General features: G+C 46.7%; 1 protein-coding gene, 1 long non-coding RNA gene and 1 pseudogene across 14 annotated transcripts; 2 read left to right on the forward strand and 1 right to left on the reverse strand.

The window, feature by feature from the left end:
* Positions 1-68,202: 68,202 nt before the first annotated feature.
* On the reverse strand, positions 68,203-70,184 carry LOC146833410 (uncharacterized). Of its 3 annotated transcripts, XR_014960233.1 has the most exons (5): positions 70,051-70,184; positions 69,371-69,455; positions 69,019-69,129; positions 68,854-68,929; positions 68,203-68,616 (listed from the first exon to the last, which is right to left on the reverse strand). It is a non-coding gene; the product is annotated as an uncharacterized LOC146833410 (long non-coding RNA). The 3 variants fall into 3 exon arrangements; XR_014960234.1 differs by lacking the exon at positions 69,019-69,129; XR_014960235.1 differs by lacking the exons at positions 68,854-68,929; positions 69,019-69,129.
* A 28,824-nt stretch (positions 70,185-99,008) lies between these two features.
* Positions 99,009-243,223, forward strand: XRCC6 (X-ray repair cross complementing 6). Of its 11 annotated transcripts, none has more exons than XM_085601222.1 (13): positions 99,009-99,192; positions 121,678-121,771; positions 132,489-132,601; positions 133,595-133,733; positions 153,814-154,068; positions 167,321-167,510; positions 233,248-233,434; positions 236,235-236,403; positions 236,714-236,875; positions 237,218-237,347; positions 238,641-238,741; positions 238,970-239,083; positions 242,445-243,223. In XM_085601222.1, the coding sequence occupies exons 2-13, from the start codon at positions 121,693-121,695 to the stop codon at positions 242,645-242,647; spliced, it is 1,842 nt and encodes a 613-aa protein (XP_085457348.1). In that variant the 5' UTR covers positions 99,009-99,192; positions 121,678-121,692; the 3' UTR covers positions 242,648-243,223. The 11 variants fall into 11 exon arrangements, with proteins under 11 accessions (XP_085457348.1, XP_085457349.1, XP_085457350.1 ...); XM_085601223.1 differs by having other exon boundaries at positions 99,014-99,192; positions 121,682-121,771; XM_085601224.1 differs by having other exon boundaries at positions 99,025-99,187.
* On the forward strand, positions 198,324-221,506 carry LOC146833412 (high mobility group protein B2 pseudogene; annotated as a pseudogene).
* Positions 243,224-288,358: the final 45,135 nt, after the last annotated feature.

A 288,358-nucleotide genomic window follows, 5' to 3' on the forward strand; every position in this document is an offset into this window, starting at 1 on the left:
CCGGCCTGGGCCCAGAGGGTGTGAAGGGTGTGGGGCGCTGGGAGTCCGACTGTTTTAAGAGATATGTTCGACCTTGATGCTGCATGTACATTTCTGAGTTTTCCCACTTGAGTTTTCCTTTTCGGATGAACATATCTGAGCGTCTTTAAACTGTGTTCTACAACGGGTATCCCCCGCATAATTTGGTGTGCAAATAAAGATACAACTACCTAAAAGCTGCTTCATCGTTTCATTGACAGGTCACCAGGTTTGGTTGATGGGACACTCCTACATCACGAGGTTGGAACGCTGGGCAGCACACAGGAACTGGTCGCAGAGTTTTGTTAACACACAGTTCGTCTGGTTGGGCTCCCCGGGGATGAAATGGAGTGAAGCACGGGGCTCAATTGAACAGCATTTGGCGGCTGGGGGGGTACAGCCGTCGGTCATCATCTTGCACCTTGGGGGAAATGACCTTGTTTCCAGGGGAAGGAGGGCCCTGCTTATGTCCATGCAAACTGACCTGCCTGCCATTAGCCAGGTTGGGGGGTCATGCGAAGTGTGGTGGTCGGAGATTGTCCCCCGCAGGATTTGGAGGGGGGCCAGGTCTCCGGCAGCAGTAGATCGGTCACGCAGGAGGGTCAATAGGTCCATGCAAAAATTCATGGAGCTCAGGGGCATGGGCTTCATCAGACATGCATTGATCCAAGAGAAGGTGGAGGGATTCTACGAGCCGGATGGGGTCCACCTGTCCAGGGTAGGGATGGACATGTTCCTGCTGGACGTGCAAGAGGCGCTAGCAAGGGCAGGGCATCAGTAGCAGCTATGGAGGGAGGGGGGCTCTGGCAGCGACGGAAGCCTCCCCAGAGCTGTGGCGGAGTTACAGGGCGATCTGGAGGCAGAAGGGTACAGTAAGGGTACCTCTGCGACAGGCGGTACAGTAAGGGTACCCCTGTCCGGCAGAGTAAGGGTACCCGAGCCAAGGTCCGGGAGCCGAAGGGGGTTCTGGGAAGACCGCGACGGCGCCCCGTTAGTCCTTCGGGCGGTTGGGGGGCCTGACCAACCGGGGGTGTGCCACAACACGCTCCGCCCCTGTCAAAAGGGGCGGGAGTAGGAGACAGATCACGTGACCCAGTGAATGATCTGAAAATAAATATGTGCCGCACTGCCGGGCATCGACCCACCGTGCGTGCTGGCTCACCAGGCGGGCGGAGCAGCGAGGGGCTGCTTGCCCTGGATCGCCCGTAAGATAACCCATTTATCATCATACTTATGTTGTATGAAATAAACCTGCAGCAGTTCTTCACCCACAATGAAAGTGTCAGTGTAATCCTTGGGTGACGTCTGTGCATGCGTGTTGAGTGGAGCGGATGACGGTGTGGTCACTATGAGTGTAGGCGCACCAGTAGTCAGCTTCTGGCGAGGGTGCCTCCGGTGCTCTGTCGAGGCGGCTCGGTCGGAACTGAGTGCACCTTGTAGGACACCTGGAGGCTTCACTCGCCAGAACCCCCCACTCCTCTGTACACGTTGTACAAGGGCACGTATTTGAACTTTGGATTTGGACTTTCTGCCACAGGCAGATCCAGGCCCAGGCCTAGACCCAGCTGCACCGGTACTCGAGGGTGGGGGGGGTATGTTTTGGGGAGATAGCAATTGCCAGCCTGTGAAGGAGAGAGTTGCAGAGCGGGGGGCGAAGGGCAAGAGTAACAGTAGATCACTAAGAGGTGCGTCATCTTTTGGCCGATTAATAAGATGCCCTACAGGAGCTTATGCTCTGGCAGTTTAATCGTGCCCGCAGACCTGCAAGAATCTCTCCAGTTTATCAGGCGTTACCTCGAACCACTCCAGTTCTCCAACACTGATAAAGACCGTCAGGCGGAAAAAGCCCAGAGCTTGCCTGTCCCACTTGAAAACTCACACCTCTGGGTTTTCTATGTTCACGAGGGGTTTGAGGAATTCAAAACTAAGGAATAAGGAATCAGAAATGGCTCCAGGTGTTGCAGATGTGGACATAGTAAGCATATGTACTGCTCTTCCCGAGTAGACAGTCTCGCATCACCTCAAGTTCTCCAAGTTGAACACATCTGTACCAATCCCTGTAATCCAGGCCACTTATGATAGTATTTTATTGACAGAAGCTGGAATAACAACAACTGGGACTGGCAGTGAAATGGGAATGGAATTGGATGAATGTGTTGTATCTACAGAAGTTGTAAAGATGGAAATGGATACGGACTTGGACGATGACAAGGTTAAGTGTGAGGCAAATGCTGCTTTGGAAGTGAAACCTTCAATTGAACCTGAGGCCACAAAAGAACACACAACTTTAGCTCCCACAACTAGTTTTCCGAAAATCACTGCCAGGTCCCTTATCAGCTAAAGTGAGCCCATTAGTGACTCAGATTGAAAAAGGCAGTTTTGATTATGAGGATTTGGATGATCTTACTCTCCCGGACATTGCCATACTTATAGAAAAAAATCAACAAATAATGTCAAAATTAAAAATTCTGTGTGTACCAGGTGCCCCATAATTAGCACTAAGACTGTTGCCGGACTATCTTGTTAGCTGTCCTTGCATGCCAGCCGTGCACAGTAGCACTCCTTCGAGCACTTCACTCGTGCGATCCTTGGGATTATCAAATTTGGAAGCAACCTCTAACTAAAGGGTGCAAGATGTTTGGCACACACTGAATGAGGGTGTTAATGAAAATAGGGAAGGGAGGGCAAATTTGGATGTACTTTATGCATTAGAAAGGATTCTTTCGTCAATTTTAACTCTGCTTGAGAAATCGACTGCCCATTCCGACCATGTGCTGGGTGTACTATCTCCGATTTTAAAGAGGGTGCAGCAACTTAATTCTGCGAGTTCTTGTCTAGGAAAGGCTGGAAAATGTAATGTTAAATCTCAGGTGAGTCAGACTAGTATAAAGGGGATTGAAATGGGGACCCAGGTGTGAACTGGGAAGGTTTGGGGGCTGCCCTCCCAGGACAGGCTAGAGATAGCCCTACACTTGTGAATGAGTCTTGTAGCTACCTAGAAGATCACGATTCGGGGGATCAACAGCACGTTACAGAGGAAAATATAAATACATCTGCACCTAAGAATATCTTGCCGGTCTATTCCATTTTTTAAAAAGGGAACACCAGGATGTCCTGTGATATAGTTTTGACAACTGATGCTTCTGTTGTTAAACGACCCTTGGTCGAGTTAGAGGTTGTTCTCCCTGAGGAGAGTGTCCCTCGGGTAGAAGCTAATGGCCCAAAAACACAGAGGTAGAAGAAAAAGAGGACCCGGCATATAATAAAACGCAGACTAAAAAAACTTCGGTTTCCAACTCTATTTGAGGAGCCCATTGATTCCTCCTTACCCCAGAAAGGCAGTGAGTCAAAGCCCGCCAGGTTTCTGGTAGGACAGAATCCTGGGTTCCCAGAGGTAAATACTCTCCCTCTACCTATTATGAAAGATTAACTTATAGGGAGAGGCTTAGGACCAGAAAAAGGGATCGAGGTTATGGGGGCAATGGGACATAATGGAGGGGATTGTGACCTAAATGAGTTAATCACAGAATGGAAAATCAGGTTTCCATGCTTCAAAAAAGAAAGCTCAATCCAGACTCGGATAATAAAATCGTGAAAACAAATGATGCTCTGTCAGAGGTAGGGCAGGTCGGGGATTGCTTTCACTCAAACCCTACTGGTGGGGATACTCTCCCTGTACGGTTATATCCCAACCATGGTAGGTCTTTTGTGGGAGGGCCTATCCTTACTTCCCCTACAGGACATATGCCAGTGTCTGAATCAAGGTTGTATGCTAGGGTACGTGATTTACATGAGCCAGGACAACTAGTGAATACCTTGGTTTTCATGTCATTATTTGATAGGGAACTGGGCCCTCTTAATAGAAGTTTCATTTTGCAGCTACTATGTGAAATTGAAGATCTTATATTGGTAACAAGTAAAGCTATTGAGCGGGTATTTTTAGAATCAGGAAGTGAACTCCCACGATCCAGAGTAACTTTTAGCTCTGGAAAAATTGCAATGTTAGTATTGGCTAATGTAGATCTTTTTAGGGAAAATAGGATTGATGTTTTCACGTTTAAGGAGTTCGTTTTTGTCCCATGTGAGTCTCATCGGAAGGATCACTAGGACATTGGTGGAGTGTTATAATACTAAGGAGGCTATTAATCTGAAAGATATTAAAATCTTGGTGGGTAGTACTTCGGGGAAAAGAGTGATTAACATGGTGGGACCTGTGGCTCAAAGTACCATGGAACATAGCGGCGGGGAGAAGGCTGACCAGTGGAGCTGGGTAGCTGGCTCGTTGAATGCCTTTAAAGAAGGTAAAAAAACTCTATGATGCGGATGTAACCCTCCCAAAACAGTTTTGTCCTGGAGCATGGCTGCGTTAGGAAATTCCAGCATTAAGCTAGACACCCTAATGCAGCATGATCCAATGATAATTTGCCTACAGGAAACATGGTGCTGCACAGATTTTAATTTTGAGATTGTTTTTGTATACTGTTGTACAGTAAAACCTTCAGCAAAAGGTCATGCAAGTGGTGGTTTAGCTAGATTACTTAGTTGTAGGATAAATTGGAACCCCCTGGCTTTCACCCATCCGTCTAACCTTTGCATGGCCATGAAACTTAAGTTGGGTAATGGGAGGCTCAGTAAGCAATTGTCCCTTTTACCGGTAAATGTATATATTCCACCGCGAAGGGTATCTGATTCTCTGGTTGAATCCATTTTTTCTTTTATCCATAAAATTAGTATTACAGAAGAATGCACAATGATATTGGTGGCAGGAGATTTTAATGCAAAAATCTCAAACTGTTCCTCCCTGGTTTACCATAAACAGGAGATGGAGGAGGCATGGACCATCCCATAGCCAATGTTGCCCGAAACATATTAGGTCAGATAAGTGAAGATTGTTTTTTTTTGCATTGTTTAAGAACCAATGACTTTGTTATTCTAAATGGGAGAATCCCAGAAGAATCACCTGCCTCACTTACTTTCCACGTCTCTCGGGGGCAGTCACTTATTGACTATATGGTAGTATCTTGCCCGCTTTTTGGTGCCTGTACCCAATTTAAGGTATTGGGGACAAATTTGAGTGACCAATGGGAGTTAGTTTGGAGCTTAAGTCCTTGGAGCCTTGGAATTCCAGAGATAATAGTATTATTTATAATAAAACAAATGGGCGCACATTTTGGTCTAATGAAAGCATTATTTGCCTAGGGAGGCTGGTTAACAAGCATTGGCATAGCCAATAGGTCTCGCCTTTGGGACATTATAAGTGTTTAGCCATGCAACAGTTGATGTTGCACCAAGGATATTGTGCTGCATAATTAAATACTTATAAGGTCCCAAAGGCGAGACCTATTGGCTTTGCCAATGCTTTTTTTCACATGCAAGTGGTCTACCTCGCCAAACCCAAATGTAGTGAGTTTTTTACATCCCAGCTAAAGACCTGAACCCAAACAGGATTAGCACAGCTCAGAACCAGATCCCAGACCATTGACCTCTAAAGTCACTGTAAAGTTACATATCAGCGCTCTACAAAACACCCAAATAAATAAACCCACTGATCAAAGGAACAAGGGCAGATTTATAGTTTTGTAAATCTTTAGACCAACTTAATTTTAAATGTTCTTAAAAAATAATTAGTGTCCCATTCAGTGAGTATGGGCAAAGAATAACCTTGCATTGCCTGAATTTGCAAGTGACCACGGATAAAGGGAGGTGAGGGCGGGGGTAACAAGTGACCACCGATAATATGAGGGAGGGCGGGGGTAAACAAGAGACCACTGATAACGGTAGGGAGGGGGGTAAACAAGTGACCACGGATAACCAGAGGGGGGGGTAACCAAGTGACCACAGATAACGGGAGGGGGGTGGGGGTAAACAAGTGACCACGGGAGGGAGGGTAAGGGTAAACAAGTGACAATGGACAGTAGGAGGGAGGGGGAGATCGGGGGTAAACAAGTGATCACTGAGAACACTTACTTGAAATTTATTCAGTGGTAGCCAGCTGGAGAGCAGCTGCATTTCATGTGATGCCGGCAACCTGGCTTCCCTCTTTGTGGGGTGGCCGGCCGACCGCATCAGGCTTGCTCTGGCTGGCAGCGGGTTCAACTTTACAGTCAGGGGTCCCAGTGCTCTGGGGCCGCGAACGAACCACTCCGATAACTGCAGTGAGTCCGGATGTTGAAAGTGACGCCGCCGCCCGGGCCGTGGTGAGACCGACGGAGAGTTGGTCACTCGCAATGCAGCGAGCCGCGGAATTCATTACCGCGCCAGCAGCGGAGAGCGAAGCTTACGAACAGGGCTCCATTTCTAAATTCAGCTGCTGCCCGCTCGCGTCACAGGAGACAGCCCATGACTAGCGAAATTGAAAGTAAGGCAGCTTAGACCCCAGCCCCCATGCAGTCTGCTGCTTAAATAAACAAGTGACGGGCTGCTGGTGGCGAGCGTGAAATCCGCCATCCGTCCACTCCTGCAGCTTCAGTAATATACCGGTGCATGCGCACACACACAAACGCATCCACTAGTCAAGCGCCTTCCTCAAAGGAAAAAAAAGAAGATGGCGTCGGTCTGTCCAGATGGGCTGTCCTAAAAGTGGACAAGGCGGTAACCCAAAAGCCCAATTTTCCATCACGCGCCAGCGTGTAACATAAACGATGGGTCGTGCCAATTGAAAACAAGGGCGGGGCTTAAAGTCTCTTCAGAAACTGTATTGATTCCAAAAGGCCCTCGCATGGCAATAGCAGCGCATGCACGCTGCTAACGCCAGGCGAGACCTAAAAACGTGAATTGCGGCCCTATACAAGAAAATCCCATTTCATGGTTTGAAAAAAACATTCTCTTATTTGGATCTTGCGGAAGGAAAAAACAGGTCAGATGCACTAATCAACCTGCGGTTAGTTCGGTGACGGTGAAAAACTTAAATCAGGAGATAAATGCACTAGTAAGAGAACAATTTAAGCAATCTTGTTTGATTAGGCAAAGGGAAATTAGTAGATTAAAGCAGATAAGAAAGAGAATCAAGGCATCTGAATGCAGAAAAGTGGAGGACTCAGACTGTATTAAATTAAGAGAGGTTGCACAGTCCGGTCACTTGCTCAAATATTGGGCTCTAATAGCTAAATATTGTGACAATAGAGTTAATGCAAAAGCCATTCTATGCAGAACGGACCCAATACATCTCACAACTAAATGATCCCAATATACGGACCAGGTCTATGTTACAGATTTTTAAAGAGCCTTATGTGGGGAGTGACTATGGCCCGCCTTTGTGTACAGAAATTGAGAGCTTCATTAAAGGGGCAAGGAATTCAGGTGCGATGGGCCCTGATGATCTTCCAATAGCTGAAATTAAACAAGATAGCCCTGCATGGGCACAATTCCTTAGTGCAGCATTCTCTTATTGTTATACATACAGGATTATCCCATATTCTTGGAGAGAAAGTATTGTGGTTCCATTATATAGAAAGGGTCCCAGAACGTCTCCTTCCAGCTTTTGGCAAATCGCACTGTAAGATGCGACTGGAAAATTGGTCGCTAGAAGCATCCTTTTCCATCTTCAGGATTGTGCTTTCGGAAATAACGTAGTCACGGCAGAGCAAGCAGGGTTCCGTAAGCACAGCAGATCATTAGATAATTTTACCGCTTTGCAAACCCTACTTGAAAAATACCCAATGGGTAAGGGAATGGCCCTGTACACTGCCTTTATAGATTTCTCCACGGCTTTCGACCAGGTAGACCGGGGAACGTCGTGGAGGAAATTGGCGGCAATGGGGATCCCTATGCATTTGCTGAGACTGATTATAGCATTGCATTCCTCAACTTGGACTCAGGTTTTGATGGGGGTAATCAGGGCCTGTCGAATAAAGTAGAGACTCATAATGGGTTAAAGCAAGGGTGCCTGTTAGCCCCTCTACTTTTCTCTCTTTACATTAATGACCTGCCGAGTAGGGTGGGGCTGTGTAAAGGGGACTCCCTCAAATTAGGAACAATAAAATTGAGTTGTCTGCTTTATGCGGATGACGCCATTCTAATGGATCTAACCCCCATAGGACTTGAAAGGCGCCTTAATGAGTTAGCACACTACGCAGATCAACATTTAAAAAAAAAATATATAGCGAAAAGTAAAATTATGATTTTTAGATATCGGGGGTGCAGAGCTGGGAAAAATATGCATTGGTTCCTGGGGACAGGTAAAATGGATGTAATGAAGTTGTACCCGTACCTGGGAAGAATGTTTACAAGCAGAAGTTCTACAAATGATCATATTGACCAATGACGAAGTAAGGCAATATCTCAGGCATGCGCAATTGGTAAATTTTATAAATGTTGCGGGCAAAGACACTTTGCACACGTTATATCAGTATACAAAATTAAAATCCAGCCAGCACTGAGTTACGCTTGCGAACTAGTGGACGAACAGCAGTGAGCCTTTTTTGAGAAGGCAGAGGGGCGTATTTGGCGCCAGATCAGTAATCTGAATAGAGCAGCCCCCATAGCAGCAATCAGGCTTGAATCCGGGCTCCTCTCGACCTATGTGTTCACCGCGGCTGCATGCTTGCGATGGAGTAATGCCTTGTTGAACAGCGCTGAAGACCCTTTACGGGCAGCGCTAAGGCAGGAAATATTTGTAAGCCTGAAGAGAAAAAGCGTTGTTTTTAGGAATTATGTGAAAGCAGCAGATTTATTTGGCATTGGGCTTAGCAGCATATGCTCTTTACCAAATCAAGCTTTGAAAAAGCTCATTAAAAAGACCATTTGTGAAGTCTGTCGAAAAAGAGATACCACTGTTTGTCGAAAAAGAGATACCACTTTGGGCTTAGGTCAATCTGGCAATGATACAATAGCTTGGAGTAGTATTTATAAACAGCCTCAACCATATGTTGTATGGAATCTCCCTCACAGAGTGCGCAGAACTACCCTGTTGTTAAGGATGAATCTGCTGCCCCTACGAATTGTGACAGGTGCATGGGAGGGATTAGCCAGGCAGGACAGGACCTACGTGGACCTATGTGGAAGCTGGGTATAGGATTTAAATCATGTTTTATTTGTCTGCCCCCTATTACAACCATTACGACGTTATTCGTTGAGGCCATTGTATTTAAAATATAACATTGCCACAGCCGAGAAGACCCTACATTTTCTTTTGGCCACCCCTTCTGAACAAGTGCGTTGTAAAATATACATCTTTTTTAAACAATTTTTAAATATATTTTAGATAAGAACCGATGTGAAAAGTAGGCTGTGGTATATTGAAGAGGGTCATATGTGGACAATATTCATTACATATTATATTATATTTAGAATTGTAGGGTCCTCATATTGTATATTTGATTATGTTATAGAATCTAATGGCACAATTAGATTTACATCTTATTAAGTTAGTTGGACCCCTAAAGGATCAAAGGATTAATGGAATTAGTACAGTACTTATGCACTTGCATTTTGATAACATGTATGCTGCTACGTAGATTGCACTACATAATGAATGTATTTTGCACTTTTTTGCTACTGCTTGTAGTTTTTTCTTGGGGTCCGTCTGAGCAAGATCCACTCTTTTTGTTTATCTTTAAAACATTGTTACAGAATGTCTCGCATTTGCACTATCTACTGTCTTGTATGCACTCATGAATCTAGTATGTATGATGAACACTGTAACTGTTGGGACTCTGCATATACTTTGTACATATATTATATATAGAAATCCTAGATGCTGTAAAATGATGTTAAACTTTTTAGAGTATTTAACAATATAGCGTGACCCAAATTGTTTTATCAGTAATTTGTTACAATGGTGAAATTGGTTCAATATCTGCGTACTAGCACACTTAGTTTTAGCAAGTTGCTTGCAACATGTATTGCTCAACAAAATCGTTGAATTTATGGTTTTCCATGTATTGTAATTTTTATTTTAGCTCTGGATGATTTGTTAAATCAGAGCTTTTTTATCCGTTTATTCTTTATGTGGAACTCCTAGGAGCTCCAAATCATAATAAAATTTAATTGAATTGTAGTTAATAAAATGCACTTGAAAATATGCAATAAAAAGCATGCTCAAACTTGCCTCCTATTCAGGCCAAGATAATAATTGATCAGTGTACTATCTCATGCGGATTCAGTGCCATAATTAATACAAGCATCTATTCCCCTCGATTCCTCTTAGTCGATGTTAATTCTGAGTCAGCCCTAAGTATCACAAGCATTGTAAAGATAAGCGGCGTTTTAAAGATGCCCAGAGGAATGATGCAACAATATAACATACATGGACATCTTCCAGTTGCTGTATAAAAATTAGGGATGTCAGACACTGTCTAAAACCACAATTAAGTAGCAGAGGGACAATTTACTTATTGCTCTCTTGGCTATGTAAAGTGCAAAAGAATAGAAGGTGCAAATTGGATTGGGTAGACTTTTCATCACAGGGAAAGGGCAACAACACATTCAGTGAATTGATGTTTTTAGGGAAACTAATCATAAGTGGGATAAGGTTTAGGCGAAACAGTATCCAGATAAATCAGTGCTGTGAATTCTGAACAAAGCCCAGGTATGAAAGTGCATCGTACTTCAAAAGAGGTCGCATCTTGTATTAAATTAAAGTGTTTTTTATCATTGTTTCTAGCCGCTCTATCACTGATGACTTAGCCAGGAAAATTTCTTTTAACTTATACTTTGGGAAGGTGACACATTGTGCTGGCCTATCATACAATTCACACAAACCCAAAGAGGTCAGTGTAGTCATCCTGGCCGAGTATGGTGGTGTCCTTTTTCTGCTGGATGCTGCATCCCATGGGCCTCCACCACAAGACCCCTGAATAGGCCGGGCTCTCCCCTGCTCCGATCGGTGCCTGGTTGACCCCAGAACACATCGCAGGGCCTTGCACTGGGGCGCAGCAGGCAGCGGCCGCTCCCCCCCCCTTTTGTTTCTCCTACGGGAAGCAGTCAACACCAGCCAGAGGCCGCATTTGAAGCCCTTCATACAAACCACGGCTGGGCCTGCATTGTGCTGTGGGGGTGCTACATGCCGTGATTGGACTCGGGGATACAGCTAGGTGGTTGAACGGCGGGGCGGAGCATGTGGCAGGCTGGTGGTCTGGCGAGTTTAGTCCCGGTAGGGGGGCCTACTTGGCTGGTTGTTGCGGCTGCGGAAGTGGCTGGGCTACTGCTGGGTGTGGCTTGCTGCTCAGGGACAGCCAGTTTCTGTGTGGACCGACCCGCGGACAATAGACCCATGATGCGCCACGGTCCTTCGTAACCCTTTATGGAATATACAGTTTCCCAGCTGTAGCCTCCTTGGATCCCTGGGATAACCATCATACGGTCCAACTATGGGGAAAGACAAGCCTGGCGGAGCAGTTACAAAACAGGGAACCCTTGATCAATAGACCATGACGACAGGTGGGGGAACGACGAATGGCACCATTCCAGATAACGCAGCGCTCTTGGCAGCCATCACAGAAGCCAGGGACACACTAAATGCGAAAATTGGTGCCGTTGGATCATAGGTCTCCTTTCTCCGCCAGGACCTAAGGAAAGCAGTCGTCTGTCGAAGATACTGTGACCCTGTGACGGGACAGAACATGCAGATCAGGGAGTAGAAGGAAGTACGGACTGGTGGACACCGATATCGCGTTTACCTAATGTTGTCCCCTCTCAACAGGATGAATGGGCGTCCGAGACAGAAGGAATACTCCGGGATACAATATCTGGAGTGGTGCCCTTTAACTGGGAAGACATGGGGAAACAGACCCCGCCCCTACAGGACGTCACGGCGTGGGGAGCGTCAAAAGAGGTCGGAAACAGGAAGAGGACGGACGGCGAGCCCAGGAGAGGAGAAGGAGACGAGTGGTGTGACGGAGTAGACGAGGAAGAGAAAGAAGCACGGGAGAGAGCACACGGAGAGAAAGGAAGTCAGAGAGCGGAGAGGCCAGGAGGCTCCGGATCCGGCGAAGCGCCCTGCCACGCACCCCGGGGAGGAGCGTGGCTTGGACAGGTAAGGGACCGGGTAGCGGGTTGGGTAGGACGGCAGGAGTACCCGCGTTAAGAGAACCGTCCCACGTTTTGTTCGGTCACTTTGTTCTGTTGTTGCGTCCCCGACCCCTCACCATTTTTTTGAAGCACACGAATACACTGTTCTGCACGATTAAGGTGGTTTCCTCACTCCCGGGCCCTGGTAATCGGACATAGTCGTCTATTCTGTGAGGCTAATAGCATCCCTTGTCTTTTCTTTGCATTTGGGAGCCAACGGCAAGCTGACAACGTGACCGGAGGTGCGGCGGATCTACAAGAGCCGGGTGGACCTTAAGAGCAGGGGTCAGGAGCACCACGGATCCCGCCGCCTTTGCTAGAGAGAGACTGACAAGCCGGGCTAAAAGGAAACCCCTTTCAATAAAACCTAACATACAACGATCTCGTCTAGCGTCCGTCCTTGAAGGCCCATCACAACTGGTGTCAGAAGTGGGATTTCCATCTCACTCCGTCTGTAGTCAAAAGATGGAGGCCCTCATTCAACATCTGATCCAAGGCCAGGAAAAGCTCGGCTGGGCCGTAGAAAGGCAGATGACCTCCGCCCAAGCGGATAGGGAGCACTTCCAGGACACTATGAAAGCCCAATTTGAGTCCCTGCAAAAGGCCGCCCCGGAGCCGGGAGTTCCGGTGCCCCTAGAACAGCGGCTAGCATATTCCAGTACTGCGGGATTGGCCCTGCAGAAATATGTCAGTGGGGACGACCCAGACGCATTCTTGACCAACTTCGAGCGAGCGGCTCGAGCATGTGGATGGCCAGAAGAAAAATTGCCTTTTTTTCTGGCTCCGCTCCTCTCAGGAGAAGCCCAGTCCGCGTATCAAGTGGCAAACCCCAGCGGCACCACCGGTTATCCGATAATTAAGGAGATCATCCTGGAACACCTTGGGCTGGATGCCGAAGCATATCGAGTCAGATTTCGAAAGGAAAGGGGCTTGCCGGGGGAAAATCCCAAAACCCTGTATTTTCGTTTGTAAATGGCTGCCGACAAATGGATCAAGCCAGAGAACAGCACGAAAGAGGAGATAATGTGGAAAATCTTTATGGAGCAATTTCTGGACGCATTACCGTATGGGACCCAAAGGTAGTTGAAGCAACACCCCCACTTAACGCCCGAACAAGTGGTGGACATGGCCAAGAATTTCGCGAGGGCCCAACCCCGCTCGTTCCCCTCGGACACGGAGAAAACCAATAAAAATCCTATAGGGGGTAAGATCGAGAGAAAGATGGTCCTCCCACCAGTGGTACCACGACCCAAGAACCAACGCACCGAGCTCCCCCTTCCTAGGGGCCCACAGTGTTTTGAGTGCGGCGAGTGGGGGCACATCGCCAGACTTTGCCCCAGGAAACGGACCGAGGAGCCCATGGATGTGGGGTACCTTCCGAGAAGCGTCCTGTACTCAGCTGAGATGGGTGCCTCTTTTTACGTACGTGTGGGGATGAATGGCATCGTAGTAAAAGCTCTCTTAGATTCAGGGTGCCGACAGTCGGTGGTCAGGAAAACATTAGTGCTGCCACACCAGTATCTACCACAAAAACAAGTACACATAAGATGCATACACGGGGAGGTTAGACCCTATCCGTTGGCCCTCGTCCCCATGACTCCCTTAAATAGCACCGCCTGTACAGTGAGGGTGGGGGTGGTGGATACGTTGCCGGAGGAAGTCATCTTAGGGGTAGACAACCCAGAGTTTCTATCCCTGTTTAAAAAAACATTGGAGGTAGAAAACAGGGGACTAGACACACCCACCCCGGGTCTCGTCACTGCTGAACCTTGGATCATAGATCGGAGTTTCCGCTTTGCGCAGATCAATGACAGAACTTTGTTTAATGCATGGGAAAACGCTCACTTAAACCAGACAAACACTAAAGAAGTATTCACTCGCTTTGTGATAAGGAACGAATTATTGTACAGAGAAGGAAAGAAAGGAGAGGTCCCCCAACTTTTAGTACCAGAGCCTTTCAGGGAACAGGTGCTGTTCTTCTCACACGCACATCTCACAGCTGGACATTCAGGAAAAGAGAAGACTACGAGTAGTGTACTGCGTTTTTTTTATTGGCCAGGTGTATATAGAGATATAGACTCCTATTGCAAAACGTGCGAAACCTGCCAAAGGAAGTCCTCCTACAAACCAATAGCTGCCCCCTTACAACCAATGCCCATCATAGGAGTCCCATTCGAGAGGGTGGGTATGGATTTGATAGGTCCCCTTCCCCGAACTAGGAAAGGCCACCTCCATGCCCTCGTTATTGTGGACTACGCCACCCGATTTATAGAGGCTTTTCCTCTAACGTCCCCCACCACCAAGAATTTGGCAGAAAAATTAGTGGAGCTGTATTCCCGAGTAGGATTTCCGAAAGAGGTGGTGACGGACCAAGGCACCCCTTTTACGTCACGCTTGATGAAAGAGGTTTGCACAACACTAGACATCCGTCATTTACGTACATCCGTTTACCATTCCCAGACGGATGGACTAGTAGAAAGATATAACCGCACCTTAAAGACCACCCTGAAGAAAATGCTTACGGTGGAAGGACGAGAATGGGACAGGCTCCTTCCCCTGGCCTTATATGTATTATGGTCACAAGTGCAAAGCAGTACGGGGTGCTCAGCTTTTGAATTACTGTATGGAAGACAGCCCTGATCCCTATTGGAGATGACTAGGGACGCTTGGGAAAGCGAAGACAGGCAAGACCACTGTACCTTACTGGACTACACCTCCCAACTGAAGTCCAAGATCGGAAAACTAAGGGACCTTGCGTACACGAACATGGAAAGAAGCCAAGCCAAGCAAAAAAAGTATTATGACCACGGAAAAAAACTCCGGAAACTACAAGTCGGGGAGTGGGCGCTGGTACTACTGCCGTCCACTACCAGTAAGTTCAAGAGTGAATGGCAAGGGCCGTACCAGGTGAGGGAAGCCATAGGGCACACGGCGTATAAGTTACAAGTGACCCCCTCCAGAACTCAAAGTTACCACATAAACCTCCTCAAGAAGTGGCTGGGACCCCCGTCCGAGGTCGGCTCATTTACTGATTCCCACAAATACCCCTACGGCCTCCACAATAGGCTCCTTGGTGGTGAACGCCGAACTACCCGAAGCACAGAAAGACCACCTACGAGAGGCGCTCAGTCCCTTCGAAGACATCTTTTCAGACTCCCCAGGGAAATCGCACCTGGCTGAGCACGCCATCGAAACCTTACCGGGAAAAATAGTGAGACAGAAGTCTTACCGGATTCCCGCCGCGAAAAGAGAAGCGATTCGGAAGGAAGTGGAAGACATGCTCCGGTTGGGGGTCATCCGACCCTCCACGAGTCCGTGGGCGTCCCCTATCGTAATGATACCAAAGCCCGACGGGTCGTCCCGTTTCTGTATGGATTTTAGGGCTTTGAACAACATTTCCACCTTCGATGCCTACCCGATACCTCGAGTGGATGAACTGATAGAGAAGATCGGAGAAGCAGCTTATATAACGGCGTTCGACCTCACAAAGGGGTACTGGCAGGTGCCCCTCCGGGAAGAGGACCGGAAGAAAACCGCCTTTTCTACGGACCTAGGGCTGTTTGAGTTTACGGTCCTGCGGTTTGGGCTCCACGGAGCCCCTGCGACATTTCAGCGGCTAATGAACACTGTGTTGTTGCCCTACAACACCTTTAGCTCTGCCTATTTGGACGACATCGTGGTGTTCAGCCGGTCCTGGGAAGAACATCTCCGACACCTCCGGATAATCCTCAACGCCCTCCGCCAAGCCGGTTTACATATTAATGCAAGAAAATCAAGAGCAGCCTTCCATCGAGTACAATATCTGGGGTATGTCATAGGGGACGGGGTTATCTCACCACAAGAAAAAAAAGTCACCGCTATAGCCGACACCCCATTTCCGTCCACTAAAAAGGAGCTTAGGGGCTTTTTGGGCTTAATAGGATATTACAGGCGCTTCATCCCTTCCTTCGCCGAGATAGCCACCCCCTTAACTGATCTCTTAAGGAAGGACTGTTCCACATATACACTAAGACATCCCACTAATGAGATGTTGAGGGCCTTCAGGGAGCTAAAGAGAGCCATCACTTCGGCTCCGGTACTCATTTCCCCCAATTTCCAGAAACAATTTATACTGGCCACAGACGCCTCAGACACCGGGATAGGGGCAGTGCTATCCCAAATAGGTGGAGATGGGCACGAACATCCTGTCCTCTACATCAGTCGTAAGTTGTTTCCCAGAGAAGGTAAATACCCCACGATAGAACGGGAATGTTTAGCTGTCAAGTGGGCAGTCGAAAAGCTGCGATATTACCTAGAAGGGAAGCCATTCATCCTGTACACGGACCATGCCCCATTAAAGTGGATGTATCTGAACAAGAGCAATAATCCCAGGGTCTTGAGATGGTTTTTATCGTTGCAACCATTCACATTCTCTGTTCTCCATCGCCGGGGTAGGGACAACAGTAATGCTGACTTTCTCTCTAGGTCCATGCCTCTCCCCGAGCGGGAGCAGCCAGGGGGGGTGGTATGTGATGGGACAGAACATGCAGATCAGGGAGTAGAAGGAAGTACGGACTGGTGGACACCGATATCGCGTTTATCTAATGTTGTCCCCTCTCAACAGGATGAATGGGCGTCCGAGACAGAAGGAATACTCCGGGATACAATATCTGGAGTGGTGCCCTTTAACTGGGAAGACATGGGAAAACAGACCCCGCCCCTACAGGACGTCACGGCGTGGGGAGCGTCAAAAGAGGTCGGAAACAGGAAGAGGACAGATGGCGAGCCCAGGAGAGGAGAAGGAGACGAGTGGCGTGGCGGAGTAGACGAGGAAGAGAAAGAAGCACGGGAGAGAGCACACAGAGAGAAAGGAAGTCAGAGAGCAGAGAGGCCAGGAGGCTCCGGATCCGGCGAAGCGCCCTGCCACGCTCCCCGGGGAGGAGCGTGGCTTGGACAGGTACGGGACCGGGTAGCGGGTTGGGTAGGACGGCGGGAGTATCCGCGTTAAGAGAACCGTCCCACGTTTTGTTCGGTCAACTTTGTTCTGTTGTTGCGTCCCCGACCCCTCACCATTTTTTTGAAGCACACGAATACACTGTTCTGCACGATTAAGGTGGTTTCCTCACTCCCGGGCCCTGGTAATCGGACATAGTCGTCTATTCTGTGAGGCTAATAGCATCCCTTGTCTTTTCTTTGCATTTGGGAGCCACCGGCGAGCTGACAACGTGACCGGAGGTGCGGCGGATCTACAAGAGCCGGGTGGACCTTAAGAGCAGGGGTCAGGAGCACCACGGATCCCGCCGCCTTTGCTAGAGAGAGACTGACAAGCCGGGCTAAAAGGAAACCCCTTTCAATAAAACCTAACATACAACGATCTCGTCTAGCGTCCGTCCTTGAAGGCCCATCACAGACCCCTTTGCAGGAGAGTGTCAATAAACTAACAGTGATTTTGCAGGAGCTGGCATCCCGGGTCAAAGACACTAAGGGCCGCGCCAGATGCAACAACCTTTGATTTGTGGGTTTCCCGGAGGGTTGTGAGGGTACCTCCATGAACCGTTTCCTCACCCTGTAGCTCAGAGATCTCCTACCGGACGATATGTTATCTTCTTGCTTTGCGGTCGTGAGAGCCTACCGGGCACTGATGAAGAAACCCCCCTGGGGAAAACCCACGGCCAGTCATCGCCAAATTGCTTAACTGTGCTGACAGAGATGCTGTATTGCTATACGCCAGACTACACAAAGACAAACTCATCTTTGAGTCTAGATCAAGAATGATATTTCCAGACTATACTTGCCGACCGACGCTCCTTCAGCCCAGAGCGGGCATCCTGAGCTGAACTACTGCTGGACTCCTTGGGTTCCGGTCTGTTTGACATTTAAGCATGTTTATTTATTGCACTGAGTAAGCGTGGACAATACGCATCGCGACTGTCCAGGCCCAGGCATTTGTACCCCATGTTGAAGTTCTGGGGAAATGTTGGGAACCATTGGAAGAGGGACTCCTGGCTCCCCTGTTGGGGCCCGGGAGCACCCTCCGCTGCGACAGATGCTCCTTGTTCTTGGCAGTATCAGGGGGGTGGAAGGAGGGTTGGGGGGTTATGGGGGGTTTGTTTATGTTAACCTTGGTCCTTACACGCACACAATCCAATCCCCGTTATGCTAGACATTCGGTATACATACACACTCAATAGATGATTATTCTGGTTAGTGATCCCCTTTGGGAGACCTGACAGTGGTGTCATGGAACATCAGGGGATTATTTAATAAAATCAAGCGGGTGCCATTCTCACCAGGCCAAGCGATACGAGGCCTACATCCTTCTCCTACAGGAGACTCATCTGTTGGGTACCAAGGCTCCATGCTTGCCTAGGTTTGGATACCACTCAATTTATCACGCTGGGTTCAAGCGGGGCTCTTGAGGGACAGCTATCCTTATCCATCATGATGTCCCTTTCATTTATGAGAAACATTGGGCTGATCCATGCGGGAGATATATCCTGCTATCAGGCACAATATATGGGGAACACATTAGCATCTGCAGTATCTATGCCCCCCTCCCCCGGGCTCTACTTTAGTTGACACAATCACCCGTCTGTGGAGTGAACTTCCGGATGGTTTAATTCTGCTGGGTGGCGACTGGAATTATGTTATGTTAGCCTTCAATAGAAAGCGTGGGTCCAGTTCAGGACCCATAACAGATGCCTCTAACTTGTCCCAGCTCGCTAGCACACTAGGATGGTCAGACATATGGCGTGAATATCATCCACCAGAGGTAGGCTACACCTACATGTCCACCGTTCATGGCTCTGTCCCGGCTGCACTATCTGTTTGCCCCACGTAGGTACATTCACAGATTTTCCCAGTCCTCTCACCTCCCCAGGGGGCTGTCGGACCACTCCCCAGTCAGTGTTAAACTCCTTATGCATTTCCAAAAGCCCCCCTTTAGGTGGCGAATGTCCCCATGGCATCTCCGGGACTCTGACTATCAGGAGATACTTGCTGGGGCAATCCAAGAATACGTAGATATAAACGCTGCCTCTGCCCCATCCAAGATAACCCTCTGGGAAGCTTTAAAACCCACACTCCGGGGGGTCGACATCAGATACTGTACAAATAAGAAATGCAAGCATTCCACCCAACGAGCTGAGCTCGAGGCCCATCACATGTCCCTAGAGACACAATACATACGCGATCCCAGCCCCTCCCTCCGACGTAACTTACTTGAAGCTCAACAGCAGATACAGCAACATGTCATGATGAGGCGAAAGAAATCTGGTTGGCGTCACAACAACGGATTTACCAGTGGAGGGACAAATTAAGTAAAATGCTACATAGGCTGTGTCAGGGTACGCGGTTTCCGGCTGCTATTCTGATTATACATGTGTCAGATGGTGTTCTACACTTCTCTCCCGGGGTTGTAGACGCAGAATTTGCGCGCTACTTCTCCGCCTTATATGCGCGGCAAGATTAGCTCGCGGAGGTTCTCATTGCAGAGTTCCTTCGGGATATCCCCCCAGACTAAGTGATCAGATAAGAGACCAACTTGATGCCCCCATCACAGTAGATGATTAAATGCTGCACTGGTAACAGTGCACCTGGGACTGGCCCTGGGCCCTAAAGGATTCCCCATGGAATTGCTTTGATCACGTATTGCTGCAGGATTGGCGGCAAGTGGAAATTGTCCTCTCCTTAAAACCGGGCAGCCCACCAGAAGACCCCTCCTCATATTGCCCCATCTCTCTGATTAATTTTGAACCCAAGCTTCCGGGCAAGGTTTCAGACGATCGTCTATGAGCCTGTATACAAGATCTGGTCCACTTAGATCAATCTGGCTTTATGCCATACCGGGCTACCCGCCACAATATTCGGCGGGTCCACAATGCTATGGCTTTGGCCCAAGAGCTCAGACGCCCGGCAGCCATACTGCTTGCTAGTATAGACAAGGCTTTTGACTCCCTTAGTTGGGAATATCTCTTTCAACTTCTCGAGGCAGTCAATTTCGGCCCACGTTTTCTAGCATATACCCGCTTACTGTATACAGAACCAACTGCTTCAGTATGCATCGTGGGGCATCATTCGGCCCCCTTTTCCATCTGTCGCGGCACAAGACAGGGCTGGCCCCTGTCTCTTCTTTTATTTGCCCTAGCGATCGAACCCTTGGCGGTTTGGGTATGTATAGATCCAGTGCTCCAGGGATTCAAGTGGCCTCGGTCACAACCTGATCAGATCGCACTATATGCGGACAACGTCCTCTTCTTTCTGAAGACCCATGGATTTCAGGGCCACAGATCCTACATATCCTCCAAGTTTTCGGTCCAACCTCAGGGCTTCACACCAACCCCTCCAAATCTGTATTGTTTCTGGTATGCGGTAACCAGGGTAGAGGTTCATGGGCGGCCTAGTTGACTCATGCGACGGAGGGCTTTAAATACCTGGGTATTTTCATGTCTCCACGTCCAAAGACCTCATGGACGCATAACATAAACCCACTTTTAGCTGGCCTCTGTGACAAGACACCTATATGGTCATCCCTTCCCCTCTCATTATATGGGCGCTCAGCGATATTTAAGATGGTCTCCCTCCCTAGAATATTATATCGGTTACAGAATTTTCCATACCGTATATCGCGATCTTGGTTTGTGCAAAACAACGCTATTCATAATAAATTCCCGTGGAATGGAGGGTCAGTTCAGGTGGCGCTACAAACTTGTGCACAATCTACGTATTGTGGCGGCATGGCAGAGGCAGACATTTACGCTTATTATGCAACCTCTCACCTATTAATCATTAACGAATGGTGGTACAGTACACCATGGGATCCAGCGTTCACAATGGAACGTGCGGCGCTGGAGGGGGTCACCCTCCTTCAGTTATTATACAGTAATCAGAATCTGTACTTCCTTCCTCAAGCCAGCAGAACCGCGGTTCGGCTCTGGAGGTATACTGTCGGGCACATGGAGTGGCGAGGGCGCTTGACCCAGGAGACTCCCCTATGGGACGGCACCCATCTGCGCCAGGTAGTGGCTTTGACGGGATTTCGCAAATGGGACCTGATAGGTATATCCACCCTTGGTGATGTAATGAAGGGCAACACGTTGACGTCCTTCCAGCAGTTACAGGTGGAATTCCATTTACATAAAACACAATTCTATAAGTATCTTCAACTATGTCATGCTCTCACACCCAAAATAAATTCTTACCCTGGATACCCACCCAGAGTTCCACCCTCTGGAGAGCCGCATTCTCATGGGGGATCTAGAATCTCATAAAATCATACAGGTATACCAGACCTTAACGATACACGCCAGAAAGACTCTACATAAGACCAGAGGGGCGTGGTGGTCAGATATTCAGGACTTAACTGATGATGACTGGACCTGCACAAATAAAACCCTCCTGTGTTTAGGTTTAGTGTAAGCCAAGACCTTTTGAATTTACTTAGTATATGCATAATATACTTACTTAAATGGCTTTCAGCCAGCTCTCTACATCTATTGGCTTTTTGTTATGTCATTCACATTATGTTTCCGCCCCGTACAGCATACAGCATACAACATAGGGCAGTGTGTCAGCCTACCTTAGCCACTGGCTAATTCCCCTTTGAGTAGCTGCATTTCGCTCTTACATAAAGAGCATGTACGCGCACAAGGTAGTTTCCTTCAGTGGTAGTGATTTTATTTTTACTTTATTTTTTAGTGTTGCCTTTGTATCGAGCCTGATGTGATAGTAAGGTGCTTTCAACCAGATGTGAACACACGGCACATTATAGCATTATCATTTCCTGTCTCCCACTAATGCTGTTGTAAATTGCTTTTGGAGTGACCTTTGTTCATCTGACTGCTGCTGATTCACAATAAACCAGATGGTACCCATTTGAAAATGTTCTTTATATAGTTATCCTACTTTTAATATACATGCAATGAAGTGAATTTACAAGTGCACTCCTGTATGTCATGCTGGTATGTATTTTTTTTTAAATATATATATTCTTTTTATTGAACATCAAAAAAGGGTCATGTCATACAAATAATCAGTTTCACATTACAGGGTACCGTGTCGTTTACAAGCAGTGGTACTGTGAATCATGTTATCGTATTTTACAACAATGTAACATGTAATTGGTTTCAGATCATCAATTGTTCGTCAAGGGAAGGAACATTAGGGGGTTCGCACACCCCTCCCCGATACACATTCCACTTAGTCCAGATTGCTATCCATTTCCGGGGGCAACGTACACTGTTTTCTCCCTTGCCATGCACCAATCCATATCCTCTTTCCACCCTTTTACTGTCGGTGGTGCTGCAGCCCCCCAGAGTCGCGCTATATTTCGCTTACCGACCATCTACCCAAGTGTCACCCAGAGCCTACCTTTTACATTCAAGTCTGTGGGCTCCCAGATGTTCAAAAGACATCTTTTAACCTCCAGCTGAAGGTTAACCCCCCAGACCCTACTCATGCATTCGAGGATTTTTCTCCAGTATTTTTGAATCAGTGGACACTCCCAGATTATGTGTAGGAAGGTACCCTCCAGTCCGCACCTCCTCTTACACATCCCATCTTCACTTCTACCCATGAGCATTAGCTGCCGCCCGAGAGGTAAACCCTGTGTATAATTTTTAGTTGTATCAACCTCAATTTCGCCGAAATGGCAACTCTAGGGGAGGAGAGTGCTTCTTGCCACTCCTCATCGTCAATTTCCAAACTGTCCCTCCCCCATTTCTCCCTAAGTGTCACAAAGGGTCTGGAGTATGGTGAACGAGTTTTTTGTATGTGAGGGATATGCTTCTGTCTGGCAAGTGTCCGTCAAGCAATCTATCCTCGAGAGGAGAGGATTATGGTAGTGACGTTCCAGCAGGAATGTTAGCCTGAAGGGAGTGTCTGACTTGCGGATACCTAAAATATTCCGAGTCAGCCATCTCGTGCGTTTGTTGTAGCGAGGTGAAGGACACCACCCCATTGTGCCCCCAGAGGTCCCTGATATGAGAGATACCTATGAGGTCCCACTTGTCGAACCCTTTAGTACGCCCTAGTATTCCCAGCTGTTCAGAGTCCCAGAGGGGAGTCGCTAGCGTGAGTCTGTTGGCCCGTCCCAGGTTACGGTTGACCACATGCCATAATTGCACCGTGTGTCTGGTAGGTCCAGTAAGCGGAAACGTAGCCGGCCTAGAGTAGAGTGCTCTCGTAAAGTCTCCTCCCGGTAACAGTCATCTATCCATACAGTAGGCTGAGTCGTCCCCGCTTCCGCACATACATTGGTTTATGGCAGATAATTGCGCTGCCCAATAGTACTTTTTGATGTCAGGAAGGGCAATACCCCGTCATACCATCCAAGAGTTAACTTCCGGAGTCCTATGCGCGGTTTCCCGTCCCATAGTAAATCCCTTTGCAGGGCTTCGACTTCTTTAAAGAAAACGTGTGGGACTGGGTCAGGGTAGTTCTGAAGGCCGTATAGAAAGCGGGGCACTGCCATCATTTTGAAAAGCGCTGCCCGCCCAAGGAGAGACAGGGGTAGTGTTTTCCACGTGTTGGTGTCCCGTCTGAGCCGCTGCAGGAGCGGGAGAAGGTTCCGCTCATACCGTATCCTGGCATCTGTGGTGACGAATACGCCGAGGTATTTGAATCCCTCGGCCTCTATCTGGATTGGGCAGTTCCCGGGCAAGGATGGGGCCTTCCCATGGAGGACATATAGCAACGACTTGCTCCAGTTAATTTGAAAGCCCGAGTTTCTTCCAAAACTGGCAAAGATGTCTAACACCACCCTCAGTGATCGCGAAGGGGAAGCAAGATAGAGAAGGATGTCGTCGGCATATAATGAGATCCGGTCCTCCCATCCCTCTGTCCATCTAAGTCCCCAGATTGAAGCATCCCTTCGTATACAGGCTGCAAGTGGTTCAAGGGAGAGTGCGAATAAAAGTGGCCAGAGTGGACACCCCTGTCTTGTCCCCCTTCCCAGTGTGAACACGTCCGAGATTTTGTTGTTGACCGCCACTTGGGCCAATGATTCCGCATATAGAAGCTGCACCCACCCTATAAAATTAGGGCCGAAGCACATCTTTTTAAGGACCGCAATGAGGTATGCCCATTCCAAGGTATCAAATGCCATAGTTGCGTCCAATGAGACCACTATCGCGTCTTCCTGGATACTAGAGCAGCGCCCCAGCACTTCATGGAGACGCCGCAGATTAAGGGCCGTATTTCGGTGAGGCATAAAGCCCGATTGGTCTGGATGTACCAGCTTAGATATAACCAGCCGAAGTCTATTGGCCAGGAGCTTGGCGAGTATTTTGGGTTCTGCGTTTAACAGGGAAATCGGTCTGTACGAAGCGCATTCGTCTTTTGGCTTCCCTTCCTTGGGAATGGTAACCAGCGTAGCTATACACTGGTCTCTTGGCAGTTTCCCCATTTTTCTGCTGTCCTCGTATATACTTTTAAGGTAGGGCGCCACTTTATCTGGCTTAAGCTTGTATAATTCAATGGGGAGGCCATTGGGGCCCATCGCCCTGCCCGTGCGGAGATCTCTTATCGCTCTGGCTAACTCGTCATTTGTGAGAGCATTCTCTAAGGCTTCCCGATCATGCTCAGAGAGGACAGGGAGATGAATATCTGCTAAGAAGTCAGAAGAGTCTTCTTCCGGGAGTTCCGAGCCCCTCTGGTACACTTTCTCGAAGTGCGTCGCGAACTCTCTGGCTATGTCGTGAGGCTCAGTGAGAACCCCCCCGTACTACTTTTTAGTTCCGATACCACTCTTTGCGCCCTCTCTTTTTTATCCAGCCAGGCTATCATTTTACCCGCTTTATCACCCTGGTCATATAGCCGCCCGTCCCTGTCTCTTGCAAGGGTTTTCGCAGCATCAGTCGCAATTGCTTTGTACTCGGCCGCTTTTATTTGCATTTGGTGAGACATGGCTGGGTCCGCGTCGTGCCCCGCCTTCTCCTCAAGGCTGAGGAGATCATGTTCAATCTCAACCAGTTGCTTTTCTTTGTCTTTGCGCACTCCCGCCATGGCTGATAAGGCGTCCCCGTAGAACCGTCTTAAACGCTTCCCACAGAGTAGTGGGGGAGTTCACTGTACCTTCGTTGTCTAAGAAGTATTGGTCAATTGCATGCACCAGCGTGGATTTGGTATCTTGATCATTTAGGTACCAGGGATTTATCGGCGCGACACAGCCGACTTTCTTCTCTCCTATAGTGAGGTGGACCCATTTGGGGGAGTGGTCCGAGACGCCCCTCGCTTAATGCTTGATTTCACACGTGGTATGTCATCTTGAAGTGGCGCGAGTACGTAGTCAATCCTCGAGAGGGTATGGTGCGATCCCGAAAAAAATGTGTATTCCTGCAGAGTAGGGTGGCGCCGCCTCCAAAGGTCAATGAGGCCAAACGCCACAAGAAAGTTGGGGAGCCATTGTTGCCCTGCGCCGATATCTCGCGGTGGGTGTCTGTCCATCACCCCGGATGCAACCGAGTTAAAATCTCCCCCAATCACGAGGTGCCCCTCAAGCAGGGAGAGCAGAAGTGTACCAAAATCCTTATAGGATTGCACCTGGAGACCTGGGGGATGTAAACCGCCACTAGTGTGAGTGTGCGCCCCTCCCACCTCCCCGAGACCGCAGCAAAGCGTCCCAACGGGACGGCCCACGTGTGTTGTATACTGAAGGGAAAGGTGCACCTGAGAAGGATGCCCACCCCTCGGGACCCTGATGTCAGGACCCACGGAACAGCGCACCGCCGGCCAGGACTTTCTAATGGCCGAGTACGTTTCCCTGATAGACTACACCTCCCGTCGGGCGTTGCGAGAGACGCAGCACGTGACTCGCGTCACGCCCGTCGAGGACGTAAGAGGGGAAAGGTCGAAACTGTCGGAGCCGATAATTCTGATATCCGGAAGCGACCAGGAAGCGCGGAGGATCGGTGACGAGACACGGAGCCAGCCCGAGCGAGAGAGGAGGAAGCGGAACGCCGGATTCATAAACCCCGAGGTAGGCGTGTCTGTGACCGAAATATTCTCTCGGCTCTACCGCGAGCTAAACCGAGAGACGAAGTACTCTAATTCGTTGAGGTGAAGCTCCCGGAACATTTGCTTTTGATTCGCCCCTCTGTTGGAGAGACCGGCTGGTCTCATGCAGAGGAGCGGTGACAACCTTTTGACCAAAGTCCACGTACCGTGAATACTCGCAAACGAACAAGCCAGTTCGTGGAGTGTGGGAGAACCAAAGGAACTATATTCCTATGGGTACTAGATGCAGCCTGTGGGAACCTAGTATTGTGTGAATCAAAAATCGTACGCCCTCAAGAGTGCTGTAACGAATGAGGGGAGTACGGTGGTGCTTAGAGAATTGCTGGCATAGTGAGTCGGGCGATCAGACAAGCCCCCACCGCCAGTCCTCATCATTGTTTCTTTTCTATTTCTATGCAGACATACGAGAGAGCGTCCAGACAGGGTGGTGATACCTCCAGTGGCTTAGAACATAAAAAGGTTACGCAAGTGGGTACATGTAACATAAGGTTCTGCAGAAATGTCCTGTTCCCTGTGTTGGCGCTAAGGCGATGCTTTATACCTCTGTTCTCCTTTTTGTATTTGTACTAGTTGCCTGAGTCCACTGGTCACTGCCTCTTGCTCTCCCATATATGTCTTTGACGTACCTTCTTTTACTTTACAGGTGAGGGGGCAATTTAGGTTGGCAAACGCTGATGTTTAAGATAACGCAAGTGTTTCAGTTTACTCAGAACAGGGTCTCATAGGTGTCTTGTGTTCTTTGCTTTTCAGATCTCCCTCCCTGCCGTCCCCATCCTTTCCTTCCCCCGCTCGATCACCCCAAAAGTCCGTGTACTCACACACGCCGGACTTGGGGTCATCCAGAGGTGGGCCCCCCTAGAGCATCAACACAGCCCCGGGGACATCGGAACGGAGGAACCTGACAGAATTATCGGCCCAAGAATTCTCTTATCCTCCCGGTTGTGTTGACGGCTACAATGACTACCTTAGACGACGTCATGGCAGCCCTAGCCCTGATGCAGACGGAGCTAGCGGCTTCAAGGCAAGAAACCGCGTCTTTGCATTCCCGCGTAGATTACATGCAGCGCAACCCATTTAGTGTGGGTGGTCCCTCCACGCCTACATCCGTGGTGGTGGAAGTCCCGGTCTCGGTCCCCTTGGCCCCCCCAGAGAGGTTCCATGGGGATAGAAAAAAGGTCCAGGTTTTTATGACCCAGGTATTGCTTCATTTTACCTGCAAGCCCAAGATGTTCGCGACTAACCAAGCCCGAGTCGCGTTTCTAATATCGTATTTAGGGGGAGTAGCCGCCCAGTGGGCAGTCCCGATCGTGAGAAATGACGACCCTCTACTATATGATTGGGATACGTTCAGAACTGCATTCGAAAAAACCTTTGATCGAAGGGCCGAAACGTTCTCTGCGGATAAGGATCTCCTGGAGTTGCGACAAGGATCGTTGGACTTGGTAAGCTACCTCAACAACTTCCGACGATTGATAGCCGAAACCGATTGGCCAGAAGCCAAACAATCGGTCATATTCTACCACGGCCTTACAGACGAAATGAAGGACGTCTTGGCCCAAATAGAGCCTCAACCAAGTACGTGTGCTGCCCTCATCGATTTGACCATCAGGTTGGACCATCGGTTGAGAGAACGTAAAGGTGAGCACTCACGAAAAGAGAGGACAAACCCATGGAGCGAGCGAACAGGGCCCCCAGAGAAAACCCTCGCCAAACCGGAACCTATGGAAATAGGAACTGTAAGGGCGTCTTTAACCCTGAGCGAAAGAGAACATCGGCGCAAACAAGGTTTATGTTTGTATTGCGGCAAGAAAGGCCATTACATACGGGAATGCCCTGTGAAACCTGCGTATGGTCGGAATCGTGTCGGGCACATGGCAACGGTAGCAACTGACAAGGGGGAGGAAAACTGCCGCACCTGAGAACCAGAGAAGGGAAGTTCTCAGGTACAAATACCATCCCTTCGGTGGATTATTCTCTCTTCCGGGAAAAAGAACATTTTTTCATCACGCTACACATAGACATCAACCAGGTGCAACACCCTGTCCGAGCCATGGTGGATTCCGGTGCTACGGGATGTTTCATGGACAAAAGGGAGGCAGCACGACTAGGAGTACAACTTCTCCTCAAAACCTCCCCAGAAAAGGTTTACGCAGTGGATGGCAAGGAGCTGGAGTCAGGCCCCATACAACACCACACTCCGGAGTACGAAATCACGTATGAAGGGTACCATCGGGAATGGGCTTCGTTTAATATCATCCAAGCCCCTCAATACGGAATCATACTGGGACTCCCGTGGTTGCAAAAACATGAACCCATCATTCACTGGGCTACTAAAACATTACAGTTACGGTCGGCATATTGCCAGACGCATTGCAACTTGGATCACGTCCAACCAGCGACAGCGCTTGCCACCTGGCACGAGGTAGCTACTGCTGCGGAAAAAGAGGTGGCGTTACCAGACTGGTACCTCTCCTTCAAGGAGGTATTTAGCGATAAGAAGGCGGAAGAGCTCCCTCCACATCGAGAATTCGATTGTCGCATCGATTTGATCCCTGGAGCTGTGATACCCTGTGGGAGGATCTACGCTCTGGCCATACCGGAAAATCAGCACCTACGTACGTACTTAGACAAGTATCTGGGATTAGGATTTATCCGTCCTTCTCGGTCACCTGCCGCCTCACCACTGTTTTTTATTCCTAAAGCCAACGGGGAATTGAGGTGCTGCATTGACTTTCGCGCATTAAACGCTATCACGGTAAAAAATCGCTATCCCCTGCCGTTGATTCCCGTGCTCCTAGAGCAGGTGAGAGCTGCGAACATTTATACGAAACTGGACCTACGAGGAGCGTATCACCTCGTACGAATGCGCGAAGGGGATGAATGGAAGACGGCATTCAAGACGCGGTACGGGCTCTTTGAATATTTGGTGATGCCCTTTGGGCTCTGTAACGCGCCTGCCGCTTTTCAATTTTTTCTCAATGAGGTGTTGCGAGAATTCCTGGATGTGTTCGCAGTCGTTTATATCGACGACATTCTCGTGTACTCCATTACGGAAGAAGAACACATCTCCCATGTGCGACAGGTGTTACAGGCGTTACAACAAAACCTGTTGTACTGTAAACTCACAAAATGTGAGTTTCACGTTACCACTGTGGAGTTCCTCGGGGTGATGCTTACCCCCTCGGGTCAAATCATGGCTGAGAGGAAGGTGAAGGCAGTTGTTGAATGGCCCCGTCCCCACACGGTGAAAGACATTCAAAGTCTACTGGGGTTTGCGAACTTCTATCGGAGATTCATCCAGAACTTCTCCGATACCGTCGCACCCCTCACCAAATTGACCAGAGTGAAGGTTCCGTTCATCTGGACATCGGAAACCCAAGAGGCATTCGATCGCCTAAAGGAAGCATTCACGTCTGCTCCGGTTCTAGTCCATGCGAAACCTGAGTTGCCCTTTTTTGTCGAAGCAGACGCTTCAGAAATAGCCGTGGGAGCGGTGCTGTCGCAGCGACACGAAACAACTGGTTATCTCCACCCCATAGCCTTCATGTCCCGCAAACTGAACCCAGCGGAACAAAACTATACTATCGCTGAAAAGGAGCTTTTGGCGATCAAAGACGCCTTTATGGAGTGGAGGCATTGGCTCATGGGGGCGTCGCATCAGATCACAGTATATACCGATCACCGCAACCTCCAGTTTTTAAGAGCAGCTCGACACCTGACCCCGCGACAACTCCGATGGACGTTGTTTTTAGCAGAATTCAACTTTATCGTGACCTTTCGCCCAGGAGTGAATAACCGGAAAGCAGACGCCCTCACGAGACAGGAGACCCCTCCGCACAAAGAGATGAGTCCGGAAACCACTATCATAGAACCTAGCCGTGTGGTGGGGATCGTGGCCACAGACGACTTCTTAGACAGCGTTCGACGCGGAATCAGAACAGTGAAGTGGAGAACCTGGCTAAGATTTCACCCAGAGTGGAGGATACATCAAGGCCTCCCCATGAAAGGACGGCAGGTACTCGTCCCCTCCAAGACGTTAAGGACCACGGCATTTGGGTGGTGCCACGCCCTTCCATGTGCGGGTCATACCGGACAACAAAAGACCTTGGAAAGAATGTTAAGGCACTTTTGGTGGCCCTCCATTCGTCCAGACATCCAGAAATGGGTACAAGAATGTTCCACTTGTGCTCAGATGAAATCGGATCATAGAGCCCTCCAGGATTGTTACAACCAATGCCCACTCCAGAACGACCCTGGGAACGAATATCCGTGGATTTCATCGTGGGACTCCCCCGGGATCAAGGAATGACAGCCATCATGGTGGTGATAGACTACTACACGAAAATGGGCCACTTCATAGCCTGCAGACAGGCTCCCACCGCGGGACAGTTGGTGGTACTCCTGCTTACCCATGTGGTCCGCCTTCATGGACTTCCGCTAGTCATCGTGTCTGACAGGGGAGCCCAATTTACCTCTGGCTTCTGGAGAACATGGTGTTCCAAACTCCAAGTTACCTCTTCCCTGTCAACAAGCTTCCATCCCCAGACGGATGGCCAAACCGAGAGGCTGAACCAGTCTTTGAAGCAATACCTGAGGTGCTACGTAAACCAGGCCACGGAGGCGTGGGTGGAGTGGTTGTGGTCGGCTGAAATCGCCTACAATAGCGCCACACACTCGTCCACCAAACACACCCCGTTCTTCAGTACCTATGGGTTCCATCCCAGATTCACCCCATTACTCATGCCTAACACCGAAACACGACGCCCCGAATTGCGCGAAAGGCTAGTGTTAATGCGAAAGACCCTTACACAGGTGAGAGCGAATTTGCTGAAAGCAAAGGTCCAATACAAAGGACAAGCAGACAAACATCGGAGACCAGGTCCCGTATACAACAAGGGTGATTGGGTATGGCTGGCAACCAGAAACATCCGGTTTAAAAGGCATAGCGTGTTCAACCCTAGATTCATCGGACCTTATCAGGTCATGAAGCATGTAAACCCGGTGGCGGTGAAGGTGCGACTACCTGCACATATTCGCATCCATCCGGTTTTTCACGTTTCCCTTCTGAAACCTGCCAAAACGCCACCCAACAGGAGGCCAGCTCCGGTGCTAGTCCAACAGGATCAGGAATATGAGGTCAAGGCCATCTTAGATGCCAAACTGGTACGGGGTAGGGTGCAGTACTTGGTCTCCTGGAAAGGGTATGGGCCAGAGGACGATTCATGGGAACCCGCGGAGGCGGTCCACGCGCCCCGACTCGTAGCTCACTTCCATAGGTTGCACCCGAACAAACCTGCCGGCCGTCGGTGATCCTCGGAAGGGGGATGTGCTGTCAGGACCCACGGAACAGCGCACCGCCGGCCAGGACTTTCTAATGGCCGAGTACGTTTCCCTGATAGACTACACCTCCCGTCGGGCGTTGCGAGAGACGCAGCACGTGACTCGCGTCACGCCCGTCGAGGACGTAAGAGGGGAAAGGTCGAAACCGTCGGAGCCGATAATTCTGATATCCGGAAGCGACCAGGAAGCGCGGAGGATCGGTGACGAGACACGGAGCCAGCCCGAGCGAGAGAGGAGGAAGCGGAACGCCGGATTCATAAACCCCGAGGTAGGCGTGTCTGTGACCGAAATATTCTCTCGGCTCTACCGCGAGCTAAACCGAGAGACGAAGTACTCCAATTCGTTGAGGTGAAGCTCCCGGAACATTTGCTTTTGATTCGCCCCTCTGTTGGAGAGACCGGCTGGTCTCATGCAGAGGAGCGGTGACAACCTTTTGACCAAAGTCCACGTACCGTGAATACTCGCAAACGAACAAGCCAGTTCGTGGAGTGTGGGAGAACCAAAGGAACTATATTCCTATGGGTACTAGATGCAGCCTGTGGGAACCTAGTATTGTGTGAATCAAAAATCGTACGCCCTCAAGAGTGCTGTAACGAATGAGGGGAGTACGGTGGTGCTTAGAGAATTGCTGGCATAGTGAGTCGGGCGATCAGACAAGCCCCCACCGCCAGTCCTCATCATTGTTTCTTTTCTATTTCTATGCAGACATACGAGAGAGCGTCCAGACAGGGTGGTGATACCTCCAGTGGCTTAGAACATAAAAAGGTTACGCAAGTGGGTACATGTAACATAAGGTTCTGCAGAAATGTCCTGTTCCCTGTGTTGGCGCTAAGGCGATGCTTTACACCTCTGTTCTCCTTTTTGTATTTGTACTAGTTGCCTGAGTCCACTGGTCACTGCCTCTTGCTCTCCCATATATGTCTTTGACGTACCTTCTTTTACTTTACAGGTGAGGGGGCAATTTAGGTTGGCAAACGCTGATGTTTAAGATAACGCAAGTGTGTCAGTTTACTCAGAACAGGGTCTCATAGGTGTCTTGTGTTCTTTGCTTTTCAGATCTCCCTCCCTGCCGTCCCCATCCTTTCCTTCCCCCGCTCGATCACCCCAAAAGTCCGTGTACTCACACACGCCGGACTTGGGGTCATCCAGAGGTGGGCCCCCCTAGAGCATCAACACAGCCCCGGGGACATCGGAATGGAGGAACCTGACAGAATTATCGGCCCAAGAATTCTCTTATCCTCCCGGTTGTGTTGACGGCTACAATGACTACCTTAGACTACGTCATGGCAGCCCTAGCCCTGATGCAGACGGAGCTAGCGGCTTCAAGGCAAGAAACCGCGTCTTTGCATTCCCGCGTAGATTACATGCAGCGCAACCCATTTAGTGTGGGTGGTCCCTCCACGCCTACATCCGTGGTGGTGGAAGTCCCGGTCTCGGTCCCCTTGGCCCCCCCAGAGAGGTTCCACGGGGATAGAAAAAAGGTCCAGGTTTTTATGACCCAGGTATTGCTTCATTTTACCTGCAAGCCCAAGATGTTCGCGACTAACCAAGCCCGAGTCGCGTTTCTAATATCGTATTTAGGGGGAGAAGCCGCCCAGTGGGCAGTCCCGATCGTGAGAAATGACGACCCTCTACTATATGATTGGGATACGTTCAGAACTGCATTCGAAAAAACCTTTGATCGAAGGGCCGAAACGTTCTCTGCGGATAAGGATCTCCTGGAGTTGCGACAAGGATCGTTGGACTTGGTAAGCTACCTCAACAACTTCCGACGATTGATAGCCGAAACCGATTGGCCAGAAGCCAAACAATCGGTCATATTCTACCACGGCCTTACCGACGAAATGAAGGACGTCTTGGCCCAAATAGAGCCTCAACCAAGTACGTGTGCTGCCCTCATCGATTTGACCCTCAGGTTGGAACATCGGTTGAGAGAACGTAAAGGTGAGCACTCACGAAAAGAGAGGACAAACCCATGGAGCGAGCGAACAGGGCCCCCAGAGAAAACCCTCGCCAAACCGGAACCTATGGAAATAGGAACTGTAAGGGCGTCTTTAACCCTGAGCGAAAGAGAACATCGGCGCAAACAAGGTTTATGTTTGTATTGCGGCAAGAAAGGCCATTACATACGGGAATGCCCTGTGAAACCTGCGTATGGTCGGAATCGTGTCGGGCAGTTGGCAACGGTAGCAACTGACAAGGGGGAGGAAAACTGCCGCACCTGAGAACCAGAGAAGGGAAGTTCTCAGGTACAAATACCATCCCTTCGGTGGATTATTCTCTCTTCCGGGAAAAAGAACATTTTTTCATCACGCTACACATAGACATCAACCAGGTGCAACACCCTGTCCGAGCCATGGTGGATTCCGGTGCTACGGGATGTTTCATGGACAAAAGGGAGGCAGCACGACTAGGAGTACAACTTCTCCTCAAAACCTCCCCAGAAAAGGTTTACGCAGTGGATGGCAAGGAGCTGGAGTCAGGCCCCATACAACACCACACTCCGGAGTACGAAATCACGTATGAAGGGTACCATCGGGAATGGGCTTCGTTTAATATCATCCAAGCCCCTCAATACGGAATCATACTGGGACTCCCGTGGTTGCAAAAACATGAACCCATCATTCACTGGGCTACTAAAACATTACAGTTACGGTCGGCATATTGCCAGACGCATTGCAACTTGGATCACGTCCAACCAGCGACAGCGCTTGCCACCTGGCATGAGGTAGCTACTGCTGCGGAAAAAGAGGTGGCGTTACCAGACTGGTACCTCTCCTTCAAGGAGGTATTTAGCGATAAGAAGGCGGAAGAGCTCCCTCCACATCGAGAATTCGATTGTCGCATCGATTTGATCCCTGGAGCTGTGATACCCTGTGGGAGGATCTACGCTCTGACCATACCAGAAAATCAGCACCTACGTACGTACTTAGACAAGTATCTGGGAGTAGGATTTATCCGTCCTTCTCGGTCACCTGCAGCCTCACCACTGTTTTTTATTCCTAAAGCCAACGGGGAATTGAGGTGCTGCATTGACTTTCGCGCATTAAACGCTATCACGGTAAAAAATCGCTATCCCCTGCCGTTGATTCCCGTGCTCCTAGAGCAGGTGAGAGCTGCGAACATTTATACGAAACTGGACCTACGAGGAGCGTATCACCTCGTACGAATGCGCGAAGGGGATGAATGGAAGACGGCATTCAAGACGTGGTACGGGCTCTTTGAATATTTGGTGATGCCCTTTGGGCTCTGTAACGCGCCTGCCGCTTTTCAATTTTTTCTCAATGAGGTGTTGCGAGAATTCCTGGATGTGTTCGCAGTCGTTTATATCGACGACATTCTCGTGTACTCCATTACGGAAGAAGAACACATCTCCCATGTGCGACAGGTGTTACAGGCGTTACAACAAAACCTGTTGTACTGTAAACTCACAAAATGTGAGTTTCACGTTACCACTGTGGAGTTCCTCGGGGTGATGCTTACCCCCTCGGGTCAAATCATGGCTGAGAGGAAGGTGAAGGCAGTTGTTGAATGGCCCCGTCCCCACACGGTGAAAGACATTCAAAGTCTACTGGGGTTTGCGAACTTCTATCGGAGATTCATCCAGAACTCCTCCGATACCGTCGCACCCCTCACCAAATTGACCAGAGTGAAGGTTCCGTTCATCTGGACATCGGAAACCCAAGAGGCATTCGATCGCCTAAAGGAAGCATTCACGTCTGCTCCGGTTCTAGTCCATGCAAAACCTGAGTTGCCCTTTTTTGTCGAAGCAGACGCTTCAGAAATAGCCGTGGGAGCGGTGCTGTCGCAGCGACACGAAACAACTGGTTATCTCCACCCCATAGCCTTCATGTCCCGCAAACTGAACCCAGCGGAACAAAACTATACTATCGCTGAAAAGGAGCTTTTGGCGATCAAAGACGCCTTTATGGAGTGGAGGCATTGGCTCATGGGGGCGTCGCATCAGATCACAGTATATACCGATCACCGCAACCTCCAGTTTTTAAGAGCAGCTCGACACCTGACCCCGCGACAACTCCGATGGACATTGTTTTTCGCAGAATTCAACTTTATCGTGACCTTTCGCCCAGGAGTGAATAACCGGAAAGCAGACGCCCTCACGAGACAGGAGACCCCTCCGCACAAAGAGATGAGTCCGGAAACCACGATCATAGAACCTAGCCGTGTGGTGGGGATCGTGGCCACAGACGACTTCTTAGACAGCGTTCGACGCGGAATCAGAACAGTGAAGTAGAGAACCTGGCTAAGATTTCACCCAGAGTGGAGGATACATCAAGGCCTCCCCATGAAAGGACGGCAGGTACTCGTCCCCTCCAAGACGTTAAGGACCACGGCATTTGGGTGGTGCCACGCCCTTCCATGTGCGGGTCATACCGGACAACAAAAGACCTTGGAAAGAACGTTAAGGCACTTTTGGTGGCCCTCCATTCGTCCAGACATCCGGAAATGGGTACAAGAATGTTCCACTTGTGCTCAGATGAAATCGGATCATAGAGCCCCTCCAGGATTGTTACAACCAATGCCCACTCCAGAACGACCCTGGGAACGAATATCCGTGGATTTCATCGTGGGACTCCCCCGGGATCAAGGAATGACAGCCATCATGGTGGTGATAGACTACTACACGAAAATGGGCCACTTCATAGCCTGCAGACAGGCTCCCACCGCGGGACAGTTGGTGGTACTCCTGCTTACCCATGTGGTCCGCCTTCATGGACTTCCGCTAGTCATCGTGTCTGACAGGGGAGCCCAATTTACCTCTGGCTTCTGGAGAACATGGTGTTCCAAACTCCAAGTTACCTCTTCCCTGTCAACAAGCTTCCATCCCCAGACGGATGGCCAAACCGAGAGGCTGAACCAGTCTTTGAAGCAATACCTGAGGTGCTACGTAAACCAGGCCACGGAGGCGTGGGTGGAGTGGTTGTGGTCGGCTGAAATCGCCTACAATAGCGCCACACACTCGTCCACCAAACACACCCCGTTCTTCAGTACCTATGGGTTCCATCCCAGATTCACCCCATTACTCATGCCTAACACCGAAACACGACGCCCCGAATTGCGCGAAAGGCTAGTGTTAATGCGAAAGACCCTTGCACAGGTGAGAGCGAATTTGCTGAAAGCAAAGGTCCAATACAAAGGACAAGCAGACAAACATCGGAGACCAGGTCCCGTATACAACAAGGGTGATTGGGTATGGCTGGCAACCAGAAACATCCGGTTTAAAAGGCATAGCGTGTTCAACCCTAGATTCATCGGACCTTATCAGGTCATGAAGCATGTAAACCCGGTGGCGGTGAAGGTGCGACTACCTGCACATATTCGCATCCATCCGGTTTTTCACGTTTCCCTTCTGAAACCTGCCAAAACGCCACCCAACAGGAGGCCAGCTCCGGTGCTAGTCCAACAGGATCAGGAATATGAGGTCAAGGCCATCTTAAATGCCAAACTGGTACGGGGTAGGGTGCAGTACTTGGTCTCCTGGAAAGGGTATGGGCCAGAGGACGATTCATGGGAACCCGCGGAGGCGGTCCACGCGCCCCGACTCATAGCTCACTTCCATAGGTTGCACCCGAACAAACCTGCCGGCCGTCGGTGATCCTCGGAAGGGGGATGTGCTGTCAGGACCCACGGAACAGCGCACCGCCGGCCAGGACTTTCTAATGGCCGAGTACGTTTCCCTGATAGACTACACCTCCCGTCGGGCGTTGCGAGAGACGCAGCACGTGACTCGCGTCACGCCCGTCGAGGACGTAAGAGGGGAAAGGTCAAAACCGTCGGAGTCGATAATTCTGATATCCGGAAGCGACCAGGAAGCGCGGAGGATCGGTGACGAGACACGGAGCCAGCCCGAGCGAGAGAGGAGGAAGCGGAACGCCGGATTCATAAACCCCGAGGTAGGCGTGTCTGTGACCGAAATATTCTCTCGGCTCTACCGCGAGCTAAACCGAGAGACGAAGTACTCTAATTCGTTGAGGTGAAGCTCCCGGAACATTTGCTTTTGATTCGCCCCTCTGTTGGAGAGACCGGCTGGTCTCATGCAGAGGAGCGGTGACAACCTTTTGACCAAAGTCCACGTACCGTGAATACTCGCAAACGAACAAGCCAGTTCGTGGAGTGTGGGAGAACCAAAGGAACTATATTCCTATGGGTACTAGATGCAGCCTGTGGGAACCTAGTATTGTGTGAATCAAAAATCGTACGCCCTCAAGAGTGCTGTAACGAATGAGGGGAGTACGGTGGTGCTTAGAGAATTGCTGGCATAGTGAGTCGGGCGATCAGACAAGCCCCCACCGCCAGTCCTCATCGTTGTTTCTTTTCTATTTCTATGCAGACATACGAGAGAGCGTCCAGACAGGGTGGTGATACCTCCAGTGGCTTAGAACATAAAAAGGTTACGCAAGTGGGTACATGTAACATAAGGTTCTGCAGAAATGTCCTGTTCCCTGTGTTGGCGCTAAGGCGATGCTTTATACCTCTGTTCTCCTTTTTGTATTTGTACTAGTTGCCTGAGTCCACTGGTCACTGCCTCTTGCTCTCCCATATATGTCTTTGACGTACCTTCTTTTACTTTACAGGTGAGGGGGCAATTTAGGTTGGCAAACGCTGATGTTTAAGATAACACAAGTGTTTCAGTTTACTCAGAACAGGGTCTCATAGGTGTCTTGTGTTCTTTGCTTTTCAGATCTCCCTCCCTGCCATCCCCATCCTTTCCTTCCCCCGCTCGATCACCCCAAAAGTCCGTGTACTCACACACGCCGGACTTGGGGTCATCCAGAGGTGGGCCCCCCTAGAGCATCAACACAGCCCCGGGGACATCGGAACGGAGGAACCTGACACCTGATGTGAAGCCGGCGTGTGCCGCCATTACGTAACCCCATCTATTAAGTGCTTTACAGGAGTTACCAATTAGATGTGTCTCCTGGAGCAGTGCAGCATCTGGCAAGTGTCTCTTAAGTTGTTGTAGCACTATACTCCTTTTTATTTTGTCACCCAACCCATTGACGTTCCAACTCATGAGTTTGAGACTTTTATCCCAGTGCATACCAATTACGATAGTAGAATTCGCTGAACAACCCACAACGCTTGAGACACGACCCCTTTGCTAAAGACTGTAAATCTCCCCCCGTTCCCTCCCCCCCCACAACCAACAATAAAACAGTTTAAAACCCGCAACCTTCCAATCTCCCCTGTTCCACCCCCCCCTCCCTGCTACCCTGCCACGTAGATTTGAAACTAACCACATCCCCAACTAGCAGAGTGCCTATCGCCCTAGCAACTAGTCAACTGTGGCTGGTATGTATTTTAAGTGAGGACTACTATTATACTTGTAAACCAACATAGTCTATATTTCCTGCTTGTACGACTTTACAGTTTGCTCTCAGTGCTCTTGTATTTCGTGTTTATATAGACATTTAACTATTATTTTACTAATTAAAACAGCTTTTTTCAGGTTTCTATCTGTCTATCTATCTATCTATCTATCTATCTATCTATCTATCTATCTATCTATCTATCTATCTATCTATCTATCATTACAACCCTATCTGTTTGTGTACCTGTCTGTTAATCAGTCTTATCACTGAAGAATACAGGATACATGATCAAATTGTTAAGCCCCTCATAATCATACACACTGTTACCTTGTAAACAACCACCTAGTGTTTTCACTGAAATGTCTATAAATTCAACACAGGACTGACTCTAGGTTTTCTGAGTCTCCCTGACTTTAATTCTATATTCTTCAGTAGTCAGTCTAAAGCCCTCAATCAGGGTACCGTTCATGAAGTCATAAGACTCAGCATCTTCCTCATTCAGTGTCAGGAGTATGTCCCTGCATTTACCTGAGGAAAGTTCCCATAAGAGAGAGCCCTAGTGATTTTGGCTACTTTTCTACTAATGCGGGCTCTCTCAAAAACAGGAAACCATTTGTGGATGTCATCACCCTCTGCATATTCGGGGACAACTCCTTTGGTGAGCTTAGGGTCAAATTATTCCTCTCTCTCCCTAGGTATTATGATAATGCTGCCACCAGAGAGAGGTCCTAGGCCCATCTCTTTTCTTTGCTTCTCTATGTCCAGGAGTTGAGCTTCTAAGTTCAACTTCCTGGCCAATCTTTCTAGGGCAATCCCTTCCTCTGGTGGAGCTTCCACATCTGGGGTCTCCATCATCTCCCCAGCATCTTTTTCTGTTGTATGATTCTCCTGGTAATCACTTTCATTCACTGGATGATGTTTCTCATGTTCTGCCAAAAGGTTCATTTTTTTAAACAAACTTTATTGGGTTTTAAAATAGAAGCACATACAATTCTCCCAGTTTTGATAAAGAAGTAAGCACATATTATCCTGTCATGCAGAGCATAATAAATGCATATATATGGTGAGGCGGATTACGTTATGTGCTGCAATCTGCTCATTGTACGAACAGTTTACCTGAAAGTCTGTCCCCGCTGCCCCCCCCCCCCTTTTTCATGTGCAGGCAGGTTTAAACACATAATGCTGACATCTCAGAGGACATGTACATCCACAATCTCAATGGCGGACTTCTAGCTCTGCGTTGCGTGACACCTCTGTGTTCCAGATCCCGACAGATTACTACAAGTGGGGGTACGCCAGGCAATGAAGTCCAATACAATCAATACAATTAATGTAGTATCAAAAAAGCCTTTATTTCAAATTGTTTTTTCTAAAGTTCAGTTGCAAACAAAGTTCAGTCAACGCATTTCATTCCCACTAGGAGAACTTCATCAGGGTTGAAAATGACATACAAAAAGACCAAAATCAAAATAAGGACACAAATGTATTCAAACTCAAATATGTTACTGTTAGAAATGGGATTTCTGGTTGGCTAGGGCTTGCGCCTAAGCCAGGCGGAAACCACCACTCTAGTCAGGGCAAGGGAGTTACACGCTGAAGATAACCCCTGCTCACCCCCTTGGTAGCTTGGCACGAGCAGTCAGGCTTATCCCAAAGGCAATGTGTAAAGCGTTTGCGCAACACACGCTCAGCAGCAACACACTAGGCACAACACAAAAGGAACTCCACACAAGGTTATATATAAAAATAGACTTTGTATTATCATAAACACATTGGAATAGTAATCACATAATATACACTGTGCCGACTGGCACTAGGCAATATTTACAAGGGATTATATACACATGGTAGGGCCAATTGGGCCAATGTCAGAACCATCACAAGCACAAATAATAAATGTAGAACACAACCAGTAATGACTGGTGAAATACTGTAGTCAGCATTATATCCTGCAACATAGAGCACATTATGCAATCAGCATCACATTAGGCGTAAAATACATTCTGCGCCAACCTCATAAACCTAAACATATTAGACCATAATCTCCTAATCATAAATCACATTAAAGGCATAAATCGCAGTAGAGAATAACCTCACAAGCATAAACCACAGATTAGAGAATAACCTCCAAACATAAACACAGTATGCAAATAACCTCATAATCATAAATCACATTAGAGGCATAAATCAGGGTGCATAAATCACATTTCCTGGGCACCACATAAATCACATTAGGGCCTGGCGCCCTATCAACCTAACACTGTCCCCCTGGCCAACTGGCCTTCTCAGAGGGCTCAAATGCCCTATGTCCATAATGTCAGGGCGTGCTGCCAATGCAGCAGAATCCACAAGTGCGCAATTGCGCTGGCCTAAACGTTGCAGCTGCCACTAATTGCTGTGCAGCTGTGAAGATACTGGGGGCACTGGCACTCACTGTGCCCTCTGTGTCCCCACTGGGACTCTCTAAAAACAAAAGTGCCCCAACTTGGTAGTTGCCCGCTATGGCGGCGTAACTGAGGGAATAAATCAGACTGGCACCACTGTGCCACCTGAGCCCCTCTTCTGGGACTCAGATACCACTTGCCCAAGACATTGCAGTTGCCCGCTACGGCGGCGCAACTGAGGAAATAACTTGTGGGCACTGGCACCTGTGGTGCCTTTAGGGCCCCACTCTAGGGATCCTAACAATAATTGCCCCCCAACTTTGGAGCAGTCTGCTCTCTTGCGGGACCGCTCAGGCACTGGGCACTGTGGGAACATGAAGCCCTACTCACCGGGCTGTCGTGGGCCTCTCTGGTCTCCTCAGGCGCCAGCGGTGGAAGGGCAGATAAAGAACTGAGCAGCAGGGCAGGGAGCGAAGCCTCCTGACTCCCGCTGCCTCTGCTTTGCTTTCTGTGAGGCGGAGGCTGGATCCGGAGCGAAGTCTCTGGTGGCTTTGTTCACCAGAAGCAGACTTCACGGGAACAGCCGCAGATGCCACACAGGGCTCTCCTCCTCGTCGGGGAGCCCCACCCACAGTCAGACACTGCCGTCTGGCTTCCAGGTCGCATTCCCGGTGCGGCGCTCCTCTCCTCCGGCCACAATTCGGGGTGGGCTCCCGCTGTTAGAGAAACAATGATGCGGGGTGGGCACCCACTGTACTTAGCACAAAAAGCGGGGTGGGAACCCGCCTTAAAAATACTCGTATAAGCGGGGTGGGCACCCGCTGTTTTGAATATACATAAAGCGGGGTAGGCTCCCGCTCGGCTAGGCAAAGCGTGGGGGCACCTGCTACTTTAAATGTTCATAAAGCGGGGTAGGCTCCCGCTCAATCCCGGCAATTCAGGGGAATCCCTACGCTGAGGATTCCCTTAGAGGCGATGTGCAGCTCGGCGCTGCGAAGCTCCAGCGCTCCTCTCTCCTGAGAAATAAAAAGAAAAGCGCTCAGAGGGCGCAAGGGTCCCTCAGGGTCCATGGGGCATAGCTGGGCCCAGGGAGGCCAGCATACAGGGCCCTCCAGCAGGGAGGCAAGGCCCTGTGGTGGCTCCTCCTGGGCCCCCAGCAGCAGCAACCTCCCAACAAGTCCAGGAACAGCACCAAAACATGAGGTCACAGCCCCTATACTTATACTCATTTTCTTCTTTGTCTGCAGGGCTTGGGGGAACCATATGCAACTGGTTCAGGGGGAATTGGAGCACTTTGTTTACAAGGCTCCTCTTCCCCTTTGTCAGGTGGGGGCTCGGTGATCAGACACACCACAGGGGGCGGAGCCAGCATTGTACAGGCTAGGCACAGACCTATTCAGGGTCAGGGGATTACTCCTCCCACTACTCCCAATGCAGATGTCCCATTCAGCCTAGTGCTGACTCACCCTGCCCCTCCTGGAGCCACACACACCTCCCAGCCCCTGTCACTCAAAAGTCAGACATGCAATTTACATAAGGCAGGCAGACACCTAGCACACAGAAATGCCAACTTCTAAAAGTGGCATTTCAAAAATAGTTATAATAAATCTGCGCACACCATTGCGCAGCATTTATTATGACAATTCCAAATATACTAAACTTGACCACGCTGCTCCTCTCATATCAGGAATTACCACTGAAACACTTATCGGGGAATCCCCAATGCATTCCTATGGGAGGGCAGGCCCACAGCAGTGAAACAAAAATGGCTGTTTGTCACTACCAGGACAAATCACACACTTATGGTACATGTCCTATCTTTTGCCTACAATCCACCCTGCCCATAGGGCTAGCTAGGGCATACCTTAGGGGTGACTGACATGCAGTAAAAGGGGGATCACAGACATGGCAGACACTTAAGGTGCCACATCACAGCGGCAGTAACACTGCGCGCACAGGCTCTGCAATGGCAGAGACCTGAGATAGGTTTGCAAGGCTACTTTGGTGGGTGGCGCAATCAGCTCTGCAAGCCCACCAGTAGCATTTAATTTACCAGCCCTGGGTATATGAGATACCACTTTACAAGGGACTGACAGGTAAATTAAATGTGCCAAACAGGTGTAGACCAATCTTATCATATGTAACACAGAGAGCGCACGCACTTTAAACTGGACAGCAGTGCTAAAGTGCCCAGAGGCCTAAAACCACCAACACCATGTCAGAGAAAAGGCTAGGAGAAAGGCAAAAAGTTTAGGGATGACCCTGCAAAAAGGGCCAAGTCCAACAGTTACAAAACGGCACAGGACTCAAACCAAAAAAAACACAATTATCTCCTTGGAGAGGTTACACATTAGACAAATACACACACCTAAATATTACAGTTATTGACAGAACACATTAAGAGTAAAAACACATTAATAAGTACAGGTTAAAAACACACCAAAAGACATGCAACATGAACAATTGACACTGCCCAGTCAGCTGCACCATGTGCACAAAATTGAAGTGTGTCACCAACACACCCATACTATTGAGCTTTGGCAGAGATCCCAACCACCCATCCGCTAGTTGGGCGTATGCAACAATAACCCAAAAAATAAGTAAAGTAGTCTCAGAGACAGAAAAGACCATATTACAAACCTCCGTTAGGTCACCCAGTCAGGTAACACCTACGTAGAAGGAGTGCATGGCCTGGAGACCCCGCCTAAGCCTCCCAGAAGTTGAAGCGGTGGTATTGGCTCCCTGTCCGCCATATTGGAAAGGCTTGGACCTGCACCCACATCTCCTTGTTTTTTTGGACCCTTTTTTCTTTGTTTTCCACTGATCCTTAGTGTCGCAAATTCCCTCTGAAAGGATGTTGTTCCTTCCCCTAAAGGGTGCTCACTGGCAGTGTTACTAGAGCCGCACTGCTTACTGAGGATATCAAAATGCTGCTAGGTGACCTAAATTCGTCACTCTCCTCCCTCACTCTCTTTCTGTCCTCCGTACCTGTAATCTGATCAAATTTTTTTGTGAACGTATATATCTTCCCTTCTTTATAGTCCCTATCGTCGCATTTAATTTTACACATTTTCTTAGCCTTTAAGTAGTTCTGGTGACACTCAATGCCTTTCTTTAGGATGTCATAGTTCCTTTCAATCAGGTCCTTGGGATCTATAGCCTCGATCTCCTTTTCAACCACTTCAATTTCTGACAAGAGTTTTGCTCCCTTCTCAATAGCGTGTTTGATTAGGATCTGAATCATAACCAATGATGCCCCCTCAAGATTCCTCTTCCATTCCTTAAGGAGATCATCACTGAGATCCTCGAATGTCTGGAAAATCTGAATACGCAAACCCCTCGGGACTTTCTTATTGTCTATGTATTGTTGAAGGGTGACACTATCCCACCAACGGGCTAACTCCTGCTTTTTTAAGTGTTCCAATTTTAGGAATAATGCACGTAAGCTCAACTTATTCTGTGCGCTATGCCCTGGTGGCGGCATGGCCAATTTTTTGCCAAATATGTCCTGCGCCATCTCTTTCCTCCCATCATTAAATCTTGACATTTTTATTTATAGTGAATGGACAGCTGTGAGTGCAACCAACTCCAAGTTACAAGTACATCCACAATCTCAACGGCGGACTTCTAGCTTTGCACCTCACGCTAGTTCCGACAATTCTTGGTCCTGCGCAATGCTCCCCAGCACCAGTTATTGCGTGACGCCTCTGTGTTCCAGATCCAGACAGATTACTACAAGTGGGGGTGAGCCAAGCAATAAAGTCCAATACAATTAATGTAGCATCAAAAAAAGCCTTTATTTCAAATTGACATACAAATAGACCAAAATCAAAATAAGGACACAAATGTATTCAAACTTAAATACGTTACAGAACGGTACAGGTCTAAAACCAAAAAAAACCCATTATCTCCTTGGAGAGGTTACACGCCAGTTATAAGACGCCAGACAAAGAACCTAAGTGCCCGTATATTAAAGAAAAACTTAGAATGAAAACTATTTTGCAGCAATAGGTTAAAAATACTAATTTGGGTAATTCCAACCCTAGCATCGGTCCGTAATCATAAGACCTACAACCCAAACACATATCGATGTCAAAATACATGCTTTGGTTGGCACGCAAGAAAGTTAAGAAAAAGTCGCAACAACAGGTAACAAAGACTAATCAGGTTAATCTCAACCCCAGCATGGGTCCGAAATCATGAGAGTGAAGGCCAAAGTACATAAAATTGTCATTGTATAGATCATTGTCAACACGAAGGAAAGTAAAGAACAATATTTGTAAAAGGTTCAAAATTGTAAATTTAGTGTACCCCAAAACAGATATTAAAACGCGAGGAAAGCAAGGGGAATCCCGCAAGCTTATGACCAAGGTAACGATTACTCATATCAGTAAGCCTGCCAAGTTAAATCAAGATAGAAGTTCCCACTGCGCAGAGTTAATGGACCGGCAAATGCGTCATGAACCGGGTATACCTGAAACACACTTAAGGTGCCGTGATGTAGGGAACACCTGAGAAGCTCTCCAATGTTCTTGAATACGTAGTTTGAGGCTTCTCTTTGTGCTGCCCACATAAATCTTATTACACGGACAGCCTATCACATACATTACAAAAACTGTTTTGCAGTTAATAAACCTTGTGATTGCGTGCCTGGCCGAACCATTGTAATTTAATTCCTTGATCTTATTGACCCCAAACTTGCAGATACTACAAGTACTGCAAGTATGGAACCCTTTGAGTTTATCCGGTAACCCTTTCTTGACCGTGGTAATGTAGCTAGTACCGAGTTCATTTATGAGCGTGGTACACCTTCTGTATGTTATTGACGGGTTCTATCTAAGGGAGCCCCGTAGGCTTGGTATCTCTTCTAATAAATGCCAATTCCTTTTTAACAGCCTGAAGATCTTATCACTATATGTTGTGTATTGCGTAATAAACCGAACCTCAGTATTGCCTCCCTTGTTATTTTTATTTCTGTAACCATCTGCCAGTGTGGTTTCCCTCTTTAATGTCTGCACCCTTCTCTCTGCCGAGTCCAAGACCCTCCTGTCATATCCTCTTGCACTGAATCTTGCCTTGGCATTCCGGATATTACTCTCAAATGTTTCCTCCTCACTGCAATTACGTCTGATCCAGACCATCTCCCTAAATGGGATGTTCTTAATGACAGAACTAGTATGTGCACTGCTGGCGTGCAGCACCCCATTACAGGACGTTTCCTTGCGATAAAGCGTGCTCTGTACTATACCGTCCCTTACATAGAAGTTCAGGTCAAGGTAATTCATTTACTCTCTGTGGTACTCCATGGTGAGGCTAACATTGTAGGGGTTGGCATTGAGGTACTGGAAGTATTCCATAAGGGAGTCCCCTGTGCCCAACCACACAAATAATGTCGTCAATGTACCTCCCACAAAAGACTATGTGTTCAGTCCAGGGGGAGGCACATCTGTTACAGGCATTCTCCCTCTCATACCACCCCATAAAGAAGCATGCATAAGAGGGAGCAAACGGGGCACCCATAGCAGTTCCCCTCTTTTGGTGGTACCAAGTGCTGTCGTGGGGGGAATAGTTCCTAGTGAGAACCAAATCCATCATGTCCATGACCATATTGGTATGCTCATAACAATCTGCCCCCTCTTTGTCCAGGTATGACCTGGCTCCCAAGAGGCCAAACCTGTGCTGTATGCATGTGTAGAGGCTTACCACATCTAGTACCACAAAAAGTAAATTATCAGACCCGACCAAGTCTTTGAATTTTGACAGTATGTCCTTGCTGTCTCTGATGTAAGATGGGAGGTTTTGTACATGTTTCTGCAGTTTGAGATCTATGAATTCAGATAGTCTCTCTGTTGGGGAACCCACCCCTATATAATTGGTGTCCCAGGTGGGAAGTCCCCTTTTTTGTGGTGTACCTTTGGGAGTATATAAATACAGGGAAATATTGGATTTTCAACCTTAAGGTACCTGTACTCCTGGTCTCTCAGCAAGCATAAGTCCTTCCACTCAGATAGTTTGAGGTTGATGACCGACATCAGATCCCCAACGGGATGGGCACAGATCCTCTCATAGCATTGGTCATCACTCAACTGGCGGTTTATTTCTCCCACATAATCTGATGTGTTCATGATAACGGCATTACCGCCCTTGTCCGCCTCCATAATCACAATTTCTTGTCCTCCCGCAGCCTCGTCATAGCCATCCTTTGCCCAGGTGTCAGATTATGTTGTGGTTTATGTTCAAATTTATTAGATGTTTCCATTTTGTACAGACCCTCACTGATTCTTTCGGAGAAGAGGTCAATGTTGCGATGGTAAGAAGCAGGGGTACATTTTAATTTTAGACTTAGGCCACTATCAGCTGACAGATTTTCTGTTATGTTCATTTCCTCTAAGAGGGATTGCATGTCCACCCCCTCATCCTCCCCCAGTGAGAGGAGACATTGTATGTTTCTTACATCAGCTATAGTGTGCGTAGTGGGCATAGTTGTATTGCTGGATATAGTCACTGGCGGCACTTTGTCATTGAAGAAATCCTTTAATTTAAGAGATTAACAAATTTAAAGCGATCCACATGAACATTAACCAATTCAACATCCTGAGTCAGACAAAAGTTAAGACCCTTACAGAGTAAGCTCTTTTCATCAGAGTCAAGTAATCTTTTGGACAAATTTATAATGTTCAAATCATTGCTCCCTACCATTTCTGCCTGTAAGGTGTTCACTTCTAAGCCAGAAATTACCTGTTTCTTTTTGGAACTTGTTGACATCCTCAGGCTGTCCTCGGCACACTCTTCTGCACCTCCCTTTTGACCTGCACCCACATCTCCTTGTTTTTTTGGACCCTTTTTTATTTGTTTTCCAATAATTCTTAGTGTCGCTAATTCCCTCTGAAAGGATGTTGTTCCTTCCCCCAAAGGGTGCTCACTGGCAGTGTTACTAGAGCCGCAATGCTTACTGAGGATATGAAAATGCTGCTAGCTGACCTAGCCTCGTCACTCCCCTCCCTCACTCTCTTTCTGTCCTCCGTACCTGTAATCTGATCAAATTTTTTCATGAATGTATATATCCTCCCTTCTTTATAGTCCCTATCGTCGCGTTTAATTTTACACATTTTCTTATCCTTTAAGTAGTTCCGGTGTGTAGGAGAGTAGGGTCTGCTATCCTATGGTCACCCCAAATTTTTGCTTTTTGCTTCACTGGTTTTTGACATATTGAGGCTGTGGGCCTGCCAATCAGACCCCAGCCTGCTGTTCTCTCTACTAAATTTACACTATGCACCCTAGGTGCATAACCAATTGGAAGTGGATCACCCTGTCAGCCCCTGTACCAGTGTACACTAGGTACCCAGGGCATTGGTGTACCCAAGGCCTGCCAGGGGCTGAAGCATGTATTATGCCACCCCAGGCTTGGCCTAACAATTTGACACAACTGGCTGTTCACTCAGCTGGGGTAAGTTGGTGTAATCACCTCTTACTTAGGTGTAGTATACCTATACCTAACCTTAAATGGGACACATGTTAACCTATAAGTCACTCCTACGGCAGGCCTTAACAATCCTGAAGGCAGAGTGCTTGGTTCCATGTGAGATGGTGCTCTGGCATGAGCTGAGCCTGTCTGCAGTGGTCGGAACCCCTTCCTTCTACTGTTTCCAGATATCGTCATACCATATACTCTTAAGTGCATTATGAACCTCGCGGTTAAATGCTATCTTTGGTTTGGCTTTATCAAAACATGTCGAGTAAGGTGTCATACGAATTGGAATACTAACCCCTCGCCAATTCTGGCGACGGGGTTAGCATTCCACCCTTCTAGAGGGACACGACATGTACAGTACCTGAAACCCGGGTAAAATCAGACATAGCCTCAGCTCCACAAAATGGATGCTGCCACCACAGACACAAGTCTGCCCTCCTGCTGCTGGGAGTCCTTCCAGCTTGGGAGGTGTGGACAAAGGGTTTCCTGCCAGGGGAGGTGCATGCACCACCCCAGACAGGATTTTGTGTATTGGTCAGGTAGGGCTTGAAAGAAACCAGACATGCCTGTGGCTCACAAGGAGCCTCGGTGCATATGCCAGTTCAAACCGGTCCTGGGGCACACCAGTCCCGGGCCTGGGGCGAGCTGGACAAAGGATTGGGGGTTAACCACCCCCCTTCCTGGTCCCACCCATAGGGAGGGACCTAGCAGGTAGTCCGGCCCCTAGAATCCGCTTAAAGGTAGGAGCTGTGTCCTAAGACTTCAGACATCCTGGAATCAACTTGAAACTAAGAAGAAGACGGGAACTTCGACATTCTGCTGCACAGAAGACTGAAGGAAATCTCCCCTGTGGTCAGGGAGTGACCACCTTGCTAACGCAAGCACCATCCAGCGAATCAACGTCTGCTTTGCCGCCGCCTCCCGCTGGAGCCCGAGCCCAGAGACTGACAAGACCTGGACCTCCAGACCTCTCACCGCCCGATCCACAGTCCCTGAAAAGAGGAGACCCGTGGAGGCACCGAGACACGTGGAGCCAGCCATCTTGGAACGACGACGACAAGCTGCTAGCGCAACAACCGAGGCTCCCTCCAAGTTGTGCTTTGGGATCTGAGAAGCCCAACACCCGAGCAGCATCTGCACCAAAGGTGAGCCCTCCAGCATCTCCATGATCTGCGTGGGGCCCTTCTGCATTTTGCCACTCGACGCGCCTAACCGGTTGCTGGCCCGCTGGCTAGTGGCCATCTTGACGACGAACTTCAAGAAATACACCGCTGGTCTGGTTGCTCCAGACTGGCCCTTGCTCCCCTCCAAAGGAGCAGTCCCTCTGACCTTGCTGGTCAGAACAATCAGCTTATCTTGTTCTCCACAACAATTGCTTTTGCCAAGGCTTGTTTGCTTCGATCAAGTCGCCGACAGCGAAAGCCTGTGTGGGACAGCTCGTGAACCGACTCCTGGGCGTAGTCGACCTCCAGGGACCACGTGGCTGCAGAGACAAGCTACACCTTTCTTCCTGTTTGCACCCGACATTGCCTGGTACCCACCTGGTGCCCCGCTGGTCACTGGCTAGTGACTGTGAACACTGTCCCCTCTGCTTACAGGTCTTCAACATCTCCGATCCACTCTTGGATCCACCGCATCTCTCCCGTACCGACCGCCTGCAGCATCTTTGTCCACAGGCTCCACGGAACAGATAGAAGAAACCCGACGCACTTCGACACCTAGCACCCGCTTCCTGTGGGTGAGGTAAAGTTGGCACTCCGGTGCCCAAGTGTAGAGTATCATCTCTAGTGTCTGTGTTTCCAATCTTGAGTTCCTAGTCCATCCGGAAGATCCTTTTTGCAGTAACTTTGTACTTTTTACGCACCCATTGAAACCTATGGGAGCACGCGTGTGACTATTTGCTCTGCACACGCCACCCGTGGACCTCCTGGTCACTAACTGAAGTTAGCTCCTTGTAGGCCCAGCGATTCTAGAGGCCCTAGGCCTTTTCCCTTTTCTGTTCGTGGTACTTATACCACTATTTTAGTATATGGTTTGAGCGGCCACCAGGGCCTATCCATATAAAGTGCAACTTCTGTGTATTCTACTGTAATCTTGTTTGACGATTTGTGCTCCTGTGCTCATAAAGAGACTAGGGGTTACTTTGAGAAATAAATACATATATATTTTGAATATATATCTGTGTGGTGTCCTTTCATTGGTATAAAAGGGGGTTGCATTTGGTAAAACAGCTGGCTTAACACGCTTCCCGAGTTTAGCCTCAAAGACTGCTTAGCCTACGCTACCACTAGGGCAGCTAGTCCGAAAAGGTTGACTTACAACCACACCATAAGGGTTGCTTGGCATGGTACAAGGTGGTCACTTTAACTAGTGAACATCATATACCAGGCCAACTTCTCACATTGGTGAGCAGCGGTTGGATTTGAGCTTGCTGTGTTTTACCATTGTAATCTCTTGGTTACCAATTGAAAGATCACATAGGTACCTGTAGGTACATATAAAACAAGATTAGATATACATAAGTTCTACTGAATATAGTTGTTGTAGAGCAAAGGGAGTAGCACACCCTGACTACAACTACTAGATAGGTTTAGTAGGTAAACCCAAGTGTAGGTAGATTGCAACACATCCACCCACACTTAAGAGCAATGGCTGGGGCAGAGGGGTCCAATGTACCTATCTCTGTTGAGAGTGACCCCCAGAGGGCACCATCCATCTTTGCTACCCTTAACCAGAATGAGCTCAGGCATTTGGCAACTCTTAGAGGCCTTAAACAGCCCAAGAACCCTACCTCTGCTGAGCTCAGAGAACTCTTGCAAAATGATGAAAATCAGAGAGAGCTCAAGAAAGCTTCCCAGTTAGCCCCCTTAGGGACAGGAACAGGAGGCCCCCCTTCTGAAGATGCTACAGAAGTACCCCTTTCCAATAGCCATCCCTTAGATGAGAATCATACTACAGAGGAGGAAAGTGGTGAGGATACAGAAAGTAGTGAGGATGAAGGGAGAAATAGCCCAGCTAAACTAAGGCTATTGGGGACTGACAATTGGATCATCCCATTGGATCTCCCCAGTGGACTTAACCAGGGGCTTGGGAGGCAAAGGAATCGCTCAGGTGACTCTAATGCTTCTCATGCCTCTAGAGGCTCTCAAGGTCACTCCAGGAAAATGATGACCACCCCTCAGAGGAGGGAACATGAGGCCAGAATGCAGGAAGCCTAGCTGAGGATCAGGAAGCAGGAGCTAGAAGTAGCCCTGATGGAAGAAAAACTGAGTAAGGCTAGGCACCCTAGAGAGAGTGGGTCTATACCCACTGGTGGCAGCATTGTCCCTAAGGACAAAGATAGGCTCTTTGATAATAGGAACCTGTCTAAGGTTGTGCCCCCCTACAAAAGTGGGGATGACATCCACAAATGGATGACTGCTCTTGAGAGAGCCTGCAAAGTGTAGCAGGTTCCTGAAGACCAGTGGGCAGCAATCCTCTGGCTCTCCTTTGAAGGAAGAGGCAGAGACAGACTCCTCACTGTTAGAGAAGAGGATGTCAGAAATTACAGAGTCCTGAAGAGTGTTCTGGTTGATGGGTTAGGCTTAACCAATGAACAGTACAGGTTAATGTTCAGAGACACCCAAAAGACACAGACTCAGGACTGGTCTGAATATGTTGAATGTGCCACTAAGGCTTTGGAGGGTTGGTTGCTGGGAAGTAAGGTATCTGATTTTACAGGATTGTATAATTTGATGATGAGAGAACAGATTTTAAATAACTGTCAAAACCAGCAACTGCATCAACACTTGGTTGACTCTGATCTGACCTCTCCCCAAGAATTGGGAAAGAAGGCAGACAAATGGGTCAGAACCAGGGTTAAGCAAAAGAACCAGAACCAGGGCCAAGGGGGTGATCAGAAGAAAACAGACCAAAAGGGTGGAGATCAGAAATCTAAAGACCAGAAGTCTTCAACAGGGCCCCAAACTACTGCTAAGGAGGGTGGGTCCCAACAACAATCCAAGGGAAAGAAGAAAGAAGGTCAAAAGAAACCCTGGTGCAATCATTGCAAGAATACAACTCACTGGACTAGTGATTGTAAGAAGGGTGGAGCCCCCAACACTGTTGCCCCTAAGGCACCTGCTCCCAGTACTACTGTTAGCAGTGTTGGTCCCCAGACAAAGGGTGTAGTGGGAATCACTATGGGAACAGAAGGAGATTCTGACTTAGACAGAACCCTGACACAGGCAGTCTTGATCTGTGATGGGGACATTGATTTGTCCCTGACTGTGAGCCCCAGTAACCTGGGCAAGTACAGACAGACTCCTTTAATTAACGAAAAAGTGGCTCAAGCCTACAGGGACACATGTGCCAGTGTCACTATGGTGACACCAGGCTTTGTGGACCCTGGACAGTACATACCAGGTGAGAATTACCTGGTGACCAATGCCAGCAATGCCACTACTTCACATAGTGTGGCAGTTGTTAACTTCTCACGGGGAGGGGTAACTGGCCTCAAAAGGGTTGTGGTTAGTGCAGACCTCCCAGTAGAATGTTTGTTGGGCAATGACCTAGAGAGTTCTCTATGGTCTGAAGTGGAGTACAGGACACATGCAGAGATGTTAGGTATATCACCACATGTCCTTGCTGTGACCAGGTCACAGGCCAAAAAGTGCCTTACTGAACCTCAGGTCTTGGATACTGGAACAATGGACCAAGCACCTACCAAGAAGAAGAACAGGAGGGTCAAGGCTGTGCCTTCCCCCCTGCCTCAGAGTGATGATCAACCTTCCCAGGAAGCTGATCTAGAGAACCCTGAAGGAACTGTCCCTGAAGAGCTTGAACCTGATCAGGTTGAGTTTCTGGGGACAGGGGGACCTTCAAGGGCTGCCTTGAGGCAGGCTCAGTTATCCTGTCCCTCTCTTGAATCCCTCAGACAGCTGGCTGCTGCTGAGGCTGCTGGGAATGCTCAAGGTACCCATAAAGTGTATTGGGATGAAGGGCTCCTTTATTCAGAGGCTAGAGACCCCAAGCCTGGTGCTACTAGGAGGTTGGTTATACCTCTGCAATTTAGGGGCTTCCTTCTTACCTTGGCCCATGATATTCCTTTAGCAGGACACTTAGGCCAGAACAAGACTTGGGACAGGCTTGTCCCTCACTTTCACTGGCCTCACATGAATGAAGATACAAAGGAGTTTTGTCACTCCTGTGTGACCTGCCAAGCCAGTGGCAAATCAGGTGGCACAACAAAGGCCCCCCTAATACCACTACCTGTGGTGGGGGTCCCCTTTGAAAGAGTGGGAATAGATATAGTGGGTCCCATGGATCCTCCCACTGCATCTGGGCACAGATTTATACTGGTGGTAGTGGATCATGCCACCAGGTATCCAGAGGCAATTCCCCTTAGGACCACTACAGCCCCTGTTGTGGCCAGGGCCCTGCTGGGAGTATTCTCCAGAGTGGGGTTTCCTAAGGAGGTAGTTTCTGACAGAGGTACCAACTTCATGTCAGGATACTTGACAGCTATGTGGAAGGAATGTGGTGTCAACTACAAGTTCACCACCCCTTATCACCCACAATGCAATGGGCTTGTTGAGAGATTCAACAAGACCCTAAAGGGTATGATCAAAGGATTACCTGAAAAGCTCAGGCGAAGATGGGACATCCTTCTACCCTGCCTTCTGTTTGCTTACAGAGAGGTCCCACAAAAGGGGGTTGGCTACAGCCCCTTTGAATTTTTGTTTGGGCACCCTGTAAGAGGCCCACTGTGTTTAGTGAAGGAAGGATGGGAGTTACCTCTCAAAATGCCTAAGCAAGACATAGTGGACTATGTACTTGGTCTCCGCTCCAGGATGGCTGAGTATATGGAGAAGGCATCCAAAAACCTTGAGGCAAGCCAGGCCTTACAGAAAGCTTGGCATGACCAAAAGGCTGTCTTGGTTGAGTTTCAGCCAGGACAGAAGGTATGGGTGTTGGAGCCAGTGGCCCCAGCAGCACTCCAAGACAAATGGTCTGGACCCCATACAATCCTGGAAAAGAAGGGAGAGGTCACCTACTTGGTAGACCTAGGAACTCCCAGGAGTCCCCACAGGGTACTCCATGTTAACAGGTTAAAAGCATATGTTGACGGGGCAGACATGGGCTTGCTCATGGCTACAGATGAGGGACAGGAGGAAGAGAGTGACCCTCTCCCAGACCTGTTGTCTCAGAACCCTGAAGATGGCTCAGTTGAAGGAGTGACCCTTGGAGGCAACCTCACTGCCCATCAGCAGACTGAATGTAGACAGGCTCTACAATCATTTTCACATATGTTTTCCTTGATACCTAGTCAAACTGACTGGTGTACCCATGTGGTGGACACTGGTGACAGTCTGCCTGTAAAGAACAAGCTTTACAGACAACCTGACCACGTCAGGGACTGTATAAAGGCTGAGGTACATAAAATGCTGGAATTAGGTGTCATTGAACCCTCAGAGAGCCCCTGGGCTAGCCCAGTGGTTCTGGTCTCCAAACCTCACACCAAAGATGGCAAGAGAGAGATGAGGTTCTGTGTGGACTACAGGGGTCTCAATGCTGTCACCAGGACAGATGCACACCCTATTCCAAGGGCAGATGAGCTCATAGACAAACTAGCTTCTGCTAAGTTTTTGAGCACATTTGACTTGACAGCTGGCTATTGGCAAATCAGATTAGCTGAGGAGTCTAAGGCCAAAACAGCATTCTCAACCCCAGGTGGGCACTACCAGTTTGTGGTGATGCCCTTTGGTCTGAAGAATGCACCTGCCACCTTCCAAAGGCTGGTGAACCAAGTCCTTACTGGGTTGGATGACTTTTGCGCAGCATATCTTGATGACATTGCTGTCTTTAGCTCCACCTGGGAGGATCACCTGATCCACCTGAAGAAGGCTCTTGAGGCTCTGCAAAGGGCAGGCCTCACTATCAAGGCCACTAAGTGCCAGATAGGGCAGAGTAAGGTTGTGTATTTGGGCCACCTTGTAGGTGGAGGCCAAGTTCAACCACTGGAGAGTAAGATACAATCCATCAAGGACTGGTCTCCTCCAACCACCCAGACTCAAGTTCGAGCTTTCTTGGGCTTGACTGGGTACTACAGGAAGTTTGTTAAGAACTATGGGTCCATTGTGACCCCTCTTAATGATCTGACATCCAAGAAGATGCCCAAAAAGGTTCAGTGGACAGTAAGCTGTCAAAAGGCATTTGATGACCTGAAGGAGGCCATGTGCTCTGCACCTATCCTGAAAAGTCCTGACTACTCCAAAGAGTTTATTGTCCAAACAGATGCTTCTGAGTTGGGTGTGGGAGCTGTGCTGTCACAACTTAATGTAGATGGTCAAGACCAACCCATTGCTTTTATTAGCAGAAGGTTGACCCCCAGAGAGAAGAATTGGTCAGCTATTGAGAGGGAGGCCTTTGCTGTGGTGTGGGCCCTGAAGAAGCTGAGGCCATACTTGTTTGGCACTCACTTCAAGATTCAGACCGACCATAAGCCCCTCTTGTGGCTAAATCAGATGAAGGGTGAAAACCCCAAACTGCTTAGGTGGTCCATTTCCCTACAGGGGATGGACTTTACAGTGGAGCACCGGCCAGGTACTGACCATGGGAATGCAGATGGTCTCTCCAGGTACTTCCACTTAGGACATGAAGACGAGACTGGTCAAGGCTAGTTTAATGTCCCTGCGTTTGGGGGGGGGGTTTGTGTAGGAGAGTAGGGTCTGCTATCCTATGGTCACCCCAAATTTTTTCTTTTTGCTTCACTGGTTTTTGACATATTGAGGCTGTGGGCCTGCCAATCAGACCCCAGCCTGCTGTTCTCTCTACTAAATGTACACTATGCACCCTAGGTGCATAACCAATTGGAAGTGGATCACCCTGTCAGCCCCTGTACCAGTGTACACTAGGTACCCAGGGCATTGGTGTACCCAAGTCCTGCCAGGGGCTGAAGCATGTATTATGCCACCCCAGGCTTGGCCTAACAATTTGACACAACTGGCTGTTCACTCAGCTGGGGTAAGTTGGTGTAATCACCTCTTACTTAGGTGTAGTATACCTATACCTAACCTTAAATGGGACACATGTTAACCTATAAGTCACTCCTACGGCAGGCCTTAACAATCCTGAAGGCAGAGTGCTTGGTTCCATGTGAGATGGTGCTCTGGCATGAGCTGAGCCTGTCTGCAGTGGTCGGAACCCCTTCCTTCTACTGTTTCCAGATATCGTCATACCATATACTCTTAAGTGCATTATGAACCTCGCGGTTAAATGCTATCTTTGGTTTGGCTTTATCAAAACATGTCGAGTAAGGTGTCATACGAATTGGAATACTAACCCCTCGCCAATTCTGGCGACGGGGTTAGCATTCCACCCTTCTAGAGGGACACGACATGTACAGTACCTGAAACCCGGGTAAAATCAGCGTAGCCTCAGCTCCACAAAATGGATGCTGCCACCACAGACACAAGTCTGCCCTCCTGCTGCTGGGAGTCCTTCCAGCTTGGGAGGTGTGGACAAAGGGTTTCCTGCCAGGGGAGGTGCATGCACCACCCCAGACAAGATTTTGTGTATTGGTCAGGTAGGGCTTGAAAGAAACCAGACATGCCTGTGGCTCACAAGGAGCCTCGGTGCATATGCCAGTTCAAACCGGTCCTGGGGCACACCTGTCCCGGGCCTGGGGCGAGCTGGACAAAGGATTGGGGGTGTAACCACCCCCCTTCCTGGTCCTTCCCATAGGGAGGGACCTAGCAGGTAGTCCGGCCCCTAGAATCCGCTTAAAGGTAGGAGCTGTGTCCTAAGACTTCAGACATCCTGGAATCAACTTGAAACTAAGAAGAAGACGGGAACTTCGACATTCTGCTGCACAGAAGACTGAAGGAAATCTCCCCTGTGGTCAGGGAGTGACCACCTTGCTAACGCAAGCACCATCCAGCGAATCAACGTCTGCTTTGCCGCCGCCTCCCGCCGGAGCCCGAGCCCAGAGACTGACAAGACCTGGACCTCCAGACCTCTCACCGCCCGATCCACAGTCCCTGAAAAGAGGAGACCCGTGGAGGCACCGAGACACGTGGAGCCAGCCATCTTGGAACGACGACGACAAGCTGCTAGCGCAACAACCAAGGCTCCCTCCAAGTTGTGCTTTGGGATCTGAGAAGCCCAACACCCGAGCAGCATCTGCACCAAAGGTGAGCCCTCCAGCATCTCCACGATCTGCGTGGGGCCCTTCTGCATTTTGCCACTCGACGCGCCTAACCGGTTGCTGGCCTGCTGGCTAGTGGCCATCTTGGCGACGAACTTCAAGAAATACACCGCTGGTCTGGTTGCTCCAGACTGGCCCTTGCTCCCCTCCAAAGGAGCAGTCCCTCTGACCTTGCTGGTCAGAACAATCAGCTTATCTTGTTCTCCACAACAATTGCTTTTGCCAAGGCTTGTTTGCTTCGATCAAGTCGCCGACACCGCCGACAGCGAGAGCCTGCGTGGGACAGCTCGTGAACCGACTCCTGGGCGTCGTCGACCTCCAGGGACCACGTGGCTGCAGAGACAAGCTACACCTTTCTTCCTGTTTGCACCCGACATTGCCTGGTACCCACCTGGTGCCCCGCTGGTCACTGGCTAGTGACTGTGAACACTGTCCCCTCTGCTTACAGGTCTTCAACATCTCCGATCCACTCTTGGATCCACCGCATCTCTCCCGGACCGACCGCCTGCAGCATCTTTGTCCACAGGCTCCACGGAACAGATAGAAGAAACCCGACGCACTTCGACACCTAGCACCCGCTTCCTGTGGGTGAGGTAAAGTTGGCACTCCGGTGCCCAAGTGTAGAGTATCATCTCTAGTGTCTGTGTTTCCAATCTTGAGTTCCTAGTCCATCCGGAAGATCCTTTTTGCAGTAACTTTGTACTTTTTACGCACCCATTGAAACCTATGGGAGCACGCGTGTGACTATTTGCTCTGCACACGCCACCCGTGGACCTCCTGGTCACTAACTGAAGTTAGCTCCTTGTAGGCCCAGCGATTCTAGAGACCCTAGGCCTTTTCCCTTTTCTGTTCGTGGTACTTATACCACTATTTTAGTATATGGTTTGAGCGGCCACCAGGGCCTATCCATATAAAGTGCAACTTCTGTGTATTCTACTGTAATCTTGTTTGACGATTTGTGCTCCTGTGCTCATAAAGAGACTAGGGGTTACTTTGAGAAATAAATACATATATATTTTGAATATATATCTGTGTGGTGTCCTTTCATTGGTATAAAAGGGGGTTGCATTTGGTAAAACAGCTGGCTTAACACGCTTCCCGAGTTTAGCCTCAAAGACTGCTTAGCCTACGCTACCACTAGGGCAGCTAGTCCGAAAAGGTTGACTTACAACCACACCATAAGGGTTGCTTGGCATGGTACAAGGTGGTCACTTTAACTAGTGAACATCATATACCAGGCCAACTTCTCACATTGGTGAGCAGCGGTTGGATTTGAGCTTGCTGTGTTTTACCATTGTAATCTCTTGGTTACCAATTGAAAGATCACATAGGTACCTGTAGGTACATATAAAACAAGATTAGATATACATAAGTTCTACTGAATATAGTTGTTGTAGAGCAAAGGGAGTAGCACACCCTGACTACAACTACTAGATAGGTTTAGTAGGTAAACCCAAGTGTAGGTAGATTGCAACACATCCACCCACACTTAAGAGCAATGGCTGGGGTAGAGGGGTCCAATGTACCTATCTCTGTTGAGAGTGACCCCCAGAGGGCACCATCCATCTTTGCTACCCTTAACCAGAATGAGCTCAGGCATTTGGCAACTCTTAGAGGCCTTAAACAGCCCAAGAACCCTACCTCTGCTGAGCTCAGAGAACTCTTGCAAAATGATGAAAATCAGAGAGAGCTCAAGAAAGCTTCCCAGTTAGCCCCCTTAGGGACAGGAACAGGAGGCCCCCCTTCTGAAGATGCTACAGAAGTACCCCTTTCCAATAGCCATCCCTTAGATGAGAATCATACTACAGAGGAGGAAAGTGGTGAGGATACAGAAAGTAGTGAGGATGAAGGGAGAAATAGCCCAGCTAAACTAAGGCTATTGGGGACTGACAATGGGATCATCCCATTGGATCTCCCCAGTGGACTTAACCAGGGGCTTGGGAGGCAAAGGAATCGCTCAGGTGACTCTAATGCTTCTCATGCCTCTAGAGGCTCTCAAGGTCACTCCAGGAAAATGATGACCACCCCTCAGAGGAGGGAACATGAGGCCAGAATGCAGGAAGCCTAGCTGAGGATCAGGAAGCAGGAGCTAGAAGTAGCCCTGATGGAAGAAAAACTGAGTAAGGCTAGGCACCCTAGAGAGAGTGGGTCTATACCCACTGGTGGCAGCATTGTCCCTAAGGACAAAGATAGGCTCTTTGATAATAGGAACCTGTCTAAGGTTGTGCCCCCCTACAAAAGTGGGGATGACATCCACAAATGGATGACTGCTCTTGAGAGAGCCTGCAAAGTGTAGCAGGTTCCTGAAGACCAGTGGGCAGCAATCCTCTGGCTCTCCTTTGAAGGAAGAGGCAGAGACAGACTCCTCACTGTTAGAGAAGAGGATGTCAGAAATTACAGAGTCCTGAAGAGTGTTCTGGTTGATGGGTTAGGCTTAACCAATGAACAGTACAGGTTAATGTTCAGAGACACCCAAAAGACACAGACTCAGGACTGGTCTGAATATGTTGAATGTGCCACTAAGGATTTGGAGGGTTGGTTGCTGGGAAGTAAGGTATCTGATTTTACAGGATTGTATAATTTGATGATGAGAGAACAGATTTTAAATAACTGTCAAAACCAGCAACTGCATCAACACTTGGTTGACTCTGATCTGACCTCTCCCCAAGAATTGGGAAAGAAGGCAGACAAATGGGTCAGAACCAGGGTTAAGCAAAAGAACCAGAACCAGGGCCAAGGGGGTGATCAGAAGAAAACAGACCAAAAGGGTGGAGATCAGAAATCTAAAGACCAGAAGTCTTCAACAGGGCCCCAAACTACTGCTAAGGAGGGTGGGTCCCAACAACAATCCAAGGGAAAGAAGAAAGAAGGTCAAAAGAAACCCTGGTGCAATCATTGCAAGAATACAACTCACTGGACTAGTGATTGTAAGAAGGGTGGAGCCCCCAACACTGTTGCCCCTAAGGCACCTGCTCCCAGTACTACTGTTAGCAGTGTTGGTCCCCAGACAAAGGGTGTAGTGGGAATCACTATGGGAACAGAAGGAGATTCTGACTTAGACAGAACCCTGACACAGGCAGTCTTGATCTGTGATGGGGACATTGATTTGTCCCTGACTGTGAGCCCCAGTAACCTGGGCAAGTACAGACAGACTCCTTTAATTAACGAAAAAGTGGCTCAAGCCTACAGGGACACATGTGCCAGTGTCACTATGGTGACACCAGGCTTTGTGGACCCTGGACAGTACATACCAGGTGAGAATTACCTGGTGACCAATGCCAGCAATGCCACTACTTCACATAGTGTGGCAGTTGTTAACTTCTCATGGGGAGGGGTAACTGGCCTCAAAAGGGTTGTGGTTAGTGCAGACCTCCCAGTAGAATGTTTGTTGGGCAATGACCTAGAGAGTTCTCTATGGTCTGAAGTGGAGTACAGGACACATGCAGAGATGTTAGGTATATCACCACATGTCCTTGCTGTGACCAGGTCACAGGCCAAAAAGTGCCTTACTGAACCTCAGGTCTTGGATACTGGAACAATGGACCAAGCACCTACCAAGAAGAAGAACAGGAGGGTCAAGGCTGTGCCTTCCCCCCTGCCTCAGAGTGATGATCAACCTTCCCAGGAAGCTGATCTAGAGAACCCTGAAGGAACTGTCCCTGAAGAGCTTGAACCTGATCAGGTTGAGTTTCTGGGGACAGGGGGACCTTCAAGGGCTGCCTTGAGGCAGGCTCAGTTATCCTGTCCCTCTCTTGAATCCCTCAGACAGCTGGCTGCTGCTGAGGCTGCTGGGAATGCTCAAGGTACCCATAAAGTGTATTGGGATGAAGGGCTCCTTTATTCAGAGGCTAGAGACCCCAAGCCTGGTGCTACTAGGAGGTTGGTTATACCTCTGCAATTTAGGGGCTTCCTTCTTACCTTGGCCCATGATATTCCTTTAGCAGGACACTTAGGCCAGAACAAGACTTGGGACAGGCTTGTCCCTCACTTTCACTGGCCTCACATGAATGAAGATACAAAGGAGTTTTGTCACTCCTGTGTGACCTGCCAAGCCAGTGGCAAATCAGGTGGCACAACAAAGGCCCCCCTAATACCACTACCTGTGGTGGGGGTCCCCTTTGAAAGAGTGGGAATAGATATAGTGGGTCCCATGGATCCTCCCACTGCATCTGGGCACAGATTTATACTGGTGGTAGTGGATCATGCCACCAGGTATCCAGAGGCAATTCCCCTTAGGACCACTACAGCACCTGTTGTGGCCAGGGCCCTGCTGGGAGTATTCTCCAGAGTGGGGTTTCCTAAGGAGGTAGTTTCTGACAGAGGTACCAACTTCATGTCAGGATACTTGACAGCTATGTGGAAGGAATGTGGTGTCAACTACAAGTTCACCACCCCTTATCACCCACAATGCAATGGGCTTGTTGAGAGATTCAACAAGACCCTAAAGGGTATGATCAAAGGATTACCTGAAAAGCTCAGGCGAAGATGGGACATCCTTCTACCCAGCCTTCTGTTTGCTTACAGAGAGGTCCCACAAAAGGGGGTTGGCTACAGCCCCTTTGAATTTTTGTTTGGGCACCCTGTAAGAGGCCCACTGTGTTTAGTGAAGGAAGGATGGGAGTTACCTCTCAAAATGCCTAAGCAAGACATAGTGGACTATGTACTTGGTCTCCGCTCCAGGATGGCTGAGTATATGGAGAAGGCATCCAAAAACCTTGAGGCAAGCCAGGCCTTACAGAAAGCTTGGCATGACCAAAAGGCTGTCTTGGTTGAGTTTCAGCCAGGACAGAAGGTATGGGTGTTGGAGCCGGTGGCCCCAAGCAGCACTCCAAGACAAATGGTCTGGACCCCATACAATCCTGGAAAAGAAGGGAGAGGTCACCTACTTGGTAGACCTAGGAACTCACAGGAGTCCCCACAGGGTACTCCATGTTAACAGGTTAAAAGCATATGTTGACGGGGCAGACATGGGCTTGCTCATGGCTACAGATGAGGGACAGGAGGAAGAGAGTGACCCTCTCCCAGACCTGTTGTCTCAGAACCCTGAAGATGGCTCAGTTGAAGGAGTGACCCTTGGAGGCAACCTCACTGCCCATCAGCAGACTGAATGTAGACAGGCTCTACAATCATTTTCACATATGTTTTCCTTGATACCTAGTCAAACTGACTGGTGTACCCATGTGGTGGACACTGGTGACAGTCTGCCTGTAAAGAACAAGCTTTACAGACAACCTGACCACGTCAGGGACTGTATAAAGGCTGAGGTACATAAAATGCTGGAATTAGGTGTCATTGAACCCTCAGAGAGCCCCTGGGCTAGCCCAGTGGTTCTGGTCTCCAAACCTCACACCAAAGATGGCAAGAGAGAGATGAGGTTCTGTGTGGACTACAGGGGTCTCAATGCTGTCACCAGGACAGATGCACACCCTATTCCAAGGGCAGATGAGCTCATAGACAAACTAGCTTCTGCTAAGTTTTTGAGCACATTTGACTTGACAGCTGGCTATTGGCAAATCAGATTAGCTGAGGAGTCTAAGGCCAAAACAGCATTCTCAACCCCAGGTGGGCACTACCAGTTTGTGGTGATGCCCTTTGGTCTGAAGAATGCACCTGCCACCTTCCAAAGGCTGGTGAACCAAGTCCTTACTGGGTTGGATGACTTTTGCGCAGCATATCTTGATGACATTGCTGTCTTTAGCTCCACCTGGGAGGATCACCTGATCCACCTGAAGAAGGCTCTTGAGGCTCTGCAAAGGGCAGGCCTCACTATCAAGGCCACTAAGTGCCAGATAGGGCAGAGTAAGGTTGTGTATTTGGGCCACCTTGTAGGTGGAGGCCAAGTTCAACCACTGGAGAGTAAGATACAATCCATCAAGGACTGGTCTCCTCCAACCACCCAGACTCAAGTTCGAGCTTTCTTGGGCTTGACTGGGTACTACAGGAAGTTTGTTAAGAACTATGGGTCCATTGTGACCCCTCTTAATGATCTGACATCCAAGAAGATGCCCAAAAAGGTTCAGTGGACAGTAAGCTGTCAAAAGGCATTTGATGACCTGAAGGAGGCCATGTGCTCTGCACCTATCCTGAAAAGTCCTGACTACTCCAAAGAGTTTATTGTCCAAACAGATGCTTCTGAGTTGGGTGTGGGAGCTGTGCTGTCACAACTTAATGTAGATGGTCAAGACCAACCCATTGCTTTTATTAGCAGAAGGTTGACCCCCAGAGAGAAGAATTGGTCAGCTATTGAGAGGGAGGCCTTTGCTGTGGTGTGGGCCCTGAAGAAGCTGAGGCCATACTTGTTTGGCACTCACTTCAAGATTCAGACCGACCATAAGCCCCTCTTGTGGCTAAATCAGATGAAGGGTGAAAACCCCAAACTGCTTAGGTGGTCCATTTCCCTACAGGGGATGGACTTTACAGTGGAGCACCGGCCAGGTACTGACCATGGGAATGCAGATGGTCTCTCCAGGTACTTCCACTTAGGACATGAAGACGAGACTGGTCAAGGCTAGTTTAATGTCCCTGCGTTTGGGGGGGGGGGTTGTGTAGGAGAGTAGGGTCTGCTATCCTATGGTCACCCCAAATTTTTTCTTTTTGCTTCACTGGTTTTTGACATATTGAGGCTGTGGGCCTGCCAATCAGACCCCAGCCTGCTGTTCTCTCTACTAAATGTACACTATGCACCCTAGGTGCATAACCAATTGGAAGTGGATCACCCTGTCAGCCCCTGTACCAGTGTACACTAGGTACCCAGGGCATTGGTGTACCCAAGGCCTGCCAGGGGCTGAAGCATGTATTATGCCACCCCAGGCTTGGCCTAACAATTTGACACAACTGGCTGTTCACTCAGCTGGGGTAAGTTGGTGTAATCACCTCTTACTTAGGTGTAGTATACCTATACCTAACCTTAAATGGGACACATGTTAACCTATAAGTCACTCCTACGGCAGGCCTTAACAATCCTGAAGGCAGAGTGCTTGGTTCCATGTGAGATGGTGCTCTGGCATGAGCTGAGCCTGTCTGCAGTGGTCGGAACCCCTTCCTTCTACTGTTTCCAGATATCGTCATACCATATACTCTTAAGTGCATTATGAACCTCGCGGTTAAATGCTATCTTTGGTTTGGCTTTATCAAAACATGTCGAGTAAGGTGTCATACGAATTGGAATACTAACCCCTCGCCAATTCTGGCGACGGGGTTAGCATTCCACCCTTCTAGAGGGACACGACATGTACAGTACCTGAAACCCGGGTAAAATCAGACATAGCCTCAGCTCCACAAAATGGATGCTGCCACCACAGACACAAGTCTGCCCTCCTGCTGCTGGGAGTCCTTCCAGCTTGGGAGGTGTGGACAAAGGGTTTCCTGCCAGGGGAGGTGCATGCACCACCCCAGACAGGATTTTGTGTATTGGTCAGGTAGGGCTTGAAAGAAACCAGACATGCCTGTGGCTCACAAGGAGCCTCGGTGCATATGCCAGTTCAAACCGGTCCTGGGGCACACCAGTCCCAGGCCTGGGGCGAGCTGGACAAAGGATTGGGGGTGTAACCACCCCCCTTCCTGGTCCTTCCCATAGGGAGGGACCTAGCAGGTAGTCCGGCCCCTAGAATCCGCTTAAAGGTAGGAGCTGTGTCCTAAGACTTCAGACATCCTGGAATCAACTTGAAACTAAGAAGAAGACGGGAACTTCGACATTCTGCTGCACAGAAGACTGAAGGAAATCTCCCCTGTGGTCAGGGAGTGACCACCTTGCTAACGCAAGCACCATCCACAAAATCAACGTCTGCTTTGCCGCCGCCTCCCGCCGGAGCCCGAGCCCAGAGACTGACAAGACCTGGACCTCCAGGCCTCTCACCGCCCGATCCACAGTCCCTGAAAAGAGGAGACCCGTGGAGGCACCGAGACACGTGGAGCCAGCCATCTTGGAACGACGACGACAAGCTGCTAGCGCAACAACCAAGGCTCCCTCCAAGTTGTGCTTTGGGATCTGAGAAGCCCAACACCCGAGCAGCATCTGCACCAAAGGTGAGCCCTCCAGCATCTCCACGATCTGCGTGGGGCCCTTCTGCATTTTGCCACTCGACGCGCCTAACCGGTTGCTGGCCTGCTGGCTAGTGGCCATCTTGGCGACGAACTTCAAGAAATACACCGCTGGTCTGGTTGCTCCAGACTGGCCCTTGCTCCCCTCCAAAGGAGCAGTCCCTCTGACCTTGCTGGTCAGAACAATCAGCTTATCTTGTTCTCCACAACAATTGCTTTTGCCAAGGCTTGTTTGCTTTGATCAAGTCGCCGACACCGCCGACAGCGAGAGCCTGCGTGGGACAGCTCGTGAACCGACTCCTGGGCGTCGTCGACCTCCAGGGACCACGTGGCTGCAGAGACAAGCTACACCTTTCTTCCTGTTTGCACCCGACATTGCCTGGTACCCACCTGGTGCCCCGCTGGTCACTGGCTAGTGACTGTGAACACTGTCCCCTCTGCTTACAGGTCTTCAACATCTCCGATCCACTCTTGGATCCACCGCATCTCTCCCGGACCGACCGCCTGCAGCATCTTTGTCCACAGGCTCCACGGAACAGATAGAAGAAACCCGACGCACTTCGACACCTAGCACCCGCTTCCTGTGGGTGAGGTAAAGTTGGCACTCCGGTGCCCAAGTGTAGAGTATCATCTCTAGTGTCTGTGTTTCCAATCTTGAGTTCCTAGTCCATCCGGAAGATCCTTTTTGCAGTAACTTTGTACTTTTTACGCACCCATTGAAACCTATGGGAGCACGCGTGTGACTATTTGCTCTGCACACGCCACCCGTGGACCTCCTGGTCACTAACTGAAGTTAGCTCCTTGTAGGCCCAGCGATTCTAGAGGCCCTAGGCCTTTTCCCTTTTCTGTTCGTGGTACTTATACCACTATTTTAGTATATGGTTTGAGCGGCCACCAGGGCCTATCCATATAAAGTGCAACTTCTGTGTATTCTACTGTAATCTTGTTTGACGATTTGTGCTCCTGTGCTCATAAAGAGACTAGGGGTTACTTTGAGAAATAAATACATATATATTTTGAATATATATCTGTGTGGTGTCCTTTCATTGGTATAAAAGGGGGTTGCATTTGGTAAAACAGCTGGCTTAACACGCTTCACGAGTTTAGCCTCAAAGACTGCTTAGCCTACGCTACCACTAGGGCAGCTAGTCCGAAAAGGTTGACTTACAACCACACCATAAGGGTTGCTTGGCATGGTACAAGGTGGTCACTTTAACTAGTGAACATCATATACCAGGCCAACTTCTCACACGGTGACACTCAATTACTTTCTTTAGGATGTCATAGTTCTTTTCAATCAGGTCCTTGGTATCTATAGCCTCGATCTCCTTTTCAACCACTTCAATTTCTGACAAGAGTTTTTCTCCCTTCTCAATAGCGTGTTTGATTAGGATCTGCATCATAACCAATGATGCCCCCTCAAGATTCCTCTCCCATTCCTTAAGGAGACCATCACTGAGATCCTTGATTGTCGGGAAAATCTGAATACGCAAACCCCTCAGGACTTTCTTATTGTCTATGTATTGTTGAAGGGTGACACCATCCCACCAACGGGCTAACTCCTGCTTTTTTAAGCGTTCCAATTTTAGGAATAATGCACGTAAGCTCAAGTTATTCTGTGCGCTATGCCCTGGTGGCCGTATGGCTAATTTTTTTTCAAATACGTCCTGCGTCATCTCGTCCCTCCCATCATTAAATCTTGACATATTTATTTATAGTGAATGGACAGCTGCAAAATAGTTTTCGTTTTTCTTTAATATACGGGCACTTAGGTTCTTTGTCTGGCGCCTTATAACTGGCGTGTAACCTCTCCGAGGAGATAATTGTGTTTTTTTGGTTTGAGTCTTGTGCCGTTTTGTAACGTATTTAAGTTTGAATACATTTGTGTCCTTATTTTGATTTTGGTCTTTTTGTATGTCATTTTCAGCCCTGATGAGGTTCTCCTAGTGGGAAAGAAACGCGTTGGCTGAGTAATCTCAGAGGAGATGTATGACATAGATATTGAAGATTCCACGAGTGTCTACATACCAATTTATTACAACATATTATCGTACAACGGAGTGACCAGGGTGCAATACGATATGTGAAGGTGTGTGTTCAGTGTTAGGCTTGCAACAATTGTTCTAGGAAGCTCCTAGGCCGAATACAAACTAGGATTTATGCAAGTGACATTTGTGTCCCGAGTTTTAAAGGCTTTAGATGAGTATCCCATTCCATCACAATCAGCACTTTTCGTAAGCCCCTGAACTTTTCTCTGCGAGGTGCGCCTCCCTCCGCCCTGTCTCACTGCACCACGTCCATCTTCCGATGCTGTTATGTTCGGTGATTGTTATGAACAACAGGGGCAACCCTGACAAACCTGAACCAGGAGAACAACACTAGAATCCTAACAGAGGTTCAAGGCGACAAAGAACAAATATACATTAAACAACCAAAAATGTATCAGTTAAACATATCAATAAAAAGAATAGCAGTATGAGAGGGAAAAGAAAAAGATCAGGAAACCTATGTACAACAAAGGCAATTATAAATTCATACAAAATTTATTCACAAATATCTTACAAAACTCAAACACATAAAACAATGGCGCTCAACACGGTACACAGACAATAAAAATAATCAACAATACAATGTGTAATCAAAAAAGTGGCTGTGGGAAGGGTTTATACATAGATAGGGAATTAAAAAAAAAACTAAACAACACAAAAACATAACAATGCGTCCTTCCTTAGTTGCGGCCACATATATCAACGGCGACGTTTCGACCGCCGTAAACATTCATGGTCATCATCAGGACAGAAAATTAGCTATCTGAGCGTCCAGGACAATTAGATAAAACATCTAGAAATGAAGAATATATGTACGTAAGCATCAAATATATATAAACAACTTTACAAAACTCAAAACGAGTCTATGTTTAGAATAAATGGATGAAAAGAGAAGGAAAGAGAGGGAAAAAGAAAAAGGAAAGAAAGAGACAATTATACTAGATCACCGCATAGAACGTGTGAAGAAATAAAAACCTAATTGTGAGATGGCAACCTTTACCCCAGAGTAACATAAATATAAACAATTCACCTATTTCATATGAAAGATCCAGCCCGAGTTGCTGAAATAAATACGAAGCCCTCAAGAGCTTGGCTAAAGTAAAGTTCTGTTGGAACAATAAAAATAATTAGAGTTCCCAACCAACTCATAGTGCAAGTCAAAAATGACTTTGAGGATGTCAACTACTTTACTCACATTGAGCAAAATAACGAAGATGTCATTCCATTGTTACGAATGGGATACAGAGTGAATAAGCCCACACAGAAGGATTGAAGAAACCGACCATAAATTCAAGTGATTGAGAAGCTAGAAAAATTAATATTAGAATTTAAGAAAAAATCAAAAACCTAATCAAACATTAAAAATAATTGTATGCTCCAAGGATACTTACAGCCAATACAATTGGCAATAAGCAAATCCGGAAATCAATATCGTCTTGAGATTTTGTGACCATTAGATTATAACTAAACAGAATAATGATACGGTTAGAATCAATATAATAAAAGTGCAGAGACCAATCCTATATGTACACAATTAGTCTAGTTACCTGTCTAGTGCGTTCAATTCATTAGGCGCCGTCACAAAAGGTCATGTTGTACATGTGCATTTAATTAGTACATGTCCGCCAGGCTCTACGAAGAAACCGTATTTGAATATATAAGCCAGCAATTAAGTAAATGCTTACATATAATGGATGGAGCAGTTGCAAGAGACATAGAAGTGCAAGCCATAATTAACTGGCATTTGCGAACACACGATGTGCCGTATGCATAGATCAGATTATACCAACCAGTCACCAAATGTCAAAAGGACCGAAAAATTCAACAATTATGTATTAGTCATACCATGGAGAAGCTTTCAGCTAAGAATGAAAGGAGTGTATAAGCCCCAAAGATAACTAACTTAATTTAGAAATAACCGAATAAAATGGCAAAAGGTAACTAGTACCAGGATACGAAGACACCGACAGAATATATATACACACACCCTTCATTCCTACAGCATTCTACTAGACTCACTGATGGAAATAATGAAGGCATTAACTGAGACACGGTTATGGTGTTGCCTAGGATAGCTTAGCGTAATTACCAAACATTTCTTCAAATCAGGTAACTAAAGCTTCAAATACAATGATATACTGCGTGTCTGCTTGTCGAAAGGAGTGACTCAGGCATACTTCACTAGAACGTGCTAGCAATATAAGAGAAAGGAAAGGGGCGGACTTACGTCAAGGCCAAATCACCTATATGTAAAAGAACTAAAAACATCCATGCTGCATAACAGACATAGTTGCGCGCAATGCACTTTCCCAAAATTACGCTTCACATCCCGAGAATTGAAACGAGCACCCGACGTGCTGGATAGCCGGTTTAAATAAGAGACACGCGTGCCAGAACATTACGCATTAAGGTGTCCATGAAGATTAAGATAGGACTAATGCCTATCCTCAAACATCGGCCGCCATATTGAAAAAGAAAACATCATACAGACGTGAAATGAAGACAAGGATGATTCACATATTTCCAAGGAGGATATGAGCACTATATACAAATACCGAGCGATTAAATATATTAGTGCCATCACGACTTAAAGAGAAGTCAAATAAAAAGGGGAGGAAGGGAAAATTTCAACCGCACAAAATAACGAAAATAAATTGAATAATGAATTGAAGGAAAACAGTAATGTGCAAATCCGGAGAATACTGTATCCTTATACAATAAAGAGAATACCTCAAAAGATGTTAAACAAGCATTGGCATAGCCAATAGGTCTCGCTTTTGGGAACTAAAAGTATTTAGTTATGCAGCACAATATCCTTGGTGCAACAAAATCAACTGTTGCATGGCTAAACACTTATAAGGTCTCAAAGGCGAGACCTATTGGCTATGCCAATGCTTGTTTTTTTTGTTTACTCTCACTGCTCTGAGTTGCTGACAGTGCAGACATATCTCGCTGGTTCAGTGAACACTGCGCATCAGCCAATGCGGCTTCCACCTACAGAATTGGATGTGCAAATCCAATGATAGGTTTGCTAACTTTTCTGTGGCAAAGTACTATCTGAAAATGTAGCAAGTAACTGACAACTATTTTACAAGCTACTCCCAAACTTGAAACAGCAAGCCCAGACAAGTATACAACTGTGTACTTGTGACGCACCTCTCCACATAATCTCCCCAGCAAGAGTCCCAAAATGTGAGCCTTTTCGCTCAGATGGTGTGCATGCCCACCGCCCCGGCTGTTTCCAAGGAGCAGTCTCCAAGACCAATGTTCAAATTCACAAATGTGGAATGCACCACTGACACCATGAAAAGAATACAGCCAAACAGCTGACACGTTTTGTCCAATGGTGTGGACTTCATCAGGGCTTCGCAAATAAGTCTGGTGGTAATATGCTGCAAGTCATAGACTTTCGGAATTAGGTAAGGCACTGTAGTAGTCCTACATGCCAACTGTTCCCTCCTGGGTCCAGGGACAGTTGGGAGTATACTGATTCAGTATTGTAGCGGACGCTCACATGGACGGTCCCAACTTCTTCGCTGAGACGGCTCAGGAGCCTTGATACTTCCAACTGTCCCTGGATCCAGGAGGGAAGAGTTGGCATGTAGGACTACACTACAGTGCCTTACCTAATTCAGAAAGTCAAAGGGGTACAGCCAATGAAGAACTGGCTAACTTGACCAGCCAATCGCCTGTTAATATTTAATCCAGCCAATTGCAATGCGCACATTCTCAGACACTGAGAGAATTTTTCTGCATGCCAGACCAAGGAGCGTTTGGGTGTAAGACCCGTGTGCAGTGTCTCCACTTGTGTTTTTTGTGAATTATTGAATAAAATACATCAGAGAGCTACACCTTTTAAAATGAAGTAAAACAGCGCTTGGGGAAATTGTACCATGGTTGCAGTCATCTGTACTTGCCTGCATGTGCGTCGGCGTTGCACTAAGAGCATGTCACTTTCTGAAGAGTTTAAGAAATGGAAACAATGTTTAAATAAAGTGGAGATCAGTAAAAAGGGTAGCATGGATGCAGAGATCGCAGGCTTAGTGCAAAACTGGAATGCCCACGATCAATTCTTTAAAACCAGCTCTTGCTCAGGGCGGATAATACTCATCAATACGCAGATGAGCAGGGGAAGCCCTAACATGGAGTTGTGCCTTTTACATTCTGCCTTCTAGCGGTTAGCCGATTAGCTAGTCGGGTGTAAAACACTGCATCCTTCTTATGTCGTCCCCAGGCACCACTGCATTTTTCTCCTCTTGCAGTGAGATTGCTAGAATATATGGTTTTGTTAAGTTATGCTTTTATACCACTTCTGTTTGAAAATGAGATACAAGACAGAATGCTTTAATATGAATGTATTGTTAAGTAAATTGGGCAACCCAGTAAACTCTTGAAGGATTGGGTAACCAAAAGATTTATATCAGGTAACAGTGCCTACAAGGGATTTTCTTTAAAAATACTCAGTTTATCAAACTCAATTGTGAGTGCCCATATTTGTGGCCTCGGATCTATTAATTATAAATATCAATTTGAAAAATCAAAAGTGAATGTATCAAGGAGAACAACAAGCAACGGGTGTATACTTTTTTTTGTAGAATTTTATATAGTTACATAATTTAAATTCAATGGGTACACAAACATTCACAAACATCAAGCATTTGCAATGCATTTGGCCTCACATTACTGAAAGTTAGATCTATTGGTGTGGCAAATGACATTTTTTATTAGTTATGTTTTTGGGGAGTTTCAGCCTGCTTTCATGTTTTTATTGAAACGTACATTAGCATAGCATTATATGAATGCAGCATTGCGAGTGACTCATATCAACAAACCTTTATACAACGAAAAACCCTTAAACAAAACGACACAGAGGACTTCGGTAATGTAGAAGTAAAAAATAAAAAAAACATGTGCAAAATATAGTGCCAAAATGAAACTTTAAAACAGCAGGAACACGGAGGGGGCACCGATTTCATAGCACAAACAACCTAAAAACAGCAAGGAAGCCTTTTGTACACTGTACAACATACACCTTAAAGTACACCGCCTGGAATCTAAGTTTAGGTCCTCCGATGGTGCAAAAACAGCGACAACCCTCCCTCTCTCCATGCGGCCACTCGCTCAGAGGTGGATCAAATTGTAGCCCAGAGTTTCAGAAGGAGCAGCAAAAATAGGGGCAAAGCCTTGGCTGTCCCAAAGCAGCGACCTCTGCCGGTCGCCTAAGAGATAAATGTTGTTTGTTGTCGGAGCCCTAAAGCCTCAGACATTTTGCAACGAGGGGGAAGCTGAGAAAGCCCATATGTTTAACTGAGAGAAGACCCGGGGAATGTAGACAAAGGTCAGTGGTGACAAGTAACCTTGCCCGGCCATGTATTTACATTAGAAAACTACAAGTCCCAGAATGCAGAGTACAAGACAGGACTAGAAGTACTCTTTGTGCTGATTTGCCGCGCATATGTTCCATAATAAAATACATGAGCAATACCAAAACTGCCATTCAAACAAGTGTGGCGGCGTACACAATAAATGCTATGTTTGAACGTGAAATTCAGTTCCACTACTTACCGGGAAGCTGCAAATAGCTCAAGCTAAGAGAAAGAAACAAACACTAGCATATTTGCAAAACTTCTAACTATTCTTCGCAACAAGAGTTAGTTTTTTTGACATGAGATATTGGTTTATTCAATGTACATATTATTTATTGAATGATTCTTAAATATTAAATAAAAAAGGTAAATCAAGGATCAACATTATTTTTTTATTAGTTGCAAAATTTCACCGATCTGCTGTAAAAGGTTGAATCAGCTCCTCTCAAACGTACACTCGCAAAGCCTTGAAGCTCACTTATTTTCAGTGGGAAAACTATAAGCACTAGTTAACATAGTTTTCAGTCACATTCCCTAAAACATGTCTCTCACTGTCATCGTCGAAACCCAGAAAGAAGTGGCTTGAGCATGTTTGCTTACAAAGCAGTATAGATCTGTACAAACATTTGATAAAAACACCACAAATGTAAATTTGAGTCACATTTTTTTGGCGGATGCCCCCGCCCCCCAGGGCCTATCAGGAAGCTGCAGCTTAGTTTGAATGGATGGGTGATAGGGTCACAATGGAGACGAGGACAGCCCTGGGAAGCAGGCTTTGCTGCCGGCCTCTTGCATAAAGAAGGTCTCAGATAAATACACTGACACCTATGCCCAGCAAGAGAGAGGCTGTGACATAACCTGCAGAGCTGCCGACATTGGACCTGGGGAACCCGGTTCGAGTCTCGGCACTGGCAAAAATTAGCATTAAAAAAAACAAAATGTAAAAAAAATAGAAAGTAAGATCATTAAAACAATGCAAAGTAAATAAGGAATGGCGACAGTCAAACTGAAGCTGGTAACAACATGGACCAGGCGCAGTATTGCCACGAAGTCGCCTCTGTTCTGCTTGCTTAGGCATGGGAGAGGAGCAGGGAATTTACAACTTAAGACTGCATGGGGGAGGGGCTAAAGTCTACTTGGACAGCGCACAGCGAAAAAGTGAAAGCTCCAGATGGCGCCCCGGGTGCTGAAAGCTGCCAGCTGCTCGCGTGAACGCAAGCGCTAGGCCAGCCAGCAGCACTTTGAAAACTCACCTACTAAATGTGTCTCCGAGCAGCGCATGCTCGCTGACTCAGCGAGACCTAAAAAGGGGGTAAGGCTGCGGAAAGAGAAAATGGACCAATCATGGAAGCCATATTACGACTGGCAGTCAGGGATACAATATACACAAACAACTAAAGCAGAAAAGAGAAGAAAAAGAGCATTATGCAAGCATTTGATGTGCATGATATAAAACACATAATTTGCATTATTCAGTCTAGTTACATTAGGACATAGTATTATGAATTAACATTAGAGTGTAAATAGTATGCATGATTGGCAAAGAAACATTGACCTGCAACTTTTAACAAAGTTAAGCTGGATAGATGTATTTGATGCTAAGCACATATATTAAAATGTTCAGTGAACATCAATGTATGTATAGAGTTACCATACACACATTATTATACATTATATGCTGCGCTCTAAAACAGATCGTGAGGACACATACAAATGCATCTAATGATTTTGCAGTCAATAACAGTATGATATATTTACATTGGTTAACAGTATCTTCTATTCACTCTGTGTCCCATTCGTAACGATGGAATGACATCTTCGTTATTTTGCTCTCCAATGTGAGTAAAGTAGTTGACATCCTCAAAGTCATTTTTGACTTGCAATATGAGTTGGTTGGGAACTCTAAGTATTTTTATTGTTCCAACAGAACTTTACTTCAGCCAAGTTCTTGAGGGCTTCAAATTTATTTCAGCAACTCGGGCTGCATCTTTCATATGAAATAGGTGAGTTGTTTATATTTATGTTACTCTGGGGTAAAGGTTGCCATCCCACATTTTGGTTTTTATTTCTTTACACGTTCTAGGCGGTGATCTAGTATAATTGTCTCTTTCTTTCCTTTTTCTTTTTCCCTCTCTTTCCTTCTCTTTCATCCATTTATTCTAAACATAGACTTGTTTTGAGTTATGTAAAGTTGTTTATATATATTTGATGCTTATATACATATATTCTTCATTTCTAGATGTTTTATCTAATTGTCATGGACACTCAGATAGCTAATTTTCTGTCCTGATGATGACCGTGAATGTTTACGCAGGTCGAAACGTCGCCGACAATATATGTGGCCGCAACTAAGGAAGGACGCATTGTTATGTTTTTGTGTTGTTTCAGTTTTGTTCTGAATTCCCTATCTATATATAAACCTTTCCCACAGCCACTTTTTTGATTACACATTGTATTGTTGATTATTTATATTGTCTGTGTACCGTGCTGAGCACCATTGTTTTATGTGTTTGAGTTTTGTAAGATATTTGTGAATAAATGTTGCATGAATTTATAATTGCCTTTGTTGTACATAGGTTTCCTGATCTTGTTCTTTTTCTTTTCCCTCTCATACTGCTATTCTTTTTATTGATATGTTTAACTGATAAATTTTTGGTTGTTTAATGTATATTTGTTCTTTGTCGCCTTGAACCTCTGTTAGGATTCTAGTTATTTTCAGTGGGGCTGAAGATTTCCAGCGCTTAGTTAGTAGGGGTTTCGCTATAAGGAATGCTAAATCAATACATTTTGTCTGGGCCCTGTCCTGTTGGGGTCGGGGTATGGTCCCAGCAGACACTCCTCTGCTAGTTTCCAATTGTTCCCATGAATCACTTCTTGCAGCGCTGCTCCTACTTGCGACCAGTAAAAAGTGAGCGCAGGACATATCCATATCATATGAAGGAGACCTGTGTCTTGCTCCATGCATCTAGGACAGTTTGCAGGCACTGTCGGGAACATGGGGTGTAATCTGTGCGGTGTGAGATAAGCTCTATGCAGTATCATAAACTATATGAATTTGAACTTGGAATGACGGGAGGCTTTCCTTGTAAATTCAAGTATGGCCTTCCATTCTCCGTATTGTAGATCCCTCCTCAGGTCTTGCCCCCACCTTCCCGCATTTGTGTTAGTGGTGCTGCCACATGTGTGCGTAGACCACGGCACAGCCACGTGACAAGGTGCCTCCCAGCACCCATTAAGTATACTGAGTGGGCAAGTTCATGTGCGGTGGGCTCAGTGCCGTCCGGGGTCCAGTGTAACCCTATGTAACATATGATATTGGCGTGAAGAAACAGCGAGTCTGGCAGACCCTGTTTGTGTATTAAGTCAGCATGATTTACCAGCATACCGTCCCCAAACAGGGCTCAACCGTTATAACAGCTGCTGTTCCCAAGTCTGCGCTGTGTCAGCATTCCTGTTGGGGTAGGAAGTCGCAACAGAGGTATATTAGAAGCATGTGGAACGGTCTGCGCAGCATATTTCAAAACCTGTTTCCAGTATTCAATGGCAATCTTCAGTAGTAGGTGCACCGTAGCGGGAATCGTGTCTTGGGGCATAGTAGCTTGTGTAGAGCACCCTGAGCAATCATTTGAGGCATAAAAGCAATTTCTTGCAGGTTATAACCTGCCAACCAATATGCAAGCCACTGCAATTGGGCAGCCATGCAATATGAATTAAAATCTGGTGCTCCCATGCCGCCCTCCCCAGATGGTAGATGCAATTTGAGCAGTCCCACCCGACTTCTGCCCATCCCCAGTTCAGTTCCACCAGCAATGTGTTCAATGCTGCGAAGAAATGCATCAGGCTACTGGAATGTTGGAAAAGTAGTGTAGCACAGGAGGGAACATCACAATTTTTTATATCGCTAGGCGCCTTGCAATTGAGAGGGGGAGGGTAGTCCAGAAGGATACCTGGGAACGCAGTGATGTGATCGCTTTCTGCAGGATACCTTCCAACAGATCCTGGGATGTCCTGTATATTTGTATATCTAATTATTTGAAAGTGTATATTGCAACTGTAAATGTTTGGTCACTGAATGCAACAGCCAGGGGCTGAGGGTCACTGGTAAAGTAGAAGGTGTGCGACTTATTCGCACATACCGCCAGCCCGGAAAGACGTGCAAATAATGAAAAGGTGCTAGCCACTACCTGAAGGTTGTCCCCCAGGTTACTCATGTACAATATTATATAATCAGCGTATGCCGATACTGCGTGTATGGTAGGGCCCACTGGCATACCCCAGCCGGGGGCTCCCCGGCATAGGCACTGGAGGAGAGGCTCTAATGCCAGGACAAACAACATTGGGGAAATCGGGTAGCCCTGCCTTGTGCCTATGTATAGGATAAACGGTGGATATATGGACCCCAGTGCGTGCCTGCACCATAGGAGATGCATATAACAGTCTGATCCAGCAATAAGCCGGAGGGATATCGTATTTACGCAAGGCAGCCAACATATATTCCCAGCTCAGGGAATCAAATGCCTAATGTAGACCGCGTGAGATGCAGCCTGCCGCGTAGAGCTCATTGGGGGTTGCATCAAGAATGTGGAAGAGTCTCTGTATATTTAGAGAGGTACTACGGCCTGGTACAAATCTGCACTGTTCGGTATGTATAAGTTGTGGCAACAATGGAAGTAGCCACAGGACCGGTATTTTATATTCTGTATTTAATAAGGATAAGGGTCTATGCACTGTGATATCAGTGGGGTCCCTATCAGGTTTCGGTGGGATCCCTATCAGGTTTCGGTAATGAGGTCACCAGGGCTTGAGCCGTGGTGGGGGGAAAGGCTGTGAATGACTGGCCTGGTATATGATTTCCACTAATTAAAGTGGGCACCTTGCACCAGTCCAGACAACCCTTATGGTGATTTAAGAGGTCTCAGACAACCTTAGAAAGCTATCCAAGTGGTAGCTGTGGAGAGCAGCCTTCAGGCTTAGTCTTAAAGGAGTGTAAAGCAGCTTGTTTTAACAGAATGCAATCTTATTGTATAGATTAAATGAAAAGAGAACCCCACAGTAGTTATAAAAATATGTATTTATTATATAACACTATCTAGTACGCTACAGTATCTCCTATATGGAGCTAAACACTAAGCACACAATACTTAAGCAAAGTAATGACAGTAAATAGCACTAATACATAGTGGGCCCCGGGGGGGGGGGGGCCAAACCATATACTAAAAAAGTGGTATAAGAACCACGACTGGAGTCAGGACAATGTTGAGAGGACGTAGAATTGCTGGGACCCCAAGGAACCACCCGAGGTGAGTAGATAGGGACCCCACGGAGTGCCTGTGCAGTGTGGGAACACCATCGCGTGATCCGTACAAGTCGATGTGCAAGTCACATTGGAATTTTAAAGATTAGGGACCCTTCCCAGTGGACTTTGAGGAAACTCCGTGGAAGACAGAAGGTTGGAGAGCTACCCCACCCATGGATACTGAAGTACTCAAGTTACCTAACACAGGGAAGCCGGGTGCATAGGTGTGAAGTGGCGCCGGAAACTCCTGTCGAACCCAATAGAGGACTTTGAAGAAGAGCCGCTGCTGGAAGAGGAGAAAGTGTCCCTTGGAATACAAACATGGAGTCTTGTCAAAGAGTACCTGACAGCAGAGGGGACAGAGTCTGGGACACTTGTGAGTGACAAGGGGCTTGGTAGATGAATGCCCACTGATGTCGGGTGCTTCAGGATAATTGATGGAGACCTTGGCTCTGTAGCTACAGGGACCAGGCGACGTTGAGGATGACCGGGAGCTGGATGCGAGCTGTCCCACGAAGGATGTCGAGTGCTGAAGCATCGGTGTCCAACGGGAGCACCAACATGCCTTGGGAAAAGCAACCCACACAGGAAGTCAAGGAAGTGTACGGTTCGGACCAGCAAGGTCCAGGAGACTCAACACAAGCAGGGGTGTCAGGGCAGGTCCAAGCAATCAGGGGAGCCCAAGGAAATTAAAGATGACCCTCAATTGGACCCAGAGGTCAGAGGCACAGGAGTCATGAGAGGACTTCAGGGAGCTTCACAAAACAACAGGCCACGGAGCACATGGTGCAAGGTGGTTGAAGATCTTTGGAGGAAAATTTATCAGAGGTTGGGGCTACTTGGAGCCCAATGCACTTGTCGCAGGATTGCCAACAAGCACATAAACTTGCAAAAGAACGTGGTGCACAGTAGTTCGGGTATTGCAGCCCCCACCAGGGATTCTGACCTCAAACTCGGTGAGAGGGCAGCTCAGACCTTGAGGGACATTGAAACCTACCTCCTGTGTTGCTGAGCCTTTCGGAGTCCATAGGAGCTCGGGATCAGTAGACCAGTCAGCAGTGTTGCTGTGTCTGCGAATGCAGGGGAGTGACTCCTTCACTCCAAGGGAGATTGTCTTCAGGTGTCTTGGATGCTCAACAGGTTCTGCACGTATCCTGTACGGTACATAGGCACAGATGATGCAGCAGACTGAGAGGGAGATGAAGTCAGGCCCAACCGAAGTGCAGGGAAGTCCAGAGTGCTGTCTTCCTTCGCCTTTCAGATAATACAGAATCTCCCACACGGTGGCTCAACACACGGCGAGGCAGGAGACATAAATACAACAACACCTTTAGAAAAAGGTTTTATTTTACAAAATGCAAAGACTCTCTTTTTAGAAAAAGGCTTGGGGATTTATTTATGCAATGCTCTCTAACAGAAAGGCTTTCCCAGATGCCAAATGCACAACATTCAAATACACACACACACACACACACATATATATATATATATATATATATATATATATATATATATATTCACTGAAAAAAACCATAGGTTTCACACACGTTATAGTTAGGAATTAGCATTTAAAAAACCTTGCAAATTCAGTGAAAAAACCATAGGTTTCACACATGCTATAGTTAGCTGGAGATTTTACTCATAAAAAACCAATGAAATTCCCCCGTTATAGTTAGTGCAGGCAACTATAACTCACGCGACCGCAATCCTCTGCTGATGCTAATACTGTATTTAGACACTTATTTGCCCATGTCTTCTTCCATTAAATTTTAGCTATACATATATTACAAATATTTTTTTTTCATAAAGACACATATGTCATCAGCAGAGGATTGCGGTAAGCGCACGGTAAGCGCACCGTAAGCTGGCTCAGATATATATATTGATTTAAATGCTATTTTCTCAGGATCTACTGAACAGATTTACACCAGACCTACAAAAGGCACTTCCTTGACCTGTAGACTACCTCTCTGCTAAATTTCAAGTAACTCTGTTCGGCCGTTCGGGCTGTAGCTGTGTCTAAAGGTCCTATGGAAAAATGCATGGGAAAAACGCGTTTTGGGACCCCCCTTTTTTCTCAGCCCCCGCTTGACGAATCCCCCCGAGACTTTCAGGGTAGGAGCGGAGCGTAGCGCCCCACCTATTTTGAAAATTTCGCGAGGATTCGTCGACCGGCGCCAAAGATATTCCAAATAGAATGTTGCGGATTTCCTATGGAAACAGGGTCCTAACTATAACTATCTACTGGCGACCGCCAGTAGATAATATATATATATATATATATTTATATGCAAGCAATAATAACACACTTGGTAAATGCAACAGTTAAATGCATGAATAATACCATGAATAAACAAGCAGAAAATATTATGAGATAAGACTTAAGCAATATACCGGACGTCCTGCAAGAGATCGGAAAGATATATATATATACACTAGATACATCAAATTATTACATTTGATGTGCACCTCACTCATTCACACATCACAAAGAAAACACCTCAAATGATCAAAGCCACTGGCCACACATCACAATGGCAATAATCAAAACTCCACACTTCAACTGGTGCAAACACTGCAACCTAGCCCACTCCTGACCCGGGGGATTAAACAGCCGGAGATAAGAGCCTCAGCAACCAGGGTTCCGCTGTACCGAAGTAGAGGCGTCCATCCCCATTCGGATTCCAAAATCCCGGTTTCTAAGTCAACAACCCTCAGCTTTATAATCACAAAACAGACACTAGAAGGTTCGAGAATCTTCCCCCTGCGCCAAAGGAATCTTACTAGGACTGGCCAGCTTCCAAGCAAGCATTCCATGGCAGGAAGGAGTTCTCACGTCCCCTCTACGTTCTAGCATGTTCCAGCCTTTATCTTGACAAAGCTCACGAAAGCCTCCCAGGGTACATTAAACAATCTCTCACAAAAATAATCCTTGAACGTGATTAACCCAAACAACTTGCAAGCGTGGCTGAGCGCGCAGACAAGCTGAAGCCAGGCGGAATCAGAATTCAGAATGACATGAGACCATGTCAAAGCCAATAGTAAGAACCTAATAATACTACCAATGTACAACACAATGCACATTTGTGCACCACTGTTTAGAGCATCACACACTTCATCTCTCAATGTACAACACAGTGCACCACTACTCATAACACTGCACTTCGAGACCAAAAAGTACATTCCACACCCCTTTCTCTCTCATGCTTTCAAATACACATCCCACATGTTCTGTTCTTGGCAAGGCTCTTCTATCCGTGACAACTCCCACTGAAAGACTGCAAGATTACAGGAAAGAAACTTTTAAGAGAAACAAGGCATATGCAGGACGGTGTACATTCAGGCTAGGGTAAAATAACACACCAAAGTCAATTAAAATATTGGTAGTCAAAGGTCATCACAGGGTGTCAGACCACACAAGTGCCTCTAGCACTACAAGTGGCCAGACGGTCAAAGTGCAGTGGTTTCAGTTCTGAATCTTGTCAATGACAAATCTAAGGTCCTACAGCCAGGGAAACCCTTAAATACTAAGGGGAGAGGGTTGGAAAGGTTCAGGGGAACCTCTCAGGGGAGGGTCTGGACAGTGGGGAGGTTACTCCCATGTCTTTTGTCCAGTTGCGCACCAGAGTGGGAGCTAACGGCTCCCAGGACTGGTTTGAACTGGACTATGCACAAAGACACCAAATGTGTTCCTCCTGCAGGTTTTCAGCCCTGGCAAGCGCACCCACCCAGCCCTAATACACTAAATCCTGTCTGGGATGTGGTCACACCTCCCTGTGACAGGATGCCTAATGTTCTACCTCCCCCCGCTCGAGCTTGGCTCAGCAGCAGGAGGGTAGAAATGTGTCTCTGTTCGGCAGCAACCATTTTGTGCTGTCTGGAGCTAGAAAGCTGGTGCCGGTAACACCGAGGGCCCCACAAAGGGCCTTCCTGGTGGGTGGAATCATACCTCCCACACCGGTTACCGATGTGGGGGTATGATTCCAACATGTACGACACCAAACACGATATGGTTGGTTGCAGCCGTTTTCGAGATGGTCATCAGGCGGTCGCGAAATGCCCCTCTATATATAGTATATGGCTGCGTCACTGACAACCCGGGATAAAGGACTCCGTAGGGTGCAGGGGTGTCCTGCTCATGCAGGGGCACCCTCTCACTCAGAACCAAGCACCATGCCCTCAGGATTGTAAAGGCCTGCTATAGGTGTGATTTATAGGTTTTAAGTGCAGTGACCCTTAGATATAGTAAACCTATATCTTAAGTAAGTGGTACATGCACCGACTTAGACAGGCTGCAATGGCAGGCCTGTAGTTCCATTTTGAATGGTCTCTCATGGGTGGCATAATACATCTTGCAGCCCATGGGAGACCTCTAGGGTACCTATGCCCTGGGTGCAGGTGTACCATATACTAGGGACTGACAAGGGTACCCCAGTATCAAATCTGGGGTGTACCTAAGTACAAGCATAACAGTTTTAAGGAGAAAGCAGATAGACTGCGGTCCTGATTAGGAGGGTCCCAGTCAGACTAGTCACAAACAGCATTGTATCTAGCAAAAAGTGGGGGTAACCATAAGAAGCAGGTCCTACTTTCCTACAAGCGCCTACTGATAGATTCGGTTTAGGTGGGAGACCAGCTGGGCAGCGAATGTGGTGTAAAATTCTATAGGTAGGCCATCAAGGTCTGGGGTCTTATTGCGAGGTAGTTTCCTGATGACCACTTTTATTTCAGTGGAAGTGATTGGGGCAGCCAGGGCCTTCCTGTCAGCAGCTGTGACCCATGGGATCGTTACGTTGTCCAAGAAGTCCTCTGTTTCCTGAGGCGTCGCTGCAGGTGGAGCGCCATACAGCGCCTCGTAATAATCACAAAATGCAGTGCTGATCTCTAACTGTGTAATGACATGGGCATGTGCTGGAGTATTACTTTCTAGGATGGGGGTCGATGATGGGGGTCGGTCTTAGCATCTGTGCAAGTAAAGTGCCCAACTTAACAGCTTCTGTGTGTATTTTCTGAATGTACCCTTGGTGAGCAACCACACGCAGATGCTCCAGGAGCTCTGCATAATTGATGCGTGCATCCTGGAGTTTGCTGGCATGCTGTGCATCCAGCACTGCTGCCCGTTCTAGCTCACCCAATGTCGCTTCCACTGTCTTCAAGTCATTATGAACTGCTTGTCTTACCCCCACCACTGCATTTATCGATATGCCTCTGATGACAACCCTAAATGCTTCCCACTCAGTTATTGGGGGTGAGGTTGTGTTGGTGTTTTCACTAAAATGATTGTTAATGGTGGTGGACAATGTATCTCTTATCTCGGAATACCCCATCCTCCAACAAGTGAGTGTTAAGCCTCCAGGTAGGGATCGGGATAGGGATCCGACCACAGGACAACGTAAGTTCCTGGGGGGTTATGGTGCGATATTGTTTTCCCAAGATATGTGGTGTGGGTTATGTGGGATAAGAGGGTGGTGGTGCAGAGGATACGATCTAGTCATGTAGTTAGTCCGTGCGGTGGGGAATAGTAGGAGTATTCGGACGTACCAATATTTTTACTGCGCCAGGCATCTACTATAGTCCATCTTTGGGCCCACATGTGAAGCGCCTTAGCCTGTCTAACGGAAGCTGTGCCTGGTAAAGGAGGTTGTGATCAGTCCAAGTTTATGTCTAGCACCACATTGAAGTCCCCTCCGATCACCCATGGGTAGGTAGTCCAATCCGCAAGGGCCTTGGTAAGCCGCACGTCGAATTTATCTTGCTCCGTATTTGGGGCATATACGCTGCCCAGTACAATTGGCTAACCATCAAGTCTACCCCGTATGAGGGCAATATGGCCATTTTCGCCAATGCGTTGTTCAAGAGCTTCAAGCTGTACCCCTGTCTTGATCCAAATAAGCTGCCCTCTTGCAACGGGCAAGTAAGATGTGTTAAATATTTGGCCCCTCCATTTCTTTTGGAGTTTGAGTGCTTTGGAGTTAGTGATATGCGTCTCCTGCAAGAATACTATCTGTGCCTTATGCCTGCGTAATAGAACCTGTATCGTTTATGTATGGAACCCATGCCCTGGACATTTCATTTCACTAGGTTATATAAGCTTGTAGCAGCCATGTGGGTATATGATGAGGTGTGTCCTCATCCCACACATGAGGGGGAATAGAAATGAGTGTTCTAATATTAGCATGAAAGGGCCTACCAGCTACATTAACTGAACCCAAAAACTTGTAAAATACCATTACAAGGTCTGACACAAGCACTTTGTCTGACCAAACTGTCAGAGTTAACTAAGTGAACTCTAGTAAACCATATGCTTCCGCTAGTGGGGTAGTACTTGGTGGCGATATCACCGCCACAATCGTTGGCTGCACGCTGTCTCCCATGAGTATGGAGCCGCTCCCAAGCATAATAATTAGCCGTGTGTAGTATCTTCATATAAGGTTAACTGTTCTCCTGTATCTTGTAACTAGCTGCTCAGCCAGTGTGAGTGTTCCATGTGGAATGATGACGTGACTGGAATGTGGGTGTGGTGTGAGACAGTTGAGAGGATGGGCTGAGCAGCTATCAGGCTGTTCCTGGTGGGGCTATACAATGGACTTTACATCTTAATAAATAACCTAAAGATATATACTGGCTACGTCTGCTGTGTCACATCAACCTATGGAACCAGGTCACTTCAATTGGCGACGAGTTGGACTAAAGAAACCATGCGTGTAACCTGTATACACTGGTGTGTAACTAAACCAGTGTGACTTGAAGAAACTTGAGCTAAAGTAAAGAAACTCCTCATCTGGCGGAACCTCCTGGCACCGTGAGCCCCACCAGTGACCACTACACCGGTCGCCCAAACCTCTGTGTGCCAGTTAGAGTGAGGAGTGGAGCTACAAGTTGTTTCTTAGTGCAGCACAGAAGTTTGCCTCAGTTCTGTTTCAACTACAAGGTGTTGTCTCCCTGAGCTGTATTCATGACCAAGTTGGCTGTTTTATGATCGCTGCTGGCCCCAGTGAGAGTCATGTAGATGTACCTGCTGGTCTGTGGAGGGTCAGTACAACTACCAACTTCAAGCCTCCAGTACTAAAGGACAACGTGCCCCTGTAGTCAAGGTAATTGTGACTGTCTGTGCTGTTTTGCTGTTTTGGGAGAGTGTCTCCATCGAGAGGAGTTCCCCAGTCGACCCACAACTGAAATGGCTAATCACCGAGTGCGTGATGTTGTGTTGGGAAAATATGTTCGGGGGCAAAAATCGAGCCCCGGTGTTAAAGTATGGTGTTTTGCAGCACCACAATAACGTCTACTGTGCCTCAACCAAAGTAGAGTGTTCTAAAAGTAACAAGTGACAGCCTAAGGGATGCGGTAAAAGTCTTCCCTTCATTTGGTTTTGGATGTGAGTCATTTGTTTTCAGTGCTCCTCTGTGTTAGCGCTGCAAGCGAACCGTGTTATATCTAAAGCGATGCCTCATGAGAGCACTGTGTCATGTTGCCGTTCTGCATCTTGCCTCGTTTTTGAGTGACATTTTTAAAAGTAATTTGCCTCCGTGTGAGTGCAGGATTTGAAGACTTCAAAGAGTGCTTGTTCACCCCATTTTTGCCTGATTACAGAGAAAAACGGGGTATTTCCTACGTTGTGGCTACTAGAGCAACAGTTACTTTCTAATTTGAATTTGAAATACTGCTCACGCCTTACCTGGTTAGTGGAGTCACGCGGAGCAGCTAGTCCCTCCTATGTTATTAGTAATGGGTATTTGTCTTTTTTACTAAATTTTAAGGGGGTGTGAGTCCCACCTTTTTCATGTTTGTGTTGGGTTTTAGTCCCTTCATTTAAATATTAGCTGTTGTGTGTGTGGGTATCTGTCTTGTGATGCCTCACTGTGCTGCAATTCTGTTATGCTTGCTGCACTAGTCTGTGGGTTTTAGTCCCATTTCTGTATTCTGTACATTTGGGTGTTAGTCCCTCATACTCAGAGTTTAGGGGGTGTTAGTCCCACCTACGTTTTAGTGATGGGTGACATCCACCCATTGTGTATTTGTTTGGGAGTGATTCTTCCTGTATGTTTCTACAATTTCTAGAGTGTTTTTTGTCGTTCTCTATTGTGATTCTCTGTGTTTTCTTTCACATGTATCTTATGTGGTGTCTTTGCAATCTCCGTTTGGTAGTTTATTGTGTTTTGTGTCTCATTGAAGGAGGAGGTTGGTGATAGTGTGTGAGTTTAATGTTCTCTTTTGTGTCTTAATATAAGAGGAGGATGGTGATAGTTCATTCTTATTTTTCATCCTTTTCTTATCCTTTTCCTTCCGTTTTATAGTCTGGTTCCCTTTCGTGGTATATTTTATTCATCTTACCCTTGGGATTTGGACTATTTATCTCTTGTTTATATTTTGTGTCTAGTTGCTATGTACTTTTAGTATTCCTTGTTATATTGTCAATTGGAAAGAAGGGAGATATTGTAGTATCTTCATATAAGGTTAACTGTTCTCCTGTATCTTGTAACTAGCTGCTCAGCCAGTGTGAGTGTTCCATGTGGAATGATGACGTGACTGGAATGTGGGTGTGGTGTGAGACAGTTGAGAGGATGGGCTGAGCAGCTAGCAGGCTGCTCCTGGTGGGGCTATACTATGGACTTTACTATCTTAATAAATAACCTAAAGATATATACTGGCTACGTCTGCTGTGTCACATCATCCTATGGAACCAGGTCACTTCACCGTGTTTATAGGAGTATTTTGGGGGTGAACAGAAGCAGTGCCATAGATAAAGAGGGAAGTGTCTGTGTGGAAGGCGACACTTGCACCTTTATATATATAACCCCACTTACTATGCATATGTGTGATTGCTAAAAGTACAGTTCATGCAATTGCACTGGACATTGACGTCCCTACTACCTCACGTAAAGAGCGGCAAACAATCATCAACCCAATAGTTCATGTGATATCTGTGGGGTTTTAGTAGAAAAAAGTGTTAAACTGTTCTCTGAGTGCGAATGTACTGTGGTATTTGCTGATGACTCCTCCATAGACTGTAGCTTAGCTTCCCGCAGTGCGGTGGCCATCTGTATCGCTATACGTCTTCCCTCCTGTACCTGCTCCTGGGATGGGGTCTTGTCTGGTTTTGTTCGGGGGGCTTTTCCTCCTGCTCGGCGGCCACCTGGGTTGGGAGCTGACGCTGCTCTGCGTTCCATTGGGGGTCCATTCCGGGAAGGTATCCTCGCCCAGGTAACTTCGGGAGTCTCAAACAAATGACTGCGTTGGTCATAAAGGATCTTTAGCCGGGCTGGATTAAGGTAAGCACATTTAAGATTTAGGGACCTTAGATGCTTTTTCACTGTCTGATAGGAGTCCCCCTGACGCAGGGCCAATAATGTATAATCAGGAAACAGTGTAATGCGTGGTTTTCATACAGCAGAGGTGCCTTTTCCCGTGCACACCTTAGGACGGTATCTCGCGCCTTATAATTGAGGATGCGGGCCACTATGGGGTGTGGCAGCACCCCCGGGATCAGCCTCCTTGCTGGGACCCTATGTGCTCTCTCAATGCAGAATATCTATGTGAGTCCTTTTGGGGCCACCTGGTCCCGCAACAAATTTTCTATGAAGAGAGTGGGGTTGGATTCTTCGCAATTTTCAGGTAGGCCAACAATTTGCATGTTAATCTGGAGTCTCAAATTTCCTTCTGTATTAAATGTAGCTTGTCAACGTGTGGGGTTAGCGCTGTGGGGGGCACACACTCCTCTGTGTGTTCAGTGGAGGAGCCGTCAGCCTCTCCGGTTTGTTGGCATCCGAGTTCCATAGGGTCCATCGCTTTTCCTCTCGTTCAACCTAAAGTGCCTCACCGCATCCCCAGGGGGCGAGGTACTCCTCACCTTCTGCTAGGGTTCACACCCTCATAGGTGTTCTTGGTTATGCAATCTTCGCAGGTACTCAAGAGAAGCCACCGGAAGATGGGACCATAGATGAGCCGTCTCCTGCAGTTCTAAAGTCCCGGTTTTGACCACGTTATCACTGTGAGATGGACACAGTGTCCTGGGATCAGAGCCAATGCCCAGGATCCGCAACCGGCAGCCTAGTGCAGGGGGGGAGCCTCATGTACTGTGAAAGTGACCAGTGCAGATTGGGTCACTGCGCACCGGAAACAAATCTGCGCTGCTATTTCAGGCCTCCCGTGGAGAAGAAACGCAATAGCTGGCAATCTACAGTCCGTCAAGCCGGCACGGCCGTGAATAGGAAAGCCCCACAGCAAGACCCCTCACCCGCTGTTCTTCCGTTGTGCCAGGGCGGCGGAGGGTGAGTATGTTCCAAGAAGGAGGGGGAGGAAAGTTTAGCCTTGTTTCGTCAGATGGCGGGAGCCCCCCTGCCTGTGGTGCACAAAACTTAGGCTCGGTATCACACCTCGTCACAGCCGGGCCTGGCCAGGGACGTCTTGACCAGTGTTTGCTCCAGGCCTGGCAGACTACGAGGCAAGGCAAGCACAGCGCCTGATGCATAATCACCCAAAGTGCGGTCTTCTCTAATCGGAACAAGGTTCGCCCCAGCTCCAGGCGATCTGCTGAGTCCAGGCCTAACACCGACACCCATGTTATGTCATGTTATGTCAGGAACACTTATACAGCGCAACGGTTACCCTAAGGTGTCCTGGCGCTTGCTGCAGTCCTCCCAATTTTCACAGATTGCTGCCAGAGTGTTGTTCAGAACAACCATGTTTTCAACGCCTTCCTAAAGTCCAATAGATCATTAGAGTTTCTCAGATGGAAGGGGAGCTCATTCCAAGCCTTTGCTGCGCCAGCGGCGAAACTTCTGCCTCCCCATCTAACTTTTTTTATAGGTGGTACTATTACTAATTTTGCTCCTGATGAGTGTAGGGATCTTTTGGGCACATACCATTGGAATTGTTGTTTCAAGTGAGCCGGGCCTTTACCTTGAAGAGCTCGGAAAACTAAGCAGAGGGTTTTAAAGTGTACCCGTTTTCTAACGGGCAGCCTGTGAAGTTTTTTGATTGCACTAGAAATCAGTGCAAATTTCGGGGTTCCAGTAAGCAATCTGGCTGCCACATTTTGCAACATCTGTAGCTTTTGCATAAAGCGCTCCTGCATATTCAAGTATAGACTGTTGCAATAGTCTAGTCTTGACATAATCAGTGCTGTAACCACTGTGCGCTGGCTGTCTTCCGGCAGAAGAGGCAACATTTTCCTCGTTGTCCTGAGAATATATGTTGTGGCTGAGACTACCCCATTGACTTGACAACCCACGTCAAGGCGGTCATCTATTACCACTCCCAGGTTTTTAACTTTCCTGGAGGGTATCGGTAGAGACCCCATCGAATTTGGCCACCAACTGGGGGTCCAAAAATTTGCATTGTTCCCAAACAGGATGACCTCTGTTTTGCTAGAATTTAGCTTTAAACAGTTTTGGGTCATCCAGCTTCCTACTGCCTCCATACATTCCTGGAGCCTCTCTCCAGTTGCCTTCTGCCCTGGTCGAAGGGACACCACAATTTGAGTATCGTCGGCGTATGAGGTAAGATAGAAGCCGAATGACTCAATCAGGGGGGCCAGAGAGGACACATACATGTTAAAAAGCGTAGGGCCTATTGATGACCCTTGTGGAACTCCTCAAGGAAGTGAGAACGATTTTGAGAAAAACTCGCCTAAGGAGACTATCTGTAGTCTGTCTGAGAGGAAGGATTTGAGGAGAGTCCATGCTTTATCCTGCACTTCGCAAGCCAGCAAATGGTCCTTCAGTACTCCATGATTGACCGTATCGAAGACTGCGGAGAGGTCAAGCATGATCAGTATGGCCTTTCCTCCCTGATCCAGCGCTCTCCTGAGCTCTTCCATAGATTTAAGAAGGGCAGTTTCCGTACTGTGCCCTTCCCTGAACCCGAAACGAGTGGGGTCCAGAACCTTGGCCTCACGTAGATAAGTGCTCAGTTGAATAGTCATATGTTTCTCAATCATTTTAGAGGGAAGTGGGAGGCGTGAAATGGGGTAAAAGCTGTTTGGATCTTTCATATCCAAACTCGGCTTTTTCAAAAGTTGCATAACTAATGCAATTTTCCACACTTTAGGAAAGTGCCCTTCAGCAAACATAGCATTGAATAAGGGAGTGAGTGCCATGGCAATAGATTCTGAAGCCACTTTTGCCACCACCACTGGGCAGGGGTCATAGGGTGAGCCTGATTTGGCTGACAAAAGAAGCTTGAGTGTTTCTGAAGGGGATATTGGTGCGAATTTATCCATAGTGGGCCGTGAGTCTGGCCCCATTTTGTGGCCCTGTGTTCGGACTCCTGACCCAGTGCCAATTGGACCCTTAAAGGTGCTAAAGATAGTTTCCACCTTTGCCAGGAAGAACTTTGCGATGTCTTCACATAGTTCCTGGCTCGTTTGAATAATTGCTTGTTGTGGATGTGCCAACCTAGTTACTACTTTAAAAAGCTCCTTTGGTGAATTAAGGGCTACATTAATTTGTCCGACAAAGAACTCCCGCTTAGTCTTAAACAGTAACTGTTTATAAAGTAAGATGAGGGATCAAACAGTCTCCCCGCCACAGTCCGCAGCCTCCGTCTCAGGGGGCAGCTGCTGTTCACTGCAGCCACCTCACCTCTTTTCTTAAACTGTATCATGATTGGCACAACTTCAGCAACCCCTATGAGTCCCTAAAAAATGGTACCCCTGGTACCTAGGGCATTTGGTACTGAAGAGGGTCCACTAGGGATGCAGCACAAATTGTGCCACCCTAGGGACCCCTCACCGAAACCATGCAAACAGCCGTTGCAGGCTGCGTGTCTTGGTGCAGAGAAAACAGAAGAGTCTACATGGCACTCATCACTGTGTGCCGTGTCTACAGACATTGCATGAGGTATAGGTAAGTCACTCCTACTGTCCTAAGGCAGGGTGCACTATATCCCATGTATGGACATATCTGCATGAGCAGATATGACACTACAGCAGAGGTCTTCAAACTGTGGGGCGCGACCCCCAGGGGGGGTTGTGGAGTCCTAGGAAGGGGGTCGCAGATTCCCCAGCTTCACTTGTCCCTGTAAAAAGACAGCCGTCCTGGGACGGCTAATTGAGATCGTTATCAGGTACTTGCCTGAATGAAAGGCAAATGCGCTGGTAATCTGCAAGTGTAAAGGATGCTTGGGAGCAGTTCTGGCTGTTTGTGAAGACAAAGATGTGTGTTTTTTTTAGTTGAAGTGCAAAGAGTTAACTACTGGGATGGGCAGTTCTTGCTTTTAGTTTTAACTGCATTTACACAGCTCTTAGTGCCCCTAAAGAGGTGTTGAAGGGACAGTTATATAAAAAACTGAAAACTGCATTACATACGCTCTGGTATTATTAAAACCTACATTTTGAAAGCACCATTTTATTGTAAAACTATTCACACATTTTGCAGCATTGTATCTTACCCTGTGTGTAATGCAAGTATAAAAACTTTACTTACATATTCACAGTGCTTTCCGTCACAGGCTGTGACTTCATAGCACTAAAAATACACATCACTATGCTCCACTGCACCAATCAAGATTTAATTCTGTGGTTCTCTGGTTACACACAGACCGCTGCAGTGCATTAAGTAATAGATGTTTCCTAATGTACTCTAGTCCATTTCCCACTAAGCAATAACTTATTTTATTTATTTTTCATTTACACTGCCCATTATTTTATATGTAGATACCCGAAGGTGAAAGACCTAAAAAAAAGTACAGAATATTTTGGGCTTATTTATGAGAGGCTTGCATTGCCAGAGCATCACTTTTTTTGATGCTCTGGTGGCGCAACCATCTCAGCCATACCTATGAGGCAGTGCAAAGTCACTCTGCATGGCTTTGCATTGCCTCATATATATGGAGTAATCAGTAAGACATAGCAACGAAAGTCACTGTGCTGCCTTACTCTGCGTAAAGGAGGTGTTCCATGGGCTTTGCGTGGGGTTTCCATGCAAAGCCCTTGGATTTTGATACTGCCCCATATTTACAAAATCACGTAAACCTGGGGCAGCTCCAAACACTGACGCCTCTCCAGTGGAGGCGTAACGAGGAGACATTTTTAATTTCTCCTCGTTTTTTCCTCTTTCCATGTGTGCTGCATTCTACAGCTCACATAGAAATAGGAAAATGCCCCCAGGATTGTTTTGGTGAAGGAAGGTGCCTCTTCGCGTACAAAAACAATTCTGCCTACGTTAGTGCTAGGCAGCAATTTGTGAAGGGAAAAGGACTGGGATGCACCGTATTTCATAAATACAGTGCATTCCAGCCCTTTCACATTGGCATTGGACAGCGCCGCAAGAAGTCCTACGCCAATTCCTCATAAATAAGGCTCTTTGTTTTTAGCTACACCTTTGGCTACACCCCTACGCTCAATGACCTTTTGTTTGCTAAACACTGTTTAATACAATTTCCCTACCATAAAAATATTTGCTGTGGTAATTGGGGGCTGTTAGAATTGGGGTCTCTAGTTGGCAATGGTTTGCACCTTTGTCCAAGTAGGGAGCCTTCCTTCTAGTCAGGGTAAGAGGGATACACTACTGAAATAACCCCTGCTCACCCCCGTGGTAGCTTGGCACGAGCAGTCAGGCTTATTTCAGAGGCAGTGTGTAAAGGATTTGCACATAACCAACAGCAATACACTGAAAACATTAAAAGAGGACACCACACTAGTTTAGAAAAATATCCAATACTTTATATATTCCAAACAAGACTAAAACGATAAAAATCCAACATACAGTAATTAAAAATATGCACTTTGCGGGGAGCTGGCGTCAGTCGGTTGGTCCAGACTGTGGCGTGGGACAGGGTAGTGTGTTGCAAGACTTACGAGCAGTGCCCCCAAGCCACGGTACGGTCACGGTTGTCGAAGTCAGTGACGGCATCGGTGAGACCAGGGCGGCGAAGTGAAGCGAGGTTGTGCGGAGTGCAGTGGCCACAGGTCACGGTGCAAGCAACAGCTCGGCTATCGTCATCAATAAGACCAGGGTTGCGGTGCAAGATGCAGCGGTGCCCTCTGCGGTGCCTTCAGGGCATGGATCCAGTGGCAGAGTCAGTGACTGAGTCTGTTGCTTTCCCCCCTCTGTGACAACTGAAACAACGGTTCCAGAGGTGGTACCCAGAGGTCAGTGAAGACTTTGCGGTCCCTGAGACTTCAGAACAGGAGGCAACAAGTAAAGAAAGTTCAGACTAGTCCTTTCACTGCCCAAGGCAGAAGCCCCAAATGCAGGCCAAACCAACAAAGCAACAACACAGCAAAGTTGCAGTACTCCTCTTGGCAGTTCTTCCAGTTCTTCTTGGCAGGTTCCTTGATTCCAGCGAGTTCTAAAGTTCTAGGGTCTGGACCCCAATATTTATACTCAATTTCTCTTTGTGCTTTTGGGCAGAGAGTGCCTGTGCCCAGCCCAAACCAGTTCCATCCTCTCTGGCTCAGCTTCCTGGCAGGAGGTGGAAACAGCATTGTCCAAGGCAGACCAGGCCCAATCTGGTGCAAGATAATCTCCTCCCACTACTATAAATACAGCCCAGGTCTATTCAACTCAGCCCTAACTCATCCAGGAAAGGAAGAACACACCTTGACCACCCCAGTAGCTGTCTGATGAGAATGCACATCCCCAGCCCCTGTCACTCCAAAGCCAGACAGTCAATCCACAAACCCAGCAGAGGCACACAGGATGACTAAGCAAGAAAATGTCTACTTTCTAAAAGAGGTATTTTCAAACACAGAACATAAAAATCATCTTTACTAAAAGATGCATTTTTATATTCTGAGTTCATGCATGCTAAACCCCATTTCTCTATATTGTCCCAATGGGAAGATATGCTCATAAGATGTTATAGGTAAACTCCCATTATCCTATCAGACAGATAGCCTTTCTATAGTGAAAAATGAAACACACTGTAAATCACTACCAGGACATGTCACACACACCAGTACATGCCATACCCTTAATATACACAGCACCCTGCCCACAGGGGTACCTTGGGCCTACCATAGGGGTGACTTACATGTAAGAAAAGTGAAGATTAGGGCTTGGCAAGTGGGTGCACTTGCTAGGTCGACATGGCAGTTACAAACCGCGCAGACTCTGCAATGGCAGGTCTGATAACGCTTTTCAGGGCTGCATGGGTGAGTGGCACAATCAGTACTGCAGGCCCACCAGCAGCATTTGATTTACAGGCCCCGGCACCCTCAGTGCACTTTACTAGGGACTTACTAGTAAGTCAAACATGCCAATCATGGAAACACCAATCCATAATACAATTTACAATAGGAACACTTGCACTTTAACACTGAACAGCAGTGAGAAAGTGCGCAGAGACACTGAACCAGCAAAAACAGAGTCAAAACTAGGTCAGAAAGGAAAAAAATAGGGGAAACATGCCAAAAGATGGCAGGTATAACAGGGGCATTTATAGTTATCGATAGATGTTGATGATGAGGAGAACCAGTTTCTAGAAAATTTTGTCCGAAGGGGTCCTTACACCTAAGAAGGTTTGACCATGGGGTCTCGACATCAAAAAGTTTGAAGACCACTGCACTACAGTGTCTAAAGTTGCTGCCTTTGAAATGCAACTCAGGCATCACCAGACGGTGGAGGATGCCAACATCCTTATCCTGCTCCACATTTGGCAGGAGGACAGATGGGAAAATGAGTTAGATTAAGTGGTGTGCCCACGTTCAGCCAGCACCACCCCTCAGATGGGGCAGGTGATGTGGGCACTCATTTAGTATTTAGGTGACATCCCTTGACCCTGATCTTAGATTTGATGGATACAAAGAAGACATGGACAAAGAACAGATGCTGACTTTATAACTGAAGACCTTTTGCAGAATTTTGGGGCGAAACCCTGCCTGCTGCACTCGGGACTCCACAATTGTGGTGTGCTGTCTTGTCCTGCAACTGTGAGCATTCCAAGAACCCCAGAGCACCTCCAGCCCTTTGCTAATCGCCAGAGAACTCCCTCGGAATAGAGGAACTACTCCCCTGCAGTCCGCAGGCACTGAACCCGCAGAGTTTGGTTTACTGACTTACTGCTCCTCGGCGACTCCAATGCCGCATCCAAGCAAAAAGAGGGACATCATCTCAGGAGGGTCAGATCTGTCTTTCCACCGAGTGTAAAGACATCCGGACTTGCCGGAGCAACACTAATACCCAGGGTACTGGACCCCCTGTAACCTACAACAAGATGAAGATTCCAATCTGGACTAAAACTGCTCAGAAAGCAAGCACCTGTCAAGGGGCATTGAGACCCTTGAGACCTGCTTCGTGAGTGGCCCAGCTGTCCCGCAATTGACCCTGCAACCTGCCTGTCCCTGATCGTGAAGACATCTTGACGCATGCTGTGTGGCTGACCTATCTGCTCTGCACCCAGCCCACCCGGCCTGGGTACTGACGAAACAGCGGTGTTGCCGTGGTCCTGAGGCCCCTGCGACCTGCTTCGTTGAATGGAACCCCGCTGACTTACCTTTATGTCCCCTGGTGTAGTGTGTTTTCTGGTGGCTCCCTTCTCTGTAGCGCGCCTGCTATCAACAACCTAAGTACCCTGCTACCAACAACCCGAGCACCCTGCTCTTGTCCTAATCTGGGATGCTACCGACAATCCGCTTGTGGAACATTGGACCTGGCCTTGCTACTTACCTAAATCCAGAAGCTGAACCTCGAGATCCAACTGTATGATTTTATATGCATTTTCCCCTTTTTTTGTCCACAAGAGTGTGTTATTTAGCAAACGTTGAAAATTTTTATCTTAAAAAGTAGTCACCTTAGAATTAAGTTCTTTGTCTGAAAAATTATATAAAAGTCGATGTTATTATTTATAAATGGGTCTTGGATTTAATCTTGAGTGTGTGTATCATTTATTGCCTCAGTGAGTACAACAAATGCTTAGCACTATCCTCTGATAAGCCTATCTGCTCGTCCACACTACCACAAATAGAGCGTTGGTAATATTTACCTTTGCCTCTGTATACTAATCTAGGATCCACTGGACTCTCTGCACAGTGTACTTCGTTTTAGTGCACTATATAGGAAGCCATCTTCCTACAGGGAGATTTATTGATTTTCTCAGAACCACAGAGGTATTGTGCCGAGACCTAACAAGCAATGGCAAAATCAATAGATCTTCCCTTTGAGACTACTGGCTATCATTGCCTTTGGTGCATTCTGTACAGCATGGGCATTGCCGACTTTGGCAATCATTTATAAACATGTTATATAGCAGCGTGGCTGCTGTGTAGCAGAACAACAGGAGTATGACCCGTAGACCAGGTTGAGATCTGGGTAGGTATGCGAAAAGAAACAACAATATCTCAACTGGTATCATTAAGGAAGTCAATTAAACGAGTATGTGCAATACATTACAAGGAAAGAAGAAGGGAGACTCTTGATATGTTTTTGAAATGTGCACATGGCATCATATATTTAAAGTAACGAATGGACAAAGGTACAGTTGTAACAGCACTGTAGGCATAGAATGCAAAGGCAGCCCGAATTGGACTTGGTGCACAAATGTGATCATGACACAAATAAGTGGCAACGCAAGTGACAATGTGAAATCAGCGAAAAGGCGCAAGGTGACAAAAATTGTAAAATATATGCGGTTCGACGCTGACCGGAGTGTCACCCGACAAGCTGGATTAACTCCAAACTCACGGTTCCCCCCTCCGCACCCATCTCCTGGGACGCATCGAGGCTCCAGATTCATCCGCGCTGATGCTCCTCCTACTTGCTGGATTAACACCAGACTTATCGATTCCCCCTCCTGCACCCAATTCCTGGTGCAAGTTGAGGCTCTAAAATCGTCCACGCCGAGCCTTACTCACAACACCCCAGAGCCCAGAGGGTGGAAGACCCGACCCTGCGGCTATTATGTTTTCCCTCTCAAGGACTGCCTGTACTCCGCTGGTGCCTCCACGCATCACCTCGCCCCTCACTGACAGCCTTCCCACCTGGACCGAGGACAAGGGTCCGTGTCCCCCTCAGCACTGCCCATCCGGCTACCCGGTCCTGAAGATGATCCTGACACACTAGGATCGAAACGTTGTCGACTCCTCAGCGCAACTAATGGCGCCAATCCTCTTGTGAGTTCTACGCTGACCGGAGTGTCGCCCGACAAGTTGGATTAACTCCAAACTCATGGTTCCCCCTCCGCACCCATCTCCTTGGGCGCGTCAAGGCTCCAGATTCATCCGCGCTGATCCTCCTCCTACTTGCTGGATTAACACCAGACTTACCGATTCCCCCTCCAGCACCCAATTCCTGGTGCAAGTTGAGGCTCTAAAACTGTCCACGCCGAGCCTTACTCAAGACAGCCCAGAGGTTGGAAGACCCGACATTGCGGAAATAGTGTTTTCCCTCTGAAGGACTCCCTGTACTCCGCCGGAGCCTCCACCCATCACCTCGCCCCCCACTGACAGCCTTCCCACCTGGACCGAGGACACGGGTCCGTGTCCCCCTCAACACTGCCCATCCAGCTACCCGGTCCTGAAGATGATCCTGACTCACTAGGATTGAAACGTCGTTGACTCCTCAGTGCAACTAATGGCGCCAAACGTCTTGTGGTTCAATTAAATCGCTCAGTCATAACATACCCTAACATTGTAAATCGCTCCTTTGAACCACAAAGTTCACTGTATATATTTTACAATTTTTGTCACCTTGCGCCTTTTCGCTGATTTCACATTGTCACTTGCGTCGCCACTTATTTGTGTCACGATCACATTGGTGCACCAAGTCCAATTCGGGCTGCCTTTGCATTCTATGCCTACAGTGCTGTTACAACTGTACCTTTGTCCATTTGTTACTTTAAATATATGATGCCATGTGCACATTTCAAAAACGTATCAAGAGTCTCCCTTCTTCTTTCCTTGTAATGTATTGCACATACTCGTTTAATTGACTCCCTTAAGGATACCAGTTGAGATATTGTTGTTTCTTTTTGCTGTGTAGCAGGGCAGAAAATAATAATTATTTTAAAAAAAGACTATGATGCCTCCAGAGATAATGCACTTTAAACACAAAAAGAGTATTAGCCCTGGCTGTGTCACAGGTCTTTTTAAAATTAGTTTTAGCCACTCTGAAAAGCATCCACGTAGCTGTACAGCTTAGGTAGAAAACATTGTCAAAGCCAATAGCTCCAATAGGTGAGACCTATTTGGCTTTGCAATTGCCTGTTTAAAAAAAAAAAAAAATGTAAAGATTGCCGAGGGTCCAGCCGTTTGCTTCTCTAACAAAATTGTTTTAAAACAAAATAAGAATTGACAAAAGGCCGAGGGATAGCCCCTGACCTATTGGCTCTGTCAATGCTTGTTTTTTTGTTACTTTGAAAAGTTTACAGGTGTATTGTTATCATTCGTTTATCCCGGGATTTGTACTTAGCTTATGGGTATATGTAGTTCAGTAATACCTAGTCATCACCTCCACGGCATACGGAATTTAAACTTCAGACGGTAAACCTAGAACATTTAATATATACATTTTCCTGCAGTAAAAACGTCTTCCCAATTCAACATGGCCCCGACTGACAGATTAACCACATGATGTTTTCGTCAGTAAAACAGAGGAAGGACACTTTAATTGGTGAACGGGCTGCCATTTTAACAACTAGGCGGGCTCTAGCAAACCAGAAGGACTTACACACACATTAGTTTCGAATTAAACAGCAGGACTTTGATGTGCTGCTGACAATTTGGAGAAGTGAAAAGGGGTACTAGCTTCCACTGTGCGTTTTCTGTAAGGTACCGGCGTTTTATAATATCTAGTTGTGCGTCCTGTTGTTTATTTTATTCTTATTTTATTATATTCAAGGTGCACGCTTAATGCTTCCGCGTTAAGGTTTTCTTTTGCCATTACCACCTTGAGGGACTTTACACTCTCATTCTTTGTGCAGTTATTTTCCTTTTTCTTGCACAAGGGGCCTCAGGCGTTCATCGACTTGACAACTTTCTTAGGTGACCGACTAGTTAGCAGATGTGAGTGGAAGTGGTGTCATGCTACAGTCAATTCTATCATTGGAAGTATATAACAGCTGATACTCGGGACATTAAGTGGGATGAAAAAACTGGGGGTCTCTCAAAGGGGCGTGACCAACGTAATTAAGGGCGTGGCTTAAAAACCTCTAAGCTAAAAATCTGTGCTTACAATAGTGTGCCAAATGCAAAAACAACAGTTGATGGACAGAATGCAGAACCATATCATACATTCACCCCAGTGCAGAGATCTGGGCTTAAATCCATCGTTTTGTTGCTCACCATGGCTTTCCAGTTTGAACCCAGCCATATGCAAATCAGTCTTGACCCATAGTGTGCCGCCCGTCTGGTATTTTGCTGTTTCTGTCATTGCATCCAGATATATAATATAACAAGTAACATCATACCTACAACAAGTCAGGAGTAATGGCTTTGTCAATGGTTGTTAGTTGCATAAGATAAACAAGCAGCAACTATGGCTTGGATGTTGTTGATCCTGAGTTTCAAAAAGAGAAGGAAATTCAGTGAGAAAATGACTCTCTTTAAAGGATTTCCCTTCCCTCTACAATGCTCACCTGGCATGATGTCATGCCGTAACTTCTTCACTAGTGAAAAGTGAGCAGTGTGAGAACGCGCACATCGATGGGCTTGCTGTCACTGCAGTCCCGAAAAAAACTGGACCGCCTGTGCCAGGGCCCAAAACAGAGCCCGATAGAGACCAGTTTCGAAGCCCCCTTTAAACAAGCATTGGCATAGCCAATAGGTCTCACCTTTGAGACCTTATAAGTGTTTAGCCATGCAACAGTTGATTTTGTTGCACCAAGGATATTATGCTGCATAACTAAATTCTTATAAGGTCCCAAAAGCGAGACCTATTGGTTATGCCAATGCTTGTTCCTCTTTACTCTCAGTATAGCGCCGTGCACTCTTTTAGAGTAGACAAGTGCTCAACAAATCCCATCATTCATTCATGGACAGTGGGTATGAGTGCAGTACTGTGTTAAGGCTCAGATATTTATATGTAGCTATGCGCAACACAGCAGCTTCTGCTTGGAAGCAGCACACGCTAACAGAAAACATTAGGGTTTGTAATGGTAGTATTGGGCATCTCATGGTAACACATTCCATATAATAGTAGCAGGTCTGCTAGGACTTTGTTTTTGTGGTCCACATATTAACAGAATCTATAACCTTTTGTGGTCCTGTCACCACTCAACAGCCCTCTGGCAGATGGTCACTAATTATAATATTTGTGGCACCCTGACTTGTTTGATAAACAACTCGGACACAATTAGGAAGCACCAAAACATATGTTGCAGCGCCTTGTGTATGTTGCACCAATTATGATCCTGTTATATGTTAGTACACACATTTTTATATGTTATTAACAATGATGGACAATATATTTCCAGTCACATTATTTACAACTGGTGTTGCATCTTCCGGCATGTAATTTATCATTGACAGTTCTTCTGGTCAAGTGGTGACACACTTAACAGCCTGTGAGGTAGATATAACACAGATGTTTCTGATGTGTTTCCAGTGTTTTAATCCATTTCTCTTTTTGTTGACACGTACATAATTAGCTGGTGGAAATACTTTTTTATGCATTTTACTATAGTAAATGTTGATTTACAGAAATATTTCATATGTTCTCCTTCCGAGCAGCCTGTTAAACCCAGGGTGCTTAGGGTGATATAGTTGGGTAGTTCTAATTTAAAATGAATGCTATAACCTATCTTTCCAACATGGAAGAGAGCGTATTTGAACACTTTGTAGAAGCAAGACGCAACGCAAGTATTCACTTTCAACTGGTTTCACAGTTAACCAATCACCACTATTAATGCAAAAAAAATTGCAGAGCCTGGTGAGATGATAATTGTTACATACTCCTCGAAGTGAAAACATGAACATGCAGCTAGGAGTGTTGAGAGGAGGCAACATATGACTGTGTAATGCACTGTTGAGGGAAACTGGCAGTTTCGACAGGCAGAGTTTCCATTAGGCTGTAGTCTAGAAGTGTAACACGTAAGTACCTTTGCTTGATGTGCTTACATTTCTAAAAAGAAATAAAAAATTAGGAGCTGTAGTTTCAGAATTTTAGAAGAAAATAGTGTTCCTTACCAGCGTCTGCATTATCAAAGGCGATTTAGTTAGCTGGGATTAGTAGCATACATTAGCCTTTTGTAGATCCAGTCATTGATGTTATGTCCTGCACGATTGGAGGATTTTTATGCATTTATATTTTGTGTATCATTACCAATTAAAAGAAAGTGTTTTCACACGGGCAGCACACGGAGCTAAGCACAGATTTTTAGCTTAGGTGCTTCAATCCACGCCCTTAAATACATTGACCACGCCCCTTTGAGAGACCCCCCGTTTTTTCATCCCACTTAAAGCCCTGAACATAGTTAAACATTGGCTGTGTAATATCGCACAAACGACCCCAGTTATGCTCGAAATAATACATAGAATGAATCTGCCCCTGTATAAACCATGATAGTACTGCTGTTCAACAAAAAGTGAGGGTTCTGAAGGTATGTATGCGGCAATACGCCCATCCCAAGATGGCGGTCGATTTAACCTTTCTAAAGTTCAAGCGAAGTGACATGCAAGTAGACGGCAATAATGGGGCGAAGTTCGGGACAGTGACAGCCGCGGAAGATATCAATGGCGCAGCTCATCCGGAGAAGTGAGTGAACGGGAAAGGACTGTAGAGTGGTGTGTGTGCGAGAAATACCGCAGGCTGTTTTCGTTACAACCAGTCACTCAAATCCCCAGCACCGACATGCAAGTAGACCGCAACAGTGGGGCAAAGTTTGGGACAGTGACAGCCGCGGAAGATATCAATGGCGTAGCTCATCCGGAGAAGTGAGTGAACGGGAAAGGAGCGTAGAGTGGTGTGTGTGCGAGAAATACCGCAGGCTGTTTTCATTACAACCAGTCACCCACGCGCGAGAACAAGCATCGCGGCACCGGCGCTATACTTTGAGCATTAAAAGTAAAGCGCGGGTGCCGCGATTATAGCAGAAGTAAAGAAATAGATGTTTTTTTCTATTTCTTTACTTTTGTGAAAGTGAAAGTCATCACGGTTCTAATGACCCGTGAAAGAGTTGCTGGCGGCCGGCTGTGCGCGTGCACGCTCGCGTGAACGCAAGCGCTAGGCCAGCCAACAGCACTTTGAAAACTCATCTACTAAATGTTTCTCCGAGCAGCGCATGTGCGCTGATTCAGCGAGACCTAAAAACTGCCGGTGCTCAGCACCGGTGAAACCCAGCCCACTTAAAGCCCTCCAGGTACTCACCATTTATAGGACCTGTTTGTTCTTGAAAAATGCGGTACTCTCCAATTAAATGTGACAGAAGTGCAGGTACTCTCTATTTCAAATTAAAGAAGTGCAGGTACTCAGTACCTGCCCATTTAAAGCAATGGCTGCAGTGCCAGTGCTACTTAGAAGTAACAAGCGGTACCTAGTTCTTATGTGGCTTTCAGCAATCCTTGCAGTGTAAAGGTGAGGCAGGAGACAGACTAATACAAACTCTAGTTGGTGCTTCCCATCTGTTACTGTTTTTTGGCTTTGCTTATCAGTGGTGGCTCCTCCGCTAATGCTGAGGAGTGTCGCCCCACTGCTTTTAGCAATGTAACTACAGAAAAAATATATTGATAATAACTCAATGTTATCATTTTATTTGTTCATGCTGCTTTACGGGCGGGGCTGCTCTGCTCTCAGAGCAGGACAGGGAAGGAGTGGTTTGCCCACTCCCAAGTTTCCAAGATGCTTTGGCCGGCCAAACAGTCTTGCATACTTTGCATGTTTTCCACGCAAGCTGCTTTACAGCCTGGGTGGAGAACATGCCCAGGCCCCCAGTCCCCGTCTGAGCACTGAACCACAGTGCTCAGACTAATCGCAATGCTGTATTGCAGCATTGTGTTTGGTCAGGGGTACCTAGGTGCTTCCTGTTCCAGTCAGACGCTGCAATAAGGTACGTTTTTATTTTTTTTACATTCCCCACTTCGCCATCCCCGATCTGTGCCAGCCACCACTGTTTACTTTCTGCCACAAACCCCTGAAATTGTTTCAATTATATGTTGAGTACTGTTAACTATGCTGGAAATGGTAAAAAACGTACTTTGGGAACCCCTAAATTGGTGGCCAAGGTTGGAGGTGGAAAGGAGGAGGAGTTTTGATGGGAGAAGCTTGGAAAGCTTAGCCTGACCGTCAACGTGTTTTTTTTTAAATATCCTGCTGCAAAAGAAAGTGTAACATAGACACATGTGTCAGAAATTGTGCCTAGCTCACTTAATTGGTCACAAAGAGGCTGCATTTTAAATTTTCTGTCAGGACTGGAGGCTTCAGAGTATGCGTTGTCTTCCTTGCTCTATTTTACAACTGCAGCCATAAACAGTCATATATATACAGAAAGAAAACATAGAGATGTATGCAACTCAGCAAATCCCAGAGATCCAAGTTGACTAAACATGCCATAGAGAATGTCCAACATCCAATCAGCAAACCCGTCAAACCAAAGCAACAGCCTTAACTCTGCCTCATCTTTGCTGCTTGTCAGCCTTAAGTATTACTGCACTCTATTTAATATTGAATTTTTGCTTGTTGTTGGCGGTCTTGCTTTTAGTTGTCCCCAGCAGGTGAGCACCATACTGCCTATGGTGCAGCTATCTTATGAATCTTCCTCAAGCGGCAGACGTGGGCGCTAGTATGCATGATCCTCCTACTAGCCTAGTCCCTCACTAACACTGTGGCGGTCTCCTGCTTCCCTTTGCCCTCAATGGAGCCTGCTGTGGCAGCTCTCTGCCTGCTCTTACTGCTCCTCTCCTTACGAGCCCCATCAAGCATGCTCTTAAACACGACCTACGCGTAGTGGCCATGCCTGCAAGACCTTCCTCCGTGTCGTTCCTCTGGTGGAGGCAGCCATTTTTTTCAGGTGGTGAGATGCCCTCCAGTGGGGCTGTAAAAATGTTAAGCGTTTGCAACTTCAAAGGCTGCAATAATAATTGAAGACAGGCTATAGCCTGTAGGTGATAGTTTTTCCCCCTTGGCATACATTTCCTTATTCCTTGGTTCTCCAAACAGTCCTTTTGTTCTATTAATTCACACATACTTAACCTTGTATTTTGGATATTAGTGCTCGCATACCCATTTATTTGTCTGTATTGGTGTGTTTTCAGACCAAGGGTATGTTTGAGATCTCGCCAGGGTTCATCCTCCTGTCGTTACAAGGCTTGCATTGAGTAGTAACAAGTTGCCAAGGTCCTAACAAAGAGTCTGTGTCCCAAGCCATGCAAAATTATGTACACAGGGCCATACCAAAGTCGTTGGGACCTTTGGCGGAAAAGCTTCAAACCTTCCTTGAATGTATGCCTTGGTCAATGCCTCCAGAGCGGAGAGCTATTCTACTGAAGGTGTCGTCCAAGACGGATGCCCTGGAACAACTTAAATTGGCTTACTTGACTTCTATGGCCTCCTTTCAAGAGGGAGATTTTGACAAACATGTCGCAGATAGTCTGGTATTTATACAGGATTTAGTTCATCCGGAGGGTAATTCAGAAGTTTCGGATGAAGAAGTCTTTAGGTCTTGGTTACCTGCCCCTGAGAAAAGGTGTTTAGATTCTTCTGCCGACAAAGCTCCTTCTGGCTCCTCTCTGTCCCCCTTGTTACAGGATACGTTTGATCCCGAAGATTTAGTGCATCCACGCTCCACAGAGTGGATGCCTTCTCCCAAGATTGCTGCCTTCATTCAGAGTGTCTGAGGTCTTCCTTAGCAGGCAAGTTGGCTTTGACCCCTGCTATTGACCCTAAACTTTCAACCTTCCTAGGTAGATTTGTCAAAGACCCCAAGAAATGGATTGATCGTTCATGGAAAGCTTGCCAGGACAAGCTCTTGGATTGGCGAAAATCTTAGACATGGCCTTCCTGGCAAAAGACCAAGGTATGTATAGCGATGCTGACGTGTTAGCTGGTTGGGCCCAACAAGCAGTTTGTTTTTTGGGCAACGCTAATTGTGCTTTGTCCTTCAGAACGCTGTTTCTCTATCCCCCTTCACATCGACCTTAAACTCTCTGAATTGGCTACAAATTAGGCTGATCCCTCGGGCGAGGGTCTGTCTTTTTGCGATCCTTTCGTAAAGGAGGTGGCAACATTTGTATATGCATTCACTTCCCAGGATAAAGCACAAGCCGCATAAAAAAAGGTATTCCAATTTCACCTTGTTTACCAATGCTGGTCGAGGCCAAGGCCGCTCCACCAGTAGCTCTCAATATCCAGCGTCCTCATTTTGAGGGCCTCACAAACAAGGATTAATGGGATTGAATGACGTGCAGAGGGGAATCCCCTTCTACCCTACCCCAGAAAGGGGTTCTAGAGGCAGATATCACTGTGGGAACATCCGTGGAGTAGTGGCCAGTACCTCATTCCAAGGAGAGTCTTCTCTTTTCTTCCTAAATAGAGTTAGAGGGCAGGATTCTTTATTTTCTGCACAACGGTATGTCCATTGCTCACAATGCTGTTTGTTCTCCAGAATTTTCGAGGTTTTCACCTGGAGTTTTACCGGACCCTAGTACAACAGTTCATTCCTCATCGGCTCCATTTTCAATCTCACAGGAGTCAGTTCATAGACCAGAAATTGTCTTCCCTTTTACGTAAATGAGCCATAGCAGTCATCCCTCTGGGTTTCACAGCAGCATCTTCCTCGTGGACAAAAAAGGTGTAGGTTTACGTCTTATGCTCATGGAGTTTAACTCTAGAATCCTTTACCGCCGTTTCAAAATGGAAAGGATTCACTTATAAAGAGATTTGCTGAGACAAGGCGACTACATGGTCCATTTGGACCTGAAGAACGTCTACCTAACAGTTCCCATCTTTCAGCTACATCGTTTCTTACAGTTTCAGTAGTATTCTTGCGTAGGAATTCTTAGCAATGCCGTCTGGGCTCTCGTCAGCACCTTGGTACTTCACCAAGCCCCTCAAACCAGTGGTGGAGTACTTGAGAGGCAGAAAGGGATCCTGTTGATCCTCTTGATGTATCACAATCCCAATTTGCTCAAGCAGCAGTTGTCTCACAATTGCGCTCTTAGATTATCTAGGATTTTTCCTCAACTACAACAAGTCCGATCTTCTGTCAGTTCAACAAATGAGTTCCCTGATAGTTGGCATTGATTCTGTGTCGGCCACCCTGGCCTCCCAACACCAAAAAATAAGATCAGTCTAAAAGGAAAATCGCAAATCTCAGTCACAATCGCACTTGGATTGCATCATGACTGGTGCACCTTCTGGCATCGTCTATACTAGTAATTCTTTCAGATCCACTTCAATACCACACTCTGCAGCATCTGAAGATGACTCATTTACGCAAGGGCTTGTCTTATGCAGGTCAAGTGGCCCTCACTCCAGTGGTGGGGCACAGGCTGCAGTGGTGGCTTGACCATATGGACGCTAGAAATTGGAAGGCCATTTTTGGTCTAGTTCTGGACAGGGTGGTGGAGTCCGACGCCAGCTGTTGGGGCGTCCGCTGCAGCGACATTTCAACAGAGGGACGCTAGTCCAAAGAAGATCTCTCTTTACACATCAACTGTTTAGAGTTTCTAGCATGTTCCTTTGCAATTCGTTCATTTTTGCCCCAACATATCCTTTGCTGTATTCTGTTGAAAATGGACAGCATGTCTGCAGTCCAATACATCAAGCATATGGTAGGCATGCATTCCCAGCTTCTAGTGGAAATAGCATAAGGCTTTTGGCATTATTTACTACACAGTCAGAACTGTCATAGTGGTTTACCTTCTAGGCACTCAGAATTTAATAGCCGACTGGAACTCGCGGTACCTTGGAGATGTCAGCGAGTGGAAGTTGAATCCGGGCCAGTTCTCCAAATTGATGCAGAGATGGGGTACATGCCAGATTGACCTGATTGCATCCCACCAAACTTTCCAGTTACCATCCTTCTACAGTTGGAGATTGGACCCCTTGGCTCTAGCGTCAGATGTATTCTTGCACAATTGAAGTGGACGGAACTATGCTTTTCCTCCCCTTCTCAGTGTTATTGCTAGCGTTTCTTCAGATCAGGCTCAGACTGCAGAGGTGATTCTCATTTCACACCTTTGGAAAACCCAGAGTTGGTTTCCTACTCTTTTGTGAGTGCCCTATCCTACTTCCTTGGTTACCAGCTCTCTGCTGGGCCCTCTTGGGTGCCAACATCCCATAGTCATGACTCAACAATTGAGATTAGTGGCTTGGAGTCTTTATGGAGGCTCTCAACCTCATTTACAAAGCTGGGTTGGATTCCACTCATAAACTATATTAAGCAGCATGGAAACAACGGTCTGGCTGGTACTTGTAATGGGGTTTGGATCCTGTTTCAGCAGATGGGATTCATGTCACCAATTTTGGCCTCAGATGGCTTTTCTTACCGTTCCATCAATTCTTACAGAATGGTTATTTCTGCAGGTCAACTTCCTGTTGCCAACAAACCAGTGGGGGAACACCCGCTGGTGTCTAAGCTACTTAGAGGAGTATGTTTTACTGTACCTCCCAAAACAAATATTCCTCTCTTTGTGATGTCTCCACCGTCCTTACATTTCTTCCGTCTTGGCCCGACAACTCTCTTTTATCCAGGTTATAACTCTCCCCAAAAATAACACTTTTATTGTGTCTCGTCTCTTGCAAACGGGTCTCTGATATTAAAGAGCTTATCTCGCAGGCAAATCTTTCACCCTCCACAAGGCAAATGGTATTTCCAGCTCTTCCAACAGACAGAAAACTCTTTGTAGTTGATTGTTTATATGAATATGAGTCAGCTATAGCACCTTTACTAAAAAAACCCCTGATGATCCATACTGATCTTTTTGTTAGGGTCCCATGGGCGGGTGACTTTTCCTACTTTGGCACACTGGTTAAAATGGCTTCTTTCCACAGCGGGAATCAACACTTCTATTTTTGACACTCACTCGGTCTGGGGAGCCATGTCGTCCAAGTCTTATGAAGTGGGGGCTCGTTTGGAAGAGATTATCAGCATGGCGGATTGGGCATTGGATTCAACATTTAAAGAATTCTATCATAACCCAGTAAGTAATCCTTTTTCTATGGTGGTTGATAAGCTTTAAACTTGCACAATCTGATGTCTCCTGTCCTGACATAGAATTGAAAATTTTATAACATTCATGAACAAGAATTTTTAATTCTAATAAGGATACGAAGGCGAAGATAATCCCACCTGTTACTTGTAGTTTAGATTTCTTTTGATCTTGTTGATGATACTGATCTAGTTGCTCATTTTATTCTAAAGAGGATCTAATTTTACCCACCCGCTTGTATAGCAGATATTTAGGTTTTCTTGTTTTCAGTTTCAGATCAAAAGTAAGAATGATGTTAGGATTTTTGATACTCAATACAAGGATTTCTCGCAGCAGAAGAGTCGGAGTTATGGATGTTGCTCTGGTTTATACAGTGACAGGATTGCCGACTGGATTTTGGGCCTTCTCTATGGCATGTTTGGTTATCTTGGATCACTGGTATTTGTAGTTTTGCATACATCCCTATGTTATTTCGTGTTTATATGGCTATTCGTGGCTGCTGTTGTAAAATAAAGCAAGGAAGAGAATGCATAATCTTCGCTTTCGTGTCCTTAATACAATTGAAAATTCATGTTCACAAATGTTATAAAATGTTTGCATACCTTACAGAGTTTGTCAGTAGTAGCAATTGCGACGGGATGATAATAGTAGTAAGATAACTCTGTGTTTTCCCCCATCACAGTTTTGACTCAAAAAGTAGCATAGAGGGATAATGTGCCTGCTGCAAAGCACATTGTTTAGCAAGCAGAACACAGATTTGTATTTATGTAGACAGGTCAATCAATCAATCAGGGGTTTATATAGCACGCTACTCACCCGTGAGGGTCTCAAGGCGCTGTGGGGGGCGGGAGAGCAGCTCCGGGTCAGTCGAAAAGCCAGGTCTTGAGGTCCGTCCTGAACGTGTGCAGGGTCGGGGAGCATCTGATGTTGACTGGGAGCTCGTTCCAGGTCTTTGCTGCGATGTGGGAGAAGGCTCTCCTCCTGGTTTTGTTTCTGCGGATGCGGGGGACCTCTGCCAGGGTGAGGTCGGCGGAGCGGAGGTTCCTCTTGGGTACATGGAAGGATACTCTCGTTGAGGTATTTGGGTCCGATGTTGTTGAGGGCTTTGTAGGCGTGGGTGAGGAGTTTGAAGGTGACCCTCTTCTCGATGGGGAGCCAGTGGAGGTTGCAAAGGTGTTGGGTCATGTGCTCGTGACGTGGAGTCCCGAGGACGAGTCTGGCTGCTGCGTTCTGGATAGTTTGGAGTTTGTGTAGAAGAGTTCAGTTGATTCCGGTGTAGAGGCTGTTGCCGTGGTCGAATCTGCTGGTTATGAGCGCGTGGGTGACGGTCCTTCTGCAGTCGGAGGGGATCCATTTGAAGGTCTTACGGAGGATGCAAAGGCAGTTGGGCTACTGCTTTTGATACCTAGATCAATTTATTTTGCAGCCCTTCTAATATAGCACAGTGATCTATTACCACATCAAGGAGCTGCATGCAACTTGTAAGACACGGGCTTAGATCCTGATTTTGTTTTTTTTCTCAATGTGTTGTTATTCTAAGATTGCAAAGCTGGGAATTAAAGTCTTGTTAGTACAGACAACCCCAATCACTGTGTTACATTTTATATCCTGACTTTATGTTCACTCTTAACATATAATGCCTACATGTATGTGATTCCTATGCCTTACAACCCTCTTTATCTTAAGTAACGTTTCCTGGAGATTGATTTGCCCACTTGTATAATTTATGTCTCTGTGTGTGAGATATGAACCACTCTGACGCCCTACACTAGGATGAGTAGCACTATAAAAGAACTAAAAAAATGTGTAGGTTCCATTTAAATCATTATTAGTGTAATTACTCATACACACAGATACATTTTGCATTCTTAAAGTGCATGAACGTCTCTTACATTGGGGGGGTCGAACAAAGTCAAAAACCTGCCTCCAACATAGATTGCCTTAAAGTACTTGTGAAGTGATTAGCTATATGCATATTTCCTTCCTTTGAATTGTCATCTTGGTGTTAGGCTCCAATTGGCTCCCAACCAGGATAATACTTAAACAAAACAAGGGGCGCTGGCCATTTAAATCAGGCCTTTGTTTTTACCCAGGTGGAAGTGAAAGTAAGAAAGCCCGCTCCCTGCTTGCAGGTTGCTGCACTGAACGGAATACAGACAACATGTGGGCGCTTCGGAGTTGTCCCGGAAAATGACACCTAGACACATTATGCATATTTCTCTGGATTGGCTGGATCCCAGATCCAGCCCAGAGATAGCTGCTGGTACTGGGATCCTGCGCAATCCCCCTACTTTCCAACACTGAGTGTTAATCATGCCAGACAATTTGATATTTAATAAAGAGAGTTTAGGAGGGATTACTTTACAAACAAATAATATAGTTCAACATGTTTTATTCATCATTTGTCTTTCTTTTTGAATAGCTGTCATAATTTACAATATGTATGCTCTCTGCCTTTAATGGCTCATTGCAAGGGTCTTTTGTGCAAAGTGATGCCCATACCATACTAAGCACTGAGGTTTTTTTTCTCACGCATAAGACATGACTACTTTTTGATATTAAGCGACTGAAGTGTAATTTGTTCTATCAGTCCTAAACCTCTGTCAGAACTGTTGGATTAAACAACTGACAAATGTAACTTGCACACACACTTTAAAATGTGATGAAAGGATCTGATAAATATTAAGACTATGTGCAAGTGGTAGCATCTTTAGCACCTTGACAGAACTTCCCTTTTCTAACATCACAGTGAAAAACATAATCACCATGTGTATTATTTTAGTTCTTTACATTTGGCATACCAGAAATGTAAAAGACTGACATCAAATAACCAGGGAAAACCACCTGTGATAAAGCTATATCACAGGCTTCACGGGTAATGAAGACCCAATGATGTGAGCAACCTTGGAGCTGGAAGGCAAGCCCCCCTACACCTCTGGCCAACCTGTAACCCACATCAAGATCAGTTTATTTTTTTTTTTTTATTTATTTTTTTTTTTTTTTAAACCGTTTATTGCACGATGAAAAAGTTACAAGCATGGGCCTACAACCATCCGGCCGGCCGCTAGAGTAGCAAAAGGCATATAGCATACATACAGTGACAATCTCTTGGCGGAGCAGATTGGCAAATCAGGTGAGATCAATAGCGTAGGCCGCATAACTCCTAGCCCACACTACGGTTTCCTTTTGTCAAACAAAACAACACAAAAAACCACACCCGCAAGGCAACCCGCGATCCAAGTGACAGTACATGCTCCGTAAATGGGGGATCCTAACCAGCAGCATAACTCTGAAGAGGGGAATGGGAGTATAGCAGGGACTGGGGAGCCACGTGCCCACGGCTGAGGGAGGGGGTCGGCTAAGGAGATGGGGCTGGCGAGGCTACCGGTAGGAGCGGCGGCTCACAAATACCCCCACGGTAGGCGTTCCAGGGGCCCCAGATTTTCACCCACGCCCCAGGCTTACCCCTCGCCACATACACTACTTTTTCACGAAACATACACCAATCCATATGTTCTTTCCAGGCCAACACCGCCGGGGGCCTCTGGGATCCCCACAATTGGGCAATGTCACGCTTCGCTATCATGTATCCCAGGGTCAACCACCGCGTCTGCGGGACCGAATAATCATTTGGTTCCCACACATTCAGCAAGCATCTCCTGGCTTCAGGCAGCAGTGCAACACGCGTAACCACACGCAAAACCTCATGCACACCACGCCAGAATCGCTCCACTTTCGGGCACTCCCACAGTATATGCATGAAAGTTGCCAAAGCACCACAGCCGCGCTTACACAATCCGTCACCAGCAAAGCCCATACGTAGAAGCCTCGGCCCCGTGACGTAAACCCGGTGAAGGATCTTAAGCTGGACGAAACGAAGGCGAGCCGGGATGGCCACCTCCTTCGGAGAGGCCACCGCAGAGATCCAATCCTCGTCGTCCAGCTCCAGCCCATCGGCAACCCAGGCCTCGCGGAGGCCAGTCAGCAGGCACGATCTGTCATTGATCAGTTTTTTATATATAAGGGAGATCGTGCTGTCTGGCACATGGCCATCCAGCACCCTGTCCTCCAGGGGGGAAGACTCCGGAATGGACGCAACATCCGGGAAGACGGAGGCCAGCGCGTGGCGGACTTGTAAGTATCGAAAGTACTCACTGCCTTGCAGCTGAAACTCCGTCTGCAGCATCTCAAAAGTCTTGAAACCCCCCCTCGTCCAGAGATCTCCCACCGTGCTGATTCCGATCGTGTCCCACTTCTCGAAGCCCTTCGATGTCCACAGGGAGCCCAACCTCTCAGACGCATATAGCGGTGACGCCCGGGTCAAACGGTCCTTCCACCCCATAGCTGCATTAGCCGCGTGCCATACACGCACCATGACACGCGTCGGTCCCGTCAGACGGGAGTCGGGCGTGCCAGAATAGAGCGCTCGATTATAATCGCCACCGGGCAGGAGCATCCTATCCATTGCAAATGCCGGGTTCAAGGCGGGCCCGTAAAGGCCGTGATTGATTGCAGCTAGCTGGGAGGCCCAGTAATACCGTTTAATGTCCGGGAGGGCGACCCCCCCATCGTACCACGGGAGCGTCAATTTGGCCAGAGCAATACGCGGCCTCCCGTCCCAGAACAGGCGCCGCTGCAGGCCCTCCACCTCGCGGAAGTAGCGCGCTGGCACCAAGTCCATAGTGTTCTGGAGGGCGTACAGAAAGCGCGGCAAGGACATCATCTTAAACAAGGCCGCTCGGCCAAGTGGCGAGAGCGGAAGACGCCGCCAACGCGCGACATCCTCTCGCAAGCGCTGTAGGGGGGGCATCAAGTTCCGCTCATAGCGGGCCTCCGGGTCTAGAGTGATATATATACCCAGGTACCGGAACCCCTGGGAGGCAATCTGGATCGGGCAGTCACGCGGTAGGGCCGGAGCCTCCCCGGAAAGCACGTATACGCAGGATTTCGCCCAGTTGATGACAAGGCCTGAGTTACGCCCGAAGGAGCGCAAAACATCAACCAGGACTATCAGCGATTTGCGCGGGGAGGCGAGATACAAAAGGATATCGTCGGCGTAGAGGGACACACGGTCCTCATACTCAGGGGTCCAGCGGAGACCACGGATAGAAGGGTGCCACCGTAGCCACTCCGCCAAGGGCTCCAAGGCCAGTGCAAACAGGAGCGGCGACAAGGGGCAACCCTGGCGCGTGCCCCGCCCCAGCTCGAATGGGGCCGAGACTCGCCCATTCACCACCACCTGCGCCAGTGGGCCCGAATACAGCAATTTGACCCAGCTAATGAACCCCGGGCCAAATCCGAATTTCGCCAGCATCGCCCAGATGTATGGCCATTCAAGCGTGTCAAAGGCCATGGTGGCGTCTAAGGATGCCAAGATGGCCGGCTCCCGCACAAACGGGACACGCGCGAGCACCCCGTGCAAGCGTCGCAGATTAAGAGCCGTGTTGCGATGGGGTATAAATCCAGATTGGTCTTGGTGGACCAAGTCGCCCACCACACCTACCAACCGGTTGGCCAACACCTTGGCGAGGATTTTGGGTTCCGCGTTCAATAGCGAAATTGGCCTGTAGGATGTGACCCGCTCACGGGGTCTCCCCTCCTTGTGTATCACCACAATCGTGGCCAGACGCTGGTCCGGCGGGAGGGAACCCTGCGAGTGGGCCGCCAGGAACATCGCGCGCAGGTGGGGCGCTAGTACATCCGGGCGTAGCTTGTAAAGCTCGATGGGGAGACCATTAGGGCCCATGGCCTTGCCGGACGCGACCGAGCGAATAGCCAGGGCAATTTCGTCCGAGGTGGGAGGAGCGTCCAGCGAATCCCTGTCCTCCACCGAAAGGGAGGGCAGCGCTATGTCCCGAAGCAGGGAATGGGAATCTTCCTCCGAACAGGGGGAAACCGGGGAGTACACCTCGCGGAAGTAATCCGCGAAGCAGGAGACGATGGCTTCCGGCTCGGTGACACGCGTACCATCCATCCTCTCAATCAAAGGAACCACACGACTCGCTCTCTCCCTCTTATCCAACCACGCAATCAATTTACCCGCCTTATCGCCCACATCATACAATCGTCCCTGTTGCTCTCTACTGAGGCCCCTGGCCGCCTCCGTGACGAGGGCCCTATAGGCCGCCTGCTTGAGGTGCAGAACATGCAACTTGGCATCCGTTACCCCGCTCCCCAGGTCACCCTCCAGTTCCACAATCTCGGCCTCCACCCGGGTCACCTCCTCCCGCTCACGCCTCCGGGCATGGGAGATAAAGGAGAGGGCCTCCCCTCTGAGGACTACCTTAAAGGCCTCCCACAGGGAGATGGCCGAAGGGACTGACCCCACATTCTCGTCAAAATAGCGCTGTAAGGATTTAATCAAGTCGGCACGAATAGTGGGGTCTCGTAAGTACCATGCATTGATTGGGGCCACCCTGCCCTCCCCCCTCGGGAAGACATCAAAGTGTAACAGTAATGGGGAGTGATCCGAAATACCCCGCGCCAGATGGCACACCTCTCCTACCCTCCCAGCGTGGGCCGCCGGGACCAGAATGTAGTCAAGTCGCGAGAGGCTACCATGGGCGCCCGAGTGGAAAGTGTATTGCAGCTGCGTAGGGTGCTTTAGTCGCCAGCAATCCACCAGGCCCAGTGTGTCTAAAAGGCCGGACAGCCACGCCCGTGCCCGGGGGAGGTCCCTAGGGGGGTGACGATCCATAGACCCAGAAACTACCGCATTGAAGTCCCCCCCGACCACCAGCAGGCCACCCGGGAGGTCCAGGAGGAGGCGCCCCAAGTCCGCAAATGTAGTAGCCTGTAACCCAGGCGGGACGTACACTGACATGAAAACAATCACTCTACCCTCCATTCTACCCACCAGGACAGTGTAACGTCCCCTCTCGTCATGACGCACCTCATCAATCTCCAGCGGAAGCGAGTTCTTGATCATGATACCCACCCCCCGCGACCCGGAGGTGAAGCCCGAGTGGGCCACCAAACGATAGCCCCGCCGATTCATGGCATGGAAGGAGTTACCTATAAGGTGTGTCTCCTGCAAGAAGACAACATCTGGCGATATACGTTTCAGGAACTGCAGGACCACACCACGCTTAATCCGATCCCCCAGGCCGTTAACATTCCAGGACAACACAGCCAAGTCCCTAACCCCCATCATACGTAGAAGCGATCAGTCGTCCCCCACAGAGCATTTCGAGAACAGCAATACAGTAAAGGGTTTGCCTTGCGGTGCAAACAAACAACACACCCCCCCCCGCCCCCCATCCCAGCAGAACTCCCCCCTCCCTGCACCCCTGCATGAGCCCAGTCAGCCCCCCCAAAGTGCAGTGTGCCTGTCGCCCCATAGAGAAAGACTAACTAGTACCCCAGAGGAGGAGGGAAGCCCCCAACAGACCCCGTACGACCTCCATAGGAGGGGAACATACACGATCGAGGAATGGTAAAGAAGTATTGTCCCGAGCAGGGCCTATTATTCACCCCTTAATTCTGATCCGGCAGGCCCTCTCCACCGCCCGCACCCCCCCACCCCCCCGGCCCCGATCATCAGGCAGAGTGTCCAACCAGTCCCCAGCCGCCTCGGGGCGATCAAAGAAGTGCGTGCGACCTTCCACCTCCACCCTTAGCTTAGCTGGGAAGAGCATTGAGTACTTTAGGTTCAGGTCCCGCAGGCGACGTTTAACACCGAGAAAACTGAGTCTCTGCTTTTGGACCGCCGGAGTAAAGTCTGGGTAGAAACGCACGTCCATGTTGTCAAGCTTGGCTGGTCCCTGTTGCCTGGAGGTCTGCAGGATAGCGTCCCTGTCCCGAAAATTAAAAATCCGGGCAATGAGAGGCCGCGGCGGGGCACCGGCCTTCGGCCTGCCCCCAGGGACTCGGTGAGCACGCTCAACCGCAAAAAACTTACTCAGGCCCCGGGGCTGCAGATGGGTAAGGATTAGATCTTCCACAAAAAGGTCAGCGGCCTCCGCCTCTCGTCCCTCCGGCACCCCCACAATACGAACATTATTCCTCCTGGCCCGACCCTCTGAATCCTCCAGTCGCCGGTCCATCAGGGCGCTCGCCTGGCCAAGCCGGCGCACCTCCTTTTGGAGGGCCGCCACATCTGTCTCGAGGCCCGTTGTGGTGTGGGTCAGGGAATCGACCCGGTCATTAGTCTTAGAGAGGTCGGCCCTCACCAGGCTCACATCCACAAGGACCGAGTCTATTTTTTGCGCTAGGGTGTCGAAGCGCTGGTCCACCGAGGCCTTCATCTCCGCGATGGCGCCCATGACGTCCCGGAGGGTCAGGTCCACCGGCTGGGCAGGCGTCTCCGTCAGGCCCGCCGGGGACGTGCGCGATGTCTCCGGAGATCCCTTCTGGAGAGTGTAGCGGTCCATACTGTTGGATTGGTGCGCCGGGCCACGGCGGGTCGTCTTCACCTTCGCTCGGTCGCCATCTTGTTTGGTGGACATGCTTGCTTTCCCACCGTCGTGCCAATCTCCTCGAAAGGGCCGTTAGACCTGTTCACGGGGTCCGGGGGGGGGAGGGCGGCCACCGCACCGCAGGACGATCCACAGCAGGCGGGTCAGCCGGGCACCTGGACAAGACCACACCACCGCACCCCGCTTCGCGACCCTACCTCGCTGGAGGCGAGGAGGGAGCAAAAGTGAAAGTGAAAGCGCGGGGTGCGCGAGTCGCCCAGCCGTGCCCGCCGCTGTTGTTCACTTTGTTCCCGGATCGCCCCACTACTCCAATCCGGGGGGCCGGCACGGGGAAGGCCGCAACCTTCGATCGGCGCTCCCGCCGGTGTTCGGGGTCCGATTCGAACACGGAAAACGGGTGGCGCCTCAGCTCGGGTTCACCGACACAGTCCCCTCAAAAAGGACAGGATATAGCCAGGATTAATTCAGGAGGTCGCAGAGGTCCTCGGGAGCCTCGCACCTACGCGGCCATCTTGGTTGCGCGCTAGGCTCCTCTTATCATCAAGATCAGTTTAAATCAATTCTAATTTGACAAAAGGCACTATAAGCTTCCCCATGATCTTTGTTTTTACCTCATTTTTGGACATATGAAAAAATATTCTGTTAGGAAAGAATCCAAGGGATGGGTGGATGAGAAATTGCTGCTTTTGTAGACGTAGATCAGATGTGACAAAGAGGGCTCAATATGGGTCAACTGGGATTATAAATCTCCTGTCCCTTCCCACAAAAGATCTTCTCGCTGAGTGTGCTTATGTAGTCTAAACCTTCTCTTCTGGAGAGACATCAAGAGAAAGATGGGGCAATTGGGCCATGCAGGCAAAACCTTGCAATCAGTCTCCTCCTGGGTTTAAGGAAAGCCATCGGTGCAACTAAGACCCTCATCTTATTAATCGCAGGTACAGGCCACACGATTGCACATTTGGAGACAATTCTTACTTTATTTGCTTTTACAAACAGAATTCTGCTAAATAAAAACCTGGGAAAGGCTGAAGTTCTGTTCTGGTGTCTAGCCCTACAGCGGCAGGGCCACACTTGAGGGAAAGTAGCACATGATGGAGTAGTGCAACTACTGAGTCAAAAATGATCGAGGGTGACCACTCTTTCGAAGGAGCAAGACAGGGGACCTAATTAAAGGAAAGGACTCTAAAGATAGCTGAGGGACCATTGAATCAAAGAGAAAGGAGTCAACCACCGGGTGGAATGGTCAAGCGACCAATTAATAAAAGACCTTTACTGATTGCTAAGGCTAAGGGAAAAGGAACCAGCCTGTGAGTTGAAGAGCAAAATTACTATCTTCAGGCTCAAAACTGACTAAAGAATTGTTTTATATCGCAAGGGAAATAGCTATCAAATTATTACATTTCCCCAAGAAATGCTCAAAGCACAGTGGGGATCTGCTCTCACTTTTTGTTGAAACACACTTCATTTCTTTGACATAACTGCACGTCAACACAATGTGAAACCTGGCACTATCAACCAGACTTGACTTTTTAGCTAACAATGCTTTACGTTTGATTTGTGGACTTGACCTTTTGCTTTTAACATTTGCATTCAAATATACAAGCATGCAGTATATTAGTCATAGTGAAGGACCTGCTCCAACTTTACATCTCCCACCGAAATCCATTAGGGTGCATTAGGGCGCCTGTTTAAATTACCATTCACATGCTTCTGGGGAAGTGTAGAAAAGTAGGCTCCTTCTGCATGGTTACCCTCACTTTTTGCCTGGTGTTGCTATGGTTTTCTGACTAGTCTGACTGGGATCCTTCTGATCAGGACTCCAGTCTCTGTGCGTCTTCCTTAAATTGGACATGGTGAGTATTTAGGTACACTCTAGACTGGCTACTGGTGTACCATTGTAAGTCCCTAGTATATGTTACTAAGTTGCCCAGGGTATAGGTACATCAAGGGTCTCCCATGGGCTGAAGCGTGTATAATGCCACCCATGAGAGACCACTCAAATTGTGACTACAGGCCTTCCATTGCAGCCTGTGTAAGCTAGTGATAGCACCACTTACGACAGATGTAAGATTACTTATATCTGAGGTCACTGCACTTTAAACCTGTAAGTCACCCCTAAGGCAGGCATTTCAATCCTGAAGACAGGGTGCTCGGTTCTAAGTGTGAGGTTGCCCTTGATGAGCAGGACACCCCTACAACTTTCGGAGTCCATTTTCCCGGGTTATATGTGCATTAGCCATTAGGATACATATAGTGGTGGCCATCTCTAAACTGTCCGTAACGAACCCTGTTGTGTTTGGTATCAAACATGTTGGAATCATACCCCCACACTGTAAACGGTGTGGGAGGTATGACTCCATGCACTCTAAAGCTCCTCCGGGAGGCCCTCGGTGCTCCTAGTACCAGTCCTCTGGACCTGGACAGCAAACTATGGCAGCTGCCAACCAGAGTCATGATTCTGCCCTCCTGCTGCTGAGCCAAAGCTTGAGCAGGGGAAGGCAGGACAATAGGTTTCCTGTCACAGGGAGGAGTGACCACCTCCCAGACAGGACTTAGTGTATTGGGACCGGGTAGGGGCGCTTACCAGCGCTACTGAGTCCGCTTGAAGGGCAAATTGGTGCACTCCTTGCATACTCCAGGTGAAACCAGTTCAGGGATCCATTGGCTCCCCCTCTGGCGCGAAACTTGACAAAGGACATGGGAGTATCCTCCTCACTGTCCAGCCCCTCCTTTGGGAGGAACCCCTGAATCGTTCCAACCCTTTCCTTAGAGTACTTGCCTGTGGGTAGGTCTCTAGATTCGTCATCGGACAAGATTCATATCAAATACCACTTCAACTTCAACCATCTGGGCACTCTGAACCTCGCTGGACTTTGCGTTGGGAACCAAGACTGTAACTGGGAAGACTCCTGCTGCTCCTGGTCTCGTTGTTCTGTAAGTCTGCGCCTGCGCTCCATACAGATTCTTCACAAGGCCTGTTGACAACCAAGACACCCGAAGGAATCTCCCTTGGAGTGAAGGAGTCACTCCCCTGTATCTGCAGGCACCACAACAAAGCTGACTGGTCTGCTGGTCCTGGGATCCCACAGATTCCAAAAGGCTCAGCAACACCGGTGGTGGTTGTGCAACTCCCTCAAGGCCTGCACTGTCTTCTCACCGCGTTTGTGGCCAATATCCCTGGTTGAAACCGCTGGAACAGCATCCCTGTGCACCATGTCGACTTGCCATTGCCAATGCTTGTTGACTATCTCCTCCAGAGATCCTCGAGTTGCAAGTAGCGCCCACTTCAAGCATCTCCTGCCGCCATGCTCTTCACATACATCACATCCTTTGCACCGTGGGCCTTCAGCCTTTGGTGAGCTGCTCAAGGTCCTCTTGCGACTCCTGTGCCTTTGGCCCGTGGGTCCTCTCGAGGTCTTCTTTGACTCCAGTGGGTTCCCCTGCTTGTTCGGGCCTGCTCTGACTTACCTGCTCGTGGTGAGTCACTTGGACCTTGCTGGTCCGGACACTGCACCTTTTTCTTTAACTACATTGGTTGAAATTGCCACGGCTGGGTAGTACCCCTGCAGGACACTGACCCTTGGCTCTTGATATCCGACGTGAGACAGCTCGTGCACAGCTCCTAGACCTCCTCTGCGTTGCCTGGTCCGTACAGCTGCAACTTCAAGGGCACCGTCAACTCTCCTGCATCCCTGACATCGTTGGGCATTCGTCTTCCGTGCCTCCTGGTCACTCCTGAGTGACATAGACTCTGTCCCCTCTGCTTGCAGGTACCGCTCATCTTGAATCCACCTCTTGGTTCCACCAAACACTTTCACCTTCTTTGCCAGCAGCACCTTTCCTGGAGTCCTTCCATGTGGTCTACAGCAGTTTCTGGTGTTACTTTGCACCTATGCTCCCGGCTTCCCTGGTGTAGGTATACTGGTTCCTGGGGTATCCACGGGTGGGGGGACTCTCCAACCTTCGATCTTGCACTGGGTTTCCTCAGGGTCCGCTAGGAAGGGTCCTTCTTCTTTAAACTTGCTACCGCTACATACCCATCGACTTCTGTTGAGCATGCGGTCGTAATTCCACTTAGCACACAGCCTCCGTGGGGTTTGCAGATACTCACCTTGAGTGGTTCTTTGGGTCACCGACTCTTCTACGTCTTCTGGGTCGGTTCTTGACTTAAGTCTTGGTTCGCATTCCACTATTTTATTATATGGGTTGGTTCCCCCTGCTGGATACCACTGTGTATTCTGTGCTACTTCCGTACTCTGTTGACGAAGTATTGTGTTTATATCTCCGGGTAGGAGATAATACATTGTGTTAGTGAGTGTTATAATAAATACATTTTCTATAACTACACTGTGTGGTTCCTTTTCACTTAACCTATACCATAAGATTAAGTACTGGTAAAACAAGCTGGTTTACACTCCTTCTGGACTAAGCCTGAAGGCTGCTCTCCACAGCTACCCCTTAAAGAGCTTTCTAAGGTTGTCTAAGACCATTAAAATCACCATTAGGGTTGTCTGGATTAGTGCAGGGTGCTACACTTACATAAGTGCACACATTATATTAAGCCAGCCTCTCGCAGCAAGTCTGACCCGCACCAACTACCTCTTAAATCACATTGATGCGCTATAACGGACTTGCTCTAACATAGTGTTTTCGAGCCTAATGAATGACTGTCTCTAACTCCCCCTTACAGTAAAATCAAATGGTAGATTGTAAGGTAAATAACTGGACTCAAAATGCTGTCTTTATTTCCCAGGTAGCTTGGGACGCCATGTCTGACTGGGGAACGTACCACAAGATTGACGGAGATGACGATGATGAGGAGTTGGATGAAGGTGGCGAAGGTGGAGGTAAGCAGGATGGCCACAGTGTGTGCCTCGGCGATAAAACACTGGGGCATTTGAGGCCTTTGAATAGCGCACAGGGTGTGGTTGCTCTGCCCAGGGGTTGAAGGTTGCAAATATAGTAAAGCAAACACAAGGAGATGATGGATGGAGCGCTGAAACTTTTCAGACATTCACCCCCAGTCACAGATCTGGGTTGAATCCATCATCGTTCTTTAGCTCACTTTGCCACCCCAGTTCAGACCCAGCTATATACAAATCAGTCATAGTCATAGTCAATTTTATTGTTTCCAGTTATTAAAAACTATTACAAAATACATTAAGATACATTCATTAGAATACTCTTATTTTATACCAATATAAAATCAAATTGTCCATAAAATTATTTATACATTTATCTATGTAGTGTTGGTTTAAAATCAACTTGTCCATAAATTATTTGAACATTTATCTATATAATGTTAGTTTTGAGTTTTTCGGGCTCTTTTATCCCCCCCTGTTCCACTTGTTGTAGGAGGGATTGTACCTGTCTCATATATTTAACCCCCCTACAAGCCAACATGGGAGATGTTCCATCTAACCATTGAATAACAGCTTGCCTGCATGTGCGAATATTCAGTTTGTTAAAGATGTTTTTTAGAAATTGTCTCCTTATGTCCAATAGTGCTGGGCAAGTGCATAGCAAGTGGGGTAGTGTTTCATTTTTATAGCCTCATAAGCGACAACAGGAATCCATATAGCTGCCTTTATAAGTTAATAACAGATCTTTTGAAAAATGTAAGCCCAACCGATGTTCGATGTATCTCTGTTTTAATGTCACGTTAAAATGACTTCTTAGATAAGATTGCGGCTTTATCCCGGAATATGGGTTTATTACTGTCCACCCATGTCGTCGCTTCGTGATTAATGATTGATCTTCCAAAAACGATATCCGTTTGACAGCATTGTTTGTTATTTTATTGAAAGTCGGTCTATCTGGATTAGAGTCCCATAATGATTGAATTTCAAGGACCTTCAAAGATTGGGCCAAATAATTTCCCCAACTGCCTTGCGTGTCTTTACTCAGCTGGTTTCTTATTTCCTTCCAGCATAGACTATCCAATGTGCCTTCTTCGGATAGACGTATTTTGTAACAAAATTTTACAAAAGTGCCCCTGCTACTGAACTTCTGGTTCAGAAGACCAAATTCTAAGCGAACCTGGGCCGGTGAGGCTGATTTTGGGAGATTTAAAACTGCTTTATATGCCCTCATTTGAAGGTTATTTAACAGCCCCGCCTCTTTACCGCACCAGGTTACCAAAGCATAAGACAAGGTTGGCAAAATCTGTGATTTCATCACGTTTAACTGATGGGTATAGTTTGGACAACTCAATTTTTTTTGTAGTATCCGGTGTGCATAAATCAAAGAGTGGGTTTTTGCCTTTAGGTCTATTTTGAGTTCTTTGTTCGATGAACCTCTTTCTATTTTTAGGCCTAGATATTTATATGATGGTTCTTCCTTTATTTGTATTTTATTTGCGAACCATTTAAATATCTGTTTTTTTGTATCTACTAAACGGACCACTTTAGTCTTTTCTTTATTTAATTCCAGACTTTCGTGCTCCAGATAGATTACCAGATTATTAATCAATTTTTGGAGTCCTATTGGGGTTTGGCTCAGTACAACAATGTCGTCCGCGTATTGCAGAAAGGGGATTGGGATGTTTGCCAACTTCGGCGGGTGGCCTTCTGCTATCTTCATATGCTGTGAGATGTCCGCCATATAAAGATTGAATAAGCTTGGGGCGAGGACGCATCCTTGTTTTAGACCCTGTTGCGTATTAATTTCGCCCGTAGTACTGCTGCCATCTCCCAATTTGACTCTTGCCCAAGTGTCACTATACAGATTTTTTTATTGCATCCAACAGGCTCTTTGGTATTCCCCATAGATTTAATTTTTTCCATAGTCTGTTTCGATTCACTCTGTCGAATGCTGCTCGTAAATCAATGAAACATGCAAATAATCTGGTCTTCTTTTTTTCTGCTTTTCCTTTTAGGAGTGCCAAGGTTTTTAAATTTGTTAAGGTGCCCATTTTTTGCCTAAAACCTGTTTGAAACATAGGTATTATTTTTGTTTCCTCCATCCAATCTTGAAGGTGCTGCAGCAAGCATGATCCATATAGTTTTACAAATCAGTCTTGACCCTGTGCCTCATGGGAACAGTCCATCCCGAACTGCATAGCCAGGTCTTTCTGGGACCAGAAACAAGCATCCTGGGACGGGTTTCAGGGTAACACCCCTCATCAGCCAGGCTAGCTTGAATCCAGCAGCAAAGTGAGCAAGGGACCCGCGTCTAGGCATACCCAGCCAACTTTGGGATTCAAGCTAGCCTGGCTGATAAATTGTGTTTCCCAGAAACTGGTCCAAGGATGCTTGTTTCCGGTTCAGGGAAGACCTGGCGTGGCAGTTCGAGCTGGACTGTTCCCGTGAGACATAGGGTCAAGACTGATTTGCATATAGCTGGGTCTGAACTGAGGTGGCGAAGTGAGCGAGACCTATTGACTATGCCAATGCTTGTTATTTGTTTGAGCCAATACAATACATTGCAAAATATTTAGTGGCGTATCAAGTCTGGTCAGGGTAAGTTTAAGCAATAAGCTAAATAATCGATAGATTTTTTTTTACACTGTTTCCGGTGAAATACCTCACTTTCTTATTTCTCATTTCGCTTCTTGTGTTCAAAAATATCCCTCCCTGTTCTCTCTAAATGACATGTAGCACATGCTCAATCCACTTCGACCTTGCAAAATGTGTGTGCAGCAGAAGTCTGCCCCCCCCACCTCCACCCAGCTCCATGCACCTGCTTGCATTGATTTGTTGGCCACACATTCATCAGGATCTGCAATTAGTGGATTGTTTCTTGGTAATTGGACTGCTCGTTAAGATCCCAGACAATCAGTGTTGCACCACAGTGGCAGAGTGGTGCAGTGGACTGAACCCAGAACACCGGGAAAAGGGCAGCATATTCATGTTGGCATGGGTGGGGGAATTCCTTTCATACGAATGTCACGGTTTTTGTTTTTATTGGTTTGTTGTACAAATACAACAAAGCCGCCATCAACACATGGTCACGTTAGAGAATATCCTCCTTGTGTGATCTGAGCAGGCCCTTTGGTAGCAATGAGGTCAGCGGGATCCCACCGGTTTGGGCGCGCTCTGGGATCAGATATGGGACGTGGGCATGGGTAAGCACCCAGAATTTTGCATTCATTGTCATGATTACCTGCTTTTCTGGGGCAGTGGATTAGACAGTCTGGTCACCAGCCAACGCTTGGAAAATAAGCTGATCTTGAGGCTCTTTGTTTCTGGGTGGCATCAAGGGTGACCTCGCACATTTAATCAGGAAGGCATCTGAAATAGTGTCCATCACTCCTCAAAGGAGGGTTCCTGTTTTCCGCAGCGCTTTGGCAGAGTTAAAAGCACTGCCGGCAAGTGGTTCCAATCCTTTACTAATAGTTAACCGCAGGCTGGTTCTCTGCAGGACTTTAACTCACTTTGATTTTTTTGTGTTAAAACTTCTGGTTTTTGGAACTAACATTAGACTACTCAAGAGTGTTAGAAGCCTTTATGCCGGGCGCACGTCTTCGATCTTTGCACAGAGCGCTTACTGTCCACTGTACCCACCTGTCTAAAAAGATGCAGCATTGGAAGACCCGTTGATTCTTCTTGCAGTCCCAATTATTGTCAGAACCTTTATTACCCCCAGATTTGTTGATGCCATTCACTTGTTCTGTGTGTTTGTCTACGTTGAACCTCGTACTTTCATCAGTCTTCTTCTGTTTCAGGATTCAGGAATGCAATCTAGCTTCATCCACTAATTTGTCTTGAGGCCCACATTAGTCAGGTTACTCTATTCGACCTTGTTATCTTCTCCAAACACCAGGTCGTTTTTTTGTCGTTTTTTGGGGGGGAGTTTTATATAGTGCGTAATAGACCCGAGACATCGGGTTTCAGAGCACTTTACATGAGCACCAATTTTGTTACAGATGGACACATTCATTTTTAGGTCACGCATGCGCGCTGCATAGGAGGACCTTCAGCTGTCGCGCTGCTCTTTTTGGAAGCACATACTCGTGCTTGTAAAATAGCAGCATTAGTTATTCACTTGTGCACGGCTATCATTTACTTTGTGTTTTGCTTTTACTGTGACAGTTTTCTCATCACTTCTTCCCTCGTGCTCTATCTTGCTTTCTTTTTTTTATCATTCACTCTGTGTTTTGCTTTTACCTTTTCTCACTATTTGTCACCTTGTCCACCACCACCACGTCCACCACCACCACGTCCACCACCACCACGTCCACCACCACCACTTCCACCACCACCACTTCCACCACCCCCATGTCCTCCACCACCACCCCATGTCCTCCACCACATCCACTGCCACGCCAACCACCACCGCCACGTTCAGCACCGCCACGTCCACCACCACCACATCCACCACCACATCCACTGCAACGCCAACCACCACCGCCACGTTCAGCACCGCCACGTCCACCACCACCACCACGTCCTCCACCACCACGTCCTCCACTACCACCACCACCACGTCCACCTCCACCACCACGTCCACCACCACGTCCTCCTCCACCACCACCACGTCCTCCACCACGTCCTCCACCACCACCACCACGTCCTCCACCACCACCACGTCCTCCACCACCACCACGTCCTCCACCACCACCACGTCCTCCACCACCACCATGTCCTCCACCACCACCATGTCCTCCACCACCACCATGTCCTCCACCACCACCACGTCCTCCTCCACCACCACGTCCTCCTCCACCACCACGTCCTCCTCCACCACCACGTCCTCCTCCACCACCACGTCCTCCTCCACCACCACATCCACCTCCATGTCCACCACCACCATGTCCACCACCACCATGTCCACCACCACCATGTCCACCACCACCATGTCCACCACCACCATGTCCACCACCACCATGTCCACCACCACCACCACGTCCACCACCACCACGTCCACCATCACCACGTCCACCATCACCACGTCCACCATCACCACGTCCACCATCACCACGTCCACCATCACCACGTCCACCACCACCACGTCCACCACCACCACGTTCACCACCACCACGTTCACCACCACCTCGTCCACCACCACCACGTCCACCACCACCACGTCCACCACCACCACGTCCACCACCACCACGTCCACCACCACCACGTCCACCACCATGTCCACCACAACGTCCACCACGTACATGTCCACCACCACGTCCACCACATCTACCACCACTACGTCCACCACCACATCCACCATGCCCACCACCACCACGCCCACCACCACGTCCACCACCACCACGTCCACCACCACCACGTCCACCACCATCACCACGTCCACCACCATCACCACGTCCACCACCATCACCACGTCCACCACCACCACCAGCGACAGGTAAAGTGTCACTGGAGGGCAGGGGTAATAGGAGTGTCAACCCCGGCTGTACATGGGACATTTAAGGATGCATTGGGTGCGAGAAAACGGGAATAGGGGCTAGAAGTATTACACCAGACCCAAGATACATTTTGAAGAGGCGCAATGTCTCAGGGGCTCCTGTAAAAGCACTTGCAGCATCTCTACCTCACAGTGGCATACCTGCACGAACCACTCACTCAAAACAAGCATTGGCATAGCCAATAGGTCGGTCCTTTGGGACCTTATAAGTGTTTAGCCATGCAACACTTGATGTTGTTGCACCAAGGATATTGTGTTGGATAACTAAACACTTATAAGGTCCCAAAGGCGAGACCTATTGGTTATGCCAATGCTTATTTTGTTAGGCACGGGGATATTAAGTGATTTGCCCAGAATCACAGGATGTTGAGCATTGTTGCCGAGACTCGAACCCCGTTCCCCACTTCGAGGTCTACCGCTCTAGCTCTCAAGCTACATCCTGATGGTAGATCGGTGTCTGGTGGTCCTACGTCTGCAGTCAGCGGACTCGGGTTTGTGTGGCTCACGAATCTGTTGCTACAGTACTAGAATCTGCTGTAATCCCTACTTTCTTCATGTCTATGTCTCGATCGATAGTCAGTTCTGCTCCTGTTTGTAATGTAAGTGTCTCGTACATGGTCCAGTCCCCACTAGAGGTGTGCCCGTTACAGTGGTACAGTCTAGTCTCTGGCTGATGTTTCACTGTCAGGGCACAGAGCTCTTTGTGTTACATGCAATATTTGACATTTTTGCAAATTTAAAGAAACCAAACCCCATATGAGGGTTAAACAAGAATTTATTAATATGAATGATTTGATGGACTGAAGCACATTCAGTAACACATTGCACGAGGAATAAAATAGAGAGAAAAAAAGGACAAAGAAATATATACTAAGAAAATAACCAGTACTTCGCTCCACAATGCCGGTGCAGTGGGACTCAAAATGTCCAAAGATTTTCCTTGGCCACACTTGGGGAGAGCAGCATGGTAACCGTGCATTGCTTTTGTCCCATTCCTGCCTGGAAATTTTCACTGAACGCAAAAATGGCAGAGATTAAATATTTAAAAGCTGGAAGTCATTCCTTCAAGAACCTTGTAGTCACAGAGTGTACTTTATCAATTACCACTTGGCATTGAAGGTAAGGTGGCCACCTCTGTCCCTGTTATCAGGTATACTATTTCCTATCCTTGGCTTTTAATTGATCACCAAATGCATTCTGGGTGTTCTAGTCTTGTAGTGTTTGAGTTGAACCTAGTAGAGTAACACAGCAGATAGCACTGTTTTGTAGGTAACAGCCCAGGATTGGACAAAGTGTCTGTGATGACCTGGATTTAGGCGGTAACTCTACTTGCAGGTAATTTAAGCCATTGCCCAAACAGACTTTCTCTGTGTGAGAAGTTGGCCTGGTATATGCTGTTCACTAGTTAAAGTGGACACCTTGCACCAGTACAATTCGACTCTTATGGTAGTAGGTTTAAGACAACCTTTAAAGAAAGCTATCCTAGTGGTAGCTGTGGAGAGCATCCTTCAGGCTAAGTCTTGGAGGAATTTAAAGCAGCTTGTTTTACCACATAATCTCTTGAATCACCAAATGAAAGGACACCACACAGGTGTATATATACCAAATATATATGTATTTATTACTAAACAACTCTCTACTAATCTCTTTATGAGATTAGAAGTCAGGAACATATGTACAAATCAACGTTTCACAATAAATGGGGCCCTAGGGGCGTACCAGACCATATACTAAAAAAGAGACTTGGAGACAACGTCTTGCAAAAGGACAAGGCCTAGGGCCTTTAGAAGTGCTGGGGCCTCACGAAACCACCCAAGGAAGGTAAGTAAAGGACCCACGGGGGACGCGTGCAGTGTGCTAACTTCAATGGAGCAAGTCACGATTGGAAATTAAGAGTTTTAGGGCACTTCGAAGGAGAAAACAAGCAAGTCACTTACAGGGTAAGTAGTTCTAGAGCCAACACCCACAGGAGGACCGTAGTGCTGGAGTTATCTCACCCAGGGAAGCCGGGTGCATAGGTGTCTTTAGGTGTCGGTGCGTCGTTTTCAATGGGAGCCAGTGAAGACTTGCTGCTTGTGAAGAAAGAAGAAGTGTCCGGTGGAATCCAAGCCTGGATTCAGAAGAAGGAAGACCTGAAAGCAGAGGGGACAATGTTCAAAGTCACTTGGCAGTGACCCGGGGCAAGGAAGATGAATGCCCACAGTCGGGTGTTTTCAGGTAGTTCACGGGTGTCTTGACTCTTCAGCCACGAGGTCCAGGAGGCGTCGACGACGACGACCAGGAGCGGGATTCGGCGTGTCCCACGAAGTCTGCAGCTTACTGCTGTGTCGGCGACCAGATTGGAGCACAAGCCTTGGCAACAGCAAGTCTCGTGGAAAGGACAAAAAGTCAGCGGTGCAGACCAGCAAGGATTGAGGGACTCACCCAGCGAGGGTAAGTCAGGGCAGGCCTGGAGCAACCAGGGGAGCCCTTTGGAATTGTAGAAAGGTCTTCAGGGGACCCACAAGCCAGCCGGCAAGGGATCACGAAAACGCCTCGGGAGGATCCACTGAACAGGGGCCCACGGTCACTCCGGACGGGGTAGGCCTCTGATCTTTGGAGTGATCTCTGCTAGAGGCTTGGACCACACGTGGCCCAAAGCACAGGTTCGTAGAACGTCATGAAGGGGTTGCACTCGACAATAGTGCACGGTACCCAGGGATTGCGGTTCCTCGTCACTCGTGGGGTCCACTTGCGTCGCTGGGGACTCATGATGGCCTTAGAGAAGTCAGCAAATCCTCTTCCTGGGCTGCAGGGACTTTGGGCTCCGGCGGGTGCGGTGGAGTTTGCGAAACGTTGTTGCAGTTTTTGGTGCCTGCCAAGCAGGGGAGTCACTCCTTGACTCCAAGGGAGATTCTTCAGTCTTCCAGAGGTAGTGGAATGTCGAAGGTCCGGGATTCTTCTTCAGAGTGTCCTCCAGGGATATCTAGTTTGCAATGGCAAGGGTTCCCTAACTTATACTAGAAGGAAGGGAGGGACTAGTTCTGTGACCCCACCTATGGGAGGGTCAGCGGAGTGGGTGGCTACACCCACTTCCCTTTGTCCAGTTTCGCGCCAGAGCAGGGCCAGGTAGCCCCTGAGCCGGTTTGAACTGGTGTATGCACAGAGGAGCCTACTGGGCCCCCAAGTGCAGGACTTCAAAGCACTCTAGGAGTGCAACCCTCAGCCCCAATACACTAAACCCTGTCTGGGAGTTGGTCACACCTCCCTGTGACAGGATACCTATTGTTGGGCTTCCTCCACTGCGAGTTTCGGTCATCAGCAGGAGGTCTGTGACTGGTGGCATCCATTTTGTGATGCCAGGGCTCTTCAGGATTCTACCGCGTTTCCACAGTAGGTACATGTCTATCCCTCTAGAAGGGTGGAATCGTACTCCCACACCAGTTACTGGTGTGGGGGTATGATTCCAAAGCGTTTTACACCAAACACGACATGTTTCGATGCAGCCATTCCAAAGTTAGCATTTACCGTGAGGTTATAATGCACTTAAGAGTATATGGTTTGACCGCATTCACAAACAGCCCCAGATAATGGGCTCTGAGAGCTGCAGAGGGGCCCTGCTCAGGCAGAGGCACCCTCTCTCATGGAAACCAAGCACCCTTCCCTCAGGATTGATAGGGCCTGCCTTAGGGGTGACTGATAGATTTAAATGTGTGTGCTGGGGAGATATAGGGAACCTATATCTCAGTGAGGGGTGCTAGCACCACCTCACCCAGGCTGCAGTAGCAGGCCTGTGGTGTCAGATTTAGTCTGCTTCCCAGGGGTGGCATAATGCATGCTCCAGCCCCTGGTAGGCCTGTGAAGTACCTTTGCCCTTGGTACCTAAGGTAGCATATACTTGGGACTCATAAGGTACCACAGTATCCAATCACTAGGGCACCTAATATGCACTCCATGTCGTTTAGAGAGAACAGAGAGGCTGGGGCCTGATTAGCAGGGCCCCAGCCAGACTATGGCCAGAAACCAGTGTAAACATCAGAAAATAAGTGGGGGCAACATAAGAGGCAGATCCTACTCTCCTTCACTCTGCTTTTCTAAAGTTAACAGGGCCTAGACTGCACCTCTCCCACACAATGTCCAGTAGGCATGATCATATATTCTCTTTCATAATCTGTGATGACTTCAACATTAATCAAAACGCATAACTTTATGAAATATCAATCTTTTTTATTGGTTCCTCCTTTGAAACATCTTGTCTGAGAATTCTGAAATGTTCCAGCAGCAGACAAGGCTTTCTGTTATTTTAGCTCTGGTATACTCTGGGATCTTATTTACCACTTTTTACAAAATGCCCTAAACCCCAGATAGCATCTGTATGGTTTCAAGTAAACGAACTACATTATTTTGCGTCTAAGCTCGGCGAAATGAAGACATCCAAAGTTTTTTTTAAAAGGATTTATTTTCTTGTGGTACAGGGAACAAAGAGGTCGCTTCTGCCAGCAGACAACTGCCTTCAACTTCCTCTCCACCTTTTCGAGGCTGAGAATGCTGACTCAACATGACATAAAGAATGTCAAAACCATGTTCTCTCACCACCAAGATGTATAACTTATCCAGGTGCTTCTAGGCACTGCCGCTATGAATTTAGGCTGTGTGACTGATTTACAAAAGAATTAGCTGAAGATATTAATTGGTTCGTGCTGTCACCACAGGGCTGTACCAGTGTTATTTGTTTTGCTTACTTTGATCATTCTCTTTGTTTAGTTTACTATTGTCAGTTTCTAAATGGAGGCTGCAAGTTTCTGTAACATGAGGTGGCTCCTGTCCTTTTCCTTCTCATCCATCCTGGCACACTTGTGGGTTTGCCCCTTCCTTTCCTCTGGCCCACTATTTGGGAATTAGACTGAAGAGAAGGGATGTGGTAGTAGGGGAGTGCAGCCAGATCATTGGTCTGTCCTGCTTCTTTTATTTTTTAATTTAGCCTCTCTTTTTTTTGTTACTGGCCTGGAAATGAAGACGGTAGGAAAAGAACTGTAAATGGCCTGGAAAGAAGACAAAGATCCCCTTAGATACCTGAAAATTCACATTATAACCGTCTCTTTCTACCTGCCTTTCTGTCTATTATTTTAGGTGACCCTCACCTAATGTCTTTGTTGCCCCTGTCTGCCTCTTCCCTTCTCTCTCTTTCTATTTCATTCACTCTCCTTGTATTTTATTTTGTAGGAGACTTTCGTTTTTCCGGCCGAGACAGCTTGATCTTCCTGATTGATGCCTCGAAGTCTATGTTTGAAGGTTTTCAGGAGGGTGGGCAGTCACCATTTGATATGACACTGCAGGTAAGAGAGTCCTGTCTGTCCCCTCCGAGCACTTGCTTTGGAAAACGTTGTTTGCTCTGCGAGATCGCTATTTGACCTCCCATTACCGTTGCCCATTACCACTGTCCCTCTCAATCTTCTCGAGCAGTTGTCACTTTAAGATCAATACATGACTCAGTGTCCCTCTCATCGAGGCGTTGTGTTACTTCCGCAGCACTGTCAACCCCTGCAGCTTGTGTCACTGTAAGAGCAGGTCTTGGCACGAAAGTTTCCAGGGTTACTGTCATGTCAGCAGCTGGCCCAATCCCTTCATGTGTGTCTGTAAGAGAAACACTTTGATGTCTCTTTCCAAGGGCTGTGATAGTTCACCAGCTCCCTAAAACCAACCAGCAGGTGTCACTGTAAGAACAATGCTTATCTGTCTCTCACCAAGGGCTGTGTTACCTCAGCAGCACCCCGACCCGCTCCAACATGTTTCACTGAAAGACCAGTTTTTGACTTTCCCTCAGAGTCTGTGTTGCAGCACAGTTTTCCGGGGGCTGTAAAAGCTCACCAGCTCCCTAAAACCAACCAGCAGCTGTCACTGTAAGAACAATGCTTATCTGTCTCTCACCAAGGGCTGTGTTACCTCAGCAGCACCCCGACCCGCTCAAACATGTTTCACTGCAAGACCAGTTTTTGACTTTCCCTCAGAGTCTGTGTTGCAGCACAGTTTTCCAGGGGCTGTAAAAGCTCACCAGCTCCCTAAAACCAAGCAGCAGGTGTCACTGTAAGAACAATGCTTCTCTCTCCCTCAGCAGCACCCCGACCAGCTCCTAACATGTTTAAATGCAAGACCAGTTTTTGACTTTCCCTCACAGAGTCTGTGTTGCAGCACAGGACTGTTTCCACCAAAGGGTGTCGCTGTAAGAGCAGTACAGGACTACCTTGGAAAGGCAGTGTTATTTCAGTAGTATTCTCAGCCCTGTCCAGAAGGTGTCAGTGAAGAGTGCTCCTCTTCCTTCTTCTCCCCAGTGCATCCGCAGCGTGTACACCAGCAAGATCATCAGCAGCTACCAGGACCTGGTGGGGGTTGTGTTCTTTGCCACAGACAAGCACAAGAACAGTGTTGACTTCAAGCACGTCTACGTCTTGCATGACCTGGACACACCGGGTAAGCAAATGTGTGAGGCGTTTCTTTCTGAAGATGTTGCCGCTTAAGGTGTTTGAGCCTGTGTGGACTGTGGCAATTGAATTTATTTGTTATCTTGCACCATGAAAGCCCTGTCCCTGGGCTCGCCAGGCTGCTGGAGGTCTAAGGAGTGCGTCATTGTGTAGATGGGAGATGGTGTGAAAGAGGGGTTGGGTAATCTGGCAACAGCCCTACCTATGTGTCTCAGTACCAGGTGGATATCCTTGATCTCTGGCAGAGGGTTTGGCTTCAGGAAGCAACGTAGAGCAACTGAATGTTGCTCGTAATAAAAAGTTAACTACATGCAGCTGGAAATCTGTAGCTTTTCTTTCTACATTTGATTCATCAGCTTGCAGTTAACTGGTGTCGCAAAGGATTTTTCATTTTCCTCCCCTGACCAGTGTATATGACCAGGATCTGGTGCTGGAGAAAGTTCAGCTGCTTACCTGTAACCGTAGAGGTTATGCTAATTTGGCAACGCATTCTTTTAATTTTTCGCACAGTGGTGCATTCTTCAAAGAGATCTCTCTAAATCTTGCTGCATTCTGTAATTCATGCTGTGTTGAACAGTCCTAATTGGGAGGTGAGTCCTGCGGCCAGGTTGAAACTTGGTGCTTAACTGTGTTTTCCTAACTCCTGACGTATATCTGGAGACAGCTGTTGAGGAACTCATCAGAGCCCCAGCCAACCATTGCCCTGTGGTGAGCCTTTTCCTCTAATTGATGACTGGCATGAGAATAGTGACTCCTCAAATCCACTGAACACTTTGAATCCTCCATTATACTCACATTCGCAGCAATCTAGGTTTCCAAACTGCAATGGCTAGGGAAAGCACTGTGCTAACTGTATTGGCACCATCCTCACACCTGCTTCTAAGATTCCCTTGGAAAGAGTCTATAGCAGAGCTACTTTCCACTGTCCCTAACGAATATTAACATGTCCATGTTTGGGCTATACATGCCGCAGCACACTACCCAAGGTCCTCCATAATCGCCACGATCATTTCCTGTGGGCCTCCCCTATGCGTACCCTGTGCAACTCAACATGCTGTTAGGTTAAACACCACTGCTATTCCAAAATTCTTGAATTTTTCTGTAAGTTGAATGTTCGGGTCTCTTACTGCCAATCTGCTGCAGCAGGGAGCACTTAAACAGACTAAACAGTAGTTACTAGCTTTATCACAATAGTCTATCTATCTATCTATCTATCTATCTATCTATCTATCTATCTATCTATCTATCTATCTATCTATCTATCTATCTATCTATCTATCTATCTATCTATCTATCTATCTATCTATCTATCTATCTATCTATCTATCTATCTATCTATCTATCTATCTATCTATCTATCTATCTATCTATCTATCTATCTATCTATCTATCTATCTATCTATCTATCTATCTATCTATCTATCTATCTATCTATCTATCTATCTATCTATCTATCTATCTATCTATCTATCTATCTATCTATCTCTAAAAGACCTGGTGTTTCTGCTTCTTGATTTTCAATAGTACTCCTTTTGTGACCCATAGGTAGTGAAGCCAACGTTTTGTATTGTATAATTTATTCTATTTGCATTATGTTCATGGGTGCCCTTTTGGAATGCATGGTTGAAAAGAGTGAGGTTGTAGTTAGACCAATACAGGAGCCGCTGGTTCTGGCGCACGAGGTTGGGGGATGTGCTCTAAACATGGTAAATACTTAAAGATGAGGGGTTGCTGAGAGTGCGAAAATGGGCGTGGGTGAGACTTAGTCTCTATCACACGTTATAAACCACCATTGATATGGATCAGTAGGTCTGCCAGTAATCTATGATATGGGTGTACTAGGAGTGATAAAAACCTAAGCCCTGAAGGTTTTGTCAAGCAGTCTGGGAGTACTATATGGAGCCCACCAGTAACAGTAGAATATCAGCAATCTATTAATTGTAGGCATGAAATACATTGTATGAATGGGTAAATTATATTCACTGATGATAGATATACAGACTTTGTGTTCCATTCAGGAGTATTACCAAAGCCCAAATAGGGAAGTTGGGAGGACTTGGTTGTTCTGTGAAAGGAAAGTAATTAGATTCAAATTTGTATTTTTGTAAAACACAACTATCAGACGTAGATGTTTTGGCACTAAACTGCAGAATTTATAGGCTGACTCTCACCAAATCTGGGAAATTGTCAAGTTTTAAGAGCTTTCCTAAAGGCCATGTTGTTGGGTATAAGTTGCAGATGTTTCAGCATGGTTTTCCTGGATGTTCCGGCCAGGACCAGAAAAGCCCAAACAGGCTTTGTGATTGCGAGGAATATAGGGACATAGAGAAGATAAGGAGCAAAGTTGTCTTCGGTATATTTTGAAAGCATCGTGTAGTGGACAGTTCCTCTATAAAACATGAAGAACTATGCAGAGCGCTTTAAATAACATATGTTTACGGACTGGCAGTCAACGTAAAGCGCTTAGAATACGCTTGCTACACCGTGGGGCATCAATTACCATGCAAGTTGCCTGATTTTGAACAGTGTGAAGTCACTTAAGAAATACGGTTTTGATACCAAAGTAAAAGCGGTTGCAGTAGTCGAGCCTGGAACCTATGAAGGAGGCCACCCAAATTAATCTACTCTCACCTGGAAGCAAAGGAAGCACATGAGGAAGGTGTCGTATATGGAAAATGCACAATAAAATAAGTGGCAAAACTTGATTGCGTATCTATCTATAAGGAAGAATCCATTTTAGTATCCTGACTTGTGACACATTTGGCATGTTATGGACGAGGCCCAAGATCTGAGGGCCAAAGAAAGGAGTGACTGAGACCCTCCAGTGAAGAGAGACATCACTGGGTGTATTTGACAGCCTGAATATTAATTAGGCATCTTCTCTGTATGTGTAGATTTTAAGCCTGAAAGAACCTGGTTGTTCAACCAATAGCAACAGGCAGGGTGATCCCGCAGCATGATCTTACAGCGCCTCGACACCCTCACAGGGGAAGCAGTCACGCTTTACAAATTCTCATTGATTGATTGATACAATCAGGTGCACAAAGTTGTGAGACAAACAACTCTGACGCAACAAGCAGTTTTAAAGTATGATTAGGTATCCTGATATCGCGGGAGAGCACCTGGCTTCCTCTCATGGGATGGTCTCCAAACTTGAATCCAACTGTTGCAGAGGTTTCACTGGATGGTAGGGCAGCTCTTCATAATTTGGTGCAGCACAGCAAACGCATTTTCACCAATAATGACAAACACTCTAAAGTTCAAAGTATAGCTCAGGGTTTTATGTGAGCATAATGAGCCAAAAGCCAGTGTTAAAGCTCCTCCTGTGTGCACAGACACCAGCTTTACATTAATGTGAAGGACAACTTTAAGCGTAGCCTTGGGCCAGCCTGGCTGTAACCGGATTTAACAGAGTGCTACTGTAAAATACATGCCTCTGAAGATCTTTAAAAAAAAGTACACATAGGAGAGGTCCCTACATCAGCACTAATTTAAGCACATACAATAACTGGCTACCCCTTAGGATTGATTTGGCTTTTTTTCAAGGTACAGACGGTACAGGATGCACCTACACAGAGGTGCTATTGGCATCTTATTTCCACCACCACTGTTTTATCAAACAGGCTAGGAAGGAGTGGGTAAGAACCGGAACAAGTTTAAAATAGTTTGATTTTATGTCATGTTTTATAAAATGTAATGTAAAATGCCCTAATCTGCCCACTCCATCAGTAAAGATGGATGTGGAATACTATGTACCATGTTATGGTTTACACTTACTATGACAATTGAAAAACCAACAAAGAGCCCTGTGCGGACGTGCAGCTGTAATTAATTTGTGGTTCCATATCCCTACACATGCTCAGGCGGTCTCTGAAAACTAGATAGTTGCAAGCGTGTAGTCGCTTTTATCCTCTCTATCCTGTACCTGAGCGCTGCAGCTGGACACCCTTGGAAGAAAGGTAAAAAATGCTGAAGGAGGGGAGAGTGTCACGTCACCATCTATACCATCCAGACACTGCTAGGGATTCTGTCAATGGACTGGAAAAGGGTTGTGGTATACGGCGTGTACCAAAAGGACAAGGATTTTCATGAAAGGCATGGGTGTGGCAGGGCAGCAGCGTCTGAGTGGGCTTTCCCACCATCCGATATATATGCACATCACCATAGAACTACCTCTGGTCCCAAACCAGGAAACCAAGGGACAGATTCTGCAAGGTAAAGGCACATGAAGGGCGAGCAAAACCAGAATGAGAGGCACCATAAAGTAAAAATAATTTCCAGTACATTTCAGTTGTTCTGCTGGTGGTGCAGTGGAAAGAATCGGGATACAATATAGACCGTAACCTTGAGGGCACCTTTTAGCCTAGAGCGAAGGGCCCCGCAACCGCTAGCCCCACCCTTTTCATAAGACACATTGCCTAGGCTTGTTTCTCATTTGCCTAGAAGGGTTTATATCACTGTGTGGATCTAATCTTGGAAATGCCGTGTTTCCATTTTGCCAACAGTGGGTAATTTAAATTCTTTGTGTTTATTTAGGCAGCACTTGTCTGATTCTTATTGCTCAGAACCGAATATGTATTTTATCTTATGCATAACTGCCTCTCAAATCTGCCTGAGGAAGATTGACACGATTGGGGATCAGTCAGTTCTAGCTTAATTGCAATAGCACCGTACATTCTGAGGTGACAGAGCTCATGCTTATAAAAAAAATATAAAGATAATGACAAGTCCGAGGCCGCAGTGTTCTTCTGGCTAAAGAGCCCAGACTGGGTCATGGTATCACAAATAACATTAGGAGACTTGACAGCAATGCAGGAATCTGTTAAGATCATCTTTGAAAAGTGTATAGACTTGGAATATAATCTATCACATGTCAGCATTGCCATTGCAGAACGGAGGAATAATCGGTCAGATGCCTGGATCATCAGCAAATGCAAGTAAAGATGGGTAAAATTCAATCACATTGTCTGGTTCAGATTGATTCCCATGTCACTGAACGATTAATAGTCAGCAGAGTCAGTCATGTAGGGATCACTCACCTCTGGAAGCTGGCTGGGCAAAAATCAGTATCAGTCATTTATCAGTCTTGTACTGGAAAGGGTAATAGCGATGCAACAGATTGTCATGGCCCATGCGCCCTCAAGTATCTGACTCTAAATATGCGGGTGTGTAATTTGGGTATGACTGTAGGTTTTGGATGTTACATGGTATGTGAAGCACATGGTGCTGATGGCTTACCTGAGGGGCAGGTGCTCTGGCCGAAACACTAGGTGCTCTGGTCTTCGTCCACCCATTTTTGGGAACACCCTGGTGATGGGTGTCATAAAAGGCACTTTAATTTAGAGAGCAGAAAGCTTGGTCCTTGCACCCTGTTGGCTGCTAGAGGCCAGATGACGTCCTCGCTGTGTTGTGCGAAGCAGGATAGTGCACTGTGTAACAGGCAGCCATATTCAATGCTTCTATGATGTGTTTTTGTTTGGTAAGATTTGATCAAGTGATGCCCCTTTAGTGGATGTACCACTTTACCCTTTCATTATTCATTCTTTATGACACATGCACATCATAATGACCTACAAAAGAAAACTAACTTTCCAATCCTTTAAGATCTCTGCATGGACACCTTGCAGAAAGGACATAGCAACCTACAGACTCCTTCCAGCTACCTCAGATGTTAAAGCACTCCTGAGTGTCTACAAAGCAAGCCTGAAAAAACATGTGGAACTCAATGCTTTTCCTGAAAACACAATCTTCCGAACCCAGATTGTTAGCACCTATGTAACTCAACTGCTATGAGAGAAGTGTTCTGTATGCAGACAAGCGAGAACATAGAGACTAACCCCTAAACCAGATGACCTCATCCGATGACAAAGCCCTCCTTTCTTCCTGGAGAACTATACCCACAACTACTTAAACCACCTTCCATAATTTTACCATCCTCAAAGTGGCTCCCATACCTTTCAATCTCTTAATCAGTTGGCCAGTGCAATCCTATCCATGAGAAGATGAACAAATCAGATTCCACTTCGAAGTACACAAATGACATTCGCACTGTCTACTATGCCCCTTTGCTCCATTCACTGTTTGCAACGTTCGGCTTCTTCTAGACGCTGAATTTGCCAACATCCTGAAAGTGCTCGAATCAACCTTCCATTAAGACTGCATTCTGTCTTCATTTCTTCAAGGAAAGGCTTCCACCAATCATCAACATTGTTATCTCCTCCCTCTTTCAAGGAAGCTTCCCAAAAGTCCTTAAGTTGGGACAGATCGCATCAAACCCCGCCTCCCCCCCCTCCCCCCCCCCCCCCCAAGTTCGGAGAAATCTACACTGCATACAGATATCTTGCAATTTTTTAGCCCCATCAACCACCCACAGTTCATAGAAAGAACCACTGAGAAAGGAGTCTTCCTCAACTACAGGAGCAGATGAAGAAGAACAATCTCTTCTACGAGTCTGTCAGTCTGGCTTCAGACCACAATGGAGCAGGAACACTGTTACGCACCAAGTAATATTAGGTGCTCTTTTTTTCTCTCAATTAGATTAAAAACCCTGCTACTTTATTCCCTTTCAGCTCTCTGCAGCCTTTAATACAGTCCGACATCAATCACTCATCCACATCCTAGACACATGTATGGGATTCACTGACACAGACCTGCACGATTTTAACTCTTTTCTCACCAAAACACCACCAACTCCTGCAGATATTACTGCAAAATTCTCAGCCATTTCTCATTCCAGGGTTCCATCCTCTCTCAAATCATCTTCAACCTCTACGGTCGGCTTCTTTATTCTTAAGATATATCCATCTGGTGACTGTGAGAAAGTGCCATCTTTCTTGCATGGTATGCCCCCACTTTTTGCTTAATTGCTGAATGTACTTTGACTGAGTGTGCCCTGGACTCCTGCCAATCAGGTGCCCAGGGCCTATGTACCTTCCCTAAAACCTAAAACCTAAATTGGCAAACCCTGGCCACATGTCAGCCCCTGGTAAATGGTACCCTAGGTACCCAGGGCCTTGTGACCAGGGAAGGCCTCTAAGGGCTGCAGCACTTATTGTGACACCCTTAGAGGCCCTGTACCCTAACACAAACACACTGCCTTGCAGGCTGAGTGTCTGGGTACAAGACAAAACAGAGAGTCGACATGGCACACATCTCTGTGTGCCATGCCCACAACCTACACTACCCTGGCATACATCAGCCACCCCTCTAGCTGGGTGCCCTATGCCAGTGGTGTGGGCACAGTAGCATAAGCCCTGTGCCCCTACAGTGCCCAGGTCCATTCCTGGGCACTGTAAGTGCAGTGCTGCCATTTAAGAGTATATGGTGCTGGGAGCTCGTCAAACACGAACTCCACAGCACCATGATGGCAACACTGAAGAATGAGAAGTTTGGTATCAAACTTCTTAGCACATTAAACCCGCACTGATGCCAGTGTGGGATTTAATGTACAATGCACTACAGAGGGCATCTTAGAGATGCCCCCTGAAACCTAACCTACAATCCACGTCTTGTCTAAGAGGCTGCCTAGGCTGCCACACAGCAGACATGTTGCTGGACCCCTGGGTGGAGAGCCCCCGCTCTCCTGGGCCTGCAACAATGCACATCCTGGGCGAGGTGCTAGGTCTCCTCCCCCAGGATGGGCAGGGGGAATCTTCAAAGGCATGCCGCCTTTGTGAGCCTCTCCAGGCCACTTGCTGTACTCAGCAACTGGCCCCCTCCGGTTCTGACCCCCCACTCTGGCCGGAAACTCCAAGTAAGGACAGGGGATGTGCCAGCCCGGCCAACCTCACCCCTCAGGTGGGGGAGGCGAGGTGAAGCACATCTCCGGGCCCTTGCCATCTTGAAGATGGGGAGCCCTACCCAATCAGGACTAGGCCACTGCCCCCCTCCCACAGGAGAGTGGCAGGATATGGGGTGTACCCACCCCAGGACAGGGACCCAGTGGTCCCTGTCCTTTACCTACCTGTAACTCCCCTAAATTTAGTATTTAGGGGCACCCTGAACCTTCCTTCCTTAGATTCCAGATTCTAAAACAGCAAAGAAGTTCAAGAAGAAAGAAGACCTGCCGTGCAGCTGCTAAGAAGAGGAAGACACCAACTGCTTTGGCCCCAGCCCTACCGGCCTGTCGACCCTCGAACCTGCTCCTGCTAAATCCCAGCACCTCCTGTGGCCAGCAACCACACAAACACCGGAGGACCTGGCTACCTTGTGACTCTGAGCACCTGGGACTCCCACGAGCAGTGGCTGTGCTGAAAGCAAGTACCTAACCCCTGGCACCAGCCCGGAACCGCAAACCCTGCACACTCTGCACCCGCCAAGTCTGGCCTGTGCTGGAGTGGACAAAGACCCCGAGTACGTCCCCCCGGCAACTGTGACCCCGAATCCGGCACCCAAGGACCCACCTCGACGCTCCTGACGACGCCTGCAGCCTCAGAACCAGGGACCCCCCTACCGCGATCAACATAGGGTACGATTTCCCGACACCGAAAGGCACCCCTGCACCCGGCGCCCTGCGGCCCCCTGTGCCCGACTCCTGGGTACCTACCTATCCTCCAACTACCCAACTTACCTCTCGAAGTGGTGTTCACACCTGAAGAATCTTCGTCCCCGAGCTTGCAGCCTTTGTTCGTCCTTGAGCTTTCCCATTGAAATCCATTGAGCGCCCGAAGGCTCAAAAGCACCCTGCACCCAGCCGCCCGAGTGGGCCTGGCAGTGCAACTTCTACTCCTACCTACTTCCCCATTTGCCCTGAACAAGTGACCAGGAGCCCAGTTCCCACAGCCGCGTGGCCTGCTAGTCAGCAGCCACCAACCCAGGCCCCCTGCCTCCCATAGGATAACCTTGGGCCTAACTCACTCTGCACCCAGCTCCCCCTGTGCCGCTGAGGGTGTAACAACTGTACTTACCTGACCCTGGGAGACCCCTGAGTCTGTGCCCAGGACCTTAACTCTGCCAGTCTAGTACTTACCCAAAAGCCGATAACTCCCTTTTCTTCCATAGGGTAACATTGACTGGCTTCTTCTGAAATTTCTTCTATGTGTGGAGTTTCTAAACTTTAAAATATGCACCTAAAATCAACCGAGTAACGAAAACGGAAATACTCACCTGCTATTAGGAGAGATCCCAGTGCTGGATATTGGTGCCCAGCACTGACCCTGAAAAGTACTCCCAACCGTACTTACCACTAACTCAATTTTCTCCCATGGGAAACCATTGACTGTTTTTCTGTGAAATTTCTTCTAAGTGTTGATTTTGCAAACTACAAATATTCTTTAAAAATCGTACCAACATTCGGCTGAGCCCCAGGGGGCCTATTACTGCCTTGATGTTGTTGAACATGTATATATTAGCGGCCGGCCCTGGTGGTTGTAGGCCCATGTTTGTATTGAGTTTTTATGTGCAATAAAGGTTTTTGAAAAGAAAAAAAAAAAAAATAATCGTACCAACTGTGAAAACGTAATTACTTACCTGTTTTAGATAGCTGTCCCAGTACTGAGCCTAGGAGCTCAGCACTGGATTACAAAAGTAACGAGAAAAAACTTTACCCGTAACTCGAATTTTCTTCCATAGGAAACCATTGACTGCTTTTCTGTGAAATTTCTTCTAAGTGTCGACTTTGCAAACTTATAAATATTCCTTAAAAATCGCCTGTATAACTTAAACGCAGTTTCTCAACTGCTTACAGGTGATACACTAGTGCTGGATCTAGGATCCAACACTGACCTAGAAAAAGTAACCATAACCCCACTTACCTGCTATGTGAATTTCCTTCCATAGGATAACATTGGTAATTTGATCAGAAAAAGTTTCCAAGTGTCAACTTCGCTTAAAAATCACAACAGTGGGGGAGGAGCCTAGCGCTTGACCAAGATGGCCGCGTGAGCCTTGAGCTCCCGCGACCCTCGCGCCCTCCTGCAATCATCCTGTCCTAAATCCTGATTTTCATGCACGGAATCCTGCAGATGAGTCACAGCTGGGGCGATTGACGTTGTCCGGGCTAAGATCGCCCACCGGGGACCGAAGTTGTGCATGGCGGAAGACTGCGGCCTACCTCCGAAGGATGCCAGGGGCTTGCGTTGGCAGGATGCCCGGCCACTAATTGAACAACAGCGGCCTTGGGAGGTGTGAACTGGCGGACGGGTGCCGCTGCACTTTCACTTTCGCTTTCTCGCCCTTGGCTTGCTCTGGGTTGGGAGTGCTTTGTGCCGATCCCCTGTTAACTGGAAGACCTCCACTCGACCCTGGTTGGCTGCTGAAGCCCTAGTTGACCCTGTTTCCTCTGGCTGAGTGAGGGACGTCTTTTTGCTACTGACCGCCCTGCCGTTCGAGATGTCGACCAAATCGGATGCAGACAAGCCGAAGTCTAAGACTACCAGGCGGGGAGGCTATATCCAATCCAACAACATGGATCGCTATGCCCAGCAGAAGGGGTCGCCTGGTGGATCGGGACAGTCGCTGGAAGCACAGAAGTCCGACTCATCCCCAGCCTCGGAGTTATCATTGCAGGATATCAAGGGGGCGATAGATGGGATGCAATCTTCGATTGGGCGACAGTTCGAGACCCTGGCACACAAGGTGGACATGATTTTGGTTGATGTCAACTTGATTCGCGCGGACCTGGGCAAAACCAATGAGCGGGTCAAGTCCCTGGACCTCAAGACTACTGGCCTCGCGGACGATGTCTCGGAACTCCAGGCTGAGGTTCGTAAGTTACGAACCGCGAATGACCTCTCCGCCCGCCGGCTTGAAGACTTTGAAGGTCGGGCCCGGCGCAACAATGTGCGCCTTATTGGGGTCCCGGAAACTTCGGAGGAGCTCTCCGTGGATTTACTCGTTGAGGACTTGGTGGTGAATCATCTTGCGCCTAAGGGCCTCGGCAGGTTCTTTGCGGTTGAGCGGGCTCACCGAGTGCCTGGCGGACGGCCTAAGGTGGGAGCCCCCCCGCGGCCGATTGTCGCCCGGATCTTCAATTTTCGGGATCGAGACGCTATCCTGCAAGCATCGAGGGTGACAGGCCCGGTGCCTTTTTAGAATGCCTCTGTGAGCTTTTATCCTGACTTCACCCAGATGGTGCAGAAACAGAGGCAGAGTTTCCTGGGGTGAAGCGGCGGCTTAGGGAGATGGACCTGAAGTATGCCATGCTTTTCCCCGCCAGGCTACGTGTGGTGTATGAGGTTCGGACTTTCTTCTTCGAATCACCGGACATGGCAGGGGACTGGTTGGATGCGCTCCCTCGGCGACAGCCCGGCTGGGACCGCGTGGATGAAGCGGAAGGCGACCGGGATGGACAAAAGTGATACCTCCGGTATCGGTCTGTTTTGACTCAGCCCCGGACAGTGACTCGCATCTACTGCAGTAATGGGAGGGCGGCGGGGGGGAAGATAGGAGCTCTTTCCTCCCTTGGGGTACTTTTTGTAGATTTGTTTTTGATAGGGCGACAGGCACACTGCAAGTTGGGGGGGCTTTGTAAGCTGACGCAGGGGTGCAGGGAGGGGGGGGATTCGGGATGTTGGGGTTGTTGTTGGGGGGGGGGTTTCTTGCAAGGCGTAGCAACTGTTGTCGTTATTGTCCGATCGGGGTTCTCCGGGGGGGGTGGAGGTCTCTTTGTGTTTGGGGATGGGGGATAGGGGCTTAAACATAATTAGCTGGAATGTTAATGGCTTAGGGGATCGTATTAAACGGGGGATAGTCCTGCAATTCTTGAAACGGACCTCCCCAGATGTGGTCCTCCTGCAGGAGACCCACCTTATAGGGAATACATGTTATGCACTTAACAGAAAGGGTTATAAATTCATTGCTCACTCGGGGTTCTCCTCGGGCTCCAGGGGTGCGGGCATACTTGTTAGAGCTTCCCTACCATTTGAGGTTGACTCCACCATCGCTGACGACAGGGAGCGATTTGTGGCTGTGGCGGGGAGGTGGGAGGGTAGAACGTTGGTATTGGTTTCTGTTTATGTCCCCCCTGCCCTGCAGGCCTCCACGTTTGCTGATCTGGGCAAGGCCTTGTTGGAACTCCCCGAAGGGCTGCTAGTAGTGGGAGGAGACTTCAATGCGGTTGGATCTGGAATGCTCGATAGGTACCCGCCCAGGGACACCGGGGGTGCTCAGAAGTGGCTTCCCGACTTTATAGATACTTTTGGTCTGGTAGACTGTTGGAGGCTACGGCACCCCACTCAGAGACAATATACCTTTCATTCCGGGGCCCACGGGAGTCTCTCTCGGATTGATTACTTGCTCACTCTGGCTGCGCACGCCTCATTGGTATCTGAGGCTAGGCACATGGCGCGGGGCATATCTGATCATTCGCCGGTGTGGGCCCGTCTGGATGTTGGCCGGGTGGTGGGGAGCAGGGTGGCTCCCATTAACCCCTGGTACTTTCGTGACCCCAAGCTGCGCAGTGCGTTGCTGAAGACAGTTGATCACTATTTTCAAGATAATCAGGGTTCAGTTGAATCTGCGGTGTCCTTGTGGGAAGCTTTTAAGACTGTCTTGAGAGGGGAGGCCCTTTCCTTGGTAGTGGCCGCCAAGCGGCGGAGATACGCCGAGGTGACGCAAGTAGAGGACGAGATAGCGGCTTTAGAAGCGGCCTTGGAAGAGGATGTTGCACCGGTCACACTGCATAATTTGAGCTTGAAGCAATTGGAATATAGGGATCTGGTGACGAACGCTGCCAAGACCCTCAATAGGGAGCAGCAGGGTCGATTGTACGATGTTGGTGATAAGGCCGGGAAATTGCTGGCGTGGTTGGACAAAAAAGAGCGTGTTAATCGAGTGGTGCCGGAGTTGTCGATGGATAGGGGGGAGGTTGTCACTGACCCCGACGGTATAGTTCAGTGTTTCTCGGACTATTTTCGTACGGTATACACCTCGGTTTCGGATAGGCCGACTGAGGACTCGTGTGACCTCCTGCGTGATATCGCTCTGCCCTGCCTTTCTGCCATTGATAGGGATGACCTCGATGGAGACATAACTGTAGACGAAGTGGCGTGTGCTATCCATGCGTTGCGCTCCGGTAAGGCCTCGGGCCCAAATGGTTTGCCGATTGAGCTGTATAAGCTTAGTCCGGATAAGTTGGCTCCTCACCTGCGCGCCATGTTCGTGGAGGCGCGGGTGACTGGGTTTCTTCCGCTCGATCAACGGCTGGCGACGATTGTGGTAATACATAAAGACGGTAAGCCCCGGGACAAGTGTGGCTCCTATCGGCCGATATCACTTCTCAACGCCGAGCCGAAAATCCTTGCTAAGATCCTTGCTAACCGCCTGGTCCGGGTACTTGGCGACTTGATCCACCCGGATCAGTCGGGCTTTATCCCGCACCGTAACACTGCACTGAATCTTAGACGCCTTCATGGAGTGATTGCTAGGACGGGCACGATGCGAGAGCCGGCTATTGTGGCGTCCCTCGATGCCACGATGGCCTTCGATACGGTGGAGTGGGCATACCTGTGGGCTGTGCTAGCCAAGTTCGGCTTTGGGCCTGGATTTGTAGGCTGGGTGAGGTTGCTCTATGAGGGGCCTCTTGCTAGCGTCGTGGTGAACGGGCGGGCGTCGACACCGTTCGAGCTCGGGAGAGGCACCCGGCAGGGCTGTCCCCTGTCGCCGTTGTTGTTCGCCCTTGCCCTTGAGCCGTTGGCGGCGTGGATACGATGGCACCCGGATATACGTGGGATTCGTTGGTCGCCTGACCACGAAGACCGTATTTCACTCTACGCCGACGATATTCTGCTATACCTCGCCTCGCCTAAGAAATCTCTGATAGTGGTTTGTGACATCTTGACTTCTTTTGGTAGGAACTCTGGTCTTGTCATCAATTGGGGGAAGTCATACTTGTATGTCCTGTGTGGGGATGTCCCGCCTGTCCCGCGCAACTGCTCGATCCAGATAGCCCGGCAGGGCTTTTTGTATTTGGGGATCTATATTTCCACCGACCCCATTTTACGATACGAGAAGAACTTGCTCCCTCCCTTGGCACGTCTGCGACGGGACGTGGCGGGCTGGCGGCGGTTGCCGCTTTCCCCCCTTGGCCGTGCCGCCCTGTTTAAAATGATGTCTCTTCCCCGTTTCCTCTATGCCCTGCAGAATACCCTTGACTTGGTCCCGGCCAGTTATTTCTGTGAGGTCGAAAGCCACCAGCGCGCGCTATTGTGGGAAGGGCGTCCGCGCATAGCGATTGCTAAGTTGACGCTTCCGTGGTATGACGGGGGTATCGCGCTTCCAGACATTCGATGTTATTATTGGGCCACTCAGTTGAGCGCGATTAACCATGGTGTATATGGTCCGGCGCTGAGCCCCGGCTACGCCATGGACCGATGGTTGCTGCGTGGGGGTAATTACCACAGAGCGTTGTACTCGAAGTCGTCGGACTTAACCCTTACGGGGCCCACCAGGGTGGCCGTGCATGTATGGAAGGTGGCGACGGATTCACTGGGCTGGAAGGGTAAGCTTACCCTTGCCACCCCTCTGTTTGACTCCGATATTCTGGGAAAGCTTTGGCATACAAAAGGGTTTGAGAAATGGGACTTGATCGGTATATCCAGGGTTGGAGACCTTTTGGTTAAGGGTAGGGTAAAGTCATTCGAGGAGCTGCAGAAGGAATATGAGCTAGGGAGTACGGAGTTCTTCCGATACGCTCAAGTGTGCCACGCCTTGCGGTCAGTCCTTGTAGAAGGGGAGAAGGTGCCCGAGTCCTCTCCGTTAGAGGACCGGATCCTGGATGGCCATATGCCAGAGAGTACGATCTCGCTCATTTATAAGAAACTAATTAATGTTCGGGCGGATCTTCTTCTAGGGTTGCGCGATCATTGGACCAGGGACGGCCTCGAACTAGATGATGAGGACTGGCAGTATGCAGTTTCTTCTCCCAAAGAGGTTGCGATCCCCGCGCGCCTGCGGCTGGTGCAGCTTAAAATACTTCATAGGGTCTACGTGACGGGGCCCAGGCTGGTCCATATGGGTTTCTCCGAGGAGGGCTTATGTAAGAGAGGCTGTGGTATGGTGGGCACCTTCCTACATATTATTTGGGAATGCGGTGCGATTATGAAGTTTTAGAAGCGAATCCACGATGTGATGGGGGAGGTGACGGGCATCGTCATGCAGCCGGAGGCGCGGTGCTGTCTCCTGAATGTTTGGGGTCCTACTGACCACGACGAGGCACAGACTCAGTGGGTGACCCTAGGGAACATGGTAGCCAAGCGCGACATCGCTCGCCTGTGGGGCTCACCTAGGCCTCCTACATTGACAGCGTGGATGGAAAACATGGATTGGAGCATGTTTAGGGAGAAGACAGTGTACTGTGCTCGAGGGCGCCCTCGGAAATGGCACTCTGTATGGGGGCGATGGAACCAGTACAGAGGGGGCATATGCCTGCCCCCAGACCCGGACCCGCCTGAGGAGCAGCTCTCCCCTTAGCTTTCTTTCCGGCTTTGTACTCCTTGCTGGTATGTGTTTGTCTTCTTGAGTCTCTGACTTCCCCTCCTTTCCCTTATTATAGACCTGTGTCTGATGGACGAAATGGGGCTCGCGCCCCCCGATGGGAACCCTTTTTTGTGCTTTCAGTACTTATCGCCTTGCTTGTGTTCAGGTTTGGGTTTGGGTTTATTTAAAATAGAACCTTTGATTCTTCTGTCTGTGTAATGTGGACACTCGCATGTGTTGTGTTTCTAAAGCTGCCGTACCTCCGGGTTGTCGGCTGAATAGCTGTGTCACTGATTTAAAAGAATAAAGGTTTTTAAAAAATAAAAAATAAATCACAACAGTAACTAAAAAGTATTTATTCACTTGTTTCCAAGAACTGTCCTAGGACTGAATCGTGGATCCAGTCCTGGAGTTAGAAAAGTAATCAACTGCATATAACTTAAAATTCCCTTTGAGCTCAATGTATTATTGTGTTTGAAATTGTGTTGCCTAGTGCAACAAACTGTAACTTTTGCATTCCAAGTCAATTGTCTTTTGCAAAGTATATGACTAAAGCATCTCATTCTGAGAAAGTATATTTTGATACCTATTGTTGGTTCTAAAATAAAACAACCATATATTTTTTTATACAAACCATTGGCCTAGAGTTCAGTTCTTGAGTGTGTGAGACCATTTGCTGACTGAGTGTGTACAACAAATGCTTTACACTGTCCTCCGATACTGCCTTACTTCTCGACCAAGCTACCACTTTAGAGAGTAAAGTTATATCTAATTTTAGCCTCTGCCAAACCTCTGGGGACTGTGGACTCTATACACACTGTACCTATTTGGGAACAGTATATATAGAGCCACTTTCCTACAGTGACAGTGCCCAATTCTACCTCAAAATATCCTCTGTCTGGCATACAGTAACTCTAAGGTACCTACCCAAACTAAGGCCAACAGATTTCCTCTTGTTCGACAACCGATCCAAACAAGCACAGATTCAAGTCTATCTATTCAACATTGACCTAGGTGGGTTCACTCCCACATAACTAAATTGCTGAAATAGGTTCACTAAAATTCACTTGACACAGGCATCCTCTCCAAAGAAAACCTAGCCAATAAGACCAGGACAGCATGATATCAGCTCTCCCTCATGAGAAAGTTGAATTCCATCCTTCTGGAGATCGATTTGAGAACTAAAGGGAAAGATCAACTCCTGTCCCATCTGAATGCCCTGACTCCACACTGACACCCCTCAAGACAGCTTAATATCCAGGGGCCGTCAATGCAGGTTAACGCGTTGGGATGTTGATAGACGAGGGAATAGGATTTATTTAATTTTCTTAATTTTCCCTATTCCGTTGTCTGTCAGCCCTCCCCCCCCCCCCCACTGCGCTTACCTGTACTGACCACCGCTGTTAATATCATTAAGGATTCTGACAAGATCACCCCAGTACTGAAGAAACTAGATTGGCTGCCCTTGGAGTTTGCATATTTTGTTGAAGACCAGCTGCATCCCCTACAAGGATATATAATTTATGCTCCTACATACCTAGCCAAGAAACAACCACCTGAGGTAGATAGTATCATACCAGGAGTCAGGATATCGCCAAGCTGAGGACTAGGACGTGCAAGAAAGTAAAATCAAAAGGCATGCCATCTCCTTCTATGTGTGCACCAAGGATCTAGAACATCTCCATCAATATCTAATCTAATACAACCCTTCCGTAGTTCAGGAAGAAACTGAAGGCCCCTCTCTTGAGGGAGCAGTATTGCCGTACATAATAGGAACGAACGTGTTACCCACCCCTTGTAAATAATCTTGAATCGTACCTTGGGCTCTTGCCTGTTGTTTAGCACTCCAAAGCCTCCCATGTGGGTTGTGCTATACAAGTACCAGTATATACATGCATACATACATAACGGGCACATTATTAGAGGTCACTTTCAACTGCGTGATCTCTTGACACATAACAGATTTGTATTGTTACCGAAATGAGCATAGACTCATGTCATCAACCTCACTAGGACAAACGACTGAATACATCAGCGGCCTTTGAATCTTTTACCATGGGGTCTAACACAGCGGGTGCCCGTGGACAGTCAGCCACCAGCCATCACTTAATGCAACAATTTTGACAACTTAAAAATTCTGTACCTGAAAATGTGTTTGCAGTCTGCCTATGAACAGCTTCATGCAGACAGCATATTATACAATACTACACAGAGTTGGCTTTGTGTCATATTGCTCATGATAGAGTACTTTCTTGTCAATTTTGGATCTCTGCTCCTTATTGGATGGCTTCATTCCCTATTCTGCGTCAGTCCTGTCCCAAGATCATAGCTAGTTAGCCCTTGCTTTTGATTGGATAAGGCTACTGACATCCTGGAACTATTATTAATATTTTTACTTTCATTTATTTTTTAGCACTTCATGAGAGTGCATGTGTTGCTCCTTTTCTTTAGCAGGCACTCATGCTCTTTCCCTTGTTCCCCTCTCCTTTATATGCTGTTCCACTGCACTTTTCCTGTGCCTCTTCATTTGTTTCCACCCCCTCTTGTTAGTGTTTTCTCACTCCCCTGCCGTCCCTTGCCCGTTTCATGGTGATAGCAGCTATTGACTTTGTCAGTGCCAGATACTATTAAAATGTGTTGGCACTGGCAAAGCTAATGGCAGCGCCTGCGGTGTTAAAAGTATAGAAAACTTTGTTTTCTGTACCTTCAAGGTCACCACATCATTGCCTCCTTGGTGGCCATGTTGAAAGTATAGAAAACATTGCATTCTTTTCTTGCAAAATGGCCACTACTTCATGTGATACCGCGAGACAATGCAACACGTGTAGCCTCACACAGCAACCATCTTGAGTGAAAACAATGTTCTCTACCCTTCTAACATAGCTGGTCGACAATATTAGCTTTTGGCTCTGGCAAAGTCAAAGGCGTCACCTGCAGAGCTTTGGCATTGCCAGTGCTGCTTTTAATCCTCCTTTCAGAAAAGCATCAAGTGGAGATCTTGTGGTTCTAGTAGATTTGTTACTGTATTACGTTAAACAACCTGTGGATTTTTGTTTAAATATCTTTCTATCCAATTATTCATGCACAAGCCAACAGTGTGCCATCTGAATACAATCACATGGATAATGTTTCGGAATATACAAGTTAAACATCATGTATATTAAATATCCATACAATACATACAACAAATAAGGGCATATCAGACCCGATCCATACGTTAGTTATCAGTACAAATATTTCTGCATTAGAGTGTACTTAGGGTAGTCAGCACGGGCATCCTTGGTTATTAGATAGTCACGACTTCTAGATTTAGTAGCAGTTTATTTATTTTTCAGGCCTTGCCTCTGAGAATATCCTTAGGACACAGAAGTCATGCAATTGACACAGACTAATGGGGTCTTCATACCTAGACTTACTTCTGCCGATTTGGCCTCCTGAATTGAACACTGTACCCCAAATTTGCTCTTCAGAAGAAAGCTCGCTACTTCAGTTGTGACACCCTAAATGAGCACACAAGGTGATGCTACTCCAGAAGTTTGATATGTCAAGTTGCCATTCCTTTTTCTTCACCTCATGCCCCACACTCACCCTGTTTGTGAAATTATTTTTGAATCTTTGAAGCATTTGTATGAGTAACCCCCAAAGACCCGCTTCCTAGATTGGTGACCCCCAGGACCCCCGCTCTCATCTGGCATAATTCCTCAGGATGTCTTTAGCCACAGCATACTAGTACACAATTGAGTGCATTAACAGTAAGTTGCCACCCAACTCATGTGCTGCTCCTCCAGGTCTTATAAATCATGGTTCAACTTTTCGATTCACTCCTGACGAGCTTACTTCAGAAGAGACATTTGTGTCATATGTTGATGCCATACAGACTAGCTCATCCACATTGTCCTTTATACATTTCTTGAGTATGCACCCTACTTATCTCTTCATTTTTTCATTGGTGTTAAGTTTACTAATGTTTCCAGCTTTACCCATGTCTCAGTGGGTAACTCTAACCATCCTTGTCAGGTCCAATGCAAGAGACTGAGAGGCATTAAGGTTGTGCGCATATATTTACCATTATGTGGTTTAGTTACTCCCTCTGGTCAGGACTCCCCTAGCTATTTCGGGGTGTGCCTTCATGCCCTGTGGACATTGAGCAGCAGAGGGTATCCTGCGGACTTTAGGTAATGTTCGGCTCTGTTACTCTCTCCCACTAGAACGGCATAGCTGTACTTTAGTCATAAGTGTCAGCAACAAATGACTGGATTTCCATAAAATTGCAGTTTTCTTGGTGCTTAGTACAAAGACAACAGTTCTCCTATGCCTTGCCTACCATTTCTCCCCATCTCCTCCACCACTCTTTTTGTCTCCAACGTTTTCTTCTGTATGTGTAGTTACAGCTGGTGTGGTCTATCCCTAAGTTAAACTGTGGACCAACCGTGATCCCCCATGACTGCACGTTCATAAAGAAAAGGGAAACTAAAATACCAGTGATATTTTTTCAATGAAATGTCGTGTTACATCTGGCTGCTTGACATGATTAAAGAGAGGCGATGGAAGGGCATCGTGGTTCCTAGGCTACTGCTATTTTTATGGCCTTTGTTGCAGACTGTCGTGTAAATGCTAATTTTGTGTTTTTTGTTTTCTCCTTCGCTTTTGCTTAGGGGCCAAGCGTGTGCTGGAACTGGACGGATTCTTTGGGGACAAGGGAAAGGCACACTTCCGCAACACCATTGGGCACAGTGCTGACTTCTCACTACGCGATGCTCTCTGGGTCTGCTCCAACCTTTTCAGTGATGTAAAGTTAAAGATGAGCCACAAACGCCTGATGCTATTTACCAATCAGGACCACCCCCATGCCTCCGATCCTGTCAAGGCAAAGGTAGCTCGCACCAAGGCCAATGAGTTGCGGGAGACAGGTGAGAGTTGGACACACTCCTCAGGTAATATTCACCTCTGAGGATAAGGAGGAAGCAGGGGCATGCAAGAGCTAGGCGAGAGTTTACACCCACACTTTGTACACTGAAAATGTATGTATATCCAGGAAAGAACAGGGGACATTAATCACAAAACTAATTACGAACATCCAGGGAATCCTATTGAGGCAGATACTGCAGTGCGATTCTTCACGAACACAGACACGCCTGCACACATGTGATCCATTACCAGTGGATGATGAGTGTAACCTGCAGTGCACACACTAATGCTTTTTCATGCATATCCTGGAGAACACAGGGAGGCAGCTGAGAAGCTGCACTTTGTATATCCAGGAGAGCAAAGAAGGAGCATACAAGGACCAGAAGAAGCAAGAGGAGAACCCGCCCTTTGCGGATACACATGGCTGCGCATCATACATGATTTGTTCCGTGTAACCTTGTGAATATTACTCTTTAACAGAACTTCATAAAAGAATCACTTGGTAGGGGGGGGGGGAGAGTAATTTGGTGAGAACTTTCCAGAGACTTAAAATAACCTATTTGCATGCATTGATGTGCAAATTCAAAGGAGGCAGAGCTAGGTATCACCACAATGTCACTTCTGCACATGTTTTGGCTCCAATTGTGGAAGCTGCAACTGCGTCCTCTGGCGTACAGTTAGACTCTTCCCACATTAAGCTTTTTGGGGTTGAACGCGTATCTAATGGTGAGAGGAATTTGGAGGGTGCGTGTTTCCAATCGGCCAGGAAGAAGAACAAGCATTGGCATAGCCAATAGATCTCGCCTTTGGGACCTTATAAGTGTTTAGCCATGCAACAGTTGATGCTGTTTCACCAAGGATATTGTGCTGCATAACTAAATACTTATAAGGTCCTAAAAGCGAGACCTATTGGCTATGCCAATGCTTGTTCAATATTATATACAAGTCATAGTTGCTGCTTATTTATCTAGTGCAACTAACAACCATTGACAAAGCCAGTAGTCCCGACCTGTTGTAGGTATGATGTTACTTGTTATATCAGGTTCAAATGAAGGATTCTTCTTATGAATGAAGTAAATCCAATGGAAAACAAGTAGAAGTAGTTTTGAAGGTTTATTCAAGATAAAGCGATGACACCACTGGAGTGCGTCCTTCCTCTCCGAAGTCCAAACGGAATCTGTTAGGTGAGACCGTTCATACTTCAGGAAGGAGGTTGAACGCACGGGAGTGCTTGTTTAATAAATGCTTATTTAAATCATAATCACACAGCATGCGCGCTTAACAGCAACTGTGCGCATGCAACCAACAGAATGTTACTACAGACACGAGCTCATGATGAGAATGAAAGCTCCTGAACATAGAATGCAGCACGTGAACATAAATAAAGTGTAATCATGTCAAACTAGAAATGTATACAACATATTACATAGATATCTGGATGTAATGACAGAAACAGCAAAATACAAGTCAGGCGGCACACTATGCTGAGCACAGAATTTTATCTTAGGTGTTTTAAACCACGCCCTTAATTACATTGGCCGTGCCCCTTTGAGAGACCACCTAGTTTTTTCATCCCACTTAAAGCTCTGGTTGACGTCCTGTCACTAGTCTTGAACATTTAGTTGTGTGTCCTGGCGTTGCTGTGTCTCGTACTATTTGTCTGTTTCCTTGGACTGGAGCAAAGAAAAAGAAAGCTGGACTGCTACGAGTGGGATATATAGGGCTTGGGTCTCTATGGTTGATCAGGTGACTATGATGGAGTCATGGGGAATGCAGTGTTTTGAAAGTTTTAATTTGATTGGATGCAGTTTTTGTTTGAAGATAAAGACGCATAAGCCTGTCCCAAATAGAATTGAAAATTCTTGTTGGTAAAGCTGGAAAATGTTAAATGTCTTTCTGTCTTTGGGAGACGTATGGACTACAGGTAGGGGCTAAAAAACAGTCGCTAACTACACAATCTACTACCGGCGTCGTCTGCAACTCCAACTACAATTGGAACGGATGGCTTTGGGTGAGGTGCGCGCTCGCAACGACGTGTTATGTCAGAGGGGTGGGCTGGAGTCGTGTCTGGACTCTGCGTTGGAGGTTGACGGGGGCGAGCGTGTGGGCTTATGCGCAGGGTAAGCGCTCGTCGCCGAGGCGGGAAAGCCATCAACCGTCAGCTGTGCTTAGGAAGCACGAGGGGTCGATCCCCACTAAATCCACTGATCCTGGCCGACCAGTGTTCACGCAGTGCCGTCGCTCCTGCCGCAGTCCCTTTTCTTAGGGCCCGGCCCCCCGCCCGCACTGGAGGTCAATGAACAACCCGCATTGCACGGTGAGCACCGCCGGTAGAAGGAGAGAATTGCCCTGAGGGTGGGGCGGGGCAGTTTGACATGTGTGAGGGTAGTGCTTGTGTGAATATCTCTGGGGCGTGAGTGTAAGCCCTCGTGTGGTGGGGAAGTGTAAGAATCAGTGGACGTGGTAAGTGTGACGTTCTTAGGTGGGTGGCAATGATAGATCTGCGGTGAGGTGTATTCTTTTATTGACCCGTAGAAGGCTCAAATGATCTTGGCGGCAACAGTGCTGTGATGGGGTTAGCTATCGTAGTGGGAGGACTGGTGATGAATAGGGGTTGTTTAAGTACCTTGGTTCTTGCTGGGGCGGATTGATGGCCTAGTGAGGTCTGTGAGTTCTCGTGGTATACATTGAGTGGGCGAGGCCTCCTGCGTTTTAAGGGCTGCGATGAAAGTTTGCTGGGCAAGTGTAGTGTGCTTTCCTCGTAAGAGCACTCAAATGAGGGATAATTAGGACCTGTGAGTTCAAATGCAGTGATGGGACCTGTGAGGACGGTGCTTTGGGAGACTTTTATGGTGTGTGAGGATATGGGCTCACTGTGACGTCCCATAGGGAAAAGTTTAGTCTGAATTTATTTGGTTGGGTAGTGTGGACTGTGGGAAGTCAAAATGGTCTGTGGGGCAGTGTGTTTTCCTAGTTTCAGGGCCATGAGGGCTCACTTCTGCGTTACCACCTGTGATCTTGAGGGGACTGTGCAAAGGTCAGTGTTCCGGAGAGCATCATAGCTTGATGCCCTCAATTGGAGTCGGGTTCAGCCTGAGGACATCTGGATAAGTGATAAGAACATCTGGGGTTTTCGTGAAGTCCATGACGTGGGTCATTGTCACGGCTTGTAGGGTAATATTGGTGCAATTAGCCCCTCGGGGGCTCATGTCACACCCGTCTGTTTCCCCTTTGTAGTTATACTTGGTCCAGCTAATCATAAATGTAAAACCGTTAGAGTGGTCATAGCATGTTCCGGGGAACTGTCTATTTAAGATAAACATTAAAAATGTCCGTTTTTAAACATGTTTTCTGAAATAAGGACTAAAACTGCCATTCCTTTTCTTAGTAAAATATATTTAGACAAAAAGTTAATGTTGAAAAAAATGATTCCCAGGGCTTCTTGTATTAATAAGGAAGCCAGGTTCTACTTTCAGATGTCTGGTTACTAAACTTCCTCTTATTGGTGGTACCGCCTCCGTCTAGTTCTTGGCCCCTGGTGATCTGAGTTGTTTGCCCATTCTACCATTTTGCTGACCCACGTGGCGTCATTTCATGCTCGCGACCGAATGTCGTCTTTTGGGACCTTTGCTTTGTTTGCTGGGCTCTCCAGGTGTGCCGTTGACCTGAAAGGGTACTTATGACTCGCTGTAATAGCTTGCGTACTATCGGTGCTTTTGTGTTCTTTGCATTTCTTGTCTACAGAAATTATTGTAGAAACGCACCAGTCAGTGCACTGTGCGCGCGTGGCAGCGGTTTACAGTATTGCGCACAGCCCAGCTCGAGAAAATGTGTGCGTGTTCAAGGAAAGCGCGTCCACGAGTAGCGATCGGTGTGCATGCCCGCGGGCAGTGCTTGAAATGAAGGAAATAGAAGGGCAACTGCTTGTTTCTGAGAAGTGCTGGGTCTCTCCAATTAATTAGAAGTGCAGGTACTCCCACTCTCAAAAGAAAAAAAAGGTCATGATCACAGCATACCGACAGGCGCCCCACGCTGCGGACCTATAATTAACTCAGCAGGTCTTCCGTAGAGGAGCACTCAACGCGCAAATGCTGTTCATGTGAAGCGCGTTCACAGACAGCAATCACAAATCACAACACTCTGCGCGTGCCCCAGTCTGTCTCCCTTGAGAGGCATCTCGGCGACAGTAGGTCTCGAGAGCGAGACCTAAAAAACTGATCTGCTTATAAAGGTACTGTCATGCAGGACCAAAAGGCTACTTTTGTGGTTGGGGTAAGAAAACTGGGCTCAGCTACTGCTAGGGGCATAATATTTATATCAGTAGCTTGAATGGCTTCATCAGTGCCTGTTGTGAGGCACACCCTGTATGAGGCCATATCCAGCACCCTCTAGAACCTTCATCCCATTAGCTAGTGATGGGAAAATAAGTGGAAGTGTGAGTTTGTGACGAGTTACAATGTGCAGTGCCGCTAATGGGAGCCAAGCTATCCCAGGTGAATTGTATAATCTAAGAAAGAATCATCCCAACTTTGCAGAAGGTTGCTGAGTGCTGGAGGTTGAATAGTGTGTAGAATTGGAATGATGGTCACTCCTGGATAACTACACATATGAGAAAATGAACACCTGGCTCGCTGGATTTGAACCTTGTTGGAATCCATGTTTCTGAGGTCAGACTGAAGGACAGCGGTATGCCGCAGCTGGCAGTTTTTCTCATAAATACAAACCTGAAGTACTAACACTGGAGCTCCTGGAGAGAGATGTGAATATTTGCATTCTGCATGGCCAGGGTGTACCCACTGCAGAGCTGTCAGGATTTGGGCCAGAGTCAGTATTTTGAACTTTACCATAGACCGAGCTGAGTTTAGTCACTCAGATTCAGAGTAGACTGAGCCATTCTAACTTTCCTTCAGTAACATTTGTGAAATTAGGGGTAGGAATTATTGCAGGGTCAAGCCCATGAGAGCTGCTGGGTCTTATGATTATTTGTTTGCGGTGTGGGTTAAATTCTGTGTGCTCCTGAAGGAGGTGATGGGAAATATAAAGGTTCTATAAAGCCATTCTGTGCAATAAACCACACCCAGATGCCTCTAGTAAGGAGTTCTTACTGTGAGGCAAAATTAATCCCTCCCTCTTCCTGGAGAGCAAATTAAGCTGACTCTTATTCCATCACCTCAGAGAGGCATGGAATATTCTATATATTAATTTTTAAACCCTAGGCCATACCTGGAAGGTTTGGTCGGAAACTGAAAGTCTAGTCTTGAAAGATTTATTGGCCTATGCGAATTGCAAAGTCCCAAGCTTCTTGCAGCTAACACTCTTACAGTAAAGATAGAATTTGTTGGCAACAGCTCACTTTCTCCAGAAAAGTCTTTTTAACATTGTCCTGGATCTGCTACTTCATAGAAACGAATCTGCCCTGAGATCATTCTGGTTTGATTCTTCTGTGAACAGGCAAAGAGTAGTAACATGACTTGAACGATTCGTCAGGAGCTTGATAAGCCCATGGCAAGTGAGGGTCCCTTCTGGACACTGACTATAACTCATCCTGTTGGAGCTTCAGTAGTGTGGATAGTGTCAGTCATTCAGTGTTTTGAGCACCCCTGTACAATCTGCTCACAGTCATGTGAGATTCAGGCCACTCTCTTCTCCAAGGCTTCAGCTCTCTTCCCTCAAAACAGACATCCAAAGTTCCAGTATTGGAGGTGGATCCTGATCCTTCTAGGAAGCTGTTCATACCCTGATGCAGCACTGTACATCTTGGTCCTGTAGCATCATTCTTCTGTCGGCTTCATTGTCCAGCCCTGTTTCTTGCATACATTTGTCCAGCAACTGTGTCATGTGATTCTATAGAGGGAAGACTATCCCCAATAACAATAGACTGAGGTGGGGGCCTACTGCTGGAGTCTGCTGGTGGCATTGGGTGCCTTTCCTATCACTGATGAGTTTTACAACTCAGTAACTCCTCTGACAAGCACACACTCCTATATCCTTGCACTCATGCATTCCACGATGCATTGACTTACTTTCACCCACTCACTCATCCATAGCAAAACACACATAAACTCAACAAATAAATGGCAGATAAATTGAAAGAATAAAAAAAAGAAAACATTTACCATAGCAGTAAGTGTTTATCTTGGAAATTGTATTGTGCATAGTATAAAAGTAGACATTATGTTAGCAATGAGGTACGTACTTAAGTACTGTTGTTTTCAGGATAAAAAGCTTTCATCCACCCTTTAGGTGGTTTTCTTCATCATTGTTTACCCCATTGCCAACATATTGTCTACTTTTGAGCAAGGGTTATCTTCTGTGGTAACATCAATTGGAGGACGCATGTCCTTGCTTTTTCTTCTCCCCTTTTCTCTGTTGTCATATGAGGATTGTGCACAGTGTCTACCATTAAAGGCCTGGATTTAATATATGCTTTTCACAATAATTATGTCAGGGCAGCTGCTTTTGTTGTAAATTTTCTTAATAAATTGGTCAGACCTGTGGCTTCTGACATTACTTTTTCCAGTGAACTGGCCAGGCCAGTATCCTTTATCAGTGGCTTGCCATCATAACAAACCCAGGCCTACTATCTTGAGCATGAATTTCCCACAAGATAACCATCAGGCACATATCCTTAAAATTACATTTGGCCCAAAAATATACTGAACCTTCTAAAAAGGTCTAACTGACACGTAATGGGCATAGAAGATTTGAACTGAGGAGAAAGCCATGTAATAAAATACCTATTTACCATAGTGGAACACCAATCCACCCTTTAAGGCCTGTTGGCTTTAACATTTGCTTCTCACAATAAATAAGCCTGGCATACTGTCTTTGCATTATAATGTTTATCATTGGTTTGGAATCGTAACTAACTTTGGCCTCTTGTATTGAGTGAGCATAAGCGATCCTACAAGGCAATTTTTAGGCATACAGTCATAATATTAAAGATGTGTAAAAACGTAATTTGCAGAACACTATACAACCCCAGCTAAGAGGACCTAAAGCGATTTCTCACAGTGCAAATGTTGTACCCCAAGATTTGTCAAAGAGGTTAACTAGTACCAAAATATTTATCAATTACAGTGATCTGTGACCTTACATGTAATAAAATACTTGTCTACAGGCTTCATCGCAGTGTAATCATAATGCATCCTTAAACGCTATATGATTTTTACAAACAGTAGGTCAGACTGCCTTTGTCGTAACTTTTCATAATACACAGATCAGACTTATGGCATCAGACAGCATTTTTCCCAATGAACCAAGTCGAATCGTAAGCCTTTATCATTGGCTTCTCATCATAACCAACTCAAGCCCATTGTTGTGAGCATGAGCTTTCCCACAAGGCAGCCGTTGTACACCAAGTAATAAAATTACAAGTTTATACAAAATGTAATTGACAAAACAAAATGTAGTTTTTCCTAAGTAGTCCCAACAGTGCAAATGTTCTACCCCCAGTGTTTGTCAGAGTAGGTAAAACAGTCCTAAAGCCTTGGTCTGGTGCAGAAAGCTGTGAGGATTAATGTGATAAAATACATATTTAAAGGCTATATCATAGTCTGATAACAATCCACACTTAAAGCACCACTGCCTTTAGCAAATGCTTTTCACAGTAAATAAGTAGGGCCTGCGGACTCTGTGGTAATATTTCAAAATAAGCAGATCAGTCTTGATTATGGCTTGTTACGATAACCAACTCAAGTCTACTGTAATGAACATAACAAATGTGCAATACGAGCACTCTCTTCACTCTTTTTCCCCCCTCTTTTTATTGCCCTTGTTAGAAGTAGACGCCTCCTACCAAATAAAAACTTGTAGTGGGGAGGATTCACATGTGGCTGGTTCCTAAGCCCATTAGTACTGTTTTCTAAAACTCCTTTTCTGGTGATCATATAAGGTCTAACTTCAGCTGCATTGTCAAGCCAGTCCTTAAGGAAAAAAAATTGTGTCAGCCAAGGTCGATGCACACGTAATGTGCAAAAGAACAAAATCATATGACATTAGGAAAAGGCTCCATTGTAGAGTGGGTTTCAGTCCACACTATCTGGCACAGTACCAAATCAAGTTGTATACACAGCTGTGTTGTGGGAGAGGATGTGGCTACACATGTTCTTGATGTGTTCATCTGTAAATGTAGTTGTAAATTGTAAATATGTATCGCTTACTATCCCTGATGAGGCGCTGATGCGCTTTGCAGCGAGTAGCATGCTACACCTGAGCTCAAGATAAGAGGTTAATAGTCGATTAGTAATTGTTTTTCCTTTGTGCATTAGTTTTGTTAGGTGTGTGCTCTTGATTTCTTGTGTGTTTAGTAGAAGTGTAGGGATAGAATAATAGGAGTGAATTTGAAAGGGGAAGTAGTATTTTATGTTTTTGTAAGTAGAGGTCGTGTGTGGCTATTAGTTGTGCGACATGGGTAACAAGGTAAAACAAAAAAAGGAGGGGAAGATTGAGACGGGTGTTTGAGGGTTCATAGTAGTCAGAAAGGTCTGGGATGAGTCAGAGGAGAAATTGGACGAGGTTGAAAGGAGGGATTTTTTTAAAATCAGCTGCAGGTGCAGAAATGACCAGGGGTATTATGGGTTTGGTACCCGCAGGACACTGCATCTGTTTGAGGAAAACACATTGGTGGCCCAACATTGTGGCCCTGGTTATGTCCATTGATGATTGTTTCAGTTGGTGTGATCATAGATTACTCCCAGTGCCTATCTTGGTGCTTCCTGGTTTGAATACTTGTAACCTGAAAGACAGACACAGGAAGTATCTATATTAAAATATAATCGCCAGACTGGGTTGAAATGAAGTGGCCGAGGTGGCCTTTTTGGCCTATAAATATTTTAAAGGTCTTAGATGTGCAGTATGTCCTAACATTCTCGGTAGAACAGGCACACTGTCTATGTTGTACCTAGTCTGTTAGCCTCTGCAACATTGGCCAGCATTATACACCAGAACTAGAGTCATGACCTAATGAATACCATGTGAACTGTTTGTTGGATGGGTGCTGGGCTCGTCATATGTCACTATAATCTTTCATATACACAATGTGTGTTATCACGGTGGTGGACTGAGAGGGGATCCTTGGAGCCCACTGTGATCTGTCCAGATTCAATTCTAAAAGTGTGTTAGTCTCTGCCCCAAAACACAGGCCTTACTTGCATTGTAATGTATGTGTTCTGTACCTCATTGAAGAATTTGGTGAGTCGGTGTTCTTGTCCCATACATTGACTAGGGAAGACTTCAATCTTATGTAGGCAACCCAGTACTATAATGCATCATCCCTGGATATTTGCTACTTTTATGTCTACATTTAAAAGTTAAGGTCACTAGCCCTCTAAACCGTGTGCTATGACAGGAATAGTCTCATTATGACCCTAGTTACACAGGTGGTCTGTGTGGTAAATTGCAAATGGATTTCATGTAGCATTGTTGTGTCAGTTTATTTGTAACAACTTGAAGACATTTTTCTGGGTTGTTATGCCTCAAAATTCCAGTTTAATAGTTTTATATTTTGTTGTGCTGGAAAGTCACATATGGATCTAGTCTTAAGTTTGTGTCACCGATTGTGTTTGTTGCGGTTGCCTAGAATTGGTCCCAAACTGTGTAGAAATTATAACTCCTTTTTTCCTCCCATAGTCTCACTGACCCCAAGTGTCGGCCTATTCTGTGTTGTTTTTTCCAGGTGAGGCACTTTGCTGTTGGCTGTGCCCACATCAAACTCCACCCCGTTTGCAAAATCTCTTCTTCGTATGATTGAGTCAGAGAATGAGGGTAGGGCTTTTACTGTGTATGGTTGACAGACCTGTTTTCATCTACAGCAGCATGGATTTGATTTCTGTGGCATCTTTCCCTGTTGGTTCCTGTTGGGAGTCAACAGTTCCCGATATGACCTCTTTCTTATTAAATGCCATGGTTCCTTCTTTTCGATTGTTCTTGCCCATTATAAAAATAGATGAGTCAAAGCTACTGGAATGAGTGCATAAAATGAATTCCCATTTGATGTGGAGCTGTCACCAGGTTTCTGTTTTTCTGTTCATGTCCAGTAATATGGAGTCCTGAATAGTGATTGCATGGTTAATTAATCGAATGAACTGCTACTGTGCTCGGGTGGGGGAGAGTAGGGGGGTTTCGAGGGCTCAAGAGTCTATTGGTCACCACCCACAAGTTGTCTCCTCAACCCCTTCACATTACGAACTGTCCCTCAATGAGGGCATGTTCAGAAATGGACTGGGGTCTGTGGAGGCCATGTGAAGAAGAGATATTCAGTGTTCCCTCTGGTGGTACAGGTATAAGGAATTCTCCTTCGCATAACGGGGGCCTATCCTGCCTGGCTCTACCTCATGCCTCCATAGATTAGCTTTTCGCCAGGTCTGTTGTATTCCTCACACCACTATACTTTGGGTTATTGCTGCACAGTCTGTCTCTTTTTGTCATCAGAAAGCCTTGTCTGGGTTATCTCCATTTGTGTTCACGCTGGCCATCTGTCGTCTTTCGTTTTATGTGCCACTCTTGCACATATGGTTGGTGTTCCACACTTTGGGTTATCCTGGTCTGGTGAGTGCACCGTGACTCCCTACGACCTTACTCAGTTTCCTGGCTCCTCACAGCCTCTCTCTAGAATCTCTGGCCTGTTTGAGTATGCCCTCCGCTACTTAGCAGTGCCCAGAAGGGTTCTGCCTAGGCCTTTCCCTAGTCATCTTAGGTGGACCTCTTCCTCTCATGTTAGGTGGCTTCCAAACACCTCATGTCTGTCAGTTCTCACCCATCCTTCAGGTTCACTGTTATTTTTCCAGGCGTGCAAACGTTCATGCTGAAATGGGAGCACTGTTTTGGTTATACATTTGGTTGATGGCGCCAGATAGTGTTGTTTATTCTTGCTTGAGCTCATGGCTTAAACTACCATCTTGCTGCATGGCTCTTTGGCGACTGCTCACCCTATTGTTTATAGATCCCTTTGGTGCTTCCGGAAATCTGACCTAGTTATGTTTTCAATGTTAAAAACAGACTTGGTGGCAATCCTCGAGACAGGAAACTTTGTCATTCCTATTGGGAAAGTACACTCTTAATAGGAGACTCAATAAACTTATCTTTTGAAACTGAAAAAAAGGAGACTCCAAGATCTGTATGAAGGTGTTGATGGATATACAGGGCAGGGATGCACTCTGTCATCTATTGTTTGTCTGTCTTCGTAACCACTGATGGTGACAAACTGATCCACCAACACCAATAGAGGTTTTCTGTTCGGAAACAGGAAACCTAATACTTCACTCTTTAAAGATGAAAACATGGTGGCTGTATTTGACTTGTCAAGATTATTTCATCCCCATTGTCTTTGTTTTTCTTCCATACAGTGTCTGTTTTAAAATGAATATAGGCAATTTAGAACTGCTTCCCTGCTTTAACAAAAGCCCCCCTTGAATTGCTGAGCGGTATGATAAATGTTTGGGAATAAATTTGAGAGCCAGGATCAACCATATTTTATGCTATGAACATACAAACTATTACAGACCATTCGGAAGGACCTATGTCTCCTAGGTGGTTGGATGTCTGCCATTTATAATATCTTAATCTTACCCAGCATGTTGTAAGCATTCCAGACTCCCAACATCTGTGCACATACATTTTCTGTGAGGGTCTGTAGGTGAACTTGGGTGAGGTTCATGTGGGAGAACAAACTATCTAGAATCTCTGCAAGAATCCTGCATGCTTCAAAGCTAAAGGGAATTTTGACTCTCTGACATTTATGACTGTTATCAAACTGTGAAACCCTATGATCTGGGCGACTGGTTCTGATAAAATCCAGTATGCACTGGACACATATGGGTCAGGTAATTACAGGGTCCTGGTGTGGTATGTCCAATGGTCCCAAAATCTTTATTATAGGCCAATTACTAGCACTGTTCCGGACATTTAAAATAACATAGCAACTAAATGATGAGTTATGACCTTCATGCCTCCCCAGATGTATCTTCACTTCAGTGCAGACTTTACTCTTGTAAGGAATGGTACTCCCCTTAATCTCTGGTAAGATGCGCTCTGGCAGGTGTATTCCTAGGCAGATAAATCAAATTATTTGAGGATTGTAAAAAATCAGTTCGCTTTGAGAAGGAGAGATCTAGAGATTATCAGCAGTGATACTGGGTTATGAACCTGAACATCAGATAGAGCAACCAACAGATAAAGCACCCTCTTTGAAATCTTGTTAACTAGATTAAAAGGCTTGAAGGAGTTGGTCTTGGAACTGTACCACCAGATCATCTCGTCCCTGCCTGATGCAGCAAAAAAAATCCCGGATAGATGTTTTTGAAATTTGTGAAGGGATATTCTCACATAGACCTGAGAAACTGTATATGGTGGATATTACATTACCAGATATCATATCGCAATCTAGCACAAGGAATCTTCCTCTAAAATAATTCTAGGATGAAAGATAGGACCCCGATCAAGCTATATGGAACACTCCCCACTATTCCAGACTCGTGTTGGTTTGGGGAGAGTTTGGGGATGCGTTGCATTTTTGGTGGTCATTTCTAATAATTCATATGCATTGCAAAGAAGTCTTGGTGACTGTCAAGGCTATGGTAGGGTCCCCATAACAGCTGACCTTCTGATGGTGGTTCCAGGTCTCAGGCCTGTTGATTAAATAGGAATTAACTCTCCAATCTGGAAGCAGATATTCCAGCTTCTTCTGGCACAAGACTGGTTATAGCGAGGTGTAGGAAGAATTTATTCGTCAACCATTGAAATGTGGAGTAATAAACAGTGGGGCACAGCAGCCATGGAAAGGCTATACAGACTTCAGGTGAAGGATAGACAATTTTCAGAATTTATTGTTGTAAGCATTTGAGCACTTCCAGGAAGACGAGATTTGGCTTTTCCTCCTAGACTGAGAGCTCAAGCTTTGTTTGATTTTCTGCATTTGTTGTCTTACTTTATGAAGTGTACATTTTCACACCATGCTGGAGCCTAAAGGGTATTCGGTAAATGCTCAGTGTTCCTTCAAGCTACAATACATCTGCTTATTATTGGTGAAGTGAGTGAGGTTATATTTTCTTTTGTTAATGATCGTTGAGTCATGGATTTATTTTTGCTGTGGTTTTTGTTTACTGTTCCGTACCAGTAGTACTCAAGATTTATTTCAATATTGACAGGTGTCAAATAAGATGTTTAGAAAACAATCTGAACATTAAGGACTTGGAAGTGAATGCAAGTCTTACTTGACTGCCTATTAACCTAGTATGCTCATGCTCACAATTACAGGGGTCTTCGTCGACCTGATGCACTTGAAGAAGCCTGGCGGTTTTGACATCTCACTGTTCTACCGGGACATCATCAGTATGGATGAAGATGAGGGCCAGGACCTGAGTGTGCAGTTTGAGGCTTCAGACAAGTTAGAGGACCTCCTGAAAAAGGTCCGGGCCAAAGAGACTCGAAAGAGGGCCCTCTGCAGGTGGGTGCATGTCCACAGGGAGTTTGAGTGTGGATAATGTTGAAAGGGCTAACCACTTTGGAGAGACTCCATGAGAGGGGGCATGGTCTTATATCTTTGTTATGACCTCTTGAGATTTGAAGAATGAGCAACACCTGTGATTAGACACTGGTGGATACAAGATTGGCTAACCTTTAAAAGTTGATAGAAAAATGTGGGTGGGCCAATGCCTTTAAAAAGCATCTCTGGAATTTAGTGGGGACGAGCAAACCTCTATTAAGAGACTGCCAAAATGACTTGGCTAAAACCTGTTGAGAGATACATGGTGGTAACCATTGTTTCCTCTAATTTATTTCTTCTGTGTGCGGCAGTGCAAGCTCCCTGTGCACTGCAACCAAGGCTATGTGCGCCAACCAACTGGACATGCAAGCGAGTGCTGCGCTCAGCAATATAAATCTATGGCAATTACCACTCCAAACTTCTGTTTACGAGAGCAAAAACAGGTGCATTACACACACACACACACACATAACTCTATATAGTAGGGTCTTGAGACAGTTTTGCAATGTGCATACATACCTTTGTGACATGCATTGTTTACTCCTGTAGCACCTACACCCTGGGTTTAGAAAAGGACTGAACATAGAAGATTGAACCATTATAATATTTTTCTGAACAGCAGGGTTGATGCAAGCAGTTAGAAGGAGGCAGTTATTATTGAGTTTGAACCCAGATCCATGCTGGTCATATCAGAGAAATATGCTGAAATTTTTCCTAGTGTAAATTACCGACACCAAGGCACATTGAGCAGCGCCCGCAGGTTGTCTGCTTTATTGTTACGAACAAGATTATGCAGACAGTGAATGGGCTCTCTTATTTACAATTTAAGTTGGCCCAAAACAAAGCCCTCATTCAAAGGGCAATCCGCCCTACTTGTATTAACAAGCATTGAAAATGCAGAAGGTCTCGCCTTTGATTAAGTTAAAACCAACTGCTTTGCTAATGGTATTGTATAGCAAAGCAAATGGCTTTAACTCAATAAAAGGCAAGACCTATTGCATTTTTAATGCTTGTTCAAGGATGTTGTGTTACCTTTTTTTTTTACAGGCAGCATATTGCTCTTGTGTGTAGTGCATAATTCGAACTGAGTCGCATCCAAGTGTTTATAACGGGCACAATTGAATTGTGGCTGAAGGTAGTGTGGGTTTCTCTGAATTCCTGTCAGGGGCAAAAAGGTGTTCAGAAATTGTGGTGGTTCAATCTTCAGCGCTGCTGCAAGGCACACAGAGCAATGTTCCGGTATGCCGGTTGCCGTTGTGATTCTATGCAAATGTGTGGGATCAGTGGTTCTGAGTACTCTAGAGGAATTTTAGTGTATATGTTTAAGCCACGCCCTTAATTAATTTAGGCTCTGACATTTCAGGGAACATCCCCCACCCCCTAATTAATTATTTCATCCCCCTTAAAGCCCTGGGTGTAGGTGTGTAGCAGACAGACTGCAGAGTAAAGTAATGTGACTGGAAGAAAGGGAATGTTTGAGACACTTTGAAGACTACCACCCCTTCCGCAGATCTTCAAAGGTTTAATTCACTCGTATTTTCAAAACGGAACAATTTTTCAGTTCTAATTATTCACAATAAAATGAAATATCCAATACTGGTTACAAGCTTTGGCAAAGCCAATAGGTTTGGCTTGGTTTAGGGGCATGTCTGTTACTGCGTGATAGGCCCGTGACAAAAGCTTAAAGAGAAGCACCAAAAAAATGTTGGGGTGGTAGTATGCAGAGCACAGGATTTTACTTTACATGTTTTAGTACTGAGTACAGTAAAACCCATACAGATCCACTTACCAAAAGACATAGATCCATTTGCCAAAAGCAGGTATTTGACCAAGTAATGGTGGGAAAACAGCAGCAAGGGGTGCTGTAATTTCGCACTCAGTATTTTTATTCCCCATTGTAAGCCAAAAAACGTTATCAGCACAGAAGTCACAAGTGATACACGCTGTAACTGTAATTTCATGAGGGGTAAACCCCCCCCCCCCCCCCCCCCCCCCCCCCACCATAACAGTGAAAGTCATAATTAGGCCCACATTTTTCTATATCTATGCGCACAATAGCGCTCATCCCATGATATGCACATACTAACACCCATCAGAACACACCAGAGACACCCCCACCCAGTCTGTGCAGCAGCAAACAGCAAAACACCCACGACGACAATAATAATGTTCTATAATAATGCCGGACCTTTTATCCTTCAAATCATGTATCTTGTCTCAATCAATCTCATTTTGGTAAAGTGTCCTGACATCATCCCGAGCTCTGTATGAATGAATTAAAATAGAAAATAAAGGAAAGGAAGCCTTACGAAACAAGCCATGAATGCATACACAATCACTTTGGATCCAGCGAGATAGCCCAGCGAGTTAAACACTCGCCAACGAATAAAAATGTATTTTCTATTAAGTTCTGTTTTTTTCTGCATCGGAAAATTGAACAAACATTAAATTGCATAAAAAAATAACACCTGTTATTTACAGCACTTAGAAATGCGGAAGTGCGGTTTGAAGTGCTACCTAAAGACAAGCTATCTTTACTATAGGTCTTATCTGGATGTCCAGCAGTTATTGGCTGTTCTGCATCTGTGTAATGCGAACATGAGAACTTTTCTGTAAATGCTTCTATCAGCTCCGATCCCTCCTAAGAGAGGCAACGCTTCAGTTTGAATCAATAAACAAACCCTTGGTTCCTGGCAGCGAACTGGTGGCTGCCAATGGCTTCCAAGCCACAATTCCCTCCGGTCCGAGGTGTATTTCGTTGACGAGAGAGAGCTCTGCTAATTACCATTAGCTGTAATAACTCTGGCTAAAGGAAGGAGGTGGGTTGCAGAAACTTAAAACATTGGTTCTCTTAAAGAGATGTACTTGAAACGCGGTCTGGTGGCTCAGTGGGTTAATGCATCCTCTCCAGGGACCCGTGTGGGTCCTCACAGTCACAGGTTCAAATCTCTGACAGATCCACTAACCCTTTCATCCTTCCTAGGGTGATAAAACGAGCACCACCGAGTTGGGTAAAAAGTGTATTATACTTACAGGGCTGGGTAAGGCATAATCCGACGGAGGAGCCCTCTGGTGGAATGCACCCCCCCCCCCCCCCCCCCCCCCCCCACCACCACCTCTCCTCTTCCTCTGTTGGAGACAGGTGCCCGAAGGAGAATCTGCTCAGAGCGTACCCTGGTTCAAAGCGCTGTCACCATGTTGTGGTAATAGCTCGTGCTAAATGAACATGGGAAATAGAACCCGAGCCCTTAACTCGGGCCGTAAACGGAGCTCACAAGCAAGTGCCCCCGGAGCCACCTGACAGGTGGAGTCTCTACAGCCCTCTTTATCATTAAAAGAGCGTCGCCTGTGAGAACAGAGCCGAGCCGGCTAATGGCAAAGGCTGAGTGTCTCACAAGCTCAGTAGTCCGTAAAAGTACGTAAATAGCACCCACACAAAAACAAGATGGCATCAGCACAAGCTCATTAGCAAAATAATATGCGTAGGTTGGCACAACATGCCTACGGCACAAGCTCATTGTCATTAGTCTTTAAAAATGCGTAGGTGAAACAAAATACAAATAGCGCACCTCCTGATTCGAGAGAAGTGGGACTTACGTCTGAGCACACGAGGCTCTTAACGTAAACAAGGACAGTACCAGGGTCATACATACACCCGGGTGGTGCCGCACTGCACGCAAATGTTTAAGGAGAGTCCTAGGGCGCCTCACGATTGTGCGCCTGGGCATGAACCACGATTCCAGACGGGGTGGGTGTTAGGGGGATAGCCTCGAGGAATATTAGCGTTAAATGCGACGCTTGTACATGCGGACTCGAGGAATATTAGCGTTAAATGCGACGCTAGTACAGGTGGACGAGGGGCAGCTGGACAGGAAGCTGTAGAGCCGCAGAGGACATACAGAGCGTTGTGCGAACAATCTAGTGCGTGGCAGCTAATGAAGGACAGTGTGTAACGCCGCAAGTGAGAGATCCAATTCCGGTGGGCGGGGCCAAAAGGAGACAAGGCGGCAACAAGGAGGGACTAAGAAGCCTCCTTTACAATCAGAAGCCAGCATTTAGCATGTAAGATGACGCTACCCAATTAAAAAGATGGGCGGGGCTTCAACGCTGCCTCCGAGAGCTTCGGAATCTGTATTGATTCCAAGAAGCTCTCGAATGCCGAGAGCAGCGCATGCGCGCTGCTATCGCCAGCCGAGACCTAAAAATAAGCCTGGCTGGGGGTCACGGGAGCCCAATACATAAACACAAAGCAATGGAGGGGAAACAAAGGTACATAACTTATCACTTTACAATCAAGTACTTAAGAGAAACATTTGAGGCAGGCTTTTGACTTTGTTTACCCCTTGTATAGGAACTGTATGCAGATACTGTAAGAAGGTAGGCATATGTTGAGAGTGCATAGCTGGGAGAAACAAAAAGTCTAGATTTAAAATGTAACAGTGCTGGGGCTATGTCTGTATTTATAAGACTTTACTACTATGCAATGGAACCCTTTTTAGCAGCATTATAAGACATTGATAAAGAAAACCATAAGGTTCCAAACCCATGCCTTTCAGTTTGCAAGCACCTTGTTTATGCTGATTCATGGCTTACTATGCGATATGATATGGGTTGCAATTTTTGAACTGCAAGTAATAAAGGATATGTGTCAAAAGCAAAAACCCACTTACCTATCTACAATTAGATTTGTGATTTGCATGTCACATAGTGTGCTTCACAGGAGATGCATTAGCCCGCTATGCAGCATAATGCATCAAGACTGTAACTCGACAAAACACAAATCTCTCCAGCAACTGCATTAACCACTAGAGTTCTCCTAACGTTGCTATTGCTCCTTGAGATTCTCTGAGCACCCAAATATCTCTGCAGAAGGTGTCTTAACATAATAAGATATTTTAAATTTCAGCCTTTGTAATCAGTTTAGCCAGAACAGGTTTACTGTCACATTTGTCATTTTTGCCAATTTCTTTGCTGCAGAGTTTGAAAAAAGTAAAGGTATAAGTTGACAGCCAGACTGATTTTCATGACTCTGTTTCTCGAGACTGCACCCCCTTTCTGTTGTCACGTCTTGACCACCAATTTATAGATTGGCACATCTATGAGGTCTTTGTAGTGGGTTCATGGTGAATAGGCAAAAAAAATTCATGCTGTTCTAAGATCAGCACCCACAGGATAAAAGCCTAGCAGCCATCCATTCCCCTACCTCTCCAAGTTCTAACAGCAGTATAATTAAATGGTATGACTTGGAAAGGGTTGCACTCTGTACGAGCTGAGCCTTGAAAATATTTGGAATGCAAAACATTCAACAAACATCATGTTAGAAGATAACAAGGTTGCATATGATAAAGTGGACCAGGTAAGAGGAACCCATCAAATGGCATGTGATACAAGATGAGCCTTTCACTAATTCGAGGAACGGGTTATGGTCTACCCTATTTTGAACGATCCAGATGAAGGCCTGCTCTTCATTGCTGAAACTGATGCATCTTTGCAGTACATCCAGTGGTGTTATTTTCTCAAACCTTAACTACTGTAGAGAATAATTTCCTAATTTAAGTCAGTGAACAGCTGATTATCAAGGATGACTTTCCCCATTAATGACATTACCTTGAGGGGGCACTGCATACTGTGGCTGTGTGGAAACATTTTTATACCGTGACCTTTTTGAAGTTCACGATGTGTCCTAACTCCTGGGGTGCTCAGTATTCTGTTTTTTGTAATATGGCATCTGCTTTGGCTCAGGCAACAGAGGCCTGCATGGATCTGGGGTGGTGGGGCGGGAAGGTGAGGAGGTACGGCGGTATAATTATAAATAAAGAAAAATTCACTTACATAATCGCCGCTTTGTCCCACTTTGTCTCTCCTCCACCGAACAGGAAGCAGCTAGGCTCCCCCTGAGCCAATTCCAACTCTACAATACAGTGTTGTGATTGACTCCCCTAAACCAATCACAATGCTGCAATGCAGTGTTGTAATTGGTCTGAGAGTCTTGTTCCGCACTCAGACGGGGACTGGGGGCCTGGGCATGGAGAAAATGCTAAAGTACGCATGATTGTTTGGCCAGCCCGAGAAGGCCGGTCAAAGCATCATGCACACTTTAGTGTGCCCACCAGTCTACCCTGCTCTGTCAGCAAAGCAGCCCCACCCCAACCTCATGCTGACTCAGCAGGGAAAAATAAAATGATAATAACGTAACGTTACTGTTTTATTTTTCCTTTATTTTACTGCTGCACAGCAGCAGTGGGGCGAGGCTCTTCCGCCTTAGCAGAGAAGCCCCCACTGGGCTCAAGACAACAGCAGGAAAAGGCTGTTTGTTTCCCTTTATCTCATCATGAGGACATTGAAGAAGCATACACCACAGCAAGTAATTATTAAAAGTAAGTAGTTAAAAACATGAACTGAGAAATAGTCAGTCACATAACAGGAGCGACTGTGCGTACTATGGATGAAATGTAAACTGCAAAAAATAAATGTTGTGTACAAAACATAAATTAATTCTTTGTGCCCCCAAATGCTGCTGCTGATTTTAAAATGTTTTATATAACGTAAACTCAGTGTTTTACATAGGCAGCAGTTGCATTATACAAAGACACATTAATTTTTTTAAATATGCGGAGGATTAAGTGCACACTTCGGCAATGTTTTTCCTTGGAGGCTAACGCTGCTTTTGGTGATTCTAAAGGCAATTCAGAAACTTTTCTGGGGGGGGAAGCACAAAAAATTTAATTTGATGCAATCCTAGACTTGAACTTGGCTCTCCTGTTCCAAAGACGGAAGCACTGCCACTTCTCCACACTGTCTCTGCAAATGTAAACAGCACCTGGCAAGCAGAAGCTGCGAGCTCTCTAATGCGCAGCATATCTTACGTGCACGTAACAGCTGCTCTTCGGTCTGTCTTTTCAAACCTGCTGCCACTGCTCCTAGCACTTCACCAAGAAAGTGACAGTTTTATCACTGTTCCGCATCATGTCCTTAAGTATGTGGTTTCAGGAACAGGCTCTTGGTGACCTGCGTGCTTTGGAAGTGTGTGTGTGTGTGCGCGCGCTGGTGGAAGGCCCTGTGCGTGCGCGCGCACCCGCACATGTTAGAGACAACTATGGTGGTAACGTGGAGAAGCCACTGTTTCTAACCTGAGTGGAGACTACTGGATGGATTCAACTTTAGGCATGATCGAGGGGGTTCATAGAACAGGTGAGGGTAGACCTGTGGCAATAACCTTCAAGTGCTGGGGAGGAACCTGCTGGAACTTTTAAGCTGCAGGACATGGTGAACATGTACATTGTTCATTTGTAGGTAGTACTAACTAGACCTTTCACCTGTCCAAGAAAGAGCTGTAGTTACTGTAGATGATTTCTTGTTGCACCGGGACCCCTTTTTGGGTTGTCAACCACCAGTTTACATTTTCTGAGACTCCCTACTAATAATCTTGAACTCTAACATTGGGACACTGCTGTTCAGTGCCTAGTGTGTGTGCTGTAACCCATAAAAAATCGAAATTGGCTTAAGAAGTGATTGGCACATTTAACTTTCCTATAAGGCCATAGTATATGGTGCAGAAAATACATTCATGGCATTGAAAGTTAATTGCCTCTTGTGGAGTACAGCACCTATTTTGCAATCCACTACAGTGGCACAAAGTATGGCTCCAGGCCTAACTACTGGAGTGTAAAACCTGCACTGTGACCTATCAAATAACCTTTTTTGACAGGTAAAGACCTCCCTTTAAAATATTAGTAAGTCATCCCTATGTAGTCTTTGAGGCATCCCTATGTAGTCTTTGAGGTCCACAAGGCATGGTGTTTATAAATGGGACATGTCGAAAATGTGTTACCATGGCCTTACAGTGACAAGACCCCAAAACTTATTTTCAGTACGGCAGGCCAAGCTATCTGAGGTAGAAAACTAGAGTCCAGATTTAAAAAGTAATACTGCTGTCTCGAAAAAGAGACCAGCTAGAAAAATAATTACACCACTATTTGAAATAGTTTTTTGAAACACAATTTTATTGATTTTATCACAAACAAATGATACACAAATGTCATTGTCGTTTGATGGTACATACATATGCGGATGTACTTCTTTGTTATAATATCTCAGTATTCATCAGTGTCCAAATGATGCATCTTATTCCACGCGAGAACCACTATTTTAAATAGTTATCAAAAACAATTCACTGTGAAGTCGGATTTTTGATAAATACTATTGGAAATGAACTTATAGAAAATTACCTTTTCCCTGCCTGAGCCTCCTGGAAGTTAACTAACTGGAGGTTTGGTCAGCCTGTACTTGGACTAAATGAGTTGTGAAAGGCGTGAAAATGCTCCCAGAGCAGAGACAATGCTGGGAGTGAGGAGTTTTTTTGTGTGCAAAGTTATATATTCAGGCTGGCACCAAACCCAATAGAGGGAAGCTACCCCCATGACTAGTTTTGAGTGACCACTGAGGAGGGGACCCTTTATTAGGCTTGCCACACCTCTGAGTAGGCACACAGGCTCTGCAAAAGGGCAGAAGTGGTTTCTAAGCTTGACATTTAAGAGCGAGAAGCACTGTGGGATTGCTTCCAATAGGAAAAATAGGAACTACTGAAAAAATTGATAGATTTGCCCCGGGGACCTTTTACCTCATTGGTTAGGCAGTGCCAAGGCGTCACCCCACCCACTGGCTGGTACCAGGCATAAAAGTGGCACTACCATGCACCATCCTTAGAAGACTTACTGAGCCTTCGGAAGAGGACTGGACCAGCTGTCTGTGACCGCAAAAGAGCCCTGAAAGACTGGACCTTCTCTTTTGTGCACTTATGACAAAGAAGTGCTGTCCAAGTGTAACTTGGCTAACCTCCTTGTGGCTACAGGGTCACAACAAGCTTCAAGAGGCATTTTCCCTATACCCAGCTGACCAGTGGCAACTTTACAAGATGTCTCTGCCTGACTCCCCAGAATCTCCAAGTACCCTCCCCTGAGGTCTTGGGGACCATAAAACGGTACTCTTGTGGTTATTTGAGCACCAAAAGAAAGTTTGAAAGCTTTTGAAAACTTTTTCTTCAGTGCTTCAAGGGGGAATCCATGGGAAAAATGATCCAATTGACATGTCCACAACATCAGAGTGAATTTCTTCTGCTCGAGGCTCCTGGGACCTCCGATAAAACTAACATCTGCACTGGGACTCAGATTTTTTTGTGAGAATTCTCCAAAACTCCAGCAGGACCAAACTGCTTCCAGAATCCGGCCATTGATTCCATGGCTGAAGCTACAATTTAAACAGCCGCTTGCCCATGGAGGATTTTTTTTTCTTCCAAGGTTACAAGGTCCATTTCTGCTTTGGGACTTCAAAGAAATGTCAACACTTTTATTAAAAAAAGTGACAAAGTTCCTTTTAATGAATTGGGACTTTTTTTTAACATGTGACTCCCTAACTTTATAGCGGGACCTATCCATGTGTTGTATCTGGCCAGGGCTCCATCATGACTGCTTTTAACTTTTAACTTGTATTGTGCTTTGTTACGGACTGTTGTGAGAGATTGGCAAGTGTGTACTCATGTTATTTGACCTGCGTGTGGGGCTTGTAGCGAAGAGTGGGGGATTTTAGAACTACTCCGCTTTGGAAGCAAGCTAGCTTTGTGAACTGTAATATTTACTTCTATTCTTTTCACTGTAATAATTGCACTTACCCGCACGTAAAACTTTTGATTCACTCTCGCGCTTGCGAGGGATAGACTCTCTCTTCTACTCCGGTTCTCTTCCGGCTGCCGCTGTAGCGCCGCCATTTTGGTTGACGGTCTAGTGGCTCAACCAACACAGTCAACCCTCTATTTAGGAGGGGCAATGCAAGCGCGCAGTCCCAAGACTGCTTTTAACTTTTAACTTGTATTGTGCTTTGTTACGGACTGTTGTGAGAGATTGGCAAGCGTGTACTCATGTTATTTGACCTGCGTGTGGGGCTTGTAGCGAAGAGTGGGGGATTTTAGAACTATTCCGCTTTGGAAGCAAGCTAGCTTTGTGAACTGTAATATTTACTTCTATTCTTTTCACTGTATTAATTGCTCTTACCCGCACGTAAAACTTTTGATTCACTCTCGCGCTTGCGAGGGATAGACTCTCTCTTCTACTCCGGTTCTCTTCCGGCTGCCGCTGTAGCGCCGCCATTTTGGTTGACGGTCTAGTGGCTCAACCAACACAGTCAACCCTCTATTTAGGAGGGGCCATACAAGCGCAGCGCGCGCGCGCAACGGGCGCGCCAGAGGCAAGCCCGTCTGCGCCCGTCCGCACCTCGGACGCACCCAGCACTAGCCTTACGGTTAAAACTGAAGTAAGATTAGTGAAATACACGAGGGAACAGTTACTAGACATAAGGAACAAGGTCAATGAGGGGGAAAAAGCTATTGCGATACCAAAGCCCAGTCTGGTGCTTGAGTGTGGCTTGATTAATTGTCGATCTCTGACAAAACACCATCAGGAAATTTTTAATCTGGTGGAAGACCTGCATTTAGATGTGCTTTTCCTCACGGAGACATGGTGTAGTGCTGACTCTTCGGTGGAACTAGGGCTTGCCTGCCCAGAGGGATATAAGATCTTCCATAAGCCCAGAGCAACTGGACGAGGTGGAGGGGTCGGGGTGATGTTTAAGGACACCTGGGACTTCGCTCCATTTAAGGTTGACGAAGTGGCGGGCATTGAGCTATTAGGATTCTCCCTACAAGAACAAAGAGGGAGGCTCCTTACAGGGATGGTCAGCTATAGACCCACTAGCTCTAGCACTCAGGTTCAGGCGCTCTTGGATGTCGTTGCGGCTCAGTCATTGACCCACTCAAGAATGCTGCTCTTGGGGGATTTTAATATGTGGGAGAATGGTGCTCATGATAGCCATTTAAGAGACTTGACGGAAATTTGTGAGAGTCTTAACCTGCATCAGTTGGTCCAGCAACCTACCCATCAAGGGGGGCATATTTTGGATCTTCTGTTTGCTGACTCTAAAGAAACTGAGGTGGTTAATATCCTACCTCAGACCTGGACAGATCATTCGTTGATCCAGTTCCGGATTTGTATACCGGATGGTAAAGTAAGCAGACTGCCTCCTGCTACATATCGTATGGGGAGAGACTGGGCAAAACTCATGAGGAGCAGGGTTGGGCCACTTTTTCAAAATCTGCCTCCTTTTAATCCTCATGAGTCTGTGGACCTAAACTATCGTCTGTATCAGAAACACATTGTTGAGGTACTAGATCAGCATGTACCTCTGAAACGCTTGAAGGCCAGAACAAAGCACTCCGCGCCGTGGTTTACTGAGGAGCTGAGTATTATACGCAAAGCTTCTCGGCTGGCTGGGAGGAATTGGCGAAAGCATTATGCTGAGGACGATAAAGTGGCTTTCAAAAAAGTACAAGCCCAATATAAAGAACTGTTGGCTAAGGCCAAAGTGGACTTTTTCCTCAATTCTATTCTATCAGCACCAAATAGCGCCAGAGCTCTTTTTAAGATCATTAGGGACCTTTCTAACCCCACTAGCGTGGGAAATAAGGTGGTAGCTTCACAGATGTTATGCAATAAAATCGCCTCCCATTTTGAGGAGAAAATTGCTAATATTGTAGGAGGGCTTACCATGTCCGACCCATCTCTGATGAATGCTATTGGACAATCGCCCCTGGTAGAACAAGAGGGAGTAACCTCACTGGAGCACTTTACACCACTCACTAATGAGCTGTTTATTAAATGTGCACAGAATGTGAGGTCAGGGTCTCCATTAGACCCCATACCTAACAGGATCTGGAAAGATCATGCTCCGGCCTTGTTCCCACGACTTTGGCAGATATGCTGTCAATCCCTGAATGAAGGGATGGTGCCTGAAACATGGAAGCTGGCTGTGGTTACTCCATTATTAAAAAAACCATCTTTGGATCCAGGAGACCCTACTAGCTTTAGGCCCATTTCCCTGCTACCTTTTCCTATTAAAATCCTTGAAAAGGTAGTGAGTAGCTCTCTTTCTGGGTATCTGGAGGAGTTCCATCTCCTGGATAAGAGCCAGTTTGGCTTTAGGCCAGGTCATGGAACGGAGACAGCCCTGGTCACGGTGCTGGACAACCTCCGGATGCGGGCTGACAGAGGCCTCTCATCGGTAATGGTCCTCTTAGACATGTCAGCCGCATTTGATACGGTAAACCACCGAATCCTGCTGAACAGACTGGAGCATTTGGGAGTTAAGGGATGTGCCCTGAGATGGATACGATCTTATCTCACAGGGAGACAACAATTGGTTTCCGTGCCCCCTTTTACTTCCAGCAAGACCTTGGTGGAGCATGGGGTTCCCCAGGGATCGGCCATCAGCCCCATTCTTTTTAATATCTATTTGCAGCCACTAATTCCTATCATCAAGGCGCATGGGGTTGATATTGTCAATTATGCGGACGACACCCAATTGGTGTTCTCACTAGAGGGAAAGGATGCCATAAATATGGATGAATTCCAGAAATGCATGAGTCAGACCTCGGACTGGCTCAGGGCTAACTCCCTGCAATTCAACGGAGGCAAGAGGTGATTTACTGTTCCCCAGCGAGAGTAAGGGATATGCCTTTTGATCTTAGACTGGCCCCAGATATGGATCTCATTGTCCCTGTGACTTCGGTGCGGAATTTGGGGGTCATGTTCGATAATGATCTGCAAATGACTTCGCAAGTCAAAAAAACTGTGGGGGTTTGCTTTGCTCTTATGAAAGCTCTACGGCAGATTCTTCCCCTCCTGCCGATGGAAAAAAGACCTTTGGTAGTTCGCAGTATTATCCTGAGTAGGCTGGACTACTGCAATTCTCTGTATTTAGGAGCACCTCTTTACATCTTTCAGAGATTGCAGAGGGTCCAGTCTATGGCAGCCAAATTGGCGCTGACCAGGAAACGTGACTCTTCATCCATGCTGGCGCTTCAAGAGCTTCATTGGCTTCCTATGAGGGAAAGGGTCAAATTTAAATCCCTGTACATTGTTTATAAAGCGGCACATGGCCTTGGCCCTTTTTCCTTACAGGAGAAGATCTCCTGGTACAAACCTCAAAGGACTCTCCGCTCCTCTCCGCTTTTCTGTTAAACACTGGCAGGATTAAGAAGGCCAGAATGGGAGGTAGGGCTTTTAGTAATGTGGCCCCACGCTACTGGAATGAACTCCCGTTGAATATCAGACAGGCTAACTCTCTGATGGAGTTTAGGCGAAATCTGAAAACCTGGCTCTTCCCTAGAGAGGGGTCTATGGCCTCGCTACTTCCCTAGTTTTGGTTGGGCTCCCGCTCAGCTATCTCTCCCCTCCTACCTGTCTCTGCTGATGCACTTCTTGTTGGTTTAAAGGTTCTATTCCATCACAGTCTACGCGCCAAGATACCCGGTGGGTGAAAGCTGCGCGATATAAAAACTAAATACAAATACAAATGGTCAGCCTCAAATCATGTCTTGGTCCTGTTCTACCGCTTCCGTTGACTGTAATTGGTGCTTTGTGGTTTTTGGCACCAGTTCTACTTAAAACTTTAAAAAAATAATCTCTGGGTTCCCTTATTGGATTATTATTGTTTTGGTCTTATTTACTCATATTTTTCCTTTTTAAATAAAGATTGGTTGTGGAGTTTGGTTTGTTTGTGACTTTAAAAATAAAAATGTATACTGTGTATTCAAATCGAAAATTCTTTACACATTGCCTTTGATTTAAGCCTGATTACTTCGGGTCACATTACCAGGGGGCCAGTGCGTTAAAAAAAATATATATATCTTATTATTGGCATTTCAAGTGATACATACAGTTGAAAAATGTTACTATCGCAATATCTTAGTTTCTCTGTAAGAGTCCAGTCCATCTCCTCCCTCCTGTTCCCTCCCATCGTGGCTGGCATTAACCATAGTCACCCCCCGTACCCCACTTGCGCTATGTTTCTTTTAGAAACCATCGGGCCTAGTGTTGTCCAGACCATTGCATACGGCCTACGTCCGTTTCACCCCAGATGTTTAGAAGGCACTATTTGGCAGGGACCTCCATAGTATTCATATTCACCTCCCCTAGGCACGCAACCAATTCCATCCAAAATCTCTGAACATTGGGCATTCCCACAAAATAAAAATAAAAAGTACCCATCTGTCCACATCTGCGTAGACCGTGCTCATCTGTTGTGGTACCCATCCTGACCATAGTCGTTCGGGCATAGTAGAATCGGTGGAGGATCTTTAACTGGACCAGGCGTAAACCTGCATGCACGACCACCTTCCTAGGGGATGCCAGGGCCTCAGTCCACTCCTAATCTTCCAGTCCCTCAACCTCTTGGGCCCATTTGTCCCACAGGTGTAGTAGGTTGTCAGGTGTATAAACATTTTTTGTATGTCAATGACGTGGCCTTCCTAGGCATAAACTCATCTAGGAGCCTGTTCTGTAAGGGCGAAGACTCAGGGAGGTTGGTTCCTTTGGGCATTTCCCTCTAAGTGCATGACGAAACTGCAGGTAACAATAGGTTTTAGTGGGTGCCAACTGGTAGTCGCTCTGTAACTCCTGTAAGGGGACAATAACACCCGGGCCCAAACATCCCCAACCCGGGAGAGTCCTATAAGGTCCCATTAATGGAACCCTGGTAGGTGGCACAGTGAGCCCAGTATTTCAGAGTCCCATAGTGGTGTCGCCTGTGTGATTTTATTTTTCCACCCTATGGCCTTCGTCGCCACATGCGAGAGGATCGAGCGCAGGTTTATTTTATTTAATTTGTGTGATATTTATCAGGTGGTGGCCTTCTCCTTTGGGGTGGAACCTTGTCCACCCCCAATAATAATCCACTTTCCTATGTGTCTGTGTTGGCATATCCGGTCTAAGTATCACATGGCAAGTGGGAGAAATGGGAGATGAGCTGCCTGGAGTGGTGGGGTTTCCATTGAATGCATGTATGTATGTGCACCGCTGATGATCTTGTTGTCCTGTATAAACACAGCTATTAGCACAATTCTGTGCTGTTGAGACCCTTGAGAAGCTGCACTTGACTTTAGAGCTTCGATCCCAGAATGAGGTTTGTTAGTTTTCCACATTCTTCTCTGTGATACAGAAGGGCGCAAAGTAATAGCATTCAAATATCACTGTTTAGCCTGCTTTTTATCTTTTTAGGTCTCGCCTATCGTTAGCAGTGCGCATGCGTTACTCTCGCCATGCGAGGGCTTCTTGTAATCAATAGAGTTTTGGAAGTGGAGTGTAGGCTTCCCCCCCTGTTTCCATTTGCTAGCGTCATCGCGCATGCTAAACCCTGGCTTCCTATTGTTTGTGAGGCTTTTTAGTCCCTCCTAGTTACCACCCTGTCCAGTTTTAGCCCCACCCACCTGGACTGGATGTTTTACTGGCGGCGTGACACTCTCCCCTTGATTACTCGGTGTAGGCACCTTTTTTTGGGAAGCGCGATGTAAACAAGCGTCTGCTGTTCCGAGCAGATATCGCTGCCTTTGCCTATAGTATCTGTTTTCGGGGTCCGGGGTGTTTTTGATGAGACGTGGGTGCTTCTTTTTGGGAAGCGCGATGTAAACAAGCGTCTGTCGTTCTGAGCAGATATCGCTGCCTTTGCCTATAGTATCTGTTTTCAGCGTCCAGGGTGTTTTTGGTGAGACGTGGGTGGGTCTTTGCCTTCCCTTCTCCGCACATCCCCAGCTGCGCCCCATTGTCCGCCGGCCGCGCTCTGAGAGAGGCCGGGCTCCCGCTGCTGCTCCACACACACCTCGGCTTCAGCTGATTGCGCACACGCTGCTTTGTGTAATGGTGCTGCGTTGTGCTCCGCATCCCCAAAAAGGAGGGAGACGAGAGCCTCGGCTGTAGCTGATGCGCAGCTGACACAGGAGGGGAGAAGGGCGCCGCTGGTCCCCGTCTGGAAATGGGGTTTCAGGCTGCGCGTCAAGGATGTCCAGCCCGGCGGTAGTGAACGGGAGCCTGCGGAAGCCCTCTGCAGACATAGAGGCCCCGCTAGACCAGTGCGGAACTTCAAAATCCTCGTCATCGGAGACTCCAACGTGGGCAAGACCTGCCTGACCTTCAGGTTCTGCGGCGGCACCTTCCTGGACAAAACCGAGGCCACCATCGGGGTGGATTTCATGGAGAAGGCTGTGGAGATTAAAGGAGAGAAAATAAAGGTAACAGGTCTGGGAGATGTCTTATGGGGTGTCTCGGGAATGAGGCTGGAAAATGGCAGGGCGTGCATGCGCGCCCTGTCCGAAATTAATGTCCGTGATTCATTCTCAGCTGTCCTGTGTTTTTCGGGGTATACTGTCAATGTCCGAGACTTACAAATGCCCATTTGTTTTTTTGTTTTCCGTACTGCACTTCCCTCTCCTAGAATCTGTTCTACTCGGTGCGCCTCAAAAGGCAGAGGAAAACAGTTCCTCGTCCTCACACAGGAATAATTGTCAGCAGGATATACATTTCTCTTCCCTATATATTTTTTATTACTTGCTGTAATATATAAAAAAAGCCTTCCTTTTCAAACTGCCAAATGTTACATTTTGGTTTACATATTAGCTTCAGTAAATAGGAATGCTCTGTGTTATGTGGATTTTGCTTAAATTAAATACTACCAGTTTGGTCCTAATAGCTAAAGAAAAAAATACTGCGTGCATTGTATTTGTAATAACCCTGACCGGTTTTAAAAACTGGAAAAAAACATAGTAGGCCGCCTGTGGATACCGCCACAGCTCCGGCTGCTGTCGGAATATACTTTACGTGTAGGCCAGGAAGTCACTTGTTTGTAAACAAACACAGAACGGTTCGACCTATCGCACCGTAGTGTTCTAAAGCTTCCCCATTTTAGCTTCCAATGCTTCACCTAGACCTGTTTTTTACACTCCCATCAAGGTTACTATCATTTTACCTTCCTCATAAATCTGGGACTGTACGTACTAGAATATATAGAAAAAGTAGGATTGCATCTGCTCTATGGGACAACGGGAGAGGTGTGCACATAGCTGAGGCTAAAAATTTATGTTCTGCTTGAGTTTTCTGCTATGTGGCCTCTCCTCACAGACACACATTTCTAGGAGCTTTGGTGAATATAGGGTGTAGATTTAGCACACGTGGAAGGTACTGAATTAAGACCTTTGGTTATTACTTATGCAAATGGGTCCCTCCTAAGACTACATGGTAGTTCATTTTCGGCCCTTTTCGGCAGGCGACACACAGCTGGCATCATGTCCTCCGAGTCCCTCCCAGTCTGGGAAACGCAGCCACCAGCCCTAAGCATATGGGACTTTGAGGCTTATGCTTGTAATGCGGAATGTGTAACTCTAGTCCACAGTGTTCAATTCTGCTAGGGGGGTCTGCTTCTCAGTCTGCCCCCACATTCTACCACCTTTCTGCCCGCATCTACCTACACACAAGCATGCATCCACCTATCCCGGCCATGGGCTCACCATTTGCTGTCTCTCCAGGTCATATCCACCACCAACACCCCTGCATTCACCTGTCCACCCACACCAAGTCAGCATGTATCAGTCCAACAATACAACTGCATCAATCTCCCAACAACAGTGTAGACACCCATAGCTTTGAACTGCCTACTCACCCTTCTTTACACAGCCATGAATCCACCCATTCAGCCAGCTGTCATATAAATATGACTGTATGGACACTTATATGTGTTGTTTGACTGAATGCATATCTAAACACATTTCTCTGTGCGTTTCTGAGTGTATATGTGCATCTTGGTATTGTCTAGTGCATATGGAGAGCTTAGAAGTTTTCATGCAGTTATACAACCATGTTACTCAATAACATTCAACACATAAACCTAAACAAGTCGTACCTATTGGCTTTGCCAGTGTTTATTGGTAGTGTGGAATAAGCAGTAACACCCCCCTACCCTTGTGATGTGTGGTGTTTGTAACAAAGCAACCAAACAATAATGCTGTTAAAAATAAAAAGAATTAGAGGAATACATTAATTTTAATAAAATGGGGAAGAAATGGTAAGTTACAAATATCACAGGGATAATGCTCAAATATACCTACCTACACAACAAGCAAACATGTTGCAGGTTACCAGTATGTTTTCCAGTAGATTCATGAGAAGAGTTGGAGATTGCTCCCTGCTGTTGGTACAGGAATTATTCCAAGTAGCACACACACTGGTTTAAGATGTCTCCTGTTCTGGCAGAGTGCCAACTTTACATCTGAGGAAATCTCCCAGAGGTCATTGCAAGCAAAATCCAACGTGGCAGAAGTTCTCATTATCAAGACAGAGCTCTTCACAGGGTTGCCCTCTCCCAAGTACAAAGGAATTCCAGTGCCTTCTCAAAGTGATTCCAACAGGGCATCTCACAGAGAAAAAGCATGTGCAATGCAATAGATCTCGCATTTAGCTAATTTGAGCTATTCACATTGTAAATAACAATGCCTTTCCTTTTTTTCGTTTTTAAAACATAAAAATAAGGCATTGTCATTTACAATGCCAATAGCTTAAACTCGTGAAAATGCGAGACTTATTGCATTGCTGAAGAGCCCCCTCACCAACATGCATTGAAAATGCAATAGGTCTCACCTTTTGATTAAGTTAAAGCCATTTGCTTTGCTAATGGTATTGTATACAAAGCAAATGGCTTTAACTTAATAAAAGGCGAGACCTATTGCATTTTTAATGCTTGTTAAGAGTATGTATTTGAACATGGAAAGATGCCAGAGGAGTGAGACGTTGTCTCTGTTGCTCGACCTGCAGATTGAAGGACCTTTATTCCGGCTAGGAGAGATCGATTGGGCTGTGGTGTGGTTGTTTGAGGGGAAAGTATCCTGAAGAAGCTACGTGGGAGCGAGGGCGGTGAGAGGGAAGCAACAAACCAGCAGTTTGAAGACTGTGAGACCGTGCAGGCATAAGATGGCAGTGGTGGTGGTGCCTGGAAGTAGTGCTAAAGCCAAAAGTGTGGCACAGCTTAAAACTACAGCTTCTAGGGGTCTGCAACAGATGTGGTTTGAGCCCGCTGTAGACTTGCTGGCATAATATCTCCCTAGCAAGAAACTGCAATTCACAGAGGTAATTTAAGCTTTTAGCGACTCTGGTAGAAAAACAGCAGGATAGTTTTATTGTTGCATGCACTGTGGGTCTACCTTGTAAGGCTAGCTGAAGGGCTATCTTTGAAAGGAAGGAGAGCAGATTCATGAAACCTGCTTGGCAAACCCTAACTACAGATGGTGCATAGCAGGGTTAGGCAGAATGTAACTTAAGTGCTGAGGGATTGGTAACATCGCTGGAAGGAAATGGCTGAGGTATGCTGAGAATGGAGAAAAGGGAAACGACTCCACTCTGCAAAGCACTACATTAGAGATTGGTGCACCAATACTGTGTGGAGATCTTAGACAAGCTGCTCACCGTAAACGGCTCCTAACTTGTTTAAAAGACAGCTTCTCAGACTCTTTCAACCAGGTGGGCTAAGCCACTGCTCAAGCTACCGTAGTGGACAGCTCTCACCAGACATAAATCATCACTCAGCCTGAACCATTTTAAAGTTGAGGAAGGGAAAGAGAAGGCACTGCTATTCTTCTTTCCTTGTGCCAATAGAGGTGGAGATATTCGTTGGCACTTATTGGATGCACAGGCTGTATCTATTTCCATTGTGACAGGTGATTTTAGCTAAGGGAAAGAAAGATTAATTCTTCATGAACTGCGCACAAAGCCACAACAATAGAAACGAGACAAGCTAAAGAGGAACATGTCTACTGACTCTCCTCGGTCTGTCTTCGCATCACCTGCTCTCAATGAGGTAGAAGCCTGCTACAAAGAAATTCATGGAAGACTTTTTTCAAAGCTTATGCAGTGATCTCTCTGTGCTGACCCAAGACCTGAAATAGGGAAATGCAAGAGGTGACGAAAAAACGACCTGAGGGGAGATAACATTTTGCCTGCAAGAGTCTGGGGTCGCATCTGCAAAGCAACCTACGGGGCCCTAGACAGGTAGAGAGGTCCTCACAAAAGAGGTAGGAAGAAACACCTATTCCCTATTATATATTTCCAAACGTAATTAGGTGTCCCTTTTAAAAAACTAAGAGCGTTTTTCGGCAAAAGGGAACAAGGGGGGATTTTTTGTTACTCTATGGTGGTTCACTCTTCCGTGATATTAACACCGAGAGTTCCTATGTTCAATCTATAACCAACCCATTACTCTGGGTGGGAAGGGAAAATCACCCCTTTCTTAATATCGCCCTCACTCACTCTAATAGTGACATGCTTCATCATCTAGCTCACCCCAACTCCTAGAGGTCGGTTGGGCTCAACAAGGACAACAAGGAGACTTTTTTAGAGGGCCCAATGTTATCAAAGGAGGTAACAAATGCTAACCAGAATTTAAAATCTGGGAAGGTGCTGGGATCATATGACTTCTTTTCTTTCTTCTCGTACAGGTTTTCACCCAAGCTTAACAGGATTTCCGAACAAGCTGTCTAATACTTTTGCCTGTTATGGAGTGGTGACACCCTCAATGACAAAAGGTAAAATCTTGGTTCTTCAGAAACGGAGTAATGACCGAGTATGGCTCTTACTGCCCTCTGCCTCCCTTCTAAATCTTTTATTCTAAGATGGAAGCACGCCACTGTAAAGACCTTGCTTAAGAAACCCCATCTTGATCCCTCATTATTGGAGAACTACTACCCCATCTCATTGCTCCCCATTCTAAGCAAAGTAGTTAAGAAACACGTAAATAGCATAATCTCACAACTCCTGGAGGCGAATAATATTCTGCATCAATCCCAGCTGAGGTTCCTTCCTGAACACAGCACGGAATCCGCTCTCCTCTTAGTTACTGAGAAGCTTAAAATGATATTGTACTGGGGGGAACTGCTGCCATTCTTCTTCTTGATCTAAATGCGGCACCTGATGCTGTTGATTACAGTATTTTTAATACATAGACTAAGGGAGATTGGGATTCAGGATAAGGCCATCCTATGGTTGACCTCCTTCCTAAATGAAAGATCTTTTCAATGCCTGGAATCGGGCCGCTTCTCAGACACGCTTGTTGCCCCTATGGAGTTCCTCAGGGATTGGCATTCAGTCCCACCCAGTTTAATGTTGACATGAGTCAGCTGGCACAAATTGTAGAGGAGTTTGGACTATCAATTGTGTCCTATGCTGATGACACACAATTGGTAGTCTCAGTGTCTGATGCTACTAACTCCAATCACCCGCAGCTAGTCCCATGCATCAAAGAATTAGCTAACTGGATGGCCAACTGCAGTCTAAAGCTCAATGGTGAGAAAACTGAGCTTATGTTACTGGGTAACTGCACAGACCCTTATAACAGGATCAGTTGGCCAGATAACTGGGGTTCGTCCCCCCCCCCCCTCCCCCCCCCCCCCCAAGCCCTCCATCAAGCACTTGGTGATGTGGCTTGACCAAAATCTTTCTATGGATACCCAAGCAAAAAAACTCTCAGCTACCTGCTTCGGTATTCTACGCTTGATCTGTAAGGTCATAGACCTTCTCCTAGACCAGGCGCGGAGAATGGTGATTTAGGCACTAGTGGTCTCAAGATAGAACTACGGTAACTCCCTGTACCTAGGGGCCCCCAAATATGTAGTCAACAGGCTTCAAGTGGTTCAAAAGGCGGCAGCCAGGATGCTACTTAAGATACCCAAGCAGGAGACAGTGAAAGCTTCACTGAGCAACCTCCACTGGTTTCCTATCCAATCCAGAGTCAAGTTCAAGTCACTCGGCCTAGCCAGCAAAGCTATGAACGGCAGGGGTCCAGCCTTGTTACAATCCCTTATTTTAAAAAAATATATATCTTTATTGCATTTTTTATTTTACAAACTTGCAGAGGTCATTCAGAGTTGCAGTGATACATATATGGACATACATTGCTAAATGGTCAATATAGTTGGGGTTCACAATACAATTACAATTGTGAGGCATGTTAATACTCTTCTGCATACATCGTATTAGAGGAAAAAATTGCACACCGTGTCCTTTATGTTCCATGTCACTTCTTTAGTCACAGGTAGCAGCGCCTTTGTGACACACAATCGCTTGGTTGTATCGAGTTGCAATATTCAATGCTTTAGTTGTACATCACATCGGGCTGCTCGTAAATGGTCACCTCTACATACAACCAATGGGTCTATGGGCTATGCTAATAAGATGTGTATATTCTAGTCTACTAATCTATTAACGAACTAAAACCCCATCAAGAACTTATCACAGCTGGGTGGGGTATGCACGACTTGTACATGTTTGTTCTAGTAGCTCTTTGGGGATGGCGTGCTGGCTCGTGCACACAGTCAGGGACCTAGCTCGGCAGGCCCATGAATAATGTCCTAGGTGTTGCTTGTGCCGGTGGATTCAGGCTGTGTGCTAGCAGTGTTATTGGACACGGCTGGTGCATGAGATATAGTACATCTATGTGTCTACGGCTCTGTTACTCTCGTTAGCTTCCTGCGAGGGGGTAGTGTTGTCCATTCTGCCCCCTTGTGTGAATGCTGTAAGCCTAACTCATATTTGTGTAATACCGCTGCCAGGTAAGGCCATTCCAGGGAATCAAAAGCTTTCTCCAAGTCTAGCACTAGACAGTCGGATGTCAGATCGTGGCCATCTATGTAGCGCATATTTCTGTACCCTGAAAAATTTACATATATTGAGTGCTGTACTTCTAGTGGGGACAAAACCATTCTGGTCCGGGTGAACCAGCGTTTTTACCAACGATGCTAGGCACTTGGCTATTATTGACGCAAAGATTTTATAATCGGTATTTAAGAGGGCTAGTGGACGATAGGATTCTAGGGATTTGGGGTTTCTACCGGGTTTGGGGAGAGAGATCAGCAGTGCTTCGTTTTGTGTGTCAGTGAGGGAGGAGTCGCCTATAGTAGCCTCATATACCTTTAGCAACTGCGGTGCTAGTATGTGTGCATAGGCCTTGTAGAACCCTGTTGGTAGGCCGTCTGGCCCCGGTGTCTTACCGTTTGACAACAGAATATGCTCTCCCTGACTTCCTCTAGGAGAATAGGGTCATTCAGTTCCGATCGATGATCGTGAGTAAGGTGCGGTAGGGCAATCTCTGCGAGGTAGGTCCGCATGTCCGTTGAGGTGGCTTGTATGTGAGATTTGTATAATGCGGTATAGTGTGTTGTGAACTCGCGGTGTATGTCCTGCTGTGCATATACTGTAACACCTTGTGTAGTGCGTAGCGATGCCACCGGTGATGTCGCCTCATCTTGGCGTATCATCCATGTCAGTAGTTTGCCTGCTTTGTCTCCCATTTAATGTGTCCGCGCTGAATGTGCTGCGTAGATAAGGCATCGGAGCCGTTCTAATAATCTGGTATGTTCCTCTCTATTCCGTGTTAGCAGCCTAGCGGAGCCCTCAGCCGCCTCCCACTCACTGGATGCCAGTTTCTTCTCTATGGAGGTGAGATCTTTCTGCAACTGTATGCGCATTCCTGCCTGTGTCACCCAAGCAGTGTCCCCTTGTGACCACCTTGAAAGCGTCCCACTCTAGCAGTTGCGTCGAGGCCGTGCCTGCATTTTCTTCAAAGTACTGTGCTGTGGTAGTTGCCAATAGATCACAGAATGGCGCGTCAAGCAGGGTGTCAGGTTGTAGGCGCCAGATAGGGATCGGCGGCGTGCTGCTTTCCCACTCTAGCTCCAGCACGTGTGGGTTATGGTCCGAGTGCGTCCGCCCCAGTTAGTGCGACGCGGAGACATTCGATAACAGGTCGTTGGAAATCATGAAGCGGTCTATGCGTACATGGAGTCCGTGTGCTGCCGAGTAGTAGGAGTACATTCTATCATGTGGGTTTCTATGCCTCCATGCATCTGTCAAGTGCCATTGCGTTGCCCAGTTATTTAACGCTTTCATTGCAACATGTGTGGTTGTGCCAGTTAGGGGGGGGGAAGGAACGGTCCAGTAAGATGTCTAGGACGCTGTTGTAATCGCCTCCCAATACCATGGGGGTCTTGTGCCAGGCTGATAGCTTGTCTTATTACAGTGCCTCACTTCCCCATATGTCCCCAACAGGTCCCTGATGTCCTCATCTGATTCCCTTATTAGTACAACGAGGATAAAAAGAGCCATATGGGGAGGAAGATCCTTCACCCATTTGGTCCCAAAACTTTGGAACTCAATGACTACTGAATTGCGACTTCAAAAGGACCTACGCAGTTTCAGGAAGAAACTCAAAACCTGTCTCTTTCCATGATTGCCCTCCATGCTGACCCGCCACCCGCTCTGCAGCGCTGGGAAGCCTTTGGGCTGCTATGCGCTCTACAAATCACATAAACAGAAGATCTTTTCGAAAATTGTGGTTCCTAGACTCAACATGCCCTTAATGATTCAGTCAAACCTGCCAGTATTTATTATTGAAAGACAAGTTTGGGGGCAATAGTTAAAAAAAAGTTTTACAAAAATACTCTGTCTCTGTATACCTACAGCAAACAAAAGGGGGGACTCACAAAATGCTTCTGTCAGTAGTTGTAGGGAAAGCTTTCAATTAGATTGTTCGAGATTTTTTAGGGAAGAGCTACGATCTAGAAGATTTCTACCATCTTTACTAAATATGTCATGGAAGGTTACTTTAGTATCAAAGCTGGGAGAAGGTTCAGTTGCTGGGATTCCACTAGGGTTCATATAGAGTGAGGGACCAGGCAAGGATGCCCACTCTCATGCTTATTATTTGTGCTGCACTTGAAATCTTTTGTGCAGAGGATCAGGAAGGCAAGGTAGGGTGCCAAGTGAGACTAGGAATTGGTGACTTTAAAATTATCACTTATTGCAGAGGATATGTTGGTCTCTCTGTTGGACCCAAGACGGTCTCTGCAACCATTGTGATGGTTTAATATAACCCCTAAAATTCAGTGCCCCAGGCGCTCAACTATCATTTTTGCACCCCCGGACACTTTGGTATTGTAGCGGGGGCTGCAGATGCCCTTCTATAATATTGATCTCATTGGCATGGTAACAAGGTGGAGTTACCTCATTTGCCTTGTGACAGGGGCCTCATGCAAATGAGGGAACCTTTTGAATCCATGCCTTATTATAGACCTATGCAGAGAGGCAAGAAACTTGTAAGGAGACACACTCGCTGTGCGCCACACATGGGGCATCTCAGTCAGTGCATTTCCCAAGTGTGCCCCTTTAGAGGGGTACGAACGGTCCCACAAGCCCCCTAGCACACAAGCAGGTGTAGTCACAATTGCACCCACCTGTGGGCGGATCTCTGCCCTCCCCTTGAAAGATAGGCTAGGTTGCTTGCTGCAATGAAAGGTGGACCAGCAGCTTTGTACACTAATCTTGGGTTCACTCCTGTACTCTGAGCACTGCATTTGCTGTAATGAAGCACACAGTCTTGGGCTGTGTCAGGCTCACCCAGTTAACGGTGTGCAGTGTTGCAGACCAGATCGGTGAACCCTGTGTGTAATATGGTCCCAGAAATCCTGCTAGGTTTTAGTTTTCAAAACGAATATGCAAAATCCTTAGCTTTAGGTTTAAGGCTATTGGAGGAGGAGATGGAATATCTTACCGTACAGTCACCATTCAAACGGTTTTCATCTTCAGTTACATATCTGTTTGTGAGCCTTACAGCGACAACCCCTGATCTTTACACCATTAACTTCCTTCCGTCAGTTAAGGAGCGCACGACAGACCTTCATAGTTGTCATACTCACTTTTTATTTTATTTATTTATTTATTTATTTAAACAGTTTTATATAGCGCTGGCTAGAGAAGGAGAGACAAGAGGGGGGAAGGGGGTGAGGGGGAGTGAAAGGGGACAAGCCTGGGGGAAGAAGGAATGAGAGACGGGGGGAAGACAGCCCAGAAACCGTGTGGGTAAGTGACGGCACGAAGAGGTAATCGAATGCCAGTCTCCCCTAAGGCTCACCAAGTAGCTCCATCGGGCAGAGGGATAGACAGAGAGGATATAAGGGAAATTGCAGAAAAACAAAGAGGAAGAAGAGAGTGTGAGAAAGGGAGACGGAGAGAAACTGTGCCCAAGGTCCGGCTGGGTAGGTGACGGTCAGGGGGTGAACCAAGGCCAATCTCCTCTATAGCAGAGCAGAGCAGCTCCACCGGGCATCGGACATGGTGCTCTGACTTTGCAGTCGAGAAAGAGCTGAAGAGCACTCAGGGACTCACAGGTAGTCAGCTTTAGTGCGTGGGGGGGGGGGTGATGGGAGGGAGAGCCATGGTCCCAGTGAGTTGCAGGCGTCGTCTTGAGGTCAGGCGTAGTCCTGGTAGGGGTAATGTCTGAAAGAAGATCAGGAGTGGGAAAAACAGAGTCACCATTGGCGGCCAAGTTGGGGTCAGGCATCCTAGGACCCTTTTCAAACCATGCGCGGCAGAGCTTTGCTGGGGGGGGGGGGGGGGGGGGGGGGGAATGCCAGTCCCTCATAAGGTCTTGAAAAACAAAAAAAGATACCAGACATGCCCAGGCTCTCGAGAGTAGCACTGTCACTGTAAGCGCATTGGGACGCCTCTCCAAGATGGTAGGAAGCACGGTAGGAGATGTCTTCTGGCTACGCGCTGGGAAGCGGGCGGGGGGGGGGGGCCGCTCACCTCCAACCTGGGCAGGAAGAGTCAAGGGTCCAGGGAAATGCTCCGGCATGTCCACTGCGGCCGCCGGGTGCCTTCTGCACGCAGCTATCGGGCCACACAAGCGGAGGGAGGCTCACAGCATGCCAGGCACGAACTAGGTGCATGTCTGATGAACGGGACTGCATCTCCGGTGTAGCCGAAAAACTTCCGTTGCGGGCGCCCATCAGGGAAGCGGGAAGGCAGGCTCCCGGTGTTCCGCTCTCAATGTCGCAGCCCCAGCTCGGAAAACATCCCAGGCGCCATGGATCCCGTCGGGGGTGTAGGCTAAAGTCAAACCCTACAAGGACGTTTGAGAAAGAATAGTTTAGGGCGGCAGGAGGGCGCCAGGAAGTGAAGTACTCCTGACCCACGGTATGAGACATACCGTCCTTGAACCCGCCTCACGCACCGATGCTCTGCCCCGCTCGTGGATCCCGACGAGGACTTTTATTGATTGTCTTAGAACAACTGTGAAAATAGTTGACTTGTCAAGCATGCAATTTCAGTTTTAGGTCTTAAGGACTCGTGTGAACCAAAAACTCCTTGACATAATCCATTGGATGTGTTTTGAAGGGAGGACAGACATTGAGGACTCTGGGAAGATATAGATATCAATCATCCAAGAAAGGGGGCCTAAGTAATGTAAATATAACATTGTGTTGCCTAACGTCCCACTTCAGACATTTGTGCTTTTAGAGTTGTCCAATTCAGAAATGGATTGACATTAGTGGTTCTTGGACAGTTCTTTCCATCTGGGATGTCACTAGATTTCACTATAAGGACAGACTGATCATTAAGTTGTAATTTGTGATCAGTTGGGCAACAGTACTGATTTGACTAGTGCTTAAAATTAGATATGCAAGCTTTACATCACGCTATACGCCAATCGCGGGCAATCCAAAGTTCAGCCAACGTTACGTCAGTGAAGCGGTCTGTAACTAGCAGGCTGCAAGATACAATAAAAGTGAGGATATGATTGAGGAGATGATAAATCCTCTTACTTAATTCAAGAATATGGTTTAAGTGAGAAGGCATGTTTCAGATATTGGCACATGCATTCACCTTGTAGGAAATCAGCTCTGCGACACTGGATGCAATTTGAGAAATTCTACAAATGTGACAAATTAAATAAATTTGATCCCCAGAGTTTGTAAGATACTCCTCAAAGGTATGGTGGCAGATAGAGGGGTTTCCGGAGCCTGGCAGAGGGATCTGGGAAGGTTGCTTACTAAGGAACATTGGTCTCTAATCCTGAGAAACAGACAGGGGCATCACACATTCTCATGGTCTAGAATCGGCAAGCAAGATCTAGCTCCAAAGTTAATTTGACCTCCTTAACTCATACATGACATAGACAAGACTAGGATACTGCTGTGTTGGAGGGTGTGTGGAGGGTCAGGAACCATAACTCTCATCTTACAGGATTGTACTCGTATATGTTACTATTAGGATGTTATATTATTAGCAAATCCAAGCAGCTTCACGAATATACCTATTATTGCTTGGTGTGAAAGAGTCGGCCCCAGATGGAGAAGGTCACAAATATCCCTTATCCAAGATCGGGTTCATAAGTCTGTTATTATGATTGGTAGACATTACACACGGTTTTATGGGTATGGATCAGGCTGGTTTTAGCGCTGTGATTTTTGTAAAATACTTTTAGCAGACTACAGGGAGGTCATATGTACATGGGCACTTCAAATTCTCCCATTAGGTGTTTATGCTTCTACCTTTTACTTATTTGTGTGAGAGTTGGAACGGGCATAGGTGTGACTGGCCAGGTGGGGAACATTTTGTGGGCTTCTAGCACATTGAGTTTCCTATACTGAGTGCCTGATTCTCCTGTCAAATTGGGAAGGATCACGACTGAACGAAGGAGGAACAAGAGGGCAGATGTACTTAGAACTAGTCTCAATTTGCAACCAGTATTTTTGCTACCAGTGTGGTAATTTGCTAACCAGCCTATCCACTATTAAGTCGGTTCGAAAATTACTGATTCATAGTGGGTCGCAATCCAGCCTACCTCATAAATATTAATGAGGTAGGTCGCAAATAGGGACCCAGTAGGAATGACAGTCATCACAACGATGGTGACCTGTTGAGGTCAACAGACCACAATGTTTCTGATTGCTTTTAAATAAAGCACTTTTTTATGGAATCCATTTTCCTTAAAGGATAATGGGATGCATTAAAAAATAAATAAAAGTGTAAATTTTAACCCCTTCCCTGCTCATGACGGAACCACTCCGTCATGAGCCACGGTTGCGCTGTGCTCATGACGGAGTGGTTCCGTCATGCTGCGGCCGTTGGCCGCCGCTCCGCCCACGCGGCGTTAATTCCCCGCCTGTGCGGGCGATTAGCGCAGTGGGCGGAGACGTGGCGGAACCACTCCGTCATGAGCACAGCTCAACCGTGGCTCGTGACGGAGCGGTTCCGTCACGAGCACAGCGCCACCGCGCTGCCCCCAAACCCCCCCCCCCCCCCCCCAGCGCCGCGGCGGAATTCCTGCCGCGGCGAAGGGGTTAAGAGTAGTCATTGGCCCATCACACTATTGCCTACTCTTAAAAAGGTTTTTGTCAACATCCTCAAAGGGGACGGGGTCACAGAGGGACCCTCCCTTTCTGTTCGCGAATGGCTTACCACATGCGTTGAGGTGCTATAGATTGTTTTGCGCCCGGAATTTGGTTGCGAAGCATTAATACATACCTTTCCTATTCAGTATTTAGAAGTGACGCCCTAAACATGCCCCTTCCAAATACCAAATCCATATTCAGGGGCAAGCCCAAATTGTGATTCGGTAGCAAATCGCAATTTGTGGTTGATACCTCAGAAAATGCGTTTTTGCAATTGCAAAATACCTGATTCTGCACATTGGGCTGTTTGCGACTGCAAAATCTCTTTGTACATCTGGCACAAGGGCTTTTTCTTCAAGCTGCATGCTCCACCTGCAAAGCCAAGATTCAAAGAAAACCACAGAGAAGTTTAGATGAGGCAAACCTATCAAGAGGTTTATGTATATTATTTCGAACCATAAAAGCTCTACATGCTCACCAACATGAAAAAACAGGCCAATGATGAGAAGGTATGGCTTATCAAGATTTTGGGCTGGAGAAAAGCTTGAGTGATTTCACAGTAAAACTGCAGTAGCTGGCAGGACAAAGTGGTGATGACAGTGCAACTTTTTTTTCAAATAAATATTTTTATTTTTATGCATGAATTGAAAAGAAAATGCTAAATTAGGCGCAACATGCTCGAGTTCATAGCGAAACTCGAAGGAAATACACAACTATGCCCTTCTCAATCTACACAGATCGTTGGGCACCCAAATTACAATGGAAAGTAAATAGTGACCTTCAGTTCACATCCAGTCCCCCTTAACACGGGTGTGCCTATGTTACTTCCAAGCTTAAGGCAGGTCCGAGCCTGTCCTCCACCGATAATACTCCATCCAACTTCCCCCCTATTTTATGGAACTTAAAGGGGCAGCCCCTACTGCTGTAAGTAACTTTCTCTTCCCCTATATATATATATCCATCCCTCGCCTCCATTCATGAATAGTTGGTATCTCTGAAGTGTCCTATAGACGGGCCACATCCTTTTTGGCCACCAACGGGCCCAGGGCACTAAAAAAAAGTTTAGAATGTGGAGCATCTACATCATTCGGGATCCCCAGTAGAATGTATTTAGGTCTCGGCTCGAAGGCTGCGCTTGCACAGTCTCGATCTGAGATTTAATGACTTGGAGAAGAGGGGCTTGAACCCGCCCCTCTTCTCCCCTGTTCTCCATTGGCTGGCCTCTTCAATGCTGGCCAGGAGAAGAGGTCCCGTCACTCCGATCAGGCCCCGTCCTTTTCGGATCGGGGGCGTGTTTTTTGCAGAAAGTCTAATTATCTCCTCCAGCCAATGGCAAGAGGAGATAACAGCAAAACACGCCCCCGAATCCGAAACCGCCGCTGCCTTTCTCCGAGGCATTTCTGCTTTGCCTCGGAGAAAGGCGGTGGTGTCCCGGCGTCTGATTTGAAAAGTGGAACCTGTCCTTAGAAAACAGCTTGCTGTGGCTGAGGAAGCCAGCTTGAAAATATTACACACAGGCCTCCTCGAGAGCAGGCAGTATGGCGGCAGACATTTGATTACCAGGTATTGTGTTCCGACCCGATCCCGACACGCAGTACCTTCTTCGCCGGAGTTCTAAGCGCACCGACTTTTTCGCTTAAGCTGGGGGCGCTGTATGACCGCGTCCCTCCTTCCCTGCAGTCGCCATGGGTAAATCGGAGAAGCCCCGGGCGCGCATGTCCCCCTTCTCATTCTTCGTACAGGCCTGCAGGGCGGAGATTCGCAGGAGACACCCGGAGGCGCGGGTGAGCGTGTCCGTGCTCTCCCGGGCCTGCAGCGAGCGGTGGCGTAGCACCACAGCCCGGGAGAGGGCGATGTTCGAGCACCTGGCCCAGGGCGACAAGGAGCGCTGGGATCGAGAACGAGGGGGTGCGGTGCCCGCCCGTGTCCGGCCCCGCAAGGACCCCCGCGCCCCCAAGAAGCCGCTTACCGCCTTCTTCCTATTTGCCTCCTCGTACCGGCCACAGCTCAGGCTAGACTGTCCCGGGTTGTCCGTCCCTGAGGAGGCCAAGAGGCTGGGCCAGAAGTTGTCCGTGCAAAGTCCTGAGGCGCGGCGGCCGTTCGAGCTCAGAGCCGCCGTTCTGAAGGAGAAATACGAGGCCGAGGTTGCGGCCTATCAGAGCGGGGTCCTGGGCCAAGGGGAGTCGCTTAACAAGCATTTACAATGCAACGGTCTCGGCATTGTTAAAGTTAGAGCTATTGGCATTGCTCATGACAATGCCGTTTCTTTAAATGTTTTAAAAACAAAAACATAAACAAAAATAATGTCATGAGCAATGCCAATAGCTCTAACTTTAACAATGCATAGACCGTTGCATTGTAAATGCTTGTTCAGGTCGTGTGGGAGGGTGACCTCCAATATAGTACTGAGTTCCTAATGAATAGTTGACCAATATGTATGTGTGAGGGGACACAACCAGAGCATGTACATGAATGTCCCCATGGCCGCAGAGCAGCACAGGCAAGTTGGCGCGACAGCCCTCTCCATTCCATGTAACCTGAGCCAATCTTAATAAACCCTATGCAGTATTTTAAACGGAATCAACCGCAGTCAAGAATTTATGGCCCCTCTCTGAGATGCAGCCCAGTCTACATCCTCTAGTTCCCCCACGTCGCTCATCCACCTCCTTTGGAGCTGGCCCAGAGTGTCTGGTATATTATTATCAACTGTTTTATATGTAAAGTAAATTGTTTCTCTCCCCAGCTCTGCCATAAGTATCCACCCTTCTAGAGGAGCATCATACTCTGGGATTTTCATCTCAGTTGTGCCTATTTCAGAAACTGAGTTAGGTGTAGTTGGTATTCCCGGTGAATAGAGGAGAAGGGCATTGTCACTGCTCTCTAATATGTCCCCTACTGTGGCAATGCCAATTGTTTCTCAAGTTCCAAACCCCTGGACTTTCATCCGCTCTTAAAGCCATGTTCCTTTCCCAAGGAGTGTTTCCCTAGTAATTTTACGTGCACAACCAATCATCTCTGCGGCCTCGTTCCAGGTTGCCAGGGCCACCTGTTTCACCTGTAGGAGTCGTTGGCCTCCCCCTCCCACTATAGAGCTAGTGTAGGTGTGATCTTGGCTCAAGCATTGTCTGCTCAAGCCTGAAGGTTGCATGGTCTTGTGGCACAAATATCCAGTTGTTGATATTAATAAAGTGGACTGCCCAATAATACACCTCAACATCAGGGACAGTGATCCCCCCCATTATAGTAGTTGCCCTTCAGCGTTTTAAACAACACCAGGGGTGTGGAATTTATTAATATATCTACTTGTACATGGGGCAGGTTCCTTCATAAATCTACTTGTCCTGCAACAAATTCCAGTTGCCCCTTTGGTGCCTAGTAGTGCAGCGACAAATTATGGCAACAATCTCATTATATAAGAGCTCTGATAGAGCCTCTCTGATTATGCGAGGGCTTGTACCATAGTAGTGTTTGAACACTTGCAATCCCCTTATGTTGCCACATTCTTGCAGATCTACATACTGGGGCTGAAGGTAGTGGGAAGGAATAGTTCCAGGGTTAGAATGCCCTGTTGAGTCTGTACAAACCTACTAACATGCATGTTTTAAGGGGTTTCAACAACTCTTCGCTAATCTTTTCCCATACTGAGAAATGTTGAAAATTTACTCCTGACAATGGCAGGCGTAAACCTCTTCCGTAGTTGGGGAAAAAAGTGGTTGGAGGAAAAGTGAACTTGCAAACACTCAGATTTTCGCATGAGCAAATCTACACATGCAAATTTGCTCATGCTAAAATGCAGTTCATAAATATTTTCTAGGAGTACTATTTCTTTTCCTACTTCTGTTAATTCTTGGGAAATTCACAAAAGCCGTATAGCTGCACTTAATGCAAGGACATATACCATGGGTGCCCTTTTGAGACTTTCTTTAATAATTGTGCCCCTAATTTGGTCTGGCGTTGATTGTGATCTTTTGTGTTTATTAAAATTCTGTCTCTCTCTCTCTGTATTGGCTGGCTTCACTGTGAGTGACAGCATTCTGCTCTCTCACAAGGAGCATATCTGCACACAAAGTAGTTTTGTTTAGTACCAGTAACCACTGTAGCAGTGTGTGCTTTTTGAGACCAAAAAACAATTTTTGCCAATGTTTGTTATAATGGTGAGGACCCAGCAGCTCCCACACCAATACGGTTTTAAAATAACAATGCCAAATCAAGTCACACATTGACAAAACTAAAAAGCTGGCTACCAATTTCAGACCTACTGGCTTTACCAATGCTTGTTTGTTTGTTTCCCATAATCTTATTGAAACTGGTTGCACTGATTTTCCATTATGAATATTTTTTAAGAAATACTAGCATGCATCAAAAAATGATGCTGCAAAGAAATGGTACCTGAAATTACCGAAACGTTTATTTTCCTGATTTCATATTTTTTAATGAACTATTTATTTTGAAAGCAAAGAATCCTCAAGCTTGCTTTCAAGCTTCTGCAAATATTTGCATCAAATCAGAGAGCGCTCTGGGAGCATTATAAATAGCCTAATATTGCTAAACTTTGACAACGTGTGTACACTTTTTTATACTGGAACCACTGTCAGTAGTGCAGTCGGAGCGCTCACCCTAATAATAAAGGCTTTCAATTAATGAACCATAAATACAAGTTTGGGCAGCATTAACATATAGGCAAAAATATTACATTAACTGCAGACAGTGTCCTTCCCTGATCCATAATGGTGTACTGCAAACAGGCAGCCAAAGGGTTTGTGCTGCAGGGGGTTTGGCCTACTTGTCCCAAGGACAAAATACACATGAAAACCTGTTGCCCTTGACCCCAAACAATATGCCCTGGGCGTCGGGCTATAGGAATTCCACCTCCCTGCAACACTCTAGGATTTCCCCCTTTCCAGATAAGGGATCACACTTACCCCTCTGTTCTGGTAAATATGTCTTGTGGGACCTTGTAATATGTGTTCTGTAACACGTAAAGCAGCTTGGGCAGCGTGATCATCTTGAAGAGGGCTGCCCGTCCCATCAAAGAGAGGCAACACCATTCTCCTTTCCACATCAGCTTGACAATTCTTGATCACCCTCTCTAGATCATGGTGGAAATACAGCTCCCTCTGTGGGTAGAATAATATCCATTTGTCCCAGTTGATATTATAGCCTAAGTGTGCCCCATAATCCTCAAGGATCTGGAAGAGCGCCAGGATAGTGGTTGCCGGTAATATACAAAAGGATATCATCAGCATAGAGCAATATTTTCTCTTCCACCTCATCCGCGGCAGATAAGCTGAACCCCTTGACTCTGGTATGTGCTCTCTCAGTGCAGGCCGGGGATTAGACTGTAAGGGCAAAGAGAAGCGGAGACAGGGGGCATCTCTGTCTGGTCCCCCTTTCAATCTGAAACTCCGATAACACCCTGATCACTATGACCGCTGCTATGGGATCCCGGTACAGTACTGCCTCCCACTTCATATATTTAGGGCCGCACTCAAACCTCTGCAGTGCCTGCTCGAGGAAAGGCCAGTGTACCATTTCAAACACCTTTTCGGCATCTAGGGAGAGAAATAAATAGGAGGCCTGTCTGTCCTGGGCCGCCTCCAGCCAATTATGTGTGTGCCACAAGTTAAGCTGCGTTGACATGCCAGACATAAATTCTGCTAGATCTCTGTGAATTAAAAGCGTGATGACCTGCAAAAGCCATGTAGCCAAAATCGTAGTCAAGATTTTGATTTCAATAAATGGCAGTACGAGTCACACCGTTCCTTTGGTTTACCATCCATGGGTATCACCATAAGGATGGCTCTTCTGAGTCCAGAGTCAACGTCCCCTGCTCCCCAGTGTCTAGGAACAGGTTCAGCAGATGTGGCCCCAGTAATCTGGCCTCCGGTTTATAAAACTCGGCCGGGATGCCATTAGGCCCTGGTGACTTGCCTGGCCTTAATTTTGCAATAGCCGTCTGAACCTCGCTCGGCATTAAATCTCCCTCCAGGGCCTCCGCATCAAGCCCAGGGGTGCAGACATCAGCCAGCTAATGCTCAATGCTGGAAGTGTTTTGGAGGGGTCGGACCCTTCAGAACGATTTGTAATAACGGGCGAACTCCTCTGCTATACGCAGGTCCATGTCGCTGGAATCCGCTTCCTAACTAATGATGGTTTGTACCCTGCGGACTTCCATTTTCCTCCTACTTAGCCATGCTAGCAGCTGCCAAGCCTTATCCCTTCTCATACAAGCAGTGCAGGGTGGCCAACATTAGTTTTTTGCGTCTCCTGTGCCAGATCACAGTATGCAGTTTGTTTGACTGCATTCTGCCTAAGAAGGAGGGGATGGGCACCGATGCTCCTTCCAATTGTAGGATCTGATCCTCGAGTTCCGCTACCTCCCTATGTTTCTTCTGCATTATCAGGTCTTGTGCCCTATGATGGGGCACTGTTTTTTGGCCTCCTACAATATCCTCTTAGAGGAGAGGGAGCCCTCATTTTCCCAAAGTATCAACCCTGAGGCCCCGGGCAACCTCCCAATCCTTAAGGTCCAAGAGTTTAGTTTCCACCCAGATGACCCCTGTCTCCTAAGCCTCCCGAACTTAACTATCAGGATGATTGGTCTGATAGTCCCCTTGCCAGAGACCCAATTTCACAAATATACTGTTGGGGTCTGTCCATGCCTTGGTTACCCAAAATGGGGGATTCTGCTTGATCAATATGGCTGCGTCCTAGATCCTGAAGTATCTCTAGCATGAGCCAGTGTGGTATAGGCCCCCCTCTCCAGGAACTGGCAGTGTGTTCGCTGTAGATGCATCTCCTGCATCTGCTTCATTGTAGGAAGGTGGATATCTGACTATGGTTACCCCCAACTTTTTGCCTAGTGTCTAGCTGGTTTTTCGACTTAGTTGGCCTGAGATCCTGCCATTCAGGGTCTCAGGCTGCCTGCTCTCTCTTTAAAATGGACTCCATGTACCCTAGGTACATAACCAATTGGTAAGGATCACCTTATTGGACCCTGTACAGTGTACCCTAGGTACCCAGGGCATAGGTGTACCCTAGGCCTACCAGGGGCTGCAGCATGTATTATGCCACCCCTGGCCTGGCCTTCCATTTTGACACAACTGGCTGATCACTCAGCTGGGGCAAGGTCGTGTAATCACCCCTTGCTTAGATATAGTATATCTATATCTACCTTATATATAGACACATGTGTACCTATCAGCCACTCCTATGGCAGGCCTTAACAATCCTGGAGGCAGAGTGCTTGGTAACATGTGAGATGGTGCTCTAGCATGAGCTGAGCCTGTCTGCAGCTTTCGGAACCATGTCCTTATAGCTGTTCTATGATATAGCCTACCATATACTCTTAAAGTACCTTATAATCTTAAACGGTTATGGTAACTATGGTTTGGCTTTATCGAAACATGTCGTGTAAGGTGTCCAACACTGTGGAATAGTACCCCCATACCATTTCTGGACATGAGGATATTATTCCCCCCTTCTAGAGGGAGAGACATGTTAAAATCCTACTTTTCTGTTTAACTCTAACCAAAGCCTCAGCATCACAAAATGGATGCTGCTGCCACAGACACAAGTCTGACCTCCTGCTGCTGGGATTGATCCCAGCCAGGGAGGCCTGGACAATAGGTTTCCTGCTTGGGGAGGTGCTAGCACCTCCCCAGACAGCCTTTAGTGTAGTGGGGCAGGGTGGGCTGAAAGGAATGAGACATGCCTGGGGCACACAAGGTGTTCCTTGCATAGTCCAGTTCAAACCGGCGCTGGGGCACTCCAGCCCCAGCTCTGGCGCGAAACTGGACAAAGGGAAGTGGGTGTAACCACCCCCTCCCAGGTCCCACCCATAAGGCGTGACCTAGCAGGTATCCCAGCCCCCCAGATTAGTATAAGAGTGGGAGTTGGGCATCAAGACTTTAGATTATCCTGAACCTGCAAACTTGAACAGAAACTCTGGACCTTCGACATTCGACGAAAGAAGAAGACTGAAGAATCTCCCTTGTAGCCAAGGAGTGGCTACCCTGTGCAAACAGGCACCATCAAGAGACTACCCTTTGCTTTGCCCACGTTCTACGAGGAACCGACTGCAGAGCCCGACCAGAGCCTTGACTTCCAGACTTCTCCGACCCTGATCCACATCCACAGCAAAGCTGAGATCCGTGGAGGCGACGAGCGACGTGGGACCGGCTACCTGGGAAAAGTGGCTAGTAACTTAAAGCGCAGCTTCTGAGGCACCCTCGAAGTTGTGCACCGGGGATTGAGAAGCCCCAACCCCAAGCACCATCTGCACCGAAGATCAGCCCCCCACACTCCACGAGTCCTGCGTGGGGCCCTTCTGCATTTTCCTGCTTGCCGCGTCTGTCCGGTTGCTTGCCCGCTGGCTAGTGGCCTTTGTGACGACGCACCCTGAAATCTTCTGCGCTGGTTTGGCTCCTCCAGACTGGCTCCCGCTTCTCTGCAAAGAAGAAGCACCCCAGACCTTCCTGGTCTGCACCAGAAGCAAGTCCTCCGTTCTTCGTGGGTTCCGCTTGCCAAGGCTTGGTGAGTCCTAGTCCAACTTCGACGCCGCCGACAGCAAGAGCCTTCGTGGGACAGCTCGCCTCCTGGTCCTGGTCGTCCTCGACGCTTCCTGGTCCTCCTGACTGCAGCGACAAGCTTCACCTTCCCCTGCAATCTTCACGACATCGCCTGGTTCCTTCCTGGTTCCACGTAGTCACTGGCTAGTGACCTTGACTCTGTCCCTTCTGCTTGCAGGTTTCCTCTCTTCTTGATCCCAGCCTTGGGATCCACCGGACACTCTTCACTGACTGCCTGTCAGCATCTTTCTTCAGGCATCCATAGGAGTCGACGACGAAAACGACGCATCTTCACCCCTATGCACCCGCAGCCTGTGGGCTAGGTAACTTGGGTATTCCGGTGCTCATCAGGATAGTGACTATCCTAGTGTCTAGTTTTCAAGTCTCAACTTCCTAGCTACTCCGGAAGTGTCCTAAATCTATCGTTTTCTAAACTGTACTATTGCTATTGACTTTTACGCATTACGCGTGAGTGTTTCCACTCTGCACACGAATCCCGTGGGCCTCCCACTCCCTAACTAACGCTAGTGTAGTGTAGCCCCAGCGATTCCCTAGGCCTAGGCCTATTCTATTTCCGTGACAGTGGTTCTTATACCACTTACTTAGTATATGGTTTGCGTGGCCCCTAGGGCCTAACTGTATTACTTACCTGTGTGACTTAATGTATGCTTAAATAAGACTGTGTTGTACTTACCTCTAATCTCATAAAGAGTGCTGAGGGTTTGACTAGAATAAATACACTTTATTTTATATATATATCTGTTGTGGTGTCCTTTCATTTGGTATTCAAGGGATTATATATGGTATCACAGCTGGCTTCACATGCCATTCAGAGTTTAGCCTAAGACTGCTCTTGTCCATGCTACCACTAGGATAGCTGGTCTATAAGGTTGACTTTACAACCAATCACCATAAGGGTATTTGGACTGATATAAGGTGTACACTAGAACTAGTGACATCATACATCAGGCCAACTTCTCACATTCATGTATTGAGCAACTAGGCCTCACTTAACTTTGTTGTCCAGAGCATTGACATTCCATGTCAGGACTGTGATACCCGTGTCCTCTAGGGGTCTGGGTTCGGATGGTGCCTTATTTCAAAGAAGGTGTATTGTGTGTCCGGGTATCGCCCTTTAGTGCAATGGGTGGGCAATCTCTGTAGTGTGTCCCTCACATAAACAGAAATAAGAACAAACCTCCTTCCCACCCCATTGTCCCACCCCCCGGTTCGAAACCACATTACCTAAGCAGTGTTTGGTGGGGAGGGCCCCTCTGGCAGGCACAGCAGCTCTGACCTGCCCACCGAGATCACCTCTGGACTGCCGCTGCTCCTCATCCCACGCGCCCACCGGGCAACCAGGTCAACAGCACACCCCCAATACACAGCATCCGGGAAGGGGGTGGAGAGGGAGCAGGAGCGATGCAATACTGGCCCCCTGGGTTGTCGGACAGTGCCGGTCCTGCTTTCACCGTTTACCTCCGACCGGTGAGGAGCTTCACCTCCCAGCCGCCGTCATCTTGGTTGGTACCGAAGCCGCCGCACCCATCTAGCCGGTCGCTACATTGTCTCTAGGACCTCGATGGGTCCAAATCATGTCCCCTATGCTGCCCACATCAAACTTTGTTGGTATCAGGGACAACATTTGGCAATCGGAGGACAGGCTTAATGGCAGGATAAATGCAGGATGAGAATCTGGCCTCTGGAGCACACAGAAAATGTTGCTTGTCAGCCATCTTACCTGTACAAATTTGATGCATATAGCAGGTTTTAAGAACACTGCTTTGGAAAATATATTCTGACACTGGATTTAAGAATTGCAACTCAACAACTTGAGGAGAGAGTTCTGACTGCATATGCTAGTGTTTCACTCTATGATTTCAGAGGTGCCCTTATTAGAGGTAATTAGCAGAGTAATCTGAGGCCTCCTGGGTTTTGAGATGGAGAATCATGAACGACTGGTGAGAAACGTGATTAGATTGCATTGTGGATCTTGGAGAAATTACTCAACTTCAGCTGGGATGCTGATTGTGGTTTTCTCCTCTCTGGAGTTCATTTACAACACACTGCAAGAAGCAATTCACCAAAAGTTGGTGGTGATAGGGCACAGTTGAATCCCCTTCTTCCTAGATCTTAGCTGAGAGATGCTTGTGAGGACAAAATCATTGCTGAATATCAAGAACAAGTTGCAAACCATGGTTTGGTGGCCTCTGTTAGTCTTGTAGTGAAGGTTAAGGTGGTTTGTCAAAAAGCCTTTCTCTGGTTGGAGCTGCTGAATCTTTGTTTCCTGACCTTGAAGGAAATGAATCGAGTTCTATTGCAATATATGTTGGCTACTTGACTAGAATTTCTGTTACAGCGCCATTGGTTGTGTGTTCCATTTCTGGGTAAGTAGAAATGCAGTAGGAAGATTAGGTAAATAGAGGGGCTAGTCCTAATATTTTTATACAGATGAAATGATTATTGCTTTGTCTTCTGTTTTCCTTCTTCCTCTCCTGCTCTAAATTAGGCTGTCTGTTAGTTCTTTTTGTGTAGCTGGAGTTGCGGTGCTCTGCTCAATATGAAACCTGTGACAGGGGAGGATTACGTAGGTTGGGTAGCAGTGCGTTTATTGGATTTTGTTAATCTTCAGTGAATAGTTGTGTCCAATGTGACATGTTTTAGTAAACCGTGTGTTCGAGGCATATGAGCTGCAGATTGTACACTTAGCATAGATCGCCATCTGGTGTTGGGCCCGGATGTTTGCAGTTTGTTTTTCTTCTTGGACAGTCTTTGGAAGTCACGAGTTTGGTGACTCCTCCTTCGGTCCGTACTGCGCATGGGCTTCGGCTCCATCCTCAGATTGTTTTTTTCCGCCATCGGGCTCGGATGTGATACTTCGTGCTCCGGCTTCGAACTTCTACGGTTCCAGCCTCGACGGAAAATCCTCGTTTCTTCGAGTTTCTTCATCATCATCTTCATCTCTCGAAGCGGCACTTTCTCCATCCCGTACATCGGCACCGGCCTTCGGGCCCTCCTCGACTCCGGTCCCGGCCGATGGAAAGGACTCCGTTCAAAAAGTGCCCAAAATGTGGGTCTAAATTTCCCCACACCGACCTCCATCAGGTGTGTAATCTTTGCCTCTCTCCAGAACACGAGGCCAGAGACTGCCCCGCCTGTAAGTCTTTTCGATCGAAGAAGACCATCCGGGATCGAAAAGCTCGACGCACCATGGCGCACTCATCGTCTGCAGTTCCACCGGACATCTTCGGAGACGGCGCCGAAGCTTCGGGGCAAATACACACCGAGCAGGAGGAAGACGTCGTCAGCGCTTCCGAGGCCGACGACTCCGACGTGGAGGACATCACACCGGCGCAGCGGGTCGTGAGTACTGTGCCCCCTCCCACCCCCGCGCCCAAAACCAAAGAGACTCAGGTTACTCCCTCGCCTGCCGGCCTGGGCAAAACCAAGACCAAAGCTTCTATCACCCCACCTTCGGGCCCGGTGTCGAAGCCTCCAAAGTCTCACGGCAGCTCGGGATCGAGCCAGCCGACGCCCGGTGCCGAAAAACAGCATCCGGCACCGAAGAAAGTAATATCCAGCTCGACTCCGAAGCCACCGGTGCCGAAGCCTGGACTCTCGGCGCCGACCAAACACAAACACAAATCGGTCGGCACCGACGCTCCGGCGCCGAAAACTCCCTCGACGCCGAAAAAACCGGAGGCCCCAAAAAAGCATGGCGCACAGAAACCATCGAAGCCCTCGGTTCCGAAATCATCGGTGCCGACGGACGATTCGGCACCATTGGCTCTGTTTACACCAGACCCTTTACAAAAGACTCTGTCCAAAGATCCAAAGACTGGGCTATTGACTTTAATTATCAAGAAAAGACGCCTTGATACTCCAGCTCCTCCTCCACCGCCCAAACGGAAGGACTCTGCTACTTCTCCCCTCAGAGTGCCCTCCCCACTACCGCCTCCCCTACTTCCTCCACCGCCTCCACCCCCTCCCCCTCCCAGGTCTCCGCCACCTTTACCTCATTACTCTCCGACCCCGTCCCCAGATCCGGACGACGGGGACCCGGACAATTACCCGGCGGACGCCCCAATGGATCCCACTCCACCGGGGACCCCAGACCCATGGGAGGATTACAATAACCCTGATATACCCGATATACCTCAGGACGACCTATACCCATCCAGGCCGTCTCCTCCAGAGGACTCCTTAGGGTTTCATCATTTAGTGCAGAGAGCAGCACACTACCATGGGGTGGACATGCACACTGAACCAGTGGAAGACGACTTCTTACTGGATACATTTGACATACAGGACAAATCCACATCTATTTTACCCATGCTTAAGGGTGTCACCAAGCATGCCGCAGAGGTGTTCAAAGACCCTGTCAGGGCCAGGGTACTAAACCCTAGAATAGAGAAAAAGTACAAGGCGGCACCCACAGACCCTGCATACATTAAGGGCCCTGCTCCCTTAGATTCCCTAGTTGTCTCTACAGCTAGAAAGCGGGCTAACTCCCAGTCCTCAGGAGAAGCCCCACCGCCAGACAAGGAATCCAAACTCCTAGACGCGTCTGGCAAACGCACCGCCTCTCAAGCTGCAAACATGTGGCGCATTGCAAATACACAAGCGCTACTTGCGCGCTATGACAGAGCACACTACGACGAACTTGAGGCTCTTATGCAGCACCTTCCCGAGAAACACAAGCGTAGGGCTCATGAGCTAATACAGGAGGGTAAACTAATTACAAACACCTCCATTAAGTGTGCCCTCGATGCAGCCGACACTGCTTCTAGAGCCATAAATACCAGTGTCCTGCTTCGTCGCCATGCCTGGCTCAGGATCTCAGGGTTCAAGCCTGAAGTCCAGGCGTCCATACTCAATCACCCCTTTCACCAACAAACTCTCTTTGGGCCAAAGGTAGACGAAGCGTTGGAAAAGATGAAAAAGGACACAGACACAGCAAAGTCTATGGGGGCACTCCAAACACAAGCCTCTAAACGTTCCTTTCGACGCTCCTCCTTTCGTGGCACAGGCAGAGGCTTCTCCACCGATAGCACCTCTACCTCCTACAAGTCCCCTCCTCAAAATACCTTTTCAAAGGGCAACCAAAAAGGTGGTTACAGAGGCAACAACAATAAGGGCAGGGGCAAAACTAACACCACCCGTTCTGCCACCCCGCCCACACAATGACTTCCCTCCGCTCCCCCCAGACCATTCCACTCCGGTCGGGGGCAGACTACAAAACTTTATCCACGCATGGGAGTCCATAACATCGGACAAATGGGTGACCCAAATCATTCGGTCAGGGTACTGTCTCGAGCTAACATCTACCCCACCCAATATCCCACCAAGGCACCGTCCAATGTCTCAAGAACATTCCACACTGCTCAAACAGGAGGTACTCTCCCTCCTCCAAAAACACGCTATAGAGCAGGTCCCCATCGATCAGCAAAATCTAGGGGTTTACTCCCTATATTTCTTAATACCAAAGAAAGACGGGACCCTCAGGCCCATTCTGGACCTCCGGCCTCTAAATGCCTACATACATTCAGACCATTTCCACATGGTCACCCTACAACAAGTCCTCCCGCTCCTCTGTCAGGGAGACTTTCTCACAACCTTGGATCTGAAAGACGCATACTTTCACATTCCAATACACCCCTCTCACAGGAAATACCTCAGGTTCGTGGTGGACGGGCAACATTACCAATTCACGGTTCTCCCCTTCGGGGTCACCACCGCACCACGGGTGTTTACCAAATGCCTAGCGGTAGTAGCAGCACACCTCAGACGTCAACACATTCACGTCTTCCCTTACTTAGACGACTGGCTGATAAAAGCCGCGTCCTACCACCAATGTGTGCAACATACAAACAGCACCATCCAACTGCTCCACCAGCTAGGCTTCACGGTGAACTACCAAAAGTCCCACCTCATACCATCTCACACAAAGCAATATCTCGGGGCCACTATAGACACCTCCAAAGGTATTGCCTATCCAAACTCAGCCAGAATCACAAGCATTCAAGCCTTACGCAAAACATTCCTTCCCCAACACTCTCTTCCAGCAAGAGTGTTCATGAAGCTCATAGGAATGATGGCGTCTTGCATCTTCATAGTGCCCCATGCAAGACTCCACATGCGTCCACTTCAAGAGTGCCTAGCACAACAGTGGAACCAGGCCCAGGGTCAGCTGACGGATCTGGTGTTGGTGGACGGCCGCACACATCACTCTCTGCAGTGGTGGAACACCACAAACCTTTCCAAAGGGCGGCCGTTCCTGGACCCGGTTCCTCAGGTGATTCTAACAGCGGACGCATCGCTCTCCGGCTGGGGAGCGCACCTCCTACACCTCACAATGCAAGGTCTATGGACGCCACAGCAAAAATTGCTCCACATCAACCATCTGGAGCTCTTGGCGATCTTTCTAGCCCTAAAATCTTTCCAAAAACAGATTTCGGGCAAAGCAGTCCTCATTCGCACAGACAACATGACTGCAATGTATTATATCCAAAAACAGGGGGGGACACACTCTCCCCAGCTCTCCCGCTTAGCTCAGAGCATATGGAGATGGGCAATTCCCCAAAACATCTTTCTCCTGGCACAGCACGTTCCAGGCGTACAAAACACCATGGCAGATCTGCTCAGCAGACAAACGCAACAACTACACGAATGGGAACTGCACCCACAAGTTCTTCAGCCATTCTTCCAACAGTGGGGGCATCCTCAGATAGACCTCTTCGCCACCCACGAAAACAAAAAAGGCCCAAGCTTCGCCGCCAGATACCCACACCCATTGTCCAAGGGCAATGCGATATGGATGAACTGGTCAGACAGATTTGCATACACCTTTCCACCTCTCCCACTAATTCCATTAGTGGTAAGGAAGCTACAACAACACTCCCTCACACTCATTCTAGTAGCTCCGACGTGGGCCAGGCAGCCGTGGTACACCACGCTACTACAACTGTCAGTGGTACCACATCAAAAACTGCACCTATCCCCATGCCTCCTAACCCAGAACCATGGAGAAATCAGGCACCCGGACCCAGCTCAGCTCAACCTGGCGATCTGGCTCCTGAAATCTTAGAATTCGGATACCTTAACCTTCCCCCTGATTGCATGAACATCATCATGGAAGCCAGACGTCCTACCACTAGAGCATGCTATGCCGCAAAGTGGAAAAGATTTGTAATTTACTGCCGTAACAATACAATTAACCCTTTAGATGCATCCATACAGCACATCATATGCTATCTGCTCCATCTTCACAGGTGTAACCTGGCATATTCATCCATACGCCTACACCTAGCAGCGATCGCTGCTTATCTACAAAACAGACAGCATTTATCACTCTTCAGAGTGCCCGCTATTAAAGCCTTCATGGAAGGCCTTAAACGAGTAATTCCTCCCAGGGCACCACCTTCCCCTGTATGGAATCTAAATTTAGTTCTTACACGACTAATGGGTCCGCCCTTCGAACCAATGCATAAATGCGAGCTACAGTTTCTCACCTGGAAAACAGCCTTTCTCGTAGCTATCACTTCCCTTAGAAGGGTTGGTGAAATACAAGCGTTCACTATACAGGAACCCTTCATACAAATACATCACAGCAAGGTCATACTTCGCACAAATCCGAAGTTTCTGCCCAAGGTCATTTCCCCCTTCCATCTCAATCAATCGGTGGAATTACCTGTCTTCTTCTCGCAACCTCAATCTGTTGCAGAAAGGGCCTTACACACACTCGATGTGAAAAGGGTTTTGCTATACTACATACAAAGAACGCAACCCTTCAGGAAGACTAAACAATTGTTCGTTTCCTTCTCTCCACAACATAAAGGCAACCCCATTTCTAAATCAGGGATAGCTAGGTGGATTGTAAAATGCATACAAATTTGCTATCAAAAGGCAAAAAGAACATTATCTGTTCCGCCTAAAGCCCATTCTACAAGAAAGTTAGGGGCTTCTATGGCTTTTCTAGGGAATATACCCTTAGATGACATCTGCAAAGCAGCCACCTGGTCTACACCGCACACCTTCACAAAACATTACTGTGTAGATGTGCATTCCAAGCAGCAAGCTAGAGTGGGCCAGGCTGTACTAAAGACGCTTTTTCAAACCACTGCAACGGATACCGGTGGTCGCCGCTAAGGTTGGGTACTGCTATATAATCTATGCTAAGTGTACAATCTGCAGCTCATATGCCTCGAACGGAATATGCTACTTACCAGTATGCATCTGTTCTTGGCATGTAGAGCTGCAGAGTTGTACACGCCCACCTGCCTCCCCGGCTACCTGTATCCGTTCCAGTACATCTTATTTAGATACAACACACATGGGTTTCTCACTGCTATTACTAATCTGAGGATGGAGCCGAAGCCCATGCGCAGTACGGACCGAAGGAGGAGTCACCAAACTCGTGACTTCCAAAGACTGTCCAAGAAGAAAAACAAACTGCAAACATCCGGGCCCAACACCAGATGGCGATCTATGCTAAGTGTACAACTCTGCAGCTCTACATGCCAAGAACAGATGCATACTGGTAAGTAGCATATTCCTTTCATAAAAAATAAGAGTAAAGGTCTTCACTTACAATACCAAAATGTATATTAAAAAAGAGGATAAATGAGAAAAATGACGCAATTTGTTTCTAACCACTTAGGCATTAAGCCATGCTAATTGCAGTAACACCAGGCTATATATAGCAAGGCAATCGTAGACCATGAACCAGAGATCACACATACTCTGCAGTCTCCCCTCATCTTCATATCTTTTTTCCTTTCGCCATGGGATCTTGCTCTATGAATCTGAGCTTCAGACAAAATAATACTAAGTGTCTAATCAGCTACGATGTAGGTCTTTTATCGTAGTTTCACATCTTCATCCCCTGGGTGAAGAGGAGGGCAGGAGAGGATTAGCTTAATGTTTGAGTCCAGGTTGCTAACACCTTGAGCAAAGCCCACCATCCAGAACTGAAATAGGATTCACAACCTAGAAAAGGAGGGACATTTCAGGGTATACTGTGTACTTAATAAACAGATATGTATTCGGTTAAAATATAACCATAAAACTACACAAAATTCATAAGACATAAACAGATCTTTATTCGGTTAAAATATAACCATAAAACTACACAAAGTTCATAAGACATAACATTCCATTAAAACATATTTGCATTAAAATAACAAGGTAAGACATACAGTAAAACGTCCAGTAGGCATGGCAGCCCGTCTTAATCATTATATACAACATAATCATGAGTCTAACCAAGGCGTAGACCAGAAAGATTTTGATCATCACAAAACAGTTGTGCAAATCCCCGAAATCACAAGAAAACATTCCTTATTACAAGCCAGACAAAACAGATGCAGCTGTAAACCCCCCAGAAGTTCTGGCAGGCCTACCCTATTAAAAATTAGCTAACGCACGCAAGTGTGGATATCCCCGAGCATCATCCGGTGTAACATGTCAGGTTTAACTTGCGTAAAAATTTAAAAAGGGGTAGTAAAAAACATTTTATTGGTCGAGAGGAATGAGGACAGAACATAAAGTTCTCAAGAGTTTGTGCTGGCAAATTGTCACAAATACAAGGGCTAAAGGTGCACGGAGCAGACCATCCCTTACGAAAACTGATACAGTGAACAAAAAGATTGAACCTGAATCTAGTTAACAACTGCCGGTGTTAAACATTGGTTACCCAAGTCATGCAATGGGCACGAGCAGCCAGTTTCCAAAATTCAGCATTTTTCCTAGAGGCCTCAGCAGAAAGATTAAAGGTGTGTCTTATCAATTTGTGGTCTGTTTTAACTATTTTATCAGTGGTAAAAAAGAGTTCAGGGTGACCCAAACTAGTGACTTTTGTCTTGAAGTAACCAAGCCTAAGTATTGCTTTCATATTATTGAAAGATAGACAATCCCTGATAATCAAACGATTCAGAGATGGCTCACTCTTATACCACAGAGAGACCGTAACAAGGGCCTCAATGTAATAATATCTGAGATGTATTTACAAACCTGTTCTTCATTTAGTTTGGAATTTGTGTCTGCCTCGCTGTCCAAGATATGCCAGTTTAAATTGACTATCTGTCTGATTTTTTTCATTCAAGGTAGAGTGACATGTCACACATACCACACAAGATGTTTCGGATGCTTTTGTTTTCTCAGTAGGTTATCCTTATCATAAAAGCGCTCTCTTTTGTATGATTCCCCACTAGACTTCTGGGATAACCACTGATAATGAAATTATCCTTCATGACGACAGATAGGGCATCATAATCTGATAAATTGGTGCAATTTCTGCATAAGTGCCGGAATTGCCAAAAGGGGATTCTTTGTTTTTGTGTCCTTGGATGGTAACTTTCAAAGTGCAAAAGAATATTTCTTGCTGTAGGTTTAACATACAGGCCTACTTCTAAGGAACTATTCTTATGTCTTCTCAGGATATCTAAAAACTCTACTTGATCGTGGCTGGAATTACTGGTGAAATGTATGTTTGAATTGCATTAGTTAAGCCATAGTAAAAATTCCTGTAGCATTTCCTCTCAATCTGTCCAAATAAAGTATATATCGTCTATGTAACGAGACCAAAGATATATGGACTCGAAAAAAGGAGCTATCTAATTGGAAATATTCCTGTTCTCAAATTTTGCCATATAAATGTTCGCTCCCATGCTGACTTTGAAAAGAGAGTCTTCAAATTCAAAAATGTTATCTGATTGTATAATATCTAAACACTCTAATAGGAATGTTTCGGATTTTCAAATTGGTGTTCATCAATGAACCATCTCGGAGCTTCTAAAGCACCATTAAGAAATCCCACCTGCGAAAGGCAGCTCAAAAAAGGAGAAGTCAAAACAAATCTCCTTGAATACTGCCAGATCTGAGCCCAGTACTCCATCTGTAAAAACTGGTACTCATCCTCCAAAGCCCTCTTTAGAACCGTCGACAACAAAGCATAATATTGCTTTAAAACTTCCATCAAGCTCACCGGGCTGGCTCGCCCCGATCAAACAAAGCACCCCCGCGGGCATCCTAGTCTCTGTGCATGACTTTCAGGTCAAAGCAGAGATCCTATGCAGGGTCAAGAAATGCACCTATTTGGCTTCAGAGACCAAGCCTCGATTCTTTATCAGGACCTAGCCGCTCTCATGCTGCAGAAGTGGATGGAATTCCGCCCAGTTACTGCTCACCTGCGCAACCAAGAGATATCCTACTCATGGGGCCACCCTTTCCGCCTCATCCTCCTCTGGGAAGGATCCCCCATCCGACCATTCTTAGGCAAAAGTGCTGATGTCATTTCAAAAGTATTTTAGTCTGGAAGTGAGTGGAGGGAGGGAGGGGCGGCTCAGGGAATGTGATTATTTGCCCCACCACTATTTACATAAATATGTTTAGATCGCTTAAGGGTCTTGCAAAATCTCGAGTGACCGAAATTGCTGTTGACGACACTGTTTCTGTTTCTTTCTTGAAATACCAATAAAAAGAATTGAACCTAAAACTCCCATGGGACAAATACCTGATTCCCACTCCATCACCTCCAGTACCTCAGCCTGTGGATTCACCCATACTGTTGCCAGCGCTCCCTTCGGCCAGAATGGTGAGTGAGATACAGGCTTTCACAACTCAAGAACCCTTCTTGCGCTTCACGTACGATTGTCATTTCTCAGAACCAATCCAAAATTAATTCTTAAGATCCCTACTGACTTTCACCTCAATGAGCCTGTAATATTATGGACTTTCTTCCCGCATCATACCTCACTAGTGGAAAGGTCTCCTAATACGCTAGATATCAAAAGGTGTTTAAAGTTCCACCTACATCGTACTAAACAGCAGAGGAAAATTGACCAGCTGTTTGTCTCCTAGGGACACCCTCGTAAAGTTGCTGCGGTCACAGAAGCAACCATTGCTCGATGGATCTCAGCCACAATCCAGTTTTACTGCTCAAAAGCAGGCAAACTGCTCACAAGAACCAGGACACATTCAACTAGAGTAGTTTCCACCTCAACTGGTTTGTTTACGGGAGTGCCTCTGGAAAAGATATGTCATGCTGCGGCCTGGAAGTGTGTGCATACATTAATCTAGCATTATTGCCTTGAATCAGAACGGCACAGTGATTCAGCGGTTGGGCAGGCAGCACTACGCCACTTATTTCTGTAAGGTGTGCCTATTTGAATTACATGTGTTTGACTGTGTATTGCTGCAAAGTTTAATGACTATTATTGATATGTTTATATGTAATTACATATTGAGATGGATACTTGGCTATATGCACATATGTTTATCCTACACTGCATAGGAATACGTTGTGTGTGTGTGTGTGTGTGTGTGTGTGTATATATGTGTATATATGTGTATATATATATATATATATATATTATGGAAAAAAGAAGCAGATAACTCTGGGTAGTTCCCAAGTTTAGGTGGAGAACATCTCCTGTATAGAGCACCCTACAATGCCAGCGACGCTCTGAATTTGCTCAACTCAAATGTCTGCTTTTCTATCAAAGTTTTTAAGCATAGGATTTGCACATTGCCATCCAAACCGAGCTGTGAAATTACAAAAGTAGTTTACCGCTCCAGCCATAGTATTGCAGCTTTGGATTGGTAAAATACTGTTGTATTCTGCTTTAGGTGTCCGTATATAGGTTTTCATGAAACATGTCCTTATATAGGCACAATTTGCATTGCCCTTATATAGGCACAAGATCCCAGTCCTTATTTAGGCATTAGCCATGCTATCCAAATACAAGCATGGTCACCTACATCCGTCCACCCCAACGTCACAACGAGTTCTTAGAAACCAGACCCTTATGCTCTTGGGGGTTTCCCTAGCCCAGGATTATTGATTTCTGCAAGAACTCATTTATTATGCATGAACCGCTATTCCTTAATGGTTCATTCCTGACGTATTCCTCTGCCCGACTTTACGTCAATGCTAACATTCCAAGGCACCTACCAGGTATAAATATACCTTCTCTTGCCCAAGCAAGTAAGAGGAGACCTCGACTTTAGAGGAGCCCATGTCCCGGCCTGATGCACTGACAAGAGACGCTGTCATCCCTGCTTGCAGAGAATCCAGCTTCCAGTGTTCTGACTCCCTTTGCGGGGTGTTAGAGTTCGAGACCCGGAAAGAGATTCCTACCTCTCTCATTCTTGAGGTATGGAGCTGACTAGAACCTAGAGGGACTCTTGGCATACTATACTAAACTATAGAATAACATCCTATAGAATACAGCACCTACTTCTTACCTTGTACTACACTTAGGTTGGGTACACTGGGGTAGAACTAGTTAGAGAAGCATCTCATGAGTACTCACATTTTTAGCCTGTTAGCTAAAAAATAATGCTAGCGCAGTATTATTTCTTTCTACTGCTTATACTGTGCATAATATATCTCGCAATACTGTCTTGTGATTATAACAGCTCATACCTCCTACACGAGAAACAAGACTGTTCAATAAATCCTTTTATTGAAACGCCCATCTATTCTTTCTGTGTAACTCTGAAGAATCTAAGCATGCACGATTACTGAGTGAAACTGTTATCTATTGTTTCCACGATTCTGAGAGTGTTCCGATTCTAAAGGGAAACAAAGTTGTCATGTTTATGCAGTTGCTAGAAACTACTCCCTTCTTGTTTACAAGGAGTTTCTAGTGGCCTCTGAGTTAGCTGGTACAAATTAATTGTTTAATATACTCAATAGGGGCATACTGACCTCAGTCCTATGCCAAATCTATCGGGTATATTATTCCAATATTATTCCAATGCGCAGAGCCTATTAGGGAAATAGGAACTACACCACATGGCGCCCAAACATTTGGTAAGGCACTAATTTAACGCTAGATTCTGAGTAACTAAGTCGTGCTTTTCTCAGAGACCCCTACTCACACTCTCCATAAGACGTCCGGAGTGGGTAGGGTTAAGTATCCGCCAAAGCTGAATAGGACAAAAATCCTATATATTAGCTATTTGGTTTGTTTAACGTTGAAGGATACAGTGTTCCAAAAATATTGTGCACCTGATCTTTGTTTCCTTGACATCAGAAAGAAGAGGACGGTCAGATCACAAAGAAGAACGCGTGAAGTCCAAAGACGATCAACACGTTCAGAAAAACAAATCAAAACCTCAATTCACAAAAAAAAGAGGGTAGCAGGTCTGAAGATCAGACATCCCGAGAATACTGAGAACATAGCTCAATAACGGAGAATGGGCTCAGACAATGCTGGACAGTGCAGCAGAAGTAACAATAGCTCGCCAGAACCTGAAGGAACTTCTTGAGATAGTGGACTTGAATGAGTACATCACAGTAGAGACTGTAGACACCAGGGTTAGTACTCTACAAAAGTTATATGAAATAACACTCCGAATGGAGGGAGACATACCAAGAAAAGTGAAAGCACTCTTTTGGGAGAAACTTTCAAGGGGTTATGATCTACCAGAACAGGACTGGCCACCAAAATTTGTTAGGGAGTACCAACATGGCGAGGACATCCTTATGCCAGCCTTCTCCAACCATATTCCAATTCACCTAAAATATACTTATGCCAGGAAATGGGCAGTAGCCCAGGCCCCAGCATTATACAAAAATCATGTAGGATGGGATGAGGACTCACCTCAACAATATTAGTGGGGGAGGCACTCGCTTAGTTTAAGAGTAAATCGACGTTAATCTTTTTTTATCTTGAGTCCATTTGAATTGTGCGTGCTGTAGAGGAGGCATGCAACAGTCCGGAATGCCATTCTATTCATCAATATCAGGGTCTATGGGACCCAACCTCCACGCACTGTTGCTTTCTGATATCAGATATTTTAGTAGTTCTCAACTTTTGTACATGAGAATTTTATAATGTTCAGAAAAAAATTAAGCAATATTCTGTCGTTGATTCATCTCAATTTTATTCATTGGATGTTCAAAAAATGTTCATTGTATTGATTTCGATTAAAGATCATATAATTCAATACATGTAACTGGTTGCCCAATGCATTTCGAGCCTAAACTGGCTCTTCTTCAGGGGCTCATTCTCTGTAACATAAACAACATGAAAATTACAATGATGCGAAAGCGTCATCTTGCACATTTGCTAAGAATGTACATGCATGATTTAATTTGTGTTATCACTATGATAGAAAGAGTGTAGCCTGGGAGAACCACACCGGAGGAGTGACTTATCTGAAAGAGAGTATAACGTGGAAATTGGGGGAGTAAAGTGTAAAACTGACTTAAACCGAGGTGGGATAAAATGTGTACCTTAATCTTGGGTGTGAATCAGGATTCAGGCTTGAAAAGGTATCGCTTTCTGGGAGATGAAAGTTTCAATCAGTTTAAAATGTAATCTTCGCGCTGTCTCTGGGATATTCACTAATAGAGATTAGTTATCGTGGCGTGGTCAGGGTCTTACCGTTAGCGAGTCGATACTTTTCCCGAATGCTGTTCAAAATAATAGCGCGACGAAAAAACGGGAGTCCGTTCAAGGATGTTCGTCATATTCGAGTCCTGGGGAGGAAATGTTTAAAAGGGTTCTGGGTTGACAAACGAGGATGCGGAAATCTCGCGATAATGTGAAAAAAACTCGCGTTGATGTGAAAAAAGGAAAACTGACAAGGGGTTATGGTTGGAGATATGGTCACCATCTTGGACAGGGATACTGCTAAGTTAGGAGTACTTTAGGAAAACTTAGTCATTACAGATGATGTTCGGATAAAGTAAAGATGCAAGAATAGCATAGCAAAAAATACTCGCGATGTGTTTAGGGGTAAAACTGACATTTTTAAGAATCGTAAACCTAAGTGCCTCTATTAGAAGGAGAAAAATTAAGAAAATCACGGGAGTGGGTACGCGTTGTGTGTTTCTGATAACTGAGCTAGTGTGATGTTCATGAATATAGAAATGTGGGTTAAAGTGGTGTGATCCCAGGTGTGTGGATGTTTACATTTAACATGTGAAATAAAACCGCGTTCACGTATCCGTATCTGAGCCATATTTAGACATTGTATGTAAATTCATAAATAACAAGTATAGTCAATCTTGTCGTTAATTCCTTTGTCAATCAAGGTGTCAAGTTGTTTGGTCCAATAGGTCTCTCTTTGTAAGAGTCTTCTGGTGAGATCTGTGTCTGGGGGTTGTGTTACCCTCTCTAGCACAGAGAACTTGAGCTGGGCGATGCTGTGTTTCTCCTCATTCCAATTTGTGGCTAGACTGCTGTTTTTATTCTGTATCCTGATTGTACTTTTATGTTCTGATATTCGCACTTTAATCTTTCGTTCAGTTTTTCCAACGTATAGTTTTCCGCAAGGACACTTGATGTAGTAAACTAGTCTGTTGGAATTGCAATCAAAATTGTGATAAAGTTGGATTTTTTCTCCAGTTAGTGGATGGTGTAGTATGTTCCCTACTATGACGTTATTACAATGAACGCAGTTCGGATTAAAATGATCTGTTCAAACCCAGAGGATACAGAAAAACACACGGCATATCAACGACAGATGTATCTAAACAGAGGATATTCTGAAGAAGTGATAAAACAAGCCCAACTACGCACTTCTAAACACACAAGAGAAAGCCTACTACAACTTCGACCTCGCAAACAGACATCACGACAAGTATTCGTTTCTAAGTACTCAACCGTTTCTGGACAAGTGAAAAACATTATAACTAAACGCTGGGAAATGCTACAGAATGAACCGGATTTCCTCAATATTTTCAAAGATCAACCCATGTTTGCGTATAAACGATCTAAAAATATCAAAGAAATCATCAACACACCCACCAAGCATCGCCTCACCAACTACAAAGGGATGAGCAGATGTCAGAACTGCGTTCATTGTAATAACGTCATAGTAGGGAACATACTACACCATCCACTAACTGGAGAAAAAATCCAACTTTATCACAATTCTGATTGCAATTCCAACAGACTAGTTTACTACATCAAGTGTCCTTGCGGAAAACTATACGTTGGAAAAACTGAACGAAAGATTAAAGTGCGAATATCAGAACATAAAAGTACAATCAGGATACAGAATAAAAACAGCAGTCTAGCCACACATTGGAATGAGGAGAAACACAGCATCGCCCAGCTCAAGTTCTCTGTGCTAGAGAGGGTAACACAACCCCCAGACACAGATCTCACCAGAAGACTCTTACAAAGAGAGACCTATTGGATCAAACAACTTGACACCTTGATTGACAAAGGAATTAACGACAAGATTGACTATACTTGTTATTTATGAATTTACATACAATGTCTAAATATGGCTCAGATACGGATACGTGAACGCGGTTTTATTTCACATGTTAAATGTACACATCCACACACCTGGGATCACACCACTTTAACCCACATTTCTATATTCATGAACATCACACTAGCTCAGTTATCAGAAACACACAACGCGTACCCACTCCCGTGATTTTCTTATTTTTTCTCCTTCTAATAGAGGCACTTAGGTTTACGATTCTTAAAAATGTCAGTTTTACCCCTAAACACATCGCGAGTATTTTTTGCTATGCTATTCTTGCATCTTTACTTTATCCGAACATCATCTGTAATGACTAAGTTTTCCTAAAGTACTCCTAACTTAGCAGTATCCCTGTCCAAGATGGTGACCATATCTCCAACCATAACCCCTTGTCAGTTTTCCTTTTTTCACATCAACGCGAGTTTTTTTCACATTATCGCGAGATTTCCGCATCCTCGTTTGTCAACCCAGAACCCTTTTAAACATTTCCTCCCCGGGACTCGAATATGACGAACATCCTTGAACGGACTCCCGTTTTTTCGTCGCGCTATTATTTTGAACAGCATTCGGGAAAAGTATCGACTCGCTAACGGTAAGACCCTGACCACGCCACGATAACTAATCTCTATTAGTGAATATCCCAGAGACAGCGCGAAGATTAAATTTTAAACTGATTGAAACTTTTATCTTCCAGAAAGCGATACCTTTTCAAGCCTGAATCCTGATTCACACCCAAGATTAAGGTACACATTTTATCCCACCTCGGTTTAAGTCAGTTTTACACTTTACTTCCCCAATTTCCACGTTATACTCTCTTTCAGCTAAGTCACTCCTCCGGTGTGGTTCTCCCAGGCTACACTCTTTCTATCATAGTGATAACACAAATTAAATCATGCATGTACATTCTTAGCAAATGTGCAAGATGACGCTTTCGCATCATTGTAATTTTCATGTTGTTTATGTTATAGAGAATGAGCCCCTGAAGAAGAGCCAGTTTAGGCTCGAAATGCATTGGGCAACCAGTTACATGTATTGAATTATATGATCTTTAATCGAAATCAATACAATGAACATTTTTTGAACATCCAATGAATAAAATTGAGATGAATCAACGACAGAATATTGCTTAATTTTTTTCTGAACATTATAAAATTCTCATGTACAAAAGTTGAGAACTACTAAAATATCTGATATCAGAAAGCAACAGTGCGTGGAGGTTGGGTCCCATAGACCCTGATATTGATGAGGACTCACCTCGCCACAAAATACAGCTAAAAAAATCAACCTACTGCACAAAGGCAGTATCCAATAAAGCAAGAAGCTAGAAAACAGGTCAGGAAGATCTTAGATCAACTTGAATACCAAAGGGTGATTGAAACATGCACCTCCTCGATGAACAATCCTTTGTTTCCTGTATCCAAACCAGACAATACATATCGTCTAGTTTTGGATTACAGACACTTGAACACTTGTTCAAAAACATTTGCTGTGCAAAATGCACATAGTACAGCATTAATGAATAACATTGTGCGTAAAAAATATAAAATCACATTGGACATTTCAAATGGTTTCTTTTGTCCAAACATAGCACCTGAAAGCAGGTACTTAACAGCTTTCTCAATAATGGGGACTCAATTTTGTAGACTCCCACAAGGGTTAAAAAAAACCAGCCCGGGGTTATTCTCAGCAAGGGTAACAGAGTTACTACAAATTTATGATAACGAGGCATTGTCATATGTCGATGACATCTATCTGACAGACGATGACCTAGATAGGCACTTGAACAGGGTCAATACCATTATACTGGGCTTCGCCTCTGAAGGCTATAAATTCAACTTTAAAAAATCCAGAATTGCCCATCTCAATGTCCTTTTCCTATAATGTGAGCTTTCAAGTGAAGGCAAGAGCCTGGCAGCGAACTTTTTAGAAAAGTGTGCGCTGCTCCAACCTCCAAAAACACAGAAAAATGTACAATCCATCTTGGGTTTCTTAAATTTTGGAAGAACTTACATTCTAAATTACGCAGAAAGGGTTAAACCTCTCTACGAATTAATCAAACCTGATTTTTCAACAAAACATTGGACTCAGGAACACACAGACATCCTGCGTTCGCTCCAAGCTAACATGTTAGCAACAAATCATTTACAAACTCGTAAATAAACGCAATTTTTTTTTTTTGGGCAGTTTTATATAGCGCAAACTTGGCCCAAATCTAATCGGGTATCAGAGCGCTTTACATAGCACCAGTTACGTTACATGAGGATACACATTCATATTTTTTTTTTGTTAGGCATGGGGAGATTAAGTGATTTGCCCAGAATCACAGGATGTTCAGCGTCATTACCGAGACTCGAACCCAGGTCCGAGGTCGAGTGCCCTAGCTGTTAGGCCAACTCCATTCCCCAATTTAGTGATCCAAAACATTTCGGGTCAATGCGGATTCACCTATTTAACATTTAATGAGGGTGAAAAAATACCAATAGCATACAAATCACATTTGTATATACAAGCAGAAATGCGCTTCACTTCAACAGAAAAGATACGGACAGCAGTTCAAACCGCTGTAGCAAAAGAAAGAGTTCTAACTCAGGGGAAACGCATTATTGTCGTGACTCCAGTACCAGCCTTAGAGGCGGTTTCAAAAGCGAGCATTCCGAATGCAAAAGCTTTACAAACTAGATGGATACAATGGGTTAATTCTCTTGCTGCAACAGATGTTAAATATTAATTTGATCCTGATTTAAAAACACAAGCGTTCCTGCAATATGAACATGAATGTCCTCTGCCCACTGAAATTCTGCCTCTCGAGCAGTACGAATTTATACTTACGGATCAGAACAACCCGCTACAGGGAGTAAGCAAGCTTACAGTGCAGCGTGCGGAATCGTTAAAGGTCGCATGCGCGATGGTATCTTCAGACCAGTGGTTACAAAAACTCAATCTCTAGGAGATTGTACAGCTCAGTGGGCTGAACTACAAGCATTCAAACTGGCACTTGAAAATACAGATCGCGAATTCCCCACATTTATAGTGTGCGATTCCTTGTACTCTGTACAGTCATATAATGAATATTTACAGAATTGGCTTCAAAACGGATTCAAAGATGCAAAAGGTGGCACAATAAAGCATAAAACGCTTTGGGAACAAGTAGTTCAGTTGAGAAACGAACTACCAAAAGCTCACGTGATCCACACTCGGAGTCATCAACGTGATGGCGTTCACGTTGTAGGGAATTCATTGGCTGATGAAGCTGCAAAGGGGGCTGTACAAAAGGCTTCCGTAGCTGCGATCACTCGTTCAAAAACGAGAATAGACAGTGAGATATTGTTGGCTGTCAATGCATCAAGCAAAGGCAGTGGTGCAGCATTACCACATAAATTTCCACTCAAGTACTCTTATGTAATTGATGCAAACAGCGTTCCGTATGCTCGAATCCCTGGAGTGGGGGACAGGGTGATTCCAAACATGAAACGTAGATTAAGACTGATCCTAGCAGCACATGAAGGGATAGCCTCTGCCCATGCAGGTGTTTCTGCAACAGTATCTTTACTAAAGCAAAGATATTGGTGGCCTGGCATTAGGAAAGAGACCAAAAACTATGTTTTGAAATGTGAAATATGGCAATAGATTAAAGTCTCCACAGTGAAACGTCCTGCGCAGACACCCCTGTTGATTTCAGACAAACCATTAGCTTGTGTTAACCTGGACCACTGCGGTCCCTTGCAAAAGGACGGTAACTATAAATATATAATGGTCGCAGTAGATTCGTGCTCAAGGTGCCTATGGATGTGGCCTCAGCGCTCAGCTGACGCTCGAACTGTTATAAAAGATTTGCGAGTCTTTATCGGCACATATGCAATTGGCACACTACGTTCTGACCAGGGCCCTGCGTTTAGCTCTCGGGCTTACAAAGAAGCCATGGCCAGTATGGGCGTAGCATTGTGGTACTCCTCTCTGTTTCATCCTGAGGGAAATTGTGTTTTGGAAAGGAAAAACCGGGACATAAAGCAGTCTATAACAGCTAGAGTATTAGGTTCGGGTGATGGGTGGGTCAAACATCTTTATGGTGTCCAACGCTCATTAAATAATTTGCCAAGAAGTTCTTTAGGGGGGGGGGGGTCACTCCATATGAGGTCCTATTTGGGACAAGAATGTCGGTTCCTGATCTCGAATGTAAAGGCACAGTGGTGGAAAATAAATCCTTTGATATCAAAGATCGTTTGGCTGTTTTACAGGATCTAAATGAACTAAGATCGAAACAAGGCAACGTGTTCCTGAAGCCAACCACCGCTAGGGTAAAACCGGCAGTCCCAGCAAGGCCTGTCTGGATCCCAAAAGTTGGGGATCTAATCAGAGAGAAAATTGCGGAAAAGAAGGAATTTGGACCTTCTTACAGAAAACCAGTACCTGTCCTAGCCGTCCACGGAACAAGAACAGTACTTCTGCCACCTCTTGCTGGAAGAAAGGAGGTTTTGTGTCAATCGACCTCATCAAACCACACTATGTGGCAGATACTAAATAGTAGGCCTCGTGGACTCTGACCTAGTAGCAGACGCACTCCTCTCGCTACTATCCAAGAGGTTCAGACTGAAAGACTCATAACCATTGAGAATTCAGCAGCAAGAGATGAAGGACTAAGCAACAATGCTATGGAACTCATCCCTATTGAAACTCAAGTAACAGTTTGTCCAGATACACCTGTCTACACAAACGTAACACGTGATCAACTGGTTCCAGCGATTTCGACGAGTCCTGATGCAATTCCAACAATTAACCGAACTGCTTCTGGCTACTTCATTAAATTTGCTACGTTTTCTGACGATACAAGTGAGCCTGAAACAACGCCAGCCCCCAAAACTTTCAAACAACAAGTACGAGAATGTTTTCCTTTTCTGAAAGACACTTATGTGGTTTCACCATAGATTGAACCATGGATTATTTCTGGAATATTTTTCTTTCTGCTTTGGCTAGCTTTGATAATGACTCTTAGCGTGCTTATGAATGGCAGAAACATTCATATGGACACTGAAAGTAAAAATGTGAACTTACTTTTAAAACCACACCAATCTTCCCATCGTGAAGCAAGAGACTTGTCAGCAGTGAACATCACAGCCGTTCCTATACAGGATGGTATAGTTTGGGACAAAACCGATTTTGACATACTCGGCCCGACGGAAATTCTGAAGATTCCACATTTATTTAAAATTTCATTATTGACTTTATTACCTCCAGTACCTATTCTGATGATTGGGACTTTGAGACTGTTAATAACATGATGTCTGATCTAGAAAGGTCTGCTGCGTTCTCTAACAATGAAAGCTAAGAGGGTTCATCGGAGTATGAACATCTTTTTTGTTACAACCACTATGGTCATCATTTCTTCCATAGATCTGCAACACCTAGAATTGTATTTATGTTTAACCATGGGAACATTGTCCTACACCACCAAAGGGTTGTTTAAAAACGTTTGCAAATAAGTTTCCATATTTTTCAGGGTACAATATATCTGATCCAGAAAAAAAATTCTGTAAGAATGTGAACACAACAGGACAGAAAAATATGTTAACTAATACAAAACAGATTTATTCTGCAGCCTTAATTGCCCAACTGTCCAGACAAGGATTTGACTTTTGGAAAGACACAATCGACACAAAATCTCTCCGGGGTTCTAAAGATTGGCAAGTGCAGGGGATAGAAGCTTTGTTTAGAGCCTGTATCATCCCTCAGCAAATAATGTTTTTGAATGCCACTGTGCAACAAACGTCTTGCCTTGGATTAGCCAAGATCAAAGACATGAACACACCTTCTGTACCAACACCTGCAAGTTATGACACTACACAGGGAGCAGTCACAGTAGACACAATATTACAAAACAACCGATCAGATCCTGATTGGGAAAAATGGTTGCTCTGGCCCACAGACACAAAAATCTGTCAAGAAAGATCCCTGAATAGAATACAGGGCTTTACTATCTATAGGCCAGACCCACGTTATGTTCAACGACAGCATACGTTATGTTATGTTATGTTACGGGGGTAGTAACAACATACAGTGTAGGGAAATTGTGCCTCGACTGGCTACAAAGATCTACACTCGAGGATCTGAAACAACACTTATCTTTACTTAAAGAAGACGCTGACCGTAGGGATTTCTTGCTAGGACCGAGAAAAACTGCGTCAAAAACGTTTCATACATGCCAGCATTTATGCTGCTTATAATGAAATATGGAAGGTTTCACAGGCAGAGGCCGCAGAAAGAATACGTGAGCTTGTTCGTATTAGCTTAGAGAAATCTCTCACTGTGGTCGACAATGGGTTAACAACTTTGTCATCCAGAATTTATTCACTGGACAACATTGTATCCTCTGCTATATTGACATACTGGAACAAGATTTAGCCATGTTACAACAAGGCCAGTCTCAGTTACGTTCTATTATGTTATTAGGCTGGATGCTGCAATCCTTGCGTGCAGGCTATGTGCCTTGGCGTTTTATCAACACGTCGTCTCTGTTTTCTGAATACAATCTCACAGATAAAAAGATCGAAATGGCACAAAGGGGAGCAAAGTACACAGTGCTGAGCATTGAAAAACTGGAAAAATTACCATTTATGGGAGCGGAAAAACCAGCTACAGAATGGCTTATCCATGGCAAAATAACTCTGCCTGTCACTATTTTACATTTTCAGTATTGCCTCCAACAAATGCAAGTAGGCAAATATGAAAGGTTGAGTAAAGAATACATTAAGACATCCTGGGCTTTACCTTACGAATACAGATGTTGGAGTGGGGATCGTGAAGTGTTTCTAAGCGGTACACACTATGAAAATGCACTGAGCGGATCGCTCATATGTCAGGATATTTCTTTACACGGGGCTTGTAATGGTTCTGTGGCAAACTTGTCCTGCCACCTACAGGGTGCACCAGCTGCTGTGATTATTCCAACGTTTGGCCAACTTTCTAACGGGAATTACCTCATGTTGAATGATCGCGGTTGCTGTGGCATGTTGCCAGGAGTCCCATAACTGGTAACGGTTAGCTCCAGGGTTACTTGTTGTATGCACGTATTGTTCCCCCCAATAGACACAGTCAGGGAGTCGCCTCTATGGCCTTCATTGAATGTTTCTTTTATACGTTTTGATACTTGAAGCAGAATGAAAGCCATGCTTTTGCAACAGACCGTGCCTTTGACCTCGGCCAAAGAAACCTATGATCTACAAATTGCAAGGACTTCGGCTGAGATACAGGCTCTAATTCGTACAAACTGCCCTATACATTTCGTAGGAATGATGGGACGCATCTTAAACATGTCTGATACGAGCGGGGTTGTACATGTATTTAAGAACATATATTCAGGACTGTTAATACCTTTTCAGGCAGTCCTCGGAATCATTCCAAACTTCGTGCATTCGGTGTTTGGTGGTCTGCCATTAGTTCTAGCACTCATTGCAGGAATCCTGTTTCTATTCCTACTGCTACGCTATAGCAAGCCTATCCACCGGCATCACTCCCAGCAACTTGGAGAAAGCTCTCTTAGAAAGTGCAACTTTTGGGCGTACCTCGTCTACAGGAACTTAATACACATGGTTTCTATCATTTAGACCAATCTGGCAAGATTGCATCTTACCTGTTCTACGCTGCCTGCTTTGCGGTGAAGAATGCATGCTAGACATATGTCTAACACTCCCATCAGTCATGCCAATGGATATCGATACTCCACTGGACCCGATAACGGCCCATGCTCTGTGTTGTCCCCAGAGGCTACCAATCCTGATGACCGCATTCATTGAGATCTCACAGACGCTTCCTGCTGCTGCTGAGGTACGAGATGGATCAACAGGCATACAGGTAACGGACGAGAACATTGCTGCGGCATCCCATGCTGAAGGCGATGCTTCACATCTCTGTGCAGTTAACCTTCTAAACGATGTATTCCAACTATCCCCAACATCGGTAGACAATCTTTTGTCTACAAGAATAGATGATTTCATGTTTTCACCAGACCCATACACTGACTTTGATTTGGCTCACAGTGTACCAGGAAAGCAATGAATTTGGCTTCCATATTTTCATAACAGAACAGAACTTGGAACTCTCCCTAAAATTGACTTTTTTCTAAATTTGAAAATACATGGCAAAATCAATCTGCTTACAGTAGAACTATTCATATAGAACGGACTTCTTTGAATACTTCCAGGGACACATTGTCACCTTATTTACCACATTTTCATTTAGTACCATGTTATGAAAAGGCTTTCATTTTTTTAATACTTGTCGACCATTTCGTCATATTTATGTATTTCTATTCATTCCTATTCCATTTATTTCCGGTATATGCTTAGAATGAAAAACTGCTTTAAAATGTACAGTACCTTTGCATTACATGTTTTAGCAAAGTTTTTTTCAATAGACTTCTTTTAGTATGCTTTTACAAATGTTTTTAGCAACATGTGGTACTCAGTTTAATGTTTAGCATTTTATGTTTAGCATTTAGTATTATCGTTCATTCGAAAGTGGAGTGGGTGTTGTATTTCGCTTTAGGTGTCCGTATATAGGTTTTCATAAAACATGTCCTTATATAGACACAATTTGCATTGCCCTTATATAGGCATAAGATCCCAGTCCTTATTTAGGCATTAGCCATGCTATCCAAATACAAGCATGGTCACCTACATCCGTCCACCCTAACGTCAAAACGAGTTCTTAGAAACCAGACCCTTAAGCTCTTGGGAGTTTCCCTAGCCCAGGATTATTGATTTCGCCAAGAACTCATTTATTATGCATGAACCGCTATTCCTTAAGGGTTCATTCCGGACGTCTTCATCTGCCCGACTTTACGTCAATACTAACATTCCAAGGCACCTACCAGGTATAAAAAAAACCTTCCCTTGCCCAAACAAGTAAGAGGAGACCTCGACTTTAGAGGAGCCCATGTTCCGGCATGACGCACTGACAAGAGACGCTGTCATCCCTGCTCGCAGAGAATCCAGCTTCCAGTGTTTTGACTCCCTTCGCGGGGTGTTAGAGTTCGAGACCTGGAAAGAGATTCTCACCTCTCTCATTCTCAAGGTATGGAGCTGACTAGAACCTAGAGGGACTCTTGGCATATTATACTAAACTATAGAATAACATCCTATAGAATACAGCACCTACTTCTTACCTTGTACTACACTTAGGTTGGGTACACTGGGGTAGAACTAGTTAGAGAAGCATCTCATGAGTACTCGCATTTTTGTAGCCTGTGTTATTTATGTATATGAATATATCTGTCATAGCTAAAAGATAATGCTAGCGCAGTATTATTTCTTTCTACTGCTTACGCTGTACATAATATATCTTGCAATACTGTCTTGTGATTATAACAGCTCATATCTCTTACACGAAAAACAAGACTGTTCAATAAATCCTTTTATTGAAATGGCCGTCTATTTTTTCTGTGTAACTCTGAAGAAACTAAGCATGAATGATTACTGAGTGAAACTGTTATCTATTGTTTCCACGATTCTGAGAGTGTTCCGATTCTAAAGGGAAACAAAATTGTCATGTTTATGCGGTTGCCAGAATCTACTCCCTTCTTGTTTACAAGGAGTTTCTAGTGGCCTCTTAATTATCTGGTACAAATTAATTAAGTTTAATATACTCGATAGGGGCATACTGACCTCAGCCCTATGCCAAATCTATAGGGCATATTATTCCAATGCGCAGAGCCTATTAGGGAAATAGGAACTACACTACAATACTATCCAAGCCAACCCGGAATGAATAAAAGCAACTCCTGACACGTTTGTTTTTGCTATCATTATATCTCTTCAGAGAGGTTTAGGTTTGTCCAGACACAATGGAGCACCCAGTATAAGTGAAAACAGTACTCTTTGAGGCATAGAGTGCCATATAAATTATGCAAAAAAGAAGCAGAGAACTATGGGTAGTTCCCAAGTTTAGGTGGAGAGCAGCTCCTCTAAATAGCAACCTACAACACTAATGGCACTCTGAATTTGCACACCTCAAATGTCTACTTTTCTATCAAAGTGCTTAAGCATGAGATTAGCACATAAGGGCACCCAAACTTGGGAACTATCCAGAGTTCTCTGCTTCTATTTTGCAAAAATGATGTGGCACTCTTTGCCTGACAGGGTATGTGTGTTTATATATATGTTTATATGTATGTGTATATGTGTATGTGTGTATATATATATGTATATGTGTGTGTGTGTATTTCTATCCACCATCTGCTATTTGTGCTAATGTTTTGAAGTAAACAACTACAGTAACTGCTTGCTATTCTGATAGAAGCATGTGAATCTGTGAAAGTTCCAATACTGGAGAAGAAAATGAGTTCTTTTCCTGTAACTGTAATTCTCCAGTATTAGTATCTTTCATAGATTCGCAAGCGACCCACCCTTCTCTCTTGAGAGGCTCCCCTTATAGCTTGTCATTTATTTCCCACTTGTGCTTTGCAAATCTGAGGGATTCAGCCTCTCTTGGGAGTATTCGAGAGGGTGCTATCACCAGATTAGCTGATGGTTGCTTCTTTTTATTAAAAGGACATAGATAGGCTGTTAAAGTGATCGATCATTGCCACTATAGCCTATGATGATGCATACCGCTTTATTATGGTACCATGGGACTCCCATTTCAACGGGGAATGATTCAAGCATGTTAATTTAAGAACAATATCAAAACTGGAGAACTACAGTTACAGGTAAGTAACTACTTTTCTACTGAAGCATTCACATATCCGTCATTGCAGGAATCTTCGGTTAAAGTCAGGTTGCAATGCATATTAATTTTCAACTCTCCTCTACAGGCTCAATCTGAAGCTCGGTGAAGATCTGGCACTAAGTGTGGGCGTTTACAATCTAGTGCAGAAGGCCATAAAGCCAGCGCCAGTGAAACTCTACCGCGAGACCAACGAGCCAGTGAAAACTAAGACTCGCACCTTCAGCCGTGAGACAGGGAGTCTGCTGTTACCCAGTGACACCAAGAAGGCCCAGGTGAGCTCATTGCTGCCCCTACAACTGTGGTGTGTCGGCTGGTCACTAATTGTATTAATCCTGTACTGGTACTGGGAGATACCGTGGCACTGTCCAGAGATCCTACTCTAGCATCAAAGTTAGAGGTATTATCAACAGAAAAGGAAGATTGTGGTGCCAATTTATATCATTTTTGGAAGGGCCTCTTACAGTGTGTTACATCCACTTCTGGAGGCCAAATCTAGATTATCCATGTGTCATACGTTTCTTAAAGGTAGGTTTCCATGCTTGTTCAGGCCCTTAAATATGACTTACTTCCTTTAACTTTGGTCAAGCAAAGAATTGCATATTTTCCCACTCACCTAAATATAGCCAACTAGACTAGTGGAAATAACTCGATAGCATATTCTAATTAATGCAGTTTAAGCAGCTGAGCGTGGGCAGCTGGGCATACTCCTGTAATTGCCATACACTAGAGACAAACGTCTTCCTCCTGGATTTCAGAGCACCCTGCATGCCTCTAGCTATGTTGTTTTATAAATCGACCTCTTGTAGTGTATCCCCAGCTGCCCCTTCTTAGCAAAGGATTTGTGATCATTATTGATGGAATACTGATCGCAAATAAAGAGAACCTAATTGCACTGGTGTTCAAAATGCTAAGGATTTCTTCAGCTGTCATCAGGATAAGTTTGCATTTCTGTTACAGATTTTTTTATTTTATCTGCCCAAGGCTGAGTTGTGCACTTTTGAAACTCTCCTTACATGAAAACTGCTACAAATGATGTGAGGCTAAGTGCACAACAGCTTGACATGACATGAGGGGTGAGAGCTTCAAAAAGGTAGTGTGCTGCTTTAGCACTACAGCATGCACAAAGCTAGCGAAGCATAATAGCCATCAGAGTAGAGGGACTGAGCGTTTGCTGCCAATTTCAGTCTAGGCTTGCATATTGGAACTTTTGTAGACTCATGCACCTAAGTGTGTCGGGGCCGGTTCCACTCTCTACCACAATGATGAAGAACCTTTGCAGTAATCTAGGTGCCTGTGTGTTAATGATGCTGAAGCAATGTAGAATGTTGTGAAGAGTCAAACTTAGCCTAATTTTGCAATGGCATTAAAGGAGAAAATACCCAGGAAAGAAAGGGATTATGAAGGGACACATGTCACTTTTAATTCCATTGTCAACTCTGTAAACCTATTTTGGAAGCCCTGAGCCTGTGCCCAAGTTGGCGGCAAGGTCAAACTCCATTCCTTAGACTGTGCCAAAAGTGGGGTTATGCCACTTCAAGGACAGTGATGATGCTGACTTTGACCTCTGACATCTTTGGCCGACCCCAACTCACTGAAGCGAGTTCTCCATCAACCGGAGGACTGCATAATTGTCTCCAGCAGGCACCTCTCCCCCTGGAAGAGGGAGTGAAAAGGATATTGGTGGCTGGTCCCTGCTAGCTGCTTGAAAAGGACTGGAGTCCTGCTTCTAGATTGAGAACTAGGAAACCGGGGCTGTTTTTAAATAACCTAGCGAACAAACTATAACAAAAGCTAATCTGCACCTCAGCTTTCATACCTGGCCTAGATCTCTAACCCAAAGGGGTTTACTCCCAAGAAGGAGGAAACCAAGGAGAAGTGGAGAGAGGGGAACTATGACGCGAGTCGCAATAGCCCAAACGTCAGTAAGGTAAATGTGCCTATAGCCTGTGGAGTGTAGAATACGTTTTACATGTGTATTACAGCACTTTATCAAAGTAAGCCACTGGATTGGACTGGACAATCTGTTATTGTGCTGCTGGATGATTGTTGCACTCTGAGTTTGCGCCTGTGGTTGCTCGCCATCTCTACCAGAGTGAAGTGCTGACGGGGTTGTAATTGGTCCCTGTTTACAGAGCCATAGTAGGACGGACCCCAGAACATCTGAGGCAACCAAACCCGTTACCCACATTTGAAGCCATTGGCCCCTGCCTGCCGCTGATCTCACAATACACATTAAAAATTATATGTAATAACCTCTGAAAATACTAGATAGCCACAAAAAAAAGATTTCAATCCTCTGAAAATGATTGAGCCCTGAATGAAATGATGAGATGTATAAAACTGGGGGATGACAGTTCGGACCTTTTTGTCTTAAAAAACAAATATTATTCACTCGTAGTGAAAAAAAGGGCAGAGGAACTTTACACCCGCGTAGACTTCAAATACCCGTGGCACAAAATACTGGTGTTTACAAACGTGGAGTTCTCGTGCTAGGATGATTGATTTCAGTCATGCTGTCATTATCAATCAGTTTGATGCAAAGGGGAAGAGGAGGAAGAAGTATGCAGGCCCCACTGTTTTAGTCTGGGATAGCCATGATGAATAAGCAGTTCCTGCAAAAGCTTAAGAAGACAAATAGGGTTCCTCTGGTAAAGATCCTGAATAATATGGCAGGTGCAGTATTGGGTGAAAAGCAGGTCCAGCCCCATATCCCATTGAGTTACTCTGAAGTGGACAGAGGGGAGATTTGTGAATTCTGAATGGCTGCAGCCACCCATGCAAAATAGCTCCAGCATACTAAGTGAGTTTGGGTTCCTGATACTGGATCAGTGTTGCTGATTCATGGAAGGTTCTTGGCTGAGCAAAGTACAATGAAGGGAACAGTCCTCGTTAGCAATGGGTAGGCTTCACATTTTTAACATCTAACTCTTTGGTTCTGCCTGCAGTCTGATCTCTCTCACTTTTGATCTATTTATCGCTCTCTCTGCTGCCCCTCTTTACTTGGTCTCTGAATCGACTGTCTCCTCCCCTGACAATGGACCTTATTGTCTCACCCACCTTACTGTCTCTCAGATCTATGGAAACCGCCAGATCGTCATGGAGAAGGAGGAGACCGATGAGCTGAAGAGATTTGACGATCCCAGCCTGGTGCTCATCGGGTTCAAGCCCCTGTCTCTGTTTAAGCCATATCATTTCCTGAAGCCAGCCCAGTTTGTCTACCCAGAGGAATCATTGGTTACTGGTGAGAATCCTAGCATTCCCCACCACTCCGCTGAGGACAGTGCTAGCATAATGCCCTAGAGAGGTGCTGCCTGGTGATGTATTGGTAGACTTGTGAGTGGGCCCAAGTAGTGGAATAACTGTGTGTACTGCGGGTCAGGATTGAGGTGCACTGGAAGAACAGTATGTATGTCTCGGTAAAGAAAAAGGAGGGATGCTGTAGGTCAGGATTGCAGAATGGGGTCAAGGTCTTCGTTCTTTAGTCTTGGGGTACTATTAGTAGTAACTGGAAGTTTAAAGTATCTGTTTCTTCTTACCCTCTCTCTTTTCAGGCAGTACTACCCTTTTTGCGGCTCTCCTCACCAAATGCTTGGAGAAGAAGGTGATGGCACTGTGCCGGTATACTCCCCGTCGTAACACCCCACCACGCTTTGTGGTGCTGACCCCCCAGGAAGAAGAACTAGATGACCAGAACATGCAGATAAACCCACCAGGTACTCTCAACAATGATCTGAAGGGCTTAATAAAAATGTCATCTTGGTTGTTTGTCGACAAACTGTTTTGGCATTCTGCTGCTTGAACGTACCATGGGGAAGAGGAACATTATCTGCCTCCTCTGTCATTGAAGTAAGGTTTTCATCTGTTCTTTCCTTAGCTCTCTTGCTTGGCCACACCAGTACTGTAAATGCAGCTCTCCCAAATGGTGGGTGCATATCATGGTTATTTGGTGCAGAAGTGGTGTGGGAGTGCAGTAGGTGCTAGTCTCTATGGCAGAGAATGCACTGCCCTGCATGTGCACACTCAGTCACTCTCCTCTCCTCTCCCCTCGCCTCCAGGCTTCCATCTAATATTCTTGCCCTATGCTGATGATTTGCGGAAACTGGACGTCCCCGAGAAGGTATCAGCCAATCACGAGCAGGTGGACAAGATGAAGGAGATTGTGCAGAAACTGCGCTTTGTATACAGGTAAGGAAGGTGCTAGGGGATCCCCGTTCCAACATGGTATAGCCCATGAAGTAAAGACGATGTGGGCTTATGTTTAGTCATAGCAGGGTCTTGTACGCAAAACAATATATCAAAACCTCTTCATACTGGACAAATTGCCTCTGTCTTACCCTCTTAAAACTCAAACTTTAGACAGTAAACAAAATAAGTTTTTTTTAAACTAGATTTGTCCATGACAATATTTTTACTGTTTTCACACAAGCATAGAATTAAGCCTACTTGGTATAAGCCTGAGTCACATTGAAATAGTTGATATATACTGTTGACTCCTCACTAACTCAAATACCTCACCAAAATGGAAGCGGCAAATCAGCAACCTTCCATCTTCTCCACGTCAAGAAACTACTCCCAGCCCATACAAAAACTGCAGCACTGGGTCATTCTTTCTTAGCCTGGATTTCAGAAAAACAGTCCTAGCTATTATTCCACAGTCCACGTGCCTGTATCGAAGCAGTATTTCACTAACACTGGTCTCTGATCCACACCACACAAATTACATCATATTAAGCCCATCCTCCAGGTGCTTACTTTGCTGCTCACCTATCCAAGAGTCAAAATCGAATGCCTCCCCTACAAAGCTTTGCATCTAGTTTATCCCCCATACCTGGCTTAACCTTTCAACATATTGGGATGCTAAAGCGGTCTGAGGAGGGGATCCTTGTTAATACTCTAAATACCTAAATGTAAAACATCAAGAGCAAAACAAACCCTCTTTGGTTCAGCAACATCGTTCTTGACTTTTGAACAACACCAATTATCATGATCAGGAAATTACTAAAACTCTCATTTCCAGGCATACCTGACCAAATCAATTCAAAACTAGTTCTAAATAGCGATACACAATTCTGATAGTCTTAACACTCAGTTATGGTTACCCCTGCAAACTACTATTGCAGAATTCAACTTTCAACACTACAGCAAACCTACCAAGTGAACTATTAACGATGTGCCTTCCCCTTTAACATTCCGAAATATTTTGTCTTATTACTTCTCTAAATATATTTCCGAATGATTTTTTAAAAGGCTTTAATATCGTATAATGCATTGTGTAAGGCAGGTGGTGTGGGCATGCGGTATGTAATACAGGTGTGCAGCCATTCAATGCCCAAGATCTTTTGTATAATGGTTAGATACACTTATTCTGAGCAATTACTGTTCAAGTCGTGGACTAGTAGAAGTGTTGTATCTAGTTAACTAGGGAGGTTATGCTTGCATGTCTTCTGTAATAAGCTCTTTTGTGTCTCACCTGTCCAGGAGTGAAGGCTTTGAAAACCCAGCCCTGCAGCAACACTTCCGGAATTTGGAAGCTCTGGCACTTGACCTGCTGGAACCAGAGCCCCTTGAGGACTTGACAGGTAGACGGAGCTGCCCATTTGTCCTGCCATAGCAGCTGCATGCAATATGTGGAGGATGGCTTTGGGCACCTTCTTTCTCATGCTGTACACTGCATAGGAGTTGTAATCAGCGGGGCTATGTTGGTTGAACCTCTTTCAAACGGATGTACAATGCTGACCATCCTGTTTCCCTTTCAAATGACAATTATTTTACCTCTGATCCCACTCTCCACCTTTTTGTCCTTTCAGCACCCAAGGTGGAAATGATGGATCGTCGGATGGGCTCCCTGGCAGAGGAATTTAAAGACCTGGTGTACCCACCAGGGTATAACCCTGAGGGCAAGGCTGTTAAGAGAAAGCAAGGTGAGTGCTACTATGTGGAATTCACTCTTTGCCCTAAAACAGATACTTCTTCCCTGCCTAGACTGAACAGAGATCTAGGCAGGCAAGAGGTATATGTTTTAGGACAAATCATGAAACTAACTTACTAGGAATTGGGAAAAGCGAGGGATTTCATATGGATCAGTGTTCATAATGTTGGTTGGCTTGTAAAGTATCCTGTTTTAGGTCGTGTGGCGGTCGGGCGGTAGAGGAGATTTATGGTCCTTGGCATGTACCTTCTGAAGGCACTGAGGGCAAGGGGGATGGGTGCATGTGTGCAATCTGTTTATCGAGACCAGGTATAAACAGGTACTCATTGATTGGTTTTTAGGGTGTCGTCTTCATAGAATCTGTTTTGCAGATCTTCATTGCTGAGGTCTGGTAATGGTTTCATATAGAAGTTAGAGGAGTGAAGAGAAACGCAGCCCGAGAGCAGCACCTGTCACTTGAAAACCTAATCAGAGGCTGATTTGGTATACGCAAGCCATAACAAATTAATCATAGTAACAATAAGTGTTCCATACCCACCGGACGTTTTGTCTGCTCCGAGTGTAAGATCTTTAACCTCATTTTGGGCTTTGAAAATATCTGGTAACATCAGGACTCATCCGTTGATTTCAGCAGGTGGTCGTGGACGTCCAGTTATGCACTTTCCAACCCATGTTGGGGCGAAAGCCTGCAAATATGCTCTAGACCGTCTTTGTATTGTAGGCTAGTCTCCACCTTATTTGTAATTTCCATTCTACTAGATGTAGGAGTTTAAAACTGTAAATATTAACTGTTACCATAAATTTTTTATTTTTCTGTATAAATTCACTACCATTCTCCAATTGCTTGGGCAAAGGTGTGATCTCTTGCAGTGATCATGAGCAAATGGTGGAGTTAACCTTTGAGCAGGCTTTCTAGACATTCTGTTTCGTATTTTTACGTGTATAGCATAAGCAGTGTGGTGGTGTCAAGGAGTGCAGTAGGGAAGGTGATAGAAAGTGCAGTGGCTGTGTGGGCATGGTCACATGTAAAGTCATAGGTGGCGAGGGGCTAGGTCTGTGGGGGGATCCGGAGGCAGGGGGTGTCAGTTAAGGGTTAGCTGGGTTACATCGGTGTTGTGGGGTGGGAATTTGTGAGAAAACAGAGTTAATTTGCAGATTAGTATGGGAATTAGTATGGTGATAAGGATTGGGAAGAAGGGATGTGGACAGTCAGAGAATGGTATATGGGGCAGTGTAGGTAGAGAAGGGGAGTAGTGCGATAGCACAGGAAAAGTGGGTGTTTAAGAGGGTTGGGAATGTCTGCAGGCATCATTTGCGGGTCGTGGAGAGGTGTGTGTGTGTGGACTCACCTCAAGTTAATGGGCAGGCTTTAGAAGTGAAGATAAGAATCTTCCAGTTGCCTCAGTTCTTTGTCTTTTGTTGAGTCTTACAAGGGACAAGACAAAATAAATAAACTTGCTAAAAAGGTTGATACTCTGCAGCCTTTTTAACATTTATTAAATTAATATTTCTATCTCAGATAGGATGTCCTGCAGCATCTACTTATCTACTTGATGGTTTATGAATTGAATTTCTTCTACAAAGGATATAGCCCTTTTAAAACAAAAGAAAAGAAAATAGTATATGAGCATTAATATGCGGAGAAAGGAAATAAAGTCAGCACCAGCACTTTAATAAGGAAGATGGACCTTGTAAACGTAGAAATTCTAAGTATAAAGTAGGCAGCCAAGGAACGTTAAGCACTCATGCACTTTGTCTATAAAAGCAAACTTTCCATTTTTATTGTATCTTCTGGTTTTGGATTCATTGAGTAAATTTGAAATTATGTTATTCAATTAGATTTTAAAGAAGATATTATGCACTGGCATATAACAGATAATTGCATGCAATGCAATAAAACCTGTTCCAAGATGGCGCTCTAATTTACATGATGTACTACCTTGATGTGCAATGAGGTTTGTCCTCTGTTGTTGTTCATTTTTCTAACCACTATATGTATTTAGGTAATCTGAAAATGGGGCTCTGCGTCGTGAACAAGGCTGCGTGGAGCAGCTGGAACGCGTAGACGCCATCACAAAAAAATAAAAAAACCTAGTGAGAAACCCCTGGAGTGCTGGTTTATTAGTGCCGAAAGACGGAGCTTGTGTGTTCGTGTATGTGTATGTGTATGTATATATATATATATATATATATATATATATATATATATATATATATATATACTCCACCAATCCCGCTTCCACGAAAAACGGGCTGACACATGCTCAGGTACGATTCAGAAAAGCTTTATTTTCACCATCTGGGCACATCGTGCTTTGTTAAAAGTTCGCCACTGCTGTAACACCTGGCAGACGCGTTTCGGCTTGGTTGCGTTCCTCAATGCCAGCTTTGTGTGACAGAGAACCGCGAACAGGGATTTTAAAAGTTCACACATCAACTCCCATATGTATATACATACATATATATATTTCAGGATGTTTTAAGCAACAATGGCATCACCCCATCTATGTGAGAGGCATACATGGTTTCCTTGATGTACAATTTAAACAATAAAGGAAATCTTTAGAGTGTTCAATAGGGTCCAGCACACTGGAAAGTTCTCTTAGGGGGAGCTGTGGAGTAATTTGCTATTCCAGTAGTTGATTAATTTTAACAACATTAGTAATGTTTGGTGACCATAGTGATTTGTTGGATGAGAAACCCCAAGGATGTGCCTTTGCTTGTGACTTGGAAGAAGTGTTTGCGAGTGTGCCTTTCAAGTGTATCTTGTCTCAAACAGAGGTTTTTCAATCAAAGTCGCTGAACAAAGTTTGACGAGTGTTACATCAACAGCTGCCATTCATTTTATTAGACAAACGTCGTGCCTGGTCTGGGCTCTATGTGGGTTGAATTTAAGGTAGTGATGTAGATTGCATCTATTTGCTTTGTAAAAACAAATCCTGCTGGAAGGTTGCTCGCTAAGGGCAGTAATAAAATTGCAACCTAGTTGGCAACCAGAATTATCAGAATAAAAGCAAACAATCACATTTTCTGGTGAATATTGGCTTCATTTGAGTTCAGTCATGCGCATCAGTTGACTACAGACTTTTTTTTCTTCTCTATTGAAAACAATGTATCAACAGTTCAGTTGCTGTCTCTGCACTAGCCTATGGCGTAATATAGAAGTCGCTTGCAAGCTTGTATTCAGAGAGGATTGATCATAGGTGTCATTTCAAAAGCTTCTGTTGATCCTCCTTAAAATGTTCCTTGTTTTAAGATGAGCGTTCAGCCTGGTGGTGCCTGCGCCTGTCTGCAGGACATACCACAAGCATCCTGCCATGTCCTGCCCTAACCATTTATCTTGGGTGTTGCAGGTGACGGGAATACCCAGGCTGAGAAGAAGCCCAAGACCGAGGTAGTCCTGTCGGAGGCTGAGCTGAGGAGTCATGTGCAACGCGGCACCCTGGGGAAGCTCACTGTGCCCGTCCTGAAGGAGGCATGTCGTGTCTATGGCCTGAAAGGTGGGAAGAAGCAGGAGCTCATAGACGCACTGACAGACTACGTTAAGAAGCACTAGGCGTAGGACACATCCCAAAGCTGCCCAGCATATAGCACCAGAAGATTTTTCTGATTTTCCAGATGTGCGTTTTCTTCATGACAAATGTTCGGCTCTGTGTTTATTTATTTTTTTACCATTCGTATCAAAACAGTTTCCACATAATTGTGCAAAGAATCACAGTATAGTGTAGGGTTATAACCATCAGTGGCCTCTGCACAATCTAGCGGGAAACTCAACAGTTGGAGGAAGGGGACAGGAAGACCTGTATAATCTAAGGTTAGCCTTTACTGTGTGACCTGAGCACACATGATCTGTGTAACACGAGGCGTTGCTCTGCCAATGAGAATGCTTTAAGTTGCTCTCAAAGAGTGCTGCTAGATTCTCAGTGCATTGGCATCTTCTGAATAGAAGCAAGTGGGCATTAAAGCATTTTTACATCCTCAGAGCTCCAGTTATGCTAACCTTCACAAGCTCTGATGCACTACTCCACCTCCTGGTGCGATCTTTGCTCATTTAAATTTGTAACACTTGGTGCCACAGTATAAAGTTGTACACTAGCACTTGATTAATTCAATTAAAGTATTTTTGAAGATACGTGTTCACTAGTTTCCCTTTTTTCTTGGTAACATTGGGATGGATTCCTCTTCTACGTGATTTAATGTATGGTTTTATTGAGCAGAGGGTTGACGTTTTGTAGGAATTCAAATGCTATCATCTTTTATCATAGGGAGGTGGGGTGAAGTCTTGTAAGGTCACTGGAGAGGTGATTGATTTAATATCATACTTGCCAAATTTTTTCACGATAAAGTGATTAAAGTCTACGAGGAATTCTCTACTGTTGTAAATGGTGTTAGACAAGATGTGTCTAAGACGGATGAACCTGACATACAAGCTTCTTTAAGAAATGTTTCCTCCCTCACACAGGACAGAGTTGAAAAAACTATCCTGGCAATCAAATCAGGCTCTCCTTTGGATCCATGTCCTGTCACGGTTCTTCATATGGTCTCCCATACCATAGCAAAAAATTTGACACCCCTATTGAATAACATTCTTATTTCAGGGCATTTTCCAGTGGAATGGAAAAACTCCTTGATAAAACCTATTTTAAAAAAACCAACTCTTGATCCCCTTGAAGCTGCCAACTATCGTCCCATTACATGTTTACAATTTCCATCTAAAGTACTCGAAAAGGTTCTAAACGAGGAACTGCGGTCCTTTATAGAAGTCAATAACATATTGGATGTAGCACAACATGGTTTTAGGCCACAGCACAGTACTGAATCTGCATTAATTGCAGCCACTGAAAGTCTACGTATACAACTAGACCAGGGTGGAAAGGCCGTATTGGTAATGCTTGACTTATCCGCCGCGTTTGATACGGTGGATCACCGCATACTTCTTCAGCGTCTGGCAGATATAGGGATTAAGGATAAAGCTGCACATATTCTTCGTTCTTACTTGAATAACAGGCAACAAGCTGTAACTTTAGATGAGCATAAATCCTCTCATTTTGTAATGCAATGTGGGGTGCCTCAGGGATCGGCACTCTCACCCACCTTGTTTAATATATATGTTTCCCCACTGGCTGAACTTATTCGTTATCCAGTATTAGGGGTGTCTTTCATAGATTCACATGCCTGAATCTTTCCCCGTCGTCGAGACGGGAGCCTCCGGTACATAAAAAAGTAATGTCCTATAGACATACATAGAGAAAAATAGGCCTAAGGGCCTCCCCTTAGCAGCCTATCCTAGTCCTTATGTAAAAAGGACCAAACTCTTAGAGTCAGCCAATCAGCTATCACCTCCCCCTAGAACCTTCCTGGCAGGAGCCTCAGTCCCTCAGATTTTCTACCGCACGTTGTGCTAGGGAGTCTCCAACCTGAGTTCTCCTCAGGATTTCTTCAAACCAGATTGTTCACTTTTTTGGTGACTTTCTTCTTCAAGGATTTCAACGCTGACTACTTCAGGCCTCTTTTTGCTGCAGTGAGTGTTTATTTCATCTACAACTCCTGGCATGTCTGACTCCCAGAAGAAAGCCCTTTTCAGGGCTTGCTCTTCATGTGGGAAGAAGAGGCTTCATGTGGACGACAAGCATGACTTGTGCTTGTATTGCCTTTATCCGGACCACGTCCCTAAGGACTGTAAAATATGTAGGTCTTTACCTCATAAGACCTTGAGAGACAGAGAGGGTCGCCTGCTTATCTGGCTGGACAGGCTCAAGGACAGAGAGAGTGTGGTGTCCTCAGAGGCGAGCTTTTCCGGAACCTCTGAAGTCTCCCTGAAGAGGCCGAGAGTGACATCTCCTGGCCCCTCAGACGCTCCTCCTATGAAGACACACAAGAAGTCTTCAGAGGCAAGATCTTCAAAATCTTCAGTGTCTGACAAGGACTCTCTCACTTTCAAGAAGCCTACCTGTCGGCCACAAAAATTGCGACACCTTCCTCGGCGCAGAAAAGGCCATCAGGACATGTCTCCACACCAACGACGACCGTGTCCACATCGACAGCGTCGTCTGTTTTCTCGTCGACGACGACTACCCCTTCTTCATCGTCAGCAGGTACTCCTATCTCGTCTATTATACTGTTAAAACCGTCGTCGACGTCTAAGTCATCGTCGACGACGAAGATTGTCCCGTCGACGACGACCTCGTCGATGAGGAGCCCACCGTCGACGGAAGAGTCGACGACGAGGATGTCGACGACGAGTGCGTCGACGTCGAAGGCGTCGACGACGAAGGCGTCGTCGACGAAGGCGTCGACGACGAAGGCGTCGACGACGACCGCATCGTCGACGACGACCGCATCGTCGACGGGGACACCGTTGCTGACAGCCATACCGTCGACGACCCCGTCGTCGTCGTCCATGGGACAGAAGACAGCAGGGATTTCTGTACAAGGTTCTGCTTCTGGCAAACTAGCCAAACCACAGATTACACCGGAAACGACATCTCCAAGCAAGGTACAAACCAGTTTGCCTATGGAGATTCTTCAGAGTGAAGAGTCTGAAGAGGAGCTCTTTGAACAGGCTACTTCCCCTTCTGAACTTTATGTCAAATGTCAAAGCACGGACGAGGAGCAGGAAGACATGAGCGCGCAGGAGCGCCCCGTCCAGGAACAGGTTCGCACGGATGTAGGAGAGTAGGGTCTGCTTTCTATGTTCACCCCCACTTTTTGCTTTTGCTTTACTGGTTTTCGACTTAGATGTGGCTGTGGGCCTGCTAATCAGACCCACAGCCCTGCTGTTCTCTCTCTAAATTAATACTATGTACTTTAGGTACATAACCCATTTGGATAGGATCACCTTATTGGCCCCTGTACAGTGTACCCTAGGTACCCAGGGCATAGGTGTACCCTAGGCCTACCAGGGGCTGCAGCATGTATTATGCCACCCCTGGCCTGGCCTTCCATTTTGACACAACTGGCTGATCACTCAGCTGGGGCAAGGTCGTGTAATCACCCCTTGCTTAGGTGTAGTATTCCTATACCTAACTTACATATAGACACATGTGTACCTATCAGTCACTCCTATGGCAGGCCTTAACAATCCTGGAGGCAGAGTGCTTGGTAACATGTGAGATGGTGCTCTAGCATGAGCTGAGCCTGTCTGCAGCTTTCGGAACCAAGTCCTTATAGCTGTTCTATGATATAGCCTACCATATACTCTTAAAGTGCCTTATAATCTTAGACGGTTATGGTAACTATGGTTTGGCTTTATCGAAACATGTCGTGTAAGGTGTCTAACACTGTGGAATAATACCCCCATGCCATTTCTGGACATGAGGATATTATTCCCCCCTTCTAGAGGGAAAGACATGTTAAAATCATACTTCACTGTTAGCCTCGGACCAAAGCCTCAGCATCACAAAATGGATGCTGCTGCCACGACACAAGTCTGACCTCCTGCAGCTGGGAGTGATCCCAGCCAGGGAGGCCTGGACAATAGGTTTCCTGCTTGGGGAGGTGCTAGCACCTCCCCAGACAGCCTTTAGTGTATTGGGGCAGGGTGGGCTGAAAGGAATGAGACATGCCTGGGGCACACAAGGTGTTCCTTGCATAGTCCAGTTCAAACCGGCGCTGGGGCACTCCAGCCCCAGCTCTGGCGCGAAACTGGACAAAGGGAAGTGGGTGTAACCACCCCCTCCCAGGTCCCACCCATAAGGCGTGACCTAGCAGGTATCCCAGCCCCCCAGATTAGTATAAGAGTGGGAGTTGGGCCTCAAGACTTTAGATTATCCTGAACCTGCAAACTTGAACAGAAACTCTGGACCTTCGACATTCGACGAAAGAAGAAGACTGAAGAATCTCCCTTGTGGCCAAGGAGTGGCTACCCTGTGCAAACAGGCACCATCAAGAGACTACCCTTTGCTTTGCCCACGTTCTACGAGGAACCGACTGCAGAGCCCGACCAGAGCCTTGACTTCCAGACTTCTCCGACCCTGATCCACATCCACAGCAGAGCTGAGATCCGTGGAGGCGACGAGCGACGTGGGACCGGCTACCTGGGAAAAGTGGCTAGTAACTTCAAGCGCAGCTCCTGAGGCACCCTCGAAGTTGTGCACCAGGGATTGAGAAGCCCCAACCCCAAGCATCATCTGCACCGAAGATCAGCCCCCCACACTCCACGAGTCCTGCGTGGGGCCCTTCTGCATTTTCCTGCTTGCCGCGTCTGTCCGGTTGCTTGCCCGCTGGCTAGTGGCCTTTGTGACGACGCACCCTGAAATCTTCTGCGCTGGTTTGGCTCCTCCAGACTGGCTCCCACTTCTCTGCAAAGAAGAAGCACCCCAGACCTTCCTGGTCTGCACCAGAAGCAAGTCCTCCGTTCTTCGTGGGTTCCGCTTGCCAAGGCTTGGTGAGTCCTAGTCCAACTTCGACGCCGCCGACAGCAAGAGCCTTCGTGGGACAGCTCGCCTCCTGGTCCTGGTCGTCCTCGACGCTTCCTGGTCCTCCTGGCTGCAGCGACAAGCTTCACCTTCACCTGCAATCTTCACGACATCGCCTGGTTCCTTCCTGGTTCCACGTGGTCACTGGCTAGTGACCTTGACTCTGTCCCTTCTGCTTGCAGGTCTCCTCTCTTCTTGATCCCAGCCTTGGGATCCACCGGACACTCTTCACTGACTGCCTGTCAGCATCTTTCTTCAGGCATCCATAGGAGTCGACGACGAAAACCGACGCATCTTCACCCCTATGCACCCGCAGACTGTGGGCTAGGTAACTTGGGTACTCCGGTGCTCATCAGGATAGTGACTATCCTAGTGTCTAGTTTTCCAGTCTCGACTTCCTAGCTACTCCGGAAGTGTCCTAAATCTATCGTTTTCTAAATTGTACTATTGCTAGTGACTTTTACGCATTACGCGTGAGTGTTTCCACTCTGCACACGAATCCCGTGGGCCTCCCACTTCCTAACTAACGCTAGTGTAGTGTAGCCCCAGCGATTCCCTAGGCCTAGGCCTATTCTATTTCCGTGACAGTGGTCCTTATACCACTTACTTAGTATATGGTTTGCGTGGCCCCTAGGGCCTAACTGTATTACTTACCTGTGTGACTTAATGTATGCTTAAATAAGACTGTGTTGTACTTACCTCTAAACTCATAAAGAGTGCTGAGGGTTTGACTAGAATAAATACACTTTATTTTAAATATATATCTGTTGTGGTGTCCTTTCATTTGGTATTCAAGGGATTATATATGGTATCACAGCTGGCTTCACATGCCATTCAGAGTTTAGCCTAAGACTGCTCTTGTCCATGCTACCACTAGGATAGCTGGTCTATAAGTTGACTTTACAACCAATCACCATAAGGGTATTTGGACTGATATAAGGTGTACACTAGAACTAGTGACATCATATATCAGGCCAACTTCTCACATTGGTGAGCAGCGGTTGGGATCTGAGCTTGCTGTTGTAATACCATTGTAATCTTGAGATACTAAATTGAAAGATCACACAGATATTGTCTAGGTACATATAACATATATTATAATACTTGAGTCCTACTGGACTTAGTAGTTGTAGGTTGAAGGGAGTAACACACCCTGACTACAACTACTAGAGAGGTTTAGTAGAAACAACTAGTGTAGGTAGGTGCACACACCACACCCTCACTAGATCATGTCTCTGAGAGGAGATCAAGTAGATGCTCTCTCAGGAGGGTCAGGTCTGCCGAAGACCCCCTCTAGATATGATACCTTAACATTCCAGGAGATGAGACAATAGTGTACCTCCAGAGGAATAAAACAGGGTGCAAACCCTACCCTCCTTCAGTTAAGACAACTCCTAGAGGAGTATGATACTCTTAGGGCCTCTCAGGCAGGTACCCTAGGTACAGAGGAGGGTCTACCCACCACAGAGGAGTCAGATGGGGCTTCAGATGGAGAGGTAGACAGCCAGGGCCAAGTAGGAAGACTTAGCCAGGCTAACCTAAGTTTAAATGGGAGTTTGCATGGGGTCCCCCCATACAGACCCCCAAGTGGGCTTAACCAGAGAAACAGGAGGGACAGATCCCCTTCAAGGGAATCCATCCACTCCCATGTCTCTAGCATCTCTAGTGTTTCCTCTCACAGGGGAATGACTTCCCCTGAGAGAAAGGAACATGAAGCCAGAATGAGGGAAGCTAATCTGAGGATTCAGAGGGAAGAACTTGCCCTTGCCAAGGAGAAGCTTGCTCTGGCTAGAGAGCAAAAGTTAAGTGGGTCAGAACCCACTGGTGGCAGCAATATCCCTAAGGATAGAGACAGGCACTATGATAATAGAAACCTGAGCAAGATTGTCCCTCCCTACAAGTGTGGGGATGACATCCACAAATGGATAACTGCTTTGGAGAGAGCTTGCAAAGTACAGCAGGTACCCCAAAGTCAGTGGGCAGCTATCTTGTGGCTCTCCTTCTCTGAGAAAGGTAGAGACAAGCTCCTCACAGTTAGTGATGAGGATGCAGATAATTACACTGTCCTGAAGAGTGCTCTGATTGATGGGTTTGGCCTAACCACTGAACAATACAGGTTGTTGTTCAGGGATACCCAGAAGACACAGACTCAGGACTGGACTGGCTTTGTAGATTGTGCCACTAAGGCTCTGGAAGGCTGGCTAATGGGAAGTAAGGTTAAGGACTATACAGGATTGTATAATTTGATCATGAGAGAACAAATACTTAACAACTGTCAAAACCAGCTATTGCATCAACACCTGATTGATTCTGATCTGACTTCTCCCCAAGAATTGGGAAAGAAGGCAGATAGATGGGTCAGGACTAGAGTTAAGCAGAAAAACCAGAACCAGGGCGGTGATCAGAAAAAGGCAGACCAGAAGGGTAAGGATCAGAAACAAAAAGACCAGAAGTCTTCACCAGGCCCCCAAAAGGCTCAGGGGGAGGGTGGTCCCAAAAAGGATAAAAAGAAAGATGGCCAAAAGAAACCATGGTGCAACTATTGTAAGTCCAACTCACATTGGTTTAGTGAGTGCACCAAAAAGGATAAGCCCCCAGCCACCATTGCCCCTAAGGCAACTGTACCCCCTAGTTCAGCTGTAAGTGGTGGTTCCCAGCAAAAGGGTGTAGGAGGGTTAACCCTGGGAACTGAGGAGGATTCTGGCCTAGTCAGAGTACCTACTCAGGCTGTTCTGATCTGTGATGGGGACTTAGCGTTGTCCTCTACTGTAGGCCCCAGTAACCTGGGCAAGTACAGACAGACTCCTTTTATCAACCAAAGAATGGCTCAGGCCTACAGGGACACTGGGGCTAGTGTCACAATGGTGACACCTGCTTTTGTGGACCCTGGACAGATCATACTAGGTGAGAATTACCTAGTGACCAACGCTAGCAATGCCACTACCTCCCATAGTGTGGCTATTGTTAACTTCTCCTGGGGAGGGGTAACTGGCCTCAAGAAAGTTGTTGTTAGTTCAGACCTTCCTGTAGAGTGTTTACTGGGCAATGATCTTGAAACTTCAGTTTGGTCTGAAGTGGAGTATAGGACCCATGCAGAAATGCTGGGGATAGATGCACACGTCCTTGCTGTGACCAGGTCACAGGCCAAAAAGTGCACCACTGAACAAGTGCTGGATCCTGAAACTATGGACCAGTCACAACCCAAGAGAAAGAGCAGTAGGGTTAAGGCTGTGCCTTCCCCCCTGCCTCAGGTGGTGGATCAGCCCTCCCAGGAGGATGATTCTGAGAGCCCTGAAGGAACTGTCCTAGAAGAACTTGAACCTGATCAGGTTGAGTTTCTTGGGACAGGGGGACCTTCAAGGGCAGATCTGAGGCAGGCTCAATTAGACTGCCCCTCTCTTGAACCCCTCAGACAGCTGGCTGCTGCTGAGGCTGCAGGGAATGCTCAAGGTACCCATAGAGTGTATTGGGATGAAGGGCTACTGTATTCAGAGGCTAGAGACCCCAAGCCTGGTGCATCCAGGAGGTTGGTCATACCACTGAAGTTCAGAGGCTTCCTTCTTACCTTGGCCCATGATATTCCCCTTGCAGGACATCTAGGCCAGAACAAGACTTGGGACAGGCTTGTCCCTCACTTTCACTGGCCCCATATGTCAGAAGATACTAAGGAGTTTTGTCGCTCCTGTGTCACCTGCCAAGCCAGTGGCAAATCAGGTGGCACCACAAAGGCCCCCCTCATACCACTACCTGTGGTGGGGGTCCCCTTTGAAAGAGTGGGCATAGATATTGTAGGACCAATGGACCCACAAACAGCATCTGGGCACAGATTCATACTGGTGATAGTGGACCATGCCACCAGGTACCCAGAAGCAATTCCCCTGAGGACCACAACAGCTCCTGTTGTGGCAAGGGCCCTGCTTGGAGTATTCTCCAGAGTGGGCTTTCCAAAGGAGGTCATTTCTGACAGAGGTGCCAACTTCATGTCAGGATACTTGACTGCAATGTGGAAGGAGTGTGGTGTTAACTACAAGTTCACCACACCCTATCACCCACAGTGCAATGGGCTTGTTCAGAGATTCAACAAGACCCTAAAGGGAATGATAAAAGGATTACCAGACAAGCTTAGGCGAAGATGGGACATCCTTTTACCCTGCCTTCTGTTTGCTTACAGAGAGGTCCCACAAAAGGGGGTTGGCTACAGCCCTTTTGAGCTTTTGTTTGGGCATCCTGTAAGAGGACCCCTGTGTTTGGTGAAGGAAGGATGGGAGAGACCTCTCAGACAACCCAAACTAGACATAGTGGATTATGTACTTGGTCTCCGCTCCAGGATGGCAGAGTATATGAAGAAGGCTTCTAAAAACCTTGAGGCAAGCCAAGAACTCCAAAAAGCTTGGCATGACCAAAAGGCTGTACTGACTGTTTACCAGCCAGGACAGAAAGTGTGGGTGTTGGAGCCAGTGGCCCCAGCAGCACTCCAAGACAAATGGTCTGGACCCCACACTATTGTTGAGAAAAAGGGAGCAGTCACCTACTTGGTGGACCTTGGGACTCCCAGAAGCCCCCACAGGGTGCTTCATGTCAACAGATTGAAGGCATATGTTGACAGGGCAGACATGGGGCTACTCATGGCTACAGATGAGGGGCAGGAGGAAGAGAGTGACCCTCTCCCAGACCTGTTGACTCAGAACCCTGATGATGGCTCAGTTGATGGTGTGTTCTTTTCTGACAGCCTCACTGTCCATCAGCAACAGGACTGCAGGCAAGTTCTGCAATCCTACAGACATATGTTCTCTCTGACCCCAAGTCAGACAAACTGGTGCACCCATGAGGTGGACACTGGTGACAGTCTGCCTGTGAAGAGTAAAATCTACAGGCAACCTGACCATGTCAGGGACTGCATAAAAGTTGAGGTACAAAAGATGTTGGAGCTGGGAGTCATTGAACCTTCAGAGAGCCCTTGGGCTAGTCCTGTAGTTCTTGTGCCAAAACCTCACACCCAAGATGGTAAGAGAGAGATGAGGTTTTGCGTGGATTACAGAGGTCTCAATGCTGTCACTAGGACAGATGCCCACCCAATACCTATGGCAGATGAGCTCATTGACAGACTGGCAGCTGCTAAGTTTTTGAGCACATTTGACCTGACAGCAGGCTACTGGCAAATCAGACTAGCTGAGAGTGCAAAGGCCAAAACTGCTTTCTCGACCCCAGGAGGACATTATCAATTTGTGGTAATGCCCTTTGGTTTGAAGAATGCACCTGCCTCTTTCCAAAGGTTGGTGAATCAAGTCCCTACTGGGTTGGATGATTATTGTGCAGCTTATCTTGATGATATTGCTGTCTTTAGCTCCACCTGGGAGGATCACCTGGTCCACCTGAGGAATGTTTTAGAGGCCCTGCAAAAGGCAGGCCTCACTATCAAGGCCACTAAGTGCCAGATAGGGCAGAGCAAGGTTGTATACCTGGGCCACCTAGTTGGTGGGGGTCAGGTTCAACCACTGGAGAGCAAGATCCAGACCATAAAGGACTGGGCTCCTCCAACTACCCAGACTCAGGTCAGAGCTTTCTTGGGCCTGACTGGGTACTACAGAAAGTTTGTTAAGAACTATGGGTCCATAGTGACACCACTTAATGACTTGACCTCCAAGAAGATGCCAAAGAAAGTTCAGTGGACAGTAAGCTGTCAAAAAGCATTTGATTACCTGTAGCAGGCCATGTGCAGTGCACCTATTCTGAAAAGTCCAGACTACTCCAAAGAGTTCATTGTCCAGACAGATGCTTCTGAGTTAGGTGTGGGAGCTGTTCTTTCACAACTGAATGTAGATGGTCAAGACCAGCCCATTGCTTTTATAAGTAGAAGGCTGACCCCTAGAGAGAAACGTTGGTCAGCTATTGAGAGGGAGGCCTTTGCTGTGGTTTGGGCCCTGAAGAAGCTGAGGCCATACTTGTTTGGCACTCACTTCAAGATTCAGACAGACCATAAGCCCCTCTTGTGGCTAAATCAGATGAAGGGTGAAAATCCCAAACTTCTTAGGTGGTCCATTTCCCTACAGGGGATGGACTTCACAGTGGAACATAGACCTGGGACTGACCATGCCAATGCAGATGGACTCTCCAGATATTTCCACTTAGAACATGAAGACTCAACTGGTCAAGGTTAGTTTAATGTCCCTAAGTTTGGGGGGGGGGGTTGTGTAGGAGAGTAGGGTCTGCTTTCTATGTTCACCCCCACTTTTTGCTTTTGCTTTACTGGTTTTCGACTTAGATGTGGCTGTGGGCCTGCTAATCAGACCCACAGCCCTGCTGTTCTCTCTCTAAATTAATACTATGTACTTTAGGTACATAACCCATTTGGATAGGATCACCTTATTGGCCCCTGTACAGTGTACCCTAGGTACCCAGGGCATAGGTGTACCCTAGGCCTACCAGGGGCTGCAGCATGTATTATGCCACCCCTGGCCTGGCCTTCCATTTTGACACAACTGGCTGATCACTCAGCTGGGGCAAGGTCGTGTAATCACCCCTTGCTTAGGTGTAGTATTCCTATACCTAACTTACATATAGACACATGTGTACCTATCAGTCACTCCTATGGCAGGCCTTAACAATCCTGGAGGCAGAGTGCTTGGTAACATGTGAGATGGTGCTCTAGCATGAGCTGAGCCTGTCTGCAGCTTTCGGAACCAAGTCCTTATAGCTGTTCTATGATATAGCCTACCATATACTCTTAAAGTGCCTTATAATCTTAGACGGTTATGGTAACTATGGTTTGGCTTTATCGAAACATGTCGTGTAAGGTGTCTAACACTGTGGAATAATACCCCCATGCCATTTCTGGACATGAGGATATTATTCCCCCCTTCTAGAGGGAAAGACATGTTAAAATCATACTTCACTGTTAGCCTCTGACCAAAGCCTCAGCATCACAAAATGGATGCTGCTGCCACGACACAAGTCTGACCTCCTGCAGCTGGGAGTGATCCCAGCCAGGGAGGCCTGGACAATAGGTTTCCTGCTTGGGGAGGTGCTAGCACCTCCCCAGACAGCCTTTAGTGTATTGGGGCAGGGTGGGCTGAAAGGAATGAGACATGCCTGGGGCACACAAGGTGTTCCTTGCATAGTCCAGTTCAAACCGGCGCTGGGGCACTCCAGCCCCAGCTCTGGCGCGAAACTGGACAAAGGGAAGTGGGTGTAACCACCCCCTCCCAGGTCCCACCCATAAGGCGTGACCTAGCAGGTATCCCAGCCCCCCAGATTAGTATAAGAGTGGGAGTTGGGCCTCAAGACTTTAGATTATCCTGAACCTGCAAACTTGAACAGAAACTCTGGACCTTCGACATTCGACGAAAGAAGAAGACTGAAGAATCTCCCTTGTGGCCAAGGAGTGGCTACCCTGTGCAAACAGGCACCATCAAGAGACTACCCTTTGCTTTGCCCACGTTCTACGAGGAACCGACTGCAGAGCCCGACCAGAGCCTTGACTTCCAGACTTCTCCGACCCTGATCCACATCCACAGCAGAGCTGAGATCCGCGGAGGCGACGAGCGACGTGGGACCGGCTACCTGGGAAAAGTGGCTAGTAACTTCAAGCGCAGTTCCTGAGGCACCCTCGAAGTTGTGCACCAGGGATTGAGAAGCCCCAACCCCAAGCATCATCTGCACCGAAGATCAGCCCCCCACACTCCACGAGTCCTGCGTGGGGCCCTTCTGCATTTTCCTGCTTGCCGCGTCTGTCCGGTTGCTTGCCCGCTGGCTAGTGGCCTTTGTGACGACGCACCCTGAAATCTTCTGCGCTGGTTTGGCTCCTCCAGACTGGCTCCCGCTTCTCTGCAAAGAAGAAGTACCCCAGACCTTCCTGGTCTGCACCAGAAGCAAGTCCTCCGTTCTTCGTGGGTTCCGCTTGCCAAGGCTTGGTGAGTCCTAGTCCAACTTCGACGCCGCCGACAGCAAGAGCCTTCGTGGGACAGCTCGCCTCCTGGTCCTGGTCGTCCTCGACGCTTCCTGGTCCTCCTGGCTGCAGCGACAAGCTTCACCTTCACCTGCAATCTTCACGACATCGCCTGGTTCCTTCCTGGTTCCACGTGGTCACTGGCTAGTGACCTTGACTCTGTCCCTTCTGCTTGCAGGTCTCCTCTCTTCTTGATCCCAGCCTTGGGATCCACTGGACACTCTTCACTGACTGCCTGTCAGCATCTTTCTTCAGGCATCCATAGGAGTCGACGACGAAAACCGACGCATCTTCACCCCTATGCACCCGCAGCCTGTGGGCTAGGTAACTTGGGTACTCCGGTGCTCATCAGGATAGTGACTATCCTAGTGTCTAGTTTTCCAGTCTCGACTTCCTAGCTACTCCGGAAGTGTCCTAAATCTATCGTTTTCTAAATTGTACTATTGCTAGTGACTTTTACGCATTACGCGTGAGTGTTTCCACTCTGCACACGAATCCCGTGGGCCTCCCACTTCCTAACTAACGCTAGTGTAGTGTAGCCCCAGCGATTCCCTAGGCCTAGGCCTAGTCTATTTCCGTGACAGTGGTCCTTATACCACTTACTTAGTATATGGTTTGCGTGGCCCCTAGGGCCTAACTGTATTACGTACCTGTGTGACTTAATGTATGCTTAAATAAGACTGTGTTGTACTTACCTCTAAACTCATAAAGAGTGCTGAGGGTTTGACTAGAATGAATACACTTTATTTTATATATATATCTGTTGTGGTGTCCTTTCATTTGGTATTCAAGGGATTATATATGGTATCACAGCTGGCTTCACATGCCATTCAGAGTTTAGCCTAAGACTGCTCTTGTCCATGCTACCACTAGGATAGCTGGTCTATAAGGTTGACTTTACAACCAATCACCATAAGGGTATTTGGACTGATATAAGGTGTACACTAGAACTAGTGACATCATACATCAGGCCAACTTCTCACAACGGAGGTCACTCCGATGGTTTGCCTTCCTCTGTCAATAGTTCAGGACCTCAAATTCCTTATCCGGGACTACAAGCAACGTTTCCCGGAATCGACGACGTTGGACGCAGGGGTCCCAGTGCCAACTACAAACCCGCCAACGACAGCCCCAAGGCAATCACGGCCGGTTACGCAGGTCTGCCACGTGAAACCGCCTCCGCAGGTGATAGTCATCGGATGAGGAGGCTGAGGAGATGGAAGAAGGAGAGGTCCAGGGAGACCAGACGGACCAGGATGAGGAGGATGTGGCATCCTCACCACCTTCCCCACAACCGCGCCAATCTGATTCACCGCCAGTGGATATTGGTGGTTTTCATAAGGTAATTGAACGGGCCGCGACGCGGTTCCATATGGTCATGGAGTCGACGGAGACTGAGTGCTTCCTGCATGATTTTAAGGAGCAGACGAAGAAGACGACGAAATCGATCCCGATCATCGACTTTCTCTGGGACCAGGGAAAGAAGCTAATGCTGACGCCGGCTTCCGTTCCTGCGGTTGTTCCACGCCTGGATAAGAAGTATAAGGCTCCGTCCACGGCACCAGCTTGCCGGACTGGCCACCCGAAACCGGATTCGGTTGTGACCCAAGCGGCCCAGAAAAACTCTCGTAATCCCTCCTCTCCTCTGTCAGCACCACCGGACAAGGAGGGCAGAAAATTGGACACGATTGGCAAAAGGTTTTCGACCACTTCGGCAATGACCATCAAGGTGGCCAATTCCATAGCCCTCTTGGGGCGTTATAACCGCCAACTTTGGGAGGATATCGCCCCATATTTAGCAGAACTTCCAAGCGCAGTTCAGGAAGAGGTAAAGGCACTACTTTCTGAGGGCCAGACCTCTGCAGCCGAGATCATCGATTGCGCCATAGACGTGGCCATGACAGGCTTTCGTCAACTGGCTGGGGCTGCGGTCCTGCGCCGCCAAGGATGGCTGAAGGCAACATCGTTCAGGCAGGAAGTGCAGACGAAGGTGCTGGATATGCCCTTCGACGGACAACATCTATTTGGAGATAAAATTGATGAGGCGCTCCAAGCTATTAAGAAGGACGCTGACACAGCTAGAGCGCTTGGAACCTTGCAGGCAAGGAACCAGTCCTTTCGGGGCAACAATCTAGAGGCCAGTCCTCCTACAGAGGATCCTTCCAGAATAGGTCCTCGTATTCCTTCCAGAATAAGACCCAGTACCAGCAGAAACAGCAACAAGGTCGGCAATCGTCTTATGGAAGATCTACCTTCAGGGGTAAGAACCAGAAGAGGGGCACCGGCGGACGCCAGTGACCCGTTACTCCAGCCAGTCCTGCTACCATCTCCCTCTTCACAAATTGGAGGAAAATTGACCCATTTCCTGGAAAATTGGCGCATAATCACCTCAGATCGTTGGGTGCTCCAACTCCTCAGATTCGGCCATTCCCTAGAATTTACCACCATCCCGCCTGCAACCCCACCACGCAGGTTCCCACACAAGCACCTACGGCTGCTGCTCCGGGAAATATCGGAGATGTTGAGGAAAGGAGCGATCGAGCGGGTTCCATCGGCTCAGAGGGAGAAAGGATTCTACTCCCGTTTCTTTCTGATACGCAAGAAAGAAAAGAAGTGGAGGCCCATTCTAGATCTCAGGGCACTCAACTCTTTCCTGAAGAGTCAGTCGTTCAGGATGGTGATGCTCCAAGAAATCCTAGGCATTCTAGAGGAAGGAGATTTCATGACATCCTTGGATCTTCAGGATGCCTACTATCACATCCCGATACTCAGGGGGCACAGGAAGTTTCTACGTTTCGAGGTGGCAGGACAGCACTACCAATTCAAGGTCCTACCGTTTGGCCTCAAATCCGCTCCGCGGATTTTCACCAAGTGCCTTTCTCCTGTGGCAGCTTTCCTACGTCAAATGGGTCACCAAGTTTTCCCCTACCTCGACGACTGGCTGGTCAAGGCGCCCACGGCTGTAGGCGCAACCAAATCCTCCAACGCCTGTACCAATCTTTTCCAACATCTAGGATTGACTCTCAATCTTCAGAAATCACATATGTCCCCAACAAGAAGCATCACCTTCCTAGGGGCGACCTTGAATACGGAATGCGCGAGGGCATTTCCTTCAGACGAAAGAAAAAACAAGATCATATCGCTGGCCAAGGCGGTGGCATCAAGGAAATCCCTAAGAGTTCGCACTTTCAAATCACTCCTGGGAATGATGTCTTCTTGTATACTACTCATCCCTCAATGCAGGCTTCGGATGCGTCCATTGCAGGAAGCTCTCACGAACCAGTGGACTCAGAGTACAGGTTTGTTCGAGGACATTGTGAGGATAACACCACAAATATCCAAGCGCCTTGAGTGGTGGAAGGATTACAGAAACCTGTCGAGGGGACTGCCGTTCCTGCTTCCAGCGGCGCCACTTGTGATCACCACCGATGCATCTCTAGCGGGCTGGGGAGCTGTCCTTCAGGACCTCAGAGTAAGTGGCAAATGGACAGATCAGGAGCAACGCCTCCATAGCAATCTGCTGGAGTTGAGGGCTGTGTACCTAGCGCTGCAAGCCTTTTTCCCACGCATCCAGAACTCCCAGGTGCTCGTCAGAACGAACAACACCACGACGATGCACTATCTAAACAAACAGGGAGGAACGCGTTCGCTCACTCTATCGCGCGAGTCGCAAAAGATCTGGAACTGGCTTGTTCTCCATGGGATCACCCTCAGGTCGGACTATGTCCCGGGAAAGGACAACACCATTGCGGACGCCCATAAGCAGGCAGAAATCCCTCTCCCACGAATGGGAGCTCGACGAGAGTGCACTGACACACGTATTCTCAGAATGGGGAGTCCCAGGAATCGATCTGTTCGCCACCAGGGAGAACGCCAAATGCCCAAGCTACGAAAGCTGGCATCCCCAGCCAGAGTCACTCGGGAATGCCTTTTCCATAGGCTGGTTCAGCGTATTTGCGTACGCTTTTCCACCGTTCCCGATGATTCCCAGGGTCCTCAGGAAGATGAAGGCGGAGCCCTGTACCCTGATCCTGATTGCCCCGTACTGGCCGAGGCAGCACTGGTTCTCGGACCTTCATCGCCTCTCCATCAGTACACCGATTCGTCTACCACAGCACCCCAACCTGCTGACAATGTCCAATGGGCAGGTGCAATTCCCGAACCTGCAGTCGCTCAGGTTATCGGCCTGGCTCCTGAGCACAGAGAGTTCTGTCATTTGATATCCCGCAGGAATGCAGGGACGTGCTAGCAAAAGCAAGGGCGGACAGTACCAACAAGACCTACTCTCTCAAATGGAAACGCTTCTGCGTATGGTGCTCGGAGAAGGGCCTGAGACCACTTCATATCACGCCTGAACAGATATTGCCATATCTCCTGCTCTTGGCGCAGTCCGGATTAGCGCATGCATCCATAAAGGTGCATCTGGCGGCAATTTCACGTTTTACCAGGACTTCCAAAGGCCCGTCTCTCTGGTCCAGTAGACTTATCAAACAGTTCCTTAAGGGTCTATATAGGTCCTTTCCAAGACCTCGACGGGTCCCACCGACATGGCACCTCAACTTGGTCCTTAACCAACTCATGAAGCACCCTTTCGAGCCCATTCATCGAGCTTCCATCAAGTACATCTCATGGAAAACGGCTCTGTTGCTCGCTCTAACGTCTGCCAGGAGAGTCAGCGAGTTGCAAGCTCTCTCCATTCAGGAGCCCTTCATGCAGTTCAAACAGGACAGGGTGGTGCTGAGGACAAATCCCAAGTTCATACCGAAAGTGCCTTCAGACTTTCACCTCAACGAGCCGGTGGTCCTGCGTTCCTTCTTCGCAAACCCTACTACGGCAGCAGAAAGGACGCTCCACTCTCTGGATCTCAAACGGTGTCTTAAGTTTTATATAGACAAGACGAAAACTTTCAGAAAGTCATCGCAGCTGTTCGTGGCCTACAGCAGGCCAAGGTTGGGTATGCCTCTAACAAAACAGAGCATTTCAAGGTGGATCTCTTCAGCAATAGCATTCTGCCATGAAGGGGCCGGACGGCCTTTGCGAGACAGGGTGGAAGCACACTCCACCAGAGCGATGTCCACATCAGCAGCGCTGTTCGCTGGAGTGCCGATTTTGGACATCTGTAGAGCGGCGACGTGGAAGTCACCGCACACCTTCTCCAGACACTACTGCCTAGATGCCGAACTTATGAAGGATGCGGCAGTGGGCCAGGCGGTGCTTCGCCATCTATTCCAGTGAGGTGAGCCTTCCAACATCCCGCCATCCTGGTATGCACATTCTTTACTGATTTACTGTTTTGATGTATGCCAATGTTTCAAACTGTTATGATAATAGTGCATTATCTCAAATATCTTTATGGCATGTTACATCAGAAATGTGCATAATGTATTGCTAACTACTCTGATTCAGGCATGTGAATCTATGAAAGACACCCCTAATACTGGATAAGAAACACGTTACTTACCTGTAACAGCAGTTATCCAGTATTGGTGTCTTTCATAGATTCACATGCAACCCTCCCACCTCCCCTGGAAGGACTCACGTCTCTCTCTAACTGTATTACGCCTACCTAGCTTGGTGCGTACGAAAATCTGAGGGACTGAGGCTCCTGCCAGGAAGGTTCTAGAGGGAGGTGATAGCTGATTGGCTGACTCTAAGAGTTTGGTCCTTTTTACATAAGGACTAGGATAGGCTGCTAAGGGGAGGCCCTTAGGCCTATTTTTCTCTATGTATGTCTATAGGACATTACTTTTTTATGTACCGGAGGCTCCCGTCTCGACGACGGGGAAAGATTCAGGCATGTGAATCTATGAAAGACACCAATACTGGATAACTGCTGTTACAGGTAAGTAACGCGTTTCTTCCTTTGGGTTCAAGGCCATTTGTTACGCAGACGACACACAAATTGTCATCTCACTAGCCACAAATCCAGAGACTGTGGCAGAGCGTTTTAAACTCAGCATGAGTCAGATTATTTGCTTGATGCAGAATAATTGTTTAAAATTGAATACCGGGAAGGCGGAAGTAGTTATGTTCGGAGGAGATACGTCACTCTAGAACTCCAATTGGTGGCCCGCGACAGCAGGGCCATGCCCCCAGCCCGTAAAAAAGGTAAAAAATCTTGGAGTCCTGATTGATGTCCATCTTTCCTTATCTGACCAGGTCAATAGCGTTACCTCTTCCTGTTTCTATACACTTAAAATTCTTAAGAAAATTCTTCCTTTTATTCCTATGTCTTTGAGGAAAATGTTTGTTACGGCACTGATCCTGTCAAAAATTGATTATTGTAATTCACTCTACATTGGAGCAAAAAAAGTGTGATTCAAAAACTCCAGACCCTGCAGAATGTGGCGGCCCGGTCACTTTTAGATCTGCCTAAATTTAGTTCCATTAGCTTAATTATCCGAGAACAACTGCATTGGTTGTCCATATCTGCTAGGATCCAGTTTAAATCAATGTGTGTGTTACACAAGAGTCTACGCAGATGGGTCAATACTGTAAGCGTTATACTCCACAGAGATGTCTACGTTCCGCGTCAGAATACTTGCTTGTGGTTCCAAGAGTAAAGAATATGAAATGGGGGGGCAGAAGTTTTCGATACTTGGCCCCTAAGTTCTGGAACACTGTGCCTCTGCATCTTAGAACGCAAAATGATCTGCTACAGTTCAGGAAGGGACTAAAGACTTGGCTGTTTATGTGTACCCCTTCGATGGCTTAATTCTCCGGTTTAATTTAATGGTAGCAAGCGCTAAGACGCCACGGCAAATACGCGCTCTATAAAAACACTTTTTCATTTCATTCTCATAGCAGAACATTTTCACGAAATGAGAATGTTTGAAGATGGCCAAAATATTACGCATGCGTTTCTGATTGTGTCAATTCAAAATGGAGTAGTCTTTTTTTCTGACTCAGTCACATCAAGGCTGTTATGAAGCCCAGAGTGTATTGATTGAAAAAGATAAAAAGGGTTACTCCTCATTCAGGGATAAGTTAAACATGAACGAAAAAAGATGGGTCTTTGGGACTGCAACATTCCCTGTGGTTCAGAAGCTAGGAGGTTTCACGCCCAGTTTTTCTACTTCTAGAAAGAGGTGTAGCGAGAAACTCTCCTTGTGACTTGTTCCTCTGTTTAGGGGTTTACTTTAGAGAACGGCTTTTCAAGGAGAGCCGCTAGTGTGAAAGTTAATAATAGCTATGCACACGTGTATTTTATGGCTTGTGGGCCATTGTTCTCTGCTGTGAGAAAACACTGTTTTAATCCATGTGAGCACTTTACCTTGTGATTGTCTTCAAATTCCAAGCTAGAGAAAAGAGATAGTTGTATATAACAAAAAAGGAGTCATCAATTGAAAAGACAAATAGTTATCTTTTAGTCAGTCCTGCATCACCCAAAGTAAGGATCCAGAGTGCTCCTTTGTTGTGTTGGGACAAACCTGTCCACTGCATGGTATACATGTGTTTCTCCTCTCCTAGTGGGCGACTGCGTATGTATATGATATCCTTTTATTTTGGTCCTACCATCAAGCTTATCTAAGCGTGTGAACAAAGGCCTAGGCCTGCACCTGACTTTGCAAGGTCCTGGACCTTTGCTGTGACAGGGAGGGGTGCACCAAATGTGCACTCATAGTAGACCGAATACTAGTGTCCCTTTCCTGGGTATAGCTCATAAAGCAGTGGTGACAGCATATTATGTTTTCGGAGAATGAAATTGTGGACAGACCTTTTTGCCTGGGTCACCCAGAATATTGCCTAAAGGCTCCTCTTCTGTAAAGTTCCACTGTGACTATGTCCAGAACCTTTTGCTGGTATCCTGTGTGTATGTCGAATGCGTGAGTAGTGTGTATGTAGCACATGTATGTGCAGCAGTAGGATTGTGCGTGTGTTTCAGTCTGAGTACTGATGCCAGTTGGAACAGTTTTACATATCTGTTTCTTGGCATGACAGCCGCATCCCCAGACAGTGAAAGTGTATTGCCTGCATTCCTGTGGCTGAAAGGTGAAAATCCAAACACTGATGTTAGGAGGATGGAGAGTTACCTTTAGAAATTCCATGAGGACTTTTGTTAGCAGTAGGGTGTGAATTAGTTCCTCCAGAGCACTGCAATTTGGTTGATGGTAGAGGTGAGAGGTGGGATTGCAGTTTTTGTTGTGCAAGATGAGGACGTTTCTAGGTTGGGCATGTCCTTTGGTCTGTGCTTTATTACTGCATCAGAGAGGCTGACAGCCAGGCAAGAAGCCTTACTCTCCACTGTGATATGGGTGCTCCACGTTGGACATAGCCCCAGTGCTACTTTTTGTGAGAAGCATCACTCTACAAAAAAGCTGTGTCTGGGGAGCAGCCGGAGAAAAACCCTTGAAATGTAAACCACCCTAAACCAGTAAAGTTCGAGACAATGGATGCACATCCTCTGTCTAAAAAATGTGTATAAAAGTTGGATCAAAAGCACTCTACTTTGTTCCAGTTCCAAGTCTTTCAAGATCAGGGAAGGAAATGTTCCACATAGTACTTGAAGGACTGGTGTGTGAGCAGGGCTACTCTGTGTGACAGCTAACGTCCCAGAGTTAAGGAGACAAAATCTGATGTCTGCACTTTAAGTGGATGTGCTGAGGGTCTACCTCAATGTCTAGAAGCCAGCTTGTGTGCCTGCTAAGAGTGGGAAGAAATCTTCCTGACCGTTCAGGAGGAACAACTATCCTGGAGGAGAAGCCCCATGTGTCTCTAGAAGATGAATTTCAAAAGGAAGCTGGCCACCTGAGAGTGAGCTAGCAGCGACCTATGCTTCACAGTGTCCCCTGGTCTTACAAAACTGGGTGCTGCTGGGAACCAATTCATGCATTAAATCTGCATTGGCCCGAACTGGGCTGCATCTACGGTGTGGGCGATATTGGCCTGATCGGGTCTGCAACTGCATGTACTAGCCCAGTGAGGGCTGCATCTACTGTGTTTACATTGTCTGCGAGATTGGGTGCAATTACTTGTGGTGGTCCAACCGGTCCTGTATCTGCGTTAGTGACTGGTACAGTTTGGTCGGTGCCTGGACCTGCTTCAGCTGGTTGGCCCAGTCAGTGGCTCGTCCCATCCTTGGGGAATCAGGAACTGTCCTCCAATACAGTGTAGCACCACACCAGGCTTCTGCGCACACAGAGACGCAGGTTGCACCTGAACTAATCAAAGGCTTCTGAGACTGTCTTCACATATTGTGCTAGCCTGCCTGCACCAAGGACTACATGGATGTTGGATCCTCTCCAAGGGGAGCATGAAGAACTGTTGCATTACCCGCTATGCCAGACTTAAGCGACTTAGGAAAACGTGAACTGTGTGGAGATCAAGACTGCACCTGAGCTGGATTGATGCTTCTGCCTAAATACTGGGGTGGTGGGGGGCCAACGATCAAGGGTTCACTAATATAAGATGGGAGTGGCACGAGGGAGCGCAGTGGGTGTAGTGCCAAAAGGGATAATCAGAACAAGGATTACTAGCTTGTACACGAAGTTGGAGTCTGTGATGTTTAGTATTGTGGTATGGTTAAAAGTACTTCCCTTTCTTAAAAAACAATCTTTGGGAGTCCAGTCACCCACTGGCCAACTGTTCTTCCGGTTACAGCAGTCTTAGTGGGTGCTTACATGTAAGGCAATCTTTACTTTATCATGACCAAGGCCCACTTCAGCTATGGGTCCCACGGTCTTGGGAACACCCCAGGAATGTCAGGACGTTGTCACTCAACAGGCATTTCAGATTCTAGCGGTGGACAGGAATTCTTGGGCTGCTGGACTCTTGAGCTGTGCAGGTGTCCTTCGCTTTTGGTGGTCCTAAAACTTAACGGGAGGCTAGCTAACTAGCCCCTGGAGTCACTTCTTCTATCACGCACATATGGAGCTCTTATCCACAAGTGGGCACAGCAGGCACAGTCCCCTTTGCAGATCCCTCAGTTTTCGCAGGTGCAGCCCAGTCTTTGGTGCAGCTTCTCTTTTCTGGATCCAGAGAGCTACAGTGCAGTCCTTCGTTCTTTGCTTTCCAGTAGTGACTTGAGGACTGTGTGCCAGGGGCTACTTTATGCCAACTTCGTGTTTGTGGGAGAAGAGTACACATGAGCTAAGGGACAGCAATCCCCAAGAGGCAACCCTTCGCACTTAATATCACATCCAGGGAAGTGTGGCATCAAAATCTTCCTGAAGGCACTATTCTGTCCATTACAAACATGGCCAGGCTTTTCCTTTCCTGTGTGGGGCTCCCTAGCCCCACTCATAGGTGTGGCTACCTAGGGACTACACTCCACTTGAAAAACCGGCTTGACAATGGGTTTTCCTTCCCCTTCCAAGATGTCAGCCTCTCTGCCAGAACAAAAGACGAGCCCTGACTAGTGTGACTTGCATATTCTCAAATGAGGCAGCTTCCCCTTTGAAGCTTGCCATTTGTGGCTCACACTCGTTGGGCATCCTGCCAGGAGGAGGTTACACCTCCTCCCGGACAAGTCTTTTCCTTACCCGAGAGTTATTTGCACCTCACTCCAGGAGGGCAGCAAGCTGTCTCGGGCACAGAAGCGGTTTAATTCAGAAACTGCTGCTGGAAAACATGGGCAAAGTGTCTATTTAAAAATTATCTTAAATCAGACTCCAGCAGTGAGTCAGGTTTAAAATAACAATTTGATACCTTGGAGTATGCCTTTGGTAGTCCAAAATGGAACTTAGCACTTGGTGCGGTGGCTAGTGTAACTCCGTGTTAGCCAGTGGGACTATCAGCCTTACTACAGTGAAAACTGAAATTTCAAGTTTTCCCTGTCAGTGCATGTCAAACAGAAGAAGAACATGCCCTTATTTTTGCTGTTTATCACCCTGCCTTTTGAGATGCCAAGGACTTTCCTAGGAGTGACTTATTAAGACCTTAAAAAGGAAGGTTTCGACTTGGTATAAAGCATTTATTTTGCCATGTTGGGATGGCAGTTTTGCAGTAGCTCGACTAGGCTGCAATCGCAGTCCTAGAATCATGTTTTAACCTTGTCACTGTAATAGTGGCACAATGAAGTGTTGCAGTCAACTAGTAAAATTTGACTTACTAGCCCTATACTATACTAGGGACTTATAAGTAAATTAAATATGTCAATGAGGTATTATCAAAAAGCACACATTCTATTAGGAGTTCGAGCACAAACACTGTGGCCTTGACAGCAGGGCCCAGGGCATAGAGTTGAAAAATCAGCATCTAGGTCATTAAACAGTGGGGGAAACCTGCAAAGAGCAATGTATCTGCAGTGAGGTAAAAAGCAAAGCATCACCCCCAAACTTTTTGTCTTCACCCCTCCAGTTTTTTTTGTTTTTTTTAAACTCTTTTAATTAACATTTTCATTTTCAACCAGTACTGCAGTACCATAGCGTTCTTTACAACGTACATCACACTGTTCTCGTTTCAGTCTTTGTTGTGCACTAAGGATCTCTTTCTGTTCCTTCCGGACCCCAGCCCCCTTCTCCTCAACCACATCAAACATCTCTTGTCATGCCCCTGTATACACACCCCAGCTAGTCGGAATCGTCTGACAGGGATTCGTCCTGTGGGGGATCACAGATGTTGCCCCGATATTCATTCCACTTCCCGCATATCCTAGTCCATTTTTGGGGCATCCTCTGTAAACGTAGACCGATTTTTCAGTTACCATTAGTTCGTCCATACCAGTACACCCTTTTCGGAGCGTTGGGGGCCTGCCTGGCTCCCCACTGTTGCGCAATGTCTCTTTACCCTCCAGTTTTTTTAAACCAATTTTCGAGGCATATGAGCGGTAGATTGTATACTTAAGCATAGATCGCCATCTGGTGTTGGGCTCGGATGTTTGCACTTTGTTTTTATGGAAGAAGTCTTTGTAGTCGCGGGATAGGTGACTCCTCCTTATGATGATAGTGCACATGGGCATCGACTATGTTCAGATTGTTTTTTTCCGCCATCGGGTTCAGATGTAAACGGCTGGGCTCCGGGTCGGTATCGTATTCAATTCCCCTTCGACGCACAATCCTTTGCCGCTCTACGGTATTGTTTTTCGATCGCACTCCTCGACGTGGATCTAACACAAATCTCAACACCTTCTATTCCGGTCGTCGACGTAGGCCGTTGGGCCTATCCGCGCCATCAGGCCCTACAGCTAATGGAAAGAACTCCATTCAAAAAATGCCCCCTGTGTGGTGCCAAATTCCCACACACTGATCTCCACGTGGTCTGTAACCTCTGCCTCTCTCCAAAACACAAGGACAAAGATTGCCCGGCCTGTGCTTCATTCTGATCGAAGAAAACCATACGTGATCGCCGGGCTCGATGTCACGTAATGTCTCGATCCACTACCTCAATGCCGGACGACGTCTTCGATGCAGACCCTGGTGCTCCAGAGGAACAAGAACCGGACAATGAAGACATCAGCATCTCCGAGGCCGACGAATCAGAAGCCGAAGATCAGACGGTTACTCCAGGTCAATGAACTGTGAGTACTGACATCGACACCCCTACCTCTTCTCAAAAACATAAGGCTCCGGTTACACCTTCACCTTCCGGCTCAGGCCGACACTGTGACAAACTTCTGACGCCCCGTCTTGGGGCTTTGCTCCGAAGTCCAAAGACAAGCCTTCAGGCGACTCGGGACCGAGCCAGCCACGCATCGGTACTGAAACCCAATCATTCGGCACCGGAACACCATCAGGCTAAACCCTCGGAGCCGAAACCAGACCACAAATCTTCGAAGCCGAAAAAGAGCAAATCTTCGAAACCGAAAAAAGACAATAAATCCTCGGAGCCGAAAAAAGATCATACATCCTGGGAGCCAAAAAAGTCCTCGGACTCCACAGCTCCTCCAAAGCAAAAGAACACTAAGGCCCCTTCTAAAGCTTCAGAATCGAGACCAAAACAACCAAAATCATCAGTGCTGAACAAGGATACTGGATTAAAAGACCTATTTCAACCAGATTCAGTGGATCCTAAACAAAAAAAAACTCACAACCATAAAACTGGCCATATCAAGACAATTCTATCTAAAAAGAGACCTATAGACTCCCCAGAAGAACCCAAAGTACCCTTAAAGAAGAGAGACATGGGAACTTCTCCAGCCAGACCCTTCTCTCCTCCAAATATCCCCATAACACCACTTTCTCCAGCACACTCTCTAATGCCTCCATATTTTCCAACACACTCTCTAATGCCTCCATATTCACCTACACCACAAGATGATGACGATCACCTTGGGGGTGGGGGTGGGGATGAAAACCCACAAAAGGATAATGATGATGACACAACGTTTTTTTTTTTTCAACTCTCCCACCACCTGATCCTTGGGAGGATTATGATAATCCACCAGATCTCCCCGATCCAGACTCCTACCCATCTAGGTCATCCCCCCAGATGACAACATAGGTTTTACACAGCTCATAAACAGAGCTGCACAATATCATGGGGTAGAATTACACTCAGACCCACATTCACACAGTCACAAAAATCAACAAGCATTCTACCTATGTTAAAAGGTATCATCAAACATGCACCTGATGTTTTTAAAGATCCCGTCAGGGCTAGAGTTCTCAACTCCAGGATCGAGAAGAAATATAAACCAGCTCCCAATGATCCAGTTTATATTAAAGCACAGCTCCCTCTAGATTCATTGGTTGTGTCAAATGCACATAAACAAGCAAATTCCCAAACATCAGGGGATGCCCCACCTCCAGATAAGGAGTCTAAATTACTAGACACATCTGGCAAATGCATAGCCTCACAAGCAGCGAATCACTGGCACATTGCCAATACCCAAGCTTTACTGTCCAGGCACGATAGGGCTCATTACGATGAGCTTGAAAAGCTCATACAACATCTTCCCGATCAGTATAAGGCTGAGGCTAAAGACCTCCTACAAGAGGGAAAATTAATTACAAACACTTCTATAAAGTGTGCTCTTGATGCAGCCAACACAGCGTCTCGTGCAGTTAACACAAGCGGTTTACTACGCAGACACGCATGGCTACGCATATCTGGGTTTAAACAGGATGGGCAGTCCACAATTCTTAATCAACCCTTTGATCTAGAACATTTATTTGGACTCACTGTAGACACATGTTTGAAAATATTAAGAAGCACTCAAAAACTGTCCATGGGAGCCCTATACGTTACAACCAGTAGAGGTTCTTTTAGTCGCTCATTTTATAGGGGCGCCTCTAAAACTATTGGGACGGACAACACCTCATCCTCCTACAAAAACACTACTCAAACCTCCCCTACCAGAGGTTATTTCAGAGTAGGTTATAGAGGCAACAACAACAAGGGTAGAGGCCGCGGTAATAACACCCGCACCTCTCCTACTACAAAACAGTGACTTCCCTCCACTTCCCCCCCCAACCATTCCACTCCAGTTGGGGGAAGACTATCACAGTTCCTACCTGTCTGGAATTCCATCACCACAGATAAGTGGGTAAGACAAATTATCCAATATGGTTACTGCCTGGAAACTCACTTCAACTCCCCCATTCATACCCCCAAACAACGTCCAATGTCCACAGAACATCTGACACTGTTAAAACAAGAGGTTCTCTCCTTATTACAAAAACACGCAATTGAACCGGTTCCCTTACCTCATCAAGGAACAGGGGTTTACTCCCTTTACTTTCTAATCCCAAAGAAGGACGGTACTCTCAGACCATTACTAGACCTCCGACCGTTAAATCTCCACATACGGTCGGACCACTACCACATGATCACTCTCCAACAGGTTCTCCCACTGCTCCAACAGGGCGATTTCCTTGCCACTCTAGACCTCAAGGATGCCTACTTTCATATTCCCATTCACCCCGCTCACTAACAATATCTACGGTTTGTAGTGGACGGACAGCACTATCAATTCAAAGTCCTCCCATTCGGAGTGACTACAGCACCCCGAGTCTTCACAAAATGTCTCGCAGTAATCGCAGCTCATATGCGCAGAGAACACATTCACGTGTTTCCTTATCTCGACGACTGGTTCATAAAAGCCAAGTCACACACACACTGTGTACACAATACACACAGAACAATCCAGCTGCTCCACGACTTGGGATTCACAATAAACCTACCCAAGTCACACCTTCAAACGTCCCACCTCATTCAGTATCTAGGTGCCACAATAGATACCTCAAAAGCCCTTGCATACCCCAATCCAGTCACGATAGCCAGCATGCAAGCTCTCATATCAAGATTTCAACCTCAACACTCCCGTCCAGCTCGAGTGTTCATGCAGCTAATAAGGTTGATGGCCACTTGTATCCTCATCGTTCCTAATGCAAGACTTCAAATGCATCCCTTACAAGAATGTTTAGCACATCAATGGAACCAAGCTCAAGGTCACTTAACAGATCTGGTGTTGGTGGACAGGCGCACCCATCTTTCTCTGCAGTGGTGGAACACACAAAACCTATCCAAAGGGCGGCCGTTCATCAACCGGGTTCCACAGATAGTGCTAACCACAGACGCATCGCTCACCGGCTGGGGAGCTCATCTCCAAAACCAAACTGTACAGGGTGTATGGACCCATCAACAGAAACAACTCCACATAAATCACCTGGAGTTACTGGCAATCTTTCTAGCACTAAAGTCTTTTCAACTCTTGCTAGTAGGCAAAGCTGTCTTGATCCGTACAGACACCATGACAGCAATGTATTACATACAAAAACAAGGGGGGACACACTCTCCTCAGCATTCACAACTAGCTCAAAGCATATGGAAATGGGCCATTCCTCAAAACATTTACCTCCTCGCAAAACATCTACCAGGAGTACACAATCAGATTTCAGATCAGCTTAGTCGTCAAACACAGCAGATCCACAAATGAGAACTTCATCCTCAAGTTGTTCTTCCATTATTTTACATGTGGGGTCATCCAGACATAGATCTGTTCGCCACACACCAAAACGCAAAATGCCCAAGCTTCGCCTCCAGATATCCACACCCATTGTCCAAAGGCAATGCGCTATGGATGAATTGGTCAGGCAGATATGCATACTCTTTTCCGCCTCTCCCGCTCATTCCGTTACTGGTTCGGAAGCTCAAACTACACTCCCTCACAATGAGCCTAGTTGCTCCAACATGGGCACGCCAACCATGGCTCCCGACCCTGTTGGAACTTTCAGTAGTGCCTCATCAAAAGCTGCACCTCTCCCCCAAAAATCTCACTTAGAACCATGGAGAGATAAGGCACCCAGATCCCAATCCACTCAATCTAGCAATCTGGCTCCTAAAGTCCTAGAGTATGCTATGCAGCAAAGTGGAAGCAATTTGCCATTTATTGCACAAATAACAAAATCGATCTGCTAGATGCTTCCATCCAAAATATGATCTGTTATCTTTTGCATCTACAACAATGTAACCCAGCATAAGGCTACATCTTGCTGCAATTGCTGCTTACCTCCAAAACAGACAACATTTGTCGTTGTTTCAAGTTCCTGCTATCAAAGCGTTTATGGAAGGACTTAAAATAATAATTTCACCTAGAGTGCTACATTCTCCTGTATGGAATCTCACTATCGTTCTCACCAGACTCATGGACCCCCCATTTGAACCTCTGCACAAATGCGAGTTACAGTTCCTTACTTGGAGAGTAGCTTTCCTGGTAGCTATCACATCACTTAGGAGAGTTAGTGAACTCCAGGAATTAACCATACAAGAACCATTTTTACATATACACCATAGTAAAGTGGTTCTTAGGCCTAATCCAAAATTTCTGCCTAAAGTGGTATCTGCTTTTCACCTTAACCAGTCGGTTGAACTTCCAGTATTTTTCCCTGAACCAGACTCAGTGGCAGAACGCGCTCTCCACACGCTAGACGTTAAAAGAGCAATACTATACTACATTGAAAGAACTAAAAGTTTTAGAAACACAAAACAACTTTTTGTAGCTTTCTCTCCACATCACAAAGGCAATTCCCTTTCAAAAATAGGAATTGCAAGATGGATTGTTAAATGCATATAAATATGCTATCTCAAAGCTAAACGCACTTTAACTATTCCCCCTAGAGCTCATTCCACACGCACACTAGGGGCTTCCATGAAATTCTTAGGGAACATTTCCCTAGATGATATCTGCAAAGCAGCAACTTGGTCTCCACCACATACTTTCACTAAACACTATTGTGTAGATGTGCAAGCAAAGCAACAAGCTACTGTGGGCCAGGCTGTATTAAGAACACTTTTTCAAACTACTACTACAGATACAGGCTGCCACCGCTAAGGAGAAAAAACTGCTTTATAGTCTATGCTAAAGTATACATTCTACAGCTCATATGCCTCGAACGGAAAATGCTACTTACCTGTATGCATCTGTTTTTGGCATGTAGAGCTGTAGAGTTGTATACGCCCACCCACCTCCCCAGGTACCTCTATCTGTTGCAGTATTATCTTATTTAGATACATCACATGGACATATTTTTCTACTCTCTAACTCCATCATCACCCTTAATAGCGAAAAACAATCTGAAGATGGAGTCGATGAGCACTATCAACATAAGGCGGAGTCACCTATCTCGTGACTACAAAGACTTCTTCCACAAAAACAAAGTGAAAACATCCAAGCCCAACACCAGATGGCGATCTATGCTAAAGTATACAACTCTACATGCCAAGAACAGATGCATACGGGTAAGTAGCATTTTCCTTGTTGGCTTTTATGACTGCATATTACCACTGCTGACCAGTGCTAAAGTACTTGTGCTGTCTCTTTCAAACATGGTAAAATTAGCCTACACCTAACTGGCATACTTAATTTTACGGTGCCATTGCTCTGCCGAACAAACTTGCCACCTTGGTGGATAAGGAACAGTGAAACAGTTACTGTCAAATGTTCAATTTGCCGTCATGTACAGTCTCAGCTCAAATCCGCTTAGAATTTAATCTATTGTTACAACAATTTATGATGTTGGACAGATTTTTGGCCCATTGTGGAAGGGCATGGATGGCCCCTGACGGATCACTCAAGAAGCATTCCTGGCTGATCATAATACAGCATTGTATACCTTGGAGTAAATGTTTCAAGCAGGCACTAGGCACAATTGATGTGGCAGATCTTTGGGATGCCCACTTACACCCTAAACTGCTAGCAAGGTCACGTTCTAGGCAGGCAAAAATTATTTCCGCACAGGCAGATGTCCGCATGCTAGCTAAACAGTCTCATGGAAGTCGGGGTGTTAAGCTTTATGAACCTCTGCAATTGCCCATGTATCCAATACAACCTTTATCAAATACCCAGAAAGATCAATTGATGCGATTAAGATTTGCCCTGATCATCCTTAAAAGAATATCGCTATGTAAGGATGAAGGGGTCAACAGAGCTGGCATGCTGTGTCTGACTACCCCGTGGAATCATTAAATCATGTAGTCTGCATTTGTGGAAAGTGTGAGAAAGTGGCTCTGTATATACTGTTACCTAATAGGTACAGGGTGTACAGAGTCCACAGTCCCCCAGAGGCTGATAGAGGTCAAAGTTAGGTATGACCTTACTCTCAAAAGTGGTAGCTTGGTCGAGCAGTAAGGCAGTACCAGAGGACAGTGTAAAGCATTTATTGTACACACTCAGTCAGCAAATGGTTTCACACACTCAATAACTGAACTCTAGGCCAATGGTTTATATATATAAAATATATGCTTGTTTTATTTTTAGAACCACAACAGGGGTAAAAATATACTTTCTCAGAATGAGAGGTTGAATATAAATACTTTTGTCTTAAGCAATAAATTTGTGTAAACAGTCACAGTTGGTTGCAATAAACAATCCTATTTCCTAAACATAACAATGCATTGAGCTCAATGGTACATTCAGGTTATTTGTAATAAATTACTTTTCAGATTACTTTTGGAATTCCAGGTCTGGCTCCTAGATCCAGCCTTGGGTCAGTATTCAGAGTCAAGTGATGAAAGTCGACTTAATAACTGTAATGATTTTTAAATAATATTTAGCTATTTCAAAAGTTAGCACTTATTTCAAAGAAACATCTCTATGGCAAGAAATTCAAATTGCAGGTAGAGTACTTTATCGTTACTTGAGTAATCCAGGACTGGGTACCTAGACCCAGGACTGGGGTCCTTATCAAAAACAGGTAAGTAATTTCGTTTGCAGAAATGGTACGATTTTAAAAGAATATTTCAAATTTGAAAAAATAGACACTTAGAAGAAATTTCACAGAAAAGCAGACAATGGTTTCCTATGGGAGAAAAATGAGTTAGAGGTAAGTATAGTTGTGAACACTTTTCAGGGTCAGGGCTGGGCACCAAGATCCAGCACTGGGAGCTCACCTAGGAGCAGGTGAGTAAATTCGTTTTTGTCACTTGGCTGATTTTTGGTGAATATTTGCAGTTTTGAAAAGTTCACACTTAGAAGATTTTTGAAGAAAAAGCCAGTCAATGTTACCCTATGAGGAAAATGAAGTTAGCGGTTTAAGGGTAAGTACTCGACTGGCAGAGTTGAAATTCCGGGCATGGACTCAGGGGTCCCCCAGTGTCAGGTAGGTACAGTTTGTTCACCCTCAGCGGTTTCAGGACAGCCGGGTGCAGAGAGAGTTAGGCCCAATGTTATCCTATGAGGGATAGGGGGGCCTTGGTTGGTGGCTGCTGTCTGGCAAGCCACACGGCTGTGGGAGCTGGGCTCCTGGTCACTTACTCAGGGCAAGTGGGAAAGTAGATTAGTGTAGAGAGTGCACTGCCAGGGCCACTCGGGCGGCTGGGTGCAGGGTGCTTTTGAGCCTTCGGGCGCTCAATGGAAATCAATGGGAATGTTCCGGTTTGGAAAAAGGCTGCAGGCTCGGGGACGAGGATGTTTCAGGTGCCACCACCACTTCGAGAGGTAAGTTGGGTAGTTGTAGGTTAGGTGGGTACCCCGGGATTGGGCACAGGGGGCCGCAGGGCGCCGGGTGCAGGGGTGCCTTTTGACGTCGGGAATCTTACCCTCTGGTTGATCGCGGTTGGGGTGGCACTCGGTTCTGAGGCTGCAGGCTTCTTCCGGGATGTCGAGGGGGGTCCTTGGGTGCCGGACTCGGGGTCACAGTCGCCGTGGGGTCGTCCTCAGGGTCTTTGTCCACTCCGGCACTGTCCAGGCTTGGCTGGTGCAGAGTGTGTTGGGTCCGCGGTTCCGGGCTGCTGCCAGGGGTTAAAAATAGGTTTCTTGAGTAGAGCCTCTACTCATGGGAGTCCCAGGGGCTTAGAGCCAAAAGGTAGCCAGGTCCTCCGGGGTTGGTGAGGTTGCTGGCCACGAGAGATGCCGCGCTGGTGCAGGTTCGAGAGTCGACAGGCCGGTAGGGCTGGGGCCAAAGCAGTTGGTGTCTTCTTCTCTTTTTAGCAGCTGCAGGGCAGGTCCTTGTTCTTCTTGCTCTTCTTGTAGTTTTCTATCTGGAATCTGAGGAAGGAAGGTTCAGGGTGCCCCTAAATACTAGATTTAGGGGCGTTACAGGTAGGTGAAGGCCAGGGACCAATGGGTCCTGGTCCTGGGGTGGGTACACCCCCTATCCTGCCTCTCTCCTGTGGGAGGGGGGGCAGTAGCCTAATCCTGATAGGGTAGGGCCTCCCATCTTCAAGATGGCGAGAGCCCGGAGATGTGCTTCACCTCGCCTCCCCCACCTGAGGGGTGGGGTGGGCAGGCTGGCACATCCCCTGTCCTTGTATGGGGTTTCCGGCCAAGCTTCCCGCCAGAGTGGGGGGTTGCAGTGGCCTGGGGAAACTCCAAATGGCGGCCTGCCTTTGAAGCTTCCCTTTGCTCATCCTGGGGGAGGAGATTTCTCACCTCACCCAGGATGTGCATTGTTGCAGGCCCGGGAGAGCAGGGGCTCTCCCACCCAGGGGTCCAGCAACGTGTCTGCTGTGTGGCAGCCTGGGCAGCCTCAGAGCAGACGTGGATTGTAAGTTAGCTGTAAGGGGGCATCTCTAAGATGCCCTCTGGGGTGCTTAGTACATTAAATCCTACACTGGCATCAGTGTGGGTTCAATGTGCTGAGAAGTTTGATACCAAACTTCCCAGGTTTCAGTGTTGCCAATATGGTGCTGTGGAGCTCGTGTTTGACAAGCTCTCAGCACCATGTACTCTTAAATGACAGCACTGCACTTACAGTGCCCAGGAATGGACCCGGGTACTGTAGGGGCACAGGGCTCCTGCTCCTGTGCCCACACCATAGGCGTAATGCACCCAGCTAGAGGGGTGGCTGACATATGCCTTGGCAGTGTAGGTGATGGGCATGGTACACAGTGATGTGTGCCATGTCGACTCTTTGTTTTGTCCTGCACCCAGACACTCAGCCTGCAAGGGCAGTGTGTGTGTAAGGGTACAGGGCCTCTGAGGGTGGCACAATGAGTGCTGCAGCCCTTAGAGGCCTTCCCTGGCCACAAGGCCCTGGGTACCTAGGGTACCATTTACTAGGGGCTGACATGTGGCTAGGGTTTGCCAATTTGGAGTTTGTGTGGTTTAAGGAAGGAACATAGGCCCTGGGCACCTGATTGGCAGGAACCCAGGGTACACTCAATCGAAGTACATTCAGCAATTTAGCAAAAAGTGGGGGCATACCATGCAAGAAAGATGGCACTTTCTCACAGAAAGCTCTCATTTTATAGGAAATTCTAACTGCTGCCGATGTTTAGAATTCTTAATATGCGGTCCTATGATTAGGCGTGGATGGTTTTTTAAAGTGAGAGTCCACACAGTTGGCCGCAAGATTTTTGAAATTACTGAAGGATGCCTGTAGCAATTTAGCCCTTAATGATAATCACAATGGATAACTCTTGGCACAGCATTCTTCACTGCAGTGGGCCAATGTGTGGCTCTTCATAGTCCCATTGCAGTGTAATTTGTATGGCTTTTTAACATTGTGTTTGTGAATTTTGGCATCATTGCCCAGGAGCGCTACGATTATGATTTATCCCATGACGTTATGGACTACCTTTTAATGTTTATTCTTGTCCTGTCAGTTTTATTTTATTTTTCACTAGATTACTGCTTGGGAGAAACTATATTAATTGCTTTCAACTGGTTAAAGAATAATGTTTTTTAATGTGATTTTTACTGATGGTGGTGCGAGACTGTGGCAATGATTTTTATTAATCGTGCTAATAAAGATTTACTTTACTTATAATTCCCTAGCTAGGAGGTATACCATATACCCAGAGCTGATAAATATTACTAGCGGGCCTGCATTACTTATTGTGCCACCCACTTAAGTAGCCTTTTTTAACCTGTTTCTGGTCTGCCATTGCAGCCTTATGTGTGCAGTTTGCATTTCGACCTGGCAAAATAAACATTTTGTCATGTCTAAACCCTTCTTTTCAATACCTGTAAGTCACCCCCAGGATATGCCCTAAAAAATTATAAGGAAAGGGTTTATTGAAGTTAAAAAGTTGGACATGTACTTTTAGGTTTTCTATGTCCTGAAGTAGGAGTCCCATGGTACCATAGTAAACAAGTATGAATCCCTATTATAGGCTATAATGGCAAAGAAAAATCCGTTTAATAGCCTATGTCCTTTTTAGGTCTCGTCTGAGACAGCGCTTTAGCGCTGCTCTGGCGAGACTTATAGTAAGCGAGTTTTGGAAGTGCAAACAGTGCTTTTCAGGCCTCCAAATACAGTGCATGTGCCCTGGGCGCGCGCACCATTTGGCAGCCTGAAAAGCACTGCCTGATCACTTGCTTTGATGTCCTCAGTGAGCCGCGGGGCCACTGAGGACATCAAAGTGCACACCATTTGCCACCCCCTTGTTTTTTCCTTTGATCCCTATCTTTCCCTTCCTCAATCTCACCCTCTCCCTGCCTTTTACAACTGCGGCCCGCACCACTGCGCCCGCCCCCACTCCCCCCTCCCACTCCCTCCTCGTCAGCTTCAGTGCGCTCTTGTTCTGTGCCACTCGTTTTTCCTCGTTTTTTGTGCCTTTCTGCCCTCTGTTCCACTCGTTTTCCCTCTTTTTGTGCCTTTCTGCCCTCTGCTCCTCTCGTTTTTGTGCCCTTCTGCCCTCTGTTCCACTCGTTTTTGTGCCCTTCTGCCCTCTGTTCCACTCGTTTTTGTGCCCTTCTGCCCTCTGTTCCACTCGTTTTTTGTGTGCCTTTCTGCCCTCTGCTCCTCTCGTCTTTTGTGCCCTTCTGCGCCACTCTTTTTTGTGCCTTTCTGCCCTCTGTGCCACTCGTTTTCCACTCTTTTTTTGTGCCTTTCTGTCCTCTGTTCCACTCGTTTCCCTCTTTTTTTTTGTGCCTTTCTGCCCTCTGTTCCACTCGTTTTCCCTCTTTTTGTGCCTTTCTGTCCTCTGTTACACTCGTTTTCCCTCTTTTTTTGTTCCTTTCTGCCCTCTGCTCCTCTCGTTTTTGTGCCCTTCTGCCCTCTGTTCCACTCGTTTTTGTGCCCTTCTGCCCTCTGTTCCACTCGTTTTTGTGCCCTTCTGCCCTCTGTTCCACTCGTTTTTTGTGTGCCTTTCTGCCCTCTGCTCCTCTCGTCTTTTGTGCCCTTCTGCGCCACTCTTTTTTGTGCCTTTCTGCCCTCTGTGCCACTCGTTTCCCTCTTTTTTTTGTGCCTTTCTGCCCTCTGTTCCACTCGTTTTTTTGTGCCCTTCTGCCCTCTGTGCCACTCGTTTTTCGTGCCTTTCTGCCCTCTGTTCCTTTCGTTTTTCTGTACCGGCTTGTGTGGAAACGCATATAATTGGGTGAGTATCTGTGCTTTTATCTGTGTATGCTTATTTTGCTTGCATACCACTTGGTGAATATCTGAGAGTGTGGGTTTGTGTGCCTTTTTGAGCTAACCAGGGACATTTCCACCTTAAAGATCAGGGAAAATATTTTAATCAAGAAATATTTCCATGGTTTGTCAAATGTCCTGGGCATACGCTGGTATTCAGTGAATATAAAAATGTGTGTGCATTGCAATGTTTGTGCAATTATATGCATTTAACAACAAATACATAGACAAAAAGAATGCTCTACAAATAGCAGAACTGTTGCTGCGTAATTGTGCACCGTTTCACACCAAGAACATATCAAATTAACTGCTTGTCTCCAAGCCACGCCCTTAGCTTCGCCCCTTCTGTTACATTTAGTTAGTGCCTGCATTTTTTTTTTTCCATTTAAAGCACTGATGCTTCCAAGTACATAATTCTCCATTAGTCTGTACACGTTTGCCTAGATCTCTGAATAATAATAGGTTCAATAACTCGAAAGAGAAAAATATACAAGAACAGTATTTCTTACGAAACGTCCCTAAACCTATAAAAATTAGCAGAAAAGAAGTTGGTCATTTGAAGAAGCAGCGAGTGCTTTCCTAAGAAGAGCTCTTCAGGAACCAGCCAGCGCCACGTTGACTGCAAGGTGACATGTTTACGTAGGACCACGTTCCCAGAACAGATGGCTGGCTTGTCTTTACCCACGCAGAGGAAAGGAAATTAGGGCTGCACACAGAACGAGCATTTGCAATGCAATAGGTCTCGCATTTGCAAAAGTTTAAGCTATTGGCATTGTTCATGACAATGCCTTTTTTAATCTATTTTATAAAACAAACACATAATGGCATTTATTTATCATTTACAAAGCCAATAGCTAGTGTTGCATTATTATTAGCAATGCCAGCTGCTCACACTTTTATAATGCGAGACCTATTGCATTGCAAATGCTTGTTATAAAATGTAGTAACTACAAATGACCAAACTGGACCTATAAACAATCAGGCGACTACACCCTCTAGAACACTCACAACAGAGGCGGAGGAGATTTTCTGCTGCACGTCATGTGACGGGAGTCTCCCTGAGCTCTGCTCAGTTTTTCTTCTCGAAGAGTTTGTGATTTATCCTGCAACTACCATGTCTGATACTTCCAAGAAAAGTCTTTTCATATCCTGCAAAACCTGTGGAAAGAAAAGGCTACGTGTATATGGTCCACATGAAGACTGTCTTTACTGCCTCCACCATCAAAACCAGGTAAAGGAGTGCAAATTATGTCACACTTTTTCCTCTAACACCTTAAAAGACGTAGAGGGGAGGCTCTTTCTGTGGCAACAGAAGGCTAAACCTCTGAGATCTACCACACTTGATGAAGACAGTGACTCATCTGTGAGGACACACCAAGTCAAGATCCTCTGACCAGGAAACATCTGAGGAGGGCAGGAATGCCTTCAAAACCCACCATAAAGACCCTCTGAGAAAGCTGAAAAGAAAACACATCTCCACCTAGGCAGCCTCTTCTCAACCCAGTACTACATCTGTGTAAACAGGGGAACGTCAGCATTCTTCCTCTACTGAAACGTTGACATTGAGGCATAAAACTCCTCTCAAAGCCCCATCGAGGCAACATCACCGTCCACACCAGTTTCGACGACGGTCACCCCTATCTCATCCACGAGACCATCATAGTCAAAGACGACAGCTGTCGACGCACCCATCTAGTCAACAAGAATTCTGTCATTCACTGAGACATTGTCGACGCTACTCCCGGCGACACAATTGACGACACCATATTTTGCAACGGGGAAGAGATTTCCAGGGTTAAGGTCTTCTGCTATTTGGGAGTTCTCTTTGATGAGAATGGCTCCTGGGGCCCACAAATTAAACTTAAACGCAACTCTGTAGCGAGGTCTTCCTCAGCTGTGATCAGCTTTGCTAAGAAGCTGGGGGCAAGGCCAATGGAGGCCTTGTTGAAGGTCTATACAGCAAAAAGCCTGGCTATCGCCACTTATGGCGCGGCTCTGTGGGGCTATGTTACACAGGACATGAATCAAGTTGCAGAAAATAGATTCCTGCGTTCTTTGCTATCAGTTCCCCAATCAACACCTGTTTTTTCTATTCATGCGGAGGTTGGTTTGGGTTATGTTTCTGATAAATTGAAGTTGGCTCCATTGTTATTTTGGGTGAAAACCTGGTTAAACCAGGAAATCTCCCTAAATCATCAGATCCTGAGTGATGTTTTAGCCTTAGATCATGCTAATAGAATCCCCTGGCTAGAGTACATTAGAGTGGCGTTCTCTAGCATGGGGCGCCCTGAGCTTTTCTCATCTCCATCTCTCATAGTTAAAGCAGATATTGCATGGACCAGGCAGTCTTTTTTAGATAGACTTACTATGGACCGCCAGGAGACGGAACTTCGAAAACCAAATATGAGAGCACATTTTTTGCTTCTCTCGTCTCCTTCGCTGGAACCCTATCTAAGCATTGTTTCAAATCCTTTCCATAGATTTTTATTACTGCGTTTTAGATTCAATCTGATTCACTACTCACTTGGCTCTTATCCTCTGTGGGGCAAGCCCGAATGCAGCATACCATGCCACTGTGATGACTTTTCATGTCAGGATACGTTGCATTTTATTATGTTTTGCGAGTTTTATTCTGCTAGCCGTAAAAAATACTTACTTCCAATTCTAAAGGAAGCTGGCTTCTCACAAGTTAGACCTGCCCTGCTGTTTCTTCAACAGCTGAGTAGTACTCGCATTATCTTTAGTGTGGCAAATTTTTTGGTGGCTGCTATGCGCTGTAAGGCGAAACAATCTTCTAGCTTGGGCATCATATGAGTAATTTTCTAATGATTTTTAAATATGTTGCATGTTGTTTTATTATATGGTTTTATTGTAACCATATTTTTTATTGATTATGTCATGGCCTATGCTTTTATGAATTTCTGTACTTTTATGATTTTAACTAATCGAATAAAGTGTTTTTGACTGACTGACTGACTGACGACACCATCAACGACGACACAGACGATGGGATTCCTACCGTCGATACCGAAATTAACCTTGACGATGACATAGACGGGACCATTGACAATGATGAAGGTGACAAAAACACCTTTAAGACCTGAGTTAACATCTCATAGCTAGGTTCCACCTCTTCCACAAAGTCACCTGTTAGACCTGGAGTCAGACAACGACTGGCCTTTTGGGGCAGCACACAGCCCATCACCCCAAAGATGGCGAAAATGTTAGTGTGGTGGTCTCAAATATCTCATCTTTCAAAGGGCCTCACATTCTTGACTTTAGTACCTGACTTCGTCATCACTGCTGATGCCTCTCAAAAAGGCTGGGGCGGTCACTTGCAGGACTTTCAAATGGAAGGGAAGTGGTTGGAACTTCAAAAAACAATGCATATCAACTGCTTGGGACTAAAAGCAATATCTCTCACTCTGCAAGATTTTGTTCCACGAATAGCAGGAGCTTCGGTGCTGGTACGTATTCACAAAACAACCAGCATGTATTATATCAACAAGCAAGGATGTAGAAGTTCGCTAACGCTATCTCAGGAAGCCCAAGATCTTTGGATCAGGCTCACAATCCACAAGATTTCTCTGAAGGCTGAGCATGTTTCGGAAGTAAACAACACCTTAGCAGACACGCTCGACAGAGAGTTGCCACGAGTGGGAACTGGATCAATCGGAGCTGGACAAAATATTCTTGTGGTGAGGCAAACCAGCATTGTATCTCTTCACGACAAGAACGCCAAATGCCAGTTTTGCGCCAGTTGGTACCCGCTCCCAGGGTTGTGGGGAAATGCCCTTTCCATGAGATTGTCTGGGATTTATGCATACGCTTTTTGCTCCTCCCCTCTCATACCGAGGTTTCTCAGCAAAATTAAAATGGAGCATTGTCACCCCATTCTAACAGCTCCCAATTGGCCCAGACAGCATTGGTTTACAGAGCTCCACCTGTTGTCGGAGTCCAATCCCATTCCCCTACCGACAACTCAAACACTGTTAACAAGGAACACGGGCCAAATCCTACATCTGGATCCAGCCTCTCTCCATTTGCTTGCATGACCCCTGAATTCTAGGGGTTCCGAGACTTCGCTATTCCTCGGGACTGTAGAGAGATTCTATCCAAAGCAAGAGCTGAAGCTACAAACTAGACGTACAAGCTAAAATGGAAGCAAATCTGTTAATGGTGTCAACAATCTAACCTGCATCTATTGGAAGGGTCACCAGAGCAGGTTCTACCTTACTTCCTGTTGCTAGCTAGATCAGGATTGGTACATGCGTCTGTAAAGGTTTACCTTGCTGCAATTTTAAGGTACAGACATTCTACATTCTCCTCTCTCTCTCGGTTCCACAAGAATAATCAAACAATTCATTAAGGGGTTGTGTCTCAGCTTTTCCCACCCAGTATGATCTCCTTCCCCGCAGAATGGCATCTCAATGTGGTCCTTTCTCAACTTATAAAGCCTCCATTCGAACCTATTCACAAAGCAGACTTGAAATTTCTCATGTGGAAGGTCGCTTTACTGTTGGCTCTCACGTCAGCTAGAAGAGGCAGCAAGATCCAGGCATTTGCAACGCAGGAGCTATTTTTGCGTTTCACTGATTGTGCTTCTCAGAACAAACTCAAAATTCATCCCCAAGGTTCCATTGCAATTTCATCTCAATGAGCCTATCATACTTTGTACCTTTTTCCAAAGTCTGGCATCACTGGCTGAAAGGTCTCTCCACACTGTGGACATTAGGCAATGTCTTAAATTGTAGCTGCATCATACTAAACAACGGTGGAAAACTGATCAGCTGTTGCTCTCTTATGAAAATTTTCGTCCACGTACTGCAGTCACAAAAGCAACCATCGCAAGATGGATTTCTGCTACCATTCATTTTTTCCACACCAAGGCTGGCAAAGACCTCCCAGTGAAGTCGCACTCAAAGAAGGCAGTGTCCACTTTGGCTGCTCTGTTTGCAGAAGATGTTGTGCTGCGATGTGGAAGAGCACCCACACGTTCACGCAGCCTTACTGCCTGGAATCAGCATAGCGAAGTGATGCAGCTGTAGGACAGGCATTATAACATAAATTACTTACTTGGATATCGATCGGGGGTCGGTGAGGACCGCGTATTACGGCGGCTTGCTTAGTTATTTTGGACTTTTTGCATTTACTAGGAGAACTCCCTCAAATCATGACTGGTGTGATTGGCTGTCTGTTTTATTGGATGGGGAGTTTCAAGAACAGACCAATTCTGGGATATTTGTGTTCGAGGCATATGAGCTGCAGATTACACACTTTTGCATAGATCGCCATCTGGTGTTGGGCCCGGATGTTTGCAGTTTGTTTTTCCTCTTGGAAAGTCTTTGGAAGTCACGAGGTCGGTGACTCCTCCCTTGGTTCGTATTGCGCAAGGGCTTCGGCTCCATCCTCAGATTGTTTTTTTCCGCCATCGGGCTCGGATGTAATACTTCGCGCTCCGGTTCCGAACATTTCCAGTTCGACGATCGAAGCGGAATCCTCGCTCATCGCGGTATTGTTCAGATCCAGATCTCCTTAATCACCTTCTCTTCGACACATCTTCGATTCCAGTCGTCGACGGCGGCCTTCGGGCCTATCCAAGCTCCGGTCCCGGCTGATGGAAAGAACTCCATTCAAGAAGTGCGCTCGTTGTGGGTCCAAATTCCCCCACACCGATCTTCATGAGGTGTGCAACCTCTGCCTCTCCCCTGAACACGAGGCTCGAGACTGTCCCGCCTGCAAGTCTTTCAGATCGAAAAAGACTATTCGAGATCGAAGGGCCAGACGAAACATGGCGCACTCCTAGACCTCCGTTCCAGTCGACATCTTCGGGGACGACGTCGAAGCTCCGGGACAGCATCACACCGAAGAGGAACTCGTCAGTGCTTCCGAAGCCGACGACTCGGATGTGGAGGACATCACTCCGGCGCAGATGGTCGTGAGTACTATACCCCCTCCCACACCCGCGCCGACACCCAAAAAGGCTTCGGTCTTGCCTTCGCCTCCGGGCCTAGGCAAGACCAAAGACACTGCTTCAAACACCCCACCTTCGGGCCCGGTGAAGAAGCCTAATAAGCCTTCCGGCGGCTCGGGCTCGAGCCAACCCTGCCACGGTGCCGAGAAACACACTTCGGCACCGAAAAAGAGACCGGCCTCTACCTCGACACCGAGCTCCGCACCAAAGTCCTCGGTGTCGAAACCCAGCCTTTCGGTACCGATCAAACACCATAAGGCCCTCGGCACAGACACTTCCGCGCCGAAGCCTACCTCGGCGCCGACCAAGAAATCGGAGGTTCCAAAAAAGCACGGCACAGACAAGCCTAAAAAGTCATCGCCCCGAAACCTTCAGCGCCGACGGAGCAAACATTGTCTCAGGAACTGTTTACACCGGATCCCTTGCAAAAGACACTTACCAAGGATCCAAAAACTGGACATTTGGCACTCTCTTCTAAAAAGAGACATTTGGACAAACCTGCTCCGCCCCCACCTCCAAAGAGGAAAGACTCTGCTACTTCCCCTTTCAGAATGCCTTCCCCACCTCCTCCACCCTCTCCACCTCCGCCCCCTCCACCCCTGCCTCATCGCTCCCCGACCCCGTCTCCAGACCATAATAATCAGGGGGACCCATATTACGATCCAGGGGATGTGCCACAAGACCCCACCCCTACAGGATCCCCAGACCCATGGGACAACTATAATAATCCAGACATTCCATATGTCCCACAAGATGACCTTTACCCATCCAGGCCATCTCCACCAGAAGACTCATTAGGTTTTCAGCACCTACTTCAGAGGGCGGCACATTATCACAGGGTAGAGCTACACACTGACCCGGTAGAGGAAGATTTCCTCCTTGACACCTTTGATACCGCACATAGGTCTACCTCCATACTACCTATGCTCAAGGGGGTAATAAAACATGCGCCAGAGGTTTTTAAAGACCCAGTCAGGGCTAGGGTCATTAACCCACGCATAGAAAAAGTATAAAGCTGCCCCCACAGATCCTGCCTATATCAAAAGGCCAGCGCCACTAGATTCCTTAGTGGTTTCCACTGCACGGAAGAGGTCAAACTCCCAGGCGTCAGGCGAAGCACCACCACCTGACAAAGAATCAAAGTTACTGGACGCATCAGGAAAGCGCACTGCGTCACAGGCAGCCAATATATGGCGTATCGCCAACACTCAAGCGCTATTGGCCAGATACGATCGAGCGCATTATGATGAATTAGAAACCATCATGCACCATCTCCCAGAAAAATACAAAAATAGGGCCAATGAATTAATTCAAGAGGGTAACACTATAACTAACACCTCTATACACTGTGCCTTAGACGCAGCAGACACAGCCTCCAGGGCCATTAACACTAGCGTCCTCCTCCGTCGCCATGCTTGACTGAGAGTTTCAGGCTTTAAACCTGAGGTACAGGCCTCCATATTAAAGCATCCCTTTGACCAAGAACATCTATTCGGCCCAAAGGTAGATGAGGCCCTCGAGGATGAAGAAGGACACAGATACGGCGAAATCTATGGGAGCCCTGCAGTCACACCCTCCTAGGCGCTCCTTTCGCCGCTCTTACTTTCGGGATACGGCCAGAGGCTACTCCTCAGATAGCGCGTCCACTTCCTACAAATCCCCTGCTCAATCCACCTTCACAAGGGGTTATCAAAGAGGCGGCTATAGGGGCAATAACAATAAAGGCAGAGGTAAAACAAATACCGCCCGCTCTGCCACACCGCCTACCCAATGACTTCCCCCTGCTTCCTCCAGACCATCCCACTCCGGTCGGGGGCAGGCTACAAAATTTCCTTCACGTCTGGGAGACCATCACCTCAGACAGATGGGTGACCCAAATTATTCGTTCAGGGTACTGCCTAGAATTGACATCTACCCCCCCCAAACATTCCACCCAGGCAACGCCCAATGTCACAAGAACATTCCACGTTACTAAAACAGGAGGTAATCTCCCTCCTACAAAAACATGCGATAGAACAAGTCCCCGCCAATCAGCAAAATTTAGGGGTCTACTCCCTATATTTTCTGATACCAAAAAGAGACGAGACTCTACGACCTATTTTAGATCTCCGGCCTCTAAACACATACATACATTCGGACCATTTTCACATGGTAACACTTCAGCAGGTACTTCCGCTCCTCTCCCAGAACGACTTTCTCACCACACTGGACTTGAAAGACGCATACTTTCACATTCCGGTACACCATGCTCACAGAAAGTACCTCAGATTTGTAGTGGACGGGCAATACTACCAGTTCAAGGTGCTCCCATTCGGGGTCACAACAGCACCAAGGGTATTCACCAAGTGCCTAGCGGTAGTGGCGGCACACCTCAGAAGACAGCACATTCACGTCTTCCCATATTTGGACGACTGGCTAATAAAAGCCACGTCCTACAACCAATGTGTACATCACACCGCCACTACAATCCAACTACTTCACCAGCTAGGTTTCACGGTGAACCACCAAAAGTTCCAGCTAATACCATCCCACACAAAGCAATACCTCGGTGCCACCATAGACACCTCAAAAGCCATAGCCTACCCCAATCGTGCCTGGATTGCAAGCATTCAGGCTTTGCGTCAAAGATTCATACCTCAACACTCTCTCCCAGCAACAGTGTTTATGCAACTAATAGGGATGATGGCCTCTTGCATTTTCATAGTGCCTCATGCAAGCCTCCAGATGCGTCCACTCCAAGAGTGCTTAGCGCGCCAATGGAACCAGGCCCAGGGGCAACTGACAGATCTGGTGTTGGTAGACGGTCGCACCCATCGCTCTCTGCAGTGGTGGAACACCACAAATCTTTCCAGAGGTCGACCATTCCTGGACCTGGTTCCACAAATAATCATAACAGACACATCGCTCTCCAGCTGGGGAGCTCATCTATTACACCTCACAATGCAGGGCACATGGACGCCGCAACAAAAGTTACTCCACATCAACCATCTGGAGTTACTGGCAATCTTTCTAGCCCTAAAATCCTTTCATACACAGATTTTAGGCAAGGCAGTCCTTATTCGCACAGACAACATAACGGCCATGTACTACATTCAAAAACAAAGCGGCACACACTCTCCACAGCTCTCTCAACTAGCACAGAGCATATGGAGATGGGCAATTCCACACAAAATCTTTCTCCTAGCCCAACATGTCCCAGGAGTCCAAAACACCATGGCAGATCTGCTCAGCAGACAGACGCAGCAGATCCACGAGTGGG

This window comes from Triturus cristatus, chromosome 4_2 (genome assembly GCF_964204655.1).
Source record: "Triturus cristatus chromosome 4_2, aTriCri1.1, whole genome shotgun sequence".
Classification (NCBI taxonomy): domain Eukaryota; kingdom Metazoa; phylum Chordata; class Amphibia; order Caudata; family Salamandridae; genus Triturus; species Triturus cristatus.

Excerpts from the sequence above, each read along its gene's own strand:
- XRCC6 (XM_085601217.1), top strand. The coding sequence starts at position 121,693 with ATGTCTGACTGGGGAACGTACCACAAGATTGACGGAGATGACGATGAT. Across the intron at positions 121,772-132,488 it reads TGAAGGTGGCGAAGGTGGAG|GAGACTTTCGTTTTTCCGGC; the intron begins GTAAGCAGGATG and ends TTTATTTTGTAG. Across the intron at positions 167,511-233,247 it reads CGAAAGAGGGCCCTCTGCAG|GCTCAATCTGAAGCTCGGTG; the intron begins GTGGGTGCATGT and ends TCTCCTCTACAG.